This window comes from Lynx canadensis, chromosome B2 (genome assembly GCF_007474595.2).
Source record: "Lynx canadensis isolate LIC74 chromosome B2, mLynCan4.pri.v2, whole genome shotgun sequence".
Classification (NCBI taxonomy): domain Eukaryota; kingdom Metazoa; phylum Chordata; class Mammalia; order Carnivora; family Felidae; genus Lynx; species Lynx canadensis.
Window position 1 is genome coordinate 113,179,213 of NC_044307.1, and position 288,358 is coordinate 113,467,570.

Sequence of the window (288,358 nt, forward strand, 5' to 3'; positions counted from 1 at the left end):
TGAAAGAGAAAAAAGAAATCATTTTTTTTCTGTATTTGTTAGATATGGTTTGAATGTTTTTATTACAATTGGCTTATATTGTTTTGTAGCAACATTGTTTTTGCTTAAAAAAAAAAAAAGGAGTTCTCTAAGGTCACACAGCAAGACTAATTCAAACCCTGAGTTCTCTTACTACAAATGTGATACCCTTAGGCATCAATCATACCATTTTGTATCCCAACTCCAGCATAAAATATGTAGAAGAGAAGTCTGTACCCTTCTACCCCCTTTGACTACTTCATCAGAAAAAGTTTGTGAGTCCTGTTTGACCATAATGAAAGAAAAGTGAAATGTCCCTGCTATATTAAAATATGTTCAATTTCTCCCAGTGAGCCCTTTGAGTCTGGTGCTAGCTGTCCCTCGAAGCCCTGAGCTTCATGGGAAAATCTTGCCTCATGACAGACAGTGCAGTAATTATGCTCTGTGGGCGCCTGGGTGGCTCAATGGTTTAAACATCCGACTTCAGTTCAGGTCATCAAGGTTTGTGGGTTGGAGCCCCTTATCGGGCTCTGTGCTGACAGCTCAGAACCTGGAGCCTGCTTCGAATTCTGTGTTTCCCTCTCTCGCGCGGCTCCTCCCCCTCTCATGCTCTGTCTCTGTCTCTCAAAAATAAATAAATGTTAAAAAAAATTTTTTTAACCTTAAAAAAAAAAAGAAATTGTGTTCTGAGAGTGCACAGGCAGAAGGCCTGCATAATTCTTTTCTTGTTTTTTTGGCTTTGTTTTTTATTATCTTGACAGTGGAAGCAATTCATCTATATAATTCTCTGGGAATCATTTATTACCTCTTCAGTAATAAAAGAGGCCTACAAATGAAAAAAGCAAACATGGCAAGTCTTTATGTTTGCAGAACTATTTTCTCTGTACAGAAACAGAAGGTTACTTCTTTCGTTTCCTCCATCTCGGCTGGGTTTGAGTTACCTTCCTTTGTAAATCGAGATACTGGAAAAAAAATAATAAAATGACTGGCATACAATTGAAGAGAAAGATAAATATGTGAATATTAAATTGGGGAAGCCCATTCACTGGTCCCAACCATAAAGCCATTCTTTTTCTTTATTTTATTATCAGAAGAGGGATTTTCATTGGACACACACATGAAAAAAGGATTTTTGGCAGGAAAAAAAAAAAACTATAGCTTTCAGAAAATTGGGATGTGATCCCCAAAGAGCAGTAATAATAGCTCTTATAATGGTATACTTTTTAGTTAATTAATAAGCTTAGAATTAGAATACTGTAGTCTCACTTCCCTTGAATGTCCTTGCTCTGCTTAAGTAAAAGCCAGCATCATCAGATCAATTTACCTTTTCCCGTGAGCTTGCCTTTTCTAATTAAGAGAGATAGTAATGGCACTTAGATTTCATCTAATCTGGCTGTAGGTAATTATGGTTCATTGTAGCAATTACAAGTTACATTTATAATGAACAATAAAGGGAAAAACCTTTCAAATTCAGTTTATTAAGCTTTGCAAACCTGCTACAAAATGAACAGTCAAGATGTATTTACTGGGCGATCAAATACTTTTGTGAGAATGTCAAAGTCTAAGAAATTCATGCCAGAGGTTCACTTTCCCCTGTAATTCTGAACCCATTTCTTCCACAATCCTCCCCTAATTTGCTCGCAAATAGCACTGCCATTCTAATGCTTCCTTAGTTTTGTACAGAGATAGTCCACAGTATTAATTTGCATTGCCCATAAAATATGATCCTAAAAAATATTTACTGGGATTTTTTTCTGTGTATATAGTCCTTCATTTATAAGGAAGTTCTATAAAGGCCAAAACTACCATCTCTATTTCTTTTAATTCTTTTTGCAGCTCCTATCCACAGGTCTCTCTTAAATTCCTTCACTAGGAGAGTCCCTCAATTATCTTGAAATCCAACTGGAACCCTCATTTCTTTCAAAAGTTCTTCTGACTACTCTAAGACTAGATCCTTCCCTTTACCAATCTCCTATAATACTTCCCTAACATATTTGGTCCCACTAGTATATTGTCTCATATTATTAAGTATTGTTGCTTCCTTAAAAAAATTGGACTATCTTCCTGTCATGTATTATTAAATCTTGCCCATGCATTTAGAGTATTTATTTTGCTTTAAAAAAAATCACACACAACAATAACTATTATAACTGTATTTGTCTAAACATTGCCAGTTTTTAGACAATTACTTTATGTACTTTCTCAAATTCTCTATCTATACATGAAAGATTGATTGCATATGAGTGGTTTTTTACTAAGTTACCTCTAAGTCCTGATACTTTAACTAAATTTTTGAGTCATGATTATAAACTCTAAGTGAAACATACATTAATAGAAATTCATTTGAATGTTTCTCCTATTATTTTTCAGATGTGCCTTAAAATTGATAGGTAAACTTTTAAATTTCTTCTACTAAATTTATCCTCAATATGTATTTTCAATTAATTAATTTATTTTGAGAGAGAGAGAGACAGAGACAGAGACAGAGCACAAGCAGGAGAGGGGCAGAGAGAGAAGGAGAGAGAGAATCCCAAGCAGGTCCCTCACTGTCAGCACAGAGCCTGATGCAGGGCTCAAACTCACGAACTGTGAGATCATGACCCGAGCCAAAACCAAGAGTTGGATGCTTAAAAGACTGAGCCACCCAGGTACCCCTATTCTTCAATATACTTAAGTCATCATGCTATCATGACAAGTACAATTTAGTAAATTCTGCCACTGCTATACATTCTCCTGCCAACATATTCTGTTTTTCTGTTTTTAATATTATGTACCTCTTAAGAAACAATGTATTAGCTCCCATCTGTTTAGGAAAGAAATATCTGACTATGATCTTAGAATTTGAAAATAAGATAATTATCATCCTTTTATATTCTTATATGCCAAGAACTTACCAAAATATTCTCTTGGTATTAAGGTTCTCACCACTTTTCAAAAACATTACATTAATACTGCAAATGTAGCCTTATTATGGCAGCTGGTTTTAGAACTGAATTGTACATTCCCAAATAATAAAACAAAACAGTTTACTGCTAATCATGCTGCTTTTTACATCCTTGCAATGTGTCTGCCTTCTGGGAGAAATCACTTAAAAACAAAATTAATCTCTTTGATACATATACATATGTTCTTGGATAACACCCAATATTAATCAGAGTGAGGCCAAAGTCTATTCTGTAGGAGGTAGTGTAATCATGAGGTCCTAGTGTCTCTTTCAGAAATATCATGCTAAATTCAGGGAGGTCTTCCTGTTGGTCATACACATGGCCCTGCTAAGAGATTCTGCCTGGCTAGCAGCCCCTACTGTAAAGCAGCCTAAGGGCAGCCATGTTCTTGTTAAGTTTGGCCACATGCTGGGTACAACTCCAAATGTACTAAGTCCACTCTCATCCTCATATATTCATTTATATGTTTAGGATCCTCTAGACACAATTCCAGAGATTTAACAAATCTTCATATATTTAATCTTCAAGTCATCTGGGTTCTAAAGCAAGTTAATGGTATGAAGGATTTTACAAATGGATTAGGGAGAACAGTTTTCTTACTAGGTCTAGGTAGAGTCTCCCACTCTCTTCCTGTCTGAGAGGAAAACTTTGTGGCAATAAACAGTAGCAAAAGCCAATGATAACTTCTTCTTTTTACTTAGTTCTTCTTCACTTTATGAAATCAGTGCTTCAAACACCAAGTATTTGGGCTTAAAAATAGCTTTATGGTTCTGGTTCAAGATGGCGACATAGGAAGATCCTGAACTCACCTCCTCCATGGACACACTGAATCTACAGGTATATACAGAAGAATTTCCACTGAAGACAAACCCTAAAAACTGGCAGAGAGACCCTTTCGCACTGAGCAGGTGAGAGAGAAACCACATCAAAGCAGTTGTTGCCACAGGACACCTCTACTTTGCCTGGCTCTGATGGGCCAGCAGGGCTCATGTTCATAGGTCCCACATAACTATAACCAACAGAGAGAGAATATTCTTAAACGGCTGCCACTCCCAGGGCACAGAAAGAAGCAACAGACCCAGAAGCTCAGACTTTCTGTGACAAAGGCCTATTTGTATATCATAGCTGCAAGCTGAGGGCCATACTGTAAACCTTTCCAGAGACCTCAGAGTGGGGGCAGTATCTTGGTGCTCTCCCTCTGCCATACTCTAGAGCATAAGCATCTCTCAGAGGGGAACTCTCATGCATGTCTGGTGCTCTAGTTTTTACCTCTGGCACCTGGTGTTTGTAGCTGCCACCTTGATCACCTGGCTCTGGTGGGTCCCATTGCACTATAACAATTGGAGAGACAGTTCTTGGCAGATTACTGACCCCTAGGGCACTGCACAGGTAGCCAACTGAAACACACCCCAACCTTTCTGTGAAAGGGGTTCACTTACTTGTCCTGGAGCTTTAGCCTTAGAGGCAGGCTTCAGGTCTGGCATTCATCTAAAGGCTACTGAGCTGCTCTCAGAGAACATAGGTCCCTAATAGGGATAGCATAGGCATGCTATCTTTGTGTTTTCCTTCTTAGCATCTTCCAGAAGGGAACTTATACACTCATTTGGAGTCCTGATTTTTGTGGCTGACATTTAAGGGGCACCTCCAAATTGCCTGGCTCTGGTGGCCAGCAGGGTTTATGTTTGTGGTCCCACAGGAGTGTATATATTTGGATTCTTTAAAAGCTTCTGCCTAAGGGCCTGGCTTCCGATCAGTCTGAAGCAAAGTGATGACTGTGATCCTTCCATTTGAGACACTGACTGGTCTTGGCACATCCTCGATAGCTGGGAGATAGTAAAAATAAAATAGGCTGCTTGGATAATCATAAAAGTTTGAAAGACAATGAAGAGCTAGGGCAGAGGTAGACAATAAGGTTTATTCCCTACACAAGGCCCACCCTTTACTACTAGGAGAGGTGGCTGTTTTATCTAATGCAGAGAAACCAACACAGAGAATAAAGCAATATATAACCACAGAGGAATATGTTCCAAATGAAAGAGTAAGATAAAAAATCTTCAGGAAATGGAGATAAGTAATTTACCTGATAAAGAGTTCAAAGTAATGGTCATAAAGATGCTCACTGAACTTGGGAGAAGAATGGATGAACACAGTTAGAATTTCAACAAAGAGACAGGAAATATAAGAAAGTTCCAAGCAGAAATCACAGAGCTAAAAAATATAATAACTGAACTGGAGAATACAATAGAAGGGTTCAATAGCAGACTAGATGGAGCAGAAGAGAGGATCAATGAATTTGAAGACAGGCTACAGGAACTCACCCAATCAGAGCAGCAAAAAGAGAAGAGAAGGAAAAAAGGTAAAGATAACTAAAGGGACTTACGGAACGACATCAAACAGGCCAATACTAACATTATAGGGATTCTAGGAGGACAGAGAGAGAAAAGGGCAGAAAACTTATTTGAAGAAATAATCACTGAAAACTTTCCTAACCTTGGGAAGGAAATAGACATACCGATCCAGAAAACCCAGAAAGTTCCAAATAAAATAAACTCAAAGAAATCCACACCAAGATACATTACAATTAAAATGTCAAAAGTTAAGGAGGAAGAGAAAATCTTCAAATCAGCAAGAGAAAAATACGTAATTACATACAAGGGAATCTCCATAAGATGATAAGCAGGTTTTACAACCAAAACATGGTAGGCCAAGGTGACTGGGTGGCTTGGTCAGGTAAGCATCTGACTTTGGCTCATGTCATGATCTCACAGTTAGTGAGTTGGAGCCTTACATCAGGCTCTCTGCTGTCAGCACAGAGCCTGCTTCAGATTCTCTGTCTCCCTCTCTCTCTCTCTCTCTCTGCCCCTCCCCACCTCAAAAATAAATAAAATAGTTAAAAAAAATACATTGCAGGCCCAAAAGGAGTGGCACAATATATTCAAAGTTCTGAAAGAAAAAAACTTCCTACCAAGAATACCTTACCCTGTAAAGTTGTCATCCAGAATTGAAACAGAAATAAGTTTTACAGACAAACCAAAGCTAAAGGAGTTCATCACCACCAAACCAAACTTAAAAGAAATGTAAAAGGGACTTCTTCTTTAAACTGAAGAAAAGGCACTGATGAGTAATAAGAGAACATATAAAAGCCTAAATCTCATCAGTAAAGGTAAATATATTGTAAAGGCATTGGATTAATCACTTACAAAGCTAGTATGAAGGTTAAAAGACAAAAGTAAGTAAAAATAAGTAACTACAATAATTAGCTAAGGGATATACAAAATAAAAAGATGTGAAATGTGATATCAAAAACATAAAATGGGAGGAGGTTAAAAATGTAGAGCTTTAGAGTGTGTTCAAACAAGTTGTTACCAACTTAAAATAGACTTACAAACATAAGTTGTTATGTGTAAGCTCATGGTAACCACAAAACAAAAACCTATAGTAGATACACAAAAGATATTCAGAAAGGAATCTAAGCATAACACTAAATAGTCATCAAACCACAAAGGAAGAGAGAAAAGAAAAAAGGAACAGAGCAACTACAAAACAGCCAGAAAACAATTAACAAAATTACAATAAGCACATGCCTATCAATAATTACTTGAAATGTAAATGGACTAAATTATCCAAACAAAAGACTAGAGTGGATGAATGGATAAAAAACAAGACCCATCTATATGCTGCACACAAGAGATTCACTTCATATGTAAGGACACATACAGGCTAAAAGCAAAGGGATGGAAAATGATAATCCATGCAAATGGAAATGAAAACAAAGGTGTGATAGCAATACTTACAAAATAGGCTACAAAATAGGCTTTAAAATAAAGACTGTAATAAGAAACAAAAAAGGGTATCACATAATTATAAAGGGGTCAATCCAACAAGAAGTTTATATATTTTTATGTACCCAATATAGGATCATCTGAATATATAAAGCAAATATTAACAGATCTAAAGAAAGAAATACACAGCAACACAATAACTGTAGGGGACTTTAATACCTCACTTGCATCAGTGGAAGATCATCCAGACAGAAAATCTCTAGCAAAACATCAGCCTTAACATGTTAGATCAGATGAAAAATAGCTTAACTTGTAAAATTAAAGGGGTAGAAACAAAATTAAATGTGAAAGGATTACTTAACACAGAACTTCTGAAAGTCACCATGAACATGTCTTATCCCCATTAAACTCCAACAATGCAGTCATTGTGGTAATGGTTTGAAACTACAGTTGTGATAGGACTCTAAGAGGACTCACCTGATAAGCAAATTACATTAAAGGACATAAATAAGTGACTTTAACAAATGGTGCATTCCTTAAACCTTTTAACTGTAAAATTTAAGTCTTGAAGTAATACAATTATAACCAAAAATACATGGCAATTTTACTCACCCTTCTGCCTTCAAAGAAATAAAACAGTTGGATCATACTTACCTCACACAACACTGGCTTCTGCTTATCATTTTTCAACCTAAAATCCTTCAGCTTTAGGATTACAAGCAATTGCTCCAAATGAACTGAAGGTATTTTCCATTCACCATCATTTTACTTATAACAGAGAGAGTAGTGTTGAGAATCATCTCCTACAGGTCTGACTGTTCCTAAGTGGAGGGTCAGTAAATTGAAGAGTGTGGCTCAATCTTGTCATCTCCATTGCTCCCTATGAATTAGGGTCCCCAGGGTAGACATCCATCATCCTATCTTCTCACTTGCACCTTTCTGGACATCGGCACACACTCCACGCTGGAAGATACTCCAGTTTCTATGAAATCCCATCTTATCTAACTTGGGACACATCCATGTAATACACTTACATAGGCATTTAAATCCATTGGCTTTTGAATTCCATTTAAAAGCAACACGATTGAGACCCCTGAACAAAGTGTGCCTGAAGTAAGTACTGTAGAAGTACAATAAATGGGTTGCACGCTTAATTGCCTGCATTCTACAATGTAGAACAGTGGAAGAGAGCATTCCTGGCAGTGCTGAGGTATAGCAAAGCTCACAATAGAGTTTCTTTTGAAAATGTGTGGGTTGCTTTTTGCTCTGCGCTCTGAGTACCCTGCAGAAGGTCAGGATTTAATTTGCCAGCCTTCCATTTCAGGGTAATTTGAAGCATGCTTCTTATAGTTCACCCCTCCCCCAACGTGATGAAATTTAGCCCATAGAGCATATTTCCATGAGAAAGAGACATCTGTAGTTCAGCCATTACACAGGCGTCACCTCAGCATTCCTTTCTACCTACCAAAAACGTTTTGAAAAAGAGATTCATTTAATCTCCTTTTTAATGTGACCCAATATGTTTTCACAAATGGGAGATTTTTCTCAAACGTGGCATTCATAACAGTCTGCGTGGGTTTATGTGGCATGAGTAAATCAAACAGGGAACCTCACCATTTTGACAGTCTGATTTAACTGGACCATTTTAAAGCACTATAAGCAGCAAGAGCAAATACAGACAAGCCAACCAAGGAATTTTTAAGCCAGTCCAATTGAACCACATGTTTATTCACACAGACAACCTCAATCACCTAAAAAACTCTGAATTTAATTATATTCCATGTTTTCGGGGATTTCACTAGAGATTTTAAAGACAGGAATTATCCTGTGCCCTACAAAAAGAAATATTTGTGGTTAGTAGAGATGTGCCTGCATGGTCTAGCTCCATTGCTCCCACTCTTAATCATTACATCATCTATTCAAAAATCCCTGAAAGCATGTTTGGACCAGTAGTAAATATAATTGTTTGGTTAATTCCATAGGAAGGCTGCACCACTGATGTTAATTTGAGCCAGTCTACACTATTGGTTTTCTATTTAAGCATCAAAAGGCAAATGAGCTAGCTGTGTTTCATGTAGAATAATTAGTTTATAATCTGTGGATTTAAACAGAAGGCTGAATTGGAGGGACTAGTTTTAACCGGACTTACTCGACCAAAACCTATTCAACTTTATGTTCCAGTCCTATAATTTGGTGACTCTGGTAGTTGATACTACAATTTTTATGTTTCCAGAGCTTAGTCTTGTGAAGAGGATGTACTCCAGGATACTTGAGGACCCCAAAGGAATAACCATGAACACATGCTCACTCCAGAAAACAGTTAGCAATTTCCCAGCTGCTTCAGAGATAAGAGAAATTCTCTCACATCTTGCATCCAGCTCTTAAGCTCCATGGTTAAGGTAAAGGGAGAAATTGGTTACTGAGCAATCAAAGGGCATCTTCACCATCAGTAGAACTGGATAGACATTCTACTGGATAAGGGGAATCTATAACCAAGACGAGTTCTGATGATGAAACACAGATCTATTGTTCTCCCAACTCCACAAAAACACTCACTAAAAGAAAGAAACTTTGTTCAGAAAAATTAAGTATGGGTTAAAAGAGGAAAGAATTTATTTGATTAAAAAGAGCAAAAGAAAAATCTACTCCAGGAATATTTATATATGACGAGGGTCTCTCTCTGATCTTTTAGGTATTAGCTTCAATGAGGGAGAAAGCTAGGATAGGAGATCTTAAAACATTGTCCACTTCAAAGTGTCCATAATTCTATATTCAAATATGATGGTAAAATTGACTTGATAATAGCATCAATATTTTTTTTTTGCTTTAAGCAAGCATTTTTTAAGCACCTACTATGTGTTTAGCTCTGCTTATCTTAGATAATGTAATATATAAATTTTTAGTGGTCTGTGTAAAAATTCTCTTTGTGATTATATTCTCTGAGAATCACTTTGTATATATAAGAATGATAATGTCACTTACTTCCCCTGAGACTCCATTTCTCTTACTGTTTTCAGCTCAGTCTAAAGCCAAAGAGGTCTAAATTGGATCCCGTCCCAAATATTAAATCCCTGTGTAACTCGAGGCAAAAATTTTAATCTCTACAAAGTTCAGTTTCACCACCTGAAAATGATGATGATAATAGTATTTTTCTAGTAACATTGTTATGAAAACAAAATGTGAAAATGAGTATAGAGCACTTATAATGCAGGGATTATGGTAAATGCAAAAGAAATCTTACTATTCTTATAAAAACAAAAGCATGAATATTCATTTCTCCCCTTATGGAGGTTATAATCTCATGGGAGAAATAGGCAATAGTTGTGTGGGAAGGATGTTCTACATAGGGAAGTCCACTCTGCCAGGGCCCTACCTTTGAGAGATCTAACTGAAGGGCAGGAGTCGGCCGTACTGATATCTGGGGGCAAAGCATGAAAGACAGCCCAGAAGTGTATGGGCCCTAAAGAGGAAATACCTTTGGGGAAAAAGAGTCAAGGTGTCCACAGCAGAGTAGGAGGAGAGAAGGGTCATCTTAGAGAAGGTCAGCTGGCATTATAGCCATGGAAAGGACTCTTTGTTTCACTTAGCTTTGAAAAACCAATGAACAACTTTGAGCAAAAACAAGACGATTTGATTTGTTTTTAAAAATCACTCCAGTGACCTCCTTCCTACTCAATTATAAAGATAGCTGTATGTTTGTTGTTTTCTTTCTTTCTTTCCTGTGCCTTTACCCAAGCACCTATTTTCTTTCCAGAAACCCTCCTGTTTCTGTCTCAAAACACTTTTGAGACAAAATAAATTCGTATTTTTGGCAAGGAAATAGTCTTGTCTTCTGTATGTCTTGGAGTGAAATGGCAGTTTTTGCTATTGAATGTGCTAATGAACTTTTTTAAATGAAACTGATCATTTTAGTTATGGCAACAAAGTTTTTTTTGTGTTTTCTTCATATTATTATCAATACTTATAAGTTCCCTCAAGTACTCATATGAATATATAGGTTAAGAGGTTATCAGAAGCTAATTACTTAACAACCATATATGTAAAAAATATGTTCTCTAATCAGAATGCTGCACACTTATAACTCTTTTCAATATCATTGGTTAAAAATTGTTTAATATATAATTTTGTATTATTTGGTCTTCTTATCAGTAGATCAGGAGCCAAGAACTCAGTTCAACCATGCCAGCTGTATGACAACTGAATCTCTTACCCTGGGTAAGAGATTTACAACCTGGGTTTCCTTACTTACAATATGAGGATACTGGATACAAAATGAAAAAAAAAATTTTGGGGGGGGGGCGGTTTCTAGAATTGTTTTTAATGGTACGTCTTTAGTTGTCTTTCCAATTGACATTTTTTCTATTAATATTATATCTATATAAGTTGTTTTCATAGCATATCACTTAGTTTTTTCATTTAGACTTTCCAATGTGTCCGTCAGTTAACTTACTGTTTTTTAAACTTTGTATATAGGGTATTCTTTCATAGGTAACACCTGACTAGCTCCATGTAGAGTGCAAATAAATTTTTAAAATTAATATTATTTGTTTATTAATCTTTATTACATTCCACTACAATTAACTTTTCTTGGTTTTCTATATGACAGTATATTGGTTTTAAATTCTCAATGGAAAATTACTTCTTGAACAAGTCCCTGGGAAATGATGTAATGGTATTATATCATCATTGAATAAACAAATTTTGCCTGAACTTAAAAATTTCTTTATAGGCTGTATTATATACCCCAACCAAAGTGTTTCTTATTTCAAACTCCAAAAGGGGTTGTATTTTTTAAAGTTAAGACTTATTTTTACTCATCATACTATACACACATATTGAACATCTAAATAATGTGTCTTGCAAACTTGTGCCTGGAAAATTCTTACTGCCGAATTGCTTCTCCTGGAAATCTGGCCTTAATTTGCATTGAATTTCAATGACTTCCTTAAGCAAACACCTGGAGTTCCTCCAGTCTAATGGAAATGAGGGTCCATAGACACAATTGTGCAAAAACAGTGAGTTCTTTGGCAGTTTTAGAAAGGTTGAATGTTGGCCATCATCCAGACCACAAGCTGTTCACACTGTTATTTCCAGACAGGCAATGCAAGCAAAGTACAATATTACCCTTGCTTGAGCAAAAGGATTAGAGCCCAGATACAGCTGCAAACTGGTATTGGTACAGTGAAGCAGTTTCATTGTCATGATGAGTCATGCTCATGACTGGGGAGGCTTCTAAATAACTGTGGTTTTGGACTTCCACCAAGTCTCCCAGCCCCAAAATGGCACTCCCTCCAGAATCACTTGGATGGTCTAGATTTTAGACTATGTCAAGAATGGTAGAGAAGAGCATACCCTGAACACTGCTGTTTCTCTGCCGTGACTCCAGGAGCCTAGATCCAAGGATTTCTTAATTTCCCTTCTACCTCTATTATAAACCAGCTACAAAAGTTGGAGTTAGTCCAAAGAAAAGTAGTCAGTGGTAGTGGGTTTAGGAAAAGGAGAATTAAAAAGGCCTACTGCTCAACAGCAACAAAAAAGAGGAAATGAAGCAAAGTTCACTACATGTCTGGAAAATATTAAATGATGCAGAAGAATAGGAAATTTAGATAGAGTATAAAAGCATACATCAGAAGAAAAGGAAATGGACATATAAGCAGACTAGATTCTAGAACAACATTTGTCAGCCATACATGGTGTGTTCCACAGTGTTATTGGAAACTTCAGTGTTTTGTATAGTGCTGTGAAATTTTTTATAGTGTGGAAAAATAATTTCTGTCAGAAATGAAGCTACGTAATGTTACAGTGTAAACAGTTAGATGACTAGGTTGACAAAATGAGATAGAGCTGGCACTAAGGAGAAGAGTCATATTATAGCATCCAACATGCATTAAAAGAAAAATCATGAGTTAAGATACAACACCAAGTGGTCTGGCTGTCAAGGAAATTTCCCCACTCCAACCATGAGGTTATTTAAATGCTTCTGAAATATAGGTACCCAGTGGTGGACCAAGTTGTGGAGCCTCCTGGATAAGTTACCTTACTCACATGACATCTGAAGTTTGGCTAAAAAGGGAGCATTTAAATTTCATGTAATTCCCCTAAGTCTGTTCAATCAGCTTCTAATGTTGAGTCTTGAACTAATCTTGCCAACAGAGGGTAAAATTTTCAAACATTTACTGTTTAGGCGTTCAAAATATGTAAGTGCTGAGCCCTCTGTGAAGTGAATTAAATAAACATAGGCTCACTGCCCTGGAGTCTAGTCTTATACAGAATACACAATCATCACTAGGAAAAAAAAAAAAAAAAGATGCAGGTACCAGTGGAAAAATAGGCAAAGGATATAGACAGGTAATTCACAATAAAAGGATAATTGGTCATAAAACAAAAAAAGAAAAATCCTGTATTTACAAGGACAACCATGAATTTTGCTTTGTGAGTATATGTCAGAGCTTAGAGCAGTAGCAAGTTTTTCTCAAAGGCATATTTCCAAAAGCCATCAAATAAATAGTGTGGTTTCCGTAGATGCTTTTCTAAACTCCGTGTGATCTTGTTATATGCAGAACGTTTCTATTGTAATTTGGTAATTTGTTTTGAGTCTTTTAATTGTTCCAAATTTCCAACATTTTTGTATTCAAAAGGGTGTCTCAAATACAAAAAGTTTGTGAAGCAATGACTTACAAGAGTGATTTTAATTTGGGGTGGGAGAATTACCCCAGTACCAGTTTCTGATATGTCCCCCAGTGGACCAGGCCACCAAGACCTTCCCCGGAATTGTTTGCATGTGCTAAAGAAAAAAAAAATGAGAAAAATCTAATCTAAAAGTTACTTCTAATATTGTGATTAATCTGAAAGTCATTATGTGGCCACAAAATAAACCTTTTTAAGACATGATTGAATTATTTTAAATGAAATGTAAAGGATATAGACTATCCTGGGGATTAAGCCATTCATAAGAAATAGGAGTGAGCTCATAAAGTACAATGTTTTCCTTATTATTCAATGATAATTTAACTTTTGGATTTATATCACATGAAGAACTAACTTTTGAAATTTCATTGCTAATCCATTATTTGAAGATTCATCCTCTAATTAACAGAGAAGCTTTGCTCAATAAGGTGAATTTCTTTAGGAAACAAATCTATTACATGAAGTCAGGTGAGGAAAGAATTTTTTTTCTGCCTATTTATATAAAGTTATTTATTTATTTCTAAGTTTTTATTTATTTTGAGAGAGAGAGAGAGAGAGAGAGAGAGCGCACATGCAAGAGCACCTGTCAGTGAGGGAGGGGCACTGAGAGGAGAGAGAGAGAATCCCAAGCAGGCTCCCCACTGTCAGTGCAGTGAGCGCAGATCTCACAAACCGTGATGTCATGACCTGAGCTAAAACTGAGCCAGACACTTAACCAACTAAGCCACCCAGACACGCCAATAAGTTTTTCTTTTTTTTTTTCTTTTAATATTTACTTATATTTGTGAGAGTGTGAGTGGAGGAGGGACAGAGAGAGAAGGAGACACAGAATCTGAAGCAGGCTACAGGCTCTGACTTGTCAGCCATCACAGAGCCCAAAGTGGGGCTCTATCTCATGAATCATGAGATTATGACGTAAGCCAAAGTCAGACACTCAACTGACTAAGCCACCCAGCTGCCCCCAGGTAAGGTTTTTTTTTTTTTTTTTTTTTTAATCTAATTCTTAAAACTTTGCCTGAAGGAGAAGAAAGTGTAATTAAATGACAAATTTGACCCATTCCATGTATCAATACCCATTGGTCACATTTAATTGCTTAATTTGATCATCTTCTAGAATATTTTAAAATTATTAATAATGTAAAACTTGTATCCTGAATGATTCAATGGGATTTTGTCATATTACTTCTCTAAATGAATTTTTATAAATGCTCGGTGCTTAATAAGGCTTCAAGTAAGGAAAAAAAGAAATAAAAGAGAAATGATAACCCTTTTTGTTGAGAATTATATATGATCTAATTTCGATAACACAGCAACTTAGTCTTAATTTATTTCAACATTCACTTGTACATTAGAATAAACAGCTGGTTAATTTAATAATTTGTTGGAATTCATGTGTTTCTTGGGTATAGCTTCAGTCTGCCTATTATTTGTTATGTTATACTATGGAAATATTAAGTTGTTAATTTCAACATAGCATGAACATTATTGCCCAGTGTTTTTTTTTCTTTATGAAACAAAAAACGATTCGCAGTATGTAGCTTCTTCTACTGTAAATTGGGTTCTCAGTAGCTCTCAGAAAATTAGGTTATCATTTCATGTTTCTCTAAAAGCTTTCGCAAAGAACATAAAATTGGGCAAAGTCTATTCATTTTGATTCTACAATTCTGGTTCTAAAACTACACTTTCATTTTATTGGATGCTATTTTAGTGGTGATATAAAGTCAAGATAACCCATCTATAATAGTCTCTTCCATTTCTTTGCCCTCAGTGCCAACAACCATTCCGCTATATCCTTTACTTTTTTCATGTCCCTGCTGAAATTCTGGCAAAATCCTTCTAAATTCTTGAAAGATAAAGTCCTGCGTGCTGGAAAGCATTTCACAGAGTAAGTATAACACATCAAACGTGATTATTTGGAAGGGGTCATGGGGTACACAGAAGCAGTAGAGGCCAGGCCTAAACTGGATTTGTGATGGAAGCACTATGCTAGCATCCTGCAGAGTAAGTTAGTAATGGGAGACCCTGAAAACTATATAGCTTGTTAGAAAGTGCATGTGAGTCACGTAGAGACATATCCTATGACTCCTGATCTATAGGCTGACATCTGATTCTTTCACCAGTAAATCATGAGTGCCTTAAGAAATCATGTGGCGCGGGGCGCCTGGGTGGCCGCAGTCGGTTAAGCGTCCGACTTCAGCCAGGTCACGATCTCGCGGTCCGGGAGTTCGAGCCCGCGTCGGGCTCTGGGCTGATGGCTCAGAGCCTGGAGCCTGTTTCCGATTCTGTGTCTCCCTCTCTCTCTGCCCCTCCCCCCGTTCATGCTCTGTCTCTCTCTGTCCCAAAAATAAAAATAAAACGTTGAAAAAAAAAAAAAAAAGAAATCATGTGGGCGCTTGACTGGCTCAGTGCATAGAAGCATGCAACTCTTGACCTAGGGATCGGAGTTCAAGCCCCACCTTGGGCATAGACGTACTTAAACACGCGCACACACACATGTGCACATAATTCAAATAAAATGTGTTGGGCTATCATTGTTAAGCTACAAAGCAAATTCATGTATCTATCATATACAACAGGATAATAACTTTAATATACATAAATCAATAAATAGAAAACTGGCCAAAACCATGATAAAAGAACTGCAAATAGTGAATAAAGATATGCTAAAAAGGGTCAATATTACTAGTAATCAAGGAACTACCAGCTATTTGGGAAAGGGAAGAGGGGGCTTAGTGAATTGAAAAGGCAGGTCATTCTCATGGTTTGTAGGCCTACACAGAAAGAATACATGTCTGTCTATACTATGTCATATCATTCATGAAAAGCCTTTTTTCCTTGTATCCTTACAAGAACAAAAATTATTGCCCCAACTCTCACTTTTGTTTTGACCCTGTAGTTTTGTTCTTTAACAACAAATATAACAGGAATAAACTGATTGGAAACATTTGGTCTGGCATTTATCTTCTTCTTTTTGTTTTTGAGGATTTTTCTTAGTGTATTATATGTTTTATTTATCTGGAAGTAAAGAGAAGAATATGTAATTTCTAGGTAAAAATAACTGAGAAATTAAGAAATGATTAAGGGACCAAGAAATGTGGAAACTTAAAAAAAATTGGTGGATTTTGTATCTACATGCAAAAGCTAACAGGTTGATTTCTCCATTTATTTATTTTATTATATATTCTGTCATATTCACACTTTCTTCTCAGGAATCACAGAATGTTAGATCTCACTGAGACAGCAGAGGTTACCATGTCCAACCCCTCTTCACTCAACATGGGAAGAGAAGACATGATAGCTAAATGCCTTGTCTAAATCACATAACCAATACATGCCAGATTTGGCACTAGAACACCATGGTCTTTCCACAACACTTGGTCTTTCCCAACTTGATTGGATTGACGAATTAATTGCTTTGAAAAAAGGTGCTATTCCAGGTGTTTTTTCACATTCACTTCAAGGATCTGGTGTTCCTGGAAAATGTTGCCCTCCTCCCACTCACTTTCCCAAGGGCAGCTCACAGACATTCGTGTAGCTCTTCAGCAGACACCTTCTTCTCAAGGTAAGAGTGGAGATATGTTATCTACTGCATCTCATCTCCTTTTCTATGGTTATTAAGTGTCGGTGCCATCCATTCTGTATCTCAGGGAACCATCAAACCTACTGGCCATTTTAAAATTACTTCAGAATAGTGTAGAATCAGGACTATAACAAAAGGAAAGACTTAAAAAGTATGAAGTTATCAAGAACGGAAATGAATAGATTGCAGATTAATGGAGAACATCCAGATATAATACATTTGAAACCAGTAAATTTAAAGCAATACAAATACATTTGTGTGGATGTTCCTCTGGAAAATCGGGTCAGACAACTCAGTCCATTTAATCACAATAATTTACTCATTATTTTGTTTGCTAAAAGAAGTAAAGAAGGATTTTTTGATGCTAAATAATATGGCTAAATACCTTCTTCCAGAACACTCTGTAATCATGTTTTGATCCCACAGCTTTAGTAACACTATTTCTCCTAGCCAAATCCACTCTTTAAAATGCTATTTTCAATTATATCCTACTTTCCCACTGCCACCCTCTCTGCTCCTACCAAGTGGTTATGCCTTTATTTTTCTTCTTACCCCTTCTACTTACATTCACTGAGTTCCTGGCTAGGACTCTCTGCTTTTTTTTCCCTCTAAACTTAACTATCCATGAGAATTTTGCCCCATTGCTCCATCCCTTTGTTGAAAATTCCAAGCTGAATGCCTTGTTTCTTATTGCAGTGTAGTGCCATATTTCCAGCTCTCTAGAGGGCTTCCCCCCTTGCATGGACCACTATCAAACAATCAACACACATTCACTACTGAGAAGACAAAAGTGTAGAGTTACAAAGAAGAATAAGAAAAGAACTCTAGCCTCAAAGTCTTCACAATTACCAAGAGATCGCAAAGAATGGACTACCAGAGGAGCTAAGAATTCATTGAAGAGATTAGTGGGTGTTCAAACTTGAAAGGTAAGGAGGTTATGGGCTTCGAGTGCTCCTAGGGACTCCAAAAATCAGTCTAAATATCAACTAGTGATGGAGGAAGCAGATTTTTTATCTTTAGTCATTCTTTAAATACACTTTTTTGTGGTCTACTATGTGCCAGGTATTCTTTTGCAGCACCAGAACTGGTTTTTATAGCATTGAAAAAATACACAAAGCCCTAATTCTTATGAAGATTGTATTCAATTGGAAAAGACAATGATAAATGAGTAAATAAATGAAAGATAAAATTCTCTGGCAGTACGGTTGTTAAGAAAATGACTATGGATGATGTGATAGAAAATGACTGAAGAGATTACATGTGGGCTGACATTTGAATGGGGAGGAGACAGGCATGCATAGATGGGGTAACGGAGATTATAACCCAAGCAGAGGAACAGCAAGTGCAAAAGCCCTGAGGTAGGAATAAGCTTGGCATATTTACTGGGACAATAGAAGGCTTATGGGTGTGGAGTATAGTGTGGGAAGGAGAGAACATTATGAAATGAAGTTGAGAAAGTGGACAAGAGCCAGACATGTAGGTCTTAGTCTGTCAAAATAAGAGATTTGAATCTTTATTCTAACTGTTCACAATCATAAATTGATAGCACTTCATTACGTAACAAACACATTTACTGACCATGTCATTAGAAATTGAATAACTAGCAAAAGCACAATATCTATCAATATTTAATCCATATTATTTAAGACTCGGGGACAATGAATCTAGGGAACATGACTATAGCCACTAAAGAAACGTGTTCTTAAATCAGGAGACTATAGATGCTGGAGAGGATGTGGAGAAATGGGGCCCCTCTTGCACTGTTGGTGGGAATGCAAATTGGTGCAGCCACTCTGGAAAACAGTGCGGAGGTTCCTCAGAAAATTAAAAATAGACCTACCCTATGACCCAGCAATAGCACTGCTAGGAATTTACCCAAGGGATACAGGAGTACTGGTGCACAGGGGCACTTGTACCCCAATGTTTATAGCAGCACTCTCAACAATAGCCAAATTATGGAAAGAGCCTAAATGTCCATCAACTGATGAATGGATTAAAAAAAAATTGTGGTTTATATACACAATGGAGTACTACGTGGCAATGAGAAAGAATGAAATATGGCCCTTTGTAGCAACATGGATGGAACTGGAGAGTGTGATGCTAAGTGAAATAAGCCATACAGAGAAAGACAGATACCATATGGTTTCACTCTTATGTGGATCCTGAGAAACTTAACAGAAACCCATGGGGGAGGGGAAGGAAAAAACAAAAAGAGGTTAGAGTAGAAGAGAGCCAAAGCATAAGAGACTCTTAAAAACTGAGAACAAACTGAGGGTTGATGGGGGGTGGGAGAGAGGGGAGGGTGGGTGATGGGTATTGAGGAGGGCACCCGTTGGGATGAACACTGGGTGTTGTATGGAAACCAATTTGACAATAAACTTCATATATTGAAAAAAAAGAAACGCGTTCTTTGCAAACTAAGCATGTTTTCACAAAGGCTAGGTTAAATATCTGTTGACTGAAGCTGCAGCTTTCCAGGTACCTTGATACAAGGAAGGAAGATGCCCTAGTGAGGGACCTCAGCAAAGTGGTACATCAGATAGAGAGAGACTCCTGGAATCTGGTCTTTGGAACAAATCATAAATTAATATTTGTTCCTTTTTTTGGTGAACTCTACTCTGAATTTTCTTAGTTTTATTTCATCATGTAAGAGGCTGTTACATCTATGTGAATTAACAAACTGTATTCATTTACTCATCAACAAACATTTATTGAGTTTCTTGCTCTTCAGTTGATCCTATGCTGTGAACTGGGGATATAAAATGTGTACGTGAAGGCCCCACCTTCAAGGAGTTTATGGTACGATGGGGAAGAGAGGTGAACAAACAAAAAATTACAAGACAGTGAAATAACTGCTGTGTTAGATGTAAGCAATGGCCAGTGAATGTGAATATCTATACAACCCAAGAATATTTTCAAATCAAACCAGAGAGAACAGGAAAAATAAGGGGACTCTTGCTTAGTTAAAGACCCAATTATCCCAGCGTACTAAACTTTTCTTTCCCTGAAACTAAGAATACAGAGATATTGATAAATAATAAAATATAGCACAAATACAATTATAATTTTTGTTAAGAAATACATATTTGGAGGAAACAACGTATCTAAAAACAATAGCATCATAGTGAATATTAGTGTTACTTAAATTATTTCACTGGAAATGCTCTGTGAGAAAGGCTATATTACATCCTGTGAGTGCTCAAGTTCAGGAATCATCTATTTAGTAATTTACTCATTGTCTTCAAAACTAACTGCGAGATAGTTGAGCAATAGCTAAAAAAATTCCATTCCCAACTGGTAAAAAGAGCCACACAGATGCAATTATTACAACATTTGTATTTTTAAAAACAGAATATATTCTATGCTTTCATGTCTAAATTCCTGAAGACAATCAGATGGCGCAAGAAGACATTTACTACTGGACAAGCCTTTCAGGGACCCTGAGCTTTCACTTCATTCAAGTATCTGCTGGTCACATTTCTCCCAGAGACCATCTTCTCAAGTTTCCACTCTGGATTAACTCTGAACTTCTATATAAAGCTATTAGGCCTAGTGTCTTAGTCCATTCAAGCTGCCATAACAGAATACCATAAACTGAGTGGTTTATAAACAACAGAAACTTATTTCTCCCATTTCTGGAGGCTGAGAAGTCTAAGATCCAGACACCAGCAGATTCTGTGTCTGGTGAGAGCCTGCTTCCTGGTTCATAGACGGCTGCCTTCTCACCATAACTTCACATGGCAGAAGAAGCAGGGCAGTTCTCTGGGGTTTCTTTTGTAAGAGTAACTTATCCCATTCATGAGTGCTCCCAAAGCCTCGACTTCAAACACCATCACATCAGAGGAATAGATTTCAACATATGAATTTTGAACAGACACAGGTATTCAATCCACAGCACCTTGTTTGAGCTTTCCTCTCCATTTAATAAAGACTTTATTTTGTTTTTACCTTTAAATTATTAAGGGGTTGTTGATAATGTTAGAATAATATGACTACAATTAACTTTAAGACATCATAGATTAACATGGAATTGAATTTTCCCCCAAATGCTTATGTAGATGCATGGGGTATAAAGAGACTTTCCAAAATGCCTTTAAGTACCAGCGCCGCTGGTGTAGTGGTATCATGCAAGATTCCCAAAATGCCTTTAGGTAAACTCAACAAGACTTTTAAATAGGATGAACTTTTGGTCCTTCCCACAATATAATTCCTGGTTTCAATTTTTTTCTAATATTTTATTATAAAAATTTTCTGGCATACAGAAAATTTATAATATTATGGTGAATACCCATGTACCCAGCACCTCGATTCTATTATTACCATTGGACAATGCTTGTTTTATCACATATCTATTTATCTCCCCACTTTGCTATTCCATCCACCCATTACTGACATCTGTACATTACTCTCAACTATTTGAGCTTTCATATCTAAATATCTGCTCACATTTTCATTTAATTTCTGAAGTTTGACAAATGTGTATATTGATGTAATCTAAACTTTTACCAAGACATTACCACCCCCTTAGTGAATTTCCTCATGCTCCTTTTCAAGCAATTCCTACTTCCATTCTCAAAGACAAATATTATTCTGTTTTTTTTCCTACTATGATTAGATCTGTCTGTTTTAGAACTTCATAAATGAAATAATATAGCAGGTATGCTAAGGTGTCCCTTGCTTAGCATATCTTAAAAATGTTAATGTGTGTATCAATAGATCATGCTTCTTATTTTTTTATTATTCATATTACATAAATATACCACACATTAAATACATGCATTTAAATAAATTCCCTTTGCTTCCAGCTTTGGCTATTATAAATAAAACTCTTATGATTACTCTTCTTTTTTGTAGACACATTGTTTTTCTTTTGAATAAATACTTAGGATTGGAATTACTGTGTCATCAGATAGGTATATGTTTAATTTTATATTAAGTTGTTATAACTTTTTATAAAGTTGTTATACCCTTTACGTTACCAACAAGTATGTGTGAGAATTTTCCTTGCTCAACTTCCTTATCAACATAGTTCTTGTCATTTTGATGGCTGTGTAGAGATAGCCCTTTAAGGTTTTAACCAAATTAATTAATTAATTATTTTCCCTGACAACTAATGATATACACACTCTTTCTTGTACTTACTGGTAATTCATATATGTTCTTTTGTGAAATTTTCTCTTCAGATTCTTTGCTCATTTTTAATAGAATTGTTTGACTTTTTTATTATCAAGTCACAAGTTATTCATACAAGTTGGACTCCAGCCTTTTATTATCACATACGTTTTTAAAATATTTTCTCTCAGACTTCAGTTTGGTAGTGTCTTTGATGAGCAGATTTTAAATTTGATAAATTGAAACTTTACCATTTTTTATAGTTATTATTCTCCATAATCTAAGAAATCTTTGCCTATGGTCGAGTCACAAAAATATTCTCCTATGATTTCCTGAAAAGCCCAATGATTAAGGCTTCTACAGTTAGGCTTGAGAGCAATCTCCATTCAAATATTATGTATGGTATGAGAGTAGGAGTCAATGCTTATTTTTTTCCAAATGAATATTATAGTTATTCCAGCACCTTTTATTGAAAATACTTTTTTTTCTTTGTGATATTGCTTTGGGACTTTTATATAAAAAATCAAATGACTCAGGGCACTGGGTGTCTCAGTTGGTTAGGCATCCAGACTCTTGATCTTGCCTTGGGTCATGATCTCACAGTTGGTGAGATCAAGCCCTGCCTCGAGCTTTACATTGATGGCATGGAGACTGCTTGGGATTCCTTCTCTTTCTCCATTAACTCTGCCTCTCTCTCTCTCTCAAAATAAATAAATAAAACATTGAAAAAACAAAATAAAATAAAAAATCAAATGACTATAAATCATGGGTTTACTTCTGAGGTATTCATTCTGTTCCATTACTCTATTGGCTGATTTTTATGAGAATACCAGACAGTCTTGATTTATTAAGAGTCATGAAGTTATGCGAGTCATGAATTCAGGTAGTATGTGTGCTTCAGCTTTGGTTTTCTTTTCCAAGATTGCTTTGGATATTCAGGTCCTTTGCATGTCCATATAAATTTTTTAATCAATTTGTTAATTTTTACCAAAAAACAAAAAAGCCATTGGGTTATGATTGAAATTATATTAAATTTATAGATCTGTTCAGGAGAATTAATTTCTCAATAATACAGTCTTCTAATCCATGAATATGGTATATCTCTCCATTTACTCAGCTTTTCTTTAATTTGCCTCAGCAGTATTTTGTAATTTCCAATGTAGAGTTCTTTGACATCTTTTGTTAAATTTACTGCCAAGTAATTTATGTTTTTGACACTATTCAAAATGATTTTTAAATTTCATTTTTAATGAAATTTAATGAAATTTAAATGTTAATATATAAAAACACAACAGATTTTTACATGGTAATTTTGTGTACTATGATATTCCCATATAAGCTCATTACTTCTAAAAGCTTCTTTGTAGATTTTGAGGGATTTTTTTGTTTTTTTTTAATGTCTATTTTTGAGAGAGGGGAGGGGCAGAGAGAGAGGGGGACAGAGGATCCCAAGTGGTCTCTGCACTGACAACAGAAAGCTTGATGTAGGGCTCAAACTCACAAACCACGAGATCATGACCTGAGCCAAACTTGGAGGCTTAATGAACTGAGCCACCCAGGTACCCCTGTAGGATTTTCTTTGTAAACTATTGTGTTATTTGTGAATAAAGACAGACTAGCTTCTTCTTTTCTCCTAATATTCCTTCCTTTCCTTATTGAACTAGCTAAGACTTCCTATAACAGTGAATAGAAATTGTGAAGGTGGACAGTCTTGCTTTAAAGAATAGAAAACTTTAAAACTAAAAATGAAAAAGAGAATAAATTCAGAATAAAAGATATTTCCAGAAAGGAATATTATAATTTTTGCTGTAAACACTCATATGAATTTAAAGAAATTAAAAAGAAAAAATACTTCATACATTTTTTAAGGATTTTATTTTTAATTTTTTAAGTTTATTTATTTATTTTGTGAGGGGGTGAGGGGCAAGAGAGAGGGATGGAGAGAGAATCCTAAGCAGACTCTGTGCTGTCAGTGCAGAGCCCAACTGAGAGCTCCAACTTACAAACCGTGAGATCATGACATGAACTGACATCAAGAGTTGAACACTTAACTGAGCCACCCAAGCACCCGAAGATATTATTTTTAAGTAATCTCCACACCCAACGTGGAGGCTCAAATTCACAATTCTGAGATCAAGAGTTGCATGCTCCACTGACTGAGGCAGCCAGGCTCCCCCCAAAATATTTTATACTTAAATGATACAATACTTTACATTTCTGAAGCTCTTAATGTCTTCATTAGTACAGGGATTGGTTTCTAGTATCATTTCTCTTCAGCCTGAAGAACTTCTTTATGACTACTTATAGTATAGTAGGTTTTCTGGTAGTGATTTCTCTTTTTTCTTTTATCTGAAATGTTCTTATTTAACCTTTATTCTTGAAGGATATTTTCACTGGCTAAACAATTCTGGATTGGTAGTTTTGTGTTGTTGTTTTAACACTTTAAAGATGTTGTTCCAGTATCTTTTGGCCTCCACAATTTCAGATAAGTCAGTGATCATTTGAAACAGTGTTCCCCTGTGTGTAACATGTCATTTTTCTCTGACTGCTTTAAAATTTTCTCTTGAGGCACCTGGGTGGCTCAGACGGTTGAGCGCTGGACTTTAGTTCAGGTCATGATCTCACAGTTTGTGGGTTAAAGCCCTGCACTGAGCTTTGTGCTAGCAGCTCAGCCTGGAGCCTTCTTCGGATTCTGTGTCTCCCTCTCTCTCTGCCCCTCCCCTGCTTGGGCTTTGTCTCTCTCTCTCTCTCTCTTTCAAAAATAAATAAACATTAAAAAAATTTAAAATAAATAAATAAATAAATAATAAATAATAAATAAATAAAATTTTCTCTTATATATGGTGTTCAGCAATTTTACTCAGATGAGCATAGTTTCTTATTTATCTTGCTGAAGGTTTCCTGAAATATTTAATTACTAAATTGGGAGAATTTTTTAACATTATTTCCTTAAATATTTTTCATCTCCAAAACTCTCTCCTCTTCTTCTGAGACTTCAGTTACTTGCAATTTAGGTATTTTGCTATTGTCCCCAAAGTACCCAGGCCCTTGCTATTCAAACTTTCCCTCTCTTTTACAGATTAAATAACTTTTATTTATCTATCTTCAAGTTTCAATGACCTTTCTTCCTGTCATCTCCATTCTGTTGTTACGTTAATACAGTGAATTTTAAAAACTTCAGATATTGTATTTTTTCAGCTAGGATTTAATTTGGTTCTATTTTGTAGTTTCTGTACTCTTACTTAGTTTTCTAAATTCATTACGAGAAGATTTTCCTCTATCTCATTGAGCATAAATATAGTAATATCTATTTGATAGTCTTTGTCTACTAATTCTAACATCTGGGTTTATCTTGTGTTTTGTCTCTGTTGATTGTTTCATCTTCTGAAAATGGGTCATATTTTCCTTGTTGTTCATGTCGAGTAATTTTGTACTGCATCCTGAATATTGGGAATGATGTAGAAATTCTCAATTCTTAATATTTCTCCAAATTGTTTATATTTAGAGATATTTGGATTTGAATATTTATTAATTGCTTGTTAATTGTGTAATTAACTTGATTGGATTCAAACTATAAATGCAGCCCTTTGTAGTGGCTTCCATCTCAGTTTAATTATTTTCTCCTTAGATAGGGTTGCTTAGTGTCTGCCCCATGCATCTGTGTTTCAGGGTCATCCAGAGATTTTGGCAGAATGAATACATAGAATTTGTGACTTACTCTTCTGGCTCTCTGTTTATGGGATTTCCCCTTCGCTTTCTGGCAGCTGATGTTGCACTAAATAGTCCTCTGGTTATTCAAACCTCTGAGTGTTCTAACAGGTTTTCTGCCACCTTGCACAGCATAGACAATGATCTGTCCTCAGGTTTAAGGTATAGAAACAGGAGCCTCATCATGAGTCAGTTTGTTCTTTCAATGTCAACTCTCTCCCAGAATATGCCTGCTTTAGCACATGGTCCAGAGATTTCACTTAGTTTTCTTTCTCTCTCTTTCTCTTTCTCTCTCTCATTCTCTCTCTTTTGTCTTTTTGTTGTTTGTTTTGTTTTTGCTTTTGATTTAGATTTTATAGTTTGTTATTTAAGAGAGGATAAGTCCACTAGGAACTTACATGGCTATAGAAGCAAACCTTGGTTGTAAGTTTTTGAAATTTTAAAGACACATAGAACTCTTAAGTCTCTAAGAGAAAAAGTTCAATTACAGTGTCTGCTATGTCAAGGAAAGTAGATAAGTATTTCAAACCATTGTATTTTCTATTGAACATAATCCCAGTTTACTTTCATTGCCTTCATGAGAGTCAACATCCCAATACAACCCCCTTGCAACATTTTGTTGTGTTAACATGTTGGTATCTTTTGGGCCTGGAAAGATGTTATCTCCAGTAGATCCAGTGGCAGTATTTCAAACTTCTATCCCTCAGAGATGGAGTAAATTCAAGTGATCCAGGTAAACCCTCTAATTATACAAATGAGAAATTAAAGACCAAGTAACTATGTGATTTAAACATTAGCACAGTTGGGAATTAGACAAAGTTTCCTGATGTTGCATGTCCTATAAGAGCTATTTGGACCATATCCTAGGTAGGGATTTTACTTCTGTAGAGTATCATTGCATATTACTAACTCTATCTACTCTTTCTGTTAGATATCTCTAGGACCACATTATTCCATGAGCTGCTAAGAATTACAGAGGGTTCCTGAGTATTTGATATGCATAGGACAATACTGGTATAAACTGAAAATTAAGTGAGATGGTATTTATAAAAGTACATCCTAGAGTTCTTGGTACAAAGTAAGTGTCCAATAAATGCTCATTCTTCATCTTCTTCCTACTTGTCATCTTTCTTATTAGTAAGTACGCATACTTTCAGATAGATTTGAATTCAGGGAAAGCAAAGGGAAGTATCACTCCTATTCTTTTTTGGAAACTTTGATTTCCAAAATTAAAACAAGTCTTCCAGAGTCCCCTCCTTTCTTCTCCCCTTTTTTTATCTACTATTTCACTGCCTTCTCATTACTACAGGTTCAAAGAAACAGATAAGTAAGCAGGGTGAGGTCAGCAGAATCTCAGACTATGATTAGTGAGAAGCAAGTAACTGTTCTCACTCCTTTCTAAGCAAAAGAAATTAAGAGACACAGAGAGAGAGAGGGAGAAAGAGAGAGGGTGAACGAGCAAGTGCATTAGTTAAAGATATATTTAAAGTCAAAGGGCTTCTAGCTCTTTCCCTGTATATAGCTTTGCCTATGTTTAATCATCTTTTAATAAAGATTATAATACTAATCTAGGGATAGGAAAACTTTATAAAGTGGCAGATAGTAAACATTTTAGATTTTGTGGTCTGCATTTTGTTTCATATTTTTTCCTTGTTAGAAAATAGCATCTTAAAAATGTAAAAATTAGGGGTGCCTGGGTGGCTCAGTCATTTAAGCGTCTGATTAAAAAAAATTTAATGTTTATTTACATTTGAGAGAGAGAGAGAGAGACAGAGTGTGAGCGGGGGAGGGGCAGAGAGAGAGGGAGGCACAAAATACGAAGCAGGCTCTAGGTTCTGAGCTGTCAGCACAGATCCCGATGCAGGGCTCGAACTCATGAGCTGTGAGATCATGACCTGAGCTGAAGTTGGACACTCGACTGACTGAGCCACCAAGACACTCCTGAGTGTCTGAGTTTTGATTTCTGCTTGGGTCATGACCTCACAGCTCCTGAGATGGAGCCCCTGTGTCGAGGCTCTATGCTACCAGTGCACAGCCTGCTTGAGATTCTCTCTCTTCCTCTCTCTGCATCTCTCACTCATGCTTTCTCTCTGACTTCTGTGTATTACATTCTATCAGTTAATTTCGAAGAATCAGATGACATAATACCCATGAAAACACACTGTAACTCACATTATAGACATGTGTGGTATTATTATTAATGACATTAATTGCCCCTTGTCATTTGGAGGCAGCACAAAAACCTGAGGGAATTGGATATACGTAAAGTAAGATTTTTTTCTCTTAAATTTTAGAAAGAGAGAGAGAGAGTGAGAGTGGGGTACAGGGGCTGAGGGAGCGAGAGAAACTCTTAAGCAGTTTCCAGGCTCAGTGGAAAGCCTGATGTAGGGCTTGATCCCATGACTCTGGGATCACGACCTGAGTCAAAATCAACAGTCGGACGCTCCACCAACTGAGCTTCCCAGGTGCCCCAAGGGAAGCTTTGATAGAGGGAATAATGGAGACAAATTCTGAAGATTAATATACGGATGACACTATTTTCCAAGTACCAGCGTAAGATCCCAGCAATGATACCATGAGCAAGGGAAGACAGAGGAGACACCAACACGCACATTGTTTGCTTCACAATATTTTTCCAAAGCTAACCTTAGCAAAACTAATCTGGCTGCCTTGGAATTAGAGGAAAATGGCATAAAACCAAGAGCCATAATCCTCCCTAGCAAGGAACATGCTAGGAACATGCTGGGAACATTTGACTTTTTTTATAATTTATATTTAAATTATATTTATAATTTAATTTTAACATAATTTTTAAATAAACAATTGAATTTCTAAGTTCCCATTTTTAAGGTTTATTTTATAGCCTTTCAGGTGAGTATTATAAATAAAACTAATGAATTGTCATACACTCTGAACCTTCACTGCTGCATTTCAATGAGCATAAATGGTAAGAATTATATCTAGACTTTAAATACTTTACTGATCATAATATTTCCTGAGGAACACAAAAAAGGTAGTTTTCCCAAGAGTCAAGTCTTGTTTGATTCAAGTTCATTGACAGTTACTTATCACTGGTAACATTAAAATATTACCCTAATTTTATTACTTCATTTTCCCTATGAATTTAAAAGGATTATTCTATTCTTAAAATAACATAAATCCTCTCAAGCATAGGGTCTGAGAGGTTTTGTAAATCCATGATTCACTCTGACAACTAGATGTCAACAGATTATGTCCCCTAATGCCTGCAGAATTTCTTCCACAGATGTCATTTTGAGAAGAGCTGGCACTAAGCTAGACGGTTTGTTAGGCATTGGAAAGCCCGTGCCATCGACCATTGTTGAGTTATAATTTCACATTATTTCTTAGTCATGTCTAAAATTGGAAACAAATAATTAAATAACAAATATCATGCATCACAGAACAAGCTGGATAATCATATTAAACACATTGACTAATTCTCTAACTTAAGTATTAGATGTTAAAAAGGAAGCACTGAGTCAACTGATGAGGCACAGGCATCATAAGTTACATGAAGTTAAAGGAAAGCGGGGAAAAAGTGCTAGAATTCCCAGCCACAACCACAGACAGAATAATATCAACAGAATCTGTCGCTAGACTAACAGAATACAAGTCAGAAGCACAATCGTAAAAAACATATGAGTCACAACCTATTCACATTTCTCATAGGACTTACTGATTATTATTTTTTAAATGTATATTTATTTTGAGAGAGAGAGAGCGAGCGGGGGCTGGGCAGAGAGAGAGAGGGTGAGAGAATCCCAAGCAGGCTCCTTGCTGTCAGAGCAGAGTCTGATGTGGGGCTCAGTCTCACAAACGTGAGATCATGACTTGAGCTGAAATCAAGAGTGGGACACTTAACCAACTGGCTGGGAGCCACCCAGGCACCCCAGGAATTATTGGTTTCTATGACTAACACTTGGACTTTTACATGACATTGAAAATGAAAGATTAACCTTTTCTTTGAAGTGTAAAATACAAAGATAACTAAATTAGGCTGGCAAATCTTCCTGTTGTAGAAAGGCATACCTGTATGAAATCAAGAACAACAACCCAAAAAAAACAAACACCTCCTGGAGCCATATTTAATTCCTTTTGCCCCTTTCACCACATTACATCTATTACCATATCCCACAGATTCTATCTCTAATGGTGACTACCATTTCATAAATGTTGAGCACCTACTACGTGCCAGGCACTGGGGACGGAATGGCAAACAGGAAAAAAAAAACACCTCTGTTCTCATGGTGCTTACAATATAAGAAAGGGGGAGACAATTAAGAAATCAAGAAATATATAGTCCTCACATGATGAGGACTATAGAGGAAAACAAAAGTAAAGAGCTACAAACGACTGGGGATGAAGTACATGAGGATGGTGATTTTTTTTAAGGTTGGTTAAGGAAGCCCTTAGTAACAGAGGAACATGCTGAGCAGAGACCAGAAGACAGTTAGAAGGGCCCAAGTATATGACAAGGAGCAAGAACATCCCCAGCCATGGGGTAGAGTACGAGTGGGACATTTGAAGAAGAGCAAAGAGCTAATGAGAGTCTGGAGTCTGGGTAGTGAGTGAGGGAGAGGTGGAGGGCAGAGATAGTATGGGAAAAGGGGGAGCCATAGGAATGGCTGTAAGGAAGACTTTGCATTTTGCTCTAGAATACAGGAGGCCATTGGTGTTGCTTCCCACTTTAGACCTAGGCATGTTGCAACAAGACAATGCAACAATAGGGTTCTACTTCATGTCTTGCCTCCTGTCTCTCTTTCCTCTAATGTGTATTTTACTTTGCCACATTATTTTTCTTAAACCCAGAACTGAGCATTCCTCTCCTATTAAATATATCCCACTGTCTAAAACAAAACACAACACCTAATCAAATCATTGTCAAGACAATCTAATCTACATAATCAGAATCTCTCAAGAAAACAGATGGCACAGACTGGGTAATAGGATGAGGCCTTAGTAATGGAGCCAGTGGCAAAGGTGTGGACATGGTTTAGAACTTGCATAAGATAGAACAGTACCCTGGGATTAGCAACTGTGGAGAGCCTTACATCTCAGTATTAGTTGAATTGTGTCCCCCAAAGGGAAATGTGAAGCCTCAGTCCTCAGGACTTCAGAATGTTCTCCTGTTTGGAAATAAGATCATTGCAGATGTAATTAGTTAATATAAGGTCACAGTGGAGGGGGGTGGGCCCATAATCTACTATGACTGATGTCCCTAAAGGAAGAAGAGAAGAGACATAAAGAGTGACACACAGGGAAAAGATGGTCATGTGATGACAAAGATTGAAGTGATGCTTCCACAAGCCAAGGAATGTCAATGATTGCTAGCAAATACACAAAGCTAGAAGAGGCAAGGAAGGATTCTCCCCTACAGATTTTAGAGGGTGCATGGTTCTGTAGACACCTTGAATCCAGACTTCTAGCCTCCAGAACTATGAAACAGTAAAGTTTTTGTTGTTTTAAGCCATCCAGTTTGCAGTATTTTCTTACAGCAGACCAATGAAACTAATACACCTCCCTTTGGCCTGAAGGGAGAAACTCCCAGAGGCCAGTGATAATACCTATGGCCTTCCACAGAGGGGTATAGATAGCCTACAAGGACCTGGCTGATTGAGAACCAGAATAAACACTCCAGTCCTCTGATCACCTGCTAGTGCCTTCCCTTGGTTGAACTTCATTGGAAGGCAGAGGGCAATTGATATGTGTCCCTGTGTGTCAGCCTCCAGGAGCAGAGAAGAGACAAAAGCAGAAGGGTATTTAAAAGGACAAATAGAACTATCCAGCAAAATCGCTAAACAATTTTGTGACAGTTTATCTTCCCTGCCTCATCTCCTGTCCTTTTTCTACATGACACATAGGATTAGACACTAGGACCACTAGCTGCCACTCAAGGCACCATCATGTGTTTGCTCATACAGTTCCTTATACCGAAATATTTACTATCCTTACCACCTTCTCCATCTGGAAAAATAGAATTCATCTTCCAGGCCCTCCACGAAACATTCTGTGATCTACCAAGGCAGAAACTCCCCTGTACTGCAACTCCAATACTCCTGAATTTATGGTTCTACAATCACACACCCACCAAAATCTAACTGATAGTATAGTTAGACATCTGTCTTCTCTCTTTAACTGAGAGATTCCTCAGGGCATGGATTGAGTTCTAGTCATCATTTGTAACTCTTCACCTATACATTTCACAATAATATGCACAAAGTATGGATTAATATCTAGTGGTTAAACTGAAAATGGTAATTTTAGTATTGAAATGAAATTTAAAGTCATCCAGTTCAATCTGCCCATTTCACAGAAGTAAACACACAGGCCTAGAAATAGACAATCAATGGCAAAACAGGAATCAGATACAAATAATAAATATGCCCAGTCTAGAGCTTTCTCCATTATATAATTATGGAATAAAACCATCATTCCCATAAAACGCATAATAACAGCTCCAAAGTCCTATGAAGATAAGAAAAAATAAAATGTAAATGAGTTAGCAATATGTGAATAAAAAGCTTTTTAAGATCCTTGCATGTTGAGAAATTTTTTTTAAGTATTTTAGAAAATATTTTGAGCTTTATTGATTCCACAATGTTTGAGAAACAGCTTGTGGTATTTAACAGTCCCCAAAGGCAGCTGGGTTCTCCCATTCCAACCTGGTAGCAAGTGTGTTAAGAAATAAATAGATAAAATTATTTTCCATATTTTAAAAATAAATATAACTGGATGGCTTAAGCTGTCAGCTTAAAAAGTTTCAGAATCATGTAATCCTTTGCTAGATTTTGCAAGCAAAATGTCAAAACCAATTTCAAGCAGCCACAAATCAAAAGAGTCCATTGCTTATCTATGTTATCTGAGGAAATTCAACTTTCTTGTGTGACAGAACAAGGTGATACATTTCTCTTTTTTAATATTAAAATTGTCTTATTCTTGCACTAACCTGATACAATGACTTCTCTCTGCTTGGAAAAACAAGGAAAATGAAAATCGATAAAAGTTAACGAACTTCCGGGGCGCCTGGGTGGTGCAGTCGGTTAAGCGTCCGACTTCAGCCAGGTCACGATCTCGCAGTCCCGTGAGTTCCAGCCCCGCGTCAGGCTCTGGGCTGATGGCTCAGAGCCTGGAGCCTGTTTCCGATTCTGTGTCTCCCTCTCTCTCTGCCCCTCCCCCGTTCATGCTCTGTCTCTCTCTGTCCCCCCAAAAAAAAAAAAAAACAAAAAAACGTTGAAAGTTAACGAACTTCCATTTTTGTAGTGGTGCAGTTCATGAAGTTCCCTAGGCCACCTACAGTTTCACTGATTCTTCAGAAGGACTTTCAGAGCTCAACAAACATGTCTACTCAACAGTAATGGTTTATTACAGTGAAAGGACACAGATTACAATCAGCAACAGGCAAACCTATACAAGGCAGGGTTCAGGAGAGACCATGCATGAAGCTACCAGCTGCCCTCTCCTAGGGGAATTCCGTGAATGGGGCTTATTTCTCTCAGCAACGATGTGTGACATTATAAATGGAATACTGTCAACCACGAAATCTCACCAAGCCTTGGTGTCCACGGTTTTTATTGGAAGTCAGTGATGTACACATGGCTAACCACCCAAGTGGTTAATCTTAGTTCCCAGTCCTTCCAGAAGCCAGATTGATACCACATGACCCAAGACCTTCACCATAAATAACATTGTTAGCATAGACTACGTTGCATGGCCTAAGGACCTTCCGGGCAACAGAGACTCATTTCCTGCAGGCAAGGCCTAGAGTTTACTCCTAGGACCAAACCTTTCTTTAGGCAAGGTTAATCCTTTACTATAGGAGTGTATCTTGTCAGTTTAAAGTATAAATTTCTAAGAGTTTACGGTGTTTATCCTGTTGTTTCTGCCCTGTGTCTCAGGTTTTCAATCTAAGGTTTCCAGACTTCCTCAGTTTTATGGCAACCGTGTGCCTCAGTTATTTTTCATGTGCTCTTTAGGCAAAAAGAAATCCCTAAGAGTAATTAGGTCCAGACAACTTGATAATCACAGTTTGCATGGTGTCTGACAGCAATGCCGTGATTCCCAAAGAATTTTATTTTATTTTTTAAAACTTCAAAAAGTAATCGCTACCTGCAAAGTGGGCTCAAACTCATGATCCTGAGATCAAGAGTCACATGCTCCACTGACTGAGCCAGCCAGGCGCCCCAAGAATTTTAAATATCTCACGGTACCCTGGCAGTTTGTTGCTGTGCCTCAGGGCAACTTGGCACATAATTTGAGAACCATAGTTCTATATAATGCTTACATAACTATAGATGACCATTCTATCATTGTTTTTGTCCTTTAAAAATGTTTTATTGAGAACTAAATATGTGTCAAATACTAGGAACTGGGGTTCTATATACAGGCAAGATATGCGCTGGACAGTTTAAAATGTTTCATAGATGCTTTAAAGTTCATAATAAAGGAAAATTTGGGAAAAGAGTTATTTTCTCCATTGAATAAATAAGTAAACTGAATTTTCCAGAGCTTAACATAGGATCTAATAGACATTCAGGAAATGTTTCTTAAACTGAATTGTAACACAAATAAGAAAACTTGCTTACGTTAACTATCACAAGTGTACATGCAAATACCCTTTATTTTATTTATTTTTTAAAAAAATTTTTTAACGTTTATTTATTTTTGAGACAGAGAGAGACAGAGCATGAATAGGGGAGGGGCAGAGAGAGCGGAAGACACAGAATCTGAAACAGGCTCCAGGTTCTGAGAGGTCAGCACAGAGCCCCACGCGGGGCTCGAACTCACGGACCGTGAGATCATGACCTGAGCCGAAGTCGGACGCTTAACCCACAAAGCCAACCAGGCGCCCCACAAATACCCTTTATTAACACCAAGCCCATTCCTCTGTTCATTAGGATGAAACTGTTTCCCTCTTTTAAAAAATCTTCTTTTTCCCTTTTGTCCAATATAAAAGCAATATAATATTTTAGAAATCTTAGGAAGAAGACAATTATAACAACATCACCCTTATACAATAACTGCTATTTTTTTGGTCTTTATAATACACATGCCTACAGAGTTGTAGTCATATCACACATTACATTTTTCTTGCCCTTTTTCACTTAGCATAATTTTGTAAGCACTTCCCATTGTTCTAAATAAATCTTCTCTGAATTACCTTTTACCTCTTTCCTAATTTGGAAGAGATTTCCTCTTGCTAAGAAAATCTTTGCTCTTCAGAGCTAAAAGTGTTGTTTTGTACAAGTGCATCTTTGGCTCTGTTACTTGGATGCTTGATTATCTTTTAGTTTGAACAAAATTATTTCCTTCCCTGTGAATTACCTAGCAACGATGATCCTGGGGGCTGTACAAAAAGAGATTTATCTTGCTCTTACTTACTAAACCAATGAACCATTCCAGTCTCGGGGCCAGGGAGGAGCCAGGCTGTAAATTTCTCTGACTTCTGCTATAAACAAAGCCTGTCAGGGGAAGGCTGTGACTTGACACCCTTTTTAGAAAGAGAAGCTGAGGAACAGAGAGAACATGCCTCTCTATTCATGTCACTATGTGCTTGGGAAGAGGAGATTAGGGATTTCTAAATGCAGAGCCAGGGCTGACATCTTTCTGGGAAACCAAAGCCACAGTAGTGGAAAGTTTGTGTTGCCCTTAAAAATGCAAGCTCTTGGTGACTCCTTCAGTGATCAGGGAACTGGTTTTCTGTTCAGGAAGGGTCAATTTTACATTGTCAGTGGATCTTTTTTTTGTCTTAAAGAGCTTCCACAGTGTGGGTTGAGATATAGGATTTCCTTGGTAAAATACTCATTTGGGAATGAGTTTGTGCACTCAAATAAATAAATCTGTATTTTGGAAATGAGGGATTGGTATTATGGATTTAGAAGTATTAATTATGACTGAGTTTATCTCTGCACATTTTTAGACCACTATTGTCACTGGAAGACTAAAGAGGAAATTCAAAAATAAGATGAGGAAAGGAAGCTGTCAGACCATAATTTCAGGAATAGAGAATCATAACAATGTACATATCCAAAGGAGACTGTAAATATCCAAAGGAGATTTGATCTTGCCCTTTTTTATTTAAAAGAATACACACATTAAAACACAAGATGTTATTTACAGCATTTGAATTTTTAAAAGTCTTAGAATGATTAGGAGAGTAGACTCATAGTCTCATTATTGATGGGACTATAAATTGGTGTTAAGTTTCTGGGATAATATGTGCCAAAAGCTACAAAAGTACATTTACCCTTTTCTGAAGCAATTTAATTTTAGAACTTATGCTATGGTATATTAGGAATGTAACAAAGGTTATAGCAGAAATATTAACATATATTAAGTGTTATATACCTTGAGATCATAAATAATCTAATTTAAAAAATAAAATAGAATTCATTAAATAAATTGTGACGCATGTACATAGTAAAATTCTATATGGTCACGAATCATAATGATGTACACATGTTTTAATTATATGGAAACTATTCAGGATATATTACTAAGTTTAAAAAAAAAGCAGAAAAAAAGCAGGAAAAGAGAGTATACTGTCTAGTATATTTTTATACACACAGATACAAACACTAGAATGAAATATTTCAATATGTTAAAGTAGTTATTTGGGGTAGTGAGTATTGGCTGAAGTTCTTCGTCTCATTTCTTCCTTCCCTCCTTCCTTCCTTCCTTCATACTTTCCTCCTTTTCTTCCTTTTCCCACCCCACCTTGTCCTCCTTTTTCTTCTTGGTTTCCTCTATATTCCAAACATTTAGACTTTTATTTTATAAGCGGAAGGAATGTACTGTTTTGTTTTATTTTTAACTTCATCTTACAAAAGCCTACTATTTGGATTTAGGGACTTTAGGGTGGCAAAAGAAAGGGAAACAATTGTGTCCCATTCTTTTCTTCTTGATGCCCTTTTCCTTAATGAATCCAGGTTCTCTTCCTCCATGGATGAAGAGGACAGAACAGGAAAGTGAGGACCAACATTCAACTGTGTCTTTCAGAAGCAGACCTAGTAGACCATTCCATCCTGTTTATTCCTCTTCAGGAAATGAATTTGTTTGAAAAATTTTGTTTGGATAGTTGAAAGACAGGAGGAAAAACAAGTCAGGTATTCCCTGGATAATTATCTTATGGTATTTAAATGTTACGCATTTCTTTTCCACAACAGGCAAGAAGAAATGATGTTTTACCCTCAATATGTAAACTTAAAGTGATGCACAGCTCTTCTGCCATCTCGCAACATCTTTCTAATAAGTTAATAAATCTAAGCTTTTTTATGTTCGAATTAATATCTGAATAAAAATTTTCAAGTCATGTTGAAAGGCCAGGATAATAAAAGTAGGTAATAAAGAAAATAATGTTTAATAACGACCTAAAGCAGCTGACTATGTCAGTTCTCACACTTGACATCGTCTTCTAATGCTAGTCTTGGTTTTAGGGAAGGTGCACAGCTCATTGCAGATTAGAAAGTATTGAGAGATAAAAGTGGCAGTGGCAGTGTTTATGTTGTACTAACAACTGTACACAGCCTGATGCGGGGCAGATGGCCTGAGTTACAAGAATATTAAGCTTGTGGTAGATGAGTGAAATTTATGTTATGGTGACTATGTTTTCAACCAATCCTTTTAAAAAAGTGAATCCTGTCAGCACAATCATTAGAGGTGCTTCATGCATTTCATTTCAGGGGAAATTGAGGGTCTGACCGGAATTTTAACTTCGCATTTTAACTCATTTCCATGCTGCCAGTGTCCCAGATTGAACACCAGGGAGGCTGAGCCCAGGATTCAGGCAAGTCTGAGTCTGTCTGGAGGGAGGAGGTATGACATGCCATGGATCTATTTTATTTTCACAAAGATGGATGAATCCCATGGAAATGAAGTCATGGCAAGAAGGGCTGTGTGTTTGGGGAAGCCTTCAGGATTTCCAGCAGTGATTTCTAGTTGGTTCAGTGGCAAGGAGAGCCATCTCCAGTGAACTAAAGCCTAAGGGATAAGGAACAAGGTGGTGGGGACTGCAAGAACTAGTTCTTGGAACTCCCATGACAAATATGTATGGGGGAAGGAGTCCCAAAACTATGGGAAGACCTTAAGGTGTTTGATTCCTATAGACACTCTGGAGTTACACTTTTTGTATTCATTATTGTTACTCTGGTCTTACGTTTAGCCTGTTGTCACCTGGATAATACAGATTACTTTTGTATCTCTTTTGAAAGAATAGAGCAATAGTTATCAGATGGCATACACAAAAGGCACACACATGTATCTTCTTATCCCAGCCCTTAGAACATCAAACACGAGAGGTATCATTTGGAGGAGACAGTAGTTAACAGGAAACTATCCAAAATGGAAGGAAAAAAAAAATATTGAATAGCATTTATTCTTCCAAGTAAGAATTCTTCGTTCTTGGGTCAGACTGATAAATGAGGTGGCATTTCGACTGATTGATTGGGTTCATCCCGCTAGGGTGCAACTGAGCATCAGACACAAAGGATAGGAATGTGCTTTGGTGTTGCACCGTTTTCTTGGTATTGCATGATCAGTAGCCTTTCTCGCATTTGTAACTGGTTTGGGAAATATTTCAGAACAAACCAATAACAACTTCAAGACAAATGCTACACACTTCACAACTCTTTCCTGTTACATGGATGCGTAAACTGAATTCCCTCTCAAGACGAAAAAACAAGGGCTGGCTTCCCCAAAATGTTTTCATTGGCTTTAGGGAACTAAAACACACCAGCCTGGGTGACTAATACTTCCTGTAACATAAAGATAGATCAACACATAATTAAGTACTGGCTCAAAAGTAATTGTTGTCTTTGAAACCCTTTTGGAGATAAATACGGTTATGCTAATGTAATGAACTCCTCCTGATTCCCATCAATGAGCCAGTTTATTAATTAGGCCAGGCCATTTTACTACCTTGTGCTACCTAGTCTGGAATATTTAAAGGGTTAAGAAAAAGTTCGTAAGAGAACACTGAAGAGGAGGAAAGAGGGATAATGCTTAAATCAGTTATTTGTCAGCTCTCATAAGGATTCCAGTTGGAGGAGTAGGTTAAAAGCACTTTTGGCTTCCTTGTGGGTTTCAAAGATCTTTCCGACCTCCACAGACAGAAAGCAGAGTTAGTGCATGCAGCATTTTGAACGGATAAACCCTAGCGTTATTTCTCTGAACTCCCTCTTTGGAGGATTTCGAATTGGACAGGCCCAAGAGAAACCAAAACCCCAAGTAGCCAGTGTTCTCTAGTTTCTGCTCTGAGTGTACGGTGATTCCGTAGGAAGTTCTATCTCCTGCGTAGCCCGAAGGGCAGCCTGCCTGCTTGTTGAGGCCGAGTGTGAACTCTGGCCGCGAGAGAGCATCTCGGCGCTTAGATCACACCCACTCGGGGTGTGCGTGTGAGTGAGCGCGCGGGTGCCTGCGCGTGTGTGTACGTGTGGGGAGGTGTGCGCCCGAAGGGTGGGGTGCGGGGCAGCGAGGAGGGCTCTAGGTGAAGCCGGAGCAGAGGGAGGTCGCCCGCGCTGGCCTCTCCCCCAGGGGCCGCGGCGGCTCGCTCGCGCTCCCGCTGCACCTCCCGGGGCGCGCCGCGGCGGCGCCACAGGCCCCTGGACGCTCCGACCACCGCCCTCCCGCCGCCCGTCCCTCGCCCTGAGCGGGGACCCGCGATGGCTCGATTACTCTACGTCCTCCTCCCCCATCCCCCACCCCCTTGACCCTCTCCCCTCCGGTTTTCTCTTTTTCGCCCTTCACCGCCCCTACCTTCATTATTTGCGGTTCTCTCCCCTCTCCCTTTCTCTGTTCCCTCATCTCCCCGATTCTGTCCCCGGCCGCCCCGGAGGGAGAGTAGGGAGCGGCGGAGCGGGCCGGGCTCCCTGCCTGCCGCGCCGCCCGGAGCACGGGCTCCCCGAGGGATCTCGGGGCTCCAGCCCCGGAGGAGGGACCCGGAAGCAGAAGCGGAGCCGCGAGTCGAGCCGAGCCGCTGCCCCCGCTGCCCCCGGCGGCCGGGTGGGTCCCGGCGGCTGGATGGCAGCGGCGGCGCGTGCCGCGGGCGGCGATGGGCAGGATCAGAGCACGGTGACGGCGGCGGGCCGCAGGAGGCGCGGGCCCTCCGCCGTGCGGCTCCACGGCCACCCCTACCCCCGATGCCGTCTGGTGGGCCAATCTCCTCTCCGGTCCGCGCGCCGCCTCCTCCGATCCGTATCTGATCTTTTTCCTTCTTACTCTACTCGGGCTTCTCTTACCACCACTCCCCCCTATGCCCTTTTCGTCCGGGGGGGCCCGGACGGGAGGAAGAGCCGAGCGCCGGGGCAGCCCGCGGGACTGGCACTTACCGGGCCCCTCAACCCCCAGACTTTGCAGCAGCAGCTGGAAGAGGAGGAGGAAGCAGGGGGCCGAGACGAGGGAGGGCATGAACAGCAGGACGTGCCCCTGGGCGAAGAGCCGGAGCCCAGGACCCGCGTCGGGGCCGCGGACGAACTGGTCTTGGACGTGCTGGGTCAGCGGCGCCCAATCCCCGCCAAGAGACAAGTCTTCTGCTCCGTGTTCTGCGTGGAGAACGACCTGCCCGAGGCCCCCACCGCGGAGCAGCCCTCGCCAACCGCATCTTCACCTCGGGCTCCGCCGGTGACGAACGTTCCCAGCACCCCCACCTCCTTCCCCAGCCCCCGGCTGTCCCTCCCGACGGACCCCTTGTCCCCCGACGGCGGCAGCATCGAGCTGGAGTTCTACCTGGCGCCCGAGCCATTCTCCGTGCCCAGCCTGTTGGGAGCTCCACCCTACTCTGACCTGGGTGGGGTAGGGGATCCCTATGTGCCCCTCATGGTGCTGATGTGCCGGGTGTGCCTGGAAGACAAGCCCATCAAGCCCTTGCCCTGCTGCAAGAAGGCCGTGTGCGAGGAGTGCCTCAAAGTCTACCTGAGCTCCCAGGTAACTCTACCCCCCACTCTGTCCCCTCTTGTGTTCAGGCCCCTGGTGAGGCGGTCCTCCACCAGCTCGCCAACTCCGGGTTCACAGGAAGAGGTGATGAGACAATTCTACCAACGACCTCTGTCAGTTTCTCACATCTCAGTTGTTGTGGGTGTAATTATTATTGAAGTGTGTTTGACCTCACCGCTAACTTGACTGGAATTTAACTCTGCAGGAGCTTCATGCTTTAAGTTGGCAACCGTGGAGGGAACAGGCTACAGTGAATTGTCCTCTGCTTATTTCTTTTACTAAATTGCAAGCCAGAGCTCGCTCAAAAAGGAGGACAACGAAAGTGCCTCATAGGCCTAGTATCCCCGAAACTAACAAATAGTGGGCACAAAACACTGTAAGTATGTATTAAGTTGGTGAAGAGAAGCGTTGGAATTGTTGGAATTAGTATTTCAGGTCCATGATGCCTGAATTTTAAATTGTGCTCCATTTATGTATTCCAGAAAAGTTTTATTTATTTTTTCATTCATTTATTCATTCATTCATTCATTCATTCATTCATTTATTCATTCCTTGGCCCATGCCCACTTAGCATTTTTCTTATTCCACAGTAAAGTTGAAGTACTTTTCCTCACTGAAGTTTTATGCCAGCACAGTACTTTATTTCTTTAAGAGGGAACAAAACAGACCAAAACAAAGGAAAGCGAGGCTAAGAGGCTTAACAAAACAAGCAGTGGTGAAACTTTCTTCCTCGGCTCCTTATTTGAAAGCTTGTTTTTTTTCTTGGAAAGCTTAAGCGTGCAATAGACCAGCTTTCCTTCACTGATGGTGAATGAGTTCTTCCAGTAGTTTTCAAGCTGTTATGTTTCTGCCAGTGTTTTGCACAATCTGGAATGCCCTTTGATCCCATGTCTGATTGTCCTAGGCCTATTCGTCTTTCAAAACCCTTGGCTGTTCAGGTGCCAACTCTTTTTGGGAAGCCTTTCCTCACCTTCCGGGCCGCTGCTTATATACTTTCAAAATACTTCTGTGTGCCTTGCAGGCACTGAAGTTCCTTATGTGTCTGTTTGTTTTGCCAGACTGTATGGGCAATGTCTTGTAGTCCTTGTGTTTGATAGTTTTATGCTGAGTCCCTTTCCAGTAATAGTGTTTAATAACATTGGCTGAAGTGAACTGAACAGGATTCCACACAGTGTGGTTCCTGTGTGTTTTGTGGCTAATCCATGCTGGTGTCTAGACTGAAAGTGTGTACTGTGCCCAACCGAAAAATGCAAAGGGAAACTTAAACAGAATGGAATGTTACACAAACAGTAAGTTAGCCAAGATGGTTGAGATTATCCAAACGCCTGCAAGAGACTGATGTCTCTTTTATGCTGTATCCACAAACAGATACTTAAAACAGGAGGAATGTCTGCTCTCATGTGGTAGTTTCTATGACATCATCGGCAAACAGATATTGGTGCCATCCATGTGCAGATCCCTGTGGTGGGATTCAGACATTCCCCAAATATGGGCCCTGCTCCAAGGGAGTCACTGTGAGAGCAGATGTGTATGCAAGAGCAATACACGGTAGCATATAATGAGATGTAAACAGAGTAACAATACCAGGTATACTTAAAGGCTGGATACAGATGCTGTGGGTTTAGAAGTTCAAGGAGGGTAGCTGGTGTGGGTTGAGGTATTCTGCATTAGTTTGATTTTCTTAAGGTGGGCCCTTTTCCCAAAGCGCATATATGTGTGTGTATATATATATATATATGTATATATATATGTGTATATATATATATCTATCTCCATAAGTTTGTTGTAGGCAGTCAATATTTTGATCTGTAATGGAGAAGAGAAGGAATGGGGAGTGGAAGGGTGGCAGGGTGAGTGCAGTGTCATTATAATACACAAACACTAGAAACTTCTCTCAAGTGACATAGTATCTGAAACTTGTTTGCAGTAATTATGGGTGTTATGTATGTCCCTGATTTTCTTCCAAAGTATTGGACAGAACTTTCAGTAAAGAAAAGCCTACTTTATTTAAAATATTAAACAGGAAAAATGAGTCCCGCAGGCCAGGCAAGCTTCTACGCCAGGGCTTTTGCATTTGTTGTTCCTTTTGCCTGGAATAGCCCCCTAGATACCATTCCCTTTGCTTGCCTACTCCTCTCACTCCTCTCTTTCAGATCTGTATGCAAATGCCATCCAAATGGCCTTCACTGATCACTCTTTTTCAAGTTTAGCCTCACCCCACTCTCTTATGCTTATGTAATTTGTTTCCACGAAGACAGGAATTGTCCCATGATGTGTTCACTGCTGTGTCTTTAGCACCTAGAATGCTGTTGGACATATGGTAGAGGCTCAGCTACTAGTTACCAAATTTTTGAAGAGCTGAGTGACCAAGAGAGGATGAGATTACCCCCAGTAACCATTGCCAGAAAGTGGTATTCTACTTGCGTGCTAAATTCTACTGTGAGCTTCAAGTTAAAGGCAAAAGACAAAGTCTTAAAGCAGACAAAAATAACAGGTTTACTAAGTTTGCTATGAAAGTTAGAATTAAAGATTTTTTAGATGAACTTTTAGCTTCTATGCAAATGGAATTTTTTACCAATTGGATAAAAATACATACAGGCTTGTGGTTGTAATATTTCTGGTCTGTGTTAATTCTAAGGTCACTTCTATTCAAAGGGTCTATGTTTCCATGTCACTTAACCTCTCTATGCCTTAATTTACTCATCAATGAAATAGAATTGCAGACCGTGACCTGTAATGACATGCCAGTTCTGAAGCAAAACCAAATCAAACTGCAGAGTTATTTTGTTGCCTTACTGAGCTAGATCAAAAGGGCACACTGAGTGCTTTCTTTCTCATTTTATAAGCTTTCATGGGTTTGACAGACTAAAATCTGTTAAACCCGAATTTGCAGGGCTCTTAAGACCTTTTAAAATAAAATGATGCATTTGAAATAAAAAGTTATTAGTGATATTTTTCACTTGTTTTTGAGTTTGTGTCAAATAGTGCATTATTTGACATCACATAAGAAAATAAAGGTGATTTTCTATTAAGCATTTTATACACACATTAAAAATACATACTAAATGTGAGTTGGAATATTGCCTGGTTAAATTAATGTTCTTCTAAAAAGGGAGGATGAGTTCTTTGAAAGAAGGTATGAACTTGGAAGGTGGGAACAAGGATTTTTAGATGGTAAGTCTTATTTCCATTAATGCCCTGGACTGCATGTGTAATGAAGGCTGATGAGTAGCTGTGGTCATTGTTTCAGTACAGAGAAAGCAGATTAGGCCATGACTTAAATACCTGCATACTGTGCTTTCTAAATAATAGTTTTATTTCTTGAAACATAATATTCTTCTCCAGTCATCACCATGACTGGGGCTGCGGGGAGCCCCTCTTAGTGGAATGACTTTACAGTTCAGTGTGTACCACCCAATTTTCAATTGCCATGGTGAAGGGTTGAACTGATAAATTATAATCTTTGCCACTGCATAGGTGTTGGCTTAAGGGCTGTAGAACACATGACAGATACAGTGGAAGTTACACTAGTGTATGTTGCCTGGGTCCATAAGTCGTTGATACGTACATTTTAGAAGCATTTCCCAGTGACCTATGTATGCATGTCTGACCATGGCTAAAGCACACAGTCCGGGGATGTCTGCAGGTCACTGAGTCATTGTAAATGTTAACCTCCTCAGCTGGTTTGGCCTCTACCACATCTTCCTAGGAGGCAAGATTGTTGCCTTCTTTTGTTTCAGAGAACGATATTGCACTTATTTCAGAAATCCTCCGTTGATATCTTTCCTTCATGGTTTTGGTTTCAGACAGTAAAATTTATTATAATATGAAGTGTTACTATTTAGCACTTTAGATAAAGAGAACACTGGGTATGCTAAGGACTGTCTAAAGGTAACAGCTGTTGTGGCTTTCATCACTCTGCTTCAAAGAGCTCCCAACTGGCAGGTGCATGTGAGTTGGAATGTACACACCTGTCAGATGAGTATTAATAGAGACAAGCAACATATTTCTTCTACAGATTGTGAACAAAGCAGCTGTTAGATGATGATGTCTTAAAATGACAGTCTACTATAGTCACCCTAGAATCGGTGACCTAAGGGTGACATCTTATGTATCCTATTATTAAACTCTGAGTCATGCAGACTTGTATGGGTACAAGTGTAACCTACTTTTTTCCTTTAAATCTTAAACCAACCTGTGTATTTTTAGAAGCTAATGTGTTCAATGTGGAGTTTGAACACAGCCATCTTCGCACAGGTGAATTTTTGGATCCTGTCATGCCAGGTGTGATTTTGATAGTCCTGAAAATGTGAAGAATAATGAGACTGGGATACATTTCATTTCTCTACAGGTTTGAAAAGTGAGAGTGAAGGAATATGTAAACTTATTATTTTGTGCCCAGAATTTGCATGTGTGTGCTCACACGTGTATTTGAAGGGTGGGATAACATTTGCTTTCACACCTTACTGACTCATGCCCTTATTTCTCTCTTCTGCCTCTTTAATAGTATGTCTCTAATAATTTCTTCATATCTCCTTCATAATCTCTTTTTTCTTTTACCTTTCAAAATCTGATTTTAACGGACATTTGATTTCTGCGGACGAAATACCCTGTTGAGGGCTGAGGTCTGAACCAGCAGAACCTCGTCCGTGTGTTGCCTGGGTGTTTCCCTTCCATCTCTTCCAGCTGTCTAGAGATGAGGCTACGAAGAAAAACCCGGCATTGTGCTCCACTGCCTAAGAGATCTCAAATAACGTGACAAGTAGTACTACTTATCCAAGGCGTCAATTGTAACCTTTAGAGTGGTGATTTTCTTTCCTTCTAGAGCAGAGCTCAGGTTTTATACTGGAAGGCTCTTCCTTACTCCCTTTTTTTTTTTTTTTAATGTTTATTTATTTTTGAGGGAGAGAGAGAGAGAGAGAGAGAGAGAGTGCAAGCAGGGGAGGGCAGAGAGAGGGGGGAGCCACAGAATCCAAAGCAGGCTCCAGGCTCTGAGCTATCAGCACAGACCCCAATGTGGGACTTGAACCCTGAGATCATGACCTGAGCCGAAGTCGGATGCTTAACTGACTGAGCCACCCAGACGTCCCTGGCTCTTCCTTACTCCTGATGTGAGAGAGAGAGAAAGAAGAGCCTTAGAACTTAAACTCCCAGCTTTTTGTTAAGAGATTGTAATGGGCACTGTAGACAGACACCTGAGTGGTAGTTTCTTATAATTAATGTATTCATTTATTACTGTATCATTTACGCATTTAACAAACATCTATTTGGGTACCTGTAGGCCAAGTACCATGAGATACTCTATAAATGTATTAAATCCCCTCAAGGAGCCATCTCAGAGCCTTGTGTACAGTATTTTTTCTCAGCTTTATCTAGGGATATAAATAAGCTTTTAAGTTGCCGGTCAACTGTGGATCTCTTTCTCTTCTTACTTTTTGGGAGGATTTTGTTTTATTTTCATTTTTATTTTATCTTATTTTTATTTTAGAGAGAGAGCATGAATGGGGGTGGGGGCAAAGGGAGAGAGGGAGAATCCCAAGCAGGCTCCATGCTCAGCACAGAGCCTGACACAGGGCTTGATCCCACAGCCCTGTGATCATGACCTGAGCTGAAGTCGAGTCCATACTCCACTGACTGAGCCATCCGGGTGCCCTTGGAAGGATTTTATTAAACCACTTCTGGAGTACCAGCTTACCATTTAGTAAACACGTTACAATTCCACCTGTTGTGTTTAATCCAGAGTAGTAAATCCATCCATTATGTATTTCTTAACACACATATTTCTCAGAGCTCTAATTATTGGAAATAGAATATTATTAAATATCTTACTCCTTTCAAAATATTTATTACCTTTACTTAAAAGAAAATATGCTTTTGCTAAGTTTGTTTTGGATTATTCTTTACGATATGGCAAATATTTAAAGTTATAAAATTTCAAAAATTTGTTTATTTTGTTCATATTCACTTTGTCAGAAGAGTTTCATATGATCAACTAAATGAACCTTCCCAAATCAAATTGTGTCTTAAAATAAGAAATTCAGTGCCTATAGAAAAATAATTTCTGAAGTACGCCATGCTCTTTCAACTTTCTCAGTATTATTTGTGCCATCAATTTTGGGGTAATTACACTTGTATGGTTAAGTTTCCACAAATAATAAGAGCAACCATTTATTGAACATCTATATTTTAAGCACTTCTTACATATTTTATTATTGAATTTTAATTCATTTGTATATTAAATACCTATTACATGCCAGTCACTATTGTAGATGTTGGGGATTCAGAGAACTAAAGTAGATAAAATCCCTCCTTCATGGAATTTATATCCTAAGCCAGAGGGGATAGGCTATAAGATAAATAATTAGTATCATTTAGTATATTAGGGGATAATAAAGGCTATGAAGAAAGAGACAAGACAAGGGTGATAATAGTGAGGAGGAGGTCGTTCGTATATTTACAATCGAGGGGGGTAGTTGTCAGGGAGGGTTTTTCAAGGTGATCATTGAGTAGAGATCTTCATACAGCAATAAGGGAATAAACCATGAGGATATTTAAGGAAATAATAAGTATAAAGTTCCAGAGACGAGTACTTGCTTGGGGTGTTCCAGGACGGTGAAGGGATCCATGTGGCTGAAGCATAAGGAGTGAGATGGGGAGCGATAAGAAGAAAACAGCGGGAATGAGAAAGCTGGTTGGAGAGGGCTTTAGGACCATAGAGAATTTGCATTTCCTCTGAGTGAGATAGGAGGCTGTAAGAAGATTTTGAGATAACCAGATATAACTTAACTTTAAAAGAGATTTATTGTGGCTCTTTGTGGAGAATGTTATACTATAGGAATCAAGAATGCAAATTAAAAGATCAGAAGACTATGGCAGTAGTCCAGAGGAGAGATGGTGTAGTGCAGACAAGGGTCGTAAAGGTGAATGTGAGTTGAGCTGGTTGAATTTTGAATATATCGTGAAAATGGAGCTGACAGAATTTGCTGATGATGGAGTGTGGGATGAGAGAAAAAGAACCAAAGATGACTTAGGTTTTGAGCCCAAGCAATGAGAAGAATGAGGTTGCCATTTAATAAGATGAGGAATAGTGTAGGAGGACTAGGTGTAGGGAGAATCAGGAGTTCGTGCTAAGTTTGAAAAGCTGTTTAGACATTCATGAAAGGGTGTTGAGTAGGCAGCTGGCGTCTGGCATTCAGAAGAGAGATACGAACAAAAGATGTACATTTGAACATTCTGGACATGTAGATGGTATTTAAAGCCATGAGACTAGATGGGGCCATCTGGGGAGTGATAGTAGATAGAGAAGGACAGTGTCTAGGCACACCAATGTTTACTAATATGGGACCTGGGACATGTGAAGGAACCAGGAAGGATCTAAAATGGAGTGGGCCAGTTAAGCAAGAAGAAAACCAAGGTGGAATGGTTACCCAGAAGCAAACCAAGATGGTATTTTATTTTATTTTATTTTATTTTTTAATGTTTATTTATTTTTGAGAGAGAGAGAGAGAGAGAGACAGAGTGTGATGGGGAGGAGCAGAGAGAGGGAGACACAGAATCTGAAGCAGGCTCCAGGCTCTGAGCTGTCAGCACAGAGCCCCACTCGGGGCTCGAACTCATGAACTGTGAGATCGTGACCTGAGCTGAAGTCGGACGCTTAACCGACTGAGCCACCCAGGCGTCTAGTGTTTTAAAAAGGAAGGAATAATCATCTTTGTCTAGTGCTTCTGATAGTTTCAGCAGGATGAGGGTTGAAATTGACCATCAATTTCCTAACAAGGAGGTCTTTTGCAACCATTAATAGTACTGTTTCATTGGCACTGGTGAGGTTGGCTCTCTGATCAGAGTGGGTTTGAGAAAATAGGAACAGCTCCATTTCTGTGCTTCAGGTAGCAGAATGTTATATGATGAAACTGAAGGTTAGAGAGAGAAAATAACTCACTTTAAATCGCATAGCTGAGAAATGGCACAAGTGGGATTTAAGTTCATGTCCATTTGGCTCTAAAATCCATAGCCTTTTTGCATTGTTTACATTTATTATTTTATTTGTAAGCTAAATATATTTGTTTTATTTTTCCTTTAAATTTATATTTGTATTGTACAAAATCACAAGCCTTCTAGTCCAAGAAGGAGAAGGAGCTCAATTTCATGTTCTGAGGAAGTGGAGGACACTTGCCCAGGTGCAGAGATAGTTTTCTGCCAAACCCAGGCTCATCTCCATGTAAGAAAATCAAGAGAAATTGAGTTCAGAAAAGCTATAATTCAAGTTGCTATCAAGTTTTAATGGCAACATACTTGCCTGTTTCCTTCCTAACTCTCTGGCCATTCATTTTGTTCACCATTTGTGCTTTCTCTTGTGTTACCATCTCTTAATGTTGGTGTCTGCCTGATCCATATCTAACCCCTCTGTTCTCACTATGGTATTAGTAATATGTATTAATGGGACCAGCTCATCTACTCCTATGGTTTCAAGTAACACCGATGTGCTCTGGAACTTCCAAATCTCTTTCTCTAGCCGGGATCACTCTTCTCACTTTCAGTACCATATAGCCATCTTTTTCCTGTACCTTTCCACTTGTATGTCCCACCCACCCACAGCCACTTTAAACTTCTCACAACTAAATCTCCTTTTCCTCATCATCCTTTCCACACTGCTGAAGTCTTGCTCCTTCTTTGGGGTTCCCCATTTCCATTAGTTGTACCCAGGTGAGAAACTAGGGAGTCATCATTGAGTGCTTGCTCTCCCTCACCTCTCTCACCTAATTAATCACCAAGTCCTCTCAATTCTACCTCCTAAAAATATTGTTATCCTTTTCCCTACTGTTCTCTATTTCTCCTGACATTTCTCTGCTGACGGCTCTACTTTCTGTCCTGGATTCTAACAACAGCTTCCTACTTGGTCCCAGTGCTCCAATCTTGACTGTTTCCAATCTGTTCTCCACACTATAGCCAGAGGGTTTTTTATAAGATGCTCAACTGGCCTTGGTACTCCCCTTCTTAGCCTTTCAGTGTCTGCCTCTTGCTTTTAGAATAGAATCTAAACAAAGTTTACATGGGATCTAACTCCTATTAACCCCTCCCCCTTAAGCCTACACCCATATTAAGCTTCTTTTTGTTCCTTGAACACTCTGTGACTCTCAGTTATGAGCCTTTACTTTTAGTAACCTGAGGTTCTGTCTTAGATCCACTTTTTTCCTTATTCCCCCAATTCTGTTGGCCTTTCACACTTACTGATTCTTCTAGTCTCAACTTAGACATCTCTTCCATTGGGAATTTTTCTGGACTCTCTATACCTGCATTACTTACGGTAAGATTGTTACTTCATGGTATTTAAATTGCCCATTTCCTGGGACACCTGGGTAGTTCAGTCAGTTAAGCGTTCAACTCTTGACTTTGGCTCAGGTCATGATCTCATGGTGAGTTTAAGCCCAGCATTGGGCTCTATGCTAACAGAACCTGCTTGGGATTCTCCCTCCCTTCCTGTCTCTCTTTTTGTCCCTCTCTCGCTTTTTGTCTCTCTCTCTCAAAATAAATAAACTTAAAGAAAAACTAGTCCTCATCTTTTTTTTTTAAATTTTTTTTCAACGTTTTTTATTTATTTTTGGGACAGAGAGAGACAGAGCATGAACGGGGGAGGGGCAGAGAGAGAGGGAGACACAGAATCGGAAACAGGCTCCAGGCTCCGAGCCATCAGCCCAGAGCCTGACGCGGGGCTCGAACTCACGGACCGCGAGATCGTGACCTGGCTAAAGTCGGACGCTTAACTGACTGCACCACCCAGGTGCCCCTAGTCCTCATCTTTAGATGGACTTAAAATTTAAAAATCTTTAAAAAATTGCTCATTTCCTGCTCTTTGCTTCCTTTAGACTGTAAAGCTTGATGCATGTAGAGACCATCTTTTTTTGCTGATTAATTTCTTAGCTCTTGGCATGTGGGAAGCATGAAATGAATATTTGTGGAGTGGACTTATTTATTTACTCCATAAATAATACACTAGAGGCTGGTGTTGCCAATACATGAAGTATTGCAGTAGATAGCGAAAATGATATTTTAAAATGAAAATCTCAACATTTCATTATCTTGCTTAAAAACCTTTAAGACCTTCCCATTACTCTCCATAAAGATCCCAGTTCGTGACACCTCTGCTAAGGCTCTGTTCTGCTCATCAGTGCCTTCTCCCTTCCAGCTCTCCTCTCTCCTTCCCTTGTGAGTGAATTTCTCCTCATCCTCAGAGCTTAGCCTTTATCAAGTCTCCAGACTGAATCAGTGCTTTTCGAGTCCTTTTCCCTCTGCCACCATTCTGTTTTTATTCCCCTTTGGAATTATATGTGGAAGCGATGATGTGAAGTTTGATTAATTTACTGCCCCCACTATTCTTTAAGCTGCTTTTACAACTAGCACTTAGGATGGAGCCCAGAATAGAGTAGGTGCTCAATAAATATTTGTTAAAAGTTTGAGTGAGTGGTTGAAAGTAACTTATAATACGTTTAGGTTGGCAGAAAAATAAGGTAAATATTTGAACCTAAATTTTTGATATCTTATTCCATGGTATATTTAAATTTTGAGTGCAGTGGAATGCTGTGGCCTGACTCTTTATCCTGACATCCCATCTATCACAAAGGTCCTTCTTTAATTATAAAAACCTATTCCGGTTACTATGTCTCCTGCTTAACAAATTCCTCCTGAACCTAGGGGCTTCAGACAACAATTTTGTTTTGATTATGACATATGGGTCAGAAATTTGGGAAGGGCTCAGCTGGTCAGTTCACATTTGGGCTCTCTCATGTGGTTCACATGAGTTGTACTTTCAGTTCACTCACGTGGCTAGCAGCTGACCCTGGCCATTGTCAGGGAGCCCAGCCGGGACTGGATGCCAGGAGTGCCTCCACGTGGCTTTGTCAGCCTGGTAGTCTCAGGGCGGCAGGCTTCTCACGTGGAGCCTGGCATCCCCTGAAGCCAGCCTCAAGTGAGCCAGGTGGAGGCTACGTGATCTTTTCTGCACTAACTCTGTAAGTCACTCCGTGTCACTTGGCAAGGCAGTCACAAGTCTGCCCAGCTTCAAGAGGAAAGGACATAGACCCCCCCCATTTTTCTTGTGCAAGTGTCAAAGAATTTGGGGCCACGTTTGTGAACCACCACACTGCTTCAGACCAAAATAAAAGATGTTGTTAATTTAGGTAGTAAATCTTTTAAACCTGAATTTTAATATTTTTAACTTCATGTCTTATCAATCATTTCATTAAATATTTCCAACCCCTATCATTATACTGATTAATACATTTTGGTGTTGTGTTTTCATGTTTTATTCTTGACTAATTTAATAATAAAGCTTTACTTAGTTTTAAGCAAAACTTACATAGAAGCCATTCTCTTTTAAAATTAAAGATTTTAGATAATTCCATTGTAATGGAAATATCTTAATATCAGGATCAGCTTATAGTTATTCTGATTATTAACCCCAGTTAAAATTATTCTATATAATGTAATTTCCTTTCCATTATAAAAATTTTAGCTTCAGTAATGGTTAAATTATTATTTAAAAAGTTAAGTATCTTTATGTGTAAAAATAGTTAATATAACATTTTTTATAGATCAGGCATGTCCTATACAGAAATAATATTATTTCTAATAATACTTTAGGATTAACCATCCTAGTTAATCTTTGTTAAATTGGCCCACCGTTAGGTATTTATTGTTTATGGTATTCTAGTTTGGGTGATTTTATTATTTGATTAACGTCGTCTAAATTTCCAGTAACATATATATTTTTCTCAGAAACCTCTTCCAGATTAAGGATCTGTGTACCCTGAAACAGAAGGGGCCTTATAGTTTTTATGATGTGTTTTTTTTTTTTTTTTTTTTTTTTTTTTTTTTCCCTCTCCTCCCTCTGGCTCAGGTAACTAAATTCTGGGCTTATTCATTCATGTGAATGACTAATCCCTTTTTAAATCTTCCTAAGCTATTTTCCTCAGTCATATTCTCTACTGTAAGATTCAGAGGCTAATTATAGACTACCTAGCAAATTACTTCCCTTTTTGTGGTGTTGATTCTTGCCTTATTTCCTCACATGATTATTGGCCATGCTCAGTGCTCCTGAAGCTCATTAGCTCTGAGTTGTATATGGCAAGTTAAATCACCACAGCCCCTTCCTCTGGTTACCCAACAATTTAAAACAGCAGGTAAAATAAAACAATTGCTCATAATATTTCACCAGCATTTTTTTTCCCTTTGACAATACTATTTTTTTCTGATGTTCCTAGTTTGGTTCATTAGTTTATGTCTTAAGTAGAGCTTTAGGATCAAATCAGAAGTGATTTCGATAAGGCCTGCTCTTGGTGCACTCTTTTTTTGTAAACATCTGGCCTTAGTGACGAAAGTGAATTTCTTCACATAGTTCTGTAGACAGTAGGTTTTGTTTTGTTTTGTTTTTAATTCTCTTGCCAAAGATGCCCATGGTGGGAAATGACAGGTGAAATCCCAAGAGTTCTCATTTAATCCTACTTTTAACTTCAGTGTTTTCTTTTCTTATGTTACCATTTTTCCTCCTCATGGTTGTGAAAATGCACTTTGAAAAGAATAGGCTTCTAAAAATAAAAAAAAAAATTCTGTGTCAAATATGTTAGTGCCTTATGTTAAAACTGCACATGCACGTGTGTGTGTGTGTGTGTGTGAGTGTGAAGGTCTCAAGATTGTTTATTGATACATCATAAAAGGATTGTTTACTGATTTTGATTTGCAAAAATCTAAGTATAGTCATTGACAAGTAAATTAATGTATTTCAAGTGTAGTTTGAATCAACCAAAATAGGTATCCCTTGGGTTTACCTTTTTTGTTGTTAATTTTTAATGTCATTTTGTGAGTCATTGAGGCTTCATTCTTAAGATGAAGGGAGAGCTTAGAAGGAATGTTTGGGAAAAAACACTTGAAAAAATAGTAATTTTTCCCAATATATATTTTTTAAGATTTCAGGATTTTTGAAAAATACTGTTCTGGTATGTTTTTTTCTTTCTATCTTTTTTTTTTTAATTTTTAAAAATGTTTTTATTTATTTGAGAGAGAGACAGAGACAGAGAGACAGCATGAGTGGGGGAGGGGCAGAGAGAGAGAGAGAGAGAGAGAGAGAGAGAGAAAGGGAGACACAGAGTCTGAAGCAGGCTCCAGGCTCTGAAAGGTCAGCACAAACCAGTGAGCTGTGAACCGTGAGATCATAACCTGAGCTGAAGTCTGATGCTTAACCTACTGAGGCCCCCCCGGTATGTTTTTTCTTTGAACAGTATAGCTACAAACTTTTAAAACTTGGAAAGAGGGGTGCCTCGGTGGCTCAGTTGGTTGAGCATTGGACTTTGGCTCAGGTCATGATCTCATGCTTCATGGGTTCGATCCCTACCTCGGACTTTACGATGAGAGCAGGGAGCCTTCTTGAGATTCTCTGTTTCCCTGCCTCTTTCTCTGCCCCTGCACCCGCTCCCAAAAATGAATAAACATTAAAAATTTTTTAAAATAAGTAATAAAAACTTGGAAACAGTTTTGCTTTTCCATTTTGCTTAAAAATCATCCAAATGAATTTTTAAGAGTTTTTAACCCATTTGTTAAAAAATTTATCATTTTCTGATTTGTTGCAGGAATAGTTAATTGCCATTAGGGATGATGGAAATCTATTAGGTGAATTTCAGCACCATCCTTTGTATAATTGGTAGATGAGATTCAAAAATAAGTATAATGATTTAGTTAAGTACATGCAACTATGCATTTTTTTCCTCTCTGTGTCTATGCGAAGTGCTTTTTCATTTATGATACTCATTAAAACAATGTGTCAAAATAAATTGAACATAGACCTTAGAGCACCACCAGTATTACCAAATGCTGAATGAAGATCTTTGAAAATAAGGAACAGTTCTAACATATTGCTTTCGTGATTATTAATATTTTTGTTAGTTATAAGAGATGTTTTGTATCATTTAATAAAATAAAATTAAGATGCTAAAAAACTCATTAGAACTTTCAGATTATTTTGTTTAAATATCCTTTTGGCTTGTTATAATCTAGATGAATTGGATAGCACCCTGTTGGTTTGCTGAGGGTGCTAATGAGGCCGAAACCAAGCAGTCAGAACCCTCACAGGCTGGTTAATGACATGCTGATCTGCCATAAACCACCTTTAACTCTGCACAGTCATGTCACAAAGTGTCTGCTTCTGAACATAAGACTGTAGCTGAGACAAGACGGAAGAATTACTGTTAATCTCATCACCACTTCTGGAAAAATAATTGAATCACATGTTCCAATAGATAATCAGTGAGTTACAGAGATGTTTCCAGAGAGAAGTCTTTTCCACTGGTCAAGAGTGTATTTCACTGCAGTCAGGCTATAAAGATCTGTTCTCTAGCATTCAGTGGGTTTAAAAGAATCAAAGTGGAGGGCAAGCTAGAGTACTTTTACTCTATTAAAAATATTTACAGAGCACAGAATTATTTGCTTAGCACTATGCTAATCATTATGAGAAGTAACAATGTATCACCGTAGAGTAGTCTGTGATCTATCCTTGTGTCAAGTTTAGAAATTCAGTAGGTGAAAAATAAGCTCTCAGGAAAAGATTAGGGAATGTTTATGATTAAATTATGTGATGCTGATTGTTGACTTCAGTGGTTCTATGAAGAGAAGCTGTGTTTATGGGAATAGAAAAAGTTTAAACTTGGCTATTGTTTAAAAAATAGTTTTTGATGGATGTATTGGGAGAGGAGAAGGAGGGTAGAGGTAGAGCATCTCTCCAAGTAAGGTGGAGTCAGCAAGCACACATATACACTCAGAAACACACTTGTAGAAATAGGGTGTGCAGGCCGTCATGACTAGAGAGAGAAGCTCAGATGGATTGTATGGCAAATAAAGTGGAGAGGTGAGATCTGAGTCATGAGAATAAAGACCTCAGCACAGACTTGAGCACCGTAGGCAGAGAGTCCTGGTGTCCTTATGCTAAGGCATACTGTGTTTCAAGAATAGGGAGCCAAGAGAAGCTGGGTTGGAGGTGGCTCACAGAGGTAGATGCAGGCTAGATCATGTAGCTTTGTGTTGCCTTGCTTTGGAATTGATATATCATTCCAACTGTGATGGGAACTCACTGGACCATTTGGTAGAACTGTAAAGTGACAATTAATGCTTTAAAAACATGCTGGCTTCTATGTGGAGAATGAATTGTGTTTGAAGGTGCGGGATGGCCAAGAAGAGCAGTGGGAGGTGGATTGGGAGGCAGTTGCAATAGTGCAGAGCAAAGACACCAGTGGTTTGGACAAATGTGCAAACACTGGAGATGGTTGTCTCCTGTCCTATCACTTTTCGGAGTTTGCCTTTACAGGGTTTGAGAATGCATTGCTTTGGCACAACAAGATGTCATGCCAGTCCTTGTAGCCTTTCAGTTCAGAAGCCCTGAGTTGTACAACTCCATTCAGCAGCTACAGTCTTCATCTTTCAAGCAGTATAGGATTAACCTCTGTTCAACTTGATTCCTTCTCCAATTTACCTGTCTGGGGTGCATTTTTTTCATTTAGTTGGTTGCTTTTAATTGTTTGTTCCAAAGACACCATGTAAACAGTCTCTGATCAAAAAATACAAAAGTGGAGTGCATGGGTGGCTCAGTCAGTTAAGTGTCCAACTCTTGATCTCAGCTCAGGTCTTGATCTCATGAGTTCAGGCTTCATGTTGGGCTCCACAATGGGCGTGGATATATGTATCTTTTGAATAGGTGTCCAAAGTTGTTATTTTACTGAATGTTAGAATCAACTTATCAAGGAAATTGATTTATCCCCTGCTGATTTTTTGCACTTTGCTGTTGTTAATCTTTCATTAGTTTATGCTCAACAGTTTGTTTTCATCATTATTGAAGACAATTAGGAACTCATACCCCACCTTCCCACAGATTACAGAGGTCTTACTGGTCAACCTTCAGTGGTAAGAGGAAGTTAAGAGAATTCTTCCGTATTTCCACTTAGTTCTTGCCTGTACTTTTCAAAATTGTTTTGAGTGACTGTCATGTGCTTCTTCAGTCAATTCCCATCTTATTACGCATCCTCATTTCTTCTAATTCTTGTTTTTCTAACAGTGTTCTCTTTTGGTGTCAGTTGCACTTCCTCTACCTTTAATGGGAAAGGCCCTGGGGTCAGGGCTTAACCATGCAGTGGCGGTTTTATTTTGATTGTGGCTGTCCTTTCCTTTGTTTTTAGCAAGAGTACACTGAGAAAGCAACTACTTAAACAAAGATTTGCTCTGTTGATTTTATGCTGAGTAACTGACTTTCCCCTCTGGCTCATACTTTTCATTTGTTTATTTCAGAGCATCCTGAAGTGTTTCCTCTAATGACACTCTATTATTGATCATAAAACCAGGAGTATTTCAGTTGAAGTAATAAAATGTCGATGTGATTTTATTTTAAAATCTATGAGAAAACCTCAAGTATTTGTCTTTAAAAAAGATTTGATTTGTTTCATATACAGGTTGCCTAAGGTAGTTTAGAAGACTATAAACTCTATACATTTTTTTTAAAAAAGAGCAGATGAGTTAGAAGTTGTTTCTTCTTCTTTTCTCCTTTTCCTTCTCCTTCTTTTTTTAATGAGAGAAAGAGAAAGTGTAAGCCAGGAGAGGGGCAGAGGGGTAGAGAGAAGAGAGAGAGAGAGAGAGGGAGAATCTTAAACAGGTTCCATGCTCAGCGCAGAGCCCAAGGCACCAACTGAGCCTCCCAAGAGCCCCTAAACCCTATACATTTGTATCATGATGAGTTTGTCAGTTGTTTTTCTGTATAACTCTTACCACTAGAAAAAGTAATTTACGAAACAGTAGTCTTTACTAAATTTAAAATATTTTCAAATTAGGGTGAATAGTCATACTGAGTGGTGTCTAGGAGTGCTTTAATGTTTATAAAACAATTTGAGAAAAAGTAATTTAAAAACTGGACTTTATATTTCATGTTTAGAATATTCAGTAAGTTTATAATGCCTTATTTCAATTCTTTACAAAGAATTTAACTATTCCTCCACCCTGTATTAATCTGCCTTTCAAGAGTCCACTCATTTCAAAGTAAATAGTGTTTTTCTTCTGTAAGTATGAATGAGATTTAATTTTTGGATTTCAACACTAACTGTTTTCTCAGAAGTACTTATTTTATTGAAGGATAGAAGCTAGTTCATAAGGTAATACACATTTTTTCAATGTTTACTCTATACATACTTTAATATTTTCTGTAGCAAAAATGTGGTTGATACCTATTTTATGGAAAAAATCCCATAGTCTAAATTCCACCCTCAACCACCCCAAAAAAGTACTCCTGCATTGTATTTTGTATAAATAATACATTTATATAATAGTTTATAGCCAATGCCAGGGCACCTGGCTGGCTCAGTTAGAGGAGTGTGTGACTCTTGATCTTGGGCTTGTGAGTCTGAGCCCCATGTTGTGCGCAGAGATCACTTAAAAATAAAATCTTTAATAAAAATAATTTATAACCATTGCCATCTTGTAGACAGTTTACCATTAATAATATATTTACATATGATTCTATAGTAGATCCTGAAAACAAACAATTGTTTTACTTATGTACCTACACCCAAAAGCCTTATAAATATTTCCATATGATATGCAAACGCTTGTTTCCCAAGTTACCTTGACTACATCAGTAATCTATTTATACAGAAAAAAATGTCATGAATTGATGACATTATGGTATGTGGAAGTAATTTACTCAGATTCTAATGACAAGAATGGAAATGGGTTTGCATTACTCAATGTTATTTTTGAATAAGACTGAAGAACTGTGAAGGGAAACCATTCATCTTTCCTTGGCTAGCAGGTGCTGTCAGTGAGAACAGGGAAGAAATGATGGAACTATTTAGTGGAAGTTCCACTTTTTAGTGTACTTCGTTTTCAAGGGGAAAAAATGCTTTCAATATATTTCCTGTTCACCACTTCCTCGATCCTCCCTACATAGGAGTTCTTTACTTGGTAGTCTTACCAGTTCATAGATTGTCTTCAGAATGGATGTAAATGCCCTAAAATCTTATGCAAAATCCTTTCTCTTGTGAGGAGCTTCGTAACATTTATTGAGTTTTCATTCCACTGCCCAAAAAAGGTTAAGAGCCAGTAACTTTGGAAAGTTTTTATGCCTTGGGAGCTAGAAACAGGCCAGTTTTGGTGACTATTTGCTTTTCATGATAAACAAGGTATTGGGCTAGAGCTCTGAATAGTTTATTTAGTATAGAGAAAAAGGCACAAAACTTAGAAGATTGAGGTAGCAGATAAAATATGGCCAGGATGAATGTAAATCTGGAGCCTGAATAGTGGTTTAGTGGACTTACATCCTACCTTCTCAGTGCTGGAAAGGACCTTGGACATCATCAAATTCAAGACAGACATCAGTGTATCAAATGTGATTCTTTCCAATCACATGTTTATGGGAACAGAGATGACTGGTAAAAAATAGCAATACTGGTCATTCTAGTCCGTTGTTCATGATCACCCTCACTTTGTAAGGGGGGAAGTGCATAATAGTGATCTTCCATCCCTAGTAAAATTAATTCATTAATTTCCTACAGTGCTTTGTGGACCTGTTTCAAATGTAGTGCTTACTTATTGGACCAGTAGAAAGAGGCTTGGAGTTACAAGATTTGAGTTTCAGTTTTTGTCATGTAATAACCATATAACCTTTGGAAAAGGCATTTAATGGGTTGGTGTATGCACAATGTGTTAATATTATGAAGCTAGTGTGAGTTTCATAAAGACAGACTTGCAGACTACAAAGCAAGAGAAAGGATATTGTAGTTCCATTTTTCTCATTCATACTAGTTTTTAAATCCTAAAAAAAAAATGTTAAATAAAATTTGCCAAATGCATTTTTAGAAGCCACTCTCTGGGGCACCTGGGTGGCTCAGTCGGTTAAACCTCCGACTTGAGCTCAGGTCATGATCTTGTGGTTCCTGAGTTCGAGCCCTGTGCCAGGCTCTGTGCTGACAGCTCAGAGCCTGGAGCCTGCTTTGGATTCTGTATCTCCCTCTCTCTCTGCCCTTCTCCTGCTTGCACTCTGTCTCTCTCTCTCTCTCAAAAATAAATAAACATTTAAAACAATTTTTAAAAGCCACTCTTACATCACAATCAAGGAGAATTTATCTTAGGAATGCTGACATGCTTTATTTAACGTCAACAAATCTATTTCATATTATTTATCATATTAATAGATTGAAGGAGAGAAACCGTATAATGATTTTAATAGGTGAAGAAATAGCATTCATTCAAATAAAGAAATAACATGTTTCTTACGCTTTTAAGGGTATATCAAAAACTTATACTAAATATCAAACTCAGTGGTGAAACCTTAGAAGCATTTCCACTAAATTAGAAAAAGGCAATGATTCTCACTACCACTGTTACTGTTTAGCTTTATTGTGGTTACCCTAGCCAATGCAATATGAGAAAGATAGACGTACAGTTTGGAAAAAAAGAGAATAAATAGTTTTTATTTTAGAGGTAAGATTACCTAAGTAGAATATTCAAGAGAATCCAGAAATAAACTATTAGAACCAGAAAGAGAATTTTATAGATTCACTAGCTATAGGAACAGCTCACAGAAATCTTGGTATATTATTCATCAGCCAGAACCAATGAGAAACAGAATTACATTCAAACAGATTCCTAGAAGTAAATCTAAAGACATACATGATCTTTACACAGAAAATATTAATCATCGAAGGAAATAAAAGAAGATCTAAATTAATGGAGAGATTATGTCCCATTGAGTGGGAAGATGAAATGTCATGAAGATGTCAATTTTCCTGATTAACCTACACATTTAATGTATATCAACAGATTTATGTGTTGAAACTAAAGGTCTGGGATTAGCAAAGAGATTTTGAATAAGTAGGAAGGGAAAATTTGTCCTCTTGAATATTAAGATATTTTAAAAATAATTGATACTGTAGTATATTTATAGATATACACAAAAAAAAATCAGTGGAATAGAAAAAAGACCTAAGAATGAGACCCAGTTGTTAATGGGGACTTGGGACATAATGGAGATTGCCACATAAATCAATGAGGATAGAGTGGACATTTCAATAAGTGTGCAAGGATGATTGGCTTTCCATGTAAAAATTAAATAAGATTATTTCAATATAGGGAGAAATGAAGCCCAGATATATTAAAGGACTCTGTATAGTCAAAATTTAAATCTATTAGTAGGATAGATTTTCAGATGTCTTTGTAACCTTGGTGTATAAGATTTCTTAGGCAGCGCCAAGAAATACAACTCGAAAGGAAAATGGCAGATTTCATCTTGGTGAAAAATCTCTGAAGGGAGAAAATAATACTTTCAAATAAGGTATAGAAGAATTCACATCTTGGGAAAATAGTTTTAGAATATATATGTCATAAAGGATTATTATCCTTCATATATAAAAACTTCTTCAAATCAATGAGGAAAAGATAAATCATTCAATGGAAAAATGGAAAGTTTAATAAATGGCCAATAGCATATACAAAAAAGTTCATACTCATTATTAGGACATATTATGATTCATGCAAGTGAGAAACACAAGTTAACAACAAAATGAAATAATATTTCACACTTAAGAGTGGCAAGATTAAAAAGTCTGATGTGGGGCACATCTGGGTGGTTAAGCTTACCACTTTCAGTTTCGGCTCGCGTCATGACCTCACGGTTCATGAGTTCAGGCCCTGCATCAAGCTCTGTGTGCACAGTGTCTAGCTTGCTTGGGATTCTCTCTCTCTCACTCTCTCTCTCTCACTTTCTCTCTTCTCTCTCTTTCTCTCTCTCTCTCTTTGTGCCTCCTCTGTTGCTCTCTGTCTCTTTCAAAATAAATAAATAAACTTAAAAATTTTTTTTAAAACGTCTGATGCAAACCAAGTACTGGTTAGAATATGGAGAAAAGGGGATGTTCAGGCACTGCTGGTTCCTAGAAAAATTTCTGCACATGTGTGAGAGATACGTAGAAGGCTATGTACTGCAACATTATATGTAATAGGGAAAATTGGAAATGAATTTCCATCATTAGGAAAATGGATGAGTGAACCTTGATATATTTGTAAAGTAAAAGATTCAACTGGACTTCAAATTAATTAACTAAATCTATCTATATCTATATCTGTATATAAACAGAAGTGTGTATATATTATACATATATATACATATACATATACATATATATACATATACATATATACATATATATACATATATACATATACATATGTATATATGTATACGTGTATATATATGTATATATGTGCGTGTGTATATATATATATATATATATATATAGAAAGTATACTGTTAAGTAAAAAATAACTTTCAGAATTTAAACAGTTTCAAGGCAGTGCAATTTTAAAACATACAGTTTTCAAAGATATGTTGTTAGCATAGCATAAGAAATAAAAGCATAAACCAGATTTATAACAGTGTCTAAGTCTAGGGAAGAAGAGAGAGACAATAAGGAATTATATTTTTATCTGTAATGTTTTTTATATGAAAAATAGGAAGCCGAATGATAAAATGTTAATATTTGCTAATCATGAGTGTTGTGAGCATGTATATGTTACATTAATCTAACTTTTTAGTATGTATTTGATTTTTAGAAAATATTTTTATTTTTTTAACTTCATGTTAAACACACTTATAGTGATGGGGCCCACTTATGGTGCCCTTATAGAATCGGGTATAATGAAGGCTACATTCTTCACATCCGTTGTGACAGATAATCTAGATTTATTTTGTAAGTAAACTAGCATTTTTTTTACTAGATATCACACTTCTACAAAGAGCAGTGTAGCATACCACAATAGAGATGGTTGGGCCTAAATTCACCCTCTTAGATCTGTGGCCCTACCAGAGTAAACCTCTGTATTAGCCAAAGCTCTAGGGATCTTTCTGGTGGAAGGTATGGATGATAGTCCATAATTATTAATCATGGTTTGTTTTTGAGAGAGAGAGACTGCATGCAAGTGAGCTGGGGGAAGAGCAGAGGAGAGGGGAGAGAGAATCCCAAGCTGGCTCTGCATTGATGCAGGGCTTGATTCCATGAACTGATGATCAAGACCTGAGATCCCAAGATCCCAAGATCCCAAGAACTGAGATCATGACTTGAGCTGAAATCAAGAGTCAGACGCTTAACTGACTGAGCCACCCAGGTGCCTCCATCATGTTCTTAATGAAGACCGTACCTATAGCTCTTCTCTGCCTTTCTTTCATTTTCTTGAAAAATAAACTCTAGATGGGTTACTAAGTTAGAAATGATCATCTCCATTAAAGGAGAAAGTTCAAATTGTATCTTTCGATGTCCCATCCAGGTGCAACTATACCAGGTTGGTATTCTTGACCTTTATTTCTATTTACAAAACCAAAGATCAGTATTTCTATAAATGCTTTCCCTTCTTCTATGACCTTGTTTTTGATTATTGCCATGTTGGCATTTTTTTTCACATTGATAAAGATGCCATTTTGTGGTCAGAGGAAGAGGAGGACAACCATCAGGCAAAGCTTCCTTTGATGTTATTTTCAAAAACTGATCTCAAGTATCTTCTGGATTTTTACAAAGATATTATATGCATGGCTTCCGTCATTGATCCCTTTCCCCCTGTTGTCCTCAGCCTTTACTTTAATGTATTTTGGTTATTGCATATCTTTGTCATAATTGGGCCTAATCATTTCATTTAGATTTTTTTTTTAAATCTGAATTAAACCGATTTCTCCATTTGTGCAAGAGTTTCTTTGTCTTGCTTACTGAAAACAATTTTCCAACATCAGTTCCTTTTCTCTTCTATATGATGGCTTGGCAAACATTTTCAGTAAAGGGCCAAATAGTAAATATTTTAGGTTTTGCAGGCCAAGAAGCAAAATAAAGCAAATTATCTAAGAACTTAGAAAAAAATAAAAAGCAAATTTGCACATATTTTTATTGAATAAAATGAAACTATAATAATAGATTTTTTTTTTTAATTTTTTTTTTTCAACGTTTATTTATTTTTGGGACAGAGAGAGACAGAGCATGAATGGGGGAGGGGCAGAGAGAGAGGGAGACACAGAATCAGAAACAGGCTCCAGGCTCTGAGCCATCAGCCCAGAGCCTGACGCGGGGCTCGAACTCACGCACCGCGAGATCGTGACCTGGCTGAAGTCGGACGCTTAACCGACTGCGCCACCCAGGCGCCCCTATAATAGATTTTTTATATTTGCATTATAGATCTATGAAGAATAATAAAATTCTTTTGGGATAAGATTTTGTTTAATTGGGGTTCATAATATTTCCTGTCATCAATATTAATTGCAAATATTCATCTGTTATAGCTGATCTGTATTGATATTTTACATATTTCGTCTTTAAAATGTCTTTTCACATGGATAAGTATTGCCAAACACTGATGTCATCCCTCTAGCATGTATGCATATTCATGATTTGGAAGTCCCTTATAGGATTCTATTAGATTTTTCTCTTGATATTTGTCTTTTAGAATGTCACATTACAAATTAATTACTTCCAGCTTAAGGGTAAGGGGAAGCTCTTCATTTGCATAGTTCCATGCATTTTTAAAAACATCTTCATTGAAATGTATGTCATATGTCATGCAGCACACCTACTTAATGTGTATAATTAAATGCTAGTTAGTATCAGGGTTGTGAGACCATTACCACTATCTAATCTTAGGGTATTTTAGTTCTTTCTTAGAAACCCCATACTCATTAGCAGTCACTCTCTGCCCCCTCCTCTCCATGCCCCCTGTCCTAAGAAACTACTAATCTACGTCCTATTTGTATAGATTGCTTATTTCCTATAAATAGAATCATACAATATGTGGTCTTTTGTGATTGACTTAAGTGGATTTTGAAATATGGAAATTCCATTGCACTGCATCAAGGTGCAAAAATGGTGTTGGAGTTGGAGTTTGGGTTCAGAAAATATATCTGCCGTGAAGTTGTGTGGGAACGGAGATCTTCTTGTTTTAATTTTTCACAGTATGAGAAGTTTATAAAGCCATTTGACATTTCTTGTGACTCAAATGTCTGTTGTCAAAATGATTTTGTTGCAGTATAACTTCTGCATATAAGTGCTGTAGTTCCTGTGATTTTAGGTTGAATTTATTAATAAATATAAAGTTTTCAGCAAAAGCTAATTTCTAAAGATTGTTAAACATGTTTCTTTTCATTCAGAAAAATTTCAACCTGACCATGAGCTTGAAAAATTGCAATTAAAACCTTACCATTAGTAATCCATCAAACTTCTGTGTAGTAAGGCAAGTCAGTATATTCAGCTTCCATTTCTGACAGTCACAGAGCCAATCATGATTAAGTCCAAGAAAGTGGATGAATTTCACAGGTGACACAACTGGCTCAATAACATGGTGGATTTGAATATTCTGCTGATAAATAATACAGTGAGTAATCACACCCTTTAAACATTTTAAATTTTCACTAACTTTGTAAGTCTGTCAAACTAATAAGCCTTTTTGTATTCTACACTTACTTTATCACCATCCATTTTAACACATCTTAGCATATCCCACTTCAGGTTGTACTGACTTTGTGTTTCCTGAACATTAAAAAAAAAAAAAAAAATCCTTGCCTATAGTTAAATCACGCAGACTATTCATAAAGTCTAATTTTCCTATCACTTCAAACTCAGCATTGAGTCTTCAAGTGACAACAATTAAGCAGTGTAGGTACATCTTTGGACACATAAAAAAAAACAAAGAAAATGACTTGAAATCATTTGCTTAGGTTTTAAACTGACTATTGATTTTGCTTCTGATTTCTTCAACCTTTGTGAGCAGTGTTCTCACCAAAAGGCTAATGGTCTTAAACAAGGTTGTTTTCTCTAGAAACATAACTTTGGCAGCTGCAATATAGCATAATTTAATTAATTGGTAACCAGCTTTCTTTGCTTGTCTAACAAATATGCCATTTGAAAACTTAACTTTGGCTACAGCCATTTTAGTTTTTACATTTTGTGAAGAAATTCTGCTGTGATGGGGCAATTCTGTTTTACATTTTCTAAATTTTCGAATCATTGTTTTCCTCCAAGTTGGGAATATTTTTATGAGTGCTTAGGCTGGTGATGTTGCCATATATATCATATTCTTTTAGAATAGCTGTGGTGTTAGTGCATAACAAAGTGCTTTGTCACCTAATTCAGTAACAAAGTAATCCACACTCATTGTGCTTTCCAAGTATGATATTTGAAGTCCATTTTATCTTCCTTTGACATACATTGGTAATAAAAAATAAAATGTCACATTAGAGCAAATACCTGTGGCACTTAAAATGCTGTCAAGTGATAACTCTGCCACTGTGATTCATAGTGCACTGAGCAGCAGTTGGAATCAATTAAAACGTCACATATGATCTCTTGTCACAACTCAATTCTGCCATGTCGAGCAAAAGCAGCCATAGACAATGAATAAATGATGAGTATGGCTGTGTTCCAATAAATCTTTATTTGTGGACATGGAAATTTGAATTTGATATAAATTTTCCTGTGTTGTGTTATATTATTCTTCTTTTGATACTTTTGATATTCTTTTGATACTTTTTCAATCATTTAGAAATGTAGAAATCACTCTTAGCTCATGAGCTGTATAAAACAGTTACTAGCCCAGATTTGGGGTCAAATAGTTTGCTGAACTCTGTCTTATGTCATTGATTTTTCCCTTTATTGGATCTTTCTAATCAGCCTACAAACTAGCTGTTATTGCTGTTTTCTTTTAATTTATTTATTATTTTCTTAAGGATTTTATTTTTAAGTAATCTCTACACACATTATGGAGCGGGGACTCGCAACCCCAAGATCAAGAGTCGCATGCTCTACCAGCTGAGCCAGCCAGGAGCCCCATTGCTGTTTTCTTTTTTTAAAAAGGAGAGCAACAAAATAAAGACAAATGAAAACCCTCGTATGGCCTCATTTTCCCTTGCAGCTAGCATTCTTTTTCTCTTCTCTCAAGTTACAGTCCAATTCTTTGCAAAAGCTTATAATCCTATCCCTTATTTCCCTTCTTTCCATTGTCTCTTGGACACACTCTAATCAAGCTTTCCTTCTACCTCTCCCCTGTAATTGTCTTGTAAAGGTCACCATTGACGTTTTATTGTTTAATCTAATGGTTATTTTATTTGCTCTTACGTTACCTGCTCGATTTCTCAACGTATTTGACACAGTCGATCACTCCTCTTTGAAACACTTGCTTCACTTTGCTCCAAGGACACCATAGTCTCATTTGCTTCTGTGACCCTCTGATCCCTTTTGACCTCTCAGACTCTCCCATTACTCCTGCCATGGCTCACTCAAGGTCCAGCTTCCCAGGACTCTTTGCTGTTCCTCATTCAAATCAACCTCTTGCTCACATAAGGACTTGGCAGTAGCTGTTTACTCTCTGTAGGTGCATTCTTCCCCTGACACTTACAAGGCTAACTCCTATCTGCTTCCTGTCCTTGCTCAGATGTCAGCTTCTCCTGATGGTCTCCTCTCAGTTCCCCATGTATAAATGCTCACACTCATTCTCGCTCGAGCATTCAAAATCCTTTCTTAATCTGCTCTATTTTTCCATAGCCTTATTATTTCCTAATAATGTACGTTTTACTTACTTATTGTATTTATTTTATTGTCTTTCTTCCCTTGCAAGATTGTAAGCCATGAGGATAAGGACTTTTTTTCGTTGTGTTCATTTTCTTTGTTTGATGAGGCTTGAGTACTTGACACATAGTAGGTACTCAACAGATGTTTGCTTTGCATATAGTCCTGAATAGGATTTTGTAATTTATGTTTCTGGCTCTAGAATTACAAGATTTTAGAAGGGATTGTAAGCTGGAAGGGATTTTATTTATCAGTAGTCTCTCTGATAATGACATGATGCTACTTAACTATACATTTAAATTAATTAAACCTAAATTAAAGATTTGATTCCTCCTGTCTCCATAGCAACATTTCAAGTACTCATGTGCCCAGTGGCTACTATGTTTGGCAGTACAGGTATGGAAGTTTTCCATTATCACAAAAAGTTACATTGGACAGTGTTGCTCTGGGAGTTTGGAGCCAGGTGGATTCCTCAAGGTCATAGAGGTCATTAGTCAAGAATTGGGCCCGAATCCAGGGGACCCAAATGATTTATGAAGATTACAAAACAGTGCTTCTCATATGATGGCCTGGGGATCTTGTTAACATTGCAGATTCTGATTCAGTAATTCTAGGATGGGGCCCAAGTTCCAATGCCTTCCAAAATCCAAGGTGATGCCAATACTGCTTATCTAGGACATCATACTTGGAGTAGTAAGGCTGGAGAGCATGCTACAAATGTTAAGAAATATTTTTTTATATTATTTATTTGGACATTTATTCATTTTTATCACAAAGATCTACTTTTGTAATTAGGATGATGTTTCCTAAATAAAACTAGCTGGTATCTTTAATACTGGTCTCAGACACAGCGACATATAGTAAAACATGTTCCCTGCTCTCAGATGAAAGCTTCATAAATAATACATAGTCAAGCAAGAGAAAGCAAGAAACTGAGACGCTGTAGAACATTCATTTTAAGAATGTACCTGACATACGATGCCTTGTGATGCTTTCTATTTCCAATGGTGTGTAGATGTAATGTTATGTAATGACTACACTGCTGATTCCTAGAGCAAAATAATGGATTATGTTAGTTCATTTGGCTTTATATAATGAAAGTTTAGAATAACGGTGGTAAGGAAGGCTTTTCTGGTTGAAACTGGGTTTTTGTTGTGTTGTTCAGAATTTGGATTTGGTTTCGGAAAGTATGAAAATAACTTTTTTCTTAAGTTTATTTATTTATTTTGGGAGGGAGCAAGATAGGGCAAAAGAGGGGCAAAGGAGAGAGAATCCCACATAGGCTTCACACTGTCAGCACAGAGGCCTACAGGGGGCTTAAACTCATGAATTGGGAGATGATAAGCCAAAACCAAGAGCCAGAGACTTAACCAACTGAACCACCCAGGCGCCCCTGAAATTAACTTTTGAATGGTAAAATTACATTGAGGATTTCTTTTTTTTTAAATTTTTTACATGTTTGTTTATTTTTGAGAGAGAGAGAGAGAAAGAGAAAGACAGAGTGCAAATGAGGGAGGGGCAGAGAGAGAGGGAGACCCAGAATCCGAAGCAGGCCCCAGGCTCTGAACTGACAGCACAGAGCCTGATGCAGGGCTTGAACTCTAGTCATGAGATCATGACCTGAGCCAAAGTTGGACCACCCAGGTGCCCCTACATTGGGAATTTCTATTCCAGATATTTGTAAAAAAAATAATTGTTCAGCAAGATATTATGTTTCGTTGTAATATAATTTGTGATCAAATTCTGACTTTAAAGTACTTGGAAGTTTAACAAATTTACCCTTACTTGCTAATAAAGCTGACCAGGTTCTTTGACCTAAAACAATTTATTTTTTTGACGATGTAATGGTTAGATATCAATAAAAGACATTGTTGTGAAGCCTTCTAAATTCTCCAATTTAACAGAATATTTGTGCATTTTATAGGTTGAGGAACCAATATCATTGGCCCTGCCCTACACTATAGTTATTTGCAAATTTATAGAACACCATAGAATAATAAATATGATGTAACAATGAACTTCAAAATGAAAAAGGTACATGAAATTGTATGAACTTTGTTTCATTCTGTACTGCTAGGCATTATTCCTAAAGCTGACTTAGCATAAGAAATGTGTGAAGCACCTATTAAAAATAGATTCCTGGGCCCTGCCTCAAGAAATTCTGATTCAGTAACTCTGGGATAGGGTCAGGAATCTGTTCTGTTTTGTTTTTGTTTTTGTTTTCGGAATCTGTCTTGGGTTTTCTGGTTGAATGAATTAATACAGAGTGCTTTGAATGGTTATTTTATTAAGCACTAATAAACATTAGCTCTTTTTCTCTACTTTCTCTACTTCATACTATTATTAGTAGGAGTAGTATTAAAATTATTACTAGCCCATCTGTTGACCAGCATGTGTTTAGTTCTTGTTTGTTTAATAAAAAGGCCAAGGAAATATGAGAGAATAGATTTCTCTAATTATACAAACATTCACTGAGTGCTTTCTAGATGTTCCATGTACTATTCCAGGTCTTAGAGATGCAAAGGCAAACATGCCATGTTTTTAAGTCAAGGAATTACAAGCTACACAGGTGGACATACAAGTAAAAACATTTGTTGTGCTACATTAGGGGTGGGATGGCACACTGGATGGATAGATAGGTGTTTGACACCTGCCTGGACTTTGGGGAGGTCAGCAGGTTTCAGACACAAAGAGCCCTATAATTTAGGGCAAGGAATTTGGGCCTTTTTCCTTCAGGCAGTGAGGAGGCATTGAAAGTCACTGAAACAACAATGCAAAACACAACAATGCAAAGTGTTTTGCATTTTAGAAAACAAATCATTGTCCCTGGACTGTGGAGAAGGGATTGGAGAAAGGGAGGAGGTCATGATGGGAAGAGGAGGAAAAAGCAAGGTAACTGTAAAATGGTAGCATAGAGAAAAAACATAAAGGGATGTGTGTCTGTGTGTGTGCGCGCGTGTGTGTTATGAATGAGTCTATGCATCTTTATTATGGAAGATTTCAAACATACAAAAAAAATGGACAGATTAGTATAATTCCCATGTGCCTATCACTCAACTACAATAGTTAGTGGCTCAGGACCAATTTTGTTCCATCTCTATTCCCACTCACTTCCCCTCCCTTTATTATTTTGAAGCAAATTCTGGACACAATTTCATGCAAATATTTCAGTATGTACCTCTATAAAGTAAAAACTCTTTCTCTTTAGTATAACCAAAATATATTATTACACTTAACAATTCACAATAATTTTTTTAATATCATACATCTGGTCAGTGTTCCAATTTCCGATTGCCTCATTAATGCCACACATAGACATGTAGGTGAAATAACCAAGATTTCCCAAATTTCTGACTCCAAATCTACAAGTCTTCTCTCTCACTCAGGTGCATTTGTTCCTCCCATTTTGATGAAAAAAGTTAGTTACGCATGACTTAGGTAAGAAATAAAAGTTTCTACAACCTGCTTTGATTTTTTAATTTATTTTTTAATTTTTTAATGTTTATTTTTGAGAGAGAGAGAGAGAGAGAGAGAGAGAGAGAGAGAGAGATCATGAGCAGGGGAGGGGCAGAGAGACGGAGACAAAGAATCTGAAACAGGCTACAGGCTCCAGGCTCCAGGCTCCGCGATGTCTGTGCAGAGCCTGATGCGGTCTCCGACTCACGGACCGGAGCCTGATGCGGTCTCCGACTCACGGACCGCGAGATCATGACCTGAGCTGAAGTCAGACGGTCAACCAACTGAGCCACCCAGGTGCCCTCCAACCTACTTTTTTTTTTTCAATTTTTTTAATGTTTATTTATTTTTAAGACAGAGAGACAGAGCATGAACAGGGGAGGGTCAGAGAGAGAGGGAGACACAGAATCTGAAGCAGGCTCTAGGCTCTGAGCTGTCAGTGCAGAGCCCGACGCGGGGCTTGAACTCACGGACTGCGAGATCATGACCTGAGCCGAAGTCGGACGCTTAACTGACTGAGCCACCCAGGCGCCCCCAACCTACTTTTAAATGTATTCTGAAATGAATGCATCCTGATCTTTCAACTGTTTCCCTTCAATGCTGGTAATACTACAATTGGCACTTGTATGGCATTGTATTTCCAATTATGCTTTCATCTTTTAAGGACTAAGAATTACACTTGAAAAACTGTACACCTGTTACTTGAAATTTATAGCTCTGAATTTTATAGGTCTGTGGCTGACTGTTGGCAGCTTCAGGGATTTGAAGCTCTTTATCTGAAAGAGATAGTATTGAGATAGTCAAGGATATAATGCACACATTTTTGATGAGCCAGGAATATATAATATCATTCATAAATCTAGGCTGCTAGTATTATGCAATAAAGGGGATGTTAAGTATTCAAATATTACTTAAGTAAAACATAAATTTCCATTAAGAAAAAATCGAAACAAGATTATCGCTATTTCTTGATTGTCTTTGTAATCCCCAGTGGGGAGATGTTTGTGGCTTGTTAACTGTAGTGTTACTTCTTGAGTCACAATTTTTTAAAAGGTAGTACACTTTTACTGCCTTTATCTAATCTCTTAAAATGTTGTAAAGTGTCTTATATATAATGAAGTATATGTAACACATGGTCAGAGTTCAATTAACAATATTAGAATGAATGTTTATATACTCACCACTCTGCCTAAGAAATAGAATAACAACAATACCTCTGTCCTGTTCAGTTCACCGTGGCACCCATAGGGAACACGTTCTGCACTCTTTGCTTCAGAGGTCATCAATGTCCTGGATTATAGTGAATCATTTATTAATATAGTCTCATCACAAATGTATGCATCCCTAAACAATATTGCTTATTTTCACCTAATTTCATCTTAATATAAATGAAAACATGTATTGTATATTCTTTAATGATATGCATTTTTAATTCAAAGTTACATTTCTTTTTTTTTTAAGTTAATTTTTATTTATTTTGAGCGAGGGATAGAGAGCAAGCAGGAGAGGGAAAGATTAAGGAGAGAGAGAATCCCATCAGGATCCTCCCTCAGTGCAGAGCCTGATGCGGGGCTCAAGCTCATGAACTGTGAGATTCTGATCTGAGATGAAATCAACAGTCAGACATTCAATTGACTGAGCCACCCCGGCACCCCCAAAGTTAAATTTCTGAGATTCATTCACACAGAAGTGTATGACACAGCTTGATCATTCTCATTGCTATTTTGTAGTTCGTTGTAGGGATATGCCCCAAGTCACTTAGACACTATCCTATCGATACACCTCTGAATTATTTCTATTGTTGTTTGCTATTTCTATTACAGGCAATGCATGTGTACGGGAATTTCTCCAGGGTTTTTATCTGGGAAAGATATTGGTGCTTCACAAGCATTTGTATCTTCAGCATGGCGTGGTATTGCCAACTTGTTTTTCAAAGTGGTTGTGCCAGTTTATACTTGCTGTCACAGCTGATGCAAGTTCCTATTGCTCCATAAACTCAACAGTACTTTGTAGTATCATGCTTTAAGTATTTTGCAAATCTGGTGGGTCTGAAAAAAAATTTATGGTTTAATGTGTGCATTTCACTAATTTACAATTGAGCATATTTTTTTGATGATTCTGGTTCATTCATGTTTTCTTTTTCATGGAGTTAGCACTTTTTTCTGTGACTCCCTTGGGTTATTTGCCTATCCCTTATTGATTTATAAGAGTTCTATTTTTATACTCAGACTACTAATCCTTTGTTAGTATTGTGCATTGCAAATATCTTCTCCCAGCTTGTTTTTTTCTATATTTTTATGATGTATGTTTTATGAAGAGTTTTAATGTTCTTTAATCAATTGCAATCTCCATTTTGCCCCCCAACTTTCTACTGATACTGCTTTCTTGAAGGTAAGATCTATAATCAGAGGTAGACCTAGGTTTTGCAGAATCCAAAACTTATACAATGTGAGTGTGCTCTTTTAAACAAAGAATACTGAATTGTGAATATAAAATTAGATGAAAAAGAAAATGACTTGAATGAAAAATCAAATTATAATTAAAATTGACAGATACTACAAAGTTACATAATTTTAAAATGTAGTATTCATATTAACTGCCTCAGACATCTTCATATGGCTTTCTCTTTTTTACTGCATACATTTTGATTACCTTTTTATGACAAAAATTTGTAATATACTTTTGGAAGACAGAATATAAAGATGATCAATATTTTTCTCAAGTAGCTGATTATAGTATGTTTTTAGTATTGATAGCTGAGATGCATGAAACATGTACCTCCTCCTACAAACCTGTTGTCTGTAGTGCTATAAATTTGTGTCCTGCAAACACAGACATATTGATAAATTCTGTTTCATGTCATTTCTACCATAAAAGAGGAACAAGTTGGGTGTGTTTCTAATTGTTAAACCGATTGAAGTTCTGTTGTGACCTAGATGAATAGAGGAAAAAAAAACCTGTTTGCAATGTTTTGTGTCTGATGATTAGATGGAGTTTTGTACAGATAAACTTATGGCTTTATATTTCAAACTTTTTGTTTCTCCTCCACTATGGAGGTATTTCCCACCCTGTAGGGACATGATCCATGTTGTGATTCAGTCCTTGTACCTTAATGTCATGACTTCAGGTGAGTCAGTCCAGAAGGAAGTGAGATGTTCCTGGAAGTCATTTCTACCCCATGGCCCTACCAATTAGTGAGTTATATTCAGAAGTAATCACAGACATCTCGTAGACATATCCTCAAAACTCAGACTTATTATATTCCCAACCCAAGTTCTCCTTAGGCAAACCTGAAAAATGCTCACTTGTAGCTGCAATAATGACAGCAGACACAGTGATGGAGGGAGAGTCAAAGTGGAAAGTGACAGTGCTCTTAACTAGTTGCAATTAAAATATCTTCTTTCTGGGGCACCTGGGTGGCACACTGGTTGAGCATCCAATTCCCAGGGTTGTGGAATCCAGCCCCGCATCGGGATCTGTGCTGAGCGTGGAGCCTGCTCAATGTTCTTTCTCTCCCTCTGTCCCTCCTCTGCTTGTACACTCTCTCTCTCACTTTTTCTCTCTCAAATAAAAAAAAAAAATCTTACTTCTGAAAAAGCAAATATGACCATATGAATACACTCCTAGGACCTTGAAGGGGGACTGGCCTGGGGCCCTTGACGTTAGTATCTGGGTAATGCCTGGTCCTCCATCTGCTCACCGTCTCTACACTCTGAACACTTCTGTCCTGGCTCTTTAGTTCTGTTAACCTTTAGCCTTGTTACTTTCTTGTGCTTGATGGCTTCTCCTGGCCACATCTTCTCAAATAATGTAGTTCTCCATGAATGCTTTCAGACTTTTATTTTTTCATGCTGTAAGTATTCCTGTGACCTCACTGATCCCATCCCTTCAGCTGCCCTTATGCAGGGATGACTACAGAATTTCTGTGTTTGGCCCTGATCTGTGTTGCAGGCTCCAGAGTCCCTTTTCTACTTGTGAGCTGAGTGCATCTCCTAAGAGACATTCCTCCTCATATACCTTAAATGAAATATGTCTAGAAGGAAAGTTCCTGTATTTTTTCCAGAATATTCACCACTTCAACCTCCTGTGTTCCTTCCTGTCATCTCCATCCTTCTAGCTGCTTCACTTCAAATCTGGGTCATCTCTGACTATGACCTCATTTTCCCACACGTCACTCCCCGACCCCTGCCTTTTACCCTCCATCATTATCACATCATATGAATGACTCCCGATGTGTCATTCACATTTGCCTTTTTTTCCTTAGCTCCTTTGTCCTGTTTCAGACTCTGTAACATGTACAAACTGATGTAGGGTAAGGACAAGGGGGAATGAAGACTAATTTGAAGTTTTCTTAAATGCTAATGTAAACTCATAAGCTTTCTTGGTCCAATATCCTCAAATTCAGGATTCTCTATATACCATTTCCCATACACATTATTTTTCTATTAGTCACAGCTTTTATGAAACTTACAGTAATTATTTTTTAACGTAAGATTATAAGTGCCTATAAGAGTATAAACTTGTAGTTGGCAAGGAATCCATATTCTCATTTTGGTCAAGAGCGTTGCCTTACATGTGATAGGCACTGAATAAATACATGTTGAACAGAGTCCTTCAAAAGTGCTTTTTGCTGCCACTTTGTGTTTCCAAGTATAAATATATCTGTTTATACCTTTCCATATAGTCTAGAACTAGCAGTTCATTTATAGCAATATATGACATCAAACACAACTTCATGACTCAAGGTGACTTAAATCGTCTCGTGAATGTGCAAGGAAAAGCACTACGTATTATGGTGGGGATAAACAGGGCCCACTGGTTCGTGTTAGCTATGGTTCTACGTCTCCTAGTCTAGTCCTCAAACTGGTAGGTCTGGGATATTTCATTTCAAATTTCCTCTTGTAGGAATGCCATTCCATTTTTAGCCCACTCACGACTTCAGTGGCTAACCACAGGTGCATGGGGAAGTTAGCACTGGCGCTGACTGGGATTCCTCGCTTCCTCAGTGGATGTGCCCAGCAGATCTCTCCCCCAGCCCACTGGATGCCTTCTGTCTTGTGAATACCTATAAGCGTCACTCTTCTCTCTTCTGTCCCTCTTCTTTTAGAAGTATAGCGAATATGAATGGTCTTTCTTTTCCTTTTTTCCAGCTGAAGTTTAAAATTGTAGGCCACACTCACTGATGTGTTTAGTATGGTGTTATAGAAAAGGCACTGTCCTTTGTTAGAGCCTTAAATATAACTACAGGCAGGGCACATAACCTAACTGTGCCACATTTTCCTAATCTTGAAAATGGAGGTGAGTCCTGTAGGGCTGTTCTGAGTATCTGATAAAGTAATAAGGACTGCTTTGGAAAGTATGGAGTAGTATTCCTTAAAACTAAGCAATATTCAGACCTCCTTTCAGGGAAAAAAATTTGTCATGGACTCCCTGCTGTGGACTTTATACTACACACAAACACCCGGTTATACTTTTCCCATCTTTTATACTCATGCTTCTCACACTGCTCTACAGCTATAAAACTGGGAAATTTATAACATAGAACCCAACATAGTTACACAACGAATAACTTGACTACACACAAATTAGCAAGATCAGTTTAGTGTAATGAACATTTTTCTTTTTCCTGAGTCTCACTCAGTGCAGATGAATTGGTTTTGTGAGGGCTCAGTTCTCTCAAGCCTTTCTCCTTTTGGACCGCTGTCAAACCCCAGCTTAAATAAGGAGACCTCATCACATACTATTTACTTTCTGTATTTCCATCTCTGTTCCTTTCCCTTTAGCTCTTGGCAATAAATAGTACAAACCCCGTTATGTTGTGTCATTATTTTGGTCTTAAATCAGTTTTTTAATGTATTTAACAATCTAGAAGCTAAAGACATTTTATTTAAATGGTGAAAGACATGAATAATCGCTTGGAAAGGAGTTCTGTCTTTAAAACTGGTTTTTAAAAAAACTGAGTACAGTGGTGGCCACTGTATATTTGATTCCAATTTGAGACATAATGTGTTAAAATATGATGTGTTATGTATGACACATAATGTATAAATAGTGGGTAATTAAAGATGTCAGACCATGGTTATAATCTGTTCACTGTCATTTTTATATGAATATAAATGCTGTAAAAAGAACTTTTTATCACTTTTTGAAAAATACAACTATTGATTCTTCTTTTTTTTAATGTTTATTTATTTTTGAGAGACAGAGACAGAGCACAAGCAGGGGAAGGGCAGAGAGAGAGGGAGACACAGAATCTGAAGCAGGCTCAAGGCACGAGTTGTCAGCACATAGTCCAATGCGGGGCTCGAATCCATGAACCATTCAATCGTGACCCGAGCCAAAGTCGGATGCTTAACTGACTGAGCTACCCAGGCACCCGATTCTTTCAGTTTTAAAATACAATTCTTTCATGATTTCCTGAGGAAATTTTTATCTTTACATTAATCAAGTCTTCAAGGAAAACATGGTACATTTTTTATTTGTATGCATATTAGAGAAATAGATACTCCAGAATACATTTTATCCAAATATATTAACTGAAATACAGGAGTACTTGCATGTTTTAAAGGGAATGGAAATAATTTTGTGACCCAGTGCATTTTGAGGAAGCTATCCATATTCCTATTTGATCCATGCTGTATAGTCCAAGGGCATGCTTCATTAATGGGAAGAGATAATCCTGATATAGTAAGATTTTTATAAAATAGACTAAGCTTAAATTTTAGGTTTGGAGAGTAACATACTTATTTCAAGCATTTTTATGTCCTCCCTCTTATTTTTAATGCTATAAGGTATTTCTAAAATATAGAGGTATAATGGGTTTTTCAATTAGCACATAATTAAAAGTCCCAAATGGCCTTGGAATATAGAGTTTCAGAATTTCAACCATCGACTCAAAGATTACCTTTTATTGATTTGGCATTTTGCAGAATATTAGTTTTTAAATTGTCCTTTGATTTCCCTATTAATTTTCACCTACTCCTGTTTTGTGAGAGTTTTCTCATGAGGGGCATTCAAGAAATAGAAAATATTCTGAAGATTAGAGTTCTGTTAGGGAATGCTGAATTCATTATTTGTGTGAAGTTTTTAATAAATTTGCCTGTGTTCTTAATCTTTTTTTTTCTTGCTGTCAGTCTTTCTGTGTGTTTATTCTCCCCTGTACTCCACACTTCCACTATTTATTTTGAGAGGCTATGCCTTTGGGGTCAGTGATAAGTGGAGTTGTGCCTTTAGGTCCATTGGACTTAATTGGAGGACTAGAGAATGAAGCACCTAGGGAGGGCCGAGACACAGAGAATCCCGTATTACGTCACCACCCATCGTACCGTACGCTGTGATAAAGATGTCATAATACGTCTTGTTAACTACCAATTTTTCAGATGGCAATGGAAACAAATTGAAAGAAGTTAGTTTTTTTCCCAATCATAAATACTCTCTTTTGGTGTTAAAATATGAAGTTAAAATTTTAATCACAATCGTTAAAGTCAGAAGTTATTGCTTCCTAGTCCAGAATTCACACACCCGCCTCGGTTTTCTTCTTTAATTTTACAGTTTTGAACGAAGTATAGGATTTCTTCCCTGGTGTGACAGGAAGACGTTGTAATGGAATCCTCTACGCACCCCTGCGTGGATTTTGTATGTTTGTGCTGAGAGAGGGAAACACAATGGTTATCTGTTAATGCTGAGTGGTGTGATTCAGAGCAATGATAAGTGGAAAACGCACAGCAGCTGAAGAACAAATGTTACTCCCGTCAATTATCCCTGACAGATGGGGGAGTTGACTGAGGCAGGCCTCTAGAATGACTGTGTTTCCATCTAGGCTGGGCGTTCTAAAATAATTTTTGCAGGCATATTTTAAGTGTGTATAATGAACGTGAATTAAGATTTTTTTAAAAAAAATTTTTAATGTTTATTTATTTCTGAGACAAAGAGAGACAGAGCATGAGTGGGGGAGGGGCAGAGAGAGAGGGAGACACAGAATCGGAAGCAGGCTCCAGGCTCTGAGCTATCAGCACAACAGAGCCCGACGTGGGGCTCGAACTCACGGACTGTGAGATCATGACCTGAGCCGAAGTCGGATGCTTAACCGACTGAGCCACGCAGGTGCCCCTAGATCTTTATTAATTACAGAAATGCTCACAAACCCCAAACTCCTAACAAATGCATACATTGGATGCTTTTGGTATCGTTAGAGAGTAAAGTGCTGGAAAGAATAATAATCCCCAAAGTGGCCTACTTTGGTTACCCAGATCTGGATATCTTTGTCTAGTTGCTGGCTTCTAAATGAAGCATCTTTCTGTCTGGTCTGTTGCTATTGAGGGTGAGGAAGCTTGTTTGCCTGCTGAGGAATTTAGCTGCCACTTTCCAGGCACTGGAACAATGTGCTCATTTGTGGATTAAGTAAACCGTGACCTCAAGTCTTCTAATCCTCCTCACCACAAGCTTCAGGGTCTCTAACTGGCCCAGGGCGCTTTGAATGACTGTCCCACTTTGGCTTCCCTCTCAATACCTGAATGCTCTCTTGGCCACACCTCATCTCCCCTTGGGACTTAGAAGAATTGCTTGCTTCTCTGTGCTTTGTTTTGGTTTCACTTCCTCATGTACTTCCAGTCTGGATGACCTCCCTGACATTCATCCCAAAAGTTATTATTTCTTTTGACTCTATTATTTACTTCTCCCACTGCCACCCCATTTTGCTCTGTTGTTTTATTGTCAGCTCAGCACTGGCCCTGGGCTTTCCTGTGGGAAGCCTTTCTGCCCCCCTCCCTCCCTCTGCTCTACTTTCTGCCAGTGTCCACATGACTTTTGTGCTGGCTTATGAAACTTTATAGCCCTAGTCAGAGTGGAATCTTCCCTATTGTGTTATTTTTGTAACGATGTACTTATCGTATATTGTGGAATCTATTTGGTTCTATTACATGCAGATGAAGAGAGAAACTTTTCAACTTGCTTAATCAGAGGAGACAACTTGTTATATTACACTGGTTCTGGATCCACAGTGTAAGGGAGAAATAGCAGATAAATAAGACCAAACAGCATGCCATTGAGTCTGGAAACCTTCTTGTAGGATAAGGACAAAATGAAAAAGTTAGTTGTATATTGGAAAGGTTGATTTAGTAATAGTGGCAGCCAAAGATTGAGTGGCCTATCTTGGTAAGTAGTGAGCTTCCTGTCCTCACTGTCTTTGTCTCTCTCTCTCCATATATATTTACACACACACACACACACACACACACATACATACATATACACACTCATACTTGGGCATGTAAAGGTAGCTAAAAATCAGATCATGTAGGTATAGTGGATGAGGTTAGATGTAATGAGTCTTGACATTCAGTGCTGAAATCATATTATTTAATGATTAGCATTGGTCTGGAATGCCTTGATTAGAATGAAACAGAATTCTCATTTTTCATCTTTTCCTCTCACTTGGATTTACATTTTTTAAATCGTACTAAAATACATTGTTACATATGATAGGTTTATTCCAATTAAGGGTGGTAAGAAGCAGAATGGAGAGGCTATGTGTTTCCATAATAAATGATAAGAGAAGGGGTTGCCCTATCATAGTGGAAGACAGCACTGGGCCTGGAATCAAACAGGCATGGATTAAACTCCCAACACTGCTGCTTGTTGGCTTGTGACCTGGGAAAAGTTATTTCACTTCCCCAAACCCCAGAGGCCTCATGTTTTCATGGAGATACAGTAACTAGTACATAATAAGCATTCGATAATTGATAGACAGCCATGTTATCATCACTATCATCATCATCATCATCATCATCATCATCATCATCATCATCAAGGGGTTATTGTAGCAAAGGAAAAGCCAAATATTTATTGAGTGTCTCTAAGTAGTTAGGGTCAGATCTCATACTGTGTTATTTCATTTATGCTGTGCCTAAGTCCTTAAAATCTCCTTGGGAAATTGCTTTTGGAGAAGAAATTGAGGTTCAGAGAAGTTAAGGAAGGCCTGTGATAGGAAATCAAAACTAATCAATCCCAACATCTGTGTTTACTCTCATTATTTAGCAGCCAACTAATGTCAAGTTCTGCAAAACTCTGCTGGAAATGCATGTTTTTAAATTAGATTTTTGCTTCTGATCTTCTTTCTTAAAGTGATGAGTTAAAGGTTTTTTTTTCTTTTAAATTCAACAAAACTACCTTTCTCAGAGATAGTTTTAGAAAAAATTAAGTAGGAAAGCCTTAGATATATGTATAAATAATACATCCAAAACCAATTATTAAAAGAAACAAGTCATTTCAATGATGATATTTCCCTTTTGACTCAGGGCCCACATCCAATAATAACCCTGTTACTGAGGCACAGTCCAGGTGTGGATCTAAGAGAATGGCTACCGTCACACTGAGGTTCCAGCCTCCTGCATTGTAGCTTTCCAGCTCTGGTTAAGTGCCTTTCCTCTGCCCTCACCCTCCAAACACACCCACCAGCCTCCAGCCAGGAGAGTTTTCCTGTGGCTGATGAATCATATGGTAAGAGGTATGGGGGTGGAAGTTAAGGGGAGATAAGCTGAGTAGAGAAGGTCCTACCCCTAGGGAGAATAAATATCTGGCGCATTCAAGATAATGAGAATGATTTTCTTGCCTGACCAGGAAATTGTCCCCAAAGGCAGGTACAGAAATGTTCTGAATCCCGATAGCGTCATTGGAAGAAGAACAAGAATCTCCAGTGAGGTTCTTTGAGGTTCTGAATCATTTTATTTATTTATTTTAAATGTTTATTTATTTCTTTTGAGAGAGAAACAGAGAGAGCATGAGTGGGGGAGGGGCAGAGAGAGAGGATCCCAAGCAGGCCCCACACTCAGCAGGGAGCTCAATCTAACGACCAAGAGTTGGGTGCTCAACTGACTAAGCCACCCAGACTTCCCTTGAATCTTTTTAAATGATCATCTGTTGTGTTCATTCAAGTTTTGTGGAAAGAGAGAGGCAAAAATATAAATGCTTAGATACGTATACAGAGGACAAGGGCCACAAGTCCTGTAGAGACTTTGGATTTGTTTCTTAGAAACCTAGTCTCATGAATTTATAGTTACACAGATATTCAGGTTATTTTCAGTAGTTGACAAAAGGGGAAACCAAAGAGTGTATTCTAAAAGCCTGTGTCTAGTATTTACATCTGCAATGGAAAGGACTGATTTTGTAAACTCAGCCTCTAACTTGGTGCCTCAGGTCATTCAGCGAAGTGTCTGAAGCTTCTTGACATTGAAACATCAGCATATTGAGACATCAAAAGGATAAAAAGTTCCATGCAAAAATGTTGACTCTGCAATTTAAAGATAGATATATCTTGCATAACATAAGGGTACAAGGTGAAACTCCCTAATGATGATGAGAAAGCAGAAAGACTTTTTTTTTTTGTAGGCAACAGAATGAGAAACTCGATCTCTGCAGGATAATCTTTCATGACAAAAGCAGATATCTGAATTGGGTTTTCAGTTGTCAGGTGGTCATTACCTAAGCTTCCTATAACAGACCTTCAAAGCTTCCTTTACAAATATTCTCAAATATTTTTTTTTTCTTAAATCCAAATCTTTGAAATCGTGAAGAAACACTTGGGCTTTAAGAATATTTAAGGTGTAATGCTAAAAATTCATATACCATGTTACATTCTAAAATTTTCTTTTAATGGTTTTAATTATTTTTGAGACAGAGAGAGACAGAGCATGAGCAGGGGAGGGGCAGAGAGACAGGGAGACACAGAATCCGAAGCAGGCTCCAGGCTCTAGGCTCTGAGCTGTCAGCACAGAGGCTGACACAGGGCTCAAACTCATGGACTGTGAGATCATGACATGAGCTGAAGTGAGAGGCTTAACCGACAAAGCCACCCAGGAGCACCCCCGTCTTATATTCTAAATGTGATTGAATGGTTATTCTCTTTGACTGAATCATATGCAGTAAAAAGCTTTCAAGTGTAGATTGCTTATTAATTAAATATGGCTTTCTATAGAGCATAAGGCATTCAAGCATAATCAAGAATTATAGGAAATTACTATTATTCACACAACAAATTTAGATTTGATTTATATCACATTTTCTACGAATAGTGTTTAAAGCGCAAGTAAAGATGATTTATACTGTGTGTCCTAAAGCCTTGAGGAATAGGTAAGAGAAGGTGTCCATTACAAGGACCCAGTAATGGAGTATTAATTCAGTAGATATTTTTGGAGGTACTCTGCCAGGCCCAGGAAAGTGCTGTCAAAGTCTGTAACATCTCTGCTAGCTCCTGCAAAAGACTAGAGGCCTGAGAACTGTTTCCACGGATCTCCCGTTCATCTGAGAGTGTGTTTTTGTCCATAATGGTGTCATTTCAAGTGTGAATGAGGAATGCAGCATGGTTGTACAGTATCCCTTTATGCTGGAGGTACTTAAATTGTATTTAATTAAGAGAAAGGAGGCTGGAACTTTTTTTCTTGAGAGTCTAGAATTTACATTATAACTGTGATGTGAGAGTTGAGAAATTTCAGTGAGAGGAGTATTTAATGCGGGTGATTATTAATACCCAACTTCCAACTACAGGGCCACAAAAAAAGGTAAAAGAATACAGCTTGACTTCCCTAGCACAGTCACCTAGTATGATGTTGTTTTACTTTATTTGTTATTTTTCTATATATGTTATTTAGGTATAATTATTGCATAGGAGTCTCTATCCTTTTTTTTTTACTTAGATTTATTTCATGTGCATTACCCAATTTGCTCCACAGACTTTATAATTAATTTTAATAAGAGCATACCATTCCATGAAGTGAATATATAGCAAGTTTATAATAGTCTATTCGTGTATGTTACAATTATTTCTGGGCTTTGGTTTTTATTATTAAAATTGAATTTGATGATGAACATCTTTGTATGTGTAGCTTTCTCAGTATTTTGGATTTGTTTTGTTTGGATAAATATAATTGTTGAATTTGTTCATATATTTAAACATAGATCCAACATGTATATAAATTCTATATAATTTTCTGAGATCTATCATCTATTTTGTTAATTTTGTTTTCAAATCTGTTGAGCTCATAAATCAGCTTGTTGGTTAAATCACTTCAATAATTGTCTTTTTTTGATGTTTATTTATTTATTTTGAGGGAGAGAGAGAACATGTGCATGTGTGGGTACGAGTTTGGGAGAAGCAGAGAGAGAGGGAGAGAGAGAGAATCCCAGGCAGGCTCCTCACTGCCCAGTGCAGGGCTCAGTCTCATGATCCGTGAGCTCATGACCTGAGCTGAAATCCAGAGCTGGACACTTAACTGACTAAGCCACCCAGGTGCCCCTCAATGATTGTTTTTCATATAGAATTTATATCCTTGTTTTTAGCTCTTTTTATCTTTTTTCTTTACAAATTTTTTTTAAATGTTTATTTATTTTTGAGAGAGACAGCACACAAGTTGGGGAGGGGCAGAGAGAGAGGGAGACACAGAATCTGAAGCAGACGTCAGGCTCTGAGCTGTCAGCACAGAGCCCGACGTGGGGCTTGAACCTATTAAGTGTGAGATCATGACCTGAGCCGAAGCTGGATGCTTAACGAACTAAGCCACCCAGGTGCCCCTCTTTTTCTCTTTTTTCATGAAGCAGCTTTATTCTTTCCTAGTAGTTTCTGTTCTTCCCTTTATCAGTTTGAACATTTTAAATGTACTTATTTTAAAGTCCTTTTTCATCTGTTCAGCTTTCTCCAGTGCTTGGGGTACAGAAGTCTCTTGTTTGTGGTGACTAATGCTTCTTGCATGTGTGTTTCCTTGCTCTTAACCTTACACTTTCTTGTGATTATAGGCATTTTTACTGGGATTGTTTGCCACAGACATCCCTTGTGCTCCAAGTTAGAGAACCATACTTACAGAGAAGTTAAGCATTAATCAGTTTCAGACCAGTCATTATATTCAGTTTCTGCTTGGGGTCCACGAATCAATATGAGTCTGGACATCCCAGCCCTGAGCACAGTCTAAGCCTTGGTTTCCAGTTTCTTGCAATGACTCTTGACCCTCAGTGAAGGCTGATGGCACATTTCTTGCCTTCGGTCAGGTATTGGTGGCTCTGTGGCTCTGTGCACTTAGCTTTGTTCAGGATCTTGCGACTGCATCCTTTCCCTTCCTTTGATTGCCCTCAGCTATAGGCTGTATCTAGGCCCGACCTTGGAGGTCCTTTTTCTTCTGCATCCTGGATTTCCCTTTCTTGGTTTCAGCTGTACTTAGGTAGCAAAAATATTTTATTTTATTTTTCAGTGTTTTTATGTGTTTGTGTCTGAGATTTTTGTGTAGAAGATTTTTCATTCAGTCCGGTTCATCATATTGAATTAAAGTCTCCAAATTACTTTACAGGAAAGGGTTATGATTTACTATGTCACTAGCAATATGTGAGAGTATGGTTGACCCTAAACAATAAGGATTTGCACTCCATAGGTCCACCTACATGCAGGGTTTTTTTTTTTTTTTTTTGGATCAATACAGTACAGTACTGTAAATGTATTTTCTCTTCTTTATGATTTTCTTTTCTTTACCTTACTTCACTTTAAGGCTGTAGCATATAATACATATATAACATACAAAATATGTGTTAGTAGACTATGTTATCATTAAGGCTTCCGGTCACCAGTAGGCTAGTAGTAATTACATTTGAGAGGTGTCAAAAGTTATATGAAGATTTTCGACTGCTCAAGGGGTCGATACACCAACTCCCACATCGCTCAAGGGTCAGCTGTTGTAGTTTCTTCATGCTGACATTGGCATTCAGTGTTATCATTTAAAATGCTTTTTTTTCTGATTTGATGGTTGAAAATGATACTTTATTACATGCATTTTTATTCCACATTGCATGCAATTGTATATAACTAGTTCACAAAGAATAAGGAGGTAAGTAGAGTGTGCTTCCCTGAGCAGAGGCATCAGAAATGTATTTGTTCTTTGACCTTGCACCATTTTTTCTCTACTCATATTTATGGGTCTGTTGCTGGAACTTGGGTAAAGGCATAGGATAGGAAAATCAAAGCTGTTGTAAAACTAGTTTTCTTCTCTTTTCATCCACACTCATGAGCTACTTCCAGAAAGAGATGAAGGTAGGTTATGTAGATAAAGAGACCACATTTGTTTGTGCTGCAGGAGTCCTCGTAATTTCTTCAAAACACTTCTGTCCAGTCCTCTCACTGATGTGATTCCTGGACAGGACATTTTTCTCACTTTCTTAGAAGCAGAAGTGAATCTCTTTCAGATGATATCATCTCTTTCTAGGAAGAATGAGGAGACAAGAGAGCGAGAGAGAGAGAGAAAAGGAAGGAAGAAGAAGGAAGGAAAGGATGGAAGGAAGGAAAGTAGGAAGGAAGGAATGAAGGGAGGAAGGAAGGAGAGGAGGGAGGGAGGTAAGGAGGGGGACAGGGAAGGAGGGAGAGGGGGAATGTATGTGGAGAGCTGTATCGATGTGTAATCATGCATCATGATGCCACAGGACTTTAGTTTATGACAGCTGACTATTCTGCTGGCTTTATAATTAGACTTTCTTTTATTTCTTCTTTGTTTTTCCTTCCTCCTTTTCTTTTTTCCTTCCTTCCTTCTTTCCTTTCCTCACCCCTCCTTCCCTTTCTATCACTTCTTTTATGTTATTCCTCTGAAAGACATAGACAAATATCAAAGCCTTTGCTCTTCTGACTGGTATCACAGAGAGATTGCTGAGAAAGGGCATTTTCTCCATGCACATTCTTTGGGAGAAATTTCTATAATAACTGTTTATAGCCTTGCAATTTTATTTCCAGTTGCTCTTACCCGTGTTATATTATAGAATCTTTTAAAATATTCAGATTCCCAGATTGCTTCAGTTAATTTAGGCTGGTTTCAGTAAATGGTGTTTTTGATTCATGCCTGTCTGCCTCCACCTTCTTTTGCTGATGCAAAGACAACTCAGCATTCTTTTTAACAAAATCAAAGGGTCAGTCAGGTTTCCAGACAGACAGGTTTGGCTTTCACAGAGAAGAAGAAAAGGTAGCAGTTGGCTGGCCACTGTCTTCTCTGCATTTCACCCGTTTCACATAATTGAAATGAATGATGTTTTCGTAAATTATTCTCTGAGTATTATTAAGTAGCAGATACAAAGCTGTTAGTGTGACTAGAAATTACTTCCGCTTGAGATGGGAATTTCCAGAACATAATGGTTTATCATGCTTTTGTTTTGTTCTTGGTTTATTAGTGATCAAATATGTTCAACTTTAGTTTCAATTAGCTTTCTTGTTGTAATGTGTTAATTAAGTATAATATGTGAACTGACTTGATGGAGAAAGTTATAATACAGCATTAAATATTTGCATTACTCTAATTATCTTTTTTAAAGTTAATTTTACTTTTGAGAGAGAGAGGGAGAGCGTGCGCACATGTATGTGAGGGGGAGGGGGAGTAGGGACAGAGAGAGAATCCCAAGCAGGCTCTGCAGAGTCCTATATGGAGCTCGATCTCACAAACCAAACCTTGAGATGCCCCCAGCTGAAATCAAGAGTTTGACACTTAACCCATTGAACCACCCAGGTGCCCCCCACTCTAATTATCTTTCAAATAAGCAGTTCATGAAGTAGCTCAAGGAAGCATTGCGTTTTGCAGATTTGAATGCCTATACCAATTTCAGCTTTTTGATGAAAACTGTTCCATATTGAATCTCTAGGAAATTTTGTTCAAAATGCTTCATTTGGGGTTTTTTTGATTCAGTAAAAATGTTTTTTGTGTAAATAGTTTGTTGGTCCTTTTAAACTTCAAGGAAAAAAAGCAATTGCTTTTGTTTAAATGTATTTTTACTTTTAAAATACTACTTAATGCCTTAAGCATTTAAAATGCTACTTAATGCCTTAAGCAAAATTTACAGGAAGAGTGCTTTTTGGTCCTAACTGTTCCATTACATTAGAGGATAAACCAGGGACTCTGGGGTTCAAAGGCCTTTAGTAGTTTCCCCGATGCTGCTGTGCTTGGATGGAGTAGACTAGAGATCTGAGAAATGATGTAGTGTCCGCCAGCTCCAAAGTTCAGCCCTCCCTGGTCCGCCGTGGTACCTAAAATTCTGCTGTTAGATGCGTGATTTCAACTAAGATGTGTCTCCAAAAGACAGGGTGACATTGAATTATGTCGTCTGAAGGTTAACACACTAAGCGGTTGACATGCCACACACATTTAGCACGGACCTTTAGATTTAAATCACTTTTGAAAGTGATATTTGTGAAGGTTATATGGTGGTGATAAAGGGACCCAAGAATTCAAGAAGTGAGGTGGGTACATTAATAAGGAAGGAGGCAACCACAAAAGCAAATTTTCTTATATTAAAGGTTTGTTTAGGGCTTACTCCACAAAAATTTTAATCTTCAGGGACAGTAGAAAGCTTAAGACTAAAGCAAATACTGCATGCAAATAAATGGACTCTTCCCTTCAATGATACAGGTTATAATAATAGCCACTGTTTATTATCTGTTGTGCGTCAGTCAGGTGCCATTGCCCGTGATTTTCAGTTTCTCAATCTGATTATTTTAACCTTAAGAACGTGTTTCTTTATGTAATGACTCAAAAAATCACCTAGTTAGGCAATATCTTAAAGCATCTAATGACGTTCGTTAGTGTGGATGCATCATTCATTGAATTAGATCCAAAAGTTCTGCGTGAGTAAACAAGGAAGTGTAAGATTTTGAAGAATCACTTTTAATTTAAAAATGATTGCTTAATAGGAACCAGGTATTATTTCCTTTATGGTATTTTTCCATATAGTTCTCTATTTGCCATTGCATTTTGTTTTGTTTCTTTCCTTTACTCTTCCTCCTTTGTATCCATTTTCATCAGCTGTGGTATTTGAAGAAACTCTTCCTGGTAGGATATTAACTGCCAACCTTAGTTTTTGGTGCTGAGTTCTCAATAAAAGAGATAATCAGAGGTAGTTTGATATCTAGTCCTTTAAAAGAGAAAATAATACTTAAAAGGAAATAACAAGATACATGCAAGGAACAAAAAGGAAGTGAGGCAGTCTAGAGGTTTCCAAATATTTAAAATATATTTAAATATATATCACACTAAAATAGGAAACATTACAAACACCTATCCCAGTAAGCATAACAAAATGAAGATTATTAAATTTGAGTAGCTTACCTGACAGAATTTGGGAACTTTTTTCAAATTAACAGTCACTGATGAATGTAACTACAACTACATACAATGAATATGACATTTTTCTTTATTTTTAAAAACTTTTTTTTAATGTTTGTTTATTTTTGAGAGAGAGACAGAGCATGAGCAAGGGAGAGGGAGAGAGAGAGGGAGACACAGAATCCGAAGCAGGCTCCAGGATCCGAACTGTTAGCACAGAGACTGATGCGGGGCTCAAAGTCACAAACTGTCAGATCATGACCTGAGCCAAAGTCAGATGCTTAACCAACTGAGCCACCCAGGCACCCCGAATGTGACACTTTAAATGTACTCCTTCATATATGCAGTGTGTTTTTATATATTAATTTTATGAAGACTTCATATACCCATTATGTGCAGTGGTTCACAATTGTATATATTGTTCTTGGTGTTCTATTTAAAATATATTTTGATAGGGGTGCCTGGCTAGCTCATTTGGTGGAGCGTGCAACTCTTGATCTTGGAGTTGTGGGTTCAAGCCCCACATTGGGTATAGAGATTACTTAAATAAATGAAGTCTTTAATAAAGTCTTAGATAGATAGATAGATAGATAGATAGATAGATAGATAGATAGATAATGACTGTAATTTTATCTGGACTTCATTGATTAAGGTGGATTTATAACCAGAGTATTTTACATATTCTTCAAAAGCATTAATTTTGTGTTTTACAGAAATTTACTCTATTCAAAAATTTCTAAGAATTTGTCCCCATCTTTTCCTTGGTGACTCCTTAGCATAATATGGCAGCAGACAGCCTGTGGAATCAAAATTGTATTTAATTTTATCATATGCTTTTGTCATTAATACAGTCTTCAAATAAGTTAGAAGTAATGACTTGGTTTAATTTGATTTTTGGCTTTATTGGCAAATCTGTGATCATCTTTAAATTTCTCTTTTATATGCATTGTATTTTGATGACCACATTCAATTTCCTTTTTAAATTCCTGCTTCGTAACTCCTTATTTTGAAGGTATTCTTCCAGAACTTTGAGTAAAATATCTTTGAACAATGCATTCATTTGCATGGGGGGTTTTCAGATATAGAATATTAAATGTCTGTTTCCTAAAAGTTAGCACTTCTAAAGGACTTTTCTTAAAGGCCTATAGGAAAAAAGATAGAAAATATTTGGAATAATTGATACTTAATTTTGAGTTTTTCATTGATTTAGCATATATTTATTGAGTACCTACTGCATATAACATAAACTGTTCATGGTTCTGGGGAGGTGCAGTTAACCAAAATGAGTCCCTGCTCAAATTTTGGACCTTACATTCTAGTGGGAAAAAATAAATAAGCAAATGAACATAACAGGAGAGTGGTGATAATGGTTATTGCCAGAAGAACAAAACCAAGGTAAGAGGAAGGAAAGCAATAGGTAAGGTAGGTGCATGTGTGTGTAGGTGCATGTGGTGTTTTTGAGAGTGTGGTCATGGAGGCTTTCATGGATGATGGCATGTTTCAGAAGACCTGAGTGAGCAAGGACATGAGTATGTGAACACCCTGAGGAGGAGCTTCCAGGGGGGAGGATCTATAGGCAAAAAGTGCTGAGGCCTGAGTATGCCTGGGCTAAAATAACGCCCAAAGGCTTTGGCTATTTGTTAATGCAGATTTATTCACTGCAAAGTTCTTGTTCACCTAACATATTTAATTCATACCAAATAATAAAGTAAAAGAAAAGTATATGAATTCTGAGAGAAGAGATAAAAACAATATTCCATGTATTTAAGTCATTCAATGTGTCATCTCACTGAGTGGTAGCTGGAAAGAGCAACAAGAGTTTTTGTCTGACAGATCAAGGTCCAAGGTCCCTACTTGGCCATTATTTACCTACTAGATAATGTTTATTAGGTAAATGACATAAAAGCACCAATAAGTAAAAGCTGTTATTGTTTATTTTGCTATAAGATAGAAAATTAATTTAAGGGAGTTAGTATAAATCCTAGAAATATCATGCCCTCCAGGCTACATATGTAAATTATACCAAATCAGCCAATTTCTATTTACAAAAAGAATTATAGTTAAGATTTTTACTTATCATCTTGTCATTCTATAAATGGGAATGGTCTCCATATCAAATTTAGGGCTAGTATGCTCTACAACTGCAGAGGCAGCATCAGCTAGTACCACTCATGTTATATTCCCTGAGTTTGGCAGAGTGGATGGCCCTGACTAAACTAGGAGATCCTGGAATAAATTGGAATCTCTTCTGTGCTTTTACAAAATACCACTGTAGAGCAGATAGGAGGAGATTTTGAATAATAGTGACAGTAATAACTAACATTTAATTCAGTTTGTACTGCATTCCAGGCTCTACTCTAAATGCCTTGCATGGACTAGCTCACTAAATCCTTGGAAAAATTCTATGAGGTACGTATAAATGATGAAACTAAGGTAGAGATAGAAAAATGAAATCATAATTGGTATGTAGCTATTTTCTTCTATTTAATATATTAATTGAATTTGGTACAGCTATTAATTGAGCAGTGTTCTTTCTGATGATGGAAATAGGATATGAACTCCTCTTTGCACTGATTGCATCATCCAACTGTAGATAGAATAATCAGCCTCCATAGATAACTGAATCTTTCAGCAAATTATTGTCAAAAAGGTTTCAAGAATCAAACATACCAAAAGCAAATTTTTCATATTGGTTAGATGTTTGACATCCTGATGGCGAGTAGTAACAACTTCCATTCCTCTGGTGACTTATCATTTACCTGGAGTACAATTTTGTGAAGAACCCATTTTTGTTTGTCAATTTTGTTTATCTTTTCTAAGAACCAGCTCTTAGTTTCATTGATCTTTTCTGAAGATAAGGGATGAAGAGAAATTACTTTTTTAAAATATCTGTCTATTTATTTTGAGAGAGAGAGAGAGAGAGAGAGAGAGAGAGAGAGGGTGGGGAGGAGGGACAGAGGGAGAGGGACAGAGAATCTTTAGCAGGCTCCACACCCAATGTGGAACCTGATGGGGGGCTCAGTCTCATGACTGTGAGACTATGACCTGAGCTGAAATCAAGAGTTGAATGCTTAACGACTGAGCCACCCAGGTGCCCCAATATTTGTATATATTGTGAAACGAAGACCATGATAAGTCTAGTTAACATCTGTCACCACACATAGTTACAAATTTTTTCTTGTGCTGAGAACTTTTAAGATTTAGTTTCTTAGCAACTTTCAAATATATAATACAAATATTGTTAACTATAAGTCACCTTACAAATAGCAGACTGAAAAAATTTCCATGCCTTTTCTGAGAAAGGCCTATTTACTTGTCCTGGAACTTCAGCCTGAGAGGCAGGTGTCAGATTTGCTTCGCATCTAGAGGATACAGAGATGTTATTAGGAAACATAGGCCATGGGATCACACCTTTGTGTGTAATGACATGTTACTGAACAACTACTGGGCTACAGGAGAAGTCCAAAAATACCTAGAGACAAATGAAAACAGAAATATGACATACCAGAATCAATGGGAGGCAGCAAAAGTGGTTCTAAGAAGGATGTTCATAATAATGCAGGCCTACCTCAGGAAACAAGAGAAATCTCAAATAAATAATTTAACTTTAAACTTAATGGAACTAGAAAAAGAATAAATGAAGCCTAAAGTTATTAGAAGAAAAGAAATAGTAAAGATCAGAGCAGAAATAAATGAGTTAGAGACTAAAAAGACAATAGAAAAGGTAAATAAAATGAAGAACTGGTTCTTTGAAAAGATAAAATTCACAAACCTTTAGCGAGACCCACAAAGAAAAAAAGAGAGAGGACTTAAAAAATACAATTGGAAATGAAAGAGAAGTAGTTACAACTGATAAAAGGGTCACAGAGACTACTATGAACAGTTACACATCAATGAGAAGAAATTGGATAAATTTCTAGAAAATACAGTATTCCAAAACTGAATCATGAGGAAAGAGTAAAACTGGGAACAGTGGTTACTAGTAAGGAGATTATACCAATAATTAAAAGCCTCCCAACACCCAAAGCCCAGGACCAGATGGCTTCGCTGATGAATTCTACCAAACATTCAAAGAAGATTTAATACCTATCCTTCTCAAACTCAACTTATAGAATGGGAGAAAATATTTCCAAATCATGTATCCATCCAATAAGGAGCTATTATTCAAAATATATAAAGAACTCACACAACTCAGTGGCAAAAAAAATTTGGCAATTAAAAAGTGGGCAGAACATGTTGAACAGAACATGTGCTTCATCTTTGGTATGCTGAAGGAGATGAATGGGCTTCAGAGTGAAGGTGGCAGTTTAAAAAGTACCTTCATTTTTTCGACCTGCCTATTTAGCTATTTTGGAATGCAGTTGTTTCCTTCCTGAGTTTCAGATATGAGACTGCTGTAGTCACATCACAGTATTCAGTGGTGAAATCTCATCTGTCACTCTATTCCTATTCCTTTGAATTTAGAAATAGAATAAAGTTGTATTTCAAATTAAAAAAAAGAAAAAAGTGGGCCAAGGATCTGAATAGATATTTGTCCAGAGAAGTCATACAGATGGCCAACAGGTACTTAAAAAGATGTTCAGTATCATTAATCATCAAGGAAATGCAAATCAAAGCTATAATGAAATATCACCTCACATCTGTCAGAATGGCTATTATCAAAAAGACAAGAAATAACGGGGCGCCTGGGTGGCGCAGTCGGTTAAGCGTCCGACTTCAGCCAGGTCACGATCTCGCGGTCCGGGAGTTCGAGCCCCGCGTCAGGCTCTGGGCTGATGGCTCAGAGCCTGGAGCCTGTTTCCGATTCTGTGTCTCCCTCTCTCTGCCCCTCCCCCATTCATGCTCTGTCTCTCTCTGTCCCAAAAATAAATAAAAAACGTTGAAAAAAAAATTTAATAAAAAAAAAAAAAGACAAGAAATAACAAGTGCTGTGAGGATGTGGAGAAATGGGAACACTTGTGCACTGTTGATGGGAATGTTAAATTCTGCAACCACTGTGGAAAACAGTATGGAAGTTCCTTGCAGAGTTAAAATAGAACTACCATATGACCCAGTAATTCCATGACTTGGTATTTATCTGAAGAAAATGAAAACACTAATTCAAAAAAGTATATGCACCCCTATGTTCCTTGTAGCATTATTTATCATAGCCAGGATATGGAAGCAACCTAAGTATCCACTGATGGATGAATGTACAAAGAAAATGTGATGTGCCTACATATACATGTGTGTGTGCATGCACGCACACACACACACACACACACACACACACACACACACACCATGGAATATTACTTAGCCATAAAAAAGAATGAAATCTTGCTATTTGGGACGAAAAGGATAGACCTTAAAGGAAATATGCTAAGCAAAATAAGTTAGATAGAAAAAGATGATTTCACTTGTATATGGAATCTAAAAAACAAATAAAACTCATAGGTATAGAGAACAGAACGATAGTTGCTAGAGGGCAGGGAGGTTGGGAGTGGGCAAAATGGGTGAAGGAGGTTGACAGGTACACACTTCCACTTACAAAGTAAATAAGTCTTGGGGATGTGTAAGGTACAGCATGATGGCCATAGTCAGTAATATTTTAGTGCATATTTGAAAGTTGCCAAGAGAGAAAATCCTAAAAGTTCTCATCACAAGAAAAAAACATAACTTTTGGGGCGCCTGGGTGGCGCAGTCAGTTAAGCGTCCGACTTCAGCCAGGTCACGATCTTGCGGTCCGTGAGTTCGAGCCCCGCGTCGGGCTCTGGGCTGATGGCTCAGAGCCTGGAGCCTGCTTCCGATTCTGTGTCTCCCTCTCTCTCTGCCCCTCCCCCGTTCATGCTCTGTCTCTCTCTGTCCCAAAAATAAATAAACGTTGAAAAAAAAAAATTAAAAAAAAAAAAAAAAAAAAAAAAAAAAACTTATAACTTTGTATGATGGTAACTAGACTTACTGTGGTGTTCATTTCACAGTGTATACAAATATTGAATCATGTTGTATGATTCAATATGATATGACTAATATAATAATGTCATATGTCAGTTATACCTCAACTTTAAAAAAAATCAGTAAATAAAAAATTCCTTTTGCTTAAAACACAAAGAATGCTAGCTCATAAATGTAGGTGACATAATAGAACCAACAATATCACCATTTTGCAAGCTCCAGTGCAATGTCTGATTGATGGAAGGATCATCAGTGGATGGCACAACCATTGGGTAAAGTGTTGTTGGGGAACTAAATATAGTCATATGGGCAAGTATCAATTACAGGTAACAATAATTACAAAAGGAAAATGTACTTTTACAATCAAGAGATCTGGAAGACATCAGCATAACTGAATGGTGAAATTTGTCATCACCAATAATCGGTAAACTGGAAATATGTCCTTCTTGATTTGGCACCACGGGAAGTAAACATCATCAAAAATGTTTAACTCAGATTTGATTTGAGGGAAATAATGAACAATTCTAGACTGTGGGGCATTCTACAAAATGACTGGCCTGAATTTCTCAAGATGTTAATGACAAATTGTTTTTCTAAAAGCTGAAGGATTAAAAGAGATAAAAGAGAAATGATAGCCAAATGAACTGTATGATTTTTGGTTGGATCCTGAATAATTTTTAGAAATCAGCAAGGAAGAATATTTTGGGGACAATTGGGGAAATACGAATATAAGATGTGTATTAGAAATATTTTATGTATGCTGTTTTCTGATATAATGATTAGATTGTGATTAAGTAAAAGAATGTCTCTATTCTCTTAAATGGTTAAGGAAAAAGCAAAAAAAGGGGGGGGGTTGTGTGAGAGAGAGAGAGAAAGGAGAGGGTGTAGAAAAACTTGAGATGTTTCAAAATTGAAAGCTGGAGGGGCGCCTGGGTGGCTCAGTCGGTTGAGCGGCCGACTTCGGCTCAGGTCATGATCTCGCGGTCCATGGGTTCAAGCCCCGCATCAGGCTCTGTGCTGACAGCTCAGAGCCTGGAGCCTGTTTCGGATTCTGTGTCTCCCTCTCTCTGACCCTCCCCCATTCATGCTCTGTCTCTCTCTGTCTCAAAAATAAATAAATGTTAAGAAAAAAATTAAAAAAAAAATTGAAAGCTGGAAAGAAATAATTTAAGGGACAGATTATGCCATGTGTTCTTTAAGAAAAGAAGATTTATTTTATTTTTTAGAGAGAAAAGGTGAGCAGGGAGAGTGAGGCAGAGGGGGAGAGAGAGAGAGAGGGAGAGAGAATCTCAAGCAGGCTCCATGCTCAGCACAGAGGGGCTCCATACCACAACCCTGGGATCATGACCCGAGCTGAAATCAAGAGTGGGACACTCAACCAACTGAGCCACCCAGGTGCCCCCTTGCCATGCATTCTTAAAAAAAAAAGTGTATTAGTAAATTCTTTGTCAATACAAGAACTCAGTGAAAATTTTGATTTTGCAAAAGAAATGGTGTAGAATTGAAGGCAATCAGCATGTTTCCTATAATGTGGCATGTTCTTAGTTAAATGTTGTGAAAATATGCAATCCAGTAGTACGAGACACCAAAATGAAAATCTCTCTAGGTTGTTAATTCAGGTGGATACCCACTTCTTTTCCTTTGAGAATTACCTGTTACCATCCGTTTATTGGGAAAAGAAAAAAAATCCTGAGGTGTCTGGGTGGCTCAGTCAGTTGAGTTTCCAACTTCAGCTCAGGTCATGATCTCACAGTTCATGAGTTCAAGCCCTGCATTTGGCCGCTTCAGATCCTGTCTCCCTCTCTCTCTTCCCCTCCCCTGCTCATTCTCTCTCTCTCTCAAAAATAAACATTTAAAGAAAAAGAAAAAGCCATCTGCTAAAATAATGCACATTAAAATAGTAATGTATTGCCATTTTGCATATCAGATTACAGTCAAAACTTGCCTGTTGGCTCCATCGGCTTTAGGGAGAACTGCATGGTGTACCTGGACAAGGACCAGACGTGCTGGGAAGGCACTCCACCTGCCTCAGAAGCCAAGTACTGTCCTCTTCATGTTGCTCTTCACATGCAGTGCTGCTGTTGAGTTTCCTGTGCCAGACTTCCCACTATCTGCAGCACTTTAGTCAGAGCTGTTTATCGTAAGGATAAACAGCTACCAGAGCAATTAAGAGGCACCCTCTGGCTTGGGGGCAAAGTCTGCCAAGGTTTTAATTATTCTCTTTCAATTTATTTCAACAAACAAATACTAAGTGCTTACTGTATGCAGGGCAGGATCCTGGTACGCCCTAGGATACCAAGATAAATAAAATGTGGTATGTGCCTATGAAAAGTATATATTCCAGGGAAAGAGGGCTTGAGACAGCTACATCAGTATCTATTATTAAAAGGTAGAGAATGAAAACTGATTTAAGAGGCAGACAGACAATATCCTATGAGCTTTGGGTATTCAGAGGCTTGGCTTTTAGTGCTATCATGCAGGTCTTTCTTAAAATGGAGGACAGAAGCCCAGTCAACCAGATGGTTTGAGACATTTACAGAACCATGATTCATAGATGTGAGATCTGGTTGTATTTTTTTTAATTGTCCTCCTTTCTGATGTTAATTATTGCAACTAGGCTGCCAAGCAAACATCTGTTCAAGGTTGGTTTCTGGATCCAGGCTTGTTGCTTTGGCTCAGCTTGCTGGAAACTATTCGTACTTCACATGGAATATTGTATAATCTCCATAAATATTGCATAGTATGTATAGAGCATCAAACTATTGCAGGTCAGTACCTGACTAGAAGATTTACAAAAAAGAAGAAAACAACAAATAAATAAACCGACATATATTAAAGCCCACAATTAGTAAAAAGAAATTTTAAACCACACAAATTAAAATAATAACATTGCCAGTTTCGCTTATCACATTAAAGGCAAAAGTTTTGGAGGTTTTTTTTTGTGTGTGTTGTTTTAGTTCGTATGCTTGTTTTTGTAACAATGGTATTCGTCAGAGCAAGGTGTGGTCTTACTATCATGGACTGTAAATAAATATGGCTTTTGGAAAGCAATTTGGCAGTATGTATCAAGAGGCTTATAATAATCGCATACTTTGATCCAATAATTCCAATTCTGGGACTTTATCCTAAGGAAACAATCTGAAATACAGAAAAAGCTTTATGCATAAACTCATTCATCACCACATTATTTATAATATCATAAAATTAGAACCAGCCTCCACAGGTTAGCTGTGACTCCTCCACTTTCTGCAATATTATGCAACATTCAGAAACAATGATTAGAAGGCAATAGCATGGAAAACGCTCATGTTGTATTATGTGGAAAGGCAAGGTACCAAGTTGAATTTGAGTGATGTAGAATGAATGTAGTATATTCTAGAAGGAACTACCTGAGTATGTTAATATTGGTCATACTTGGATAAGGCAAGGCCTAATTTTTCCCCTTTTCTGTTTTCCAAATTTCCTTCACAGAATCATGTATAGCTGCACAAATACAGTTGCCCTCTGAGACTGCCATCAAACACTTCCCCACACCCCAGACCCCTCGTATGACTAATATCTGTGTTTCTAGTTTTAGCAGGTGAGGCCCAGAGCAGATCCACTTGGTTTAGAGGGGAAAAATGTATTTCTACTCTCTCTCAAAATATGATAAGCTTATTCAACAGTTAGATACAATTTATATAGTTTCACCAGATATACTAGGGATCCGGTGAAATTTTGGTCAGTAAGTAACAGTTTTGACAACTGGTGCATTTTTTAAAAGTAATAAAAAGGGGCTCCTGGGTGGCGACTTCAGCTCAGGTCATGATCTCGCAGTCCGTGGGTTCAAGCCCATGTCGGGCTCTGTGCTGACAACTCAGAGCCTGGAGCCTGCTTCGGATCTGTGTCTCCCTTTCTCTCTCTGCCCCTCCCCCACTAGTACTCCATCTCTCTTTCTGTCAAAAATAAATAAACATTAAAAAAGTTAAAAAATTAAAAAATGTAAAAACCAATGCTCTTGAATGGGAGCAGCTGAGGAACACTTTGAAGGACTTGAACTAGGAAGAATGGGCTGACCAACTGACAGGGCCAGAAGCACTTCTTTCCCTACATCCCAGCCTTGTTCTTTCAGTTAGCATGTTGGGTACAACCGCTGAGTTTTGGCCAGCAAAAGATGTGGCTGTTCCCCTCAAGGGAGGTTGGACTTCTGGTCTGTGTGAGGTCTCTGCCCTGGTAGTTATGATTGATCATTCTATCTTCTTAAAACTACTGATAAAGGCCAATTAGGCTGTCACTCCCTCTCCCACTCCCAAACCCTTTAAAATAGTCCAGAACAGGACATTAATTATTCTACCTACAAGACCACTTTATACACTAGACAAAGCAAAATCACATTTCCTCCCTTATAATAGATGTTGTTCTTGGACTAAGGGCTCCATGTTCCCCAAATTCATCTGTATCCCTGCTTCCTGCTTGACCCTTAGCCTTCCGTGACTGGAGACTCATCACCTGGTCATTACCTAGAAAACCAACACTAGCTATATTCACCTCTTTTTGAATTTTAGCAAATACTTGGAATTAGAGTTAAGAACCTACTCTGTGCCACGTGGTGGGTGAGGTATTTGAGATATAAATAAGGTGCACTTTCTGCCCTCTATGGGTTTATACTATAATGGGAAAAGCAAGCTGTAGTAGACCATAGTATAATGGTCAATAGTGTCAATGCTGAAGGGATAAATAAACTGACTACTAGCACAGGCTGCTACCAGTGATTAAGAATCACATGATGTGGTTTTGAAGGATTGGGAAAGTTTTCCAAAAGTGTTTGACATGAAAGCTAAAACCTGCAGTGTTTCAACAAGAAAAGTATATGTGAAGAATGTCCCAGGTAGAAGGAACAACATGTTCCAGAGGCAAATAGAGTGTGACTAGGGCATCGTCAGCAATGGTGGCGAATGACATTCAGGAGTCCAGAAAAGTGGTCAAATCATGAAATGGGGTCTTTATTTCATATACTAGGGAGTTTTCACTTTATCCTGAGCACAAGAGTATTGTTGAAGTATTTTAACTAGTGGATTATTGTGATCATATTTGTGTTTTAAAAAGCCTGAATTTAGTAGTAGTGGACATCAAGAGATGTAAATGTTTCTCTGAAGTGTGGAATAAAGTAGAATTTTGTTGATTGATTGGTGGAAGGAGAGATGATGTGGAAGAAAAGTCAGGAGGAAATATTTTGTTTTCTGGTTACTGTGCCATTCACTGTGGTAAGGAACATTAAGTAAAGTGGGATGTCAGGGAAAGATGAAGAGATGATTTGTTTTAGGCTGAGTTTGAGGTATTTAACTGGAGACATGGGAATTGAATCTAGCTATCGGAAGTTCAGCAGAGATATCTGGGCTGTAGAGTTGAAACCATGGCAATGGAGGAATAACACTCAGAAAGGTTACTCAATAAGAACAATCTGTTATAAACGAAACCTTGGAGACTCAAGACACTTTAAGAGATAGATGTAGGAGGAACCCACAAAGGGGACACATGGAAGTATCAAGAGCCAAGAGAGTGTGATACAATAGGGGTTAGGAAGGAAGCAGAGGTCAATAGTGTAAATAATGCTGAAGAGGCGAGTAAGGTATGGATTCCCAAAGGCATTCAGTAATGAGAAGGTCATTGGTAATTTTGTAGAGAGTGACTTCAAGTAGAGCTGTGAGACAGATAGCTGTGGGTTTTTAATGTAAACACAGAGTCAAATACATTAAATATTCTTTCAGTTAGCTTGCCTGAAAATGGAAGGAGAATAAGACATAGAGACTAAGGCACATGGGGTCCTAATGAATTTTTACATTGTTTTGCTTTTATGATGGGAGAAACTTGAACATGTTTATATGCTTGATTGTCTGAAATTACTTGATAGAGTTGAGACCCCTGACAAAGCAGTTTAATATTCCTCTTGAGAAGTGTGGGAGGTTCTTATTTCTACAAAAGAGGAAGGAAGGATAGAAGAGAATGTGTAGGGAACAAAAAGTTGAAGCGGTTCTCACCTGACCACATTAGCTTTTACCCTGTCAAGTGGGAGGTGAGGTTATCGATTGCATGTGTATCGGTCAGCTGAAAGGGAAGGTTGAGGGTGAAGCCTTGAGGAGTGAAAATTAGAAATGATACATAGGTGAGGAAGGGGTGACCCACAGCCCCCCAAGCCCAGACAAGCTTGGAGACCATCCGCTTGTTTATAGCACTGCACCTGGAGGGGGGAGGTAAAGGTTGGACTGCTTATGAAATTATCATGTTTAGAAAGGTATTGGGTGCATTTGATGAAGCATTTAAAAATTCCCAGTGGACACTAGGAACATGGCATTATTAGTCAAGTGGCTAATTTTGCCAAGTCTGTGTAGGCATCTGCAAGGACATAGTGACAGTGGGTCTAGACTCTGGCAGAGATGAGGTTTGAATTAAAGCTTCAGTATTTTCTTTCTGTGCAAGTTACTTACTGTCCTGTGCTTTTCAATCCGAGTAGGATTTTTATCAGGAAAAAATCAGATGATTGATAGAAAGTGCTTAGCTGCTTTCATCATCATCATCATCATCATCATCATCATCATCATCGTGTTCACTGTGACAATACCAGAACTTTCTAGAAAGCTTATAATTTAAGCCTTTACTATATAACAGGAAGAGGTCTGAATTTATCAAACCAGCCATAGCATTCCCTTAAGGCAAAGAATAGTGCAGAACAATGCTCCAACTCTCTTCAATTCCAGGAAGGCTGAGAGCAGCGAAGCTACAGAAGAAAAGTTGGAAGCTAGCAGAGGTTGGTTCCTGAGGTTTAAGGAAAGACGCCATCCCCATAACACGAAAGTGTAAAAACAGGCAGCAAATGCTGGTGTAGAAGCTGTAGCAAGTTAGCCAGAAGATACAGCTGAGATAATGAATGAAGGTGTCTACACTAAACAACAGAATTCCAGTGTGGACAAAACAGCTTTATATTGGAAGAAGATGCCATCTAAGACTTTCATAGCTACAGAAGAGAAGTCAATGCCTAGTTTCAAAGCTTCAAAGGACAGGCTGACCCTCCTGTCCTAATGCAGCTGGTTACTTTTAGTTGAAGTCAGTTCACATTTGCCATTCCAGAAATCCCAAGGCCCTTAAGAATAAGGCTAAATCTATTTGCCTGTGTTCTAAAAATGGAACTGCAAAGTCTGAATGACAGCACATCTGTTTACTACATGGTTTACTGAATATTTTGAGCCTTCTGCTGAGAGATATTGCTCAGAAAAATAAAAATATTCCTTTCAAAATATTACTGCTCATTGACAATGCACCTGGTGCCTCAAGAGCTCTGATGGAGATGGACAGAAAGATTCCTGTTGTTTTCATGCCTGCTAACACAACATCCATTCTTTAGCCCATGGATCAAGGAGTCATTTTGACTTTCAAGTCTTATTGTTTAAGAAATACATTTCATGAGGCTATAGCTGTCATAGATACTGATTTCTCTGATGGATCTGGGAGAAGTACATTGAAAACCTTCTGGAAAGGATTCACCATTCTAGATGCCATTAAGAGCATTCATGATTCATGAGAAGAAGCCAACATTAATGGGAGTTTGGAAGAAATTGATATCAACCATCAGGGATGACTGTGAGGGGTTCAGGACTTCAGGGATGTGGTGGAAATAGCAGGAGAAGTAGAATTAGAAGTGGAGCCTGAGGATGTGACTGAATTACTGCAATCTCATGAGAAAACTTGAACAGATGAGCTACTTCTTATGGATGAGCAAAAAAAAAAAAAATTGTTTCTTGAGATGGAACTTACTCCTGGTGAAGATGCTATGAAGATTATTGGAATGACAACAAAGAATTTAGAATACTACATCAACTTGGTTGATAAAGCAGTGGCAGGGTTTGAGAGGATTTATTCTAATTTTAAAGGAAGTTCTACTGAGATCAAAGCATTGCATACTCTAGAGAAATCATTTGTGAATGAAAGAACCCAACAATGCCTCAAACTTCATTGTTGTCTTATTTTAAGAAAGTGCCACAGCCACCCCAGCATCAACAATCACCACCCTGATCAGTCAGCTGTAATCAATACGGAAACAAGACACTCCACCAACAAAAAGATTATGACTTGTGAAACCTTAGATGGTAGTTAGCATTTCTTAGCAATAAAGTTTGAAGATTAAGGTATGTACATTGCTTTTTAGACATATGCTATTGTATACGTTATGTCTACATTACATACATTATGTATGTATTGTATTCATACAATGTTATCATATACTTATATACAGTATAGCATGAACATAACTTTTAAATGCACTGGGAAACCGAAAGATTCATTGGACCCACTTCATTGCAATATTCACTTTACTGTCATGGTCTGTAACTAAACCCATAATAGGCCCAAATTATATACAATAGTATAAAAATACTACATAGGCATAAATACTATATAAAAGCCTTTAAGTTATGTTGTTATTCTTCCTTTAGTTATGTTAGGCTTATAAGAGAAAGGTATGAGATTTTTGGAAAGCAACTTGATTTTCAGTTTTATTTATTCACTTGCTAAAATGTTGTGATATGTTCTACTTTTTCCATATGGCTTAGAGTTTTCTAATTGTTCTCTATCACACTGTCTTCCTGTATACTGTATCTTAGCTAGTTTTCTGAAATGAATTGTTATTTCAATGAAAAACCTCACATTTGAGCTATCTCAATTCCAATACATGAGCTATATTTACCTTGTTGGCCAGTAGCAAAGTCAAGAGATTTTTATTGTTGTATTGCATTCACCTAAAGAAATTAAAAGCTCAGTTGAAGCAGAGTGGGATTTTCTAAAATGTATTTGCAGTAAAGACATTCAACATTGTGAAGATTCCAGTCCTTTTTCAGTCTAATCACAAAGCTTTTCAGTAAGAGTTTACAGCATATCCATCCATTCACCAGAAAAGTCTTTTCTGGGTACCTCTCTATCCCATTCATATTTTTTAAAAAGATTTTATTTTTAAGTAATGTCTAGACCTAATGTGGACTCAAACTTACAACCCTTAGGTCAAGAGTCACATGCTATAGTGACCGAGCCAGCCAGGCACCCCTATCCTATTCATATTTTTAAAAGAAAATGCTTTACTCCTAGAATAAGATTCTGCCCTACTTTGGAAGTAATAAAATTCAAGCATCAAAAGAAAGGACTTTTTTTTTTTTTTGAAAGCATTCATATTCTTTTGTCTTTTTGTATTCAAGCACACTTTAACTTTGTTTTTGGGAAATATAAAGGAAAATTTGGTCACTCTACACTAAACAGTATTTTATATTTGGAAATAATGAATAGGAGCCAGGAAGGAGGAATTATATTTTTCTTTATTGAATCTAAAAACTCCAGGTAATGAGCATGCTATTCCTAGAACTGGGTGGATGGTGCACAAAGATACTTTGTTTTGGCATGAAAAGGCTCTGTTGAAATTGCTCTTTTTAAGTTAAAGAACTATGTGAACTTGGTTTAACGTCTAGGAAAGCGTTGATGCTTGCCAATACTGAAAGACCAAAACCTGTAGGAAAAAAAATTAATGGTTGTGAGTAAAAATATAGAACATGTATTTTTTAACAGTGTCAAACTTGAACTATCTCCAAGTTTACAAGTAGTATTGTAAAGAGTGATTTTATCGTTCTATTTGTTAAACAATTTTCAAGAAGAAAGGTTTTTGGATTAAAACAAAACAAAACAAACAAACAAAAACCTCCACCCAACTATTTTGACATCAGCTCCAGAAAAGGAACATTGGTTTCTGCGAATTAGCTTCAATGACCGTGGGACTGTGCAGGAGGAATGCCCAAAGGATTTAGTTTACTTAGGAAATGGCATGCTACAGAGGGTTAGTGGCAAAGCCCAGAATTCATTAGTGCAGCAGTATAGGATATAAGCTAAGACTTCCAGGTATATTCAGAGACAAACTTAAATAATGTTCATTACTTCAGTTTTGAATTTACCCATAATTCTCAGTGTCCTGCCTTGTTTTCAAGACCAAGTTTTCAAGACCAAGTTTTCAAGACCAACTTGTTTCAAAGTTTTGGTTACTGGTTTTACTATCAATTCTGGATCTGCCATTTACTATAGTTCAGAAAATACTTACGCAGGGGTGCCTGGGTAGCTCAGTCGACTGAGTGTCGAACTCTTGATTTCAGCTCAGGACATGATCTTGTTTGTTAGATTGTGGGATTAAACCCCACGTCAGGCTCTGTGCTGTGCTCTCTTTCCCTGTCTTGCTGCCCTCTCTCCCACTTGTGCTCTGTGCAATCAAAATTTGAACAAAAAGACTAGAGCATTGAATAAAAAAATAATTCCACAGCATGAAAAAATCATGTTTTAATGATTCCTTCTTCTCTCTCGTTTCATGCTTTTTCCATATATACTTTTATATACTTATTTAAATATAATTTTTAATGTTTCCTTATATATCATTTTATCTGCTATCTTTTAAAATATTTTTCACATTTTTTGCTATTGATACAGCTAAATCTACTCATTGTGATCCTTTTCATTCTTCATTTTAACTAAAATAACTCCTTTTCCATGAACAGTCAAAATCAGTTCTCCTTTGCTTCTTTCCCTAAACTGTGGTCATTTATGCCTATCTTTATTCATCCATAAATTCTCCCCAGTGGCTAGTAGCATCCCTTGCCCATGCTAGGCATTGAATAAATATTTGAGTATTGAGTTGAAGCTAATCCTCAGAATTATTTACAGCAAAGTGTTTTATAAAGAAATTGAAGTGAGAACAAATGAGCAAAGGCATAGAAGTTTTATGCCTGTAAAAAGAAGGAAGGGGCGGCTGGATGGCTCAGTGGGTTGAGCGTCCGACTTCGGCTCAGGTCATGATCTTGCAGTTTGTGAGTTCAAGCCCCACGTCGGGCTCTGTGCTGACAGCTCAGAGCCTGGAGCCTGCTTCAGAATCTGTGTTTCCCTCTCTCTCTGCCCCTCCCCACTCATCCTCTGTCTCTCTCACTGTCATAAATAAATAAACATTAAAAAAAATTTTAATAAAAAAAAGAAGTGGCAGTATTTTTTTAAAGTTTATTTATTTTTGAGACAGAGAGAAAAAGAGAGGGGGATGGGCAGAGAGAGAGAGAGAGAGAGAGAGAGAATCCCAAGGAGGCTCACCACTGTCAATGCAGAGCCCCATATGGGGCTTGAGCCATGAACCATGAGATCACAACCTGGGCTGAAATCAGGAGTGCGACACTCAACCAAGGGTGCCACCCAGGTTCCCCACAAGTGGCAGTATTAATTTCTGATGAGGTAGAATTTAAATATAAAAACACCAAATAGGGAGTAGACTATTTATGAAGACATGTCATAACCTTATATGCATCAAGAAACACTGCAGTTAAATATGTAAATGAAAAATTCATGAATGAGAGGTACAAAGATAATTTGAAAAACTATATAATAAGCAACTTTAATACTCCTTTTTCATAATCAAAATGAGTAGATAAATAATTAATGAGCCCATAGAGGAATTAAACCATCCAAACTGGAAGTTAATAGAAATCTATATAGAATCTTATATCTCTTGCTTAGAGTAAAAAATGTTAATGTCGGGATGCCTGGGTGGCTCAGTTGGTTAAGCGTCTGACTTCAGGTCATGATCTCACAGTTCGTGAGTTCTATCCCCATGTCAGGCTCTATGCTAACAACTTGGAGCCTGGATCCTGCTTTAGATTCTGTGTCTCCCTCTCTCTCTGCCCTTCCCCCATTCATGTTCTGTCTCTCTGTGTCTCTAAAAAATGAGTGTTAATTTTTTTTTAAAAAAAGTCCAAGAAACATTTTTTAAAAATTATATAATTGGCTAGAAGTCAAAACTTAATATTTTTAAAATTAAGATTTTACAGACCACTTTATTCTTAAACTAAGTTGAAAATAGTAGGAAAAAAAGTTACTAAAAAAGTTTTAACTACATAGAAATTAACATTTAAAGAGGAAATGAAAAGTTTATAAACTGCCTAGAAAATAATGAAGAGAGAACATTTCATTCCAAAATTTTTAGAACATAGTAAAAACTGTATTCATTACTGAGGAATAAAAGCAGAAATCAAAGGAACTAAGGAATCATCTTAAGAAACTAGGAAACGAATAACAAAATGACACAAATAAAAGCATTAAGAGGACAATCTTAAACATAAAAACCAAAAGGAAGGAAAATGAAAAGAAAATATAGCAACATAAAGGGTAAGCCCAAGAGCTAAGTTATTTTAAGAAATAAAAGATTAATTCTTTTAGGAGCCTGATTTAAAGATCAAAGAAAGTAAAAGTAGACAAAGTGAGAAAGAAAGAGGAGATGAGAAAAGAGAGATGAGAAAAGAGAGAAAACCAACAGAAAGAGGGAGAACAAAAAATGAGAACGAGAAAGAACGAGATGAGAAAAGAGAAAACCAACAGAGAGAAAGAGGGAGAACAAAGAATGAGAGCGAGAAAGAACAAGATGAGAAAAGAGAGAAAACCAACAGGGAGAAAGAGGGACAAGAAAAAATATTCTATTGCAACAGAGGAGAAAACCTAGGAAATAGATGCTTTCCTAGAAGACATAGTCTAATTAGGTCCTCTATTGTAATTGGCCTGTTCAAATTTTCACTTCTTGGCTTAATTTTGGTAACTTACAATTCCTTCCAGGTTTTTGTTTGTTTGTTTGTTTTGTTTTGTTGTTTTGTTTTGTTTTGTTTTGAGCTTTCTTTCAGTTTTTTTCTGTGGTTGAGGCTAATCCTAGTTCCCTAGTGGCCAGACCACACCTGAATGATGGCTTTGGTTTCTGGGTGATACATTTTTACAAACCAACAAAGCTAGGAAGAAGAAAAGATGCCACACAGTATATGAGGAACAGTGAAAGAAGTGGGGATGTTTCCCTGGGAGAAAAAAACTAAAGGGGCATGATAGCTGTCTTCAAGCACTTGAACGTCCCTTACGTTCAAGGAAAATGGGTAAACAACTCCCATAAGACCTAGCAGAAAATTTAAAATATCTGGTGTTCAGGGAAAAAATTTAGGAAACTACTACATTACTCTTCTAGGCCAACATGTCTATTTTGCAGTAATTTTCTCTGAATTTCTTAGCGTAAATATGCCCAAGATTTGAGTCAATGGCCCTAATCTACCTACTCATAAACCCTCAAAATCACCTGTATTTGCAAAATTTTGCTTTCTTATTTCACTTTTCAGTGTTGTTAAGAGAATTAACTATGATTTATGGATAAAGCAAAATAGTTTTCCATAACTAGACCACCAATGGCTTTTGCTTTCATTTGCTTTTGGCATTTTTAAGATATTTAAGCGTATTTTGAAGGCCAAGAGAAAGAAACCAATGAAGGGGGAGACAGATGTTGTAAAAGGTTTCTTGTGGGTTCTGTAAAATGTTTTAAAGCTTAAAGTGGTTTCTAGTCTCTGAAATTTTCACGTGTTTCTTTTTACTGAAATTATACCTCTGGGTAAAAAATAAATAAAATGATGTCTATTCTCTCCCACCAGAGTAAAGCTAATTATTACTCTGAGTACTAGATCAATTAAATATACTTCCAGTGCCATTTTATGTTTATTACTATGTATCTATATTTTCATATCTATGTGTTTGTATTTCCATTGTTAGTTAAATTGTTAAGAAGATGGGACACTTTTGATAAAAATCTATAATATCTGTTTTTCTTACGTACCTCAGAATTAAGTCCTCCTTATTGGAATATGTTATAGTCATATAACTTGTACCTTATTTATCTTCCTTAAATATATGATTTTTGGAGAACACTGAATTATGAATGAGAATGCTAAATTATTAATTATGAATGATTACAGGATTTTAAATGTTCTCAAATAAGAAATAAGCATGAGTTTTTAATTTCTAAAATTAATTTTGTGAACTATTGCTTTCTAAATATCAAGGAAGGTGGATGTTAACAAACGTTTATTTAGTTTTCCCCATCTGCGAGGTACTGCTCCAGGTATTTTACACAAGTTAACTCATACAGTCCTCTGTACAACCCAGTTTGGTTGGTATATTGCCATCCCACTTCTACAGACACAGATGCTGGACAAGGGAGAGAGTAAGGAACTAGTAGTAGTAAGAGGCAGAGCCAATCTGAGTCTGGAATCTGCTATTTTAACTCCTATACTGATGTGTTAGCTAGAGCTAAAGCTTTAGAAAGCTTAAGTGCACTGTCAGCCTTTTTGTAAGTTACAGCACATCTTATAATTAAACTATTTTAGAGGCAGCAGGGAATCCTAAAGGTGAATTAGTCCATGTCTGAGAGTGTTGACTGTGTGTGCCCCTGAAACTCAAGGGCACACAGCCATATAAATAGCACCAGAATCTTGCATCTGATCCCCATTTTAGGGTTCTTTTAATAAATTGCCTGTATAGTTTCTGTATTTTCTGATTGTAAGAAATTGGAGTATCTTATTTAGATTAACATAATGGGAAAATAAGAGCGGATAACACATAAACAAAGAAAACTCAATTTTTTTTTCTTTTAGAAGTATTTCCCTCTCTAACCTGTGACAAAATATCTAGTCTGTTCTAAAATTTCTGCCTTTTAAAAAGTAAGTTTTATCATAGTGAGATGAATATGTACTCATTCTGTTTACCTGAGCACATATTATATACATTTCTCTTTCAGTCTAAATAGTTAATTTATACTTTGTTTTGAAAAATCCCTTCACACTAATATTTTTAGACACTGATTAATATTGGAGAGTTATCCTCTTAAACAATCTAGGGAATTTATCTTACTGATATACTTGCTCACATGTGAATAATTTATGTATAAGGGTATTCACTGTGGTACTCTTTGACATACCAAAATATATACTAGAAACAATCTATATGTTCAACAGTATGAGAAATAAGGCTGGTTATACTATGGTGGCATACTGGGCCATTATTAAAAACAAACAAAACACAAGGAAGACCTTCCTATGTGATATGAAAATATTCCCACAATGTATTGTCAAGTGAATAAAGCAAGGTGATTATGATTTGCTAGCATCTGGGTAAAAAAATGACAGAATACATATATTTGCATTTCTTATATATGCTAAAACATTTCTGGAAGGAAACAGCAACTATTTGGTGGGATGGATAGAAAATGAGTATAGTTAAAAGAGAGAGACTTGCTAATTTGTATCTGTACTTTTTGGTTTTTGAATTATGAGAATTTCTGACCTCATTCAAAGTATTGGATTAAAATTTAAACATTTTTCTTTTCTTTTTTTTAGTTTATTTATTTTGGAAGAGAGCACATGGGCTGGGGAGGAGCAGAGAGAGAGAGAGAGAGAGAGAGAGAGAGAGAGAGAATCCCAAGCAGCCTCTGTGCTATCAGTGCAGAGCCCTACACAGGGCTTGATCCCACGAACCATAAGATTGTGACCTGAGCCGAAATCCGACGCTTAACCAAGTGAGCCATCCAGGCCTCCCTAAACATTTTTCTTGAATGAGTGAACATGAGATCCACATATGAGTGAAAATATATGGTATCTGTCTTTCTGTGACTGATTTATTTCACTTAGCATAATACCCTCCAGTTCCATCCATGTTGTTGCAAATAGCCAGATTTTATTGTCAAGTAGTATTCCATTGTATATATAAACCACATCTTCTTTATCCATTCATCAGTTGAGGGACATTTAGGCTCTTTCATAATGTGGCTATTGTTGAAAGTGCTGCTATAAACATTGGGGTACATGTGCCCCTATGCATCAGCACTCCTGTATCCCTTGGGTAAGTTCCTAGCAGTGCTATTGCTGGGGGAGGTGAAGGGGGAAAGAAAAGTTACAGAGATGGAGGGAGGGAAACCATAAGAGACTCTTGGATACTGAGAACAAACTGAAAGTTGATGGGGGGTGGAGGAGAGGGGAAAGTGGGTGATGGGCATTGAGGAGGGTACTTGTTGGGATGAGCACTGGGTGTTGTATGGAAACCAATTTGACAATAAATTATATTAACTAAATAAAGTAAAATAAATAGCTCACTTGAAAAAGATGAATAAGTATGAAAATTTGGGTGAGAAGAAAGAGGAAAGGAGTTTAACATAAACAGTTGATTGTGTATAGAAAAACACAGTTGCATGATTGAAAATTAATGCTGCATTAATCTTCTATTTATTATTTTAATGGTCTAAACATTATTCTGCTGTTTTTTAAATTTTTGTTTATTATTTATTTTTATTTTTTGATTTATATCCAAGTTAGTTAGCATATAGTACAATCATGATTTCAGGAATAGAATCTAGTGATTTATCCCCTACATGTAACACCCACTACTCATCCCAGCAAGTATCTTCCTCAGTGTATTTTGCACTCAGTGTAAATGCTGTGAGAATTCAATTAATGCCTTCAAAATTACATGTCATTGTGGTGTTAATTTCATTTCCCTGATAACTCATGAAGTTGAACACACCTTCATGTTTGTTGGTAATTGAACATCCTCTTTTGTGAAGTGCCTTGACTGTTTTTCCATTTGGTTGGTTGTCTTCCTTTTTCTTATTGATTTGCAGGGCTTCTTTATATATTCTGGATGAACAAAACCTTGTCTTTGCATATTGCAAATATCTTCTCCCACTCTTATTGACAGTCTCACTCTCTCCATAGTATCTGTTGGTGAACAGAGATTTAGATGTTATTTAGTCCAATGTAGCATTTTTTTGGTGGTATCTTTAGGGTCATATGTAAGAAATATGTCCCTTCCCTAAGATCATGAAGATAGTTTTCTTGATCATCTTTAGAAGTTTTATTGTTTAATCTTCTATGATAATAGCTACTGTCCACTTCGTTTGAGGTAGAAGTCAAGACATATTTTTTTAATGGATATTTAAGTGACTCAGCACAACTTACTGAAAATAATTATCCTCCACACTACTCTATAGTGTCGGTGCCTGTGGTGTCCCCGTGCAAGTGGTCTGTTCAGTACTCTTCTGTTCTATTATCTGTCATTACCATCCTTATCTCTCTGTGTGCTAGAGTCATACTGTTGTAATTACTGTAGCTTTATGATTCATCTTCTATCTGGTAGAACAAGTCTTACTACTTAGTTTTTCTAGATCAGGAGTACAATGACCGTCCATAAGTATTTCACAGTCAGCTCATAATTTTGAACTCACTTTGTTCTCAAGAAAAGAGAGAGAGAGAGAGAGAGAGAACTGCAGGAAACTTTATAGATTAATATGACTGAATTTATATTTTTACCATATTGAAACTTCCTTCCAGTTCAGGAACCTGATGTATCCTTCCATTCATTTACTTCTTTTTATTTTCTTAAAAATATTTCAAATATTTCTGTGGAGTGGTATTATACATATTTTGTTGACTTTATTAATACTGCATGTTTTTATATTGCCATAAATGATAATTCTTAAATATTTTTTCACATTGCATGTTACTAGTTTGACTTGATTTTTGTGTATTTTACTTATTCAGCAAACTTGCTAAATTCAGTTATTAATCCTAGTAGTTTATCTGTAGATTATTTTGGATTTTCTGTATATATAATTATGCAATCTGTGAGAAATGGAGGATCTTATATCTTCATTTCTAATTGTTTTATTGTCATTTCTCTTCTCTTCTTACGTTGGCTATGAGCTCTAGTCAATGTTGAATAATGGTGGCAGTGTATACTTGACCCACTTCCAATCTCAAAAAGAAAGCTGTCAGTATTTCACCATTGAATGTGATGTTTATTGTAGGTTTTCTTGTAAATGCTCTTTATCAGGTTAACAAAGAGTTTTCATCTCTTCCTGGTTTGCTAAGATTTTAACATGAATGAGTGTTGAATTTATCAAATACTTTTCCTCTATGGAAGATAATTTTCTAGGGAGATAATCATATGATTTTTCTCCCATATTAATGTATGAGTTATACCAGTTATCTTTGAGTGTAAACCAAATTTGTATTCTTGCAGTAGACCTTCTTTGATTATGATCTGATACCTTTTTCTTAGATTGTTCAGTTTGGTTTCCTAATATTTTGTTTAGTATTTTTGCATCTATGTTTATAAAGAGATTGGTCAGAAATTTTCTTTTCTTACAATGTCTTTATCAGGTTTCTATATCAGGATTATGTCCACCTAATAAAACAACTTGAGCAGTGACCCCTCCCTCTCATACCCTTTTACTTATTCTCTAAGAGTAGTTGTGTAATACTGGTATTATTTAATCCTTAAATTCTCAGTAGAATTTACCAGCAAGATAGTAGGGGCTGAAGTTTTCTGTGTGGGAGTACCTTTTCCTCTTTTGCTTTTAAGATACTTTGTGTTTGGTACTTGGCACTTTTATTTGGTATGCCTATGGCTTGATTTTCTTAGTATTTATTTTATTAGTATTTTTTTATGTTTATTCTTGAGAGACACAGAGAGACAGAGCATGAGTGGGGGAGGGGCAGACGAGAGAGGACACAAAATCTGAAGAGGTTCCAGGCTCCGAGCTGTCCACACAGAGCCCAATGCGGGGCTCGAACTCATGAGCCATGAGATCATGACCTGAGCCGAAGTCAGGCACTTAACCGACTGAGGCACCCAGGCGCCCCACTTTGTATTTATTTTGCTTGGGGTTCAGAGAATTTCTGGGATATTTGACTTGATGTTTTTCGTTCTTTCTTATTTTTTTTCAAATATTCAAAGGCATCTAGCACAATGCTCTGTAGTAGCTGTTGAGTAAAAAAAAAGCAGCCACGTTCCTATAAATGATAAAGTCATGGGAGATCCATGAACTTGAAAATGAATCTGCCTCTTTAGTGCTCCACTAAGTAATTGATGCAAGATAACGTTTAGACAGTGCTTGGCAGGGTGCCTGGCTGGCTCAGTCTCTAGAGCATGAGACTCTTGATCTCAGGGTTGTAACTTCAACTCCCATGTTGGATGTAGAGATTTACTTAAAAAAAGTTAAATTTAAAAATAGAAGGAACAGTGCTTGGCATGTAGGAGGTACTGTGTACATTTCATGATTGTTATTGCTTTTGTTGTGGTAGTCTCTTCTCCTCTGTCATATTAACATGTTCCATTTTTAAGGAAAAATGAAATTGTTATCAACTGAACAAAAGTTCAAGGAACCCTGCAAACTATTATGACCAACACTTACAACCAAGATTGAAATCATAAACCATACCTTTCATAAATCAAGCTTTGAAAGCCAAGTTTTAAACTTTCTCTGTCCTTTTCTTTGGAAGATTTAATTAATCTGACACTTTTCCAGAGGCCTCTTCCCTCACCTGTGTCACTAAATTACTTCTGAGTTGTCCCAAGTGGCAAGTTAGCCTTTTAGCTTGAATGTTAACTGGGTAATAGTGTCTCCTGGAGACACTTGGAGATTGATTTAGAGTTAAGTAATTTTGTCTTACAAGAATGGACATGTTTTTGTCCAGAAGAATTGGACAGCTATTTTTCAGTGATATAAACTGGCATTAGCATTGAATCAACATAAATTTAAAATATCTTTAAGTATATTAAGTACATAAAATCCTTGAAACAGGAGTTAGATGACATGTTATTTGAACTGTTAAATTGATATTAAAGAATTATTGTCATTTTAAGAAGATATTTGGTATCATGGTTATGTATTTTAAAGAACTTATTTTCTTTAGATCCATACAGAAATATTCATGAATGAAATGACATGATGTTTACTATTTGCTTCAAAATAATATGGGAGGACAATATGGACAGTGCACAGAAGAAACAAGATTGGCCAAGAGTTGATAATTGTTGATGCTAGAGAATGGGTACTGAAGAATTCATAATCAATCTGCTTACTTTTGCATATGTTTATGATTACCCTAATTCAAAACAAGTGTTTTAAACAGTGGGTAAAATATTCAAAGGAATTCCTATCATCAAATCCAAATTGCTAGAATAGGCTATCAACACAAATTTTATTGCTGTTTTCTAAGGTTCTACAAGGTCAGGATTTATACCTTAAAGCTACTTTATATCCTGGACCTATATCTTTTACTTGTAATATTGTAGGAGCAAATATATGGGCTTTTGGATGGACTAATGATCTTTATTCTTGTTTCTATAATAAATTTGCGGTGAATCCTGTCCAGCAAATATCACATATCTACAGAAACTATTTTATTAGACACTTCTCAGTGAGTAGCATTGGCCCATCATCAGATTATTCAAGCCAAAATCCTAGAGTTACCTTTGCTTCCTTCCTTTACTTCATTTTCAATATCTGGCTCATCACCAAACCCCACTGGTTCGTCTTCCAAAATGCACCCTATATCTGGCTACTTCTGTCACCTAGTTCAGTCATCCATCATCAACTGCCTGGAGGGCTGAAATAGTCAGAGGCCACTGGTAAGAAGAAAAGTATAATCTAGAGCCCTATTCTCCCAGTGTCCACTTTTGTCCTTCTATAGTCCGTTCTCCAGGAAGACCCTGAGTGACTTTTTTAATGTAAATCAAGGTCTGTCACTTCGCCTCATAAAACTACTCAATGATTCACACTGAACTTAAGAGTACAATCCATAGGTTCTTATCACAGCCAGCAAGGCCTGTGCGATCTGGCTCATTTGGTATGTCTCAGCCACTCAGTTCCGTTCTCTGAACACAAGCACATCAGGCACCTTCTGCCCTGGGGCCATGTCCTCGCCTCTGTTGCCTGTAGTCTCTTCCCCAGTTTCTCTGCATGAGGACACTTCAGTTCTCTGTTCAAATTGTCACCTCCTTGGAGATCCCTTCCCTGATCCATAGTTCCCTCTAGCACTGACTATAATCTGCCTGGTTTATTACTTGTTTGTCTCTCATTTCCTGTATAGAAGCCCTGTGTCTCTCTCCCTTCATTTTTGCTGGGTCCACCATAGTGCCTAACCTGTAAAAAACACATTTCATTGAAATCTAAGACATGATCAATTGTTATATATTGTATTATATTGTATAATATGCAATATTATACACATGATTGTATATAACATACAATTATTACAATATAATATTGTATTACGTGCCACCAAGAAAATAAAAACTGCAAATTAAACAATGGAACAATGCTGAAGACTGTTGATTGTAAGACTGTCCTGACTTTTGAGATATTAAAATGCTGAAGAAACTGTGTCCTTGAACTGATGAAATACATATCTTGTTGGATAAATAAATGAATGCACTTTGTTTAATCATGATTATTTGTGATGTTTTTGAGGAAATTATTCTGAAAAAGCTAGATATGTAGAGGCCAAGAGATTGCATAGGTCATGAGTAGCATTTTATTGTGAAAAAGGAGATAATCTTACTATGCAGAACTATGAGTACTTTGAAGAATTGTATGAGTAATTGTTCCAAACTGCCTATTACTAGCTTACCAGCAATGATTCAAATTTAGTAGGTCCTGGGTGGGCCAGAAAACCTGAATTCTCAGCAAACACTTTAAGAGACACAAGCAGTTGTCCCGGAAGCAGATTCAGGCCCTAAATTTTAGATGGAAGGAGGACAGAAAAGATAGAGACATAGATTCTGAGAGAGTTGGTAGCGGGAAGATGAGTGAATATGATCATATTGCTTCTATCTGCTTAATAAAGTTGAGATCATTTGGTCCATTGCAGTGGGGTAAGGATTTTGCAGCTTTCAGAAAGAAGAGAAGGTACAGGATAAGCAAAATGCAGAGAGTTTGAGAACACGAAGAAAGTGTGTGTTGTATGCAAGTGGATAGATATGCAGACAGATTTGGAAAACACTGAAGAAGACAAGGTCCTTGGTTGGTTGTTAGATGACAGGTATCCCAATGTGGTGTGGAAATGAACACTCACTGCTGAAGGAGTAATAAGATAACCTGCTCCCTCGAGCTACCTTGGGTTGTTCTGGTCCCTAAACTACATTCATTTCTATAAGACCTGACTGTCCCTGGGTGGCTGTGAAATTACTGCTTCCATTGTTGTCACTTGTGTAGTTAAAATAAATTTATAGGTGGGGCACCTGAGTGGCTCAGTCAGTTGTGTGTTTGACTTTGGCCCAGGTGCCCCACATCGGGCTCACTACTGTCAGCGCAGAGCCTGCTTCAGATCCTCTGTCCCCTCCCCCCATCCCTCCCACTCACGCTGTCTCTGAAAAATAAATAAATATAAACAAACAAACTTATAGGTGAGGGAGGCCAGGTTAAAACATTGACCAAGGAGCCAAAAAAATGACTCCTACCCCCCAAAGTATGCTGTTCCCCAAGAATAAAGAGTCACTTGAAATGGCCCAAAGGAACTCTTTCTCTGTGGAATAAAAAGGAGTTGTTTTTCCCATGCTGAAAGTTGGGGTTTTTCATTTTCATATGGAAAACATCCACACTTTTAGTGTGGTTTCATGCTCTGCCCTCACACTCTGATTTCAGTTCATCTGTACACCCGTGTCTTTATATACTCTCACTTTGTGGTCCAGTCTTACTGATCATCTTTCAGTCCCTCTGTGGCTGTCATCTTTAAGTTAAGATGCATATACCTTAGGGCAGTATACATTTGATCCAACTAGGATGTGGGGAAACTATGGGTACCCCACTAAAATGTGCCGTATTCTCTTACCGCCAAGCCTTTGTCCGTGTTTTATCTTCTGTCTGTTTGAAACACCTTCACCCTTGTTTGGCTAAGTTCTATTAATCTTAAGATCTCACTTGAAGCCTTCCTTCTTCCAAGAAGCCTCTTCTGAACCTCCCAAGGGTAAGGTTACCAAGCCTTCCTCATATCCTCTCCTGACACCCTGTTCTTGCCCATCAGGCATGGTCACTGCTCTGTATCATGATTACTTCTTTACTGGTAGGCACTTGCAATGCTTCAGCACCTAATCCAGTACCTGGCTCGGAATCAGCTTGATAAATGTTGACAGAATATTAAAAGAGGAAACATGTATTAATTTTTTAAAAAGTTGCATATGTTTCATTAACCCAGTTTTTAATAATGTCACACATTTTTTTTTGTCTGTTTAAAATCTTCTAAGGATTTATGTCTTGAACTATAACTGAAAAATTTATTATAAACCTTAATTTGGGTTATAATCACATTTCATAACCCCATAACAAGTGTAATAAGCAAATCTGATTGTAACTAAAAGCAGACATCATGAAAAATAGAAAAATTGTTTGAGGCCAATGTTTGAAAAATCTCTCTAGACCATGTTATACAATAGTGGTATAGCATTATGTAGCAATATACACTTCGAGCAAGTTTATCCTAAGAAGGAGGTTTATCCAACGCTCCTTTTTCATTTCATTATCAGTCTGGCTCGTGTCCTTTACTGGTATTAAATGTATCATCTCATGTATCCTTTGGCCTGTGGCTTCTTATTTTTTTTAATGTTTATTTTTGAGAGAGAGAGAGAGGGAGAGGGACACAGAGTGCATGAGAATGGGGGGAAGGGTAGGCAGGGGGGCTGGACAGAGGATCTGAAGCAGGCTCTGCACTACAGCAGACAGCCCCATGCAGAGCTTGAGCTCACAAACCGTGTGGGGCTCAAACTCACGAACTGGCTCGAACTCATGAGCCGTGTGATCATGACCTGAATTGAAGTCAGATGCATAACCGACTCAGCCACCCACACACTCCCAGCCTGTGTACTTTCCCTGTCCTCAAATTTGTGCCAGATACACTGCAAAGTGGGAAAAAAAGTTACTCTGATGTTAGTTGTGTGTTTTTTGGAATTGTTCTTTGTGGTGATGTTTTTCTTTCTCCAGACACTCCCTCAGTTTTCACAGACGGCTTTTCTCATTAAGGTCAATGTGTTTTGCCTTCTCAGAATGTCAAGTGACATTTCACCCAAGTGAGAGAAGAGATGGTTTAACATTGTTTGCCGTTTGGAGCCTTCACGGCCTCCCTTTGCTATATTAGGATATACAAAAAGAGATTATGATGCCATGATGTATAAATATAAACACTTCTTGTTCACTACTTACTGAAAGTATTCTTGGAACTCTTTGTTACAAAGTAGTTTATTTTCTTCATTTGTTAAAATTTAGTCGTGTCCACACTTGGTGCTTCATATGCTATAATCTTTCATGCCAAACTTATCTAGAATCCCATACCAAATGCTAAATGTACTCTTGTAGTATATCTTTCTCCTCTCTCCTAACCTAACTCTGTGGTCCTGTGAAGAAGTTCATTTTATAAATGACCTCAGTTGTAGCCAGATCCCATGTGTTTTTTGTTTTGTTTGTTTTGTTTTGTTTTGTTTTTGCATCAATGTGATTGGTGTAATTTTCTTACTTGTTCCTGTGATTCTGATGACATAAAAACTATTCCATGTTAGTTGCATGGATGAGTCAGGGAAAATGGAGTTATTATTGGCAATATTTTAAAACTACTATGTGTTGTATATATGTATATGTACTTTGAAAATCCTTTGTTCTTCCTTTATAGTAGTTAGAGGTGCTTTAAACAGTGCTGAGGTACTTTGTAGTTAGGTTGAAAAATCTGAATCACTTTTTCATCCAACTATTCCTTTAGCTGGAACATTGTCTGAATGCTGTCTTACTCTGAGGTTTCCAGAAGGATGGGATGATAATGTGCTTCTTTGGTGAGCCTGTGGTTTAGGTCCATTTAAGTTTACAAACATGATGATAGAGAATGCTTAAATATGCTGTAAATCATTTTGGAAACTTTATATGGTGATTATTTTGGTACTGCACAATATAGGTACCAAAGTGATTGCCATTTATTAGGTTAGAAGTCATGAAAAATGACGAATAATCCTTTATTGTAATCATGAAATAAGCAATACTGTATGGAAAAAAAAGAACAGAAAATTAACCAGTGCTTTTCTTGGGGGGGTCTCCCATTTGCTCTTTCACACAGGTACAGCTTGGCCAAGTAGAAATCAAATGCCCTATCACAGAATGTTTTGAATTCCTGGAAGAAAGAACAATTACCTATAACTTAACACATGAAGATTCCATCAAATATAAGTACTTCTTGGAACTTGGCCGTATTGATTCCAGCACCAAGCCTTGTCCTCAGTGCAAGCACTTTACAACCTTCAAGAAAAAAGGACATATTCCCACCCCTTCCAGATCAGAAAGCAAATACAAAGTAAGCATGTTCACCAGAGTTGTGGGTTAGATGTCACATGATGCCTAATTAGGCCAACTTGTGGTGGGCATTAAGTGGGCTTCTTTCCCTTAGAAGTCTAAGGTGAGTGTATATTGGCTGTGATTCTAAAAATATGTGGTTTGGGGAGGCTGATGATAAGAGAGCACTCTTGAGGATTAAATTAAAGTTTTTCTTTGACTTTAACCATGTTTAAAATTCATTTAGTAGCCTGATCAAAAGGCTAATCTTTTTAAAGTAATTGTCACTGCTATTACTAAATATTAAGTAAATACTAATACTTTTTTGGGAAGGTAAGCTTGACTTTTTCAGTGGACCCAAAGTGAATCCCTTCTGGCTCTGTCTGTGATAGGTGCAAATAGTATAAAATGCTTTTCATTCATGTATTCAGCAAGTACAAAATGCCAGTATAGGCCAGACAGTGTGCTAAATTTGGGGGATACAGAGGCAAATGTGAGCTAGTCCTTGCTCCAAAAATGTCTAGTGAAGGTGAAGGTGAGAGAGACATATGTCCTAAAATGACAGTTCAATATGATTAGTCAAAAAAACAAAACAAAACAAAAGCAAAACACAACAACAGAAGAAACAAAAAACGAGAACCCAAATACACTTATGCTTTGAGAACACTGATGGAGGAGTGGAGGCTAGGATGGCAGGAGAGACTTTTTGCAGAAGATGCAGTTCTCCAGGCAGATAAACAGATAAACGTTGGAGAACATGTCAGAGCAAGGAATGGGTAAGTGTGCAGGCCCTGAGGGTGAGGCAGGCATGCTGGAAACAGGTGGTTGGTGGAGCTCGTCAGGAGAGAGCCAGGGAGAGGCAGCTGGTCAGGTATTTAAAAGCAGATCATGTTGAGTCTTCCACTGTGCTCAGTTTTAATTTAATTCTGTAGGCATTACAGAAAGATCATTCTGGCAGCATTAGTAGAGGATGTCACAGGAGGGCAAGACTGAAGACAGGCAAATGAGAGCAGCAACTGTGGGAGCAAACCACTGATTCATAGCACTGACTGTACATTACAATCACCCGGAGGGCTTTTAGACACCCAGTGCCCCAGGCCCACCCCAGAACAACTGTCTTGCAATTTTTTGAGCCTCACCTCGTCTAGTGTGCAGTAAATGAAGAGGGAAGACAATGAGGCCCATGGCAGTAGTTTTCATCCTTGTCATTACAGCAGAATGGCAGGATGAAGAGGTTTCAAAGGCTATTTGAAGTCGTCTCCATTTAAGGTAAGTCTTTGCCCATGCTCTGGTGTTAGAAGCAGTGGTTGCTGCATTATTCATTCTGTAGCTTTGAGGGACTGTGGTTTAGAAAGTACCTTCCTCTACTCGTTGCAATGATGAGCTAGAGTAGGTTAGTCAAAGCCTCTTACTGAGTAACTGGGCTTTGAAATTGCTTGGCTCTCATAGTTAATTATTTTATTTACTACCTTGGTGCAGGCTAGTCTCATAACTATCAAGAAAACCCTTGTTTTTTGTTCTCTAAAAAGTACATGTTTGAGATTGCAAACTATATAACTAAAATAATGCACTTACGGTGATTTTGAATACTGACTTAATAGCAATAGAATACTTTTAAATTATTTTATTTTATTTTTGAGAGACAGAGGGCAAGGGGGGGAAAGGGCAGAGAGAGAGGGAGACACAGACTCTGAAGCAGGCTCCAGGCTCTGAGCTGTCAGCACACAACCCTACACGACACGGGGCTCGAACTCATACTGTGAGATCATGACCTGAGCTGAAGTCGGATGCTTAACCAATTGAGCCACCCAGGTGCCCCATCAATAGAATACATTTATTTGACTCTGTATATTCTTAGGTTAAGTTATTTTTCTTCCAATTTTATTTTATTGGTGTTATCAGAAATTATTCGTTTTGAAGACACCTGGGTGGCTCAGTCAGTTAAATGGCCCACTCCTGATTTCAGCTCAGGCCATGATCTCACCGTTCATGAGTTCAAGCCCCACATCAGGCTCTGCACTGACAATGCAGAGCTTGCTTAAGATTTTTCTCTCCCCCTCTCTCTACCACTCCATGGTTCAAGCTAATGCTCTCAAAACAAATCAATAAACTTAAAAAAAATTTTTAAAAGAAGAAACTACTAATTTTACAAGGACTTCTTATCCCATAACTTAGGATATTTTTTTTCTTCAGTTATGTTTGGAATCATATATATAATATATATTTTATATAATTTGTTTATAAAATATATATATTGATACAATTAATAGATATTATATGGAGAATATATAGAATATGTATAAACTGTATATATTCTATATATATAAACAGACTGTGCTATTTTAGAATTTTGGATAGTTAAAACATGTATGCATAATTGAATCAAAGTGGAAATTATTTAAAAATATATTGTTCTTAGTAAATGGGTGAAAGATTCAAGTTAAGGTGCAATTATAGCTATAGTAAAATTTTATAGGTCTCATTTCATCCAAAATCACCAAATCATTTGATGATGAGCATGATTTATCAGAATGCACATGTATTGAGAGGGAAATATGTAAAAATTGAAAATGCAAGATCCCATATTTGTACGATTTTCAGTTAACCATGGACTCTCCGATAACATTTGCCAATACCAGGCTTCCTATCAGTTGGGTTGTACCTAAGAAGAAACGTAGGGGACAAATGGATCAAGATGTCAAACCTAGTAAGCTCAGTTTTTTACTTCTGACTAGCAAAGGAGAAGGGAATTTGTTTCAAGAAGAGGAGAAATTCAACACAAAATAAATGTTGATCACAAACACTTAAAATCCTTGATAATGGGTGAGAGATGAAAATCTCAATATGAAGTAAAACTGTTAAGCAACTTCCAAAAAATGTAAAGCTACCACAGAATTTGGGGATGATTACTGTTATTACTCATCTTTACTCTTGAGAAGATGTCTAACAGAAAAGATAAATAATTCCCCCTTTCAATATTGTGCAAAGTTCTAGGGATAACACAATTCCTGAAGCAGTGGTTTTTACTATTCCATACAATGTTTATGTAGCATTTTTCAGCATTAAAGTCTAAGCTCTTACATTAACATGAACTACTTGATTTAGGTATCCATACCTGTCTGGATTCTCATGAGTAAGGAGAGCTCAAACATGAATGTATCAGCAAACCAACTGCAGTATTCATGATTATAGTATAGCACCCTACACTGAGACTAGTATCTTTGTTCTTTGCAGTACGTCAGTGCCTATTTTTTAGGTTTGCTCTAGTTTTAAAAATTCCACTTCCCCAGTAACAGAACCCACTTCCAAACTGGTGTAGTTCATCATAACTTTAAGAATTCAAGTACTTGAATGTAATGAATTGAGTCATAACACAGCAGAAACAGAGGGGGAGAAAAAGGTTACCACTAAGATCTAACATGCCTGGGCAATTTAAAATCTCGTTATAATATTGTTTGTGGCCTAAAGTGGGTTTTGTATCTTTTGATAAAACACTTTAATGTGTATTTCATTATTACTCTTTTTGTGTCATTGAATTATAGTTTATGATCCAAGATGTCACTCTTTGAGCATTTATTATCATTTATGTCAATTCAGCTATTTTATATTAGGAAATACCTTTGGATACATCATCTTACATGAAATTTGAAATCTAAAATATCATATTTTGGGATTTCATTTGAATAGCTTTGCAAATACCACTTGTTACATTTTTTGTACACTGCAGATGAAAAAGGAAGAAACAGAATAGATCAACAAGCAGTAAGAAGAACTCTTAGGTGCAGTACATCTTCCAAGCCCTCATTCAGCATCTCCTTTCTGGCAGAAGTTTGAGTACATAGAGCTTTTCGTTATGTTCTGAACTCCAGTAAACTCCTACTATATTAAATAGAACAAGTATATTCCTGAATTGAGCAATTTACCTGGAGACAAACTTGCCTTTGTGCAAATCCAGGTTTTCTCATCCATATTTATCTTCTTGTTCCTGCAACTCCTGTCATGAGACAATATCTTATCATTTCGTTTCTTTAAAGTTGATTTCAATTTCCAATTAGAAATCAAATTTCTAGCCTGAACAGTTCCTATAATTTATTAATACAACTGCATATCAATGTAGTGAACACATTAGTGATGATAAAATTAAAATGCTAAAGTTGTGGCTTTAATGGTGATCATGCGATACCTGGAGACAGACACATTACCACCAGAAGAAGTTTTTCTTCATAGCAGCTATCATTTGGGATATTATGGTTATATGTGTGTGGTTATTTGCTTAAAGTCTCTCCCACTGGTTTCTAGGAGGCCAGGTCCAGGCTCGCTGACTGCTGATAAGCTGTGCCAAGCCCTGTATCTGATAGACTGTGCCCTAAAATATATTTGGCGGAACTAATAAATGGGAAAATGCATATATAATAATGTGTACTGTAATAAATGTGCATAGAAAATGCTGAGAGCATGGGAGAAGAAAGGTCAGGGGAGATTTAAAAGGCTTCATTAAAGAGTAGACTAAGCCTTGAAATGTTGAATTTGCCAAGCTGGAAAAGGTGGGTCAGAGAACTGGCTTCAAACTAGATTTAAACTCTCAGCCTTCCACATACTAGTTCTGCACCTGTGAGTTTTCACATCTTTTACTGGGGTTACTAATAGTACCTGCCAAAAGGGCATAGAAAGGATTAAACAAGGTGACACATGTAAGGTGCTTAGCACCATGTGTGACACATTCTAAGTGTTCAACACTTGCTAGAAATTATTATGTTTGCCATAATTATTAGGCAGGGGCCACAGAATGAGCAACCCTAGGTTATTGGGAGGAAGATAGAGGAGTCAAGAACAAGACAGGTGGAATAAAAGATTGGGTGACTGGTGGATGGTGGGAGTAAAGGAGGGATGATACTGACTATGTCTTAAAGAGGAGTCAGTTTGAGGAGTGAAAAACAAATTCAGCTTGAAATGTGTTGCTAATGTTGTTTGAAGACCCTTTGGGGCCTCAAAGGGGTATCCAAGAAGCATGGGTCTCATGAGGAGGGATCTTATGGCAAGCATTAATATTTGAGGAGGTTGAGGCAGGAGGGAGGTGACTGAATTCACAGAAATGTATAACACATATTTTGGGAGGTAGAGAAAGTTATGGTTTTTCATGGGAAAAAGGAGAGAATTGCAAATGATTAAATGCAGTCATTTTATACTCCTCAGTAAAATACTGAGGTATGTGCAGTCCTAGGTTTTCTTCCTATTTCCAGGTGTAAACGAAGAAATGGTCCCCCTTTTCATACTGATTTGGAGTAAGTTGAAGGACATGCATAATCAACACAGGAAATATGATAGTGGTCATTTTCTTTATGATTTCCTTCAGGAATAACTAATAATAATCTCCACTCTTCTTCCCACAAATATTAAACAAAACCTTGAAAATTCACAAAATGGTGCTTTGACTCATTGTAAGGTGAAAGAAAAAAGCCAATAAAATATCCTGGGGAAACTCCCTCTATAGTCTTACCTTATATATTTAGCAGTCTTTTTTTTCCTCTCTCCGGGTAGAAATCAGATTTTATAAAGCTGTGCAAATACATGGTTTTCTTGCATGGCAAAAGAACTTTTCTAAGGGCTTTATAATCAAATCAGTGGGTTTTTTGTTTGTAATTGGTATACTTTGAAATGTGCTTAACTGGAAGGCTGGAATTCTGATAATACTGAATTTGCCCTCTTCCTGTGTCTATTATTCAATCCTCTCTGACCTGTTCTGTACTCCAGAAAGTTGCCTCTTTGAACTCCTTCTCCAGATTCCCTGACATCTTGATTCCTATTTGGGTTCCGCCAAATGTTGGCATTGGCAGGAAACAGGAAGATGGGAGGAGAGAACAGTAGATGCATTACTTCCTCACTCCCTTCCTAATTCAACGCAAAGCTCTAGCAGTAGCCATGTCCCTTTATGACTGTACCTCCCGCTGGGTGGTCCCTCCTCCATATCTCTTTTCTTTTAATACAATTTATTGTCAAGATGGCTAACATAGAGTGTATACAGTCCGCTCTTGGTTTTGGAGGTAGATTCCCATGATTCATCACTTTCATACAACACCCAGTGCTCATCCCAACAAGTGCCCTCCTCATTTGCCCATCCCCCCATATTTCTAATTCTCACTGAGCTGCAGAAACCTCTTTCCTGCTTTGTCTCTTTGGTGCTAACAGTGACTTCCCACTATTTCTGCTTCTGTGGGCCTGCCTATTCTTTATTCAAATGTCAGCTGCACATCTTCAGGTGTACCTCCAATAAACAATTTTCATAAATAAATAAATGAATAAATAAATAAATATGCTTAAGCTTTCTTTTAGTAAAGATAATTTGAGAATTTTTTTCTGTGTACAAAAATTTTTAAAGGTTTCCCATGAAAGTATGGCTAGCATGCTGCTTTGCTCTTTGGTTTTTCCCTGACACCATCACTTTAAATGGACAATGTTTACAAATTGAGAATCACATTGTGCATCAGCCCTGCAAGATCAGTTTATGCTATAATACACAACAGTTTCTCTTGGCATTAATGCATCACTGTTGTTGGGAGCTGTAGAAAACAAGTGTAGTTTCTTAAATGATTGTTGCTAGCATAGATTTGTGAGCGAGATAAAGATGAAGTCGTCTACCCTGGTTTAAAGAAGCCAGCTTAAACAAAGGGTGTGTTATATATGCTAACTTTGAAAAAAATGTGTAACACTCAGCTATGATGCAGATCTACTAAATTTTATTGGGATGCATTTTCCCCTCTAGTTACTAATGAAGTGCTTTACTCAAGTTCTTTGTTTGCTTTCTTTTTTTTTTAATTTAAAAAAAAATTTTTTTTAATGTTTATTCATTTTTAAGACAGAGAGAGACAGAGCATGAATGGGGGAAGGTCAGAGAGAGAGGGAGACACAGAATCTGAAACAGGCTCCGGGCTCTGAGCCGTCAGCACAGAGCCCGACGCGGGGCTCGAACTCACAGACCGTGAGATCATGACCTGAGCCGAAGTCGGCCGCCCAACCGACTGAGCCACCCAGGCGCCCCTGTTTGCTTTCTTGATGTATAAATTAGCTGCAATATTTTATAGTTTCCTTACTTGAACTTCTAACAACAAAGGCCAAATATTAGAATTCATTTAGTATTTTAGCCTCCATCTGATGTTTTAGAAAAAGTACAATAATTGTTAATAATCAAGACTCATAGCTACCATAAACCAACCTACATTGAGATTGAAAACTGCTTCTGTTTTTTTCACTTCATTACATCATCTCTTGGGTCTTCAGCAGAAGAGACAAGCTGAAGAATCATTTCTCTCTGACTATGTGCAGAAGAGTGGGTAGAAGTAAGCCAAGTCTGGTGCTCATTCTAAAATGGTCTGGAATTTCTGTGCATTTCTCACCTACCATACTCTGTACTTCTACCTTGCCATATGTACCCTCTCAGATCTGTACGGGAACTTAATGCAACAGTCTTCATGTGCATAAATCGTGTCTACAAAATCCTTACAGGTGGCCATTCAGACATTGATTCAACACTCCCATTTTTAAGAAACTTTCTACTTACAGACTAATTCCCTTCCGTTTTGAAAGAATTCATTGTTACCTTCAGGCTGAGACCTATCTCTTGTTTTTACCTTTGGTCACAGACAATAGTCCCATTTCCCCACGTACACTATGTAATTAGATGGTCCTCCTGCTTCTTTAGGTGGGTTGACTCTGAGATATTAGCCTTATTGTGTTGTGTTCAGAATAGATGTCTTATTGAAAAGTAGATGATGCCATACTGCTCTGGCTAGTAATTTTGGATTAAATCAGGGCAGAATCTTCCAGTGCCAATTATGTTCACCTATGAAGAGGTAGGTCCTCAAACAAGAAATAAGTTGAGACAGATTCTTCTCTGGGCCTTGCTTTCTAGGTTTAGAGGAAAAGTCTACAAATGCTTAAAGGTGTTTCCAAGTGGTAGAAGCAAAATGGATTGGTATGAAACAATTTTTTTCAAATTAGGGAGAGAGGACTCTTTGCAAAGACAGAACCCCTAGAAGAGTATGTCTTTCTATTGAAAATGAAAGCTAGTACTAAAGTGAATGTACTGTGTGATAAATAGTGTCTTGCATATGTAAAAGGAGCCTAGAAATCAATATGAGGGATGTCGGTAAGGCTATTTATATAAATAACCACTATATCTCCATACAGGTTATCTTATGTGTTAACTTGTTTTTTGTTTGTTTGTCTGTTTGTTTGTTGCCCTCATTTGATCCCTACCCTCTAGGAAAGTTTTCCTTTCATTTTCCAGCTTAGGTTCACCATGCTGTGAGAAATTAAGGCAAGGGTCACTGGGCCACATTTGGACTGTGTTCAGGGAACAGTGCCTCGTGAAGCCTGTATATTACTGGCACTATATTCAGGGAGAGATCCCAAGTAGAAGGGGACTAATGGACTAATCTTACAGACTAAGAATCAAGGCAAGAAGTCAAGCCATGTTTTCCCCATGTGGAGAACCTGCCACTCTTGCTTTAGGATTTGATCATATAAGGGAGCAAATAGTGCTTCCTTGAAAGTATTTGAAGCCACGCATCGAATACTTTTCTCCTCTCTATTGTACCCTGTACTTCTTCACAATCTTCTTGTCTTCAAGAAAACCGTCTTATCATAAAACTTTTTATAACCATGCCATTTCTCTATTATTTCTATACTGATCAGTTTCTTCAGGGCACAGCCTAGTCTGACAAAGACTTAAGTCATGTTAAGCTATGGACAAAGCCATAAGTTGTATGTTTCATGTAAGCAAGTTCTGGACCACAGTGTATTTTGAGAGACGCATCAAGAGTATAGGAGCATAAATGTAAGACTGAGTGGACTCTGTTTATTAGACATTTCAGCAAGGCTGAGGATTGAACCAGTTGAGGTGACATCTCTGGGCCATACTGGAACACTTGCTATTTCCCCCCATGCACTGGGTGCTTTCAGCCTCTGTGATAGCTTAGGATGTGCCCTCTGCCAGAAGTGTTACCCCACCACTTGCCTCAGACACATTCCACTCAACCTTCAAGGCCACATTCTCTCTGAACATTACTCTTCCAGCTTTCTCTGAAACACCTTTGCTATGGCACCCACTTGTCCAACCTTCTAGTTTAGTGGTTGTGACACCGTTTTATAGCTCTCTGGGTTTGTATCTGTCTGTCTTCAGTAAATTCCTTGAGGATAAGTATTGTCATTCTTTTTTATGTGCCTAAAATCAGTACATTCAGTACCTACTACTTGAAGGTACTCAATAAATATTTTTTGAATGGGTAAATGAATGATGAATATGTTTTATTATTATCTGTCTTAACCTATAGTTCTAATAAAACAAATTCTTCTTAGAAAACTGAGTTAGCTCATATTTGCAATGCTGCATTTATACACAGAGATTATCTAGTATTTTATGTTTAGTAAGTAATGATTTTGTGATTTAAAATAATTATATATATAGGAGTGTATAGAATTTCAGCCAAAAAAGAAAGATGTTTCTGGGGTGCCTTTTGGTTTTGAACTCTTTTTATGTTGTGGTTTTTTTTTTTTTTTTTTATTTGGTATGACTGTCAAGAGAAAACACCATTTGCTGAGGGCAAGTAGATGGGTTTAACCTGTCATCTGAGTGTCACTGTAGCCCAGATTTCTGTAAAAACTAAAGGAATTCAAAAGTCAAAAATGTAATATAAAGGTTTTTTAATCTTTCATGGATTCTGGGACAAGTTATTCAAGATTCTTAAGTCTGATAACTTTATTCTTAAAACACTTGCAGCCCCCTGTCTCTTGCAGGAGAGTTTGATCATGATCATGATGCTCAGTAAAATGTCATGTGGATAAAATATTTAGTAAATATCATCTAGTAATCTAAGAAATAATGATACCATCTCAGCCATTAGTCATAAATTAGATAGATATGTTGATTTTTCTTTGAATTCATTTAATGTTACCCAATATGTAGTGCTTCCTGTGTGTAAAATAATTCATTTTACAAATAACTTTGAGTGCCTGCCATGTGCCAGAAGTTCTATGTTACTTATCTCAGGAAATACAGGATGCCTGAGACATCCTTTGTCCTCAGTGAACTTGTAGCCTGTTAAGGAGATTAGACATCTACATGTCTAATGGGAGTTCTGTAAAAGAGACACTGAATCTCTTTGGGAGGAAAAGGAAAGACATCTTCAAGCAAGTCGTATTTGATCCGGATAAGATTTCAATAGACAGATTGTGTTCATTGGACTTTCTCCAATTACAAGAGACAGAGATATACTTTCTTTCAAGCTACCTGAGTTAACAAGGTTTCCTGCAAGCTCCACAGGAAGAAGGAAGGGCAGGAAAGCAGCCTCAGCAGCCACTGAAAATACAGAGAACTGGGCACTCTTTCTGTTTGCATGAGAGCCCTTCTGTTGCGTCACTGGACTTGAATGTCCGTTGTTCCCTTCTGTGATCTGCACTGTGCTCACTCAGCTTTTCTCACCTTTGTCTTCACAGCAAAGGTAAAGTTTATGTGTATCCCCATTTCACTCCTCAAGAGAATAAATCTGTCTTGCCTAATCTCTGTTCAACTATGAGCACCCGGCTACACAAACTCATGCCAGCCACCCCATAGACTGCTTGCCAGCCAGTGGATACATGTGTTTGCTGAGGGACTCATCCCTATTGTAATCAGTTGTGACCAGGGATACAGGGTCAGATGGCATCGAGCAGAGCTTCTCAAACTTTAGCATGCATGTGAATCACCAGGGGACCTTGTGAAAATACAGGCTCTAATTCAGTAGGTAAGGGCCGTGACATGAATTTTTTTGTTTCCAGCAAACTACCAGGCGATGCTGATGTAGCTGCCCCTCCAACCACACTTGGGACAGAAAGGATAGAATGTAGTGGCCTCTGCATGAATATAATTACTCAGAAGGCAGGCACTCCGTGTGGAAGGGCTGTGGTTGTAAGACAGCATTTCATGTGGAGGAAGAAGTATTAAAAAAAGGAGTGGAAGAAGATGCAGCAGTGATGTCCGTTTGTGTTTTATAGAAGGCCGATTTTGAATATGGTTAAGGTCACAATGAATAAGGCATCTTCAGACCAAACAGTTAGCATGTAGACAATATAGAACAACAGTGTTGTTGGGGTTGACTATTAATCCTTTTATTATCTTACTTCAGAGCAAAACAATAGTTATTTTAATGTTTTCAGTGAGAGACAGTAAGCAGTTGGATCTGAATTTAAATTATTCATCTTCATTTGAGAGCTTGCTGCGAAACTCTTTTCACAGTTTGCCACCGAGTTCGCATTGGTGAAGATTGCCACAGGACTTAGCTGTTTATTATGCAAAGTTGGGAGCCTGAGTCCCTGGTGTAGACACCCATGTATCAGATTCTTTATCATTCTGGTACCTTAGGAGAGTCATACGGTTCTAATTGTCTTCATTAGGGATCCATAGGGGTGATAGTTTAGCACTTGGTCACAAAGATCCTTGAACCATTTTGATGTCTGACATCCACAGAGTTAATCCCGGTGTCAAAGTGCCATTTCATTCATTCTTCTGTTCATTTCATAAACACAATCTGACTGATTAAAAAGCAAAGAAGTTGTTTTTTTTTTTATTTGACAGTGCTAGAGGTCAGTGATTTAAAATTATGAATCATGTTGAATAGAAGGGGATTTACTTAAATCTTCAAGTCCTCCTGATAATCGCAGACACCTGAGGAAAAACGAGTCTTTCTGACTTCTTCCCCATTTCATTCATTACATGAGAAAGTTACATTCATACGCCTCATGTGATATTTACATTTATTCCTCATTGTTCAATGACAAGGGGGAGATGATCGTTTTATATTGTTTTATTATCTGGAGTTTACCCGCTTCAACTCATTCTTCTTACTTTAAAATGACTATTTAACTTTAATGACCAGAGAAAGCAAAAATGATTACTTTAAATGGCTAAATAGCAACATGCCTCCTTTTTATAACCAAGAAGTCTCCTCATTTCTGTAAATAAAATTTTGAAAAGGATTTTCAACATTCACTTTTTGTTGGTAGTCATGAAGAATTCTGACTTACTGAATAGCTTAACCATGGCTTTGACTTCTATGTTTTTTTGTTTTCAAATGCTGAAGAAAGAATACTTTCTTTCTTGCTGGCTTTGGAGCTAGACAAACTTATGTTTAAATTTCTTCTTAAGGCAAACTTGCTACGTTACTTTGGACAAATTATTTAATCTCTGTGAGCCTTAGTTTCCTTATCTATAAACTTGTGATTCTATCTACTTTGTAGCATTATTTTGGAGGTAAAAATAAATACTTCATGTCATGCAGCGGTATAAATATTATACCTAAGAGAATTTCAATAAATAAATAGATGATGTTTAAAATTTTCTGACAAAATAACATTTTGTTTTGATATAAATTAAAAGCAAAAGTACTTTTGTTACTTCATGTTTACATAGGAAGAATATTATCTATTCTTGACATTAGTAAAAACTGCAGTGCTTTGAGTTATAAGATCTGTGATTGTAATTTCTCCTTGGTTAATCTCTATATCGGAAGCTTTGATGTAAAAAAAAAAAAAAAAGTGGTTTGCCAAGAAAATAAGCAGAGATATTGTCAGCAGTTTACCAAAAGAAATTCTAACTAGTTTTCAAAGTGTAGTCAGTAAATTCACTCATGCTGTGTGAAATAATATACAGGAGCACGGAGAATAGTTATCAGTTTTGTTTATATTGAGACATTTTATTCACTTTAATCCAACAGGGCTGAGAAATTCAAATTATGCCTATATGTTCTTGGAGAGTGAACACCAGAAATACTGTATGAGAATGGGACACCTCACTATCATTCAAAATGAAGGAAGTAAGAAAAATGTCTTCCATATCAAGTGGAAAACAAATATTTTCAATGAACGTAAACACATACTCTCACATATACCTCTACATAGTGAAAATGCAAAGACATTTTTTTGATGGATTCCTAGGTACAGGCCACAGGATCACCATACAGATATATTTCTAATAGGATCCTTTGTATTAATTTTATAATTAACCTCCCTTAGATTAATAGCAAATGAGGCATGTCCTTTATTTTAGATGGCATTTACCTAGTAAATGCTGGTATAGTAGTTTATTTGCCCGTGTGTTTTTCATTTGATGGAGCATCTGTGGGGCTTTGATTTTATAAAAGTTAATAAAGCCATTGGTAATAGCAATGGAAACTCCTGGGAAATTGGTTCAAGGAAAATGTGAATTTCAGGGCAGCAGCCTAGTTTGTAGGTTCAGAGCATTGTGGACTTCAGCTCTTACTCTGTGCTTCAATCTAGAAGATTTTCTTAAAGCCAAAATAATTTCCAGAATGTCCCAATGTTTATTTCCAGTATGGTCTACAAACAGCCTTACCATCCATGTCAAAGCAATTCTTTCCTCCTTTAATAATAGAACAGTTACATCTCATTGTAGTGTAATCTTACAGCGGGGTAATATTTTAAGTCTGGACAGATTATAACCTTCAAGCTAATCTCCTCAAGCATCATCATTCTTATCCTTTTAGGAACTGTCAATATGTTTACCAGTGCTTAATGGTACTTTTCCTTATACAGATCCAGTGCCCCACTTGCCAATTCGTCTGGTGTTTTAAGTGCCACTCTCCTTGGCATGAAGGTGTTAACTGCAAGGAGTACAAAAAAGGGGACAAGTTGTTGCGTCACTGGGCCAGTGAAATTGAGCATGGGCAGAGGAATGCCCAGAAGTGTCCAAAGTGCAAGGTGAGAAAACTAACCTTTGCCCAGAAAATCACTGAACGGTAACATTTACAATATTGAAGTGAATTATATGTGTAACTGTTTTAATGCAGGTTATTTGCTGTTTCATTTTAGAAGAGTAATTATATTACATAACTGACTGGAAGATTTTTGCATATAAACGACATATATTCTTTTTACTTGCATTATACTTCAAAATTTAAGGAGGCTACATATAATTACTGATTTTAAACTTCAAAGATTTTATGTTCTAATGGAGAGGTGTGGTGCACCTGGGCGGCTCAGTCAGCTGAGCGTCCGACTTCGGCTCAGGTCATGGTCTCATGGTTCCTGGGTTTGAGTCACACTTTGGGCTCACTGCTGTCGGTGCAGAACCTGCTTTAGATTCTCTTCCCCTTTCTCTCCCTGACCCTCTTCGGTTCATGTCCACACGTGTGCGTGCTCTCTTTCTCTCAAAAATACATAAACATTAAAAAAATCTGAATTGTTCAAAAAAACACTAAAAATAAAAATGGAGATGTGTGTATAGGGAAAAGCCGGAATGAAAATAATGTAAAATATTATTTCTAGTTTCCTGCATGTACTATAATCACTATTCAATTATGCAGGCTCTGAGTCCTGCTATCCTTTGCTTTTCTCTCCCTCTTCCATTGCTTATCACTTAAGGATTACATTAAGCTGATCATTTGCTTTTTGTAAATCTGGTGCGGTAGAAGCTAATAGCTGAAGTCAGAACTTAGGGATTTTATGAATCCCATTTCTCATTTTTCTCTTGATTATCACGCAGGCAATCAAAAGTTAGTAGGCATTTGAGCTGAGATTTACATGTTGAAAGTCAACCATGCAAACAGCCAGGGAAGGCTCACCTGTAGAGAAATCAGCAAGTAAATCCAGCCAGAAAACTTTGGATTTGATACTTCCAGGATAGGGATCTGTTTAAGTTTGGAGTTTTTCTTTTTTCTTTTTTTTTTTCCCTCAAAGCTCACTTTAGAAACTTATATGTCTGTATATGTGTATGTACACTCTTCGGTATGTTTTCCACTTTTTGCCAAATTAATCTTTAGAAATCAGTCTAGTTCCATCTACATTGTTGCAAATGGCAAGATTGCATTTTTTTTGATCGCTGAGTAAGACAAATTATCATATGATTTCACTCATGTGGAATTTAAGAAACAAAACAGAGTAACATAGGGGAAAGGAAGGAACAATAAAATAAGATAAAAACAGAGAGGGAGATAAACCATAAGAGACTCTTAAATATGGAGAACAAACTGAGGGTTGCTGGAGGAGAGGAGGGTGTGGAGTGGGCTAAATGGGTGATGGACATTAAGGAGGGCACTTTTTGGGAGGAGCACTGGGTGTAAGTGATGAATCATTAAATTCTACTCCTGAAAGCAATACTACACTCTATGTTAACTAACTTTAACCTAAAAGAAAAGAAGAAAGAAATCAGTGCAGATTGGGCCTAAGAACAATTTTGCAATTCCTTCCTGGAGACTTAGCACCAGATAAATAAAATTTGACTTCTCAGAAAATTTTTAAAAATTAATCATTTTAAATCCTACTTGAGGTAATAAAGCATATTCTGAAGCCTATTAATGAGCATAAATGTAATGCACAGATTCACTGTATTAGATTCACATACTAGTTTGCACATATAGTAAGTAAAAGTATTGCCTCTAATAACATGTTGCATTCTTAGCAACTGAAAAAACTTTTGAAATAGTTTAGATGACCTGGCTCCTTAAAAGCCATGTCTAAAGATGTTTGAGCTAAAGCTTTCTTTGTTTTCCCTGTGGAAGGCAAATTCATCCACAATTATCCTTTTGATTTTAGAGTTGTTCCAGATAACTGCATCGACTGCTCAGTACACTTCCATTTTTCATACACTGAAGAACAATGAGAAAATGAGGCCTTTCCTCCTTTCTCTTGCCTTTTCAGTTTATTCAAAGCTGATACTCACTTTCAACTAAATAAAGACCAGTAGGAATTTAGAACTGCTGTTAAGTCATTCTATTTAACACTTTATTCAAAAGTATACTTTTTATTTCTCTGGAACGTTGTAAAAACAATTACCAGTTAGCCTGGCTCCACAACCATATGCTGAATGAGTAGAGCAGCATTGCACATTGAGGAAATTCTGAATGAATTGAGGTAATACATAAAAACATACATTGGTTACTGTAATCCTTCAGTCTAACATTAAGTGGACTCTGATATATAGAAAGAAAAAGCAGCCAACTATAAGGAGTTTTCTGAATGCTCTAACAACTTCTCACAGTTTTAACAAGTATAAATAAACAAGAGAGAACATCCATACTGGTTGCTCTTTGAAGTAATAGCTAAAATGTTGGGGCTTGAAAAAGAATTCGCTTTCAAATGGCTGAAAGGAAAGGAGCCAAGGAACCACGAAATCCACTTACGTGATAGTGTGTAGCACAGAATCTACTTTCTGGTGAGATTCAGGTTCCATACAATTCATGTCATTTATGTCATATTTTAGGGTGTGATTTGAATACAAATGGTTCAGTCTTCCTTTTCTTTTAAGCATATGACTTTATAGCTTTTCATTTTCTTAACTGTGATTTTTGTTGTTGTTGTTGTTGTTGTTGTACCTTAAAATTATTTCCCCCCCACGAAACATTAATTCTTATAACAGAAATCCATGAGGAGACACTACTCGATGACTTAATATTTATCTTATACTCCAAGGCTTTGCTTTCATAAATAATCATTTAAATTTATAAATATAAAATGTTGGAAAATAAATAAATATGAAGCAAGTTAAACTAAATGGCTATGAATGCATAGTAGAAATCAGTGTGAAATTAACAAGTGAAAATATGTGTATTAAAATGATTTATTTTCTTTTTTTATGTTTATTTACTTATTTTGAGAGAGACAGAGAGAGAGAGAGAGAGAGAGAGAGAGTGTGTGTGTGTGTGTGTGTGTGAGCAGGGGATGGGCAGAGAGAGAGAGAGAGAGAGAGAGAGAGAGAGAGAGAATCCCAAGCAGGCTCCTTGCTCAATCTCTCAAACCATGAGATCATACTTGAGCCAAAACCAAGAGTTGGACACTTAACTGACTGAACACCCAGGCTCCCCTAAAATTATTTATTTTCAATTAAAAGAATTAAATTTATAAATGTAAAAGAGGAAGATGCTAAGAGTTTATGAAAAAGAACAATTTCGCATAATGCAAGTGAACAAAACAATTATATATATTTTCATAAGTATCTGCTCTCAATGATAATCAAATGTGTTTAAAATTTTGTTATGGCCAAAGTATTTTGATATTTTTATACCCTGCATAGGTATATTTTCTTAGATTGATTCATAATTTTAATAATTGTGATTTTTAAATGATTGTTTTGTTTATAAAAGTCCTATAACATAATAGAAATTTGGAAAAGAGAAAAAAATGTATCAAGAATCCTGCCTTTCCAGTGTACTCACCATTGTATCTCCTCCATCTTTCCCCTATTTAAGAAACTTTTTAAAGTTTTAATTGTAGTATGCAGATCATTTGATATTCTTTGTTTTCCCATTTACCATACCAAACCTTTCTCAGGTCACTAAATAGTTTCCATAACAATTGTTTAATTAGCTTATTAACTCTTAAATGCCTTTCTGCTACTGGATACCAAAGCTGTCTTTGTTTGGCTTTAGGGCTAAAAAATATATATTTACATATATATATGATATAAAAACTAAATAATGTCTTGATGATATCCTGAATATATCTTTTTTCCATATTTTGGACCTTTAAAGATTTTTTTATTTTTTTAAATTTATTTTGAGAGGGGGAGGGAGGAGCAGAGAAAGGATGAAAGGGAGAAAGAGAAAGGGAGAAAGAGAGAAAGAGAAAGGGAGAAGGGGAATCCCAAGCAGGCTCCTCGATGTTGGCACAGAGCCCGATGGGGGGCTTGAACTCAAGAACCGTGAGATCATGACCTGAGCCAAAATCAAGAGTCCAATGCTTAATTGACTGAGCCACCCAGGCACCCCTATTTTGGACCTTTAAAAGTATATATTTCTAAAAATAAACACTGGTTTAAAGGATGTCAATGTTTTTAACATTTGGTACATATTGCCAATTTGCTTTCTGAAAAGATTGAAACAGTTTAAAATTTCACCAGAAAAAACTTGAGGACCTGTTTCTATATAAGCATTTCTTATTAGCGTTTCAAGTATTTTTAAATACTTGCTATTTTAATAGTTTAAAAATATTTTATTCTTATATTTTGAATTTCCTTATTTGCCTTTAGATTGAATATAAATTCATGTAATGTTCAGTTTGTAATGCCACTTTTGAGTTTTCTGTGTATCCTTTGCCCATTTGCATGGATCAGTCAGGGCATATTTTTTATATCAGATTACATGAGCTCTTTGAAAATAATAACTGCTTTTCTGGCATATTTTCTCTCCTGCCGTCTTTTACTCTCTTTTTATATCAATGATGGTTTTTTTCTTTTTTTATTTTCATTTTTTACTTAATGTGTGTGTGTGTGTGTGTGTGTGTGTGTGTGCGTGCATTTAAAAAAATTTTTTTGACCAAATATATCATTATTTTTCTTTTTGGATGGATATAAAAACACACATCATATTTATATTTACATTCATATTCATGTTTGTATATTTTACACACATATTTTATATATTTACGTATCTTTTATAAATATTTTGCTCCTAAGCTTAGAAAGTTATCTATCACCCAGAAGTTTGATAAACCAGTCTATTTTCTTCCTTTTCCTTTAACTATTTAACTTCTATATATTTTAACTCTTTAATCATAACTTATTGTGATGTTTATTATGCATTGGATACCTGCACTAATTTTTTCCAAATTAAGATCATCTAACCTAATAGGGTTTATTACATAATTCTCCTCCTACCTATTGATTTGTAATTTTTCCCTAACCATATGTTACATTAATATATGTAAAAGTCTCTCTTATGAGACAAATACTATATGGTTTCATTTATTGTGGAATTTAAGAAACAAAACAGATGAACATTGGGGAAAGAAAAAAAAAAAGGAGGCAAGCCATAAGAAAGACTTAAATATAGAGAATAAACTGATGGTTACGGGCGGGGAGATGGGCAGGGGGGATAGGCTAAATGGGTGATGGGTACTAAGGAGGGCACTTGTGTTGAGCACTGGGTGGTATATGTAAGTGATGAATCACTAAATTCTACTCCTGAAATTAATATTACACTATATGTTAACTAACTAGATTTAAATAAAAACTTGAACATAAAAAAAAGTCTCCCTTCTGAACTCCCTAATCTTGCTGCTGCTAATTTTTCAAGGAAGTTCTGTGCTTATATTGGTAAGTGTTAAGTGATTTTGCTTTTTGGGCGCCTGGATGGCTCGGTTGGTTAAGCATCCAACTTTGGCTCAGATTCATGATTTTGCGGTTCGTGGGTTTGAGCCTTGCATCGGGCTTTGTGCTGACAGGTTGGAGCCTGAAGCCTGCTTTGGATTCTGTGTCTTCCTCTCTCACTGCCCCTCCTCCAACTCACACTCTGTCTCTCTCGCTCTCTCAAAAATAAACATTAAAAAAAATTTAAATGATTTTGCTCTAGTAAAAGGTACCCATCCAAACAAGTTTTGATAGTCTATTAATTTGCTATTTTATTTAGCATTCCAAATAAAACAACCTCTCTTTTATTTGCTTAAAATGTTATGTCTCCCATGAGTTTTTACCATTTCCTCAAGTGAAAAGACCAGTTTAATATGTGGTATAATATTATGAAGAGATCTGACTTATGCTGAGAAATCAAAATTATTTTCATAATTGAATTTTGGCAGATAAACAGAATTAGTGTTGAAATATTTTTCTTCCATATGTGATTAAGATGTTTATTCATAATGTGATTTTTTTAGGGTGAGGTGAAAATATGCAAACATTTCTGGAAGTTATCTATTTATAAGACATTTTTATAAAAAGTTAATAGCAGCATAATAAGATTAACTTTACTTAGCTTTTTTTTATTTGACAGAGAGAGAGTGAGAGCATATGAGCGAGGGAGAGGGAAATGGGAGGGAAAGAGGAGAGAGAATCTTAAGCAGGTTCCATGCTCAGTGCAGAGCCAAATGTGGGGCACAATCCTATGACCCTGGGATCATGACCTGAGCCAAAATTAAGAGTTAGATGCTCAACTAACTAAGCCACCCAGGCATCCCTGTGTAGCCATTTTTATTTGAATTTCATTGCTTCTTAATTTATAATTCTCTACTTGAGACACTATTTTTTTTTCTTAAAAACATATTTCCTGTCTTATATAAATTCTTAGCCTATAGAAAATGTATGGTAATTTTAAAATGTCTTTTGTGAACATAGTTACTACAAAATTAAGTCTAATTTATGATACTTTTTAGTTTAAGTTTATTTTTTTAATGTTTATTTATTTTTGAGAGAGAGACAGACAGAGCATGAGTCAGGGAGGGGCCGAGAGAGAGGGAGACACAGAATCCAAAGCAACTCTAGGGTCTGAGCTGTCAGCACAGAGCGCGACATGGGGCTCGAACTCATGAGCCAAGCCATGAGATCATGACTTGAGCCGAAGTCAGATGCTTAACCAGCTGAGCAATCCAGGTGCCCCTAGTTTCACTTTAAAGCAAGTAGGGGATTTCAGTTTTGTTAGAAGTATTAGAATATTTGTTCAATTTCATGTAAAAGTTCATCTTGAGACTATGTCTTACAGCACAAATTAGATATCAAATGGAGTTAATAAGAAAAAGAATTGCTAATCCAAAGAAAATGAAAAGTGAGGTGCACACCCAAAAGCTAACAAACATAAGATTATACACTACAAAACAAATTAATAAACATATTTTATAAGCAATTTCACATATACACTTTAGATTTAAATTGTACTGAAGTTTTTTGGAAACAATATTGAGTCAAATGGTGCTTCTTTATACTGTGGTGAAAACAAAATTTATCATCTTAACCATTTTTAAGTGCAAATGGTGTTTTTTTAAGTTTTCATTTAAAAGTTCAAAATACTTGGTGTGCTGGGTGGCTCAGTCAGTTGAGCCTCTGACTCTTAATTTCAGCTCAGGTCGTAAACTTAGTTTGTGTTTAAGCCCCACATTCGAGGCCCACTGTCAGTGTGGAGCCTGCTTGGGATTCTCTCTCTTCCTCTCTCTCTGCCCCTCCCCCACTTGCATGCACATGTGGGCTGTCTCTCTCAAAATAAATAAACTTTAAACTTAAAATAAAAGTTCAAAATACTTAAAGTATTCTAGTGTATATACTCATTATGTTTCTTTAATGGTTCTAAATTAAAAGCAAAAAAGAAAGTTATCTATTTTATTGTTTCCTTTTTTCTAGAAAGTGGCTACCGCATACAATTTTATTGTAGAACAAATACTTCTTAAAGAGTCTGTCTAGGGGCACCTCGGTGGCTCAGTCAGTTGAGTGTCTGACTCTTGATTTCAGCTCAGGTCGTGATCCCAGGGTCGTGGGATCAAGCCCTGCATTGGGCTCCACACTGAGTGTGGTCCCTGCTTGAGATTCTGTCTTTCTCTCCCTCTGCCCCTCTCCCCTGCTCACATTTGCGCGCTCTCTCTCTCTCTCTCTCTCTAAAATAAAAATAAATAGTCTGTTTATTTTAGGAAATTTTAAAATAAATATTTAATTCATTAAGAAATGCGTGTCAGGTGATAGGAAAACCCCCGCTGCCCAGCTGGATGTTTCTAAAGGCATGAATCATTGTAGATTTCAAAAGAAACATTAGAAATCTCTAATATTTTAGTCTAATGTTTTAATAAGCTTCATTAAAGGTAAAACAGTTGTGAAGCTTTGAAGAATGTGAGAACTTTGCAAAAATGGTTAATGATCCAATCCTCTGGTTGTTGCAAAAACAGTTTAATATTAGTCAATTTGTGCTACTTAACCAGATTTTGACTGTTAGCCATATCATGTTTTTCTTTTGTGCAGTTTTGAATTGTTAAAATTCCATTTTTTTCAAAGGCCAGATTAATGCCTTCTGAGTGTATTTATTTAAAAAAATCTACTTTGTTTTTTTAAGTTTATTTATTTTGAGAGAGAGAGAGAGAGACAGGGAGCCGGAGAGAGAGATGGAGAGAGAAAGAATCCCAAGAAGGCTCCACACTGCCAAGCACAGAGCCTGAGGCTCACACTCACCTGATACTCAAACTCACAATGTGAGGTTATGACATGAGTCAAAACCAAGAGTCAGACAATCAACGGATTGCACCACCCAGGTATCCCCTGAGTGTCTATTGTTTTAACACATGTACTTTCAAAATAGAGGTGAACACACCTTCAGGCCCTTTAATCCAATAACTTGAGGCAGACCAGTTTAAAGCAAGCAGGAAGTTAAAGTTAAGAAACAATTGTATAAAGAAAGCAGTATGTATAAAGGAAGTGTTATCTCTTCAAAAATATTTCTGAAGCAAATATTATAATATGTTAACATTATTAAATGCAGGTGGTGAATCCGTGTAGGTCTGTTACATTATTAACTTTAATTTTTTAAATGTTTGTAATAGTCCATGATTAACAATAAGTAAAATCTAACAAGGGAACTGAAGGAATATAACATCATAGCTTTCTGAACCCATTTGAACCATCTCTATTTTCCTACACAACCTCTAAGGCTCAGCATCCTGGGCTTTTCTAAAGCAAAATTAGTGTCAGTATTTCTCAAAATGGTCAGTTTTTTTTTTAATTTGGAAAAATGAAGGGGAATTCCTTAAACATTCCTCCTCCAAATTACCTTGTCACTTAATGTCAGATAAGACAAATATTTAAATAAACATTTGTGTAATGTGATACAAATCTAGTCACAGGTGACTAGATTACCTGTAGGTGACCACCTTAATTTTCTTCTTGTATAAATAATCTCACATCTCTCTTTAGGACACTTTATAAGACATTGAATAGAGATGATTAATTGGAAATTGTACATTGATTAATGGGTAAATAAGTCATTTATTTTATTCCAGAGTCAACATAGTTCCTATTCCTAGGTAACAGGACAGTCACTTTTCTTAAAAAAAAAAAAAATACCAGGGTACCTGGGTGGCTCATTTGGTTAAGCATCTGACTTTTCATTTCAGCTCAGGTCATGATCTCATGGTCCTGAGATCAAGCCCCACATCGAGCTCTGCTCTGGGTGTGGAGTCTGCTTATGTTTCTTTCTCTCCCTCTCCCTCTGCCCCTCCAGCCAAACTATTAACAAAATGTGCTGAATTCTGATATGACATCTATATTTTATTCATAAAAATGCCTTGATATAATACTCTGTGGTGTTAGCACAATAATAATAATAATAATAATAATAATAATAATAATAATAAGATATATTATTTACTAAATGTCAGTCTCCATTATAGTTTTAGACATACATTGTCTCATCAAACCCTCAGATATGATACTAAAACGATAGATTTCAATATGCCGTCCAGATCTTAATTGTTAAATGCCTTTTGAGAAAACTTTTAAGATATTACACAGTAATAATAAAATGATAGGCTCAGTAGCATATAAGTTACATTTGTTGTTTCATTTAAACCTCCAAAAAAGTACTGAGGAAAGGGTAATTACCACCATTTCAAGATGTAGAAACTGTTTGAGTGAGGTTAAGTAACTGGACCAAAAAGCAGGCAAGGGAAAGTGAATTATGTTCATTCATAATTTATTGTGAATTTGGAATTAAGAGAATTTACTTGTCATGATATTTCCCTTCAAATATTTTATTCTCTTAAATCCTATAATACAGTGCTGTAGGCAAGAATGTATTGATTCAGAGAAAATGATTAATTTGCTCCTGTTCACATAAAATTAGCTCAAAAGCTATGTCTGTGGGCTCTTATGTCTGAGCTGTAGCTGCGTGGTCCTGTGGTTGCTGAAGAAAGAATTTGGTGAGTATAAATGTTGGCTCTTATAGATCATCCTGCAGTTCTCTAGCACTTCACACATCCCTACAAACGCACTCCAGGAGCTCTCAAAACGCACCCATTCAATAGACGCTTTTCCACAGGAGACATCCAGATGGCCAACAGACACATGAAAAGATGCTCAACGTCACTTATCATCAGGGAAATACAAATCAAAAACCACACTCAGATACCACGTCACACCAGTCAGAGTGGCTAAAATGAACAAATCAGGAGACTACAGACTCTGGAGAGATGTGGAGAAATGGGAACCCTCTTGCACTGTTGGTGGAAATGCAAACTGGTGCAACTGCTCTGGAAAACAGTGTGGAGGTTCCTCAAAAAATTAAAAATAAAACTGCTCTACGACCCAGTAATAGCACTACTGGAAATTTATCCAAGTGATACAGGAGTGCCGATGCATAGAGGCACATGTACCCCAATGTTTATAGCAGTGCTTTCAACAATAGCCAAATTAGAGCCTAAATGTCCATCAACTAATAAATGGATAAAGAAGATGTGGTTTATATATACAATGGAATACTACTTGGCAATGAGAAAGAATGAAATCCTGCCATTTGCAGCAACGTGGATGGAAATGAAAGATATTATACTGAGTGAAATAAGTCAGTCAGAGAAGGACAGATATCATATGTTTTCACTCATATGTGGATCTTGAGAACTTAACAGAAGACTATAGGGGAAGGGAAGGGGAAAAAAATAGTTACAAACAGAGAGGGAGCGAGGCAAACCATAACAGACCTTTAAATACAGAGAACAAACTGAAGGTGGATGGGGGAGTGGGGGAAAGGGGAAAATGGGTGATGGGCATTGAGGAGGACACTTGTTGGGATGAGCACAGGGTGTTGTTTGTAACTGATGAAACAAGGAATCTACCCCCAAAACCAAGAGCACACTTTACACATTGTATGTTAGTCAATTTGACAATAAATTATATTAAAACAAAATTGTGCCCACTCAAACAATAAAATATCTTCTTCATGGCTCCCATCTCACACAGAACAAATGCTTATAATAACCATATGACTTGTCACATTCTGGACACACTTCTGCTCCATTATTCCTCTAGCCTTATCTTCTACTTCATTCAAGCTCCTCCAACCACATCGCCTTCCTTGCTCTTCTTCAAAACCATCAAGCATGTTCCCTTCTCAGGCTCTCCATACTTTCCCCAGCTATCTGCATGGCCAGTTCTCTCCCTTCATGTCTTTCAGCCAAATTCATCTTCCCAGTAATCACCTTCCCCTATATCAATATGTAATATGCCCTTACATGCTTTATTTTTTCTCCATAGCTCCACTTTAATTATCACTATGTAAAATAGTGGATATATTTTGAAGCCAAAATAGAAGATTGTTGAATGAATAAATGCCATTTTTCTTTCCTCCTTATAAGCACTTTTCATGAGAGCCCATTATGTGCTCTGCAAAATGGGGTCCTTTTTCTCATGAAACTCACAGAAGGGAAGACACAGGCATTATTACACTGACAATGATCAAACACTTGTACTTCAGTAGGGCTTTGCATAGAGTATTACAAGAAAGTTCATGGTAAAAGGAATATCTCATTCATCTTGGGGAATCCAGGGAGAGCTAGATTGTTGAGGATTATTGGATGGATTTTGGCATGAGAAAATGTTATCCAGGAATGAGATTATTACAATAAAAGTACAAGGGCACAGAGCAAGGAAATGTTTGCTGTGTGCAGGAACCACAAGCACTTTGTGGTTCCCTGAGAGTAAAGTTCACAGAAGGAAGTGGTGAAAGGTGGGGCTGTAGAAACAAACAGAAGTCTGGGCTTTACATGCAATGTTAAGAAACTTGGATTTTGGCCTCCAAAATCCAAAAAGTTGTAGGCAGGGAAATGGTATTATCAGATTTATATTTTAGGTTTGTTGCCATTGATTCTATGAAGGTGGTTGTAGGCATCTAGAGGAAATGATGAAAGTCTGAGCTAAGCTAGTGGTCAAGAGGCTGAAGAAGAAGAAAAGGATTAGACAAATATCGTGGGGCTAAAACTGTCTGATCTTGAGGATTAGATGTGGATGAACAGTGTAAAGAGAGGATAACCACCTCTTCAGAAGGATAACCACCCCTTAGTTTGGGTATCTAAATGGGTGGTAATACCATGAATTGAGGTAAAATAATGGAGCTTGACCTCATTTTATTTTGTTGTCATTGGGATGGGGGCCATGGAATGATGATGAGTTGGTTTTCCTATTTGACTTTGAAATGGCTGTAAGGCATATAAGTGTATATGACCAACAAACAGTTGTTACATGAGTCTATAGCTCAGAAGTCAGGTCCACAGTGGAAGTGAAGAAATGAGATCCAGTGGAGGGAAGTTGGAACCATTTGTATATGGAAGAGATCCCCCAAAGAATATGTGCAAAGTGGTGAGTCATTGGTAGAATTAAGGAGTAAATGAATAAATGGGAACCAGAGAGAGAAAAGAGGAGAACCTGGAAAAAAGGTGGTGTTGAAGGAAGATTATATCAAAAATCAGAAGGAAGTAGTGATCAACCAACTAAATGCCACTGAGAGATATGTTAAGAATAAAAAACATGTTCACTGGATTTGGCATTTAGAGGGTCATGGATAATACTCATTTGTTCTTTTAATAAATATTTATTGAGAACATGCTATTTGATAGGACCTGTGCAAGTCCCCTTAATGAAAAGAACAAAGAAGATGTATGTGATCTAGGGCCCTTTGAGATCTTATCAACTGGGAGAGTAGAGCATTTGAGTAGAAGGATACAGATAATTAAGAGTTTTAAAATGTAGAGTGAGAAATACTGGGACAGGACTAGCATAGGTGGCTTCTCCTTTCATGGATATGGTGCCAAGAATATGCTGTGCTGGGAATGTATTCCCTAACCCTGGGGCCTCTTAACTGGTGAGATGCTACTTGTCCTTCACTGCTCAGATCAATGTCACTTTTTTGGAGAAGTCTCTTCTGACCCTTAGACCAGACCAAGCTCCTCCTATTAAGTGTTCTCTTTATACCTTGTCCCTTTCCCTCATAGCATTTGTCATAGCTTATGAGTGTTTACTTGTACTATTGATTAATGTCTGTCTACACCTCAGACAACCAACTCCTTAAGTCCAGGAGCCATGTCAGATTTTATCAGTGAACAAATATATAATTGTTGAGTAAGTGAATGAATGAATGAATGAATGAATGTTTTCTGGAGAATGACAACTGATTTGAATGTATCAGTAACATAGGGTTGCAGTCAACTGAGGAAGGATTAAGAGGTGAATAAGAAAAGCAGTGAGTATAGAGTATTTTCTTTTAAGAAGCCTGGAGAAATGGAAGGGTGGGGGTAATCACTGGCCACAAGGTCATGCAGAATTACAGGAAGGATTTGTCAGGACAGAGACACCTGAGGCTATTGTCTCAGGACACCTGAGCTATTGGCAGGCTAAGGGGTGTACTGTCACTGGGGGAAGGGATGAAGATGAATGAAGGAGGGGAGAACTGGCATCTGAAGATTTTTGAGAACATGGGACACAGGGTCAAGGAAAGTATGGGAAAGAAGAGGGAAGAAAACTAGGGGCTAATTTATAGTACAATTGCCCCTGGGGAATAAGCATTGGGAAGTATTCTATACTCTTCTTCAAAGAATTTGTCATCATGAGTCAATCATAAGATTTAATTTGAGAAAGAATGAAATATGGCCTTTGGTAGCAATGTGGATGGAACTGGAGAGTGTTATGCTAAGTGAAATAAGTCATACAGAGAAAGACATACCATATGATTTCACTCTTATGTGGATCCTGAGAAACTTACCAGAAGACCATGGGGGAGGGGAAGAAAAAAAAAAAGGTTAGAGAGGGAGGGAGCCAAAACATAAGAGACTCTTAAAAACTGAGAACAAACTGAGGGTTGATGGGGGGTGGGAGGGAGGGGAGGGAGGGTGATGGGTATTGAGGAGGGCACCTGTTGGGATGAGCACTGGGTGTTATATGGAAACCAATATGACAATAAACTTCATATTGAAAAAAAAAGATTTAACTTGAAATATATATGAAATTCTCTATAACAAATTCTCTATACCAAACCAGTGCACTGGAAGACAACTAAAGTTATCAGGCAGAATATTGGCTTTAAAGAGCTAACAGAGTAGGAAACAACAAATAATTTTGCAATCAACGTCTTATTTGTTTTTTGCAATGTAGTCTACCATAATGAGGTGAACGCTTTTAGTTTGATATGACAGATGAGAATTCATTTCACTTATGTATGCCTTTCCTTCTCCTTCCAATTTTTTTCCTCCAAGTTTTTGATAGTTATTACTTTAGTTCTTCTTTTGATTATATTTTACCTTTAAATAATGTGCTCAAACTTCTGTTCAGTATTCTAACAACGTTAGATGATATATGACGATCTAGCCCTCCTGTAATTCTTTATGCTTCTTCCTTATTTCCCATTTTCTGTAAGCTGTAACTCTGTTTTTATATTGTTAAATTTAATAACATTCACATTCTATTCTAATGTAATATTTAATACTTCTGTTTTTCCTAAAGGATGATTTTAACATTTAAAAGCCAATTGGGCATTTCCATAATCGAGAACATATAATTATGGATTTAGGATTACATTTCCTTTTCTTCTAGGAAAAACGCCCCTAACATCCTTGCTCCCTATCAATTACTTAATTGTGCCATATTTTGTTACAACTCATATTTGGAACTAATATGCCTTTTGTTTTGTTTTTCCTGAAAGTTCTCATTGTTTTTCCTCTATTGAGAGTAGAAATACCCACTTTGTTTATCATGTTATTTAATATATAGCTCCTCAGGAATTTTATTGCTTGGTATATTCAAAAAATGGTCATGTTTTGAAGATGTTCTTGAAACCAACTGACTTCCTATTCTAAATTGAACTGGTTGTTTTCCAGCTGTCTCTCTGAGAGTTCTTACACCATTTTTTTTGTATGTTCTTAAATTGCATTTTCTTGAATTTCACATTTAGTTAATGAAGTGCTTCCTTAAGTGATGGCCACAGAAAAGGTAGAGTCTGAGCATCTCTGGCACTGTTTTATTTTTGCCCTCATATATTTTTTATTTTATAGTTGGACAGTATTTCTAGGTTCAAAATTGTAATATTTTTAACAGACCTTTGAAGGCTTTGTGTATATGTTTGCTTTTTTAAATTTCCTATTTTATGGAGAATTGGTTCAGTGAGCTAAGTAAAGAATTGAGCATCACTTAGGGGATTTTTTTCAACTTTCCTCATGATTGCTTCTAGTTGATTGTTCCAGATATCAAAAGCCATCAGGGCAAACACGTATATAAAAAAACTTTTAAACATAAATAGAGTAAATTATTTACTGGTGACAATAATAATGTAACAGTTAATTTAGTCATCACTTACTGCTTTAGGAATAAAATAAGCCTTCATTTCTTGGTGAAAATAGAGATAAATACTTATGAGCAGATGTGTACTGATTTTATTACAAAATGGGTTCAATATTTAGCAGTTCTTGGGGCTCCTGGATGGCTCAGTCGGTTGAGCGTCTGACTGAGTGGCTCAGGTCATGATCTCGCAGTCTGTGAGTTCGAGCCCCACGTCAGGCTCTGTGCTGCTGGCTCAGAGCCTGGAGCCTGCTTCTGATTCTGTCTCCCTCTCTCTCTGCCCCTCCTCCACTCATGCTCTATCTGTCTCTCTCTGTCAAAAATAAATAAACATTTTTTTTAAATTAAAAAATTATATTTAGCAGTTCATTTATTGTTATTCTTTCACCTTATGATTTAAGTAGAATCCATATAAAAATTAGTAGCTGAATTCTACTTCTATTTTTCAGGTACTTTGTGGACATTTTATTAAACAAAATGTACACAACTTGAGGATAGCAGATACTAATGTATGTATTATATATATATATATATACATATATATATGGTTTTATGATTAATATCTTATTACAGTGTTAATATGTCCTATGAAGAATGTCATAGACTCAAAAAGGGTCCACATTGTCATTTCTAACTATAAAGTGGACTTAATATCAAGCTCTTTTTAGAAGAAATATCTGGCATATTCTGAACATTTCATGACTTTTAAGTGTACAGAGGTTTAAGCAACATTTAGTGTTTAAATTTTCAACTTTTTAAGTATTAGCCACTCTTATTTATTACAGATGGAGAGAAGAAACCCTTTGAGTAGTAACAAATCCAATGATAGTTGTGATTTATGAGTGGTCAGTTTAATCTCATGGCTTAGTAGTATTTCGTCTGTCATATTCTGTCTCTGTCTCTTAAGCAAAACCAGAATTTTGATGCTAAATTAGTTTGTTTTGTAGCAGAGCTAAACTGATGAATGTTTTGAAGCGATAATACCAAGTAAAAACAGCTTCATTGAAGAATAAAATGTCCTTTAAGTAAATATAATTTAAAGCTATGTTTTAAGGCTTTATGTTCTAAAAACAAAGATGGCATTGTCAAAGTGTGACCTTTAAAGATACACTCAGGGAACTCATTTAGCATATAAAATTTATTATCCCCTGTGTGTTTGGAGTTCAAAATTACAACTCACTTGTCAAATGTGAGAAGTAGTGTCTCCTATTGCACATTAATTTGCATTGTGTCAGTTCATTTCTCTGTAATTATCAAATTATCAAGAGATAGTTGCACTATCACTAGTAATAAAGGAAACACTGTGTACTTGAGGTAAATTATGAAACTACTTTTTCATGATTAAATCATTGCCTGTCTTGTGTAAGATATTCAAATGAATCTATAGAACTGTATAATCCTGCAATGTACAAGGTTACTATGGAGTTTAGAATTATATCACTTCCTGTGCAGAAAGATTATTGGGCTAACGGTATTTTAGTTGTCTGCTGTGTTCAGAATACTATTTTAGAATTAAGGAAAGGGGCGCCTGACTGGCTCAGTAAGTACAGCACGTGACTCTTGATCTTGGGGCTGGGAGTTCGAGGCCCGTGTTGGGTGTAGAGATTACTTACAAATAAAATCTTTAAAAAAAAAAAAAAAAGAAAGAAAGAAAGAAGGAAAGACTGTTAAAAGAAACTAGAAATTAGTCTTTGTCATTTAAATTAAACAATAAATATGCCACATAAAGATTTTTAGAACCCAGTGAAGCAGTGTTACAAGCAAATATAAAGTAGCGACAATTGTATGTGAAATTTGGAGCCAGATGAACTGTCAGTGACAAGTTTCACTTATTAGTACATGTTTCCTGTCAGAAATAGTTTTGAGATTGTGTTACAGAAAGAATGTAAATTGGTCCAGAGAGCAGCTAAAGCAAGCAGTGAGACTCAAGATAGGCCTCATGCGTGAGAGCAGACATGTTTGTTTGACTAGCACGAAGATTGTGCTGTCACTTAGCAAAGGATACTGTTGACCCCCTGGTTTTATCTTTAAGTTTATAATAAGAGGCTACTTAGCATAATAAAGAAACAGACATGAATCAAAATCCTTTCTCCGTTCACTCAAGCAGACTACATTTCTGAGCTCAGGTTATGAATAAGAATGCCAGTCTCATGATGTGGTTATGAGGCTTTAAGGTGCTAATCTGTGTACAATGCCCGGCACATAATGGGCTCTAAACAAATATCAGTCCTTTTCCCTTTAGAGGTTGCATACAGCACTATGCCCTGTGACCAGGAAATTTGTTAAGCTTTATTATCCCCGCTTAAAGATCAAATACAATAGACAGTCAACAAGTCGAGGATACAATGAAATAACCTTTATTTTGGGTGCTCAGCAGTTGTCTCTGAACATGTCTTAGGTGCTTTAAAGCAGGATCAGGAATAGTTCAAGGGGCCACTAAGGCCTTTGGCCTATATTATTCCTTCATGCCATCTACTATTAAATGGCTGTGGTCACAGGAATTGTTCTTCAGAATCGTTTGCAGAAACAAGCACAGCAGAGGGGAAGCACTGGACTCAGGGAGAAATAATCAGGAAGCTAAAGAGCTGAGCCTCAGAGACCCTCACCCGTACAAGTTCCTTCTTGGGCCTTGTAGCTAATTTGTGCAGTGGGCTCTTGAACAACATAGATTTGAACTGTGCAGATTCACTGTAAATATATTTTCTCTTCCTTACGATTTTCTTAATAACATTTCTCCTCTGTAGCTTACTTCATTGTAAGCATACAGTATGCTAATACATATAACACATAAAATATGTAGTAATCAACTATGTTATTGATAAGGCTTCTGGTCGACAGTACACTATTAGTAGTTAAATCTGGGGGGAGTCAAAAGCTATAGACAGATTTTTTTTACTGCAGGGAGGAAAAAAAGAAAAAGATTTAATATAATTTAAAAAGATGAAGTGGTCAATAGGAAAAGCAAGTTTTGCTTCTATTGACGAATAACAAATTCTGTTGATTTGTTTAGTAACTCTTGACCAGAGATGCTCATATGCACTTGGCCACAAGCTAGCCCTTGCCTATCTAGGAAGGTACTCTTTAGTTTAGCATCAAGCTAAGGATCACCTATATGAAAATATAAAAAAGGGAACCACCTGACAATCAGGAGGTGTGCAGTTACATTGAGCAGGTATTTGACTTCTCACATTTTTAGGTGGGCAAAGGGGAAGGGATAGATGGAATCAGTATTATTGATCTGACTCAGTATGTGCCAATGGGTTAGGCACCATATATATATTATCACACTTTTATTCTCATGTAAGTAATATTACCTAAATTGAAGCAAGAAGTAACCTCTTTTTATAGAGTTTGTGGAGCCAGAATTCAAACACAGGGCTTCTTGGGGTCAAAGCCCAGGTTTTTCCAACCTCCCTAATGAGCTTAGGTTTTACCTGCCAAGGATCAGCTACTGGGGGGGAATGGACATTTAAACTATAATCCACCTAATGTTTGTTTGTTTGTTTGTTTGTTTTTTAAGTTTATTTATTTTGAGAGAGACATAGCATGAGTGGAGGAGGGGTAGAGAGAGAGAGAGGGAGAGAGAAAGAATCTCAAGTAGGCTCCTTGCTGCCAGTGTAGAGCCCTATGGGCTCAAACTCACGAAACCATGAGATCATGACCTGAGCCAAAACCAAGTGTCAGCCGCTTAACCGACTGAGCCACCCAGGTGCCCCACAGCCTGCTGATTTTCAATCCCCAAGGTCTTACCAGCCACTGAGTAGACTTTTCTTTCTTCACTCTCATTTGTTCTCATTTGTTAAGTGCCTGCTGGGGGGTAGTCATTGTGCTGCCTGTAGGATACTGCCCCCCATGTAGTTATTACTTCTTCAAAATGGTCATCATCACCTACAGAGTCCAGTAGGTAGAAAGGTAAGTAGGTGGATAACAGATGGTAGGTAGGTAGGGATGTAGATGGATGGATGGATAGATGGATAGAGGATGGGTTCACGAATATGTGTATTGCTCAAATGAAAGTTTCACCATTACTATGATTTCTATCTGTTGTTATTTTGAAAGCACCTGGAGGTCCTTCTAAAAATTCATATTGTTCTTTTAAATTGAAGTTAAAAAATTTTAGTTATTTAATCAATAAAACTGAAATACTACATATAATTTGGAGCTAGCAACTTCAAAAACTTAAAAATTTTAATTTCAAAAACTACAAAATAAGGTTGTATTTTGTAAATTTCTTTATCTTCAAAATTTTCCCTTTAAAAAAAAATATTTTGAGAGAGAGAGCATGTGTACAAGCTGGGGTGGGAGGTGGAGGGGCAGTGTGGGAGAAAGAGAAAGAGAAGCAGGGTCCACGCTCAGTGCAGAGCCTGACATGGGGCTTGATACCGTGACCCTGGGGTCATGACCTGAGCCAAAATCAAGAGTTGGAGTCTTAGCTGACTGTACCACCCAGGCACCCCTGTCTCCCAACTTCCTAATTTCTATTTTCACATTAAATATCTTCCCTTTTACCTGGGTGATTTTTTTCTCATTTCCATAACCATTGAGAAGTTTTTGAATAATATAAATATAACTGCACTAATACAGAAGTTCAGGGATGTACCTTGTGCATCAAGGGAAGGAGAGGAGGATTTCAAATGAGATGTGTCAAGTTGGGGAACCTGGTTGGCTAAGTCCGTGGAACAACTCTTGATCTCAGGGTTGTGAGTTTAAGCCCCATGTTGAATGTAGAGTTTACTTTAAAAAGAAAATGTGTAAGGGTGCCTGGGTAGCTCAGCTGGTTAAGCGGCTGACACTTGATTTCAGTTCAGGTCATGATCTCACGGTTTGTGGGTTTGAGGCCAGCATCGGGTTCTATGCTGTCAGCAGGGAGCTTGCTTGGGATTCTGTCTCCCTCTCTCTTTGCCCCTCCCCTGCTCTCTCTTTGTCTCTCTCTGTCAAAATAAATAAATAAATAAAAACTTTTAAAAAAATGTATAAAGTTGTGGGACTGTGGCTATAGCTTCACTGAAAAGTCAAGTGGCCAATGGTGGGTTTCACTCACGTTAGTTGTGAAGTTCCCAGTTGTATTAAAACACTCACTGACACAACCGTTCCAAAGCAAAGTCATGGGTAGAAATTTACAATAGCCAGAATGGTATTGGGGACATTTTAAATAAATTTTCTAAGCAAAGAACTTATATATAAATATAAATAATATAAATAAATGAGAACAAGTGGGATGCAACTTGAATGTAGTAAATGCCTACTTGATAGTGAAATGGGAAGACTTTCTGGTGATCCTGTTTTAATCATATAAGAGTTGGACTGTGTAACCAAATCTTTTTTCTTTTTTTTATGAAATAATGTTAAGTTCTTTTTCATGGTTTTTCACCTAACAAACCAAGGGTGCATATACTTGAATAAAAGATGGCTCCAATTGTATGCAGTGTCCACCAGGATTCTGAGCCAAGTATCCAATTATATCCCAAGAAATAATATCTTTATTGTAACATGGCCTCAGTGTTTCAGACAGTGACTCCACACTGTTACATTATGGGTTAAGCTGTATTTACATGTAACTTGACTGCAACAATAGAGGAAGATGCTTAGTTTTACAGATGGCGTTGTATAAACAGTCCTGTAAAGGTACTTGCAAATGACATTAGAGTTGGAAACTGAAAGGGTATTGTGAATACACTTACAGCTGCTATCATTTCCTTCCTCAGAGAAAGGGGCTTGGGGTGCCTGGCTGGCTCAGTTGATGAGCATGTGACTCTTGATCTCAGGGTTGTGAGTTGAAGCCCCGTGTTGGGTATAGAGATTACTTAAAAATGACATCTTAAAAAAAAAAGTCTGTTCCTTGATATTTATGCATAATTTCTACATAATCCTTTCTTTTAAGGAATATTCTTTATCTCTTCTTATTCCTCAAGTCACCTCATTCTTGCTGATCACAGCACAAATAAAATACACTTTCACAGCATTTTAAATCGCCTCCTAACCATTGAATTAGGTGTATGTATAGAAAGATAAGTAAGTTTTTGGGGGGATGTGTGTGTTTATATGTTGGTCAAAATAAGCCAACAGCTTGAGTACCTGAAATCTAGTTGAGATTTATGCATGTTAAAATATTTGATACAAATAGTCTTGGAGAGTGTCATTATAAGTAAACTGACAGCCTCACAAATTCTATGTAAGGCTTTTGTTTTGGTGAAACTTGTGTCACTCAATAACATTTGCCAGATTTTACTTTTAAAAAAATTGTAATAGCGTTTCATTGTCTTTTCCTCTGTCACCGATACAGATCCACATCCAGAGAACTGAAGGATGTGACCATATGACCTGCTCACAATGTAACACTAATTTTTGTTACCGATGTGGGGAAAGATACCGCCAGCTCCGGTTCTTTGGAGACCACACTTCAAACCTCAGTATATTTGGATGCAAATATCGCTACCTCCCAGAGAGACCTCATCTAAGGAGATTAGTGCGAGGGTCGGTCTGTGGTGAGTGTCCGGCATGATTTATAGGAATGCTTTCTGGGAAGGAAGCAGTGATAAGAGAACCCAGAGATATAGTAGCCATGGTAATTCTGAGCACCTATCAGGTATTCTGGTGGGGACTTCACCCCAAAACAGGAGGAAGATATTTTCTCTGTTTTTGAGTTTAGAATGGAAATTTAAATTTGTTAGCAGGACACAATTCATATGAGCAAACGGATTTTGTTTGAAAAACAAATTATTAATTACACTGCAGAAATGTGAAGCCATTAGTCTTTTAATTTCTGAAGCCTTATCGTAAGCCATTTGATGAGAGGGACAATGTCACCTTCATTTTCCTACTGGCAACACCTAGCAATGGGTCTTACACGTATCCTCTATTCATTCATGGAAGACGTGTAATACAATTTGTAAAAATCGTATGTTTCAGAACCCTGTACTGGAGATTTACTGTATCTATTGGTTGATGTCACTGTATGTATTTTCTGTTGTATTAATAGCTAACAGTTAATGAAATGAGTATCAGATGCCCTCATTGTATACAAACCCAAGTTTACATATCCAAATGCAATGTTTTTTTGTTTTGTTTTGTTTTGTTTTGTTTTGGATTTACCCCTTCTTTGTCCTCAGCAACACACGATCTCATACACAAATATGCAGACATAAACACAGATGCCCACTCTGGCCTGATGCCACCAACCTTGTGTGATACAATGTTCTTCTGACCTGATATTGCTTCTTCCGATAGCTCCCCACTTCTCTGGAATATATCCACTGTGAGGCTTCTTCCTTGCGTTTTCATTACCCAAAACTCCAATATTTTGGAGGGCTGGCTAGGGAATCTAACTATTTATAACAGTATTTCCATGAGCATACCAAATTGCAAATTAAGTTTTGAGATATAACCTATTTGTAAGGCTGTGTATACAGAGAGCAACCCAAAACCACAAAATCCTTGTATTTTCTGTATTACTTGTTCTTTTCTTTCCTACTTAAGTGACATTTTGTGATAAGGTTTCCTTCCTTTTTTTTTTTTTTACTCTAATCTTTATTTGACCATCATTTTTTTTTCCTTTTTGTTATTTGGTTTAATCATTCTTAAATAAGGGAAATTATTTCCTGCCCTAATGGTACAATAATATTTTGGATGCATTCTCTATGGGTCCTCTCGTTATTTACTCAGATGCCACTCCTACCCTCTTCTCAGGTCACAAAATAGCGTTCAGTTACTTAACAGCCTAGAAAATGTACAACCATTGAACATTATCAGCAGAGAAATATCTTCTCTGTACAGTCTTTTCCATTTTTACTTAAAAAATTCATGGTCAGCTTTCTGTAAATGGTTTTCTTTTTGGCCTACTTTCTGCTCTGTGTGCGCGCATACGTGCGTGTCTGGACAGACCTGACGAAGTAGGGAGCAGCTGGCTTTCAGATAAGCTCTCCCTCCCACACCTGTTTTCCCACCGCCAGGACAGCTGCCTCTAAGTGCTGGTGGACCATAACTCCAGATGAGGTGGTCCACACCTCTCCCGTCTGCACCAAGGGCTGGAAAATGACTTATTCTATAAGTCACAAACCTAGCTTCTCCCTGCCATATAAGAGAGAAGACGGAGTATAGCAGACCCCTCCAATGTTTTATCTTTGTGGGAGGTAATCCAGTTTGCTTCCTCAGTTTGGGACTGCAGCCTCCAGATGTCCTTGGACAGAGGCAGAGAAAGGGCCTGCTCTTCCCTCACAGCTGGAAGATGGGCAACATGGTTTGCATTCCACATGACCATGTGTCCAGCTATGGATCAGAAGTTCTGCTCCTGAAGAATAAAGGAGAACAAGATTTGAGGATGATTTTAGTAGCCTTTGCCATGGGGACATCTCCCTGGTGGGAGTAGGCAGCTTATTCAATGAATGGTGTGGCAAATAAAAGTGACTGAGAAAAAATACTTAATTCTCCTATCATTACGCACAAATATTCCCAAGTATTAAATTAAAGTGTATAATAGTAAACAAATATAGGTCTTTAACTGATTTCTAGATGGCAAATAATTTATATGAACAAAAGCAATACAGCCTCCTCCAAAAATAAGTATCCAGTTTTTTGTTTGTTTGTTTGTTTGTTTGTTTGTTTGTTTTTTATAAGATGAAGTCTGGAACCAGAATTGAAAAAATGCAAGTAGCCAATAAACAATTTTAAAAATAGCCAATGCTGTGGGGCACCTGGATGGCTCAGTCAGTTAAGCATCTGACTTTGGCTCAGGTCATGATCTTGCGGTTCACGAGTTCGAGCCCTGTGTTAGGCTCTGTGCTGGTAGCTCACAGCCTGGAGCTTGCTTCAGGTTCTGTGTCTCCCCCTCTCTCTGCCCCTCCCACACTCATGCTCTGTCTCTCTGTCTCTCTCTCTCTCTCTCTCTCTCTCTCAAAAAAAAAAAAAATCCAATGCTATGAGTAGTCAGAGAAATGTAAATTAAAAATATTTTTTGAAGTATAGATTAGCAAGTTTGTTTTTTTTTTGTTGTTGTTAATACTCAATGCTGGCCTTTTTTTTTAAGTTTATTTATTTATTTTTGAGAGAGAGAGAGAGACAGAGCACATGTGAGCACACAGGGGAGGGACAGAGAAAGAGAATCCCAAGCAGCCTCCATTCTGTTGTGCTGAGACCAATTCAGAGCTCAAACCCATGAACCATGAGATCATAACCTGAGCTGAAATCAGGAGTCAGATGCTTAACTGACTGAACCACCCAGGTGCCCCTCAATGTTGGACTTCCATATTCTACTGAATGAACTAGAAATTCTGTGCAATTCTTTTACAAAGAAATGTGAAGGGCATTTTAAAATGTGGTAAATCTAGGCTGACAGTGGTTTATTTGCAGGCATATTTTAAAATTTAAAAAAGAGAACAAAAATTAAGTACACAATTTTTTTGAGAGAGAGAGAGAGCACACAAGGGGTGTAGGGATGGAGGGGAGAGGGAGAGGGAGAGGGAGAGAGAATCCTAAATCAGCTTCACACCCAGTGTGGAGCCTGACATGGTGCTTGATCTCAGGACACTGAGATCATGACCTGAGCTGAAATCAAGAGTCGGACGCTTAACCGACTGAGCCATCACAGTGCCCCTAAGTACACACACATTTAAATAGGGTATGATATATGGATATAATAGAATATTATTTCAGCTATTGAGAATGTTTTTTTAATTTTTTAAAGTTTATTTTATTTATTTTGAGAGAGACAGCACAAGTGAGGGATAGGCAGAGAGAGAAGGAGAGAGTGGGGCCAATTACTTAATTGGATTCTGTGATTGGTGAAAAATAGAAGTAAAACACATGGTTAAACATTGTGTCAATTAAATGGTTATCTTTTTAAATTAGAGATTAAAGACTGTATTTTCTGTTTGTCTGGTCATGGCTCCAAGGGCCATTCTTTATGCATAAAAAAGTTAATACTTTTTCTGACAAACTTCCAACAAATGACTGCATTATGTTTCTATTTATTTATGTAATTGGTTATTCCAAATTACTGTCCTTAACTTGTAGAGTAGTGTTGCTGGTTTATTCTTAAGTGGCAAAACCCCCTCCATTCCTTCCTCATCTCTTGCCATGTTTGCATCGTGCGGCTGTACCGCTTAAGATCAAGGTTACTATATGATGATGACAAGACATGAAATACTAGCCTCTTTTTTGTGTGCTAGTGCTTTCAAAGTTAGTGGAATTCTGACTGTGAACTCTGTGCCCGATTTACATGAAACTGGCACGTATTAGAATCACTGCTTAGATGTTTATTTAGAAAAAAAGTGCTGGGCGCCTGGGTGGCGCAGTCGGTTAAGCGTCCGACTTCAGCCAGGTCACGATCTTGCGGTCCGTGAGTTCGAGCCCTGCGTCGGGCTCTGGGCTGATGGCTCAGAGCCTGGAGCCTGTTTCCGATTCTGTGTCTCCCTCTCTCTCTGCCCCTCCCCCGTTCATGCTCTGTCTCTCTCTGTCCCAAAAATAAATAAACGTTGAAAAAAAAATTTAAAAAAAAAAAAGAAAAAGAAAAAAAGTGCTGGTTGACGCCATCATTTGGCAACCTGACCAGGTTTAGCCTTCTTGTAAGTGCTTCCTTTATTTTCTCATGTTGCATTTTGTTTTTTCCATGAAACCAGTGTAGACCTTCCAATTTATTTCTTTAATTTATTTTTTACTATAGTTGACATACAATGTTACATTCGTTTCAAATGTGCAACATAGTGAATCAACTTCTCTGTACCTTATGCTGTGCTTATGTCCAATGTAGCTACCATCTGATACCATATACTATTACAGTGCCATTGACTGTATTTCCTATGCTGTACCTTTTCTTTCGGTGACTTAATTCATCCCGTAACAGGAAGCCTATATTTCCCTCTCCTCTTCACCCATTTTGCCCATCCTACCTCCCCCTTCCCCTCTGGTAACCATCAGGTTGTTCTCTGAATTTATTAAAAGGATTCATTTGAATAACCTTCAATATATTGTATGCTTATTGGTAATTATCTCCAACGACATTTAAACATCCCAATTGCAGTTCAGTCTGTTAGGTGTTCATATTATTAGTTTTCTTTGGACCCGGGAAGTAAGCAAATCACGTTTTCAGATGTGGACTTGGATGTAAGCCCTCTGTAGCACCTACTACCTCTCCATTTTGTGAGCTAATTAGGTTTTCTCCTGCCCTCAGAATGTGTCACTCCTTTGTTGATCTTTCAGAATCTTGAAAGATGAAAATGAAAGAGATCTAAAGGGAAAGCATAAAGATGAATGGCTCTGGTAGTATAAAGTGAGTCAGTAACTTTGGAAATTTTTTTTTTTTTTTTGGTAATAAAGTTTAAATGACTTATGAGATGTTTGACTAATGCACCCAGGACTTCTGTGAAGTTACTGAATTTACATAAGTATATTTGTTCTACACCTGATACATTTACTTAGAGAAATATTGCCTTAGTTATAATGAGACTTCTTAAAAAACCACATACACTGTGGTATTAAAAAGCATTGCTGAAATTGTTTGATAAATTAGTTTTAAGACTCTAAATGGTTTTGCCTTTTGTTTTCCAGCTGGAAAATTATTCGTTGCACCTCTAATCCTGGTCTTGGGATTAGCACTAGGGGCCATAGCAGTTGTAATCGGTAAGAAACACTTAACATATTTGAGATAAGAATTTTCTGAGTGCTATAGAGAGAAAAGGAGTGTAGATGTAATAATAGGAGTCAGTTACTAAGTAGACATACCTGTTCCATGCTTGCGTTACGCAGGCAATCAGCATATGATTTATAGATTCAGAGGGGTGTGTTTCATATAGGATGCATTTGTGTGACACTTTTTCAGTCTATAAAGACTTTGATTCATGTAGCTTATAAAACAGTTTTAATTCCCTTTTAATACCAAAGTTAATACAACTAGTTTTTTATGAAAGAGTCCAGTGGACGAGGATGAAGATTTTCCGATTCTGAGTTTAGGTTGAAGTATTAAGGGGGTTCTGGTATAGCCTTGTGTGTTTGGTTTGCTCTAGTACAAACCAAAGGGTACACTGGGTAAAAAAGATACCTTCAATGTGTATAGGAACATATACCCAACGTATACTTCAGCACTGACAAATAGAAAATATATGAGTGATTTATATCATCTTATTCATACAAGTATATGGAAATACGTGTTTTAATTTTTTTTTTCAACGTTTATTTATTTTTGGGACAGAGAGAGACAGAGCATGAACGGGGGAGGGGCAGAGAGAGAGGGAGACACAGAATCGGAAACAGGCTCCAGGCTCTAAGCCATCAGCCCAGAGCCCGACGTGGGGCTCGAACTCCCGGACCGCAAGATCGTGACCTGGCTGAAGTCGGACGCTTAACTGACTGTGCCACCCAGGCGCCCCGGAAATACGTGTTTTAAAGCAGTGGTTCTCAGAATCTAGCGTGCTTTAGAATAACCTCGAGGGCTAGTTAAAAGACAGGTTGCTGGTTTCTGTACTGAGTTTCTGATTCAATATGAGGGCAGGGCCCATGGGTTTCTAGTTCTCAGAAGTTCCCAGTGATGCTGATGCTGCCAGTCCAGAGACCACATTTTGAGAACGATTGCTTTAGAGAATTAAAAATATATATATTTACTTTTAAAAAGGGGGGGGAGGAGTTGGGGAGGGGCAGAGGGAGAGGGAGACACAGATTCTGAAGCAGGCTCCGAGCTGTCAACACAGAGCCCGATGTGCAACTCAAACTCACAGACCATGAGATCATGACCTGATCTGAAGTCGGACCCTTAACTGACTGAGCCACCCAGGTGCCTCTAGAGAATTTTAAATTAGACACCATAGGGGCGCCTGGGTGGCTCAGTCAATTAAGCATCCGACTTCGGCTCAGGTCATGATCTCATGGTCTATGAGTTCAAGCCTTGCATCCGGCTCTGTGCTGACAGCTCAGAGCCTGGATCCTGCTTCAGATTCTGTGTCTCTCTGTCTCTCCCTCTGTCCACCAAACCTTCCCCACACTCTATCTCTCTCTGTCTCTGAAAAATGAATAAGCCTTAAAAAAAAATTAAAACTAAATTAGACACTGTAAATAAAGATGGCTTTGATAACATAGTAGATGGGATTTCTTTTCCAAGTAAAATTAATTTTCATATGTAAAGTTCTATTTAGCAAGTAATTTACATGTACAGGACACGTAGAATTTTAAAGTAACTGACAGTTAAGCTCTTATGATTTATTAAGGACTTTATGAACTAGATAAAAATAATTAGATGTTATTATTTGCATTTTACAGTTAAGAAAGTCAGGCTTACTAGGAGCTCCTATGTGGTAGAACTGGGAATCAAACCTGGCATTTGGCTCTACAGTCCATGTTCTTAAGTAATACGTTATCCTGCCTGAAACTGAAGTGTGATATCAGAGTGCAAATGATATGACTGGGGATAGTAAAGAAGACAAACCTGAGATTGAATATTTTGATAGAAAACATGATTCCATATTCAAACTGGTGTCACAGAGGTTGTTAAAAGGGAGAGAAAACTGTACAAAAATAATAAAGAATGAAATCTTATAAAAGTAACTACATGTTATTGCATAGGTATCTCCCCTCTTTCATCTGCATGCATTGCTAAATAATAATTTTTTGTAAATGACTGCAAAATGAAAAATTGAAGGTGGAAAAATTTCAAATATATAAAACTAATACCTTTCCTCTTAATTAGCTTTAATCTTTTTTGTTTTTTAATCCTTAGGTTTATTTGTATTTCCTATCTATTGCCTTTGTAAAAAACAGAGAAAACGATCACGGACAGGAATGCACTGGTAAAATGCAGAATGATTTCCTGTAACTAAGCCGGTCTGGGTAGGAGCCACACAGAATGGCACACCGTCTGAGAGTCACGTCTTGAAAAACACTGCGTCCAGTCTCCCTGTGGTTCTCTGCAGGCCACAATGCCTCTAGCTCCGGTGCGCTCCCTACATGGTATCCTGTCCTTTCCTTATACAGTTTGCTGCTGTTAAAAAATGGTCACTTTCATAGACTATAAATATCTGTAACATAACTCTGACATTCTTACTGGTTCTTGGAAGAAAATATTTTAATTAAGAGCCAGTTATCCTCAGAATTATCTGAGCATGCCTCTCCCGAGCACTGTTTGGACTGTCTTTGTACCTAACCCCCCTTCCAGGCCCTCTTCTGAGACTTGGTGTGAATAGCGGAAGTCATCCCACCTGTACCAATAAGCAAGGCCACTTTTCAGAAGATAAAGGCTGGCCATATGTACCTGTTTTTATCTGTGGCCCAAGCAATGTAATTCCTTCATCCTTCCGATGCTATAATTGTTAAAAATCTCAATGCCCAAAAGGGAACAAATGAAACGAAATTAATGAGAAGAATCATGGGTTGCTGAAGTGTATATGTGCAGGGGTGTGAATGTGTGTGTATAATAAGTATCTGTATTAAAACTAGGTTCAGTTACCTTGTACTTGTCAAGTTCCATGCCTCTACACTATTTTTCCACATTTTCATAGACATACTTAAAGATAATCGTTCCTTTGTGGGCATATTTTGGTAATGTACTGAATTAAAGTCAATGTAGACAACAGGCTACTTTGATGTTGACCCTTTCTATTCCTTGCTCTCTTTGTCTCACACACATGCACACACACCAGAAATTTGTGCAATGTCACCTCAAGGATCATCAAACTTTATTAACTGACAAAACTGATAGGCTGCTTTTAGGAAATTCTCAAGACCAGAATGTTTAGTCTCTTCAGATTTCTTATATTTTGGCATAGATGTTTTATTAAATGAACAAATCCTTCAGAGGGGATTAGTTAATTTAAATAACAAGTTTGCTGTAGTGAGAACTGCTTAAGCCTTTAAACAAATTGTTCTGCTAGTATTTTAATCAACTAGTAATGACAGATAATTCTGCTTTAGGTCAAGTTCTGATGGTATTGGAAACCCCACCCTCTTACCTCTTTTCTCTTTCTCTCTCTCTCTTTTTTGTTTGTCCCCAAGATTTTCATTTTAAAAAAAGTACTAGTTTTGAAGGGTTTTTCTTATGTTTACTGCTCAAGTGCATACTAATGTGCTGATGTCTTCTTATGGATAGGGTAATTTGAAAACACAAATTTTTGTGATTATGGATGGGTTTATCTAAAATAGAAACAACTTTTGGAGAAGGAAACAAAAAAAATGAAGGAAATATTTTCAGCAAGTTTTACCAAGCTGAGAAGTCTTTAAAAATAAGAAAAAGACACATAGCTAAACAATGTTATTCCTTTGTTTTCATCATGAAATTTCATTAGCAGAATGGAAGTAAAGATCCCTAAGAAGCCTGAAGTTTCCCCTTGTCTCCAAATCCTTAAAATTAGATATCTGCATAGATGTAGCATTTATTTGTCAGAAGCCTTACCTGAATTGTAATAAATTCTGTGATAAAACATGCATTAACATGGATAGTTGGTCTTGTTGGGCTCTAACAAATATAAGAACATTTATCATTTTTATTGGGCCTAAAAAGTCCATGATAGTGAAGTTTACTTGCATGAATAATGAGCTAGCATGCTTCCATTCCTTCTGAAGAACACTCAGAATAGCTACACTGAAGCTTCTGGACTAGTCTCTATTCAGTTAGAAGAAGGTGTGCCATTTGTGATTCTACAATGGTGTATTTCTAAAGCATAACATGGTGCAAGAAAAAGTGATGCTTTAGTTTCACACATTCACCTTTCCATTCATCCATCCATCCAATGGATATTTTTGAGTGCCTATTCTATGTGCTCAAGTCTTAAAACAAGAGAATGAAAATTTCTAGCCTACATCGATGTAATTCTGTCATAAAAGTGCTTAATTTTTGTAAATTCATTTTTTTCTGGACTTAGGTGTTAGTTTGACAATATGTGAATGTGATGAATTTTAAATCTAGTGGATAATATGTTTATGTATGATATGTGTATGTATATATACATTTAAATATACATACATATATAATATTTCCATAGCTGCATATAAATACAGTTGCCACATACATATATACCAACTGGCTAAATAATATACTCTCTGGTCTTAGATAATCTATTTTCTTAGGTTATTGTGTCTCTTGTCTTTGGCCTACTCAGGGATTTTTATTCCTTCCTTTGAATAACTTATCTTTTGGAGGTATTTTTATATTATTTAGAAATGTTCCAATTTTCCAATTACAAAGCAGTGTCTGTTATCAGTGAAAGCTCTTTCATCAATGCTTGAGATACTGTACACAGTGTTGCACAGGATTTTCATTTTTCTATTGCATAGATTTTTTTTAAAATTAATGTATGTAGTTTTCTCTTTCACAGTTGGTATATATTAGGTCTTTCCCTGATAGTGACTTAACGTAATAATTTGTGAATTTTTTTTTACTAAGTATCATCAAGATCTTAAAAAGAGAGAAGAAAGCAAAAAGATTATTTATATGTTAGTGCCAACATTGAAAGTAAAACAATAGTAGTAACTTTGGGGATAAATTTGAAAAGCTACTTTAGAAAAAGAAGCGTACATATAAAATAAATCTCTTTCTATCCAAAGCTTGTCATTTTTTATTGTAAATGTAATATATAATCCTTTAAAAGAATCAAACCATATAGAATTATAAAATACAAATTCACCTGCTCTACCCCATCCCTTATTTTCTAGGGGTGACCACTGTTAATGTTTTGATATGTGTCCTTCCAGAAACTTTCTGCAAATATTCTAGTGTGTTTGTATATGTCCTTGTATATTAGTTTTATATGAATAGAACAGTATTCTTAATGTTCTGTGATTATTTTTCATTTTATTGTATATTGGTAGACACCTTTCCATAAGTGTTTAAATAGATTTACCTCATTCTTTTGTAAATTACTACATATTACATTGTGGGACTATCCTTAATTAGTCCCTATTAAATGGACATCGAGATTGTTTTTACTTCTCTATTACAAAGCATCAGTGAAGATCTTTTACATATATTTTTATCACTTAATGTACACATTTCCATGATTTTTAAAATTTGTTTTTTATAAGATATTTGTAATAAAATTTTAACGTGTTTTTGGTGAATGAGATCATAGAGATACTATATTTGAGATCTTTTTCTTGAAGAAAAAGAAAGATTATGTAGGAATGCATAAGTTTTAAAGAAAAGCATCTTTTTGCAGGATAATCCCCCCCCTGCTTGATTAGCCAAATAAATATGTGGCCAAAACTTATAAAGGAAAATCCATCTTATTCCAATAAAAAACTGCAACAAGATGTCTGTAAAATAATGTGAGAAAGCTACATTGATATTTGGATTGCCTGGTTTTAAAATTTAAGATATTTAAAGGAAATAGCTAAACTCTTCATCTTTGTCACATTTTGTTAAAACACTATCCATGTTCATGCATGTTGCACCACAAAGGAACTTAATTATGCCATTGTGAAAAATAGGACGCAGCGTGTTGGCAATTATGAATGACCACAATTATCCATAAAAAAATAAATTTAACTATCTGTAAGGTTTGTAGATTGTTAGAATGCTTATAAATTTGGAACAACATGAAACATCCATTTTACAATGAATCCGAGAAGTCTCCTAAAACCTTTTGTATGTGGGGCTAAAAAGGAGAGGAGTCAGACCTTTTGGTACAAGCAACAGCCTGTGGCCACCACCTTGATTTTCTGGTAGGTGCTATTTATCCTAAAAGTAGAACAGACAAAAACAATCAAAGATAATCAGTTAGATCACAACCTGTTACCTTTCATTGTGCTTTCTCTGCTGTGGGATCAGGAATCAGTGGTGCCTATCCTGTGCCACCCAATCTTTTGAGTCCCAAGACCACACCTGAGCCTTTATCATTCAATCCAACATCCAAACATATGGCTCCTGGCGCCCCTAAGATACCATCAGACCACTGTAATCTCGGTCAGTCTCCGGTGACTCTCTCCAACCTCATTTTTCTCCACGCCTTCACTGCAAAGGAGGAGGAGAAACAGGAGGGCTGCAAAGCTCACTCTGGTATCAGCATTCCTTCCTGATCTTTGTCTAATTAAAGTGCATCTGCCAAGACATTGATCCAGCTTCTCCCTTGTTAAACATTGCAGTTGTTTTTAATAGTAGACTTTATGCTGCCTGTTAAATTTATAATTCTAGAAAGAGCTAGTAGACTAAATAAGATTAATTGGTATGCTTCATTAAGTACAAAATTTTTTTACACATCATGCCAACTGCCATTTTGTTTTTTTAATTGTATTAGCAAGCTGCAAATTTGCCTTAATGTGAGTCTTCACATTGGATTGCATGCTTATCTTTTCATATTTGTAGCTGAAATCTATCCCAACCACTGAAAGTAATTTTTCTTGTGGTCAGCCTTATTGTTTTGTGTTAATGTCTATTATAAATATAGCCTTAAAATTCAATAATGCACTTTAAAATACGTGTGCCATTTAAGTAATTCGACAGAATTAAAGAAAGGGTTGCATATATTTTGATGGAGACAGTAGAATAACAGCGACAGTAAATGTATGTCACCTCTTTAAATTCGGGGGTGGAAATCAGAGCTGAAATTTTTAAACAAGTAAAAAACATACCTGTAAAAAAATTTAACTGAGTTTCTGAAATTATAGTAGTTCTAAAAACTGACACCAGGAGCTCAAATATAGCAAGTAATTAGTAAGTGTTACCTACTAACCTAGCTGGAATATTTGTTTAAAATATTAAGTTAGTTTCTGCCACATTTTAACTGCATTTTCATTTTTCATGAAATCTATAAGAGAAATTCCACTGACCAGAACATAGTAAATCAAAACTATCCCCAATAGTCAGCTCGAGCATTTTTTAAAATTCTTATACCTTAAGTACGATCTTTTCTTCCTCCTGTGGAAAATAAGTTGCAAAACCCCGTTTTTAATATGTACACCTATAATTATGTAATAAAACTGAAATAACTATAGAGAAGCATAACTATATGATCTGAACAAAATCAGAGTTCCAAAAATTGGTAAGTATTCAGGATTGTGAAGTGCTATCTTTTCAATGCAAACCAATGATACAGATCTTTAAAAGAAGAAATGCAGTGGATCTCCTTCGTAACTCTGGTTTTGCAGGGCTAATACTCATTTCAGAGCCAGCTGTGATGTGGGACTTGTACTGTATATCACTGTTCTGAGAGTAGTACTTTAGCTGACTTTATCCAAATCCAAGAAGCAGAGAGTCACATAGTGTGAGACTTATAATTGTTGTTTGGAGCATTAGCTGAAGCCTTCATGTATCACATACATTATAGATCCCATATATAGTGCCAATTTTAGAAGCTTGTAATTATGTGTATCATAAACTATATATATATATTTTTTTTTTGCTAAAACAATGACTGTTTTGAGAATAACAATATGACTTAAAAGGCAAAAAAAAATACTAAATACACAAAGTATTGCCACTGCCTCTTTTTTTTTTTTTTTTTGGCCACTTTCTTTTAGCTATAAAAGAAATTTCATTAGTTATATTTAACTCTGCATCACTTACATTATACAAACTTATTGGCATAGAAAATACTTTTGTTTTTCAAGTTTATCCCACCTTTTTGTCACTCCGTCTTATCATTAATATTAAATGATTTTCTTCCCTGGTTTTGAAGTGATGCTGATGTCTTTCGACATCAAGTTTCTGTTTTCTTTAGATTTCCTCGTTATGTTGCTTTTTCCCTCTTCTGTCCCCTACCCATCTTTGCTAGCTGTGAGATAAATTCTGTCTCATCATTAACTCTTTTGACTAATGAAATGAAATTCAGATATTGAAAGGACTCCATAATTTGGCTCTGGTAGTGAACATAATTTACCTTGGCTTACTTTGTAAATTGAAATGTATGAGGAGAACCTGGAACACTGACCCTCTTCTTGATAGGAGTTGGAGAAACCCTGCCCAGCCTCTCTGACAAGAAATAAAATGAACAAGAAGATGTCAGTTGGATCAGAGAGCCTAATAATACTCTAAAGCCAAGCTTCAGAAATTACTTCATGAATATTGTAAAGTCAATGTTGTGTTTGCATATTAGCTGGACAGAAAGCATGTGTGGTTATTCATCCAACCTGACCCCAAATGGCCAGATGTCTGGTTTGCGGTCCGTGTCGACAAAAAGTCCTACAGCTTGGACTTGGGGCTGGATTTATGTAGTGTAGCATTTGTATATAAGATCTGATGATGGATTCATACTCTGTGAACATTATTAGACATTTCGATACTATAAAATAGATAACATTGAATGTAACTCATACTAGCCTTCTTCTAGAGAAGCCATTTGTCATTTGCAAATGCTCAACATTTTCAGTGATATGATTTAGGTATAAGTGACACTCAAGATATATTTAGCATAGGTATAGTATATGATGAAAAAGTCCAAGGGAGAGTCAAACTTGGGTGTTAAAGGGCCCAAGAAATGGCTGAAAGAATGTCATTTCAGATTTTTCCTTATAGTTGACAAACTGTGCCGTTGGTCGTCTGTTCCCTGCTAAGTTGTTAGGTGTTCACCTCATGCCCCAGGTGGTGAAATAGTCTCAATAATCCAGTCAGATTCTTAAAAATAATATTTTTCATTGAAATGTTACTTCCTCTCTTTACAAATATACTTTTACTGCTTCTTTCAGGTAAATACTATCTAAACATTTTACATAATATATTTGAATACTTTTAGTTTATAGAAAATTAGCATGCTTTGTAAAGAAAATTCTAGATAAAGTGTCATGAGTTTTTATCAGCTGACTATACACCCTTTTTCTAAGGCCCGTTAGCTTTCAGTTCCATATGGCAATAGCTTAGTTTTGTTATATGATCATTTTCATTGTAATGAAAATTCTGTATATGGTATTGAAAAGAAGAGACCAACCTTATATTTCTTATGACACCTAGAACAGTAATTGGTTTATATATACACATTTCCATTTACCTTGATAAGAACAACCTATTACAGATTTTTAATGTAAAAATTGACAATCTTGTTGCTTATGAAAGCAACTATTAATAAGTAGTAAATTCTGAGAGATCACAGAAATAATTTTGTATAGAAGGAACACAAAAATGGTGGCATTAAAATGTTGTTATGTTAACACATTATTAAGAAGCCACAACAGTTAGTTGTTTTGTTTCTACTTTAAAATTGGGCATAAGATACATTCATGAAACAGACATATTTGAAGATGTATGCTTATTGACAAACTATGGGACAATTAAATTATTCACCTCTTTTTTCAAAAAGTGTAAAATGCCAAAAAGAAATGATTTTAATGTTTAATCTGTTGTTACTATATATTCAGAAATTGCAGTTCTAAGGAATAATTGTCATGTCCTATATGAATTATCAGAATATATCCCATTTTAATTACATTCTCATGAACAATAGCAAAGAAGAAGAAATTTCTTAATTTTAAAATGAATGACTCTCATTGCTTTGTACTTTATCTTGTCCATCATTTCATTATACTGTATATCTTTTTTCTGTAAAATTTGTAGCCAATCTCCAAGGAAAATAAATTATAATATTTCTCATGTTTAAAATGAGCCTAGCTAAGAAGATATTTTCAATGGTATTGGAAAATATTTATGTGATTTTATTTTTAAACTTTTTCTACATTTCATTAGTCATACTATTAACTTTGGTATTCATAAAACTATGTGGAGGTAACTATTTTGAATATATTTTGAAAAAGAAGCAGTAGAAATAAAATGAGAAAATAGACAATATTAATATTATATAGAAATCCCTGAAAGAAAATTGGAAAGGAAAAAAAAAACTCCATTGAGATGAAAATGTTGGGAAATAAGGAGTATTCAAAGACCTTAATTTCTTACATTGCTCGAGTAATCAATTTATTTCCAAATGATTGTCTCATGCTGTTGGTTCCATGAATTGTGCTTCTAGTATAATATATAATTTCCCCTACCATTTTAGTGTTTATACATTAATTACTGAAAAGAAAGGAAGGAATTGGTTAATAAAAGCGAGGAAAACTGGGTTTATTCCATTTTCCAATAGCACTAATGTGTACTTCTTTAACCTTCCATATGGTGCTTTGTGTGATGAGAGTATATAACATTTATATATGTTATTAGTGCCTTATTTTTTTCACTTGACTTTATTTCTTACCTAAAGAGCCATATATTTTTTGTGAGTGTTCCTTGGTCCCTGTATTTAAAGTGCTGATGACACAGTGTATCTTTAGTGGTGTATATAGGCTGCATTTGCTTAACCCACTGTATTATCTCTAGAACAGCAGGTTAGCCAATATATTTTTCTTAAATTCAGTGTGTATTTTTAAGCTAAGGTATAAAAAAAGGATATTAAATGTCATAAGTTGAAGCCATTATTATTGAAATGTACTTTTAAGCTGCAAAAAAGAATGCTGGTTATTAAAATTTAAAACGAAAGTCGGAATGACTGTCAATCTTTAGAGCTCCAATTAGGACAAAATTACAAAAAGCATTAAAAGTAAAAGTAAATATATGGAACTTCAGGAATTTGATCAGTTTCCTACAACCTGTCTTTGACAATATGTTATTTGTAATCTACTTCCACGCATGTTTGCTATTTACATGTAATTATTCATTCACAGTGGGCTTTATCGATATCAAGATATTTTGTGTAATGTTATTTTGCTCTTCCTGGTCTTTGCCTTTGTGTTAGCTTTATACAAAAATCTCGTTTTGTTGTATTCTTTATGTACCATAGTATATAATTCAGCTTTTCCTGATGAATGTATGACAAATAATTAAAATAAATCGTGCTTAGAAAAGACAGACACAGGTTGTATATGAAAATACGTGTACATATTTGACAAAGAAAAAAAAGAAGAAAAGAATCTTCCTGCCAACAGATATGTCCTGCTGGACAGGACATGGAAATTAACAGATTTTTTTTTTTAAGCAGTAAAATTTAAAAATCTATTACCTCAAGAATTTTCAGTAGATACGTGTCAGTGTATGGCCCCTTGTTAGCAAATTCAATCTCACTTGCTGCTGGCAGTAAAAACAACCCAAGTGGCAGGTCACACAAAGTGTAGGGGCAAATCTTTCAGAAGACAGATACCTTGTGATATTCTGGAGTCTGACTTTGGACTTTTGGCAATGTCCCTATGGCCTTTTGTGGTGGTTTGGCTTTCTTTTTCATTGGTTTTGGTTGGTTGTATTAGAATGGAAGGGTAATCTTAATTATGAGATGAGATGAGATCTCATGGAAGGATATAACGACACTTACTCTACTTGGATGAAAACTGTGTTGGGAATCAACTATTTTTATTGTCACTATACGAGCGGTTGTATGGATTCCTGTGGAGTGCTGTTTACTCGCATGATGTGTGCAATACATCATGCAACGTCATCTAGTAATGCCTAATAAAAGTTTTCAAAAGAGAAGACTCTTGTCTTTTTTTTTTTCAGTACATTTGGAATTTAAAGAAATTAAAAGGTAAAATTTGACAGTGGCCAAATTACATGAACATAAGTAAATTTAGAAAGATGTGCTGAAGTCATTTCTGCAGTAGATTCTAAGACTAGAAAAACAGGAATGAACAGAAACTCATGGGTATGCTTTTTGGAAAGCGGACTGTGTCTGTCATGTTGCTATGGCATGTTTTGAGGAAAGCTCACAGAAAACCAAAGGTCAGTCTGAGCATTCTGCATGAGACGTGTATCTGCAAGCACACAGTATAATGCCAGTTACTTTCTCTCTGACTTATTCATTCATTGAAAATCCATTCAGTATTATTTATTCAGCTAATTATTTTTTTAGTAAATATGTATTGAGTCCCCTGCTGTGGTATAAAAATATACTGTACGGCTAGTGCAAGGCTCTAACACTGGTCTAGTAGAGGAAGTGTCAGGCAAATGTTTCAACAATGGATTCCTATCCTGAATTCTCTGACTAGTTTGGTTTGTGATATTAGGTTAGCCACATATCTTCCCAGACTTCAGGCTAAATAAGAAGTGCATGCCAATCTCTAAGGTCTCTTTCAGCAATTAAATTTAGATCTATGCAACCTGTTTTAAAGTTTGTTCAAATCACTCAGTTCCAGCATTTCTCCAACCCAGAATGGCCATGCCAGGCCTCTCTGCCTTCACACAGGATAGTCCCCTAGCTTCCCCTGATCTACCAAACTCTTCCTCTGTGGTCCTCAGGCTCAAGCAACCTCTCCTACAGAATACCATCCAGGCTATACTACATGGGCCACATCACCAAAGCCTCCTCTGCTGAGCATTCTCTGCAAATCACTACTGAGCAAGGCATTTGTGTTGCTTTCCCAGGGCTGCCATAATAAAACACCACAAGCTGGATGGCTTAAAACAACAGAAATGTAGGGGCGCCTGGGTGGCTCAGTCGCTTAAGCATCCAACTCTTGGTTTTGGCTCAGGTCGTGGTCTCACAGTTTCGTGAGTTTGAACCCCACATTGGGCTCTGTGCTGACAGTGTGGAGCCTGGTTGGGATTCTCTGTCTTCCTCTCTCTCTGCGCCTTCCCCACTTGTGCTGTCTCTGTCACTCAAATAAATAAATAAATAAATAAATAAATAAAAATTTTAAAAATTAAAAAATAAAAATAAATAAAAAATAAAGATTTAATATAAAAAACAACAGGAATATATTTTCTCACATTTCTGGAGACCGAAGTTCAAAACTAAAGCGTCAGCAGGGTTGGTTCCTTCTGGAGGCCTCTCCCTAGTGTCTGGTGGTCGCCAGCAATCTTCGACATTCCTTTACCTGTGGTATCTTCACTTCACATCAGTCATTGGATTTACAGCCTACTCTTGTGTAGTATGACTTTTTCATGGGCCAAATTGTGCCCCCCCAGAATTCACATGTTGAAGTCCTAACCCCCAGAGCCTCAGAATGAGTCGATATTAGGAGATAGGGCCTTTAATGAGATAATCAAGGTAAAATGAAATCATATGGGCCCTATTCCAACATGAAATAAAATTAGCACAACATGATGACATCGTGTCACTTTCTTGACCACCACTGTAGGTGGTAGAAAGAACATAGATGGATATTGGACCCAGACAGACAAGTTTCAAATTTAGCCTCTGCTTTTTAGCTCTGGGAACTAAGACAAGTTAGTTAACCTCTTTGCACCTTAAATTCCTTATCTGTAAAATTAGAATATGCTTACCTGGAAGGGTTGTTGTGGGATTAAAATGCCCGGTGTGTGGTACCTCAGTAACTAGTATACTCTCTGATACAGAAAGAGCAATGGCTCAACAAATATTTTTGAAGGAATGCCAGAACACTTTCCCCTTTTTCCTATATGGAATTCTCTGGAAACCTGAAAGTTTCTGGTCAACCTGAAGATAGGACCTAAGCTAGTTCACAGCACAATCTACAGAGTACCCCACGCTTCCATTGGGAAAGCCCACTCCAGTCTCTTCCCCAGAAAAACCTGGTTCTAGGATGCAGGGGAATTCTTCTCTAAGATGAACAACATATTTGACACAAGCGCTATTTTTCTTCTAGAAAATGTGTGATTGCTTGTTGCAGTACAATGGCCGCAACGTTTTACATTAAAACTGGATAGTCACCTAAGCTTTCAGAGCCTGTGTCCACATGTGTTGTACCCTTCTATTTGTGAAGGCGATCCTAACTAATTTAAATGAGTCTAAATAGTTAAATAGCAACACAGGAGACCTCATCTCATTGGAAAATCACTTCAGTGGCACATTTATTTCCTCAAGCTGGGCTCAAATGCTTCTGTCTCCTTTTACAATATGCATGTTTGTATAATCAATTAATAATAGTGAAAAATATCTAAAAGATGTATAATTTATTGATCTACAGCTGTTTCTTTGCAGAAATAAAAACCGTTTTAAACGAGAAGATATTTTTCCTTAATACTACTATCACAACTAGGGATTTTGTTCTTGACTTGCATTTCTAGCCAAGAGACTCAAATCACATAAATACGATGGTCTTTGTAGTGTAAAGAGGCCCGGATTCTGTTCCCTGTTTGTGGGTGCTATGGCCTTGGACCAGGGGTTCAGCCTCTCAATAGCCAAGTTCCCTTCCTTGAATATGGGGAATCAGATCTCTAACATAGTGACATATTATGTGAACAGTAATAGGTAATAAAATCAAACTACAGCAGTTAAAATCCTCCACAATTTTATCAAGTTAAACTTTGCTTTAACAACTGCACAATGGGAATAAATATACTGTAGATACTCAGTGTGGATAGTATTCAATGAGTGGAAACTCCCTTCTCCCTTCCCTCAAGCAAATCACTCTTGACCCAGAGAATATTAACAATCACTGAGTTGTAATTGTGACCCTAAATTAATACGCTTCTTATCCTGGCCAGTAATTCAACATTAAATTCACACATTCTGGCCGGCCAAATTACAATTTTAGTTTGCCAAGTTACACATGATTGCAGACTTTAAGATGTTTTAAGGCTAGTTTCTCTTCTCATAGCTGATCTTCTATTTAAATGGGGTACAGGAAGTGCTAGTATGAGGAGGACAGCCCCAAGAAATCATCCAGGCATTCCATGGAGGAGGCTGGATGATTTCCCCCTTACCCAGCGGCACAGAGGCCCTTTCAAGGGCCAGAAATAGATCCCCTATTGAGCCTCTGTTTATCTCCTCTGACCATAAAAAGCAGCTGGCCCTGCAGGAAAAGCTGGCGGCTGCAATTAACTCCAGGAGGCAGAAGCCGAATCCTGAGCAACAGAATAAAGGCTGCTCAAAGAACTTTTGGAGTCATGTTGCTAGCTCTTTGCTAGGACCATTCAGTCCTACTCCAAGGAAATCTGTGAACTGAACACCACACATCACTGTAAAATTTCCTGTGACCACCAGAGGCACCCAGAATCATTCCAGTATTCTTGGAGTTGCTTCATAATGACTATTTACTAAATAGCCATTACACAGATAAATACTGACGGCATTTTGTGCGATGAAAAATATTTTTAAAAGGATTGAGGGGTGCCTTATTGTCTCAGAAGAGCATGAAACTCTTGACCTTGGGGTCGTGAGTTCGAGCCCATGTTGAGTGTAGAGATTCCAAAAGTAAATAAATAAATAAACTTAAAAAAAAGGATTGATCCAGTTGTTCTCACCTTCCATTACTTGGTATTTAAACTTTGCTCTGTATTAGGCTAATTAATAATTATGAAAGTAGAAAATAGAATCAGATTTTGTAAGGCCACTGGAGGCAGTAAGAGGTTTCTTTTGGAACACTTCACACATTGTTGCTAAAAAATTATCAGGTCATTAGGAAACAGCTTTAAATATGTTTCGTATCTTTGTTAAGAGCCCCTAAGAACTCTATTCTTATTGCTTATCTTCTATACAAACAAATTAATATGGGTATGGAAAGTTACAATAATCTAATTCATTAGACATGTGTCCAGCAGAACTGAGAAGTATCAACAAAATGACCATCTGAAACCTATTTCTAGATGGCCATTTCAACTTAACTCAGTGCTATTACTCTTAAATAAAATCCCAAAGCCCTCAAACCTTTAACCAAAAACTGTTTTGAGGCTGAATAAATGTGCTTAAAGCTTCAGGGAGTCATATTTTATTATAAAATTCTAGCTCTTTGCATAATACTTTTATTTCATCTACTTCAGTGAAAACAGAAATGAAACGAAACAAAAATAAATGTTCTGAGGAGTAGAGGCTCTGCCATGGTGGTGTAAATCCCCTACAGTCTATTCTTCCCCATGGAGCACCATTAAAAAAAAAAAAAAAAAAAGACTACCTGAAAAGGCTGAGAATAAACAGGACCCAGCAGAATGTAGTGGGGAGTCAAATGTGGAGATGCAATCCTCCCGGTGGAAAGGGTCTCAGTTTTTGTCCTGTAATGATTTTGCCCCAAAGGCACACTTGTAGAGGGCAGCTACTGAAATTCCAGTGGATCCCTCTGCCATCTTTACCTGCCTTCAGAACTACAGAAAGAAGACAGAAGAACAGGGGAGCCATGGAAGGGAGGAAGCTGGAAAAGGGGAAATGAATGAAAAGAGAAAATCTCAGTAGAGAAATAGAAATGTTTAGAAAAATAGAACCAAATGAAAATTTTAACACTGATAAAGGCAATACCTGGAAAAATTCACTGGATGGGTTCAACACTATAATGGAAATAGCAAAGGGTCAGTAAATTTGAAGATAAATAATTATTTTCTCTGAAGAACAGAAAGAAAAAAGATTGAAGAAATATAAATAGAAGCTTAAGGATCTGTAGGGCAGTATAAAAGTTCTCATGCATGTGTACTTGGAATTCCAGAGAAGAGATTGCAAAGGAACATGATAAAACTTTTTGGAAAATGTTAATTAACTTGGTGGTGGTAATAATTTATACATACATGGAACCTCATTCACATGTATATTTTAAATTTAAATATAAAAGTTTAATGTCGGGGCGCCTTGGGTGGCTCAGTCAGTTGGGCCTCTGGCTTCCTTTCAGGTCATGATCTCACGGCTTGTGGGTTTGGGCCCCACGTTGGGCTCTGTGCTGACAGCTAGGAGCCTGGAGCCTGCTTCAGACACTGTGTTTCCCTTTCTTTCTGCCCCTCCCGTGCTTGCACTCTGTCTCTCTCTCCTTCAAAATAAATAAACATTAAAAATTTAAAAAAAAAGTTTAATGTTAATTGTGTGTCAATAAAACTGTTAAAAAGTGTTTTTAATTTACATATACCCATAAAAAAGAAATGTCTTTCTTTTGCCTCAAATTCTATGTTTTAAAGTTGGGAAAAATTAAAATTACTTTTCTGTTACTATTTAAATATAGTATTACTCATCTGGTTATGTATTTGGGTATTTTCCAGGAAAGGTTTAAAGATTTGCATCTTATATTTGTCTTTTTTATTTTGTGTAGTTGAAGTATTTCTTTTTTATTTCATTTGAATTCATGTGTTTCAGTAAAAAGTTTTTGATTCCTGGCAGAGAAGAAAAACACAAAAAATACATTAATTAGAAATAATTGTCTTACTTAAATAGTTCAAGCCTAAGTAAAAACTTATATAACCCAATCTATAACCCAGAATGACTATGGGTTAAAACTATCTTCTAAGTTCATTATTATGTTTTCTTTTTTCTTACAGATACGACAATCAGCTTAATCAAAATATTTTGATATTATAATATTATGAAAATTATTTCCATAACCACTTAAAACACTGTTTAAGAATTTTGTATATTCTTAAATGTATTATTTCCATGGGAAATAATGACAATGGGAACTCATGTTTTGTGGATGTGGGTGAGAGAGATACATTGATTATTTTACAAGCATATCTTTGTCTTCAATAGTTTGCTGTTATATAAACCTTAAATAGAAGAAACCCAAGGCAATTGATTTTATATACTTTGTATCACAAGTATTTTCTCCTTTTTACAGGATCCATTTGGATAGTATCACATAATCACCTTTTCTTTATTAGAAGTTATAATCTAAACCAAATAATCTTCATTTGCTGTTAAACTAAAAAGAAAGCAAATTAAATAGTTTGTAGACAAAGATTTAACTAATAACTTAGTGTTGCTGGTAGTAATTACAGTTCATCAAATCATCATCATCATATAGCCTCAGCAAGAAGCCTAGTCTCTCAGGCTGTACCTTGAAAAAAAGCAGAGCCCAAGAGTAGATCTTGTTTGAAGGTGATAGTTTCCTCGGGGATATAAATTCAAGAAACAGAAGTGAATGACTGGGAGGATAACACAGCGAAGAAAGGAAAGCTTATCCATCCACGATGCACTGTCATGGTGGTTGGCTCTGTGGGCACTGTGCTCAATCCCACAGGACCCTTGAAGGGCCATGGACAGTGAGCCTCAGAATTGCCCACCCGAAGACAGAAGAGATCTTTACTTGCCTGCCCTTCTTCCCATTGGTTAAGGTTTGCTCTCTGGGACAATAACGCCCTCACCCTTTAGGCTTGCACGTGAATCTCAAGTGCTCAGGAATCTTCACAGAGCATCCAGTGTAGTAGAGGCAGAGAACTCCCACGATGACAGTCAGGTTACATTTGCCAGCAGCTGATTGCCTATGGGCAGTGCTGGTGAACTGATGGGTTGAGGAGATGTGGGAACATGAGAGGCGTCAATACGCAGTTGTGGGGATGAAACATACCAACAAAGAAGAGTAAGAAGACAATTTCTTAGACATTTTAGGTAAGGAAAACTATACTAGCCTCCAAAACACACACACACACACACACACACACACACACTAGCCTCCAACACACACACGTGTGTGTGTGTGTGTGTGTGTGTGCATGCACATCCTGGAGCTGACTTCTGTCACCTTGGGAGAGTCAATTATGTTAATCTCTTCTAACCTCCGTGTTCAGTAACATAAAGTTGGTAGTTTGAAATCAGCAAAGATGGGAGTGTTTATACTACAGAAATTGGCAAACTTTGCAAACCAGAGCATTTTTTTTAGTGGGGTAGGTGGTGCAGAGAGCTGGTTTAACAGTACACCACTACTTTGTGTGTGTGTGCATGTGTGTGCATTACACATAGATTCACATGAGAAAGTTTTAACTTAGTACTAAATTATATTTTGGTAAAATAATAAAAGAAAATTAAATTTTAAAAAATAATAATTTCTTGGTTCTATAATAGAAACTAGCCACAAGAGCATTTCTCTGAAGAAACATAATTTAAAAATATGAGTAAAATGTTAATTCCACCACCTACCAACCAACAGATTAAATAGGGAAGGGAGGGGCGCCTGGGTGGCGCAGTCGGTTAAGCATCCGACTTCAGCCAGGTCACGATCTCGCAGTCCGGGAGTTCGAGCCCCGCGTCGGGCTCTGGGCTGATGGCTCAGAGCCTGGAGCCTGTTTCCAATTCTGTGTCTCCCTCTCTCTCTGCCCCTCCCCCGTTCATGCTCTGTCTCTCTCTGTCCCAAAAATAAATAAACGTTGAAAAAAAAAATTTTTTTTTTAAATAAATAAATAAATAAATAAATAAATAAGGAAGGGAAAAAGAGCACTAGCTCAGATAGCAGTCATATTATGATTCTTACCACTTATTATGGGGTAAATTCTTTTCCCCCAAAATTCATATGTTGAAATCCTAACACCTAGTACCTCAGAATATGACTGTATTTGGAGACAGGGCCTTTGATTAGTGAGTAAGTTAAAACAAGGTGGGCCCCAATTCAATATGGCTGTCTTTATAAGTGCCCTGTAAGTAGCTGAGATTGGGACACAGACTGCACAGAGGGAAGACCATGTGAAGGCCCAGGGAGAAGAGGTCACACTCTACAAGCCAAGAAGAGACTCCTCAACAGAAATCAATCCTGCCGACAATTTCATCTCAGACTTCTGGCCTCCATAACTGTGAGGAAAATTGATTTCTATTGTTTGAACCAATCTGTGGTTCTTTGTTATGGCAGCCTTTCCCACACCAATAAACTACTCCAGTTCCAAATATGCATTGACAATCAGGGGAGGGATAGCACTTCAGGAGCCTGAAAGCAGGCCTTAGGCCCCAGGCAGCCCTGGAAAAGGCCTGAGATACAGTCTGCTACCTCCTGACTGCTGGACTCATGAAATTTACCAGACCTTCAAGGATGGGGCCCGCACAATACAGCTAGCCTTCCAAACCTTGCAAAGTTCCTCATTAAAAAACAAGTGTGTCATTAGAGAAATGCAAATCAAAACCAAATGAGAAATCACCTCATGCCTGTTAGAATGTTTATTATCAAACAGATAAGAAATAACAAGTTTTAGTGAAAATGTATAGAAACAGGAATTCTTGTGAGCTGTTGGTAGGATTGTAAATTGGTTCAGCCACTGTGGAAAACAGTATGGAGGTTCCTTAAGGAAGTAAAAATAGAATTACCCTATGATCCAGTAACTCCACTTCTGGGATCAGGGTATATATCCAAAGGAAACAAAATCACTACATCAAAGAGATCTCTGCACCCTCATGTTTCTAGCACCATTATTTACAATAGCCAAGACATGGAAGCAACCAAGCGCCTATTGACAGGTGGATGGATAAAGTTGTGGTAGGTATGTACAATGGAAAATTATTCAACTATAAAAAAGAAGGAAATCCTGCCATTTGTGACAACATGGATGGACCCTGTGAACTTAGGGCTAGTTAGTTAGAACTAAATGAAATAAGTCAGACAGAGAAAGACAAATACTATATACTCTCACTTTTATGCAGAATGTAAAATAACAAGCAAATCATAGAAAAGGAGATGAGATTAATGGTTAGATGAAGGTGATCAAAAGCTACAAACTTCTGCTTATAAAATAAATAAGTCCTAGGGATGTAATGTGCAGCATTATAGCTATAGGTAACACCACTGTATGATATATTTGAAAATCCTGAGTTCTTATCACAAGGGAAAAAAACATATTTTTATTTATTTTTTTTATGGGCGTGGGGAGTATCTATATGAGATGATAGATGTTAACTAAACTTATGGTAATCATTTCATAATGCATGAACTCAAATCATTATGCTGTACACCTTAAACTCATACAATGCCGTTATGTCGACTATATCTCAATAAAACTGGAAACACAAAACATGTGTGCTTTTACAGTTCAGACATAACTATTTGGGGCCTAAATTCAAACTACTGAACTCTTCATATCGTTTATAACTTCTTATAATTTGCAGGATCCTACTTATAACTTAGGATCCACATGCTTCAAACAATTTAAAGGACAATCTGATAGCCAAAGGTAGAAATGCTTGTCACAGGGAAATATTTGTCTAGAGGCCAGAACACACAAATGGAAGAAAGTTCTGCAAAGGCTAATGCTTTGGTTCTATAATTATCTTTGCTGTCAGGAACCAAGGATATTCTGTTTTTCCAGGTGATTTATTAGTAAAGTAAATATTCTAATATAGGACTACTATTACATTTTAAATTTTAAATTTTAAATTTTAAATTTCTTTCATGGTATTATTCTGTAATGTAAAATGGAATGGAAGTTTCTGTGGCAAACACTCTAGGCTCTAGTGAAATGTTCTCAGCATAAATATTAGCTGAATTAAGACATAGTTATTAAAGGCATAATAATTATAGCTATTACCCTGGAATCTCTCTTTGGTTCTCTCTCTCTCTCTCTCTCTTTATTTTTTTAATAGATCACTCAATTTCTTGGTCCTGATACACAGATATTTAATCCTTGCATTTCTAGAATAACCCAGAGCCATGCAGGCAACAATAGCTTTAGGTCTGAATTTTTTCTAACCTCGTAACTAGTCATTTCATTTTATCATGAAATAAACATCTACTGGACAATGATGAATTTGCTTAAGTCTAGTGGCTCATTCTCTTGCTTCTCTCTTTTTTTTCTGATGAATACACATATGTATGGAATTTTTTTCTCACCAGCTATAAGCACATGAATGATAAAAGGAAGAAATCGTGATAAACTTCCAATACTTGTATCAGCATCATTATGGCTGATGTGGATGATTGCTTTTACCACACTACTATAACATCATACATAATTAATGTTAAATGTTACATATTCAGTGCATATGAAGAAAAGAAGGAAGAGGTGAAAGAATTTATTCTGAGATCTTTGAGAAGTTGTTTGACTTAGTAAAATTGGAGGCTGTGGTTTTAGACAGACTTATCTCTAGCAGTAACTGCCTTACTATGTAATCTTGGGCAAAATTAATCTCTCTAAGCCTCAGTTTCTTCATCTGCAAACAAGGAATGCAATATAACCTAATTCACAGGGTTATTGAAAACCATAACCGGGATGATCTATACCAAAGCCTTAGCATAGCACATGAAACAATGTTAAATTCCAAAGATCCGATCAAAACAAAAAAATAAAACATTGTCATCCAAATTAATCTTATCCATAAAATGGAGATAATAATAGCTCATTTTAAGGGATGTCGTGAGGAATACATGACTTTATGTATGTAAATTGCCTAGCCAAAATGCTTAAAACAAACTAGATAATCAAAAAATGATAGCTATTATCCCCACTGGATTTACCATTGAGATGAGGTCATCTTTTACTTGCTTAGGTTTTAAAGTGCTTATGATTTGGAGCCCTCTGGTGCTCATATTGGACACTGCAATTTTGGATCAGTAGGTGGTAAGCAGATTTTGATCAGTATTTCCTCAAAGTATCGTCATTTACATGCTATTTTTCCATATCCAAAAAGCAGTTATTTAGTTAATATTTTTATGTAAAGAAAAACTCATCTCCCAAACCAGTTTTCTATTAGTCATAAATGGAAAATCAGTAGGTTTTTAACATATATAACTATGTTAAACTTATAATAATTACATAGAAAATTCAATTTCAGGGGGCGCCTGAGTGGCTCAGTGGGTTAAGTGTCTGACTTTGGCTCAGGTCATGATCTCACAGTTCTTGGGTTTGAGCCCCACATCGGGCTCTGCACTGACAGCTCAGAGCCTGCTTCAGATCCTCTCTCTCTCTCTGCCCGTCCCCTGCTCACCTGCTTGCTCTCTCTCTCAAGAATAAGTTAACATTTTATAACAAAAAAGAAAGAAGAAAGAAAAAGAAAGAAGAAAGAAAGAAAGAAAGAAAGAAAGAAAGAAAAAAATAAGAAAATTTCAATTTCAGTACCAATCAGAATCATATCTCATACAACATTTTGGGGAATTTCATTTTATATCAATAAATTTCATGATATGAAGAGTTAAGGAAAGCTTCACAAAAGGAACAATTTAAAAAAAAAACCAGAATCCTAAAGAATTATGAGACATTAGTTTGGTGGGCAACAGGACAAAGGACTTTCCCAACACAGATTAAAGTACAACTAAAGATACAAAATTGTGGAAACGCTGAGTCATTGGGGAAGCTGCAAGAAGTTACAAATGCACCCAGATGGCAAGTGAGTAATTGGCTGGTGGCGGGTCATACATGAAGAGAGGTGGGTCTGGCCATAGCAGGGAGGGCCTTCTGTGTCCTGCAGAAGTCATCATGGAAGAATAGAGTTCCATGATATTTTACTAAATGTTTTCCCTCATCACCCCCCAAAATATGTATGTGTAAGGGGTGGAGGAGCTTGTGGTGTCAAGTTTGGTAAATGCTGAGCTAAACCAAATTAATCAGCTAAAACTGCAGGAATGGGGACACCTGGGTGGCTCCGTCTGTTAAGCATCTGACTTCAGCTCAGGTCATGATCTCATGGTCTAGTCTGTGAGTTCCAGCCCCGCATCGGGCTCTGTGCTGACAGCTCAGAGTCTGGAGCCTGCTTCAGATTCTGCGGCTCCCTCTCTCTGCACCTCCCCTGTTAGCACTCTCTCTCTCTCTCTCTCTCTCTCAAAAATAAATAAAAATTTTTAAAAAACCTGCAGGAATCATCACAGCACTATAAAACTCTAAGAGAGAATTATAATATGCAGATTTCCCAGCAATATGCTTAATTTTGGAGTCATTTCTTTAATGTTGACTTATTTGTTTATATTTATTTAGGAACAATGTATATGGTATCAAGCAGAATAAATTTTGAGAAATGCCCCTAAGTTACGGAGGGTTTTTGTTTTGTTTTGTTTTTTTTCACAAAGACAGTAATAACATGATTAGACCTGTGCTTTAGAAAGATCACTGGTTCCAGTACGCTGGCTAACTTAAAGGGAAAAAAAGAAAAAACTAGAGGTTGGCAAATGAGTGAGATTATGGCTGAATCACCAGTCATCCACATGTAGAAAACATAACACGATCACTACATGTCATGAATTTTAAACTATGAGAGTCAAAAAGAGCTTCAGGGCATCACAAATTTGAAGGCAGTAACTTATGCCATTAAAAAAAAAAGAATACTCATTAAATAAAGAAGTGGGTCTTATTGGAAGAAATGACATAACCTAGGAGACGTAACCAGGCGAGAATTCTCAGAATGATACAGAAAGCAGAAATCAGCACAACAGTCAGTAAATCTAAGTAACAGCAAATAGGGAATCGTGATGATAGAATAAGAGGTATAATAAATACTCAAAGGCAACACACAAATATTAGACAAAATTATTGTCTTTGTATCTGAGTAACTATCTTGTGTACTTCAAACTTCTCTTGCTGGTTTTGTTGAAAATGACAGACCGAGGCGGAATAGTTTAGCTTATGAAATAGAGGAAATCAATTGAGAATCTTATTGTGAGTTATCAGAACTAGAATGTGTGTGTGCGTATGTGTGTATGTTAGTGTGGGATCGTGTTTTGGCAAAAGTGGATTAGAGATAGGGGAGGTAGAACGAAAAAGAATAATAAGTCAGAAAACAAAACTCCTTGAATAGATGAGGAGTAAAAAAGAAAAGGAAATCTTTTTTCTACAGGACATTGAATTATTCAAGCAGTCCAATGAATCCCATTTGCTCTCAAATTAACTTTATGCCCCAGCATTTAGAGTGGCTGCTATATTCATTTGGCAGTTATTGGGAATAATTCCACATTTGCCTTACTAAACTTGTTTGAAATGTCACATTGCTTGAGAACTCCTGCAGCCTTGTCAGATTGTGTTAATTTTCCTCATTTTTCTTTCTTGTTTTTTTTAAGTTTTTATTTATCTATTTAAGTAATCTTTACACCCAAGTGGGGCTCGAACTCATGATCCCAAGATCAAGAGTCGTATGTTCCAACTACTGAGCCAGGCGGTGCCCCAATTTTCCTCATTGTTCTAGTGAATACTTTAAACTGTTGACCCAGCTCATGAATACAGCACCCCTGTACTTCCTTCTCTGAAAAGTGATTGGTTAAAAGATACCAATCTCTTAGCTACACAGGAAGGGAAGAAGCTTCATGCAGATGTAAAATCAATGTATTTTTTTCTTTTTTTTAATTCTTCTTATTGACATTATGCAACACTTATTTCAGGTGAAGTTAATCCATTAAACTTGGTTTTAATTTATATTGCCACTGAATATTCCCTAGTATTATTTACAGAATACACTTTGATAGTAATGTTTTAACTGTCCCAGGAACAGAGAGACAGAAAATGAGAAATTAAAGGCAGTTTGGTATGTGTGTTAAAATACAGGAATACAGGCTAAGGAATTTAATCTGGATTTATATCCCAGCTCCATTGTTATTAGCTATCTGACCTCAGCCAGCTAAATAATCCAAGACTCGGTTTCTATGTCTGTAAGTGAGGATAATAATACCAGAAAGAATAGAGGAGAATTTTTTAAGTTTATTTATTTTGAGAGAGAGAGGGAGAGAGAGAATCCCAAGCAGGCTCCACACTGACAGTGGGAGCTCAATCTCACAAACTGTGAGATCATGACCTGAGCCAAAACCAAGAGTAGAATGTTTAACTGACGGAGCTACCCAGGTGCTCTGAATAGAGGAGAATTAATATTCAAAATGATTAATGACTGAGTGTTGTCTGGACTTGATTAAAGAATAGCATAACAAATCCAAGCATAAAAATATAATTAAATCCAAATGTAGACAAATATTGAGAAACTGCAGACCAAAACACCAAAGACACAGAGATCATTTTAAAAGCAGCCAGAATGAAAATAGAGGTGACTTACCAAGAAACAAAATTAGTGTGACAGCTAACTTTTCAATTGCAACAATAGAAAGTATAAGGCAGTGAAATAATATTTTAACATGTTGAAAGATATCAATTTTCAACCAGGGATTGAAAAAGAAACTTTCTTTCAGAAACCACTGAGTAGGGGCGCCTGGGTGGCGCAGTCGGTTAAGCGTCTGACTTCAGCCAGGTCACGATCTCGCGGTCCGGGAGTTCGAGCCCCGCGTCAGGCTCTGGGCTGATGGCTCGGAGCCTGGAGCCTGTTTCCGGTTCTGTGTCTCCCTCTCTCTCTGCCCCTCCCCCGTTCATGCTCTGTCTCTCTCTGTCCCAAAAATAAATAAAAACGTTGAAAAAAAAAAATTAAAAAAAAAAAAAAAAAGAAACCACTGAGTAAGGGATTTCTGAACATTGTACAGGATTGCAGAGGTGAGATCTGAGACGCAAAACAAAACAATAATAATAATAATGGGAAAACACAACAAATAAATAAGGATATAGAAAAATAATGTTTAATCATAATAATAATCATAATAATAATAATGGAAAAACACAACAAATAAATAAGGATATAGAAAAATAATGTTTAATCATAATAATAATCATAACAATAATAATGGAAAAACACAACAAGTAAATAAGGATATAGAACAATAATAATGTTTAATCTCTGAGTTAAAAATAGGGGCGCCTGGGTGGCTCTGTCGGTTAAGCATCCGACTTCGGTTCAGGTCATGCTCTTGTGGTTTGTCAGTTTGAGCCCTGCATCGGGCTCTGTGCTGACAGCTCAGAGCCTGGAGCCTGTTTCAGATTCTGTGTCTCCCTCTCTCTGCCCCTCCCCCCACTCACACTCTGTCTCTGTCTCTCTCAAAAATAAATAAACTTTAAAAAAATTTTTTTTAAATAATATGACAGAGGGGAGCCTGGGTGGCTCAGTTGGTTAAGTGTCTAGCTCTTGGTTTTGGCTCAGGTCATGATCTCATGGATTGCGGGTTCAAGCCCTGCCTCAGGCTCCGTGCTGTCAGTGCAGAGCCTGCTTGGATTCTCTCTCTCCCTCTCTCTCTGGCCCTCCCCTGCTTGTACTCTCTCTTTCTCTCTTTCAAAATAAATGAATAAATAAACTTAAAAAAAATAATATGGCAGGGGTCCCTTGGTGGCTCAGTGGGTTAAGTGGCCAACTTCAGCTCAGGTCATGATCTCACAGTTTGTGAGTTCAAGCCCCACTTCAGGCTATGTGCTGACAGCTCAGAGCCTGGAGCCTACTTTGGATTCTGTGTCTCCCTCTCTCTCTGACCCTCCCCACTCACACTCTGTCTCTTTCTCTCTCTCAAAATAAATACATTAAAAAATTTTTTTAATTAAAAAAATAATATGACAGAGCTAAAATAATGGAGCCCAATTGTATATAAAGTAGAAAGGTGATCAGTTAAAGCTTTCTAAATTCTCTGTATTATGCAGGAGGATGAATGTATTACCTAATTAGACTTTCTTAAATATACATGTGAAAATATGAAGGATAATCATTAAGAGTCTAGAAGTATTGTGCCTATAGTGAAACAATTACAAGGAAGTAAATGGAATAGAAAGAAATACACAATTCAGAACAAAAATTAGAAAGAATAAAATGTATATAATAAGATGGCAGAAATAAATTAAAACAACATAAATTGTCTCCTGGCTGGCGACAAGAGCATGTGACTCTTGATCTCAGGGTTGTGAGTTCAGGCTCCATGCTGGGTGTAGAGATTACTTTAAAAATAAAAAGTAGGAAAAAAAAAAAGAAAGAAAGAAATTAAAACATATGAGTAATTGCAGTCAATATTAAGGGAATAAGTTCTCAGACTATAAAAAAGAAACCATCTTGCTATATATTTTTCACAAGAGACAACAGAAAAAGGTTGAAACTCAGAGTTGGAAAAAGTTATATTGAGTAAATAGAAACCCAAAGAAATGTAGTATAGCTATACTAATATTTATGAAAACAGATTTTTGAGGCAAAATAAAGGACACCATTATATCAAGATAAAAGATTAAATTCACTAGAAGGATGTAACAACTCTAAATAGGAGACATTAACAACTACATCATGATAGTGAAAATATTTAATACACAATTCAGTAATAAATTGTGCAAAAAATAATAAGAATATAAGAGATTTTCACTACATATTGAACAAGTTTGATCTAAAGAACATGTAGATATTTATGAGAGTATACACATTCCTTTAAACATATATGGAAAATTTACAAATATTGACTGTACATTTTTTAGGTGATACGGCACACTACAACAGATTTCAAAGGAGTAATGTCATAAAGACTACATTTGTTAAACATAATATAATTTAATTGGAAAGAGAAAACAAAAAGATAATTTAATAAGACCCAATATATTTAAAAGTTAAAAACATAATTCTGAAAAAATTCCTATGTCAAAAGAGAAATAAAAATTAAAACTTATATTACTTAGAACTGAATCATAATAAAAGTACTTACTGCATGGCAAATTTTGAGCTATCAGTATAGTGAAGTTTAGAAGGAAATACATGGGAGCCTGGGTAGTTCAGCCGGTTAAGCGTCTGACTTCAGCTCAGGTCATGAACTCAAAGTTTGTGGTTCAAGCCCCATGTGGGGCTCTGTGCAGACAGCTTGCAACCTGTTTCCGATTCTGTGTCTCCCTCTCTCTCTGCCCCTCGCCCACTCGTACTCTGCCTCTCAAAAATAAATAAAAATGTTTAGAAAAAAATTTTTTAAATAAAAAGAAAATAGAAAAGCAAACATGAAAGAGCTAATCATCCAAGAAGTCAGAAATATAACAAAGACTAACCCACTGGTGTCGAAGAAAGGTATTAATAACAGTAGTAAGGATTAATGAAAGAGAACACCAAAGAATCACTCTATTTGAATAAAATACAGTCATGAAAACAAGCATATTGATGAATTTTGTGCAGATAATTATAAAAATCAATATTGATCATATTTGCTCATTCTATTCTCTAGGCTTTAGAATCTACAGAGCATTTTTACATGTTGGCAAAGATATGGAGCAAGAATTCTTATACACTGCTAGAGAGTATGCGTGGAAGTGGAAACAATTTTTAAAATAATTTGGAGTTGTATCATCAAACTGAATATTTGATATCCTTCTACTCCTAAGTATACACTAACAACAATGTTCCATAATTACGCCAAAATGAGTTTACAAAAATGTGAATAGTCCCCTGGTTTATGATAAGCAAAAAAGAGAAACAGCTCAAATGACATTTGAGTGGAAAATGGGTACATAAATTATATTATGTATTTAATCCAACCAGTATGACACCTGTTCCTTTCCTTAATGTAACTTTAAAAAATTACATGTTTACTTTATTCATTGAAAAACTAATATGTATTCATTAAAGCATAGCTGGAAAAACACAGAAACCAGATCACTCATAGTCACATAACACAAACAATCATTGTTAACATGGATTCCTTCAGTTGTTTAACAACATAGGTTCCCTGGCTTTAAACATGGTTGAATTACATTTTTGCTTCTAATTTTTACCTTGATTTTTTTATTTTGAGAACCTCATATCATATTATTTTCCATGCTACTATACAGTTTTTGTTTTCTTATCTATTCTTTGGAATTATACTTTTAAAGGACAGTTATTGTTCTCTAAGTAAATCTATCAATTTATTTAATAATTATCTCACAATTGGGACTGCCGGGTTTTTGCAAATTTTTATGATAATTTTTCATAAATATATTTTTAGGCATATATTTGTTTCTTTTCTTTTTTTTTTAATTTAGATTCAAGTTAGTTAACATATAGTGTAGTATTGGTTTCGGGAGTAGAATTCATGATTCATCAGTTACATATAACATCCAGTGCTCATCCCAACAAGTGTCCTTGTAATGACCATCACCCATTTCGCCCATGCCCCCACCCAGCACCCTGACAGCCGACCTCAGTTTGTTCTCCGTATTTAAGAGTCTTTTATGATTTGCCTCCCTCTCGGTTTTTACCTTATTTTATTTTTTCTTCCCTTCCCCTATGTTCATCTGTTTTGTTCCTTAAATTCCACAAAAGAGTAAAATCATAGGATATTTGTCTTTCTCTGACTAACTTATTTCGCTTAGCATAATACACTCTGGTTCCATCCACTGCATAAATTTGTTTCTGGGCTTAGAAGGAATGTTTGGGTAGATTTTCATAAGTGGTTCCTGGGTCAATGTTACCTATTGAAAGGATTATACCAGTTTATTATCTTCTACATTACCCATTTCACTAATGTTGGCATTGGGTTGGCAAGTGGGACCATTCTGTTATAAAACATAAAATTACAGTTTTGATGTTACTTTAGTCTGTGTGAATGATACCACCTTCCCTCCAGTTGTGCAAGTCTGGAATCCCGCTCATCCCCTGTGCATAACCCAATAACACATCTTACTCCTTTCACCTTCTACATATTTCTCAAATCTCTCTGCTTCTTTCTGCTTCTTTTATTTTTTTCACAAACAACCCCCTTGTCTCTTCTGATCCATGTCCAATTGCACAATCATCTTTTAAAAACTTTTATTTTATTATGAGATATAAAAATAATAGTGAAAAGCAAAGTATAATATAAACTCTGTGTGCTTACCGACCAGTTCTATCAAATTCTTACATTTTTACCAGTGTTGTGTTAGATGTTTTTAATGACACATTACAGAAATTACGGAAGCCCTATGCACCTCTACCTGCCCCCATTCCCTCCTCGTCTTCCACGTTATCCTGAATTTTCTACATTTCATTCCTGGGCTTCTTGTAAACCTTTTAAATATGGCTTTATCCATCAATTTTTACAGAGCATCGTTTTGCATATTTTCAAACTAAAGAGAAAAGAGATTACTGGATGTGTGGGCCATCTGGCTGTGACATCTGTCACTCCATTGATCCCCAGGGTTGATTGGGTTGATCTGGCTGGTTAGGCGTGATTCCCCTTCCTCCCTCACTGCTCCAAGTCTGTCCCTGACAAAGCTGAGCAAAGACGAGGATGATCTTCCCTGATAGAGGAGGACCATTCGTCTGTCAAGGATAAGCAGGTAGCTATGCGCCCCTGCTAGAACCGTCAAACAAGCTCTCAAGATCCATTTGTAGGAGATCCTGAGTGGTCAGGTTTCCAAGACTCTAGACACATACAAATGAGGCGCTGCATGGGGCAGTTTGTCTTTTTTATTTATTTATTTATTTATTTTTTTTTAGTCTTTCTTTCTTTAAAAAAAGAGAGAGAGAGAGAAGAGATTACAGTACTTATTTGGCAAGTAGCTTTTTTGCTCAACATTATATTTTTGAGATTTAACCATATTCGTAGTTCCAAATGTTTATATGTATACATAAATATATATATTTGTATGAAACTATATATATATAATATATATATTTCTTTGATTTCTAGTGAATTTGAATATTTTTATTGGTTTATTGAGCTTTTTATTTCCTCTTCTTGAATTGCCTTTTCATTACCTTTTCTTATTTTTATTTTTCTTAATGTTTATTTATATTTGAGAGAGACAGAGTGCAAGTGGGGGAGGGGCAGAGAGAGAGGGAGACACAGACTCTGAAACAGGCTCCAGACTCGGAGCTGTCAGCACAGAGCCCAACATGGGACTCGAATTCCAGATGGTGAGATCATGACCAAAGCCGAAGTCAGACGCTTAACCAACTGAGCCACCCAGGTGCCCCGACTTTGTCTATTTTTATTGGGTTAATATCAATTTGTCTGGATTTGTAGGTAGCTAAGTCATTCATCCTTGACGTTTAAAATTCTAATGTTAGGGGCGCCTGGGTGGCGCAGTCGGTTAAGCGTCCGACTTCAGCCAGGTCACGATCTCGCGGTCCGGGAGTTCGAGCCCCGCGTCAGGCTCTGGGCTGATGGCTCAGAGCCTGGAGCCTGTTTCCGATTCTGTGTCTCCCTCTCTCTCTGCTCCTCCCCCGTTCATGCTCTGTCTCTCTCTGTCCCAAAAATAAATAAACGTTGAAAAAAAAATTTTTTTTAAATAAAAAAAATAAATAAAATTCTAATGTTAAATGGTGATTTTCTTCTCTTCCCAGACAATGTAAGAAACTTAGAACATTTAAACTCCTGATATACATGCAGTTGTGCAGTGTTTTAAAATTTCATATGGGGCATCTGGGTGGCTCAGTCGGTTAAGCATCCTACTCTTGATTTTGGCTCAGGTCATGATCTCACAGTTTGTGAGTTTGAGCCCCGCATTGGGCTTTACGTTGACAGTGTGGAGCCTGCTTGGGATTCTCTCTCTGCCCCTACCCCACTTGCTCTCTTTTTCAAAATAAGTAAAAAAAAATTTTTTTAATTAAAAAAATTTCATATATATGTTAAACCCTGCAGAACATTATTTTTATTATATTATACAGTCAATATTTATTGTGCTTTACCACTCTTATTCATCATTTGCTTTTCATTCCATTTTACATTTCTGACCTGCCGTCTCGATTCATTTTCTTTTTCCTGAATCACATCCTTTCCTATTTCCTGAAAATTTGACAGTCAGCACTCACAAGCCAGTACAAGCTAGCTCCAGTACTCCACTGGTTTCATTATTATATTTTCTGAAGATCCATGATCTATGGATCCCTGGGTTCAATATTGATTGATAAAGTATTATACACACACTTACTACATCATTGAATTTTATTTGTCTTCCTTTTACTTAGAACTTTTGCACTGATAGTAACAATTTTGCATGATTTTCTTTCCTAGGAGTATCCTGTTGGGTTTTCATATCAAGGTTATAGCTATACAGGTCTTTTAGGGTCTAGAGATTTCATGCCTTTTCCTATTGTCTTTATTGCTAATTTCCAATTTGCTAATTTTGGTTATTTTTGATGGATAGAAGTTTTAATTTTTGAAGCCAAATATATTCATCTTTTTCCTTACAATTAATTTCTTTCACATCTAAATTTTTAAAATTGCAAAAGTTAATGGAATAGTCATTTAAATTTGTTTCTAGTTTTTCTTGGCTTAAAAATATTTGGTATAAAAAGTTTGGTATTTTAATTTCCATGGAATTAATTTTGATGTATGAGGTAAAAAAAAAATGTATAATTTGAAATTTTCAAGTTCCTAATCAGAACCTTTAAAAAAAGTGATAAAAATTCTTGGATTTTTTTTTTTTTAATTTTAAGGATGAACTTTTAAAAATGCACTAAAAACTGGGGCTGCTGGATGGCTCAGTCATTTGAGCTTCTGACCTTTTTCTTTTTAATTTTTTTATGTTTATTTTTGAGAGACAGAAAGACAGAGTGTGAGTGGGGAAGGGTCAGAGAGAGAGAGAGACACAGAACCCGAAGCAGGTTCCAGGCTCTGAGCTGTCAGCACAGAGCCTGAAGTGGGGCTTGAACTCCCACACCGTGAGATCATGACCTGAGCCAAAGTCGGACACTTAACCAACTGAGTCACCCATGTGACCCTGAGCTTCTGACTCTTGATTTAGACTCAGGTCATGATCCCAGGGTAGTGGGATCAAGCCTTTATGTGGGGCTCAGCAGCGTTGAGCCCTGAGCCTGCTTGAGATTCACTCTCTCCCTCTGCTCTCTCCCTAGCTTGTGTACTCTCATGCTCTCAAAAAAAAAAAAAAAAAAAAAAAAAAAAGAAATACTAAAAGCTATTTTACAAACTTTCACAATAAAAATAATTATTTTTATACTTAAATATTCTTTAAAGTTTGAAATTTACTGATTATAACTTTTTATAGATGAGCAATAAAATAAAATTTGCAGGGTTTTAAACATAGAATATGTATTTGACTGGAATTAGTAAATGTAAAAAGTAGATAACTCCTGGGTTAGTTATGACAATACTACATAGGATGTGTTTGACTTACTAATTTTTCCCATATGATTTACTTCATCAACTTATTCCAGGACAGTTCTCTAGAGAAATAGATTTCTCCTTACTTGTGTGGAGGACTGACTACCAAAAAACAAGAACTTCTAAGAAAGATCTCATGAAAATCTTTTTCTCTGCACAATTCTATAAGTGCATTTTCCCTGCTAGCTTTCATTTAAAAGTTTAAATATTAGGTGAGATGCCTGGGTGGCTCAGTCGGTTAAGCGTCACACTTTGGCTCAGGCCATGATCTCATGATTCGTGGGTTTGAGCCCCACAGGGTGTTGTGCACTGACAACTGGGAACCCAAGAGACTGCTTTGGATCCCTCTTTCTCTGCCCCTCCCCCGTTTGTGCTCTCTTTCTCTCAAAAATAAATAAACATTAAAAAAATGAAAGCTTAAATACTAGAATACTAAATATTAAAATATTAGAATATTTGAATAATTGAAGTTTATAGTAATTTTAAGAATTTTTCAGGGGTGCTTGGGTGGCTCAGTCAGTTAAGTGTCTGACGTCGGCTCAGGTCATGATCTCATGGTTCATGAGTTCGAGCCCCGCATCAAGTTCTGTGTTGACAGCTCAGAGCCTGGAGCCTGTTTCAGATTCTGTGTCTCCCTCTTTCTCTGCTCCCCCCACCCCCACTCACGCTCTGTCTGTGTTTCTCTCTCTCAAAAATAAACACAAAAAAAAAAAATTTTTTTTCAATTTCAAAATGATCCTTTTTTTTTTGAGAGAGAGAGAAAGAGCTAAAAAGCATGAGTGGGGGAGAGGCAGAAAGAGAGGGGGACAGAGGATCTGAATTGGGCTCTGCAGTGACTGTAGCAAGCCCCATGCAGGGCTTGAACTCACCAACCGTGTGTCATGACCTGAGCTGAACCGAAGTCGCTCAACCGACTGAGCCACCCAGGTGCTCCCAAAATAATCCTTTTTTAATAGTTATTAATGATGGGTTTATTTTTCATTCTTCCACAAGTTTGTGGGAATGTTGAGTAATATACCTTCTTTCACATTCAAAATTAAATTTTTTCTTTAATTTTTATAGGTTGCAAAACCAAATGTTAATTTTGTTGATTTATTCACATCCGTAGCAAAGCTTTCTGATTGGGTCTTAACTGAAATAAGCATACTTACCAGGCCAGGTCCTTAAATTTGACATAAGCTGGTGTAACACAGCTTACGTCAGTAGGCTTTTATTGCCCTACAACACAGTTTCTGTGATCAATTCAGATTGTCTATCATATTTATTTAAGACCCAGTTAAGATTACCTCAGAATGTGAAAGTCACTTTGAAATTTTGGAAAATAGCTATTATGGCCACCAGTCTTTTGCCTTTTGTAGCGTTGCTTGTGATCTATCCCAGGACCATGGACAATAGATATGTGTGCTATCAAATATCACCTAGACTCTGCTCCTGCTCCTTTCACTATCCCTAAGGACCTTACCGATGACCTCTGTGATGTTTTACGTAAGCTTTTTCTAATTTTTCGATGTCACCTGTAAACAATGAAGCCAAAAGTGTCTAAAACAGAATTGGGTAACACCTGGCTTTCTGTTTCTGTTTTGTGAGAATGGTGTGGTAATATCCATTTATCTAGAGGTCAAACTGACAAGCGCAGCCATTGGAAACACAGCCGCTAATCACAAGAGCTCTCTATTCAGCAACAAGCTGTAAAGAAATTGAACCGTTGACTAAATGGTCAAAATTCCTCCAAAGAATGAGAAAACCGAGTAGTGAGGGAATTGACTTCGTGGTAGAGGGCTTTGTCCTTTCTTTCTCTCCCTTTGTGCCTCTCTCTTGGAGTTCTCTTGTTTCCATCACCCCTGCCATGTCCTGTACTCGTCTAGCCCTACTGACAACACATTCCTTTTTTTTCTTTCCTTAGTGCTACTGAAAAAGTTGAGCATTTTTGAGAAGAAACATAATAAACACTAAACAGAAAAAAAAAATACCAAAAGATAAGCAAAAGAAACGCAAGCAGCCTGAAAAAGCCAATCTTGCAAACTATAGGTTCTGGAACCTAAGCAAACCAAATGCTAACCATGAAATGACTGGTGCAGGCCTAGGCTTTTTTCCACCATCTCTGATTCCTTGTGTCTGATTGTCTCATTCCAACCTGAAGGCCCATATAAGCAATGTCTTCCCAATCCTCTCTGTTTTCTCTCAGGAAAAGAGTTTGGGCTAAGAACACTGTCACTCTAAGGTCGAGCGTTTCCTTGGGCAGAACCTGTATGGATTGGTTTCACCTCAAAAACAGAAAAAAACTTCCAGTACTTTCCTTATGCAGAGTTACAGAGCAAGAGCCCCATCATTCATTCTGCCTTTTCTTCCTCTTGCCCTTTCTTTTTAAGAATAAGACCCCTCTTAGTCTTTCCTTGGACACTGCATCTGTTTACACAGCATATTAAGAATGACTGATGCATGACATCGAAGGACAATGGAAAAAGACAAGACATTTCTATGTAAAGACATTTTTATGTAGAAATGATGGGCAAAAATCTCATCCCTGGTGAAACTCAGGGCATACTGATACTGTGGGCCTCGCTCTTACACAGGGTGATAATTTTTATTCATAATGACTGCATCTCCAAGAGATAGTTAAAACCATGGTTCTCATCTGGAGGTGACTTTGCCCTCCAGGAGAAACTTGGCATTGTCTGGAGACGGTTTTGATGGTCACCACTGACGAGTTGCCACTGACATCCAGTGTGGAAAGGGCAAGGGTTCTCCTGTACATCCTACGACACAACAAGGCATTACCAAGTAAAACATGTCAACAGGGCCGAAGTTGAGAAGCCCTGCATTAAGACCTTAAAAAACTAATACATTTTTAATGTATTTTACAGATTGCTATTTAAAAATGATTATATATTTCAAGGTTTTAAAGCCTAAAGGAGTAACCTTTAGTACTCATGTGTGTAGGAAGTGGAGGGTACAACTAAATAATATGTCCCTTTATAGTGAAACAGAAGTAGCTTTATCTTCTAAGTCCTCTGAACATCCATGAATATTTTATGGATCCTGGGACTATGTCTAGAAATTTTGAAGGAACTTAGGAAAAGCAAAATGTGTCCAATAGGTTTTTCGTGAAGACTTTTATATAGTATAACCAATTTATTTACTTATTTATTTTTTTTTTTATTTTTTTTTATGAAATTTATTGACAAATTGGTTTCCATATTTACTTATTTATTTAAAAAAAATTTTTTTTAACGTTTATTTATTTTTGGGACAGAGAGAGACAGAGCATGAACGGGGGAGGGGCAGAGAGAGAGGGAGACACAGAATCGGAAACAGGATCCAGGCTCTGAGCCATCAGCCCAGAGCCCGACGCGGGGCTCGAACTCACAGACGGCGAGATCGTGACCTGGCTGAAGTCGGACGCTTAACCGACTGTGCCACCCAGGCGCCCCAGTATAACCAATTTATTGAGGGGTATCAGGTTTTTGAGGGATAAACATGAAATATTTGTACTTTTTTTAATGTTTATTTTTGAGAGAGAGAGAGAGAGAGAGAGACTTGGGGAGGAGCAGAGAGAGAGGGAGACAGAGAATCCCAAGCAGGCTCCACTCTGTCAGTATAAAGCCTGATTCAAATCTCAAACCCATGAACCACCCATGAACTGTGAGATCATGACCTGAGCTGAAGTTAGACGTTCAACCTACTGAGTCACCCAGGCTCCCCATGAAATTTTGTACTTTTCTTTTTTTTTAATTAAAAAAAAATTCTTTAGCATTTATTCATTTTTGAGAGACAGCATGAGCCGGGTAAGGGCAGAAAGAGGGAGACACAGAATCCGAAGCAGTCTCAGGCTCTGAGCTGTCAGCACAGAGCCCAACATGAGGCTTGAACTCATAGACCACGAGATCATGACCTGAGCCAAAATCGGACGCTTAACCGACTAAGCCACCCAGCTGCCCCTGTACTTCTCTAATTACTTTTCCCTCAACTGGATTAGAAATGACCCCTTTACAAGCAGTGGTTTTGATCCATTAAGCTCAGTTAGTTGTGGTTGGTTGAACAGTCTTAAGTTGGTATATTATTTAGCCTTCTTCTCAGTCTCAAAGTAAACCTCTTACCCCTTCTCTTAGCACTGCTTGGAAAACCTATCTCTCCTTCTCTCTCCTCTCTCTCTCTCTTTCTCTCTCCCTCTCTCTCTTTGTGTGTGTGTGTGTGTGTGTGAGAGAGAGAGAGAGAGAGAGACAGAGACAGAGACAGAGACAGTTGTGGAGAAAAAGCTAGTCTGATTTATTTGCCCTCCTCTCCTTCAGGTACTAGCTCCTCATTGTGGAGTGTGGGGTGGGGATTGAGAAGGACAAGATAAAACCAAATGACTCCATACTTAACTGGATGAGACTAACAGACATTCAGATTCCCCTAGGCCCTGGTGGCCCCTAGCTGATGGCCTCAGGCTGCACTCCTCTGATTTCACTTCTTGGCTTTCTACTTCAGTGGTCCTGGCGAGACCACAGCCCACTAATCTCCAATGGCTTCCAATGCCAACTCTCTGTCTAGTGGACTTGTATAAGAGCCACATTCCAGTCCTCCTGCAGACTGGGGAGTTTGTGCAGATGGGGAGAAGGCAGTCCTGGTCCCCTCTGTGAGCAATACCTCACCAAACTCTCTCTATTGCCTCTCCTCTGCCTGGTAGCATGATGTGGGTGATGTTAGCAGTCCTCTGGTAGGGAGAACTCATACCTAGGCCCCGACTCTTCCTTAGGGCAGTCCTCCTAATTTCCTAAGGGACTTTGCTGCACCACTTCCTTCCCTTGTGAAGTCTCTCTATCTCCAGCCTCCTGGAAATGATGGCTCACTAGCTGGTTCTCTCTCCCCTAAGGTCCGCACTCCACATAGGACTCTAGGGAACTCCTAGATGGTTTCCTACACCACCTGAAAGGGTGGGAAATTCAAAGTCACACCCACTCGGTCCCTAACATTTCTCAAAACTATCTGGCCATCGAGTTCCCCATGGGACTGTCAAGGGCAGTCTTGTATGCTGATGAGGGTAGGGAAGGGAAAGGTAAGACAGACCCATACAGACATACCCACATCCATCAAACTTCTTTTCCCTCCCCAATCCCCCTGGAATCAGGGAAAGAAAAAACAAAAGTCCTTGCTCTGTCCGCTCACATTTCTTGTACCATTTTCTGTTGACCTGGGTGGCAATTTTTTTTTTAATTTAAAAACTAAGAATTTAGTACCTTTCATCTTTGCTGTGGACATTTTCTAAAACACTCATTCTCCATCTTGGAAGCATATTGATATTATCGAGAAAGTTTTGAAAAAAAATAAGCACCATCAGAATATCTGGGGAGCAAGCAAGGCCCAGGTATCAGAAATGTTTAGGAGCCCCTTGTGTGGCGCTGATGCATAAGAAGGCTGGGAGCCATGCTCTAGAAACACAGGTGGCCACTAGGGTAGGAGGGAAAGAAGATATCAATTAAACCTCATATCGCATCCTGCCACAAAATGCAGAAGCCCAGGCACAGAGAGGCTAAGAAACTTGTAATAGCTAGTAATTTTCAGTGTAAAGATGGAGAGGAGCCCCAAAGCCCGTGTTCTTCAATGTATTAGTAAGGTTCAGGAGCAAGAGTGACATACTTTGCCTGTCCTTTGTTACTCCTTCTTCTTCCGCTGCCCAAGGGCACGCTCAGTACCTTACATAACAAGTGACCTGGAACTGGTTTAGACAAGGCCTGTTGAATACAGCTTCCCTCTGGACATTTAAGATTTCCACTGCCTCAGCAGAAAGATCGATTCTGGAGGAACAAACTAGGATTCCATCCATTTAATCAAACACCCACCCATTGTGTTCCATGTGGAATAGCCAGGAGAGATGAAGAATAAGAGGGTCTAGGTGGCTGTTTTACTAAGCCTTAAGGAAATTAAGGAAATTCACCGTCATAAGTGACCAGGAAAAAGAAAGAAAAACGAAAGTTTCCCTTGGCTAAAACATTATTTAGGGTCTAACACAGCATACCCTGTTAATTCTTTCATCCTTCAAGACTCAGCTGAGGCCAACATCCTCACAGAAACCTTCCTTTATCACCTCGGGGGACTGTTAGGAGAGCTTCCTCTTTGCTTTCATGCTCAACACTTATCACACTACCTCTGGCACAGCACTTACCACACTACATTGCTTTAAAAAGTACCTGTTTATCTTTCCTTCTCACCAGACCATGAACTCCCTGGGTAAGAAGGATCATGTCCTTTACTTGTATCCTTAGCCTCTATCTAGCACAGTCCCTGGCACAGAGAATATATTCAACGAATATTTCTGAATGAATATCAATATTTTATTATTATAAACAATGAAAAAAAGACATTATGGGGGGAGTAGCTTAAAATTTTATAAATCAGAAAAATGAGTCACAACTTAGCTGAAGGGTAGATGACTCAAGCTGGAAAGTCATTAACTATTTTTAGTTCCTTTCAACAGCTAGAAGTCAACCTTAACCTGGTGTTTAATTTCCAGGGTAAAGAGGACCAGAACAACTGAATAGACTCTAAAAGTGATTTAATCAGGGATGCTGAGTAAATTCATTTAATCATTACTTTGTGCATCCATGGTAGCAATCACCAAAAGCTATGTAAAAGCCCTGTGCTTGGTGTTCTGTAGAGTAATTTTTATGTTGATGATTATGATCCAGGGACATTTTAACATAACAAAAAACACTAATTAGGCTTATACATGTGTCATGCAATCATGAGTGTACCTTTTTTCAAGCAAAAATGTAAGACCTCATTAATGTTTGTTAGTTTATACTTTGACAGTAACTTGAGTGTGGATAAAACGGAGCCTACTGGTTAGCTGCTTATTCAATAAATCTTTTTTGAGCTATGAATTTGTATAAGGCTTTTTGGTGGGAAATGGGGGGGGCGGATGTTGATATAGGACACATACTTGACTCTGACAGACTTTAACATCTATTTTAAGGAAAAAAAAACTGAAAAAAAAAAATAATGGCAAACCATTCAAGACCAGATGTAAATAAACACTCTTTCATTTTACAGGCGGAGATTGTGTGGATGTAAAGTGAAAGAGATTTGTAAGGGCTAAAGACCTGAAAAGGTGAACCATGAGCTGCTATTTCTTCCCTGCTGTGCTTTCTAGTCACATTGCCAGGCCAAGCTTGGAACAAAACTGTCAGTTTCTAGTCTTTTCTCTGAAAATGTGACTGCTTCATCAACCTACAGGAATGGTCTATAGGTTTCAAATTACAGAATATGTACACAGTCGATGCATATTATTTGCAGACTCTATATCTGTGAGTTTGCCTTGTTACTAAAATTTGTTTGTGACACGAAAATCAATGCAAGGCTTTCATGGTCATTCCAGACATGGGCAGAGCCCCCAAAAACTTGGGCCCAGCAAGCGTGCATACCTTTCCAGTTGAGGTCAAACAAGGCTAAGCTCTACCTTGTTTCAGCTCTCAGACTGTGAACAAGTGCCCTTTCACAGACTACAAATACACCATTTTTGTGCTTTCGGGGTGTGTGGGGAGGTGATTTCGCTATTTAAAATGGCCCCCATGAGGTGTTGTTTAGTTAAATAAGCTTAATAAATTTCACTCAGATATCAGTTATAGTGATGATGGTCCTGAGCTCAAAATTAATGAGTCAACAATACATAAATAAGGTATCTTTAACAGAAACACACATAAAACAAGGTTATATATTGATCGTTTGCCAAAAATGTTGAGTGCAGCGGGTCACAGGATCCAAACTCCCTATTTCCACCAGGAGCTATGGTTCAGTATTGTAAATCCACCCTCCCTCCCCTCTCCCTGGGGATTGGCCCTGGGACAAGGGGCTCCAGGACCCACTGCCGCTGGGTCAGGCATTTATTTGTAGGGCCCGAGCACGCGCCCTGAGCCAGGAGTGGGCGCCGTCGGCGCGATGCGCAGAGCGGCCGGCAGGTGGCGCCCAGCGGTGGGCTCCTTCTCCTCGTGGTCCCGGCCAGGTGGACCGGACGCGGCGGAGCTAACCAGAGCGGCAGTGCGGGCGGCCCCCGGGCCCCCACCCCTTCCACGCAGGGCTCGCTACGGGCGCGCAAGGGGAAGACGCGGGCGGCGGGGCCAGCTGCGTCCCGGGCTCGGTCACCGCTGTCTGCGTGTCTGGAAGCACCGGGAGCGTCGCGGTGCGCAGTCCGAGGTCGGCCACCATGGAGGCGCAGGCACAAGGTGAGTGGTCGCCCATCGCCCTGAGGGTCGGGTCCTGGCGCGCAGAAAGGCGCTTTCACGGTACCAGGTAACTTTGGTTTCGGACAGAGCGGTTGGGTGCCATCTGCACAGGTCCGCGACTCCGCTCCTACCCGCGCCTGCGGGATCATTCCTGCTCCCCAAACTCTGGATTTACTGTGAGGCTGGGGCCAGTGAAAGAGATGCTAAATGGAGAGGTCCCTCCGCTGAAAATGCGCCCACAGAGTGATCGATTTATTTTTCCCAGCCAGTCGCCCCCCACTCCCCCAATTCTCGCGGGTGCCCGAAGGACCTGTTGTGCTGGGTCCGGAATCCGAGAGGCGTTCCCCTAGCCCTCGGGGGAGCAGGGAGGGAGCGCGCCTCCTCTCGCTTGGAGCGGTGGGCTTGCGTCCTGCCCCAACTTCGGGCTGAGGGGCGCGCGCCGGGGTGGTGGCTCCTCAGAGACCCGGGTCTCCCGGCTGCGCCAGGAGCTTGCCGCGCGGGGACTTGCCTTGTGAGGCAGGAGAGCGTTACCCCGCCCGCTGATCTCGATCCGATAGATCCGCGTGTCCGGGTTGTCCGGGTCGGGGAGCGACCTCTGCCTCCCTGGGCGCGCGGGGTGCCTGGCCCCGGTCTGGTGGTCGCGCTCCCTGCCACCGGGGTCACCCGCTGAGAGGAGCCGGGGGCTGCGTCACCTGGTGCCTTGGGGTCACACTCGGACCAGGGGTAGAGAGCCCGTTTGGAACTGCGCGGGAATGGGAGTTCCTGGAGAAAGGAGCAAAGGAGCAGAGGTGGGCGGACTTGGAGCTCGAGGCGGGCAGGGTGGACACTGACTGTGGAGTCTAATTGGGAACGACGCCAAGAAGGGATGGGATGCAGAGTTTAGGTCTCTTCAGCTTTGATAACAATCATTGCTACCTTTCTTCCACACTGCAGGAAAGTCTGTGCTGCTCATTAAAAAAGGGGTGGGGGTAGGGAGAAGGAGAGGTTCAGGACCCTATGCGCTGGCCCTAGTATGGGCGGAAGCGTTCTGGAACAGAGCCACTTGGTGGGTGCAGGGGCCTGGAGCCACCCAACAGATTTGCTGCCAGCATTACAATTGTCTGAACAGTACGAACCATCCTGGTTTGTTCCATCGGCCAAGAGCCTGCCCATAAAGCTGCTGCTTCCAGTATTTTTCCCCCCATTATCTAAATTGGACAGGAGAATTCAACCAAGGGTGGGAGTTGTTTGTCAAATTCAAAAGCTGCGGTTGGGTTGGAGGCCTTGCTCCTGAAGTGAAGCAGGTGGGAACAACACTGGAGCTTTCCAGCGGGCCTTGCACATTAGACTTATTAGCAGTCTTAAATTCTGACCGAGTCCAACTCTGTCAAATTGGAATCTTTGGGGCCTGGGCATGGGTGTATTTGAAAGCTTCCCATGTAATTCTGTTATTCACTGAGATTTGGAGAAAAACTACAGCAGGTAGGAAACATTCATCTGAATTCTGAAAGCTAGCTAATCTACAGGTTGGAAGCCCTGGTGTCATTGGTTTGCTTTACCTGTGAGATTTACTGAAATATTCCAGTGCTTTCCTTTGCCAAGTACTGTGCTTGGGGAGCAAACACACACTTGAGTTTTGCTTCATGAAATTAATAGTAGAGGAAGTGACCAACACTGTTTTGATAATTATTTGATAAATGAAATATAAAATTGCTGCCATGTTGATGATATAAAAGAGGGCCACAGAGCGCCAACCGAGAGCCTGAAAGTCTTTAGGCCTAGTAGGTGATCATCAAAATAGGGGAGATCTTTTATTGTCTCCCTGTTTCTTTTCTTTGTGCTTTACAGTTGCTGACTCACTTCCTTGCCACAGTCCCATGAGGTAGTTCTCATTCCCGTTCTCCAGAGAGGAGACCAACAGGGCCTGTAGATTCCTCGTAGCATCAAGCAGGCTGTGAGCAGCAGTGTGTGCAATGAGTGCCCCATTCCCACTCCAAGCCTGCTGCTTGTAGAGGAAAAATAAAACTGAAGTCCCCATTTTTCTCTCTCCCCTACCCTCTTTGCCACTCTTTCCTTCCCCTCAGGGGTGGGTAGGAAGCCCAAGTTAAAGGGCAGGGGAAGTTGCCCTGGGGAGATTTGGAAGTAGGGTGACCGTCAGCTAGGAGAAGAGAAGTGAACAGATTTAAGAAATGCACAGGAAGAAAAAAAAAAAAAAGCAAGTGACTTGGAATGGATATGTAGGATGATGGTGGCATCAAGGATGACTCTAACTTCATACTTGTACAACCAGATGGATGACATTTGCCTCTTAAGTCCTCATTTCCCTAGTCCTTCCCGTTCAGGTCATTTAAGCAGCCCACGTATTAAGTTCTTTAAGGATACTTTTCACAAAATGTTTACAGTTTATGTTAATGGGAAAATCTTCTTTCCACTTGACACACGTTTCTAGCCAAATGAATTGCCTCTCAGATTTTAAGAGACTCCTATGGCTTCCTAAGTGCAAGTTTGTCATCAGCACAGTTTGTTTTAGAATTATCTAGAGTGGGGATGGCTTATCTTTTTGCCTCTTGATCTAGAAAGGAGCAAAACTGAGTGAGAGTAAGTAGACCCTGCCGGTGAGATCTTCCCTTGTGCTTTCCAGGAGACCACCAGGTGCTATCAGCATTTGTACACACAACTTAATAAATGCAGCGGCACGTTCTGGAAACTTTTACATAGGTGAAATTCTGCAAATATGTTCTTTGACTTTGTAAAACAATAGATTACTTCCAGGAAAACAAGAAGCCATTGTGAGAAATTGACAGAACCTGAAACATAGAGGTGGGATTATGCACAGAGTGATTCAGTGAGAAGAAACTGGAGAGCAGTGAGAAATGATACGCCCCAAGGAGGCCAACACCCCAGTTACTTGCCTGGTACTAGAGAATTTTGCATTAAGAAAATTGACACATTAGAGAGAGGCTTTGGTTAGGAATGTAGCGTTTTTGTGAAACATATGGCAGTCCTTTGAAATAAAAATTCCTGATCTTTTGAAACTACAGTTCAATATTTCATTAATCTAAGAAATAACTTTGTTTTTGTCTTTCCTAGTGTCTGTAAGGTTAAAAAGAAAATTTTCTTTCCACTTAACATTTGTATATATTTAGGTAGATGACTGTATTCGTTTCTGATGACTGCTGTAGCAAATCTCCCCGTACTGAAGGCTGAAAGTCCAAAATCACTCTCACTGGACCACAATTAAAATGTCAGCAGGGCTTTACTCCCCTGGAGCCTCTAAAAATTGATTACTTGCCTCTTACAGCTGCTGGCATTCTTTGGCCACATCACTGCAATCTGCCCTGGGGGGTCACATCGCCTTCTCTCCTGTTGTCGGATCTCCCTCTGTCTTTTATAGGAATGCTTGTGATTTCATTTAGAGCTCACCTGCATAATCAGGATACCGTCCACACCCCAGGATCCTTAGGTAACCACATCTGCAAAGACTCCTTTCCCATATAAAGTAACATTTACAGGTTCCCAGGATCAGGACCTGACACTTTGGGGGGTCATTATTCAGCCTACTACAGTAACTATTTTTTATATTCAGACAGTCTACTCAGTAGGATTCTCAGAAATCTGTGAATGACATAAAGTTATAAACGTCAGACTAATTTTACCTGTTTTCTAATTCTATTAAAGCGAAAATGTCATACATAACTTACATTATCATTATACTTGGCTCGCAGGACATTTATTTATACTCCTCTTGCAGTTTATACATGTATAAAAAACACAGCAAGATTATGTAAATTAGCAAGAGATGAAAGAAAATAAATAAGGATAAGAACAGAAAATGAAACAAGGAATGAAGCTGTAAAAAAAGGAATACAATTATATCCTCTTTCTTAATACTGCATGGAAAACAAAGTCTTGCTTTATAAACAAAGTATGTTATTTTGTTAGAAAAGAATAAAATAGGGGCGCCTGGGTGGCGCAGTCGGTTGAGCGTCCGACTTCAGCCAGGTCACGATCTCGCGGTCCGTGAGTTCGAGCCCCGCGTCGGGCTCTGGGCTGATGGCTCAGAGCCTGGAGCCTGTTTCCGATTCTGTGTCTCCCTCTCTCTCTGCCCCTCCCCCGTTCATGCTCTGTCTCTCTCTGTCCCAAAAGTAAATAAACGTTGGAAAAAAAAAAAAAGAAAAGAATAAAATAATCCCTCATCTCCATGCCAAATAGCAACAGGTTAAGTCTTTTATATTGGAGGGATCAGATTACTCAAGGAAAAAAATTGTTTTATATATTTCAGAAAATATAAACCTCTAACATGGGAGGTAGGTGTTATATATTTTGATTTATGATTTTTAAAAATATTGAGTGTTCTTACTGCCTTCAAAGCTACCTCCTATAATTTTATTTTCCCTCTAAATAAAAGTTTTAATTTTTTTTTTAACATGTATTTATTGTTGAGAGACAGAGTGCGAGCACAGGAGGGTCAGAGAGAGAGGGAGACACAGAAGCTGAAGCAGACTCCAGGCTCCGAGTTGTCAGCACAGAGCCTGATGCTGGGCTAGAACCCACGAACTATGAGATCATGACCTGAGCTGAAGTCAGACGTTCAACCGACTGAGCTACCCAGGAGCCCCTAAAAGTTTTAAAATAGGTAGTGTTGTATTCATTATTGAAGTCAGTCATTTGCAGCAAATCTTATACTTAATTAAAATTCTTATAAAATTTAATCATACAAATGATAGATATTATGGTATTACATATTGTTTTGGATTGTCTGCCCTACTATACCTCGTTTTCTTAATTTTTTGGGTAGGCAGAATCTGAGAAGTTGCTTCAAAAAGCTCAAAAGCAAGAGCGTCCATTTCTGTGGCCTGTGACAAGATCTAGTACTTAGTGAGATACAGTAAATAATAAATAAGTGCTTTGGAAAATATTGATTTATTAAATAAATATTTCAACAAGTATTTATAGATTGCTTTAGTAATAGCAAATACTAGACCAGCACTTACTACTGAGAGGCAACAGGGAATAGTGGTTAAGATTCCTTGATTTAAGAATCAAAGTGCCTGAATTTTAATTCTGTCATTGTCACTTACCATTAATATGACCCTGAACAAATTATTTGGTCTCTTTGGGCCTTGATGTTCTCATACATAAAGTGAGAATAATAATAGTACCTATATTGTAGAATTGTATTGACGATTTAAGGAGTTAATACTTGCAGAATACTTAAAACAGTTCCTGGCACATGATAAATACTATATAAATGTTTGCTGTTGCTTTTAGTAGCATATGCTAAGCACTTTGCATGCGTTATCTTCTTGAATTCTTAACAATAACACTATGAGATAGACACCATTACTTTTAACTCACCTTATAGACAGAAACTAAAGATCAGAAAAATTAGGTGTGGAAGGAGGAACTTAACTCCAGGTCTGTCTGACTCCGGATGAGCGTTATACACACTGTCCCCACAGTATGTGCTGGTCAACATATGCCAGCGGAAGACAGAGATGAAGTCGACATGAGACATCTTTCCAGGGAGGGTAGCAAAGGAGAGTCATCCCCTTGGGTAATGTGCTTAGAACTGATGAGATTACATATTTCCATCCCAATGGGATTTTTTGAATACTAGGCTGCCCATTAGAACTAATTCACAGTGAGGATGACAATAACAATAATATTTTAGTGTTTTTTTTAATGTCAGTTGCCATGTTATACACTAAAAACGTTATGCTGTTTAATAAAGCAAAGTCATGATGAAGGTGATGTTATTTTCGTTTTACAAATGAGGATACTGAAAGACAGAATAGTTACTCAACTTTCTCTCCAACTCCCACAGCTTGGATATATTGGAGCCTGGATTTGGAATCCGAAAGTTTGACTTTATGCATTGGGATTTTTAATTACGGTTCTGTACCGTCTCCTTAAATTGATATGTATACGCAATCAGTGTGCAGAGTTACATATAATAGGCTTTGCTTTGTAGTCATTCATTCAAGGCATTTTAGATGGACAGGGATCTCACTGCCCATCCCACATCTGGGCAGGGTCTAGGTCTGAAAGAATATGATCAGAATTCCTGAGGTCTGTAAGAATAAGCTCCATAATATGACAAGCTGGGGTGGCTGGTGGGGGGGGGGTGGTGTGCTCAAGTTTCAATAGCTTGCCGTTTTAGTTCTGTTTTGGAGATGAAGAATTCTGTCAGTTACAAGACATGTGATTCTTAGAACCAGTGTAGAATTTTATTACTAGCTGCAAGGAAAAGCCAGTTCAAATGTGGAATGGTTCAAATATGTAATTACACTTGCTGTTCATTCGTATCAGGATGTTAGAATAAATAAAAGACATTAGGATCTGCATGCTGGCTGAAAGGACTAATCTCAATGAGTGCCCAAAAAGGAAAGATTTTCATAGTCTCATGAATATTATAATTACTTGTTAACATGAATGCCTTTTATTTATTTAGCTATCTCCCAAGCATATTAGCACAATACCTACTTTAAGAAAAGATGGATAGTGAGAGGATTTGTCCTTAAGCTCTGTAGCAATTTCTGTGTTAAAGTTTTGTGGTCTAAAATAGCAAAAAAAAGAGGGCATCCATCCACCTCCACCATCGCCCTGGCTTGCTCTCCACGTATGCAGACATTTGCTACGACTGTAGGTCTGGATTATACTCAACACTTTGAAGCCACCTCTTAAATTTCCTGAGGCAGGACGCAGTAAAGAACATACAAAGGATGGTGGCAAACTGTGGATTTTCAAGCCTGTCATTTTACCTTTCGTTGGATGTTTAAGAAAGGCAGTGTAATTTATTTAAAATATATGTATTAAAATTAAGAATCATCCTTAATGCACCAGGGAAGGCAGCAGAACATTTTAAATGAATTTGAGTTGGCAAAAAGAAAGCTTTGGGGTCCTCAAGGAAAGATAAATTTTAAATAGTTTCTCACAGCATGAGTCCTTTATAAGGGTTACATTTTGATACAGAGGAAGTGAAATTCCCAAAATACAGCCACAAATCTTCAAGAATACCCCTTCATCACCAACATATTGCTTCCTTCTCAAAAGACAAAAATCTGGCACTTTGCTGTTTGTGCTACAGCCAAATAATGTACCACGCACTGAAAATATATGTGTATGTTACACCTCATTTCCAAACTTCCCTATGGTTATTTGTACCTTACACATTGCATCTTCCCTGATGTGTCTGTAAAATATAAAATCCTCCAACCCCTTGCAAGTTGCAAAATGCGTTTTTCTTATAATTAGACATTTCTTTCATCAATCACTAGCAAGCACCTTGTGAAAGATCCTGGAAGTGGAATGGATTCATTCAAAAGAAAAAGACAGCTTGGGTGGTGGGAAGGGATCTCTTCAGATCTCTTGATTTCAGAGTCTCTAGCTGTCAGGTATTTGTTTTTTATCTGATTCCCGCCCCCCCCCCCCGCCCCGCACACAAACGAGCTGAGAGTAGCAAATAATGAAGCTGAAAAGAAAATTGTCTATATTTGCCAACATTTTAACTTCCAAGATGGGTTCCCTTAAGAGAGTTAGGGCAGGCCAGAAAGAAAGTGCAGTATTTGGCCCCTGGTAGTTCACTCTTGATACCCCAGGGCCTGACTTGAACATTTCAAGGTATCCATGCTTCCTGCAAAAGATTGGAAGGCTCTTACACGTACTCATCAATTTCTCGTATTTTCCCCAGTCCAGGAAGCGCATTTCCGGCAAGGAAAATGTCTGTCTACTGTGGGCCTACTGTGTATTAGGCAGGGTGCCAGCCATTTCTGACATGCTCCATCAGCTTCCCATGGCCCGCTCTCAACCACACTGTCCTTGAGAGAAAGAAACATATTCTGAGGATTCGGACTTGCATTTTTTCCACTGTGATGGTTTAGCAAATGTGTGGAAATAACACACATTCAGAAATTTTTCGAAATGTGATCTTGCTATTTTGAAAAATATGAGTGCAGAAGACGCGAGGGGAGTTCCACCAGCCAGAAGGTAGGTGGTTACTTCCTGGCAGTACTATACACATACACTTTACAGACTCTCCTGCACCCTGGAGAGAGCTGAGCCTCTCTTGCCAGAAATTGCATTGATATCCACAAGAGAGGAAGGCCTTGTACTTACAAATAAAGGATCTAATACATTTGAAAAGCAAGTATTGCATAGGAAAAAAAAAGGGGGGGGGATGGATTAGGTAACAGTAAACAGATGCAAAACAGACATCTAGAAGAGATTCAAATATACATTTGAAAAGTATTGGAGGGGTGCCTGGGTGGCTCAGTGGGTTAAGCAGCTGACTTCAGCTCAGGTGATGATCTCATGGCTGGTGGGTTCCAGCCCTTTTTTGGGGTCTGTGCTGACAGCTCAGAGTCTGGAACCTGCTTCAGGTTCTGTGTTCTCTCTCTGCCCATCCCCCGCTTGCACTGTCTCTCTCTCTCTCTCGCTCTCGCTCTCGCTCTCACTCTCTCTCTCAAAAATAAATAAACATTAAAAGAAAAAAAAAGTATCGGAGTATACTTTTAAAAGCATTGCCTGCCTCTCCCCTACTTACCTTCTTTGAGTTATGGATGCAGGATCGTTGAGCACAACTGTCAAGAAAGAATTCTTGAGTTTTATGAATTTTATGATGCAAAAAGGTGCTTTTATTATAGCACAGAGACAGGACGTGGGCAGAAAGAGCTGCACTGTGATTATGAGGAGTGACTGATTATAGACTTTAAAGTTTGGTGGGGGCTAGAGATAACATAAATCTCTAAAGGGATTTCTACATATTAAGGAAGAGTTATAAGACCCTGGAGGTCTGGCTTTTGTCAAGATAAGGTTGTTTTTAGTCCCTAGCAAAACATCTACATTAAGGCTGCCATGAATTCCTTGACAAATGTCACCCTCTGCATGTCTCAGGTATTTATCAATGGGCTGCAAGTTGTAAGGAAATTTAACTTTGGCTACATTTCTCTTGTCTTTGTTCTCCTCATCAATTATGTTCTGGGGTCACTGCCTTCCTTCATTAAGAGTTCTGAGCACATAGATCAGTGGTATCCAGCTCTACCATTTTGTATCCTATTGGCTCAAATCTTACAATTGGGTATAGATATAACTTTTTTTTTGAGAGAGAGAGAGAGAGAGGGCACAAGTGAGACAGAGGGCAGAGACAGGGAGGGAGTGAAAGGGAGAGAATCCCTTGAGGGATAGAGAGAGAGAAGTGGGGCTCACCTGATGGTGGAGCTCGAGCTCACCCGAAGTGGGACCTGAACTCACGAACCATGAGATCATGACCTGAGCCCTGAGCTGAAGTCAGATGCTTAACAACTGAGCCACCCAGGCACCCACAGTTACAGATAAAACATTTGATGGCCTTTACTAGTGAAGGGTATTATAAACCAAATTCAACTGAGTAAATTTAAAGCTCTAATTGTCTGTTTTCACCAATTCATGAATTGGGCAGTGATGGGGTTTGGGGGTGATGGTGGTTCGGAGCTAACAGCCAAGAAAGAATTCTTGAGGACGTCTTTGGTGCAAAAAGGTGATTTTATTAAAGCATGGGGACAGGACCGGTGGGCAGAAAGAGTTGCACTGGGGTTGTGAAGAGTGACTGGCTATATACCTTGGACATGGGGGAGGTAAAGTCAAAAGGGAAATTTCCAAAGAGATTTTCATATGCTAAAATCTCACAGATTACTAGAGACCTAGCTATTGTCAAGCTAAGGTTGTTTTTCCCTCTAGCAAAGCATTAACATTAAGACACTGGAGAGTTCCTGGACCTTAGGCTATTGATAAAACTGCCTTTTTTTTTATAATTGTACTAAGATATTTGTAAACTGGTAGAGACTCTTGACAGTTTATCTGTTTTTTGTCCTTTCCTGTGTTCTGGAGCAGCCAGGAGTGTCTGAGGAATGTCACACACACCCCCCCTTTGGGGTGTGCTAGCTTGTGCTTTGCCCTCGGCTTGCCTTATGCTCCCTCATCAGGCAGCATCCCATCCAGCAAGTAGAGGGAGGCTCTGAGGAGCTGTATAAAATGGAAGGCTTTTAGAGACAGAAGGGGATGGGAGGTAAAAAGGAAATTTCTGGGGAAAAAAAGTGAATTGTTTCAGCTGAAGTCACCTTCTCCATCTATGGGGGGTGGAAGAGGTCCATCAGGAAGATGCCCTCACTAGTGCTGACCTGCAATTCCAGACTAACTGGGTGAGAGTTACATTGCAGGAAGAGGCTGAAACTATAGCTAGGTTAGGTATTAAATCTTGATTTGCTTATGTGAAGCTTAGCAAAAGGGACTTCATCTGGGCATGTTGTCTCTTTCTCTCTCTCTTTTTTAACAAAGGTAAAAACCCCATGTGTCTTTAGCTTCATCTCACATTTTGTGAACTTAGAGTGAAATATGTTTGTTTGCAGTCACCAGGAAATTTACCACATATACAGGTACAAAGACTACCTCCCTGTGGACATTTGACCTCAGGAAAAGAAAGAACTTGGTACCAGTGTTTTGTTTGATTCATGAGGGGCTCAGTGCCCTCTCCTCTCCAATGATGTCCTGTGCCTGTGCCATAGGCAGAGTTGGCCTATGTCCTTCTCAGAATTTTTTTTAATGTTTGTTTATTTATTTTGAGAGAGAGAGAAAGAGAGAGAGAGGGAGGGAGGGAAGGAGGGAGGGAGGGAGGGAGGGAGAGAGAGGCAGAGAGAGAATCCCAAGTAGGCTACATACTGTAAGTGCAGAGCCCTATGCAGGGCTCAGTCTCACTGTTCATGAGTTCATGACCTGACCCCAAATCAGGAATTGGATGCTCAACCAACTGAACCACCCAGGAGCCCCTGTCCTTCTCAGATTTTTTTTCTTGTTCTACTTATCCCTTTTCCAAGGCTAAGCGAAAAGAAACATTTTAGATTAACGTAACGGGACCTGTTATATATGGTGGAGGCATAATGGGCCATCCCATACTAGCTTTGAATTTGGTTCCAGTTGATTTGAGGAAAGAGAAAAATAGCGCTCTCTCTTTAAAACAAAAATTAGTTATCAGTTCTCAGTCCACATCTTAGTTGACCTGCACTCCTTAGCATAGTTGCTCACTACTTCTCCTTGAAGCACTTTGTTCTTTTGATTTCCAGGGCATTGACCTCTTCCCCCCTCCCCTCCTTCTTCACAAGCCTTGTCTCAATCTGCTTTCTATCTGCACTCCCTTTCTTGGGGAGCTCCTCGGGACTCATGCTTTTAAATTCCATCCAGATACTAATTCCCAAATTTCAGATTCCCCTCAATTTGAGACTACCCATTTGATACATGTGCATGAATATGTAATAAGTATCTTGATTTAACATTGCTAACATTGAACTTCTGATCTCTTTCTCTAAAATATGCCTAGTTCTCCCAGAGTTATCTATCCCCTTGTCAGTTAACAACAACCCTATTTCAAATGCCGAAGCCCAAACCCTGAGAGGTTTTTCTTTTGGGGGGCTTCCCTTAACATACCCCCATCTCCAGTCAGTCATGCCAGCTCCACTTCCAAAATATACCTACAGTCGAACAACTTCCCATGCGTCTGTTGACAGTGCCTTGGTCCAGGCCACCATCAGCTCTTAGCTGGTTTATGCAAGGGTTTCCTAGCTGGTTCCCCTGCTTTGGTGCTGGCCTATCTTCAGTCTGTTCCCAACATGGTAACCAGAGTGATCCTCTCAAAACATGTAGTACCATGCCACTTCTCCCTTCAAAACCCTGAAGCAACTCCTCATTTCACCCAGAATAAAGGGCAGAGTGCTTACATTGACTGGAAGGATGCTATGGGATCTATGTTCCCCTTCTCCCCTGTTATGTCCCTGACTGAACATCTCATTGCCCTCTTGTTATTTCCCTTTGCTTCATCTTCAGCACCTTTTAATTGACTAATCCCTCTGCCTCAAAAACTCTTTCTCAGGTACTTTCCTGGCTTGTGTCCTCATCCTCTTGCCAGCCAGTGTTACCCTGAAGCCTGGCAACCGGACCTCTATGGTCAAGAGACGATTCTCCATAGATCTCTCAAGTTTCTGCACAACTGGTCCTCTGAGCCAAGGCCTTCACAGCTAATTTTCTCTGCCCTATCTTTTCAGCGATGTTTTGCATAGCAGGCAGCCTTGGGAAGTAGAGACTGTCTCCCTCTGGGGCAGATTGATTTACTGTCCAGGATGATAAAGACCAAGTGTCCCTCTGGACCAGGTGTCGGCAGATTTGCTGGCAGCCACCATGTAAAATCGGGGCTTCCTAATCTCAGTGTTACTTTCCTGAAACACACCCCACTGTTTCAACAGGCAACACCTGACCCTCATCATATCCCCCTGTTTGAATTAGGGCTCAAGGGACTGATGCAATGATGTTACTATGGCTACTGCCATCGCTGTGAGTATTTGTCTTTTTTTCTGTAATCCAGGCGTCTTGTGTCTTCTGCCAACATCTGTGAAACTGGCAGGCTAATTTGCTTGCTTGCAAGTAGGGCAAAATCTGAACGCTTCCCAATTCTTGACCCTTCCTGAGCCATTGATTTTAGAGGGCCCCGTTTTAGCCTTCATCTCTCCAAGCCATGTTGAGAATGTCTACAGACCCACCTAGAAACTGTGCCTCCTCTTCTAGACCATGCTCTGGATACCAGAATTCTCTGCCCCCAAAGTCCTCACTGTGTTATCAGACTTGCACGTGCCTTCTATGGGCAGACCGTGCTGCCAGTATGTATGTTCCTCATCCTGAGGGATGGAGAACTGGCTGTTGTGGGAGGAAGCAGGTGAGTAGCTTGGACATGCAGGCTAGGCTACAGGTTCTTGAAGTGTGATCCCTTGACCAGCACCAGCACTTTTACCTGGGAATTTGTAAGAAATGCAAATTCCCACCCTAGACCTACTAAATTAGAAACTTGGTGGGTAGGGCATCTGTGTTTTCTCATACCCTTCAGATGATTCTGTTGCACAGTACTTTTTAACTCACTCCTGTTGTTAACTCACTAGAAGAGGTTGTCCACATGCATGTGCATAAAGCCCCTATTGGTGCTTGTGATGGACAGACGCTCATGTGACCCTGGGGATTTCTGACTTCTGGTATTCACACCCTTGTATAATCCCTCCCCCTTGGTTTTGGACAGGATCTGTGACTTCCTCCTTTTTCTTTTTTTTAAGTTTATTTACTTTGAGAGAGAGAGAGAGCATGTGAGTATGGGCACGAGCTGGGGAGGGGCAGAGAGAGAGGGACAGAGAGAATCCCAAACAGGCTCCTGTGCAGTCAGCACAGAGTCCAATGCAGGGCTCGAACCCACGAACCATGAGGTCATGACCTGAGCCAAAATCAAAAGTTGGACGCTTAACCGGCTGAGCCACTCAGGCACCCCAACTTGCTCCTGCCCAATAGAATATGACAGCCATGATGGGATGTTACTCCCTTGATTGTGTTCTCTTAGCTGACTGGAGGCAAGACTCTTCTTGCAGGTGGGTTAAACAAGTAGCCATGTATTAAGCTGCTGTTGCTTGAACCATGTTTGCTCCGATTTCAATGTGGAAAGTTTCCAGTCAAGTTAGGTATTTTTATTTTCAAATGTAAATTCCTAAAGTTTTGCTCTGGATGCTGGTACTTCGCATTTAGTCAGTGACTAATATACTCATATAAGCTATTTCTCCAGGCTGAAGAGAAGACTGTGGTCATGTAGGGGAAGCCAGAAGGAATAAACTAGTGAAAGGAAATGAGAGTTCTGCCGCCTAATGGGGACTCTAGGCTGGTGGTAGGGAGCTTGGACGTAGTCACAAAGTTCAGTCACTAAGAAGTTCAGTCACTTCTTCGGTATGTGAACTTCACCTTACTCACATCTCAGTTAGCTAGCTCATCTACAAAGCAAGTGAAAGTGGTGGTTGCCCGGTGGGTTTTGTGACGACTGAGTGAGACAATGCATGTGAAGTGCTTATAACCACATTTGGGTACTGTTATGACAAGGTGAGATTCATTTATTAATTTCTCCTGAAATCTGCATCGAGCACCCTGTGTGCTGGCTGAGGTGGTAGGGAAACAGGTGAATGAGCCAAAGTCCTTCCTCTGTGAGCTTACCGCCGTGTTTTTGTATAGTAGTTAGGTGTCGGGCTACTATTTTTCTTTTGTGTTTATTTTTTTATTTTTGAGAGAGAGAGAGAGAGGACGTATGCACGCGCACACATGTGTGAGCTGGGGAGGAATAAAAAGGGAGGGGGACAGGGGATCCCAAGCAGGCTCTGTGCTGACAGCAGAGAGCCAGATGCCAAACTCACAAACCCTGAGATCCAGCCCTGAGCTGAAGTCAGATGTTTAACCTATGGAACCACCCAGGCACTCCCAAGCTACTCTCTTTAATGCTTTCTTTTATCAGAAAATTCTTTGGATTTCGTATACCACCTACTGCAGAGTTAATAATAGCTTGCTGGAGCTAAGGAAAGATGAGTAGGTTGAAGATAGAAATAAATACATAAGTTAATATAATTTGGACGTCTAGCCCACATGCAAATTTGTTTTCTGAAGCATAAATTTTACCTACTAGAGAGCACTGAAAGAGAGTAAATACTTTAAATGGTTGCTCTTTTGGTCCATCTTTATTTACTTGGACGGAAGCTTAAAGATGTGAATAGCAGACATACAAAGCAACGTTCATTGTTTGGACACATTCTGAAGATGCACAGGTTAAATTTTTTGTTTACGTTTCCATTGATTCTCTGATCATAATTTAATATTTATCTTAATAAATAGGATAGCAGATCTTATTTCTGGTCTCTTGGAACTTGGAGGCTGAATATTACAGTGAAGCTGTGCTGAAGGACTGCAAAGCCAAGGGAGCTAGGTGTGCGTTCTTGATGGCCGGACTTTGAAAACCCTCGTGTCTGTTGCTTAGCAGCATGTTTGAGATTTCTCCGTATTCTGAACAGTTTCTAATGACAACCGTAGATTTCTGTTTTTGCCGTTTTAAATGTCAAAAAAGGGCGCCTGGGTGGCTCAGTTGGTTAAGCGACTGACTTCGGCTCAGTTCGTGATCTCAGGCTCATGAGTTTGAGCCCCTCGTCGGGCTCTGTGCTGATGGCTCAGAGCCTGGAGCCTGCTTCGGATTCTGTGTCTCTCCCTCTCTCTGTCCCTCCCCTGCTTGTGCTCTGTCTCTCTCTCCTTCAAAAATAAATAAACATTAAAAAAATTAAATGTTAAAAAAAAACAAGGCACAAATGAAAACTTTTAGTATGTATGAGTATACACACACACATAACACATGCACATTACACTTATACATGTGACCATCATTAACTATTCCCTTTATTCTGGCTTATTTTTCTTCATAGCACTGTGGCATTTTATATTATGCATAATTATTTGCTTTCTTTTTGCTAGTGAGCATTAAGCTCCTTGAGGTCAGGGACTTCAGCTGTTGTCTTTATAGCTGTATTACCACTGTCTAGAAAGTGACTGATTAGCACTATGTACATACTTAAGGGGAAATGATGAATGAATAGTATTGGCTAAATGCCATCATATGTGACTCTCGAAGGGTGTAATGGGGGGGAGGGGTAAACATTTCACCTTTTATAAGAAATTAATGTGTTTTTAAAAGTTGTATTATAACTTCTCATGAAAGTTCCCCCAATTAAAGAAGTAATATAATGCTAATAAGAGCTCTCTGTACTGCTCCACTGTTATTTAGTGTCATCACTGATGTTGAAATCTTAGAGATGATATCAAGGTTAGGAGCTGGGCTTTGTCAGCATAAATATAGAGTCTGGGATACAACTAAGTTGCTGTTCTTAAGAAAAGGGGAGTGAGGGGGGTCTGGAGAGGGTTGGGGGAACAATGGGAAGTGGGGAGGAAAGGTCCCACAGACACTGAGTCCTGGAGGGACAAAAAAAGAGAATGTGAGAGAGAATGAGATGCCTAGGAGCTGAGGGGGAGAAACTTAGGACAAGAGATGTTTCTAATGATATTTTCCCAGGAAAAGCTCTAAATCACCTCCTAGCTTCCCCCTGTGATATCTTTAGTAAATTCTGTATTGCTCCTTCAAATTTTCAGTGGGAATAGAGTTTTGTTGTGGGACAGCTCAAAAGAAAAGATACCTGAAGTATATTTTACAAAGAAATAGGTATTCTGTTCCTCCCAGCCTCTATTGAACAAATATGGAGCAAACGCTGAGACTCTCAGCGTGAGGTGTGCAGATGAACGGTGTGCTTTGGGTACCCACGTTTTCCTGGCTGTCCTGGTGTGCCTGTTCCAACAGGGTAGAGGAGGGATGACAAGAGCTTCAGCCCAATCCTCTGGGGCATGGTTGGCCTAAGCAACCAATTTTCAGTGCAGCTGAAAATCTTGGGTCAGCAGTACCTGTTCAAATTATTTTAACTGGACAGATGAAAGTCTCCTTTGTAGAAATAGCAGCAACAATAGTTTGGTGACATTTTCTTCTATAATGTACATGTGACCTGCACTACTTAGCTAATTTATAAAGATTTATGAGAAAATATGTCTGCATTCTTGTGTTGCTCAAAAGCATTATTCTGCAGGCTGTAAGTAGTTACTGAATGAAACTTGAAAAACGCTTATTTCCTTCCCTGAATGTGCTATTTCCCCCCCAAGACCTCATTGATAGCCTGCAAGGGTTTGAAATATTGATGACTGTGAATCCATTCATCTCCAAATTTCACTGGCCTTTCAGTAGAGTATATTTTTAGCTTTGTTGAGAATTTAGGGCAGAGGAAATCTATAGAAATATCGGGTTATGTGGGTATTCTGTCAGTTTCATAGAACTAAAGATGGATTCTGTTAGATGCATATTTGAGTCATCATTAGCCTTACACTAATAAAGTGGGGTAGCTCACTTTCAAGTAAGGTGCCAGGAAATTACTGAGTAATTTAAAAACTTATCCTTCTTATAAAATCTGATCTGAATACAAATGGATATGATATTTCTGATAACTAATCGTTTGTTTAGGTCCTATATAAATATTGTCAATGTGCTATTGAAATATTTCCGACATCCCAGCAGGCAGGGTAAGGGTTGCTACAAATACATTAGCTTTCTGAGCCATGAGACATATTCATCAGTGTATTGGTGGAGTGCTGTCTTGACCAGACGATGGCTAGCTCAACATTAGACATTTTCCACGGACTTCCCGCTCTCCACTTTCCCACGTGAGAGTGTCCGCTCCTCCAGTGCTCTTTCCCTCCTTTTGAACTGTCAGATCCTCTCCACTGATGAACTCCTGGTTTTCCCTGTGCAAATAGTCCCCTTCTTCTCCACCTCCACAGCATTTTGAGTAAGACACAGTCTTATGTCCTTAAGGAGCAGCATCATAATTGAGGGTTCCAGAACTTTGTGCAATCTCATTTTGTAGATGAAAGCGCTCTGAGAGATTAGGGGTGCTTAATCTAAGTGCCCTTAAACTAGCCTAGGCTAGTTTCTTATAAGTGGGAGAACCAGAACAAGAACGTGGATTTTCTGTGACTCCCTCTCTGCACCACACAGCCTTCCACCATCTGTAGCGCACTGTGGTGATTTGTTCCTCTGTCTCCCTCTCTCTGTGCTCCTCCCCTGCTCACACTCTGACTCTCCCTCTCTCAAAAATAAATAAACATTTGGGGCGCCTGGGTGGCGCAGTCGGTTAAGCGTCCGACTTCAGCCAGGTCACGATCTCGCGGTCCGTGAGTTCGAGCCCCGCGTCGGGCTCTGGGCTGATGGCTCAGAGCCTGGAGCCTGCTTCCGATTCTGTGTCTCCCTCTCTCTCTGCCCCTCCCCCGTTCATGCTCTGTCTCTCTCTGTCCCAAAAATAAAATAAAAAACGTTGAAAAAAAAATTAAAAAAAAAATAAATAAACATTTAAGAAATAAATAAATAAAATATCTGTTTGGGGCATTGTTCTAGGCTCCAGGAAAACCTGAGCAAAAAATGAAAATTTCTGCCCTCAGGAAGTTCATATTCCTGGGAAGGGGCAAATAATAAACAACACAAATTAATAGAAGATGTAGTGTCCTGGAGGTTGGTAAATGCTAAGGAAAACAATAAATTGATGAAGGGGGGCTGTGAAGTGTGAGGGTGAGTGGGGCGGTGGTTGTAGGTCATTCTCTGGGATAGATACTCTGCACAAAGATGCTAGGGTTAACTGAACTTACTTTCCAGCAGAGAGAGCTGGCTTTCTGAGTACCCTTGAGGAGGCACAAAGGCCAGCGATTTGTGTTGGTGCATCACCAGGACTCCCACTGGTGACCCTGGCAGATAATTGCTGAACTTGTAATTGCTGTGTCCAGAACTCCATGACTCCTGAAGGGAAACCTGCAGCCCCCACATTACTTGATTGGATTTTGTATTTCTTTGGCTCTCACAAAAACAGAAAGGTTACTTTCCACCTACCTGTAGAGACCTTTGATGTTACCCCCAATTCTTTCATATTCTTCAGACCACTCCATCTTAAGAGACACGTCTGACGGAATTCCAGGCATCCCTCATGGTTTTGTCCCACAGTTTGGACACAACTTCCACAGTCACCTTCCGGATCGATTTGAGCTCCCCAGGAGACAGTGCAATTCCAGCGGAAGAACACTGTGTGCCAGCTCTCTTTTGTTTGTCGTTATCATCGCCTGCTGTAGAGCCACCCAAGCAGAAGCTCACCACGTATTATCTAAGGCGGTGCAGCACAGCCAGAGACACAGGGTTTCCCCCTCTGCCGCTTGGTCTCCTGCTCAGAGACTGGACTCCTTCAGTGTGAACAGAAATTACAGTCACCCCCGCGGGCCTCCAAGCACTTGGTCAACTAACACTATACGAATGCAAGTTTTCCTTTGGAGTAGTAGTTGAATGCTTATTTGAAAAATCACTTAAAGCATTTTACAAGCATATCGTCCTTTTTCCCTTTCTGTTTCTATTCTTATGTATTTCCCTTCGTATTTCTTTTTCTATTTCATTATTTACAATAGTGGGAATTTACTACTGTTTTGTTTTTATAGTGCTGATAATGTCACTGGTATGTATTTAAGGCACAAGTGCTTTTTCACAAGATAGCTTCAAGTTAGCGGAATGATCTGTCATTCCTTTCTTTTCACTCTGTGGCACTAACTTCTTTTTTTTCTATTCTTCCAATTTACCCGCTCTGAATACCAGTGATATTTTTATGGACAGAAATGCTGAGAAGGCAGCTCTTATTTGAAGTGAGTCTTTTCTGCTCTCATACACAACACTGTTATTTAAGCATTCTGAGAAAAATTTGGGAATGGTTTTAAAAGGGCTGTGTTGCTCTGGGGAGCAGTGTCTTCTGGGTGCTTAAGGGAGGATATTTGAAAGCCATTTCAGTAAGGAAAGTCATGTTCTACTCGCTTTGAGTCCACCACTGGACAGAACTCTGATATCATCCTGACAACTACCTTTTTCCTCACCTTGAAGCCATAGCTCTGGCTATGACTCTCCTCAGTTTATGCTCCATCATGTGGGTCACTTACACTGAGTCTTTGTGAGTCATCAAATGGCTCAACTTCCTCTGTACAACTCCTACTTTATTTTTATGTAATTATTCATCATGTATGATGTTGTAAGCCAATTTGACTCTCTTAGGGAAGGAAGGAGGAAGGGAGGGAAGGAAGGAAAAGGAAGGCAGGCTTGAACTATTACATTTTCAAGGACATATTTATTTGAAAGGGAGTCTTTTTCCAGAATTACCTACCACCTGCTATGGTTAATTAGATACAGTTAGTGCCAAGCATGGTTTAGAACTTTTTTTAATTGAGCAAAATTTTACTTTAACTTTGAAGGTCCTAAAATTATTGACGCATTAGAATTTGCAAATTAAATGTGGAACATAACTTTTCAGTAAATAAACAACGTATATATGGTTATAACCATTCAGTTGTTTCTTGATCAGAGAACAGAAAGGAGAGTGTTCATTACCCACATTCTAGATAATTCCACTTACAGTTGAAAACACACAGTGAGACTGTTTAACATCTACATAACATACTGTTTCCTGGTCCTCATAATGATGTAGTCACGTATCAAGAATGTTTTGTATTTCCTTACTCAGAGATTTTTTTTTTTAATAAAGAAACAGAATCCTACCACCTTCCTGCTCTGGGGGCTCACAGAATCACAGCCAAATGACTTGCTGTTAGCATAGCCCTTTATATTAACTGAATGCTTTTCAGTACATTTACTGGTGAGTTTCACAGTACTTTCTGGTGGTGTGAAGGAGGCTAATGTTGCTCTTGTGCAAATTACAAAGCCAGAACCATAAAAGGGGGAAATGATGGTTTGGAATAATCTTAGAAGTTGGGTTCAAGTCTACAGTTAATTTTTCTCTTTAAGATCTAAAAAGGTGAGGGGGCCCTGGCTGGCTCAGTATGTGGAGCGTGAGGCTGTTGATCTCGGGGTTGTAAATACAAGCTGGATGTTGAGATTACTTAAAAATAAAAAAAAAAAAAAATAAAAATAAAAGATATGAAAAGGTGAGGAATCTGATGGCAGTGAACCAAGTAATGAATATGATGTAATTTTTAATTTATACCCTATAGTAATTAATTGACAAACCTGATAATATTTGACCTAAATGATTAGCAGACATAATTAGGCCAAAATCAAAATTCAAGAAGACTAAGAGATCAGAATACAAGTACCTCTTCTGGAAGACTTAGGAATAATCAAGAGAACTACATAACACACCTGTCTAAGAGACTCAAGAAACATTTCAGTCAGGATACAACAAAGAACTAAGGCAGTTGGGGAGTTCAGTGATTATGTCGAGGCCAACGAGGCATTCTATCTTATTATGCACATGCTGTCTAATTTCTAGAGAAAAAGAGGGAGAGGAAAGCAAACCAAGACTTAATCAGCATCATGGGATTTAAATATTAGACTATAGGCTATAGAATTTGGGTATTTTATACTAGCACTGAGGACAGACCTATGTTATTTTATGAGAATATTTATTTACTGATAAACATTTGGTGAACATCTTCTGTGTGCCACACAACGGATAGATTCTGGGGATACAATGGAGAACTAGAACTGATGCTAAAATGTGTCCACGCAGATAACTATCAGCATCCATCCAGGCCTTATCAATTTACCTTGGCATGATGTGAGACTTAGGTCTTTTCAAAGATTCTTTCTTCTCCTAAGTTGTCAAAGTGCAGTATTTTCCAGGAGAACTGGTTGAGTCAGTATTGGATAGTCTACTGATTCCAGGATTGAAGAAGTCTGGGACTTTAAAAAGATTCTGGGGTAGTTGGGCTTTATTTAGAGAGTTGACTTTGGACTGCCCTTCTCCTGGCGACTATTGTCTACATCACCCATTTGGGGCAGTTCTTATGGACAAGGCTGCCTCTACGACACTATTGGCTTTAAGGAGGTACCATTCTGCACCTCTGTAGCTGTATATTCTAGAAACCAGTTAAGCATAATGACCAGCATCCCTAGGAAGGCAGGTAGGCATAGATGCTGAGTCACTGCCAGGGACCTTTACTTAGCAAGTATTTGCAAATGTGTGTTACTTGGCAGGGCATCGGGCAAACCAATTTAAACAGTAACTGTGCCTTCTCTAAGGCAGATGTGCAAACATCAAAAGCAAATACAGGCATGGGGGAATCTATGTAAGCCCTGACCAAGTGCACAGTGCTGTATCACTTTTGACCATGTATCAGTCTGCCTTTTTTGGAAGTCGTGAGCTGAAGTCGTGAGCGAAGTGTTGTAGGAGTTGCATTTTTAGAGAGTGAGGTGGAAAGAAGTGGCTGCCTCTGTACTAGTTGGGAGAGGATTGTTGAGGGGGTGGTTTTGGAGAGTTGGTTGAAGGTAGAAAGGGAGGGAACCTGCCATCTGGATGTGTGATGACATTCAGGTGTTGGTATGGCTTCTTAAAGTAGCCTTTGCTTTTGAAGTACATTGAAAAGACATTAAAGTAATTTGGCTGAAAACAGCTGAGGGACTGAGGATGTTAGGAGCACTGGGTTGGTTGTCAGATATCATCATCCCTACAGTTTCCTCACCTCGGGACCCTGGACAGTGGCTAAGTAAGCACTGTCATATAGGATCCCGTTTAATCTTCTCCATAGCAAAGCTGTGCAGTTGCTAACAGTGTCTCTACTTCACAGATGAAGAAATGGGGGCCCCAGAGAGTTTAAGTAGCTTGCGCACCAAGGACTCAGAAATCACTGTACATGCACATGTGTTTATATGGCACATATGAATACACACACATATATATTGTGGGGATTAAGCATACAAGGGATGTTGTTTTTGAATGCTTCATGCCAATCGTTGTGTTAAAAACTATGAGGACAACCAAAGAGGAAAATTCCCATTTTTTGAGGAATTTCCAGTAGAACTAGCCCTTATACAATGAATAGGAATGGAAATAAAATAGGAATAAAAAATAAGAGTGAAAAGCATATTTAGGAAGCAGCATTAAAGGTATATGTAGAACACTGGAGCATCCAGAATGTTCAGGATGGCCAGCCTGGGTCAGAACTGTGCAGGAGAACCTCTTGGAGGGGTGAGCTTAGCACCAGGTTTTTGTAGTTAGAAATGATGGGATATAAATATGTGAAAGAAGCAGAGGTGAAGGGTGTCTAGTGAAGGGCCTTGAATGGAGAAGCACATCTTGCTGTTGATATTTCTCTGTATGTCCCCACTGGAAGACCTTTAGGGAAATATCTTTACTAAATACAGTGAAGAAAGCATCACTGAATTTTATGAATAAAATTGGAAAATATTTATAAAATCTGTGACTATAGAACAGCAAGACAGGGATTAAGTTTTAGTAGTCTTCTTTTCTGCAAAGCTCACATTCCCTGACAACGTGGTTGACACTCAAATGTGGGTTCAACGTAAACAAATAATGATAGTGGTTGGGAATGTTTAATATAAGAGCTAACTAAAGATTATTGATATAGAAGAGAAAAGGGAAACTTCGTATAAAACCAAAAGTACTAAATTATTATCATCTCAGCAAAATTTAGAAGTTCTATAGGGAGAAAGATCCGGGAAGTTTATCACTCGATGTCCAAATGCAGAGGATAGAACATACTCATTTATTTTCAACAGGAAGGAATTTGCTACAGAGCCATGTTAAATGACCACAGAATCATTCTGTGGCTGAAGTAATAAACTCTAGACTGAGCTTTCAGGAACAACTCTCAAAGCTACTTCCCAGAACTGGGGTCCAGTGATGTTGCTGCCACAGCTCCTATTAAGAAGCAGTTGGGATCAAGAAACCACAGACATCAGGACGTACCTTGTCACCAAGCTGCTGCTCCTGTCATTGGCTCCAGAACTATACTACACCTGTCCCTGTCTGTACCAGTAAAATGAATGAGTCACACCCTGAAGTTAGTGGGGAACCCTGGGACCTCAGCCACAGAAAGCCAATAAATGCCTCCAAGTCTTTGTTTGCCTTCAGGAACAGCAGGAGTGGCTGAAGAGTGGCCTCTACCTTGCTGTTCTCACAAGTCTCCTGGGAGATTTCCTGACTGACCAAACCAAAGACACATGTGACCCTCTGGCTCTGAGATCATCAGCATTCAGGACATTGCAGTGGAGGCAGGCATAGCCATGCACAGAGGGAGTCAAAGCTGTCGTCTTGCAGGAGCAAAGGGGAAACAATATAGGAATAGTATGTTTGGAAGGGAGAAATCATTGGCATTTTGTTCGTGTAAGATAGCAAACATTAGATTTTATCTGATTACTAGTATTAGGCATTTTGTTTTCAGATGATTTTAATACAGGTATCTGTGAAGAGAAGGCAACAACTTACAGAACTAAAAAGTGTAGCAGAACTTTTAAATTAACAAGAGAAAAAAGGAATGAATGGAAACTCTACCAAGCCAGCAAAATAACAAAAAAGTAAAAAAATAAATAAATGGAAAAATAAACTAAATTGTAAATATAAAATAAGAAATGTAAATTGAAATGTAAAAGGTCTAAATACTCTATGTAAAGAGAGGGGCTGTTGGGGTAACAATAAAAGCACGGATGAGAGGATGAGAGTTACCATGAGAAACATACTTAAGCAATAACATTTAAGAGTTGAGGGGGAAAAAATACACATGAGGCAAAAGACACAAGGCAAAAAAACAAATAAAAGCATGAGGAACAGTTAATTATATTGGAAAGAAAGCACAAAACAGTAAAAAACAGGCACAATTTATAAAGTCATAAATCATGCCCAAATAGCAGAGCACCTAGAAATACATAATCAAAACTATCACAACTGCAGAGAGAACAGTTTAATACTTCACTTTTATAGTGGTGCATTTTAATGAGTAGATAGTAGATAATAGGCAAAGACAGAAAGGCCTTGAGCAATGCAATTAAAGTGACTTAACAGGATATATTCTAGGACTGTATGTTCTTTCCCTAACTCCCTCGGTGCCATGAAACACTTAGAAAAAATTAGGCAAGTACTTGGCTCAACGAATAGCTTAAAAAATTAAGAGCTTTAACAGACCACATTTTTTAATTATTGAAATTAGAAATTATAAATAAAAGTCAAAATAAATATTAAAACATAATGCCAATTTTTAACAACTTGGAAATTAAGAAACACACTTGGGCCAAAGGTAAAATCAAAATAAAATTCTGATCTAGAAATAGTAAAAAGGAGAACACTCCAAATCTGAGACACAGAGTAACTAAAATCTATGAGACAAAGAGTAACTACAAATAATGAAAGTTAATAGTTAAAAAGCTAGAGGAGTGCCTGGGTGGCTCAGTCGGTTGAACATCTGACACTTGATTTCTGCTCAGGTCATGACCTCAGGTTCCTGAGATCAAGCCCCAAATTGGGCTCTGCATTGACAGAGTAGAGCCTGGTTGGGATTCTCTCTCTCTGCCTCTCCCTCTCCCTTTCTCTGCCCCTCCCCTGCTCATGCTTGTATGTGGTTTCTCTCTCTCTCTCAAAATAAAAAAATAAAAAAAAAAAACAACACACATTTAAAAAAGTAGTTAAGAAGCTAGAAAAAATACATGAAAAGAGAGAATTTTAAAAGATGGAAGCAGAAATTAATGAAATTGAAATGGCAACACCAAAGATAGTGGAAAGGTTAAATAAATCCCAAAGTTAATTTTTGGAAAGATAAAACCTTTTGAGAACCTGTTTGCAGAAAAAGGAGAGCAAAGTTAGAAATGAAAAACGAAACATAATTAAAATATTGAAGATATTTTAGGAGTTGGGAGAATGCCATGTAAAAATTTTTGGAAACTAAATTTTAAGCCCAGAGCAGGATGTGCAGACTTTTTCTATAAAGGGACTATAGCAAATATTTTGGGTTTCTGTCACAACTACTCTCATCACTGTAGCAGAAAAGGAGCCATAGACATCATAAAAACAAGTGGGTATGGCTATAAACCAATAAAACTTTATTTAAAAAAAAAAGAGTGGGCCAGAAATGGCCTGTGAGCCATAGTTTGCTGTTACCTGAACCAGAGGAAGTATAGCAATATATAAATTACCAAAACCAATCCAAGGAGAATTTAAAGCTTTCAATAGATAAATTAATAGTTGTATTTAATGTAAATCCATTAAAAGTCCCAACAAAGATATTTTGGAATCAGATAAAATGCTCTTATAGTGCCTATAAAGAATAAATGTGAGATTAGACAAGGCATTGTGATAAAGACAATTGGGTGAAGGAGGGAGTTGCCTTATAGACAATTAATATATACCATGAACTCACTCTCATCAAAGCAGCATGATATTTTTTAATTTTTTTTAAATTTTTTTAGTGAGAAAGAACATGAGAGTAGGGGAGAGGGGCAAAGGGAGAGAGAGAGAATCTTAGGCAGGCTCCAAGCTCAGTGCTGAGCCTGATGCAGGGCTCAGTCCCATGACTGTGAGATCATGACCTGAGCCAAAATCAAGAGTCAGATGCTTAACTGACTGAGCCACCCAGGCGGCCCAAAGCAGCATGTATTGACACCATAGAGTAGTATCACAAAAGGGAGTCCAGAATGGATCTTACAATATTCTGGAATTTAATATATGCCGTTTCAGTGAGAAATATGCTTTATTTAACAACAAGTACTAGTAATTGACTATTTCAAAACAAAATAAAGCTTCATGCTTATTGTGTGCCTTAAAAAATTAATTTTTTGTAGATGAGAATTTTTTTCATATTTATTTTTGAGAGAGAGAGAGAGAGAGAGAGAGAGAGAGAGAGAGAGAGAGAGAGAGAAACAGGGCACAAGTAGGGGAAGGGCAGAGAAAGAAGGAGACACAATACTAAGCTGGCTCCGGGCTCCAAGCTGTCAGCACAGAGCCTGACACGGGGCTCCAACTCACAAACCATAAGATCATGACCTGAGCCAAAGTCAGACACTTAACTGACTGAGCCACCCAGGTGCCCCTAGATGAGAATTTTTACTATAAAAATAATATAATGCAAATATTAAAAGAAAAATGAGATGAGATGACTGTGCACAATGTAATAACTGGCGAGACTATTTCAACCAAGAGAGAAAACAAAAAAGGCCAAAAAGAAAAATAACAGACATTTTATCCCATATAAAATTTAAAAATATTTGCATAGGAAAAGATATCAAATTCAATAGGCAAACATCAAGTGGGAGAAGAATTTCATCACATATAGCAGTTAATGGATTAATATCAATAAAATATTTAAAAATCTAATAACTTGATATGCCAATAGAAGAAAAAGATAGGGGTGCAGGATGGCTCAGTTAAGCAACTGACTCTTGATTTGGTTCAGGTCATGATCTCATGATGGGTGATATCAAGCGCTGCATCCCCACTGACCATGTGGAACCTGCTTGGGATTCTGTCTCCCTCTCTCTCTGCCCCTCTCCTGCTTGTGCTGTCTCTAAATAAATAAATAAGTAAATAAATAAATAAATAGCATTTTTTAAAGAAGAAAAACAGGATAAAATGTAATTTGGGTGGGCAACTTATGGAAAAGCAAATCCAGTTGGCCAACAGCATGTAACAAGGTGCTGAAATTAATTATGCTAGGGAAATGCAGACGTAAGTAACAGTAGGATACCGTGTTACGTACCTTTGACAGGCAAAAAGTTAGAAGTACAGTAACTGAAATTGCTGAGAAGAATAGCAAAAATGAATACTTTCATGTGTTGCTAGTGGAAATGTGAAATGTTTCAGGCTTTTTAGAAAGCAATCAGGCAACAGCTACTAAAATTTAAATTCTTCTCTTGGAATTTTTGGAATTATTCATTGCAGCACTGATGATCATAGACACCTCCCCATCCAGGAAAAAAGTGAAATAAATAAGTATCCCTTAAATGGGCAGTGTTTGAATACACACAGTATTTGCTTATAAAATATTCAGCCGTCACTTAAAAGAATGAATTATAACTCTACCATTTGGCACATATATTCATTATGAATTGCTAATTAAGAATATCAAAATGCAGAGGAGTATATAAATACGATGCCATTTTTGTCAAACATTGGCCAAAAAGTTCATGTGTATGTATTATTATATATATGCTCATGTACGCACCTACATAACACAATGCCAAAGCATAACAGAGTCTTGTATTATCTTAAATCCAGAAACTTTTATGTGAACTTTTATTTTATTTATTTTTTAATTTTTTTTTTAAGAGAGAAAGCTTGCAAGTGGAGGAGAGGGGCAGAGGGAGAAAGAGAGAGAATCTTAAGGCTCCATGCTCCTCGTGAAGCCAGATGTTGGGGTCAGGGGCTCGATCCCACAATCCTGGGATCATGACCTGAGCCGAAATCAAGAGTCCGAGGCTCTACTGACTGAGCCACCCAGGCGCCCCAGGTGCACTTTTATTTTTATACCTCCTCATATACCAAGATTTTTTATGGTGTCGAGAAACAGAGGGTTTTAGCTGGGGGTTGGTGGGAAGATTAAAAGGAGCATTTCACATTTAAGAATAATTAATAGATACCATGTTTGGGAAATTTCTTTTGGGAAAGTGGCCAGGATTCATGGCATCACCTATTGAATAAGGTGTCTCCTAATTATCCAACCATATTGTGCCTTCTGCCTAAGCCTTCACAGCTGGTTAGGTTCTGAAACAAGTTACTACAGCTGACCAAACCAGTGACTCCAGTGGAAACTTTATAGTGCCTCTCTCTGTCAACATATTCATATCATCAATTTGTTTTCTAAATGGAAAGGCCCATTTTTATCCTTCAGTGGATCTGTCTTCTCCATGTGGTAAGTGCTGATTTTTCCTTTCACAGCTGTGTTCTGAGTACAGCTATAAGTGGCCTCATTCATCCTGTTTATTCTCACCCTTAACCTTGATGGAAAGAGGGAATTATATTGCTGGCGTGTGAAAATATGGCTATTATATTAAACAATAGAATTAAATACCCTTAGAAGTGTTTTTCAAACTTTTCAAACCTTGATACAGAGTAACAAATACACTTTATATTGTGTTCAGTTATGTTGGGGTGCGTGTGTGCATGTGTGTGTGTGTGTGTGTGTGTGTGTGTGTGTGTATAAAATAATGGCTATAACTGAAACAAAATTTCATGAAGTATTACTTGCCCTTTTTATATGCATTCCTAATAATTTCCACTCTGTTCTAGTCTATTTTATTTCTTTTAAAAAATGCTGGCCACAGCCCATTAAGTTGAGTTAGTGACCCACTAAATGGGGTAGGGACCTACAGCTTGAAAAAAAAATACTAATCAAGGGATTCCTACCAAAACTGCATGCATTGCATTCCAGGGTCAGAAGATTTTCACTGGGCTGGTAAGGCAGTTACTCAGTGAAGTCCAATCCATGCCTAGGCGAGTTTTGCTTCATTTTGTATATGCCAATGAGGCCAACTTATGTAGAAGACACTCTGATAGATTCCATGAGGTAGTTTTAAGTCTTAGGTAGAACACTGTGATACGTTCAGAGAATTAGCTTCAAATGCGGACACATACTTTTTTATTACTGTGACAGATGCCTTAGGTAACTGATTTTCTCCCAACAGTTGGGACTGTCATGAGAAGGCTGGTCATCTTATTATAAATAGAAGTCATCTCAGTTGATTTCACCTCTGCTGTAAGCATTCTTGGACTATCTCTCCCACTTAGAATTTAAAATTATATTCTTAAGCTAGAAAAAGAAGTATTTCCATACCAAACAAAACCAACAATTCATTATATTCTTTAAAGTAATTACCCTCGTCAGGCAAACTGCTAAATTAATTCTTCTTAGGACAGTAGAGATCAGAGATCTGCTCTCCGTTCCAGACGCAGGATTTATGTGATCATGAACACAGAGGTGGCTTATATGCAAGCATTTTAAAGTGAAAGTATTAAAGTAAAACCTGACTCCTACTGTGACTGCAAAGGAAAATGTTGTGTGTTATATCTATTTGGGTTTGATAACAAAGAATTTCAAAAAGAAGGCAGAAAATGGACTCTGTCTCTGGCATCCTTTACAATTTACCTAATTTAAGGTGTATATAAAAAGCGTTATTAGATGTTCATTAAGAAAGAAAGGCTGTTATCCATGAAGAGTGCAAGTTTGACTTCTTTGCTGATTTGGATGCCTTTCATTTCTTATTGTTGTCTGATTGCTGAGGCTAGGACTTCCACTACCAAGATGAACAACAGTAGTGAGAGTGGATATCGTGTCGCATTCCTGATCTTAGGGGGAAAGCTCTCAGTTTTTCCCCATTGAGGATGATATTAGCTGTGGGTCTTTCATATATGGCTTTTATGATGTTAAGATATATTCCTTCTGTCCCTACTTTATTGAGGGTTTTTATCAAGAAAGGATGCTATATTTTGTCAAATGCTTTTTCTGCATCTATTGAAAGGATCATATGATTCTTATCTTTTCTTTTATTAATGTGGCTAATAATGCTGATTGATTTGCGAATATTGAACCAACCCTGCAGCCCAGGAATAAATCCCACTGGGTCATGTGGATAATTCTTTTAATGTACTGTTGGATTCGATTTGCTAGTATCGTGTTGAGAATTTTTGTGTCCAGGTTCATCAGGGATATTGGCCTATAATTCTCCTTTTTAGTGCAGTCTTTGTCTGGTTTTGGTTGCAACAATGTGGATGGAACTAGAGGGTATGCTAAGCAAAGTAAGTCAGTCAGGGAAAGACAGATATCATATAATTTTACTCATGTGGAATTTGAGAAAAATAGCAGTGAACATAGGGAAAGGAAGGAAAAATAAGATAAAAACAGAGAGGGAGGCAAACCATAAGAGACTCTTAAATACAGAGAACAAACTGAGGGTTGGTGGAGGGAAAGTGGGTGGGGGGATGGGTTAAATGAGTGATGGGCATTAAGGAGGGGACTCTTCAGGATGAGCACTGGGTGTCATATGTAAGAGATGAATCACTGGATTCCTGAAGCCAAGACTACACTGTATATTAACTAACTTGAATTTAAATTTAAAAAAGAAAGAAAGAAAGAAAGAAAAGAAAGGCCGTTGCATCCTGTCTTTAACTTTATTTTTCAGTCTAACTTATTTTTTTCCCCTAGTGATTACCATTGATGCCTTTGATTTTGTGGGTGTTGTCAAAAGATGTTCATCACATGGGGAATGAGCAGAGATGAGGATTGGGAACTTTCCTCTTCTTGGTACTTTTCCATAAGACTCCGTTCACCAATGTCACTGTTATTTCCTTCTTACTCTGAAGTCGTTCCAAATCTGATATTACAGGAACTTGATTTTATTTCCTTACTACATGAGCATTTCAAATGAATTGAGCCAGTTTTGTTCTTAAGTTATTTTAGCATCACAGAAAGAAGAATGTAAAGCAAATGGCGACAATCATTTACGATTGACAAAATACATAACAAAAAGAATTTGCTGAGATATAGAAAATCTCCCTTCCATTTTCCTTCCCTTGCTAGAACTCTCTACCAACATTGAAATATCGGGGGTTAGGACAGAATGGAAGATAGAGCTTTCTGCTCCTAAGACACATGTCACTTCTCTCTATAGCTGAAGATAACGTCAAAGTAACTGAAAGTGCCAGACTGGAAATCGTTTCTGTGAACTATGGTGGTCATAATTTCAACTATTTCTACCAGCTGTGATTTTGTAATTGGCAAGAATTAATATGCCTTTCTTGGTTTGTAAGGCTGTCAGAAAACAAGTCACCAAACCTCAGAGCGGTTCCAAGTGAAGCAGACTCTTACTGCTTCATCTTCAGAATAAGTCCTAGGCCATTCACTCAAACAACAACACGGAAGTAGGTGGCATGTGGGGGTTACCGTGACAACCAGATTAATGACAGGAAATCAGTGAGACCAGGAGCCATCAACATTACATCAGCACGCTTTAGGATTTTTATGAGGTACTCAATATATTCTCTTTTGCTGTACCAAGGGAATCATATGGAACCATCCATTATTGCTGTCTCCATTCTACTTATTGATTACAGGGAATTGTGTTATGTTATATGATGTTATATGGAATCTTGATATGATTTTAAATTCAGTTGTCTTCCAAACTGTAATTAACATTTTCTCGAAAATTGAATATTCCTCATTGAGCTTGACATTTTGTTTTGTCCTTGACATGTGTTTGTGTGCGTGTGTGTGTGTGTGTGTGTGTGTGTGTGTGTTTGGTTATTTTCTCCAAATTATATTTTCTCTATTTCTCCACTAACATTCCTAGTGGATGATTTTGCAGAAGAACAAATTGTCCTTTGACACTTGCATCTCAGCCATTGTCCACTTGCTTATGTGTTTCCAAGGGCACAGGAGGCAGCTTTTCTAATACTTCTTTTCTAAATGAAGAAGAGAGAAAACAAATGCATGTTTCCAGGTTCCATCAAAATATGGCTTTAATTCTTCTTTAATTAAAAATGGTGAGGAGATAATGATGTATTCCAAATTCGGTGAACCATAGTATTTCTTCTAACCGAAACAGTGTGAAGGATCCTACCTACTATCAAGTTTCACTGGTGAAGGTTCGTAGATGCCCATGACAGCAGTGTGTTCCATGTGGCTAGCTATTTTCACATGTTGTTTACCAAAATAGAGAAACAGTGTGCAGATATTCTATGAGACCAGACGTGCTCTGAGCATGTTTCTCTCCCTGTCATCTGAGGAAAGAGAAAGTCCCAACTGTGGGACATCTCAGTCCTTTGTCGTCTTGAAATATTAGCCACCTGATTTTTCTCCCTCCTTTGGTTCATTAGACACCAACAAGGCTTGTCCTGCTGAACTATTACTATTTTTTTTTTAACAAGGTAAGTTCAAAGGAAAAAAGAACCAACATTCACATAGTATAACACATGAAACTTGCAGCTCAAAGGCAGAGTTGAAGTAGAATCATAAAAGATTTAAACCAAATTATGAATGAAGTACTGACATAGCTACTATGTAGGCACAAGCTTTTCCAATGACTTTCGTAGCATGCTGTTGGAAGAGAGAACTATCCTTCATTGTTGTAGGAAAATAGTGTGTATATGTGTGGAGGGGGGAGGTAAGGATGGCTTTGACTCCAAGTGGAAATTTTTGTTTTCCTGATGAACTTGGCTAGCCCTGAGGACACCAGACATTAAGCTCCAGGCATGTGACATAGTTATGTTGACATCTGCCCTTAATGCCAAAGGTTTCAGAACCCAGCCGATCCTAGCAGCATGAAGTTCTTTTGGGTTCATCCATAGCAATAATAATTTGGAAAAAAAAAAAAAAAAAGAAAATCCTACTTTCCCTTATCTGGCAGTACCTCAGCAGGATCCCAAGACATACCGGCTGTTAACAAGAAATATTATCTACTAAGGGGAGGAGAAATGGGCATGCAAATGTGATGTGGCTCATTTGGACTTTGTCCTGGAAATGGAAAAAAAACCCTGCTGGCCAGTAGGAGATGTGCCACTAGCATTCACGGGGAAGAAGAAAGGGTTGGTGTTTGTGCAGCATCGCCTTACTGTGGGTCTCCCTGCTGCCCATCTTCATTTCTTTTATTTGTAAAATTTTTTTTAAATGTTTACTTATTATTTTTGAGAGAGAAAGACAGAGCATGAGTGGGGGAGAGGCAGAGAGAGAGGGAGACACAGAAACCGAAGCAGGGTCCAGGCTCCGAGCTGTCAGCACAGAGCCCGACGCAGAACCCACGGTCTGCAAGATCATGACCTGAGCCGAAGTCAGATGCTTAACCTCTTGAGCCACCCATGCGCCCCTGCCCATCTTCATTTCTAAGGAAAGAAGTATTAATTTTAACCTCCTTTGTTAACTTGTCAGCTAAGACTGAGTCCACTTTTCTGAGCTTTAATAAGAACCCAGAGAGAAAAGAGACTATTGGTTGTGGTTCCGAACACCAACCAAGCACTTTGCCATGGCCTAATCTGCATTGAGCCCCATGGGACATGCCTCCCTCATGGTCTGCACTCGACACACACATACATGCTTACTGATACAGCTAGGCCCATGTGTGGCCACTCCAGTGAGAGCTGGGTCTGTCACTTCTTGAAAGATTTTAACTAGTATCCACATTGTCCATGGCAAACATTTAATTACATGGGCACTGACTGTGCAGTTCAGCTCTGCCTGGCTGGTTGTTTACAATAATCATTGCTAACATCTGTTCATTGTCCTTAGGTGTTAGACATTGTACCCAACAGTTTACATACTTTAATCTCATTTAATCCTCCAGCCAATTCTTTGCGATAGTTTCTATTATTTTCTGTATTTTACAGATGAGGAAAGTGTAGCTTAGGGCAGCTAAATGAGGTAGCCAGGCTTGTTCAGCTAATAATTGTGTTGCTAGGACTAGACTCAGGCTCCTCATACTCCAGAGGCTGTATCCTTAAATTATCCTGGGTGGGGATTGGGGCAAAGGCCTATCCCCAGTGGTGTATGGGAGAAGGACTTCAGGAGTTTTCTCTAGTTGCTTATGTTTATATTCCCCTTTTCCATCCCCATTTTCCTCCTTCCTCCTCCCCTCCTTTTCCTTATTCTGATAGGCTTTCCTGGGCAGGCAGGGTGCTGGGGAGTGTCTCTTCTCACCACTGAAGGTCACTGCCACACTGAGTCACTGTTACTGAGGGGTGCCATAGCCTTCAGGAGTACTGTGATGGCAAAGTAGCTGAGAACCAGTGGGCTGAGGGAAAAAGTAGCTGAGAACCAGTGGCTGGGAGAGGGCTGACAAATCTCCAGACCATTTTTCTGTGACTTCCTGTGTGAGTCGTTCTCTCTGTGATGCCATAACTTCAGGTGGCACGTGTGGCTCCGAAGTGATGTAGAAGATGGAAGACAGCTCCCATGGATGTGAAAGGCGTATGTCTATGAAAAATATGAAACATGTATATAAAATGCATATATATGAGGGATGCCTGGGTGGCTCAGTCGGTTTAGCATCTGACTTCGGTTCAGGTCATGATCTTGGGTTCATGAGTTTGAGCCCTCCATTGGGCTCTGTGCTTTCAGTGCAAAGCCCGCTTCAGACCCTCTGTCCCCTCTCTCTCTGCCCCTCCCCCCCTTACACATGCTGTCCCTTTCTCAAAAATAAACATTTAAAAAATTAAAATGCACATATATGGAAACATACATATACAAAACACATATATGAAAAAATACATATGTGAAAAATACATATGTATTAAAAGTATATTTGTATTAGACTCTAGATATGTATTTCCTCCTCTCCTAGCTCCAGCATCAATGTAAGGGTGCAAAGCGATTTTACATTCATCATGCAGCAACTCTCCCTAGAGCCTTACAGGGGGATGAAAGCCATGCCCCAGCCTTCAAGGAGTGCACGACCCAAAGGGCTTTTGTTTCTTGAAGATAACACTGACAATTCAATTAGTAGATCAGATTTCTTAGATCATGATGATTCAGACAGACAGAATTCTGTGGGACAAAAGCTAACACGAGACTTCATGCTTTTCAGTCCCTACGAGCCGAAGGGAACCACTTTTGGAGTTCAAGGTTATTTACTCAATTTTGGGATTAATATTAAGTGTGACTATTTCATTTACCTTGGCAATTTCTAGTTTACCATCAGTTAGAAATGACAGTTAATAGCAGGGAGAGATTTGGAAGAAATACTAACTTTACGTTCTTGGTATTTTGGGGCTTTTTATTTGTTTAAGGGTTCAAAGCCTTATAACTCAGTCTCTGACGTCATCTGTAAGTAAATCACTGCACCAGGAAAGTAGTGGGTTTTTTTTTTCTGTAAGCACGCCTCTTATCCTGTCATTCCCCTGCTCAGAAACCTTCATTGCTTCTCCATTGCTTTCACTCAACTTTACACAGACGTCAAGATTCTCTTTTATCTGGACCAAACATCCTTTTTGGTGCATCTCCTACCACCTCACCTAGAGCCTTAGCCCCAGCTGGTCAAGCAAGTCTTCATTCTTTTACCATACCTGAGCCTTTTTGGTTCTGTCCATGTTCTTCTACAGGCTCTCCCTTCTCATCTCTACTTGTCAAATCCTTTTGTTGTGTGAAACTCAATTCAAATAACATTATCTCTGTGAAGACCTTCAGGGTTGGCTATTGGAATTAAACACTTCTTATTTGTGCCAACGGTACATTGTTTAGACCTTGGCTAAAGTGTTTAATACGCTCTTTCTTGATTTATAGTTAGCTGGGTACATTGAAGATCTACTCTGTTCTTTGAGGGTAAGCAGCACGTCACACATTTTTTTTGCCTCATCCTTCAGTGAGAGAAAGATTGTGTATTAAATGAGTCATTTTTAAATAGTTTAACATTAAGTAAACTTTGGATCTCTTGAAAAGGCACTTATGGTGATATTCCCTGATAATCCTAGATTAATCAGCATTGTCGCCTTGAATTTCTTCTGATCAACACCTGCATTTTTTTTATCCTTTGGTGCAACAAGCATGTTTTAACCTTAGAGCTTTTGAACTGGCCACTCCCTCTCTCACAAAACTTCTTTGTTTTTTTGGAGTTTTACATAGCAGCTCTTTCTTGGAGCCAGCACAACTGACCCATCTTAGAGAGGCTCTCTCTCACTTCTCAAACCATTGCTGGCCATGTGTTGAGACAGAAACCTTGTTTCTATCACCACACCCCCGTTGTACCCTATGCACTACCATAACCAGGGAGGTTGCTTATCTGCCATCATGTGTCTCTTAAACTTCATGAGAGTGGAGGATGTGTCCGCTCTGAGAATCATTGGTTTCCAGGACTTACAATGGTGCCAGACTCACAGTGGTGCCATTCAGGTCATATTATATTATTTAAAATGAGTGGTTTTCAACATTGGCTGCCCATCAGTGTCACCTGTGGGACTTAAAAACAAAACAAAACAAAACACAACACACAGATGTGCAACAACACAGTTGACCTCAAAGATTCTAACTCATTTGGCCTGGAATGACGCCCTTAAATGTGGCTCTAAATGTATGAATCATCAAAGGCCCAGGAAAACAGGGAAAGATAAGCTCTCCATAGCTTCCAAAGCTGTGGTTGTTTTTAAGACTTTCTGCATTTTGTTTTAAATCCTCATCTCCTATCCTTAATCCTTGTGACTGTCACGGAGAGATAATTAGTAGATCAAACATGAACTTACATTAGCCACAGAAACATCTGGGGGCAGTTCCGAAGTTTTAATTATGGTTTCAGTAATGTAAGAGCTTAATTATAGTTTCAGTGTTGAAGCAAGTTTGAAGCATGTTGCCCTACAAATAAAGGAAATGTGAATAATTATCACCTGGGCTTTGGTCTCATTGCCTAGACCAACAGTTGCCAGATTATTTTAAAGAAGTATACTACATGTTAAATGGTTATTTTTCTGTTAGCTTATATGAAGTACATTGAATAACTTGAAATAATGCTTACTTTACCTGTAATACGTACTTAGGTGTTTTTCAGGGTCCGTTAAAACCGTACCACTGATTTCCCTGAAAATAGAGTTTTTCTGTTTTTCCTCATATTTGTGTTTTTGATAACAGGTTTTATTCTTAGACTCTCCACCTCCCTCATCACCAGAGTATGTAAACAGATTTTAGGACCTGCCGTCCCTCTGATTTTACACACGTGACATGGAGGTGAGCATGAGGAAAACTCGAACTCGGAGCCACAGCCTCAAGTTGGTGGCAAATTCCAGCATTGGAATTCCTCCCTCTTAGTATCAAGGCAGGAAAATAAAAACAACAGCCTTAAAACTATTTCTCAGAGAGATCTGCTCAGTCCTGCACTTTTAATCAGAGTAGTCATGTAGTGACTCTCCCACCGGGGATCTCCCGAGAAGATTTTCCCAGCGTTTTCCAGACCATGAACAGATAATACATTTGATTTGTAACTTTACGATAATTTCCTAAAACAAATTCACAGTCCTGCTTGCTGACATTTTAACTCCTTTTTCTTATTGTTTGCTGAGAAAAAAGCTGTTTCTCTTTTCTTTTCAACATGCCTCCTGATGTTGAACAACCTCTAGAAGTGTCCCTTTTCCAGACTAAAATATGTTTTTATGTGTTGTCACTTTGGACTTCCAAACCCTTGAATCATTTGACTTTTCCGTCTTGGTGGGTCTGTTGTCTTTATAATCTCTAATTACATAGTTATAAACAGCTCATATATTTGCCACTGGATCCATTTCAGTGTAGAACAGTATTAGTCAAGTTCACAAGTTCAGAAATACAAGAAATGGACCTTTTCTTATTTTTCTGCATCTCATTTCCCTGTCTCTTTTGAGTCCTTTTTCTACCAGGGAGAGTTTTAGAAAAATGTTTGTCCCCCAAATTGGGAGACACTCACTCCCTGTCTCCCTGCCTGACCTAAAAGTAAAGGGTTTTTTGAGTGTAAGTGTAAGGCTCAAAGCTCTAAGAGGCAGAACAGTGGGAAGGATTTTTTTTAAACAAAGTCTATTTTCTACTCAAAGTAGAAAATCATATAAAGTTCTCATCAGGAATGCACACTTGCTATTTCTAAAATAACATGTGATTTAATATTTTGTTAAAGTTAGACCATACTTCAGAAGCAAGAGTGCCTTTCAGTGATTACTTCGAACTGAGCTGTACCCCAGAAAATTATAACCACTTGCCACGTTGCTTTTCCTTTCATTTTAGTGCTAAGGGTTCTGATGCGTGGCAGGGACTAGGTAAGTGAAAGTGGGTATGATTGGTGAAGTGGAAGAATCCAAAGGGGAGTGAAGCCTCTAAACTTTACGGGCAAGAGTTGTGCCATCCAATTACCAAAGAGTCTAAAAAACACATTTGGGTGTCCATTGCTTGAAACAGTACAGTTGTTAGTGTCTCCAGAAAAAAGGAAATAAAAGGGAAAGATAAGGAACGTCACAGCAGGTTATGGTTAACAGGCTGACTGCTGGTGCCCACACTGCTGAGCCTGGCAAGTGCCTGTGCTGCTCTAGGTCACTGTGCGGTGAGCCAAGGGACCAGTTAGCCCAGGGACCTCCGAGTGCGCTCATGGCTCCAGTTCAAGAACTAAGGGTGAGGATCTGGGAAGGTCAACACTGTCAAAGCCCTACCAGGAACTAGGATTATACCCAGGGCTTCAAGCCCAGGCACTGGCTCTCTGCCTGCTCTGAGTGTGGTCTTGACTTCTGCCTTGCTTCCTGAAGCAAGGAGCCCAAGGTCTGTCTGCCTTCAGGGGCCGAAGATCTGCAGTTAGTTGCCAATGGATCCTGATTACAGCAGGGGAAGGGCTTTCAGCCTCTAGGAGGCTCATTCAGTGCTTTTAATCATTTAAGGCAGTTTGAGGCTTCTGTGTCTACTGTCTTCACAAGCATGTGGTAGAGCATTTGAAACCTGGTGGTGGGTTGGTAAGTGATGTTTCAGCTAGTGACGGGAACATTGCACAGTTCCCCTCCTTGATGATTATCCATCTCTACTCACTTGCAGTGGCTGCCCCAGTTCTCTCCCTGCACCCACATGCTCGATGCATGGGAGAAGGGAAATCTGTTTACAAACATATGACCAGCTTCCAAACTTGGGAAGTCCAGGGACACACTAAGATGATAGGTTGCCTGAATATGGAAAAAGCAGGGGAACTCAGCTCACAACTTTCCGTGAACATCAATTTTCTTACCTGTAAATTAGGAACAGTGATGCCTAACCATATGCATCAGCATACATCAAACCCCTGGCCTAGTGCCTCACACATTATGACCACAAACTCCAGCTCCCTCCCAGCAGCTGTAATTGCAGAGGTTGTCTCTGTGCTCAAGCAGATCTTCCTCGGTGGTTCTCAACTGGATGTGGCTTTGCCCTGCAGGGGACATTGGGCAATGTCTGGAGACAGTTTTGATGATCACACCTTGGGGGGAAGGATCCTTACTGGTATGTAGCTGGAAGAGGTCGTATCTACTACTAAACATCAGACAATGCACAGGACAGTCTCCCACAACAAACAATCCTCTGGCCCAAAATGTCAAGTAGTGTCAGGGTTGAGAACCCATCTAGCTGCAAGTCTTAGCAAAAAGGGACGAGGTTGGCTTTATCCTTAGGAAAAAGAATATGTTGACCTACTAACATTACTGACCTCTTCTGGCATCTAGACACAAAGAGCCTGTAGAACCTAGACACTGCTGTGAAACTAAATCTGTTTCTGATGAAGGGAGACTGTTCCTTAATTCTAAGCAGAAAGTAAAGTTTTTGTTTGTTTTTTGTGTTTTTCTTATTTAAAGCAATTTAAGCAATTCTATATCAATAAGCAACTGGTTGATTGAAGTATGGATTGAAAGATCTAAGGGTGGATTTTGTTGATTTTAATTTTTACCAATAATACAACCTACAAAATGTTTTGCTAGATTTGCATGATTTACTAAATAATTACTGATGTCTGGATGACACCTAGGACCAAAAGTCAAGTGTTAAGTTCTATGTTTTAGAGACTTATTTCAACCTTACGGGGAAAAGATATTAAGTGTATATTGCCTTAAATATGTAAGTAAAATGTGTTGGAATTGAGCATTTATGTCACAAAATATTGGAAACTGGATGTTGGTGAAAATGTTCACCAACATGCATAAAATGACAATGCATAAAAATGCTTTGGAGTCATAGGGCAATCTTAAAGCTCGACTTTCATTGTGTTTTTATGTTGTTCTGTTGTTAGGTGAAGGCTGCTTGGTGGGGGGATTGCCACCTAACTGCCTGGTTCGGCTGCCAGGGACACAGGAGAGCCGACAGTCATTGCCATGTGTAACAACTGCTAGTCTGTGTACCCTTCTGAGGTCACACCTTTCTAGGGGAACATACATTTCAAAGCCACTGATTAATAGTAAAACCCTTTTTCTTTTCAGACTTTGGTTTTTTAGTTTTGCTTGCCAACTGGGATGGATTTTAAAAGGGGACTCGGGGTCCTTCCTGCTTCTATGTTTAGTATGCCATAAATTCCATTAATAAATTCTTAAGAGAGTTTGAGCTTTTGTTTTTTACAAAATAGTCCTAGATTTAGTCATCTGTTAAAAATGCGTTGAAAATGGATTGCATGTGTACAAAATTATACTTGCCACAGGTTTAAATACATATTTTCTTTGAAAACATTCGCATTCAAAATATCAGAAATATTTTCAGAAAATAGGGACGAAAGGTATATACAGTTTCTCGACATGACATGAGTAATTCAACATGACCTCATTTTTAAATGTTCCTCAGTAATCCTTTTATCTCCAGAGTGAACAAAGGCTGTATGTCTGTGAGGGTAGGACAGTCAAGTTTCAGGTGAATTCTGATTGCAGTGGGGATGTGACCACTGCCTGAGAGACATGGAGAGCAGGAAACTTTAGGACTATGTGTCCCTGCCCAGCTCGTCCCCAAACACACTGTCCCCTGAGCCACTTTCTAAAATCTGGACCCACTCTGCCTGGGTCTGCTCTGCTTGGTTTGCATATGTTAAGATGTATTTGTTCACGTTCCTTCACCCACTCTGTATCTGAAACAAAATCCTCATTCGTGATTTAGAAGAGTGTGCATTTGTCTTCCATTCAGGCCAAAACTGTTTGAAATGAAATGAATTAATGGATGGTTTATACATATATTGTATACATGTTGTCCTTTGGTGGTAACACTGTTAAAAAGACTTCTCTATTCTTTCCACTCTTGTTTATATATAAATCTATCTTTTCTGAGTATGGATTTTTTTTAACGGCCTTTGATTTCAATTTTTAGTTGCCATCTATAAGACAGTTTCTCTTCCAAAACTGTGATACTCTTGCTCAGAAAGAACTCACTGATCCAACAATCCTTCTTGGTTTTGTTGTTGTTGTTGCTGTTGTTGTTGTTGTTGTTTGTTTGTTTTCTGTATTTGGCTGGGGGGGGTCCAATAATTCTCCATGATTCACAGGGCATGAAATTGTACTTCATTTTTATTCAACTGTATATGCCCTTCTTCATCAGATAGGTTTGAGAACCTATTATATGTCACAACTGTGTTAAGTGCTGGAGATTCCAACACAATTAAGATAGTGTCTCTACTCTTGAAAAGTTAGTTCATAGGTGAGGACTAACCAGCACTGAACTCCATTTGGTATGTGCCAGAACCAGCGAGAATAGGTAAGACACATGAGGAATCAGTTAATTGAGAGAAGAGCTTCACAATGTAGGAACTATTTGATCTGGGCTTGGAGGATGAAGCCACGTAGGATACATGAAGATACTAGGAAAAGCCATGAATTGCCAAACAGTAGCATGAGGAGAGGAATGGTAGCAGAAAGCTCCCAGTGCCTTGAGAATGGTGAACTGGTGTGGCTGATGAGGAGGCTGCTTGATGGAAAAAGGCTGAAGGGTCCTGTGCAGAGGGGCTATACCTGATATGGAGGCCCTGCTGAGAGGGCCTGTGCCAAGTGAAAATCTCTCCAAGGCTTTACGGATGTTATAGATTAGCTCATGTTTCAGTGGTATAGGTGTGATGTAGGGGCCCCAAGGAACCCAATCTTGAAGGATCTACATTATTTTTTCTTAGCATATGTTTCCTTTAGAAAATTTGAAGAATACAAGACAGCAGTTAGAAGTTAATGAAAAAAAATCACCTATAAATTAATCTGCCAGTTATGTTCATTTTAAAGATTTTTGTGGATTTTCTTCTTGTAGTCTTTTTCTATGCAAAGAAAAATATGCATTTTATGGGCGCCTGGGTGGCTCAGTCAGTTAAGCTTTCGATTCTTGTTTTCAGCTCAGGTCCTATCTCATGGTTCATGAGTTCAAGCCCTGCTTTGGGCTCTGCGCTGACAGCATAGAGCCTGCTTGGGATTCTCTCTCTTCCTTTCTCTATCCCTCCTCCCTTGTGTTCTCTCTTTCTCCCTCTCTCTCTCTCTCTCAAAATAAATGAATAAACACTTTTTTAAAAAAGAAAAATTTGCATTTTATATAATATTTAATACAAAATTTAAAATTACATATTTGTATATTTTTAAATTAACATGATATTTTGAGCTGTTAATGTTTTCATTAACTGTTTTGCTGGAAAATGATTTTTTATGATGCATAATGTTCACTCGTATGGGCTTAGAAAGTATATACATAATCCTCCCTTTTGGGAAATACCTTTTTTGTAATTGTCTTCAATATTTGTCTTCAATGTAGTTTGCTAACTTTCCCAGTTAATATCATTAAAGCATAATAATATGATATTAGTGACATAGTGCATTTGTTTACTAATTAAGCTGGAAAAAAAAGATAGTAATAATTAAATGCTGTTGACCTGAATCAAACAGAGGCATTTCCTTTGATAGTAGTGAGAGTAATTTGAGTTAGATGTTAGGAAGGATTCCCTTACTAGAACAATTGTGAGACAGTATTTGTGACCATGGGACTCTTGAATCTATAGTCTCATGTTCTGGATATTTTTAAAATAAACAGGATTTAAGTACTGTCTTCCTTACCATAATTGACTATGATAGACAGTATATTATGGCTGTCCTTAAGTTTGTAATCCTTTACATTTTTATCTATATTTAAAATTTAATTTAAAATAGAGATTTGAAAAATTTTAACCGTTACATGCTATCTTAGTTCTTTCAGGCTGCTATAACAAAAATACCATAGGCTGAGTGGCTTAAACAATAGAAATTTATTTCTCACAGTTCTGGAGGCTGGGAAGTCCAAGATCAAGGCACTGGCAGATTCTGTGTCTGGTGGGAACACAGTTCTTGTTCGCAGCTGGCCTTTTCTCTGTGTCCCTACCTGGCAGAAGGGGCTAGGGAGCTCTGTGGGTTTTCTTGTATAAGAGCATTAATCTCATTCATGAGGGCTCCACCCTCACGACTTAATCACCCCCAAAGGCCCCACCTCCAGATACAATTACATTGGCGTTTTGATTTCAACACATGAATTTTGAGGATACACAAACATTTGGTCCATTGCACACGCACATTGTAACCAATTAAGCACTCTTGGGGTATATAAAACATATTTAATTTCCTTTTCTCTATCCAATATCACTCTTTTGCAGCATTAACAATTCAGTATATATCTTTTCTCACCTTTCTCAGTGCTCATACAACATGTGCACATTCATGGGTATGTTGAGCACAGCACTATGTACTGGTTATTAATCCCAAGGGAGCAGAATACTGTATACTAGTATCAGGGGAAGACTCCAAACACTTCTGCTCTTTGCACCTTGGTATTGGAGTTGCAAGGAAAACAACACAGTCAAGCACTGAGTAGAACAACACTTTACTTATATAGAGAAGAGACAGAGTAGGATCTGTTTCAATACATACATTGCTCCCTCAGGGCTAGTAGCCCCCGGCACTGCCCACTGCAGCTGACTCAGGGTGTTTGGCTTCTGGGCAACCCTCTGGTTTGTTTCTACCACTACCAACAATAAAGTGAAAAACTCCAACCTCTCTGTGGAGTCTATACTGAAAGCTAGGGTGCTCCTGAGGACCATTGACATGCACTCAGGGAGTTTCAGATAGAGAAAGATAATTGCCCACAAGGTGATAAGCCCTGCACAGGCTACGTGGGCTCCTTGTCTTTTATTAAAGAAGTGTCCCAAGCTCAAGGCCCATTCTTATGTGGCCAAATGGGGGTCCAAAGACTGCATGCTTGAGACAGCCTTTCCCAGTAGTTTTTCTTGCTCTCCCCAAGTGTAGGATGTGTAAACAAAAGTGACTCAGCAACTTGCTTCACACATTTAACAATATACAGTGAACCATTTCTCCTGGTCAATGCATGTCATCCGGTTCATTATTTTTAAGGACTGAAAAATTGTATGCAGTTTGGGTCTCCTGTACCTGTTTCAGTTGTTCCCCTTCTCATGGGCGCCTGTGTTTTTTGTAGTTTTCTACCGCTACCAACAAAGCTGCAGTAAGTTTTAAAACCAATCTAAGGGCGCCTGGGTGGCTCAGTCAGTTAAGTGTCTGACTCTTGGTATCGGCTCGGGTCATGATCTCACGGGTCTGTGAGTTCGAGCCCCACATCAGGCTCTGTGCTGACAGCTCAGAGCCCAGAGACTGTTTTGGATTCTGTGTCTCCCTCTCTCTCTCTGCCTCTCCCCCACTTGTGTCCTCTCAAAAATGAATAAACGTTAAAAAAAAACCAACAATCTAATTAGGTGTGCTTTTTTGTCCCTGTAAGATGAGTTCTCAAGAGTGGGATGGTAGGGTCAGAGGCCCTCCCAACCCACTGCACATTCCAGAATTCAACGATGTTTTCGAGGACCTATTTTTTCACAACCTTGCCAACACAGGCTGTTCGGCAACTTCTGCATTTTTGCCAGTCTCTTAGGTGAAAAATGGTATATCTAAGATTTTAATTTGCATTTTCCTTATTCTCCTTGTTACTAGTAGGTTGTCTTTTCGTATTTTATTTGCCTTACATTTTTCCTAATTCTTGCATATTTTATTTTTGCTGAACATTTCATGATTCAGAAACACATACTTCTGTCTACTTTAGCATTTATTTTTCTACCCAGATTTCAAGAGAAAAGATATTTCCTTGTGGGCATTGTCAGTCACAGCTATTTGAAATGTTAAACATTTGAGAAGTGAAACTGGAGAAATGTGGATGGTACTGAACTGACTGCTTAAAGTAAAGAGTAGACTACCCATACCTCTGACTAGTGCTTTTTAAATGACCAGGCTTGTGAAAAGAATGTACAGTGGGGGGCACCTGGGTGGCCCAGTCAGTTGGGTGTCCAACTTTGGCTCAGGTCATGATCTCGCGGTTCCCAAGTTCGAGTCCCTTATCCAGCTCTCTGCTGTCAGTGCAGAGCCTGCTTCGGATCCTCTGTCTCCCTCTCTCTCTGCTCCTCCTCTGGTTGATTATACACTCTCTCTCACAAAAATAAATAAACATTTTTTTAAAAGAATGTACAGTAGGAAACAACAGTCTCTTCAATAAATACCAGGAAAGCGGGACAGTTCCATGCAAAAGAATGAAATTAGACCACTTTCTTACCATATACAATACACAGAAAATAAGCCCAAAATGGTTAAAGACCTAAATGTGAGACCTGAAACCATAAATCTCCCTAAAGAAAACATAGGCAATAATCTCTTAGCAAACTTTTTCTAGATATGTCACCTCAGGCAAAGGAAACAAAAGCAAAAATAAAGTACTTGGATTACACCAAAATCAAAAACTTTTGCACAGCGAAGGAAACCATCAACAAAAGAAAAAGGCAACCTACTGAATGGAAGAAGATATTTGCAAATACTATATCTGGTAAGGGGTTAATATTCAAAATATATGAAGAACTCACACAACTCAATGCCAAAGAGAACTCTCCAAAAATCTGATTAGAAAATGATCACAGGACCTGAATAGATATTTTTCCAAAGACATATAGATGGCAAACAGACACATGAAAAAATGCACATCGTTAAATCATCAGGGAAATGCAAATCAAAACCATAGTGAGATATCACCTTACACCTGTCTGAATAGCTAATATCAAAAAAACAGATAACAAGTATCAGCAAGAATGTGGAGAAAAGCAAGCCCTTGTGCCCTGTTGGTGGAAATGAAATTGGTACTGCCACTGTGGAAAACAGTATGGAGTTTCCTCAAACAATTAAAAATAGAAATACCATATGATCTAATAATTCCGCTACTGGGTATTAAGCCAAAGGAAATGAAAACACTAATTTGAAAAGATATGTACACACCCATATTTATTGCAATATTGTTTACAATAACCAAGAAACAGGAACATCCCAAGTGTCTACTGATAGATGAATAGGTAAAGAAGATATGGTATATGTGTGTATGTAGGTTTGAACACACACACACACACACACACACACACACACACACACAGGAATACTACTTGGTCATGAAAAATAATGAGATTTTGCCATTTGTGAGAACAGGAAGAGAGTATTATGCTCAGTGAAATAAGTCAGACAAAGAAAGACAAATACTGTATGATTTCATTTACATGGAATCTAAAAACAAAACAAATGAACAAACAGAATCATAAATACAGAGAACAAACTGGTGGTTGCCAGAGAGGAGGGGGATAGGTGAAATTGGTGAAGGCGATTAAGAGGTACAGATTAAGAGATTAAGAGGTACAGACTTACAGTTACAAAGTAAATAAATCATGGGAATGAAAAGTACAGCATGGGGAACATAGTCAATACTGTAACAATGTTGTATGGTGACAGATGTAACTTCATTTAGAGTAGTGAGCATAACTTACTGTATGCAATTGTTAAATCACTAGGTTGTACACCAGAAACCAATATAACATTGTATGTCAACTGTACTTCAATTAAAAAATAATAAATTAAAAATAGATAAGAATAAAAAATAAATGACCAGGCCTCTGAGAATAGCTGAGGTACCAACAGGCAGGGGTCCAGGCTACAGTCTGTCCTCATTCTCTTAACCCTCACCATGACCTTGATGTTGTACAGGGACTAGAGAACTTTAAAAAGCCAAGGCCTGTCTGAGGAAGACTTTCTTACTATCTACTCCTTTCTTTAAATATGCCTTGGGGAGAAAAGTTATATTTTGTCTGCTTCGTGTTCATAGTGGATGTCTTCCATTGCAAAGTAATGGTTTTATTATTTTTCCTGAACTCATCCTAAAAGATGACCCAGTATTTTCCAAAGACCAACAGGCATTCAAGGAATGACTGAAGATGGGACTAGTCTACTCAGCAAAGCAGACCGTATGTACAGCTTATGTCTGTCTGTCTCACTCCTTCAGGAGTTGGAAGGGATGAGAAAGTGGTCCCAGAGCTCTGACTGTATCTTAAGTATCTCAGGACAACTCACCACGTAACAGGGTCTATTTCTGATGGTGTTAAGAACACAGAGGGAGGAGGAGGGAGAAAAGGAGAAAAGATTTCTTCCTACTTTTTTTTTTAACATGAGTGTTACTTTTTGTTAATGAGTTTGAATTCAGAATAATTTATTACCCTGGCATTTTCTTGTAATATAAATGAGATTGTCTCCCTTGCTCAAGGCAAAAATCTAAGGCTAGCTGTTAAATGTGTAGGTTTATCTTCTGTCCAGCATGGCTTTTCTTTTCCAGGTTCCCTGAGGGGTAAATTGAATATGTGTAAATGGGGCTGCAGGGGGTAAAATGAGGTGGGGATACAGAGAAAAGGGTAATTTAAAGGTTAAGATGGTCGACCAATTTTTGGTTTGTCTGTACACATTCCTGCAGTAGTTTTATTTTTCCTCATGCAATGTAGGAGTGTATTCAAAGAAGGAAGTTCCTAGAGTCTATCCATCAGAAACATTAGCTGTGTTTTGTTTTTTCATGACTATTTGTTTCCTTTTTTTTATTCACAAATATGTGGCTGCTGTGACTTTATTTTTGGGTTGTTATGGTCTGAGTTCCAGATGTATCCAGTGTGCATCTATTTTGCGTGTGTCAAACTGTGCCTTTCAAGAGTAGCAAATAAAGGTGTGAAATTGGAAAACTGTCTCAAATGCCTTAATCTTATACTTGAAATGCAGGTGGCTGGAGAAGCTGAGATTCATGATAAATATTTTACATCTTTTAATTGAAAATTGGCTTAGTGTTTTTCTCCATAGTTTGTGGAGTGTGGACACCGAAATGCTCATAGCCAGCAGAAGCCATTGGTGGGGATAAGGCCATGTGACCTCATGTGAGGAATAAAAGCTCAGGTCTGAGTGGCTTCCTCTTTGATTGTGCTTCATGTTGGCTCCACTTGGAGTGAAGTTCAGAAGCAGCCCCTGGAGGGACACATCTGTAAGGAATTTATGCTTCTTTATTTCTGGCTTTTATTTCAGAAAACCTGATGTCTTGTATACTTGTCTTCTTGACCTATTTATAAAACAATTTTAAAATTTTTTTCTACAGTAGTCTCAGTTAACTAAAGTTTTCTTTTACTGATACATTCTAAACAACATAAGTGAACGTGATGATCGGAAAGTATAACACAACAATGTCCTGGTGACATGAGGAGACACCTTTCTACCACAAATAGTCCCAGGTATATACCAGTTTTCAACTTGTCAGGATGCTGCATAAGATTCTGCTGTAAGTGTCTATTACCAAATGCAAGCTACATTCTGGCATCACCCATCATGTATTGAAGATTCTAATTCATCTTTATCTTTTTCACTCAACTTTGCTTTTACAAAGAAGTAGACTTAGAAGCAGATTTCCAAGGCCTTAGGGTTTGTTTCATTTGGGAACATAAAGGTATAAACTCAGGCAGAACATTGATAAAATGAAGGCCAGGCTTTGGCTTAATGTAGTCCTTGAAGGGACTAGATGCAGTAACAAAATGGAACGATAGTACCAGTACAGTGGATGTGTGCTGATGTCACTTCTCTGTCACATGTTATTTGCTACTCTGTCAATGGCCATTGCATTGGTTGTAAGTCTTGGTCATTTTATCTTCAATATTACAAAAAGAGAGATACTCACTTGGCTGAGTATCAGATGTAATTTGTAGGCACTAGAATAGTACACATGTAAGGTCATGATAGCTAGTTAAATTATTCCACAAATATTTGTTGAGCATCTAGTATTAACAGTGCATAAAGTACCTCATGATCTAGAGGAAGAGAAAGACCATGAATCATGCAACTAAAATATATCACAAATACTGCAATATCTTGAAGTCATCTCTCTTTATTCTTCCCAGTGCTTACCAAGTAATCTGCTATTCATTTGGTTTCTCAAGTAGATTTTGTTCTGAGGAAGTAAAGAGCACCAAATGTGCCATAAAATGTTTGGTCTAGTTGAGCCAATCAATCTCCTAGGAGATTTGTTAGTAGAAGCTCATCCAAGAGGCTGATCACCAGTGTGAATTGGCAAAATGAAATTTCTGGGCCCAGCAAACCACAGATGACAGCTTAGAATATGACATCTCCCAAATGAATGGCTAGCTGATCTTACACAGTAATTGAAGCTCTGTAGCTTAATGCAATGACATTTTCTGTAGTTAGCCCAGTAAAATGATGCCATGAAGCAAGCCACTCCCAGGGCCCTGGACGGTGCCACCATAGCCACAGGACAAGCAGATTGTATCCATTGCCCCAAATTCCTGCAGTTCTCAATGCCTTCAGGAGCACCCGAAAGGCATGGGTTGGGCGTGAGACCTGGAAAGTCTTGGGTAAATGCGGCCAATTCAGACTCTCTGAGATAAGTAGGCGTCCTTGTCAGACCTTAGCCAATAATTTAGACTTATGTGCATCCCTAAGTGCTTTGAGTTTCTTAAAGATAGTCTGCCCTTCAGGGCCATGCAGTACTTATACTTTCTGCCATCTTTAGTATTCTGTTGAATTTTGGTGACCTCATCAATACACAATAAACCTGAAAATTTTATATCAATAGTGTATTTCCTCTTACTGTCAGAAGATATTCACCTTGTACATATGGATGAATTAAAAACGAAAGGAAATGTTGCCATGTATTTGTTGATCTCTATCTGTAATGGCATGTCGCTTCCATCTTTAGCCAAAGTTAGGTTTTGGTCAGTCACAAATTTTTCTTTAGTGATTAGAGTAAATTTTAATTAGTATCTAACTATGTGGATTATTAACTAAATAGCATATTAAAAAATAAGTGGAAAGATGAAGTATAAGAATTTAAGCTACTACAACCGCAGAAGCATCTTCAGATAAAATACTTAGTAAAATGCATAAAGTTTTTCTTTATATTAGTACACTTTCAGGCTGAGCATTACAGATACAACTTCTTTTTTTAGCTGCATTATTAAATGAAACTAAAGCTTTAGAAAACAATGCTATTAATAGTGGTGACTCATATGTTCTTCATATTTTAAGAAGGACAATGAACATTTACAGGACAGTGTCTGAAGGATTTTCTTCACAAAATTGTTTAACTATAATTATGGTAATATATAGTATTATGTGTTTTAATGCTACTTATAATGCAAGTTGTAATGTAGCTTATCTCTATAAAAGATTTAGTAGTAATTTATATATAGTAGTGTATATAATGATATATATATAGAAGGCAAAAAACTCAACATTTTAGATCAATTTCAGGCACATAACATGCTATTTGTTCTAGTGTTGTTGGCAACGTGGTAGGATTCTTAGGGGAAACTGAGGAGGAAGGGGCGAGAGGCTTTTGAGGGTGAAGGAATATAGGAATAGGACTGAGTAGAGCATAACTGAGGGACACTGCATATGACAACCTGGCTGGCTTCATGGCCTTAGTGGGAAAATCTTAGCCAGGCTAGTTGGAATCATCACTTGCAGCCAGCCGTGGGTGGTTTTGGATGCTGGCATAAGAATTTTCAAATTTAGGTTGGAAGCAATTCCATCCATTGAATATTTTTTGAATTGAGTTTTGACAAGTTGAAAGTACTGTGTTCAAAATATTAATTTGAGTGTTGTGTAGATTGGGTTGTGTTTAAAGAGCGAAGCAAGGTGATAAAATGTAGCTCAGATTGCAGTAGTCTGAGCATAGAGTGATAAAACCTGAATCACTGTCATAGCAATGAAAGTTAAAAAAGGATAGACAAATATGACAGATAATGAAAAGGTACGGCAAGGGCATCAAGAGGACTTGATAGTTTGAATTTTCTAGCCCAGGGGATTGATTCAACAAACACTAGTTGAGTAACTCCTGTGTGAGAGGGTTTAGGAGATGAAAACCCACCTTACACTCTTCCCAATGCTCAATAGGGGGGAAGCGGCATATTTTAAAGCTACAGACCTTGGCCTTCAGTAAACCTCAGTCTTGCTGAACAGAGGTTTTATGGAGGATTTTCTGGGATGGGATAGAGAGACATTTTAGTTCCTGTCTGACTTGTGCATGAGGCATTGTGGTCAAGTTGAAAAAGCATGAACTCTGTAACCTGATAGATTTGCATTCAAGTCTTAAGCCACTAACTCATCAACCATGTGAGACTGGGTAAGTTATTTAACGTTCCAAACCATCATTTCTTACTTTGAAAAATGATGAAATACCACCTGTGAAAGATGCTTCTCCGTAGATCTTGCAAGCAAAGATACTGATGGCCTTTTCCCTGGACAATCTTTTCAAGGATATTTATGGTGAACAGGCTTGGAAGATAGAGATAGCATCTCTCTCTAGAGCAGAAGTCAGGTTTGCATACTGTCCAGTAGAATAAAGTTAATGTCTCCCTCCACGGCAAAGGTTTGGCAGGTTTGCTAACTGCCTATTATGAATGATTTGGATTCCCTGAGCCCAAGGTTCTGTAGCTGTGATGCAGTCCCACAGTGTGAGCATTTTCCATCCAGACCCTTCCATGTCACCCCCACCCCCACCCCCGTGGGACTTGGGTATAAGTGGCACAAATCTGAACATGATGTTCATGCTGTTCGCTGTGCTGTGCACTTCTGATCAGGAATCTTGGGTCCTCTGCTAGCATCTAGAAAACTAGCAGGCTAACTTGTTAGATTATGATTTGGATAAAATCTGAGACCTTTTATTTTGCCAGTGTGTTTCTGGAGACAAGATACTATATGTAACACACCTGGGACACACCATGTGGTTGAAAAGAAAACATTTATTCTACTTCTTCCCTTAATAGAGTAATTGAGCTACTGAGAGAAAGTTCTCACGGTGAAAGCAGCATTTATTCCCTTTTTGATATGGTTTCAGTGTCAGGGCACATCCTTTGTCTGGTCTTGGGATATATTTTGATGAGATTTTGAGAGAGGGATCCCAAAATGTTCGAGAACAGAAGGTTATTCTTCTGCCTGCTTGCACTGGAGAGTCTGGTGTTCTTCACTAACTTCTCAAGGCCAGGAGGTATCACAACGAGAGCAGCTTGATAGCAATTCTGTAGATATTTGATTAGGATTGAGCTGTGATAAGGAGAGGTAACTGGCTCATCTAAGATGGTTATCTGTGGGAGGAAAAGGGTTGGGGCCTGGGGAAGAGGAGAGAAACTGCTGTCTCTCAGAGAATCTGAAGGAGAAGATGGAAGAAACTGTCCCATTAAAAAGGACTGTAGTTCCCAAGAGGGATCAGCAGAGGGGAGAGTGTCACCCTTGCAGTCCTTTGAGCTTCTGTAGTCACTTTTGCACACGTGACTGTGGCATTCAGGTGATTGATCCTAAGTCACTCTTGAGAGACGTTTTCTCATCAGTGGCTCTAGGCACAGCTAGCACATTTTGGTTTTAGCTGTGGTCCACCCTCACACCATCATGCTAGGAGTGCAGGACTGCCAAGGTGAACGAAGCTGGCTTTCTGCCATTCACTAGTTTACATTCTGGTACAGGAGGTAAGGCATGTCGTGCGATAGACGCAACACAAGGGGGAAAACATAGACACTGATACAATGCAGTGTGAAGAAGAGGCTAGTGCTGACATCATTGCTGAGGGAAAGCATGGGCCCAGAGCCCTCATGGTCTTCAGAGTCCACTCCAGCTTCTCGCTCCAGGCCCTTTAGTCTGACCAAAGATGGCACTATGCAGTGCAGAGAGCCTTTATGTCCAGAGGGCAGGAAGGAGTGGGCAGGCCCTTGGCCGTAGCTTAAAGCCAGTAGGAAACTCCTGAGCACTTCCTTTAGGCTCTCAGAATCTCCTCTCTACCATGTGCCTCGTCTCTGACACAGCTTATTTCCCAGACACAACCTTGAACTTTGGGACTGGACTTTACCTGTGACAGGCATCTTGGAAAACAACCTAACTTATTTTAGATACTTGGCTTTAGTCTTTTCCTCTGGTAACTCCAACACCCCTCGTGGCCACATAATGCAAAGGAACCGTGGTTCTGACTTGGCCAATGCTGTCAGGAGGCCCTAGTTGTGAAGAGGCAGGCTTGGTAAGTTCAGCCCCAAACACTGGAGTAGAGAACACCCATCTGTCATTTCTCAGGGCAGGTAAAGAGAACACACTCCTAAAGACAAACCCACAGTTGGGGGGTGGATGACTCAGGAACTCTAGGAATCCAGTCTTTTACCCTCACCTCCAGGAAATTACTGGATGGTCCCTCCAGACACATTCAGTGCAGTCCCAGAAATATCTCTGGCTCTTCTGGTTTAGCCTGGATCCCTGTGCTTTTCTCTATGCATGCACAAGGATGTTTCCAGATAAACTGTGGAAAAGCCAAACTTGAAGGGCCAGATCTGCCTTCAGAATCCAAATAGAGACCCTAGCCCAACAGTTGCCAGTTACAGTTGCACCTGTCTCAGGAAATCCTACTACTTGAGACGATGCTGCTGGCCTGGTGTGGCTGGGCGACTGCTGTCTCCTCCTTGCCCTCTGAGAGTGATGGGGGCTGGGCTGTGGATTAGCAGAGGTTAGCCTCCCAAACCATTTATGTCAGAGAACATCTTAAAGACAGTACAAATGACAAAGTGAATGACTTTAGGTTTAGAGAAAGTTTGGGGCAAAAATGATTTATCAGACTTTTAATGAATTGATTTTGATGTTGTGGCAAATCATTGAAATCATGGAGTTAAAATTTGGTAGAGAGTGCATAATGATCTCTCTTTTCCCTGAATTTGATAATATTATTGTCTCTGTTTAACTCAGAGTTTCTGTGCATGAAAAAGAGAAAGAGACATTTGGGCTAGCTCAAATGAAAAACGAGGTTTATTTTAAGGATAAAGAGAAATCTCATGGAAATTCAGAGTCAGAGGAGTTACCTCAGGACAGGCAGGTTTCTACGTTCCATGAAAGCAAAGAGCTGCACAGCACTCGGTAGGTGTTCAGTATTTGTTGAATGAATAAACATGTGACCAAAGGCAGCGCTGAGGAAGATTTAGGCCTACTCTCTACTAATTCTGCCGGTACCTGATTTAATCTGATTCTACCAATCCATCCTTTGTCTCTTAGTTTAAAGTCTCGAGAGAGAGGAATCCAGAGGCTACTTCTGAGGCAGATGTTCATCCTAGTCCATTAAGCAATGGCCAGAAAGGGTAACGCCACATGGACATAGGCTCCTTCTAGGAAGTGGGCAGAAGGATGAGCAGAGCATGGCGTGAAGATTTAGGTTTCCCTAGGGCATTGGCTTTGTGTGTGATCGTGTACTACCATGTACTGGTGGTGTTACTTAAGGTATATATGTGAGGGGCTTGTCTCTGGAGTGAAATTTTTTTTAACATGTTGAGGACAGAGTAATAACATATATTCTTTCTCTCATAGCGCTTGAATTTTATAACTAACTCTGATCAAGGAAGAATTTCACTCAAGTATGACCCAACTGGGTGCTAACGTGTGCTGACTGATTATTATTTACCAGATACTGTGCTAGTTATTTTTGCAAAACTCTAACTCCTGACAACCTACTTTTGTGGGCAGACATTATTATCCCCATTTTACATATGAAAAGACCACGTTTCAAACTATCACAGTCCAGAGTTGAAAGGGGGTGGAGCTGGAATTTTTCCTAAGATTGGTTTGTCCCCAGAAGAGGATTCTTCCCAATATAATATACCTGATGAATCGTTAATCAGAATACTGGGATGAATTTGCCAAGACGAAGGCTAGTCTCTTCCATAAGCCATGAATTAGTCAGCTAGAGAAAAAGAGGCTTAAGGAGCATAAAAACCAGGTAAGTTTGTAGCTGTGGATTGCATATAGGTTTGGGCAGACCAGCTCTAGATGCATTATGGGATCAGTTGGGGACCTTTGATAGGGTCTGCTTTCAGATGAGATGAAAAAAAGATGAGAAGAGAAAGTTGTCTGAAAAAAAAAATCAAGTTGCAAAATGGTGTGATCTCATTTTTAAATACATAGATATATCTAAATATACACATATATAAGATATATTCAATTTTATATGTATATACCTTTGTATCAGATTTTTCCATAAGATGTTAAAAGTTTTAAGATACCTATTGTTTTATATACTACTAAGAAAAAAAAAAGACCACTAATTAATTGTAAGACACCATTGATTGTCAGAAGCATCCCAGTTTCAGGGATGTTAAGAAATGGTGGGGGGGGGGGGAGTGTGTATTGCAATATAAGAAGTGATCTAGAAAGATGTGCATGAAGGTTTTATGGTGGTGATCTCTGGAGAAGAGAGCATTATTTATCTTTAATCATTGCTTGTCTGTATATGCAAATTTCTTATAAGCCAGCCCCTCCCTGCTCACTTCACCCTCACTCAAAGGCTAGAGGGAGGTGATCCCACCCCAGCAGAACCAGTTTTAAAATCTTTCGGCATGTCAGGCACTAGGGTCAAGCCTTGGTTTTAGGATGTGGGGGTGTAAAGTTCCCATTTTTCTTCTTAGCATGTGAGGCCACTGCCAAAACTCCAGGACAACAGGGAAACGATGTGATTCAATAATAGGCTACATACAGGTTGCTGGTAAATAAATGAAAAGGAGTTCCATGATGGAGGTGGATATAATACTTAGGTTTTTGTGGTCGGTTTAGTAAATGTGCAGAAAGGATTCTAATGAATAAACTTGTTCTATTATGTCTTTAATTTCTACCTTCCTTGAATTAACATGTATTAGTTTTTGTGCACTTAAAGGTAGCCATAAATCCAACAGTGAGATTAACTCAGTAGTTTTTCCCAGAGAGAATAAATGGAGATACTTTAAATTTTTATGTTAAAAGAATGCCTAAAGTGATTTTTACCAAACATCATGATGAAAGTATAAGTAAGTAATAGACATTACAGGCTTAAATGTATTATTTAGACCAGTGTGGATTTTTATTTATTTTATTGCATTCTTTCTTTTTATTAAGTCCTGGAATAATTTTATGTTCTTTTTGAAAATATGCACTTTTCTTCCTTTGCTTGGTTACATAGCCATATTTATTTGTTAATTCCTTAATACAGGTGCACACACAAATAACATGCAAGATTATTTTACTATTTAAAAGAAATTCTGTAACTTTTATATATTTGCCAACAGTGCAGGATATGGTCACTGATCTGAAATCATGGTTGATATTTTAACTCCTAGCTGTCTGTGCTGTTGTAATCACGTGCATGAAGCCATGACCTGATGCACTGGAGTGCTCAACAGGATGCATTAAAAGTATGTTGATGCCAGTGGGTGATTTCATGTCAACGTTGCAGGAGGCATTTTAATCCAAAGCTCATTTCTTGATTTATACTTGTCATCATTTGTTTACTTTTCTTAATATGGTTGTAGGACAGGGAAGTGCATAGGCCCTGGAGCAGACTAGCCTAACTTAGAAACCAGCAACTTGCAACTGATTCAGACCCTGAACTCAGGTTTCATAAATGAGGATCCCCATCAGCAAGGCTGGGACCAGCCCACAGTCACCACTCCATTGGATCTGGTTGGGCATGTTATGTCATTCAACCCTACGTGTAGGACTTACTGAGTCATCATGGCCAGTTGTAGGTATAAAGAAAGCAGGCATATGGTAGCATTTGACAAGTACCTTAAGACCTACCTGCTTCCCAAAGATGGACCTAGCCAATGGAGACACGCAATTCCTGCATTATAGTCAGACCTGTGGATATTTGTTACCCTTATTAAAGTGTCTGTATATTGTATTGCATATAAATGAAAGTAAAATGCCGTCTTTTGTGCAAAATACTCCTGTAGCAGGATCAGAAAGTGTATTCACACTCTGTGTTGTACATATGTATGCTGGCTTATTTATTTACTTGTTTGTTTATTTATTTATTTATGTATTTATTTACCCACATCTACCCAATCTGGGTTGGAGTCCTTGGGCACTGGGTAGTAGAGAAGAAAAATAGGTTTAGTCTATTCCAATGGAATAATTCTTAAAACCCCTTTAAATAATATTCAGTTCTTCAGTTAAATTGCCCTCTAGCTCAGATTTCTCTTTTTTTTTTAATCCCCCCTTTTCTTTTTCCCTGACTTAAGGAGGTATCTGGTATGTGGAAACAGGATGGATCCATGCAGTGTTTTGTATTCTCTGCTGGCCCTTCCACTGGGACTGTGACATCCTCTTGTGCTGACATTTTCCGCAGATATTACCCATGAGCTTGTTTTCCTCAGTTGGGTTTTAGCCCAGTAGCCCTTCCAGGCTGATTCAGCCTCACTTTGGTTCTCATTGGTGGCAGGTTTTCTCCTCCTCCTCTATCCAGACCTCTCTCCAGAGCCAGTAACCCCAGCCCCAGCTGCAGGGGCACCAACCCCTTATCAAGGTGACAAGTTTCTCCCTAAGTACTCTGGGGGGTTCTGGCCCCCATGCATAGTTAACTGACTGCATAAGGTGATTTGAAGAACTAAACCCCAAGGGCTGGTGCCTGGCCTCCAAGCAGATTAAGGTCCGTTTACAAGGATGTGGCTGTGCTCCAGGTTGGTGTGGGATAACCAGAAAAATATATTTTTTAGAGCCGATAAAGGAGATTGGGGCAGGCTTCCTGTACCAGTCAGGGACCACGAAAGAAGCAGATGGATGGCATGCTCGAAAGGGGTGCCTCATTCAAGGGATTTGAGTGAAGGGACTATTCAAAGAATAGGGGAACCAAGAGGGGGGTGTAGAAGCACCTCAGAACAACAGCAGTGGGAAGTCCATACAATCTGTAGGCTGGAGGAGAGCATCCGATTCTAGGAACTTGACAGGCATTGAGCTGTAGAAGAGGACTCCCTAACAGAAATCATAGTCTCTGATAGTGAAAAAGCTGAGGCTGCACAGTGCAGCCTGGCAGGGAGGGAGGCAGTCCCTACCCCTGTCTTCTGCTCTGCAGTGTCCCGCTGGGGCTCCCCACTGGCCAACGTGGAAGGGTTAGGGAATCGTATTGGTGTATTCCTTAGGTCAGTCTTCCAGGGCACAGAACAGAGTGGAGAGGAGGAACGAGGGGATCTGGAGGTGCAAACAGAATCTCCATCATTCTGGGCCAAAGCCCAAAGAGAAAGATTGAACATACACATTTCACTTTCTTCTTCCTTCCTTTTTCCCACCGTCTCCAAGGAATGGAACAGGAGACATGTATGCCCTTAGTAAATTCTAATGCACTCTGTACCTAAGGGAACTCCCTTGCCTGGGTGTCCTGGGCTTGGCTTCTGATGATATATGAAGAGGGAAATAAAAATATGAAGAACATCCTCTCCTTAGGAAATCGCCCATTTTGCCAAGCTTTTGTCTCTCTGGAAAACCCAATTTCAGATGCCAAGAATTTAAATGTGAATCTTTTCCGATGTTTCTTTTGCTCCTCTGCCCCACTTCAGACAGGTGGAAGCCTTAGACCAACTAGGAAAATACTATATTCTTGGGGAAGCAAAAGAGAATATAGCACATTAATATTTTTTTAAACTAGCACCCCCAATTTCACCAATATGCAGCTCTGGCTCATATGGAAATTAAAAACTTCTATAACATTTTCACATGTCTTCTCTTATTTCACATAATTTACTCTTAACAATGATCCCATAAGGTTATCAGTTTTACAGATGAGAACACTGAGGTCAAGTGTAGTCTGTAGTTAGTGGCAAACCCACAGATGGTAGAATTCCAGATCTCCTGACTCCCTGGAAAAGGGGGCCTATGCCAGCCAAGGGGGGCATAGTTTGCACATTTGGAAAGAGAACCAAATTCATGAAGTTGTCTATATTCATAACGTACTGGTGTCTGCTAAAAATTATGTTTCTTGAGTGATTTTGTCCACTGATAACTGCTTTTATTAAAACTATGCTTTTAATCGCCTCTAAAACCTGCTTCCATAGTAACTAGGTCATTTTATACTCATGCTGCCCTGTCACATTCTCATCTGTCACTTGGTGTCTCTTATCATTTGCTTTTATTTTTCCTCCCCATTCTGACTCACTTCCACTGTGAATCACTTCTTTATTCAACTCCTCTTTCATCTACTCCTAGATTCTGGAATTATCCTCTGACCTCATAATTTGATTACTGCCTTCCTAACCCGGTGAGTTGAGCATATTCTACTGGAAATAGCCGGCCCTGTGCTTCTTTTGTTTGGGTTTGCATGGCTCCCTGCGCTGAGCTGTGTGACTCAAGAACACCCATTGGAAGAGGATGCAGCAGGGAAATAGGAGCAGAAGTAGGAAAAGAAGATGGGGACTTGGCATTTAATGTCAAACAAGAGTGAAGAAGGTAACTGGCCTAATTAGACCCGAAGCAACAAGGAACGTGGTTGTGAGTTGTCTTGAATGGCTTCGTTCTGGGAGTGAGACTTTGAAGGATCCGTGATGTTGCCGTGGACTGGCACATGTGACAGATCAGAGCTGAAGGCTGGCGCACAGAATCTCACTGCATAAGGTCTATGTTATTTTCCCCTGAAAAGAAGAAGCTACCCCCTGGAAAGCAAATTCCCTCTTTCCCTAAATCCACTGGAAGTTTCCCAGTTCACATATTGTCAATTAAAATGGATTTTGAATTGTGGTTTCTTTCTAGACTGTAAGAAGATACTAAAGATGTTTGATTCCTTGAGAAGTCTAAGTACCTGGCAGTACTGTGTGTAACCTGACATGTGTCCTCTCACACTGTCAAGGGAGGGGTAGATTGAGAATTTGTGTACCAGCTAAGTTTAAACAGTAGCTGTTTAGTTCCTGGACCCAGCTGAGTTAGGGAGACAAGAGTGTCTTAGAGGTTCCTACAAGGGCTCTTCTTTAACCCTAACCCCCAGGGCAGGGGGCTGCTTACCTTCTGGGCCCATCTCTTAACTCTGTGCCTGGAATTGCTGCTAGTTCTTGATAAAGGCAGTTCTACAACATTGACTGAAAATACATCGGCCACATCATAAACATAAATATTTACTAGTGGGGAGGGAGGCACCAGGTGGCACCTGGATTTCGGCTCAGGTAGTGATCTCACTGTTGATGAGTTCAAGCCCCACATCCAGCTTCCTGCTGTCAGCACAGAGCCTGCTTCAGATCCTCTGTCCCTATGTCTCTTTGCCCCTCCCCAACTCTCTCTCTCTCTCTCTCTCTCTCTCTCTCTCTCTCTCTGTCTCTCTCTTGCCCACGCACACACCCTCTCTCTCTCTCTCTCTCTCTCAAAAATAAATAAATATCTAAAAAATATTTACTAGCAGAAGTGACCATTTCCCCCCTCTTTCAATGACCTACTTAACATTGCTGTACTAAGAATCTACAGATATTCTCATAGGTTGCTGATGTTTGCATAAAACTGACACAGTCTTTCTGAGAGATAATTAGGCAGTGGTTTTCAAAACCGTCATGCTCTTTGCTTGGGTGGCTTGGTCGGTTAAGCATCCAACCCTTGGTTCTGCTCAGGTCATCATCATCTTGCAGTTTCATGAGTTTGAAACCTACGTGGGGTCCTGTGCTGGCAGCGTGAGGCCTACTTGGGGTTTTCTCTTTCCCACTCTCTTTCTACCCCTCTCCTGCTCTCTCTCTCTCTCTCCTTCTCTCTCCCCCCTCCCCCACTTGCACTTATCTTTGTCTCTTTCAAAATGAATTAATAAACTTAAAAAAAATGTTCCTGTCCTTTAACTCTGTAATCCAATGTACAGTAAATCATCAAGATTTTGCCCAATGATTGACTAGGAAGATGTTCACTGTAGCTTCCCAGTAAACAAGATGAGTTATCAATCATACATGAGACAAAGTACTGGATAATCGTCAAAAATATATAAGTGTGGGGCTGTGTGTCTTTAGACAGACAGGATATTCATGATTTCCTATTGAATAAATCAAGTTCACAACAGTAAATGCATATAAATATATACAAGAAAATGTAGACATATGCATAGAAGAAATACCTAGTAAGGATGGACCAAAATGATATTTATTTCTAGGTAACGTGATTAACAGTAATTTTAATTAGTAATGGATAATTTTATTTTTCTATCTTCTACAATGAACACATATTACTAATGAAAAAGAAAATGATTTATTGAACCTGGCCTCTAGAGTAGGTAGATGGGACAAGAATCTGATGAACTTGGTTCAGCAGTATGCCACCTTCACTGATGTGTGTCGGTGTATCATCAGTGACACAAGGTGCTGATGGTACCCTGTTGATTCAGACCAAAGGATGTGGGTACAGGAGACTCAAGAGTAGGGTCAGCTTGAGAACTTTGCAGATCGTTTCATATTTTTACTCTCTAACAATTGTTCTAATATTGTAGGATAATTATTTATCTTTCTTTTTTGACTTGAGATCAATTTTTTTTGAGTTTTTATTTTAGAGAGAGAAACAGACAGAACATTAGTGGGGGAGGGGCAGAGAGAGAGAGAGGGAGACACAGAATCCTAAGAGGCTCAAGGCTCTCAGCTGTCTGCACAGAGCCCGATGCGGGGCTCGAACCCACGAACCGTGAGATTGTGACCTGAGCCGAAGTCAGAGGCTCAACTGACTGAGCCACTCAGGTGCCCTGAGATCAAATTTATTTTTAATTGTTTTATCAAGTAATTATTTATATACAAAAGTATGTTTACAAAATAAATTTAAAGTGTAGAAAATCTTCGTACACAGAAACTCAGTGTCCCAGAAATGGAACATTACCATTAACCCTATACAGACCCCGTGTAAGTTCCCTGTTCCCATTTACACGTACCCTCTCTCAGAGAAAACCCTTTTCCTGAATTATTTTTATCATAGTCTGTCTTTTCTTTTCTAAAGAACATTTTATTTAGGTTTGCATGTTTTTGGCCTTCATATGGATGGGAGTATACTTTATTATTCTTTTCCAATTTGTGTTTTTCTCTCAGTATCTTGTTTCTGAGTTTCATCCATGTAGTGTGTAGCTGTAGCTCAGTCATTTTACTGTTGTCATTCGTGCTGGTGTAAATGCACCAGGATATACTTGCGCCTTGTCCTGTTTGTAGACTTTTGCGTGACTCACAGTTCTTGCTACCATTAAAGTTCTTAGTAATGACCTGGTGCTCCTATATGAGTGTCTCAGGTATATACATACACAGGTGTAGAACTGATGGATGGTAGGGTATGTGAACTTACCAGATCATGTTAAATTATTTTTCAAGTCTTTTATCTCTCTTTATATTCTTGCCAGCAATATGTGCGAGTTTCCATCCTTCACATAGTCGTCAACATTCGATAATGTCAGACTTTGAACTTTTACTAAACCAGTGGGTGTGCAGTGATTTCATCCGTATTTCCCTGAACATTAGTGAGGTTGAGCATATTTTCTTGAGTTTGTTAACCATTTGTGATTTCTCCCCATAGCAAATCTCTTTTGGATGTTTTGGCCCTGTTTTTATTGGGTTATTTACATTTTTGAAACTGGTTTGTAGGAATTCTGCTTATTCTGGAAATGCATCTTTTACTAGTTAAACATGCAGGAGAGATCTTCCAACTAGTGGCTTGTCTTTTAATTTTCCATATAGTGTGCTCGATGAAGAGACGTTTGTAATTTTATTCATCCTTTTATTCATTATTTGCACTTTTTTGTGTCTTAAGAAGTCCCTCCTACCCAGAGGTTCATAAATCCTATTGTCTTCTAAACTGTTTATAATTTGATCTCTGTGAATGATGTAAAGGTATCCAATTTTACTTCTTCTACATGGATAACTATCTGCTTCAGGACAGTTTACTAAAAGGCCTTCCTTTCCCCACAGATGTATAAATGTCCTAATGAAACTTCCGTATCCGTGAGGGCCTATTTCCTGGGTCCTCCAGAGAACATACGTGTTTAAGTTACCCAGATGCCAAGGGCCTCAACTCGGGAATGTCTGTCTTCTTTCTTTCTTTCTTTCTTTCTTTCTTTCTTTCTTTCTTTCTTTCTTTCATTTTATTTTATTTTTTGAAGATAAGGCATTTTTCTCACCTAACAAGTTAGAAGTTGTGCTGTCCTGGGGGTCATTCTGTGGCACAACCATGTCATCAAGAACCCAGACACTTCCTTTTTTCCCTCTGCCAGAATCAGTTTGTCTGTGATGTTTCCTCCCAGCTGCTGCTGCTCCTGGTTTTGTATCCACATATTTCCACATCCAAAGTGGGAAAAAGTTAACAATACTCTCTATTCGAACTTCATTTGGGCCATCCACATAGTGTGCATTCAAGCACCCAGCTCACACACAGTCCCACTCGGGGTTATGGATGTCAGGGAGGCATTTTTGCCGTCCATTTAATGCTGAGTGTCAAGGCAGGCTACTTGCCTTGCCAGATCCCTGTGGGGAGCAATGGTATTTATTTCCAGTTCACCTTACTCTCAGGGTGCAGCTCTGAGGGGATGCGGATTTATGGACAAGTCTCACCTTAAACCCCTCTCCCTGGGTGGCCCTAAGCTTTGTCCTCTGCCCCCTGCACCCCAGGGGAGAGTGAAAGCCAAAGCTGGAATTCATCTGGGTGGCAAATGTGGAACTAATGAAAACTTCTTTTGTTTACACCTCTGGCTTCCCACTCTCCCTTAGTTCTTTGGCTTCGTATTATTCTTTACTTTCTTGGAAGTTCATCACACATTTAGAAAGATTTTTTTTTCTTGGAATATTTAGTTGTTTTTCAGCAGGAGGGTCAGTCAGGGCATCTAGTTCTCCAGACTGAAAACAGAAGTTGGCTAAATTTATATTTTAATTGCATTCTGTTTTTATCAATCTTGCCTAAAGGGTTGTTGGAGACGGAACCATTGCAAGGGCGAGATGAAGACGCAGTAGCCAGTGCGGACTTCTCTAGCATGCTGTCTGAGGAGGAAAAAGAAGAGTTAAAGGCAGAATTAGTTCAGGTATGTTCAGTAATCTTATTGTTGTTCTATCTCAGTATTTTAGGAGCTATTTATTGTTAGTTTTGTATACGTCCCATATTACAATTATGTTGTCTTTCATTTAATAAGATTTTTAAAAAATTAAGTTTATTTATTTTGAGAGAGAGAGAGAGAGAGAGAATGAGAGCGGGAGAAGGGCAGAGAGAGAGACAAGAGAGAGAATCCCAAGCAGGCTCCACGCTGTCTGCGCGGAGCCCAACCTGGGGCTCAATCTCACAAACTGCGAGATTATGACCTGAGCCAAAATCAAGAGTTGGGCGCTCAACTGACTGAGCCACCCAGGCGCCCCTCATTTAATAACATTTAATAAATGATATATTACAAGGTGATTACTTTTTTCTAAGGTGTTTTTATAATGCCAGTTGTCCATTACACTTTGGTTATAGTAGAAAAAGGAATGATTAAGCAACAACGATGAATAGGTGTAAATATGCACCTCTTATTCTTTTAAAGTTCACAATATTATGGGAACAATAATCACTTACTGATGGGTACAGGTGCAAGCTCCTTTTTAAGAGCAGTTCTTGCTTTAGGTCAGCAGCTTAGCTCAACAGATACTTTGAAGTGACTTATTTTTGTAATGCAAAAGCCAGTCATAGAAGCGACTGAATTTGTTGTGTACTCTTTTGCAGAAGAATAAAGCTCTGGGGGCAGAAAGGAAAACTATGATGAATCCAGGTTTCCTTAGCTCCTGCATAGTTGCTGTGGGCCTCTGGACGTAGAGGTGGGGAGAGTGCCTGGCTCATTGGGGATACAAGTTTTGTTCAAGCCATTTGTTTGCAGCACCCACTAACCCTTCAACGCTTTGCTAAGGAGCATTTACATTGGAGGAGGAAAGCACTGGAGAAAGGGAGCTTCTCAGGTAGAATAAACAATAGGGCAAGAGGGAAGAAGCCCATATTCCTCCCCATTTTGTGTCCCTGCATCATAGGAGAGAAAGTTCCTAGCCTAGCTGGAAGCAGGACTGTGGGCTCTATGCAGGCTGAGGACACAGCTTTGAACTCCACCTTACCCTCACCCAGCTGGGTCTGCTCCCAGCTCTTTACGCTCTAATGTTCTGGTGGTGTCTGTTTATGACAGGTTATAATAATATTAAAGACTTTTTAGGTGCTTTCCCAAAACACACTTGACAATGACTTCATTATAACATGAAAGAGCAGCTTGTTCTTGGTACAGCAGAAATTATTTCCGTAAGCACGGTGCCTCAAATCAAACAGCCTGTTTCTTTAGCTAGGTCTGTCTGTGGCCACTGATCCAGAACAACGCAGTTGACTTCAGATTGGCCACACATGCCAGCATGCACAGACCGAAGTCAGCTGTCACGGAAAATGGACTAGCGCCATGTTTTCTTAAAGCCTGGAATTCTGGTTCATGACCTGTTGGCTCATGTCGATTGTGGTGTCCAAAAGTTGTATTTTGCAAACTGGTGTAAGATAACTGATTCTAAACTAAAATAATTCCTGTTATAGTCCATATTTAAGTGTAGACAAAACCACTGTAGCAGACCAACTTTTATAAAAGTTCTGGGACTATTGGGTTATACATACACATCACATATGTCAGTGTATTTTTGTGTGCATTCTTTATTTTCTAAATGTTCAACAGTGAGCATGCATTATTTTTATAATCAAGAAAAAGCAAGCCTTGGTTCTAAGTGGATGCCCCTGTAATGAAAAAAGCCAACAGTGTTTTCAGAAATTCCTGTCTTATTTGGCCACATTAATAAGCTTGCAGCACATCTCATTCCTAAGGCTCTTTGAGCCTGACTTCTGGTAATAACACCAGACTCCTTGTTACTGTGTTCAAGTTACCAGGATCCATGTTTTCATCCTTTAGAATGCTTCCTGCTTCTTATTTCTGGATTCCTCAGAAATGAAGAAGAACTTCATATTGCCAAAGAGGCATCGTGACTTCCAGAGGCAGGTGGGCACAGCCGTATGCCCCAGGCCCAGTGACAAGCAAAGGAAAGGTGTCTTTGCTATTTTTCTTTTCACATCTCCATTTCTTCTGCCTCCACCTCAGACCACCTCTGCTTAATGCTCATCCTTTTCTTAAGTCTTCTTTCCCTGCCCTTCCACAAACGCAATCTGGTCTGTATGTGCGTGTGCACACTCTTGCTCACGCACATGTGCATGCACACTCACACACCCACCCCAGACCAGGTTCTTTCAGATCACATTCAGATTAGCTCAGAGGCTAGGGGTTAATTACAACAAGAACACGCAAAGAACAATCTCGGCCGTGCCACAACTGGCCCTCCGAAGACCTGGGACCTCTTTCAGACAGCCCAGCTTCCCGGCCTCAGCTCTCCACAGATGTTCTTCCTGGGCCCCTGGTTGAAAGCAATCCCTTTCTGTGTGAGGGAAGATCCTACTGGATCCGTTCTCTACTTGGTTAACAGAACATCTCGCAGGCCAGCCTGTTAGATTGCCTTTGAGTAAGGCAGTCATTTGTGGCCAAGACCCAAAGTAAGAGCTTTGTGTAAACGGACTTCTTATCTCTGACTCCGTTGCTTAAGAGGGGTCTTGGGGGTGCCAGGGATTCAGTCTCCTCTTCAATGTGCTCCTCTCCCTAGTGTCCTCAGATTCTCTCACTGTCTTGTGACTGCGCTGGATCCCTCCCCACTGCTTTATCTAGACTGTTTGGTTGTTTATATTCCTATGAGGATGCCTTTATACTTCGGGCAAACTCATAACTCCACTCATCCACACAGCCAGCATATGGTTGTGTGCTTACCAAGTGTAGACAACAGGAAGATCCGTCCTTATGTCGGGAGACATAAAATAAGCCAATATTGTCCAAAAGGCTACATCTTAGATGGAGTCTTCATTTTGAAAGAGGAATCTGTTGTTAACACAATTTAGTCTTTAGTTTATTATTGTCATCATGCAGTACATATGTGTGTTTTTAAAAGTTTCTTCGTGGGGCGCCTGGGTGGCGCAGTCGGTTAAGCGTCCGACTTCAGCCAGGTCACGATCTCGCGGTCCGTGAGTTCGAGCCCCGCGTCGGGCTCTGGGCTGATGGCTCAGAGCCTGGAGCCTGTTTCCGATTCTGTGTCTCCCTCTCTCTCTGTCCCTCCCCCGTTCATGCTCTGTCTCTCTCTGTCCCAAAAATAAATAAACGTTGAAAAAAATAAATAAATAAATAAAAGTTTCTTCGTTGTGAGGCCAGTATCGCCTCTGATCTTGTGCAGTGGTCTGTGTATAGAAGACATGCAATTAAGATTTGTAATTAACTTGAATTATTTTGTAGGTTAAAGAAATACTTACATCTTTTAAAGTTTATTATTATTTTTTTAGTAACCTCTACACCAGACATGGGGCTTGAACCCATGACCCCAAGTTCAAGATTGCATGCTCTACTGACTAAGCCAGCCAGGCACCCCAAAATATTTACACTTTTTGTTTGTTTATTTTTGAGAGCAAGATAGAGAGAGCATGCAAGAGTCGGGGGTGGGCAGAGAGAGAGGGGGACAGAGGATCCCAAGCGGGTTCTGCACTGAAAGCAGCATGCGTGACGCAGGGCTTGAACTCACAAACCGTTGAGACCATGACCTGAGCGGAAGTCGGACACTTAACCAACTGAGCCTCCCCGGCACCCCAATATTTACATTTTTAAATACCAGAAGTTGAATATGCTTTTATACAAACCTAATCAACATATAAAGAAATACTATTTTGTTTCAGCTATTTGTTCTCATAAGCTGCTCCTGGCAGCTTTTCTGAGGTCTTTACATATCTATTCTGTGGGGTTTTTTACCTTCCTCTCCCTTTTCGAATAAACGTGCTCAGTATTTCTGTGCCGCTTCCATCCTGCTCTACCTTCCTATCACCAAGCTGCGTGTTAGGTTTCGTATTCCACAGTGTGACTTGGCTTTTGAAAGGGATGGAGTGTTGGCATTAATAGTGTAAATTTATGACTATATAGCCAGCAAGTACTGCCAGTGTCCTCTAGATAAAATGGCTCAAGAAAAATAGGCAGTAATAAGAGTAGGAAAAACACCACGCAACATTATCAAGTAGGCAAAGCCTATTTTCAAGGCAAAGCCTGTTTGGGCTCCCTTCATCGCTTTGGGCTCTTCTCCCTTCCTTTGGTGTGTGGTTCCTCAAGAAGAACACATGGTACCCTCACGCCATCTGGCTTGTAGACTTACAAAGAAGTGCGTTAGGCTCTTGGCCTTTCTCTCTTGGTTCCTTCCTTCAAGACCTTCGTTCTTTCATTCTGGACTGAGTAGTGAACAACTAAAGTGTTCATCATCGGTAATGTCTTATTGTAATACCTTTCTGTTTTAGTCAGAGTCCTCCAGAGAAACAGAGCCAATAGGATGTATATATGTATATGGAAAGAGATTTGTTACAAGGAATTGGCTGATGTGATTATGGAATCTGACAAGTCACAGGATCTACCGTCAACAAGCTAGAGACCTAGGGGAGCAGATGGTGTAGTTCAGTCTCAAGGCTTGAGGCCTAACAAGAGCTGATAAGTCAATATTACAGTTTAAATCTGAAGGAAGAAAAAAAAAATGGCCCAACTCAAATGCAGCCAGGCAAAGAGAATCCCTGTTAACTGAGGGAGGGTCAGCCTTTTTGTTTTATTTAGGCCTTCCACTGATTTGATGAGGCCCACCCACTCTGAGAAGGCAGTCTCCTCTACTCAGTCTACCAGTTCAGTAGTTAATCTTATGCAGCAACACCCTCACAGGCACACTCAGCATAATGTTTGACCAAATGTCTGGGCACCCCATGGCCAGTCAAGTTGACATATAAAAATAACCTTTGCACTCTCTCAAGTAGTATCTGGATTTTAATCTTAATTCTTTAAGACCGTTAGCCAAAGGCAGGACTGGCCAGGAGAGGAGAGGAGGCTGGCCTTCAAACAGTATATGCAAGAGATCAGAAACTCTTATTCCTAAACATCATACTGATGATTCAACAGTTTATGAAAATATTTCTTTGTCTCGATGTAAGTTAGATATTTTATGTAATCTAGCAAATAAAATAGGAAGGTAAATTTTCAGTCTTCTAACATGAATTTCATATTGAAGTAATTCCTTAGCTAATTCAGATTAAATTTATATTTTTTTGCAAATTTTATCGAGGTATAAAATTCACTATTTTAATATAAAATTAACTGTTTTAAAATGAACAGTTCAATGCATTTAGTATACTTATGATGTTGTGTAACTACCACCTCTGTCTAGTTCCAGGACATTTTTAACACTGCAAAAAAGAAACCCCATGCTCATTAAGCAGTTGCTTCCCATTTCCCCATCTGCATTCTATATCTGTGGATTTACTATTCTGTATATTTCCTATACCTACTTTGGGTCTGGCTTCTTTCACTTAGCCTAATGTTTCTGAGGTTCACCCATGTTGTAGCATGTGTCAATACTTCATTCCTTTTTATGGCAGAATAATATTCCATTTTTTGTGTATACTGCAATTCATCTATTCATCCTTTGATGGGTATCTCGGCTGTTTTCATATCTGGCTATTGTGAATGGTGCTGTTATGAACAGGTGTATACATGTATTTGTTTATATTATGTTTAACTTTTTAAGATACTACCAGACTGTTTTCCACAGTGGCTGAGTCATTTTACATCCCATCGGCAATGTACAGGGTTCCAATTTTGCTACATCCTCACCAACACTTGTTGTGTGCCTGTTAATTCTTAAAGAATCAAGTTTAAATATCTAAGCATAAATATTTGTCCTATAAGGAGATCTTCTAGGAAGTGAAGAAACCAACGAACCAGACTATTAGTTTCTAATAAAAATGATTAATTTAAAATTAAAATTAAAATTAATAAGTACTTTAATTAATGATTTACCTGCACTCCACCTCATTCCAAAAGGAATTTGACATGGCTTACAGAGGTACCTATAGGGTTTCCATACTACCTCATCAGAGTATCTTGGAGTGCTTATTAAATAATGCCTGTGGGTGTAGCCTGGCCCGACCAAATTGAAGATATCAGGATCTTAGGACATTAAAAGGGGCATACATCTAGAATCTGCATTTTGAATATTCCCTATGAGTGACTTTTATGTAAACTGAAATTGAGAACCATTGGTGTAACTAGACCAAAAAATCTCATTAGTCAAAGGAAGGGTAGAATCTCACCCTGAGCATCATTTAAAATATTTGTGATTAAAGGCTTTGCCGTGGGGCAGAACTCTGCTCTGTGGAAAGAGATGTGGTTCTCATTTTTCATTCTTGCGAGCTAATACAATTTAAGATTATGTATTTTTTCAATTTCTGGATTTGCTTATAGAGTTTTTGGCATACATTTAATCACTGATAAATATACTGAAAGTTTCAAGCAGTGTGAATCTTAGCATTTTATTGAAATTACGAGAATTTCATTAAAGAACCTGAGAGTAGACCTGAGTAACCAAGTTCGTGTCTCCATCATTAGGAGTCTCTGTCTTACAAATGCCTTTTAATGTGTACTTCCATCTTTAAAATATTAGTCATGGGCTTCATTGTTCTTTCTTTAGGTTGGTGCTTGGTAAATTGGTCACTTCCGTATTTCTCCCTATCCCTTTTTTGGGATCAAGGATTTCATTAGAAAAGTATGAATCCCTTACTTCCCTCTCCCAAATAACTAATGAGTCTCCTACTGCCCCCCCCCCTAATTTTGAATAAATTTCTAGGGTCCCATAGATAGGAGGTTTCTCTACATCTGTCATTTTATTCTGCCGGTTAAAAATTGTCCCATTATTTTTATCACATAGGAAACTATGGTAATACCCAGCGCATCAAAAAAAGCACAAGACTCCCAATAATTTCAGTCATTCAAAACATTATTTATGCAAAAGAAAGTAGGTCTTTTAACAGAATAAAAGACTGACATGAAACCCAGGCATTTTCTATGGAAAGAGAGCTAGAGATACAGCCTTGGGAAATATTAGGCCACAGATTAAATGCAGGAGGATACACTGACAAAAATGACAAAGTAAAATATGACATGATAGCAAAAGAATAGAGGGTTTAATTTTAAAATAACCATATGTTCTCATTTAATGGGAAAACTAAAAGCATGACCCCCCCTTTCTGGTCCCTGAGTAGATTCCTTTTGCCGTAATGAGTATTAGATCTGCATACTGAAGACCTGCTCATCAAGAAAAGACAGGGTGCTACTGATTATAACATGTTTACAGAATGTGTAATTCATTTTAGGAAGATTTCCATGAGCATTAGAAAATTGTTCCGTAAACATAAAAAACGAATAGTACTGGGTTACTAGGGCATTTGCTAATATTAAAAACCCCAAGAGATTGTTCTTTTCTACTATTGTATTTAAGATGCTTCTTAGAATTTTGCCTATTTTGCTTAAGCGATTACTAGTGTCTAAGAAGTGTCACAACGCTATTCCAGTCTGTCCACTATTGGGGTAAAATCTTCCTTTGCACTAGAAAAAAGACTAATATTTGCGAAACTACTTTTCTTTCTTGAGATTCTTTTCTAGCAGCTATGTCTTTGGTAACCCAAGGAACACATTTGCAAGATGACTGATCGTGTCAGTGATGTGGTTTGTGGTCAGAAGCGGAACTAGACTTTGAATGTAAATGGGGCACAGCTGCCACATTTTTTCAAAATAAGAAATCTAGTAAAAATGTCAGGCTTTTTAGGACCTATGTACATGTGGGACACTAAGGAAGTACTAATAGTTCTCTTCTGGTTTCACAAAGAAAGTCACAATTATTTATACTTTTCAGAAAACAATGATGTAAATTGAAGCAATATTACCAAGGCAATACATTATAAAATATGATACTGAAATAAAATACGACAATTGGAATCAAAGACTATATGGGGTTGCAAGTTGATTTTCACAGGTTATAGCAACACTGTCTACAATCTGGGCATTTTAAAGAACTGCTCTGTTAGAAATTACATTTGCAGGAGCAGTTTTTTGTATGTGACTTACACATTTTATAACTGTAAGTTTGTACCTTTTGACCTTCTTCACCCATTTCACCCCCCACCCCCTTCACCTCTGGCAACTACCAGTCTCTTCTCTGTATCAATGAGCTTGTTTTTGTTTATTTTTTTAGATTCCTCATATAAATGAGATCATATGGTATTTATCTTTTTCTGTCTGATACATTTCACTTAGCATAATGCCCTCAAGGTCCATCCGTGACACAAATGGCAACATTTCCTTCTTTTTTTTTTTAAGTTTATTTGTTTATTTTGAGAGAGCAGAGCATGTGCAGAGCCAGGGCAAAGAGAGAGGGAGAGAGAAAATCCCAAATAGGCTTTGTGCTGACAGAGCAGACTCAAACTCCATACCATGAGATCAGAACCGGAGCCAAAATCGAGAGTAGGATGCTTAACCGACTGCACACCGGCATCCCTTTCCTTCTTTTTTATAGCTGAATAATATTCTTGTGTGTGTGTATGTGTGTGTGTGTGTGTGTGTGTGTGTGTGACAATAACATTTTCTTTATCCACTCATGTGTCAGTGGACACTTAGCCTGTTTCCATATCTTGGCTATTGTAAATAATGCTGCAATGAGTACGTATCTTTTTAAGTTAATGTTTTTATTTTCTTTGGATGAATACCCAGATGTAAAATTGTTGGATCATATGGTAGTTCTATTTTTAATTTTTTGAAGGATCTCCATATGTTTTACATAGTATACAAGAGCAATTTTATGATGCTGAACAGATTTGCTCTTCTGCTAACACAGGGGAAAGAGGGAATATGTCCATACATAACCTTGCACGTGAATGTTCATAGCAGCTTTATTTGCATTGGCCAAACCCAAATGTCCTTCACCAGGTGAATAAGTAACAAACTGTGGTATATCCATACAATTGAATACTACTCTTCCATAAAAAGAGAACCATTGATAATGCAGCAACATGGATAAATCTCAAAAATCTCAAGTAATAGATTGAGTGAGTGAACAAAGCCAAAATGAGTATATACTGTGGAGTAAAAGGAAGACTGGTGGCTTCCTGGAGGAGCAGGAAAAAGGGGGAGGGAGAAATTACAAAGAGGACCTAGAAAACTTTTGGCGGTGATGGATATGTTCACAAGAGTAACACACATGCCAAAACTTACAGACGGGTGGTTTATTATATGTCAATTATATGTCAGTAGATTGTGAAAAAGGAAAAGCAACACAAACATTGTTAAAATGTCTATACTACCCAAAGCAATCTATACATTTAATGCAATCTCTAACAAAATACCACCAAAATTTTTCACAAAGCTAGAGCAAACAGTTCTAAAATATGTATGGAACCACCAAAGACCCAAAATAGCCAAAGCAGTGCTGAAAAACAAAAGCAAAGCTGGAAGCATCACGATTCCAGACTTTAAGCTGTATTACAAAGCTGTAGTTATCAAAACAGCATGGTACTGGCACAAAAAAAAGGACACATAGATTGATGGAACGGAATAGAAAACCCACAAATGGACCCACAATTATATGGTCAACAAATCTTCAACAAAACAGGAAAGAATATCCAATGGAAGAAAACTGTCTCCTCAACAAATGGTGCTGGGAAAATTGGACACCGACATTCAGAAGAATGAAACTGGATCACTTTCTTACACCATACACAAAAATAAATTCAAAACAGATGAAAGACAGGAAACCATCAAAATCCTAGAGGAGAATGCAGGCAGCAACCTCTTTGACCTCAGCCGCAGCAACTTCTTACTAGACATGTCGCTGGAGGCAAGGGAAACAAAAGCAAAAATGAACTATTGGGACTTCATCAAGATAAAACCTTCTGCACAATGTAGGAAACAATCAACAAAGCTAAAAGGCAGCCTACAGAATGGGAGGACATTTTGCACATGACATATCTGATAAAGGGTTAGTAACCAAAATCTCTAAAGAAATTATCAAACTCAGCACCCAAAAAACAAATAATCCAGTTAAGAAATGGGCAGAAGACATGAATACACACTTTTCCAAAGAAGACATCTAGATGGCTAAGAGACACATGAAAAGATGCTCAACATCAGGGAAATACAAATCAAAACCATGATGAGACACCACCTCACACCTGTCAGAATGGCTAAAATTAACAACATAAGAAACAACAGGTATTGGTGCGGATGTGGTTAAAGGGGAACCCTTTTGCACTGCTGGTGGGAATGCAGCCACTCTGGAAAACATTATGGAGTTTCCTCAAAAAGTTAAAAATAGAACTACCTTACAATCCAACAATTGCACTGCTAGGTGTTTACCCAAACAATACAAAAATACAGATTCAAAGGGGTACATGTACCCCGATGTTTATAACAGCACTATCAACAATAGCCAAAGTATGGAAAGAGCCCAAATGTCTATAGACTGATGAATGGATAAAGAAGATGTGATATATACGTGTGTGTGTGTGTGTGTGTGTGTGTGTGTGTGTGTAATAAAATGGAATATTACTTGACAATCAAAAAGAATGAAATCTTACCATTTGCAACAACATGAGCAGAACTAGAGTGTATTATATTGAGCGAAATAAGTCAGTCAGAGAAAGACAAATATATGATTTCACTCATGTGAAATTTAACAAAACAAATGAACATATGGGAAGGGGGAAAAAAGAAAGAGGGAAACAAACCATAAAAGACTCATAATGATAGAGAAAAAACTGAGAGTTGATGGAGGGATGTTGGTGGGGGATGGGCTAGATGGGTGATGGGTATTAAAGAGGGCACTTGTTATGAGCACTGGGTGTTGTATATAAGTGATGAATCACTGAATCCTACTCCTGAAGCCAATACTGCACTGCATGTTAACTAACTAGAATTTAAATAAAAATAAAAAATAAATAAAGGGGTGAGATTATCTGAAAAAAATAAAAGACAAATCACTCTCTTACCTACATCCTGTCCTCCCTCGTTCCTCCCTTTCTGAGGCACTAGTTTGGCCAGACCACAATGCCTGTCCAATCCGTGCCTGCACCAATGCAGCTATGTGTAGTTGGCAAAAAATAAACACAATACTGACTAGTGACAGTTGAAAAGAAGTTGCTTATAAGAAAAAGGCATACAGTACAAAGCCAGTTTTTTGTTCAAAAATTATATCTATGTACAATATTAAAAAAAAAACATTTGGAAGATGAGAAGCCAATCTACTAAGTGTCAGCTATTTCTTAGTGGATGACAGGTAATTTTTATTTTCTTGTTTATATTTTGCCGTACAAATGACTTTTTTACAACTTTTATAATCATTAAAACGAAAAAAATCTATTTCTATTTTAAGATATCTAACTGTCATCTCTACGAGATGTGTTTGGTTCAGACAACATGGGCCTGGTAACAAGAGGGTGCAGAGGGTTGATCTGGAGCATCGAGAGCTTTTGCATGTATATGTTTCAGCTGGTCTCATGTCTTTCCATACCATTTCCCCTGTTACGTATAGCTCGAAGACGAAATTACAACATTACGGCAAGTTTTATCAGCAAAAGAAAGGCATCTGGTTGAAATAAAACAAAAGCTGGGCATGAACCTGATGAATGAATTAAAACAGAACTTCAGCAAAAGCTGGCATGACGTGCAGACCTCTACTGCGTAAGTGTATCAACAGAATTTTTAAGAAATCACTTAGCTTGCTGTCTCTTATCTCTTCTGTTGTTTTTTTTTTTTTCTATGCAGCTGATTTGGTACTTATGACTAGGAAAAATATTTTCTCTAGAAGTAAAATAGATATGAATAATCATTAAATATGTTGCATGATGCAGACTCTATAGTTAGCTTCATGAAATTAAACTGTTCACCTAACTCCATTTTTACTCAGATGACTTTTATGGGTTTGTATTTTTCCCTTTATTTTATATATTTTAAGCATTTGTTAAATATATTTTTTTCTTTATGTTTTCTCAAAAAATTCTAAGTGGACAGGTGAGTTTTCCCCAGAATACTTGGCATTCACTACAGGTTTTGAGTTTCTGTGACAAATGGTTGGCAGTTTTAGTACAGACTTGTTGCCCATTAATTTAAAAAGAAAAGCTTGTACTTTTCATATTTTAGGGATGTGCTTTTCATCTCTACTAACTCTAGGGAAAATTTAGAGGGCTAAGGCCATGTAGAATAATAGAAAAATATATATATATGCATGTATATAAATATGCATATATATGTATATATATATTTTTTATGCATGTATATATATGCATATATATATATATATGCATGCATATTTATATACATATTGCTCTCTGTCCCTGGTTCCTGACACAGGGTCCCCAAATCCCTTGGAATTTCCATGGTGGTAGCAGTATCCTTTGTTCTAATGAGATGACCCCTGGTGGCTCTGGGATAGGGAGCTGGTCACTACAAAGACCAAGCCATGATTAGAGGTTTGGACTTGCAGTGCTATCCGCTATCCACTATCCTCCAGAGAAGGGAGAAGGGGGTGGAAATGGAGTTAATGACTGTATGATGGCGCCTCCATAAAAATCCCCAAAACATAGCATCCAGAGAGCTTCTGGGTTGGTGAACACATGGAGGTGCTGGGAGAGGTGCACCAGGAGAGAGCATGGAAGTCACACATCCCTCCCCATGTACCTCCTCGCCCTGTGTATATCCTTTATCATATCCTCTTATTTTTTTAAGTTTATTTATTTATTTTGAGAGAGAGAGAGAGCGCGAGCACGAGTGGGGGAGGGGCAGAGAGAGGGAGAGAGAGAATCCCAAGCAGGTTCCAACTCAGGGCCCGATCTCACCATGAGATCATGACCTGAGCTGAAATCAAGAGTCAGACGCTTAACTGACTGAGCCACCCCGGCCTCCCCCATATCCTTCTATAATAAACCAATAATCTAGTAGGTAAACCATTTTCCTGAATTCTGTAAACCACTCTAGCAAATTAATTAAACTTGAGGTCATGGGAACCTCCGATTTATAGCCCGTCAGTCACAAGCACACAGGTGATATCATGGACTTAGATTGGCATCTGATGGGGGAGTGAGAAGGCAGTGTTGTGACACTGAGCCCTTAACCTGTGGGATCTGACACCATCTTCGGGTAGGTAGTGTCTTAAACTTTAGGACACCCAGCTCTTGTCACAGAATTGCTTGGTGAGGGAAAAACCATGTATCTGGTGTCAGATGTGTTGTGAGTGTGGTGGTCATTGAGAGCAAAGGAGACACACAGGAGAAGTGGGTTTCTCCTGCTGCTAGACCACCAGAAATGTTTTTGGCTTTCCCATTATCTTTTTGTCTGATATTAGGCAAGATACAGAATAATTTAGGTATTCTACAGCCACGCTTTTTATTGGATTACTTTTAACATTACATGAAATATCCAACTACTGGGTGCTTTTCTAATGATTTAAAATATTTTGTTTGCCAGCTGTTCTTGAATCAAAGGGAAGTAAGTGCCCACCTCATGATGTAATTTTTCTCCTTTTTGTGAGTTGGGGGTAGAGGCTGGTGGAGACAGTTCTTATCCCTATCCCTAATGTTAGCCCCAAATTTGTGCCTGCATGTAATGCATTTTCTTCCATAGCATAATCCATTGCATGGTAAAGATATTACATTCCTAGTATTTTAGTGGGAATCACTTTTTTTTTCTTTGCAGGTACTTTTCTCCTGGACAGAGATAGGCCCTACAGTAGGAAAAGGTACCAGTGATGGACAACAGATACTTCAGTTTTGCTGGGGGCAGCTTTGTCTGCTGGTTACTGAAAACTAAGACCTTAGTGCAAGTGCCTTTGTATAAAGAGTTCCATCTAAAAGGAACTTGATGATTCTCCACTTTGCTTCCTCTAGTTTCCATGTAAAGGCAAATGTTTTTTTCCCCTATCACAGCCTAGTATCTACTCCTATGCTTGTGCACCCCAAGGGCTCATCCAGACAGCATCAGGGCACAGCCCAGAGTAGGGCAGGATGGAGCCAGGGAGCCCATCAGGTTATCTCCAGAGGCAAATTAACCTTCCCCAACCCGATGGTGACAATTATGGAAGAAGATAAGAGACCACATATTGGTGCTTATCAATTTAAAATATATATTGCAACACTATATGAACAGTCTCCTGTAAAGGATAGATGGATTTTAGGCACTAAATTAAATGAGCTTCTCTGTCAGTAGTTTTGACTTCCATCTTTGTCCCTCAGTAGCAAGCACTATACCAGTTAATGGCCCTGACAGAGTGAGCCTGAACAATCTCCATTTTCCTGATTGTGGGCCCTCTTGTCACACTGATCTGAACTTCCCTCTGGGGTTTAAGACCCAGGTAAGATCTTTCTGCTTGGCCTCCCTAACCATGCTGTAGGGTGGGCTAACCTCACGGGGGATGGGACAACTCTGGCCATTCTGTTGCCGAAGGGAGGAATGGAGCCGTGGATATCTGGCCAGAGGGTACATCAAGTCTGCCCTAGTTCTGATGGGGGCAGGGTGGGAATAAATAGTCCTGAGGCATGGAATTAGAGTGAGCAAGTTCAAGGAGGGTGGGTAGCCCCTTCCCCCATTGGAGAATATATAGTCTCTAATTTTCTCAGGTTTGAAAAACAAATTAGTTTTATAGTCAGGCGGTACACTTAGTATCGAGCTTTTTGTTGCATGAATAGATTTATTCCCAAGGATTCTGGAGTTGAAAGACTATCAGGGAAACACAGTTTGGTTTTTGTGTTTGTTTACTTTACAAGTGATTCCAGATAACCAGTTAAACAGTAAGTATGAGAAGCGACATGAAGGAAAAGAGTGTTATGGGGATGTATGGAGCAGGAGTTTGAGCCTTGCCTGGGAACTCAGGAAGGTTTTTCAAGGCAAGAGGTGGATGCTTCAGCAGAGCTCTGAAGGATGAGTGGGAAATTAATCAGGCCGGGAGAGGCAGGAAGAGCTCCTGGCGGAGGCACAGCCTGGTGATGGCCAGAAGGAGAGAAGGCTCCCTCTCCCCTGGGAAAGCAGTCTGGTTAATTAGTGTTGTTGACACAGCAGGGAGAAGTGGCAGAGGGGTGCACAGGGCCTTGTGGTGTCTGTTAATAGAGCTATTCTTATTCCACTGCCACTAGAAAGCCATTAAAGGGGTTGTGACAGTTCATTTACCCAACATGTCTTAACGTGTGCCTGCTATTAGTCATTATTACCCAGGAGCTAATCTAAGCTCTCGGGATGTAGGATTCAACAAGATGGACAAAGTTCCAACCTTCTTAGAGTGTTGAAATGGAAAACAGCATGAAACCAGCAACAAAGCAAACACAGGAGATGCTGTCAGGAAGTACTATGATGAAAACAGCACAGGGTGATGGGCCAGAGGAGAGGGCAGAGGCACTGTGATTGAGTCCCGGTCAGGGATGTCCTGTCCTGGAAGGTTATTCTGAGCTAATACCTGAATGACTAGAAGGATCTAGTCTTGTGATGATGTAGGGGAGAGCTTTGGGGTTGAGACAAAATTTGCTGCAAAGACCTTGGGGCAAGAAGCGGTTTTGTACATGTCAGGAGCCCAAAGAAAGTGTGGTAGTGAGAGGGGCTGAGGTGGGAGTCTCGGGGGCCTCGCAGCCCATGTGGAGAAGGGGGGGATCTTATTGCAAGGTTTTGGATGCCACTGGAGGATTTGAAGCAGCAAGTGATCTGTTCGAATTCACCTTTAAAAAAAAAAAATCACTCTGGTAACTTTGTGTTATACAGATTGTGGAGACTGGAAAATCATTTCAGAGACTGTTGTAGTAATCCAGGTCAGTGAAGCTAGTGAGGAGCAGAAAGGGGACAGAATTGGAGGCCAGGCCAATGGGACTTCTCAGTGGTTTGGGGCTGAGACATGCAGGAGGTAACGGGATCAAATATGACTGTCAGGTCTTTGACACAGGCAGCTGGTTGAGCATGGGGACTGTTTGCAGCAATGGGCATGTAGCATTGTGGCCAAGCCCGTGGACTATGGACTCCAATTGCTTGCATTGCAGTCTAGGTCCCCTGCATCCATGAAATGAGATCATATTAGTACCTATCTCATAGGTACTAAGAATTCAAGGAGTTAATATTTGTTAACAGGCAGGACAGTTTCTGATGCTTTGTAGGCCTATTTGCTGTTCTAGAAAACAAGTCTGGGGGAGGGGGGAGACCCAAGAATTTTGTTTTGGTGTGTGCTGACTGAAATACCCAATAGACAAACAAGTGCATACATCTAGAAGGCAACTCAGAGGAAGAGTCAAGGATGGAAATGGACATGCAGAGTCATCTGCATGTTGATGTCATTGAAAGCTGCAGGACTAGATGACAGTTATTCAGAGATTATTTAATAAATCTGGATGATCATGGTTCATGGTATGAACCTTACTTTGTACGGAAGAATCAATCCTTAAGTGGAAGGCATGAGTATATCAGTAACACGATTCCAGGAAAGCACCTTTCTCCCGCCCTCTTTTCTTGGCTGCTGATAGAGGGGGAAAAGTATTAATCACATGGTGGGGGGGGGGAGTGGGGGGCAGGGCTTGGTAACAATCTATTTTCCCCTTGAATTAATTAAATCCCTGCTGTTAGTGCCATGTTACCCATTCTGGGACAAGATCTACACCTCATAGGATGAAAATTTTGATGTGAGAGAATGAGAAGCTGGGGTAAGGTGAGGTTGAGTAAAATTAAATTTCAAAGCACTAAAGAGAATTTTAGCTGTCAGAGGATTGAAGGTGATTCCCAGAGGCAATACTTTGCATACTGATTAAGCAATCATGACCTATTTAGTTTGATTTATACTGGAAAGAAAATCTATGATATGTTAATGAAGGATCTTGGCATATTTTAGTCTGTGGTAGGATTCAAAGAGGAATAGGACTGAATGATAGAAATAATTATATAGCAGACTGAAATGATCTCCTTTATAGAAAGATAACCATGCAGCAGCAAGTAAAAAGATCATCTGTAAACTGGGGTTTGTTGTTGCTGTTGTTTTTGTCATAGTTTGTATGGCTTTGATTTGGAATCTAAGAACATACACCAAAAATTCCCGCCACCTCCTTTTGTTGTTGTTGTTGTTGCTGCCGCTGGGGTTTTTGTTGTTGTTCTCTGCTGCTTTTTTATGTTGTCTTTAGACTTTAAAGAGGCATGGATGGGGGAGGTGGGTGGTTTTGGAGTGTTAGAGGTAGGGAGGCTACCAGAGGAAAAATTGAATCTCTTCTTAGGTAGAAGGAGTAGGGATTCAGACATGCGACGTTCTTGTGGGCTATTCAAGCTGATAAGCTTCATTTCAGTGAGTGTTCAGCCTTTGCTAACCCCTGACATTTCCCCACTGATAAACCCTTCTGAGTTGTACCACAGACCAAATGGTGGGGCTGCCAAGAGGAGAAGGTTTGGGGAAGGAAATCCTTTTGGAACAATTAATAACTCCATCCTACATAAAGAGGAGTAAAATTCAGCATTAAGAAAACTTGAATTGAGCATGTGATTTACTTGCTCTTTGATTTTTGTGCTTCTAAGACTTCCAAACCATTATAGTCAATAATGATCATTCCCTCTTTTTTATGAGAAGCTGTTGTAGCACTGTGGAGTTTGGAAGTGCCAGAGAAGATTAAAGACCTCATTTCAAAAGATACACATAGTCAATGTCTTAGACAGCTGTTTATTCTGCTTACCTTTCGGCTTTTATCTTATCACAGAAGGCAGGAAGTAGACTCTTTCAGGTTTAAGTGATAACTATATTTTGGTAGTGTTTAGGGAACCTTCCAAAGAAAATAAGCCTCAAAACTTTGGTGTCTTTGGGGAGACGTGCATGGGCCACTTAAAATAATAATCTTTTTAAAATCCCATAACAGAAAGTATACCTGTGCTATAAAATATCTTCTTGTAAAAAGACCGTTGAATTAAAAAAAAAATTAATGTTTATTTTTGAGAGAGAGAGAAAGAGAGAGCAGAAGCACGGGAGGGGCAGAGAAAGAAGGAGACACAGAATCTGAAGCTGGCTCCAAGCCCTGAGCTGTCAGCACAGAGCCCAAAGAGGGGCTCGAACTCATGAACTGCGAGATCATGACCTGAGCCAAAGTCGGATGCTTAACCGACTGAGCCACCCAGGCACCCCAAAAGACTTGAATTTTTAAAATTTACTTCTATTTGTGTGTAAAAAAAATACTTTAAATCAAAACATTGTGGAACACCTGCTTTCTTCTTTTGATTAACACTACTTTCAAATCAGTAAGACATGGCAAGATGAACTGTGTGAAAAGTCAGCAGAATCCCTTTTGGCTGGCTTGCAGAGAACCTTACCCCTCACTACTGATAACCTCCTGGTCAGTGCACCAGCCAAACAGTTAACCTGTCCTGGCATTAACTGCTATCCATTCCTTAAAGAAAATGTGGCATATATACATATACAAAAGAATATCATTCAGCCATGACCAGGAAGGAAATCCTGCCTTGAGACACTACAGACAAACCTTGAGGGCATTATGCTAAGTGAAATAAGTCAGACAGAGAAGGACAGATACTGCATGGTATCAGTTGTACATGGAATCTAAAAATCATTATTTTTTAAGTCAAATTTTTGGAAGCAGAGAGTGGAAGGGTGGTGGCTAAGCACAATGGTGTGGGGAAAATAGAGAACGTTTGGTAAAAGAACACAGACTTCCAGTTATAAGATGACTAAAATTCTGAGGATCTGATGTATAAAAGAGTGACTCTACTTGATAACTGTATGGTACGACTGAAATTTGCAAAGAGAGTAGGACTTCAATATTCTCACCAAAATATATATATAAACATGTGAGGTGATGGATGTGTTAATTAACTAAGTGGGAGGAATTCTTTCACAATGTGTATGTATATCAAATCATCACGGTGTACGCTTTAAATGTCTTACAATTTTATTTGTCAGTTAAACCTTAGTAAAGCTGAAAAAAAAAAAAAAAAACCTACCCATCCCAGCCAGTCTCTGAAAAGTAAAGCCTGTGTTCCTGTTGACTTTCACTGAGAAATAGAAATTTTACTTGTACACTAAATAAAAAATCTCCCAGTAAGAAGTCTTCGGTGAGTTAAAGTGTGAGCTGCTCTGTGCTATCTACACTTTTGTCAAAGAAAGGTTCAGCACTGGACCAGATTCCAGCCTTGTTGGGAACTGCAGGTTCCTATAAGGCTGATGTTTGTCAGAATGGCTTTAGAGCACAGGAGGACACATTTCCCTTCCCGCATCTTAAGGCTTCCAAGTGCCCTCCCCCAGAGTCAAGAGCTTCACAGTGGGAAGTACTGACTCTGCATCTGTAGCTGAAGTCTGGGAATCAGCCTGGACTCTATTTCCTTCCGTTGGCCCCGTGTGGTTCTTGCTCTAGTGTATTCAGGCACTGGGGACACAGCAGTGATGGACAAGATGTGGTCCCTGCCCTCAGGAAGTTCAGGCAGGTCACAGAGACAGATTTCAAAACCATAATTGCAACATGGTAGAAAAAATGTTCGGAAAGAGCTGTGCAAAGGGGTCATAGGAACACAGAGGAAGGGCACATAACACAGACTTCTTGGAGCATGTATTCCCAATTTTTCTGCCTCCTGGCACATCATTGACAACAAGCTGAGGGTACCTTAATATTTTGACTTTTTTTTTAAAGTTTATTTATTTATTTTTGAGAGAGAGAGCGCGCACACACACACACACACACGAGAATATGGGGGAGGGGAAGAGAGAGAGAGGGAGAGAGAGAATCCCAAGCAGGTTCCACATTATCAGCCCAATACGGGGTCTATCCCACGAACCGTGAGATCATGACCTGAGCCGAAATCAAGAGGAGGACACATAACCAACTGAACTACTCAGGCGCCCCATTTTGACTTTTATTTAAGGAAAATATATTAGTCTCCTATTTCATCAGTTATGTAACTCAGCAATGTGTAACTTCTATTTAGCTTAAAATAAGAGACATAATCTAAAATGCTAAATACCCATTTCCATTTAAATTACAAGGTTGTCAAGTCAATTATAAGGTTGGTGTTTAAGTTGTTTTTCATTATTTGCATATTAGTGAATGTAATTTTATGTGATAGGGTTGAAAATCAGTTTCAAGTATTAGTAGTACAAACTGTGTGCCAAATTCCATGCCACAATAAAGGGAGTAAATTGTAAGTATAACGACATCCTTGGGAGTTTTTAGTGGCCTGACAGGAGGGTCTTTTTTCAAGACGTGGGTGCCTCGCATCTAGATAGGGATGTATATTACTTCATTCAATCTTAAGATGGAGCCCAATCAGGATGCAGTGTAAGCTTACAGGATCTGTGCAGTGCGCAGTTCCGGAGGGACCTTTCTCTTACACTGTGAGTGGTACTTCTTAGAGCTTTTAAGTGCTCTGAGCCCAATGGCCTATTTCTCATGGGGTCCCTGGTTCCTTTGTTCTGGGAAACCACTTCTGACATTGCCCACCCCCTCTACATCTCTTTCCCTCAATTATTGGTCTCTATGTAATGTATGTGGGATGGCTAGTAATTGTTTTCAAGAAATGTGGTAGTTAGTCTGGGGAGGAGAGGTATAAAAATGTGGGAAAAGAGGCACATCTTAGAATTCTTGAAATGCATTACCATTTATCTCCACAAATACTGGAGCTGATATAACTCACCTTCGAATGTGTGACGTCTCCAAAGCAAGAAGACATTCTGAAGGAAGGAAGGCGCCCTGGTCCTAGCCTTATCTCTGTCTTTAAAAAGTCACGCAGTTGTTCTGGGCCCTGATCCCATCATCTGTAGTCTGAAGAAATTGGGCTCCAGTGCCTTTCAGATTTAACATTATATAATTCTCAGGAATAAAGAGTTAACAGTCTTAAAAATCTCTCTTCAACACTCCTTTGAGATCTCCATATGTTTGAATTTAAACTGAAATTGCACATAGGTATAGAGTTGCATTTTTTCATGATGAAGACTTAAATGCCACTTGTATTTCACTGAAGTACTCAGATTCCTGTATATACCCACCATATATTTTGCTAGAGAAGTGTTTAAAGCATAAAGTAGCTAGCACTTACTGCTTACTATATGCACTTCTCTCTGACTAGGTCTTTTATGTTTAAAATAAGCCCTCAAATTCAGAATATGATACACAAGTGTTCAAAAGTCACCTCATCTCTAAATTCAAAGCATTCTCAAATATATCAAGTTAAACTTCATGGAACAGTTTACAAGAAAATTAAATATTTGCTCTAACTGCAAGAAATTCCTGTGGAAATGCAGAAGCAATGCAAGAAGGAATTCTCTAACTAATACCCAGTCCCAGCCTCATGCAAAGGTCACAGGTCGTGCAGGGTATTTCTTTACTTTTCTCTTGTGTCACCTTTCAGGCCTTACAGACTCACAGTCTTCCTAAAGATGCAGGTTTTGGTCCTTTTAATTCTTCAAAGTGGGACATGTACAATACAACAAAATCCTTTTTCTTGGCAAATTTGATGGGATCACATGGCAGAGTGGCTAGAGCAGAGGTTTTAAGGCAAGATTTGGCCTGGTAAGTTCAAGGACTGGCGAGGAAGTCAGTGATGGAGCAGAATGAGCAGACAGAAAGAGGACCAGCTTGGGTGCTGATCATCGTGAGGCCTGTTGCATGGACTTTGATTTTGACTCTGAGTCCTCGAGGTATCAGTCAAGTGGGAACATAGGCTTATCAGTCAAGTGGGAACATAGGCTTATTATGAACAGATAATTGCAGTATTATATTTCTAAAACTGTTTAGAAAAAGTCACTACAGTATCCTAAGATCATGTGTCCTCCTTATTCCCAGCTATAAGTATTAGAAAAATAAGCTAAATACTAGTTGTATTTTGCCCTTTTCTGATTAATTTTACCCACTTGAACAATAAAAGCTAAGTCTTCACGTTGAAATATACATTTTCTAATTTCTGTGTTATTTTTGGTGGCTAACTGTTTGCTTGCAAGGGTCTCTTTTTGCAGAGTTAAAACACACACTTCTTTAAGAATAACTCTGTACTCTCGGAGCACGTCTACTGCTTGTGATCACACATCTGATCTGCACATTCAGATCTGTACTTGAATATGAATATTTTTCCTGAATTCAGATTTAATGGTCTGACTTTTCCGTTGATAAGTAGCAGCCAACCCATCATCCTGAAACAATGAATAGAATCAGTAACTGCTGTGGATCATCTTCCTAAATCTGTTTAGAAAAGGAGAGTTTCTTCTTTTTTTTAATGTTTATTTATTTATTTTGAGAGAGAGAGAGAGAGAGAGCACGTGCAAATGGCAGGGGGGTGGGAGTGCTGGGGGAGAGAATCCCAGGCAGGCTCGGA

At 38.2% G+C, this 288,358-nt stretch overlaps 2 protein-coding genes across 3 annotated transcripts in view; both read left to right on the top strand.

Moving 5' to 3' along the window:
- Nucleotides 1–38,975: 38,975 nt before the first annotated feature.
- Nucleotides 38,976–172,254, top strand: RNF217 (ring finger protein 217). The gene is made up of 7 exons (XM_030317105.1): nucleotides 38,976–39,074; nucleotides 39,381–40,769; nucleotides 119,646–119,879; nucleotides 133,442–133,606; nucleotides 155,185–155,386; nucleotides 160,443–160,514; nucleotides 162,601–172,254. The coding sequence occupies exons 1-7, from the start codon at nucleotides 38,976–38,978 to the stop codon at nucleotides 162,672–162,674; spliced, it is 2,235 nt and encodes a 744-aa protein (XP_030172965.1). The 3' UTR covers nucleotides 162,675–172,254.
- A 30,026-nt stretch (nucleotides 172,255–202,280) lies between these two features.
- The window catches only part of TPD52L1 (TPD52 like 1), a 100,810-nt gene continuing 14,732 nt past the window's right edge, over nucleotides 202,281–288,358 (top strand). For both annotated transcript variants that reach the window (XM_030316265.1, XM_030316267.1), the window contains exons 1-3: nucleotides 202,281–202,384; nucleotides 266,034–266,149; nucleotides 277,581–277,729. In XM_030316265.1, coding sequence (XP_030172125.1) covers nucleotides 202,366–202,384; nucleotides 266,034–266,149; nucleotides 277,581–277,729 — 284 coding nt within the window. In that variant the 5' untranslated portion in view covers nucleotides 202,281–202,365. The remainder of the gene's footprint in view (nucleotides 202,385–266,033; nucleotides 266,150–277,580; nucleotides 277,730–288,358) is intronic.

Bases quoted from the DNA above. Each gene is read 5' to 3' on its own strand.
- RNF217 (XM_030317105.1), top strand. From the start codon at position 38,976: ATGCAGCATTTTGAACGGATAAACCCTAGCGTTATTTCTCTGAACTCC. The intron at 133,607-155,184 runs GTGAGAAAACTA...TCACCGATACAG, and splicing joins AGAAGTGTCCAAAGTGCAAG to ATCCACATCCAGAGAACTGA. The intron at 160,515-162,600 runs GTAAGAAACACT...TTTAATCCTTAG, and splicing joins GGCCATAGCAGTTGTAATCG to GTTTATTTGTATTTCCTATC.